The 288,358-nt window shown below is 38.1% G+C and overlaps 5 protein-coding genes across 10 annotated transcripts; 2 read left to right on the top strand and 3 right to left on the bottom strand.

The window, feature by feature from the left end:
- Window positions 1-61,003: 61,003 nt before the first annotated feature.
- LOC126381289 (oxamate amidohydrolase proenzyme-like) lies at window positions 61,004-89,063 on the bottom strand. 2 transcript variants are annotated; one of them, XM_050030790.1, is made up of 2 exons: window positions 88,949-89,063; window positions 61,004-63,501 (listed from the first exon to the last, which is right to left on the bottom strand). In XM_050030790.1, the coding sequence occupies exon 2, from the start codon at window positions 63,464-63,466 to the stop codon at window positions 61,886-61,888; it is 1,581 nt and encodes a 526-aa protein (XP_049886747.1). In that variant the 5' UTR covers window positions 63,467-63,501; window positions 88,949-89,063; the 3' UTR covers window positions 61,004-61,885. The 2 variants fall into 2 exon arrangements, with proteins under 2 accessions (XP_049886747.1, XP_049886746.1); XM_050030789.1 differs by lacking the exon at window positions 88,949-89,063 and adding an exon at window positions 87,961-88,069.
- LOC126381288 (calcium-binding mitochondrial carrier protein Aralar1-like) lies at window positions 87,338-112,118 on the top strand. 4 transcript variants are annotated; one of them, XM_050030785.1, is made up of 14 exons: window positions 87,338-87,562; window positions 89,539-89,677; window positions 92,327-92,503; window positions 93,247-93,533; window positions 96,809-97,050; window positions 100,575-100,665; window positions 102,070-102,145; window positions 103,047-103,255; window positions 103,370-103,450; window positions 104,029-104,241; window positions 105,132-105,254; window positions 106,138-106,240; window positions 106,954-107,044; window positions 107,779-112,118. In XM_050030785.1, exons 1-14 carry the CDS (start codon window positions 87,512-87,514, stop codon window positions 107,948-107,950), a joined length of 2,055 nt encoding a protein of 684 aa, XP_049886742.1. In that variant the 5' UTR covers window positions 87,338-87,511; the 3' UTR covers window positions 107,951-112,118. The 4 variants fall into 4 exon arrangements, with proteins under 4 accessions (XP_049886742.1, XP_049886745.1, XP_049886743.1 ...); XM_050030788.1 differs by having other exon boundaries at window positions 87,338-87,566; XM_050030786.1 differs by lacking the exon at window positions 87,338-87,562 and adding an exon at window positions 88,081-88,179.
- A 651-nt stretch (window positions 112,119-112,769) lies between these two features.
- Window positions 112,770-116,571, bottom strand: LOC126381295 (ubiquitin thioesterase OTU1-like). Of its 2 annotated transcripts, XM_050030798.1 has the most exons (5): window positions 116,012-116,571; window positions 115,418-115,590; window positions 114,833-114,991; window positions 114,052-114,275; window positions 112,770-112,844 (listed from the first exon to the last, which is right to left on the bottom strand). In XM_050030798.1, the coding sequence occupies exons 1-4, from the start codon at window positions 116,424-116,426 to the stop codon at window positions 114,066-114,068; spliced, it is 957 nt and encodes a 318-aa protein (XP_049886755.1). In that variant the 5' UTR covers window positions 116,427-116,571; the 3' UTR covers window positions 112,770-112,844; window positions 114,052-114,065. The 2 variants fall into 2 exon arrangements, with proteins under 2 accessions (XP_049886755.1, XP_049886754.1); XM_050030797.1 differs by having other exon boundaries at window positions 112,770-114,275.
- Window positions 116,572-117,346: 775 nt separating this feature from the next.
- LOC126381286 (tolloid-like protein 1) lies at window positions 117,347-268,751 on the bottom strand. Its single transcript, XM_050030782.1, has 20 exons — window positions 268,609-268,751; window positions 246,795-247,046; window positions 172,321-172,574; window positions 171,595-172,154; window positions 164,828-165,152; window positions 164,272-164,495; window positions 163,489-163,667; window positions 146,591-146,821; window positions 145,458-145,598; window positions 131,216-131,419; window positions 129,624-129,736; window positions 128,956-129,104; window positions 128,331-128,536; window positions 127,616-127,788; window positions 126,682-126,810; window positions 125,038-125,264; window positions 124,174-124,288; window positions 120,375-120,555; window positions 119,607-119,857; window positions 117,347-119,317 (listed from the first exon to the last, which is right to left on the bottom strand). Exons 2-20 carry the CDS (start codon window positions 246,997-246,999, stop codon window positions 119,072-119,074), a joined length of 4,113 nt encoding a protein of 1,370 aa, XP_049886739.1. The 5' UTR covers window positions 247,000-247,046; window positions 268,609-268,751; the 3' UTR covers window positions 117,347-119,071.
- LOC126381291 (uncharacterized) lies at window positions 203,598-206,051 on the top strand. The gene is made up of 2 exons (XM_050030792.1): window positions 203,598-204,003; window positions 204,737-206,051. Exons 1-2 carry the CDS (start codon window positions 203,817-203,819, stop codon window positions 206,008-206,010), a joined length of 1,461 nt encoding a protein of 486 aa, XP_049886749.1. The 5' UTR covers window positions 203,598-203,816; the 3' UTR covers window positions 206,011-206,051.
- Window positions 268,752-288,358: the final 19,607 nt, after the last annotated feature.

Genomic DNA, 288,358 nt, shown 5'->3' with positions numbered 1-288,358 from the left:
CAAATAATTCATACTTCAACTTTTCACTCCACTCGTCCGCAAACTTTCCGACCGACGGAGCTCCGCGATAGTATATTAAAAGTTCGTCTTGTGCATTATAACCTGCAGGGCAAAAAATCTAATATCAACTATCATGCAAGGATATCCCTCCCCCTCTTTATCAGAGGCTAAAAACCTTAGTATTATCAGCTATTTATCAAAAAAAGGAGCTCGGTGGCGCAGCGGTAAACGCGCTCGGTCTGCGATTGTTGAAGTTAAGCAACTTTCGCAAAGGATTATGGTATCCCATGCGCCCGTACGATCGAAGACTAAAGTAAAACCGAGGGAGGCGGGGGGGGGGGGGGGGGGGGGTGAAGTAGACCTAGCTGTCCCGCTGGTGGGGAGGAGGGAGTTACCGTTCTATACGGAGTATTATTCCTTATTTTATGCCTTTAGGCAGGTTTAAATCAGAATAAAAAAAAAAGTAGAGGCAGTGCCTTTACTATTACAAAGATTTACCACAGGAACATTCCCAGTTTGGAAACAATCCCTTGAAAGGAACATCGCTGGTCTGAATGTTGGATGAGTGATAGCACCTCTACGTGCCCTACGTAGTGTTGCCAACTGAGATTTATTGCTTAGGCTTAGAGGCTCAGATTTGACGTGGGTTTAAGTGTGTGAATGTGGGTGATCACTACAACAATGGTTAGGCACGCAAGCGATTCTCAGTTTCATTTCCAATTGGAAACGTTTGCAACCCGGTTAAGGCTTAGGCACGCAAGCGATTTCCAATTGATAAGGCTTCGACCGAGTTGCAAACGAAAAACGACAGTGCAATCGACTATAATGTATAAGATTAACATGTCATTGATGTCAAATAAATCCCATACATGTTAGTTTTTCTTAATCCTTTGCGACTTAATTATGGTTTCTTTCAGCGCTTACAGGCGAATGTCGACGGTGTAACCATCCTCCCTGGTGTAAGCGCACTTCGTGTCAGCGTCGTGGTTAACGCCGCGACTTGTGCTAAGTGAGGCCCTTTCATCTCAGGACGTCCACCACCACCTTAATACGTATAATCTTTTCGACGAATATCATTGTAATGAACATCCTTCTATGCTTAATTGTTTTGTAAAAAAAAATGATGTTATTGTCTCGTATTTGTGTGTGGCGTCCTTTTATAATAAACAATTTCTATTCTATTCTATTCTATTCTATTCTATTTTTAATATCTGTCTTGCTTTTTTCTAATTATTTTGTGAAAAATTGATATGATGTTATTGCCTTGTTTTCGTGTGTGGCGCCCTTTTATAATAAACTATTTCTATTATTATTCTATTCTTCTGAACTGAATAAATAAAAAAATATTCAGACATCTTATTCGGTATGCGTGTCGTAAAACATGAGAGGCACTTTGTGTCTTTTCTAACATGGTGCATTATTAGCCATCAAAAGTAGTTGTATCATGGGAAAGTAAATTTTCCCCATGATACTACTGGTAGTGCCACGCTTTTAGTGCCCACGGAAGGTATTTCCTATCCCGTAATCCGTAGGTACTCTGTGGTACATCCCAAACCAACAAACTAGGCAGCGAGACAGAAAATGCCTCGATTCTCTCGACTCAGTCACGCGTAAACTTCGAGAAACCACGTGCGAACATCACTAGTTTACAGCCTTTGTACATCCAATTCACTGAAAATGAACACTAAGTTGCTAAATAGTTCCTGAAATCGGCTCCAGTGATTTCAATAATTTCCACTTTTGTGAACATAGCGTCAGAAAATTTAATTGAAATTCAAAAATATCTTAGTTCATAAGTGAACATAGTTACACTTTGAATTTAATTTTTACATAACGAACGTTTCATCTGTCTAAAACACAGCTTCTCTTGAATAGCCGACGACAATAAGCTGCAAGAAAAACCTCGGCACAGGGCCCTAGATATTCTTAAAAATAAACATGAAATATTGTTATACCTACTTACAATTTAAAAATTTGGTTGTTTTAAAATCACTAATATTTCTAATATTTTAGGAGGAGCTCGGTGGCGCAGCGGTTAACGCGCTCGGTCTGCGATTGTTGAAGTTAAGCGACTTTCGCAAAGGCCGGTCATAGGATGGGTGACCACAGAAAAAAAGTTTTTATCTCGAGCTCATCCGTCCTTCGGAAGGCACGTTAAGTCGTTGGTCCCGGCTGCATTAGCAGTCGTTAATAACCACCAATACGCACTGGGCCCGCGTGGTGGTTTAAGGCCCGATCTCCCTATCCATTCATAGGGAAGGCCCGTGCCCCAGCAGTCGGGACGTTAATGGGCTGGTGATTATGATGAATATTTCTAAATAATCACTAACCTTTTTGACAACGTTTATATTTAATTAAAACTGTTCAAAGGTAAACTCAGAGAGACGCATTGTTCTGTATCAAAAGAGTCAGATTGAGATCAAAACGAGAAAACAGGGTTAATCAACAGCAAAAACATTGCACCATTTATAATATATCTACTATTTGTCCGCCCCGGATTTCAATTGTGACTAACTTCAAAAATGACAAAGTTTCAAACAAATGTCTAACCCGTTTTTTTAACCCCTTTTGTTGTTTTAAGTCCTGTCTTAGTGAGCACCTACGTCCTAAACCCCCTAGCTCTTGTAGCTTCTGAGATTTCGTGGTAAGTGAGATATCGCACATGAAAGCGATAGTTAAGATAAGTCTTTCTAAGCGCGTAAATAAATAATCCAAGGTTGCACCAAAGATATTGCTCAAATTAGTATATGTAGAAAAATGCTTCTCACTTTGTGTAATAGTAAAACCTCAAAACATAACGGCCTCCGTGGTCCAGTGGTTGAGCGTTGGGCAAAACGATCCGGAGGTTCCGAGTCCCGGGACATATCACAAAAATCACTTTGTGATCCCTAGTTTGGTTTAGGACATTACAGGCTGATCACCTGATTGTCCGAAAGTAAGACGATCCGTGTTTCGGAAAGCACGTTAAGCCGTTGGTCCCGGTTACTACTTACTGATGTAAGTACGTAGTCGTTACATGAGTCATGTCAGGGGCAGATTTACCTCACAACGCACACTATAGAGAGGAGAATATAACTCAATACAAACAATACAATCAGAGTATAGCTAAATACTTACAGGATCTTTTAAATTCATCATATTATTTATCTAAACGAAATTCAATATCACAAGTTCTGAATTCCTAAGGTACACTTCCTTGTACGAAGTCTCCTCTAGTATTTTGTGGTTCTACCCGCCCGTAAATTATCTCTCTATCCGTCTACATAAACGTTGATTTAAAGACGAAGGCAGCTTAACCATCTATAAATACATGTCCATCGTTATTTGGCGCTCAACACAGATATACGTAGCACAAAAACGCTATCGTTCATAGCCCTTCAGACCGGACAATCCATACAAAAATCTAGTTCTTAACGAGTGCCGCTTTGTCGCGTAAGTGCGTGCGAGACAGATAGTCTGCGCGCTCTTTTTCGCCCTTTTGGAATAAAGTGAGAGCCAGCAGTGGGGTGACAATAAAGATTGATTTAGCTCGGCACTTATACGAACTCGTGCGGAGAGAGTCCATTCTGTAAATAGTATTATTCTTTATTCTATGGATCCGGTTAAAGAGCAGGAAAAAATGCGAAAGTAAAAATAACATGAGGGTTGTAAGGGATTTGCGACGATGGGAAAGAACACATATTTTCACCCGTGGCTTAGAATGCCTCCATTTGACATACGCTTAGCCTTGACCTCTTTTGGTAGCTTGTTATATGATTCTAGTTATAGGAGTAAGTATGTATAGTTCTCGGAGGAACTCGGTGGCGCAGCGGTTAACGCGCTCGGTCTGCGATTGTTGAAGTAAAGCAACTTTCGCAAAGACCACAAAAAAAAAGTTTCCATCTCGAGCTCCTTCGTGCTTCGGAAGGCACGTTAAGCCGTTGGTCCCGACTGCATTAGCAGTCGTTAATAACCATCAATCCGCACTGGGCTCGCATGATGGTTTAAGGCCCGATCTCCCTATCCATCCAAAGGGGAGGCCCGTGCCCCAGCAGTGGGGACGTTAATGGGCTGATGATGATGATGCATAGTTCTCCACCAAGCCGCCGCTAAGGAATTTTGGAATGACATCATAATATAACCTAAGCTGACGACTGTATTCGAAAAGGTGTAAACAGAGTTACATCCATCGCAAGATGAACTAAGTACGGTCACGAGCATTAATATGTTTACACTTTGCTACCATGTCACATTAACTTTTTTTACAAATTGAACTGTAAGTCTCACTAAATGTCAAATATGTTAGTGCGACAGAGTTCTAAAGTGGGTACATTATATTACTCATAACTTTACCCACACCTCACCGAGCTTTCTCTTAGACTTTGCTAAGCCTAGTGTATGTGTTTCAGAGTGAAGTAGGTATGTTTTATTCCTCTGATTGATTCAGGGCTGACCTCTCTTCAGATACTGAGAAGTGTCTTGATTATCTTAGTGTTGATTTGTCGTCTTATAAAAAATATAATAATATATTCTCAAGTTTCAAATCTGAGTCGGACTGGACTTGAACCCGCAGCTTTTATAAAGCCGGGGCAAGTGTGTTAACCATTAGACCATCGGGTCCTTCTATTGTAAATGCGAAATTCTCCGACCTATGTATCGTCATTAAGCCGACGCCGACGCCATTCATGTAGAATATTGATTACTTATATTTTTTCGATTACGAATGACATAACTAATACTTTATTGCACAAACAGGAAAAAACAAAAGAGAAATAGAATGAGTACAAATCCATTATCCAGGCAACCTTTAGGTATAGGAGATATTTCAAATTATGTAATATAGCGGGATAGTGCAGCATGGGAATACTTGTAGGTATAAAAGTATAAATATACATAGATACACTTACGAGTACAAGAACTACATAATAATAATTGTTATAATAAATAAATATCAATACTTAAATGCTCAGACGAACAGCAAAAGACTTGGAGTAGAAAATAGAGGAATGGGAAGGAATATTTAGAGACAGATTGTCGGATGAAAGGAGGTGTTACGAACGGTGGTGGTTGTATTAAATTCTTCTTCATCTGCTTCCACCATTATCACGAGTTTCAAGGGTATTTGCTACATACACCCGAGACACTACTCCACATATTTTGTTAACAGTTATACAACATAATGTATCCAACATAATACCCGAGCAAGTACCATAGAACTAAGTTATAATTGCTTCTACCGCAAAACTGGATACATAGAAATTATTACTCGACAAAATCACGATTGTAGCTGTTTAAACCACAATCTGTTCCACATCTGAGCTTTGATCATTTGACGAGTTATCCCGAATCATGCTTAAACTTACTTGTGTTGACATAATTGTTTAACGTGAGGTGTCTGCCTCAATGCACACGAATAGCGAGACTGCGATTTTTGATCAGCTAGTAAAGAGTCGTCAAGAAACGAAATGGGTGACAGAAATATACACATAAACTGAGACTCAAAACCCCAATCAAGTGATGCCGCCGAGAGAATGCGCATTTGACAGCTGGTGATTCGATATTCGGGATATCTTAGAAGCGGCGAACACATTACGATGAAATTTTTTTTGACCTTACATCAGCACTAAATAATAGAAAAAATGACATAATAACTTCAATTTACGATAAATATACACATTTACAAAGAAATACTAAAAAAATTTTATTTAATAATTAAGATAACTAACGAGCGAGCTAACGAACGATAGCTTAACAATATTTTTAAGTGTTGATTACAGTAACAGTGTTACTTAATGCCCATCCCTAGTTCTGTCAATCTGTTAAATGACAAATGCGCATTTCCTCAACGGCAGCACTGTAGTCGGAATGGTCGTAAGGGGTAAGGGAGCGCGTGCAGATTGCGTCTCAGTCTCACTTACGCGGGAAGGTGGCATACAGTCTTCTTCTATCGTGTGGGTTGTGAAGTGAATTACCAACCTCATCAACCCTGGTGTCAGGGTTATTATTGAGTCGCCAAAGGCCCCTGACATGGCTCATGTAACGACTACTTACTTACATCAGTAAGTAGTAACCGGGACCAACGACTTAACGTGCCTGCGGATGCACGGATCATCTTACTTTTTGGACAATCACGTGATCAGCCTGTAAAGTCAGTACCGTCCCTAAAGTCGTGAGCTTATGTCTGTGTGTTATATGATTTTCACCTTCCAGGTGGACAGCGGTCGCTACGACACGACGGAGGACTTCACAGTGGTCGTGCAGCCGTTCATGCGCCTGTTCAACGCGCCACTGCCGCCCACGCGGCCGCTGTCACTCGTCATCCACCAGTCATAACCGAACTAGGGATCACAAAGTGATTTTTGAGATATGTCCCCACCGGGATTCGGACCCGGGACCTCTGGATCGTGAGCCCAACGCTCAACCACTGGACCACGGAGGTCGGCACACGGTAAGAAAAAGATTTACGGAGCGTCTGTAGCCGATAGAGAATTACAAACAAGCAATCCACGAGAATGAGTCTTCAAGTCTAGAATGAATAGGCATTTGCTAGGTAAGCATGATCCACTAGTCCACATCGTCACTTACCATCAGGTGAGTGGTCAAACGTGAGCCTATATTATTAAAAAAAAAACGTGCTAGGACTCGCCGCGTATTATCTAAACGGACTTTAAACATAGCTGGCGATGAGTGGGACAATATACTAAGTACACATGGGTCGTTCTTCTTTTTTATCGACAATGATCTGTCCTTCGCTCTGCTATAACATAGCATGTTTTAGAATTTTATTTAATCTTTCCATTGTCCAAAAATATAGTTATCTTATTATACTTAAAATACTAGCGAAATACTAATCGGTTCCTCGATTAGTGATTAACGTAGCTTGGTTGTTTTTCACAAAATTCTGTGACAGAGTGGTAAATCGAAATGCTGTCTCCGATGAAAAGGGCCACTCTGTCACAATATATTTTGCAATGCGCCTGCAAGGAACAGTATATTACCAAGATAAAGAGAAACACTAAATACTCCTCTACAGACACATCATAGGCAGCTAAATTAATCAATTGTATATCAATATTTTATGTTTATTTTTATTTTTTTAAAGAACGTCTAGGGCCCTGTGCCGAGGTTTTTCTTGCAGCTTCTTTTCCCCGGCTATACAGGTTGTGAGAAGCTGCAGTAGTTTTAGGCGGATGAGACGTTCGTTATGTAAAAATTGACGATTCAAAGTGTAACTATGTTACCTACTGAATAAAGATATTTTTGAATTTGAATTTTTGAATTTGAATCTCTATATGATGTTTTTTAAATATTTATTGCCGTTATAATGAAAGATGTTAAATCCGATATAACGAGAAAATGACTTCTTATTGTCGATAAAAAAGAAGAATGACCCACCTACCCCTTCGCGGATACAAGCACGGTGCTATATCAATTGAGCATTTGTAATTTCAACGCTTCATCGCCCGCGCTGTGACTAATCCCGAACCCTGTCTAAAGCTTGAGCCAAGCCCAACAAGTTACAATGTACCTATTGTTTTATTTGAACTTCGCGCTTACGTAGATTCTTGTTAGGAACTTTCTCGACGTTGGGAATTAATCGAATCAGCAACTAACATAACATAAATAACTGTCTATGTGTATTTTGGTTCATTTCTAAGATCAGCTTGAATTCCAGAAAACAACTAATTGTATGAATTTGCGAGCATTTATGTTGATGACGTCACAACTTTTCCATCAGTTTTTGTTTTTACGCAAAACCAAAACTTTACAACGGTGTCGTGGGGATCTGCCGTAAATACATGTTTATAATTCCACGCGTCGTCTTATTCATGTAGTTAGTAAATTAGTTTTGTCTAACATTTTCAGTCGACTACACATCCATCCTTGTTTTAACTTCTCTACCAATCAATTCAAGCCATTGCGAGAAAATACTGTTATCATAAATAAATATAAATATATTCCAAAAATTTACATCAGAAAGGAAAAGCTGACAGTGCAATATTTCCTGACTGGCATAAATAAAGTTAAGAGCGGAAATGTTGCTTAAATTATATTACTGTCTGTCTGTCATTCGTGCAAACATCATTATTAACCGACTTAAAAAAAAGGTTATTTAGGCTTTTGGTCGTCATAGGTGTAAGTAACCTCCATTGAAAACATAACTCAAACTCAAAAATATCGTCAGTGTATAAATAAGTTTTTTTTTTTGACAAGAGAACTCTAAACCACCGAGCATGCATTAAGTCTTTGATGAGAGTGGAAGAAGCGAAAGTGGTGTGTCATGGTCGTAGTAAGTGGAATTCCGTGATCTCTGCCTACCCCAAAGGGAATTAGGCGTGATTTAATGTATTTCGAACGCCTTCATCATCTCCCTAGTATACCGGTTTTTTACAGAAGCGACTGCCTGTCTGACCTTCCAACCCGCGAAGGGAAAACCAGCCCAATACAAGTTAAGTCACATACCGTGAGATTCCTCACGAAGTTTCATTTACCGCCGCGTATGTCGAACGGCTTATCTGCATAAAAGTATTCCAGCTTCTCAACCTATATTGCTGAAGAAAAGTAGCTGCAAGAAAAATCGCTATACAGGGCCTCAGACATAAGCAGGGCCTTTAGGCAAGTAGGCTGGTTACATTAGGTATGTAACATAATAATAACTATTAACATAATAGAAACTTTTATTATAAAGGGACACCACAGAACAGATAAAAAAACAAAACATGAAATAACACATAACTTACTATCAAAACACGCAATAAAAGCAACTTACACAAGAAAGTACAAATAAATAAACAGTAAACATTAAGGCATAATTTTAATGTCTTTGAATAAGTTTTGTTGTTGTAACTGTTTTGTTTATTGTGTAATTGTAATTGTATTTATTACCTTCAACCACATCCCGGACATTTCATACAAAAACCTCGTTTTACACAGACACTACACATTGACGTTATTTTAGACGCACATCTGTGTGTGACGTCTGATGCCCGTACGATTCAAGACCAAAGTAAGACCGAGAGGAGTGAGGTAAACCTAGCTCAGACGCTGGTGGGGAGCGGAGAGTTACAGTTCTATACGAAGTATTATTTCTTACTCACAAATAGAAAGCAATAAAATTAATTTATTTGGGTTGCGTTTACAAGTGATTAGAAAAATTCTGAAACATGGAAGCCATTAAAAATGCACGCTATTGAGAAATAAAATCGGACGATTTTAACATGAAATGAAAATATTGTCTCATATAACCAAATTATTGCGCTTTAAGCGATTCGAAAAAACTACACTAACATATAGGATGTTCAGGTTTTGAATGTCTGGTTTATTAGGAATACAGAACAATATTGGTACGAAGTACGGTTATTATTATGCGAACTTTATCAATAAATTACAAAATAATTTTCCTACAAAGTTATACCTACTATGTAACTGTAATTCAATAAATCAAATAAGTTTGACGTATGAAACTTTGGAAGTTCTAAATAGAAAACCTTTTACAAGTAATAAATACCTGTTTAAAAGGTATACCCCAAAGGATCCGAAAATAAAGCTTTATTTCTTAGAAGATAGCTAGTAAAGCAATTTATAGAAGATTGAATAAATCTAAAATTCACATGCTTGACTGAGAGAGGTTATGGTAATTAAAATGTATGGACTTTAGCTGGCCAGAAACCTCCATAGTTATGCTTTCAACCATAACAAACATAACAAATCATCACACCTCTAACCCGAAAGGGGTAGGCAGAAGCAGGGGTAGGTATAGTATATATACACCCACTCTTCACCAGTTGTGTTTAAGTCTCATATAATAGGACGGGAGCGAATTGCTCATACACCTATAAGTTCTACCCTGTGACCAATGGGGCGTACTATTTATCTTGTTAATTCTTTTCAACCCACGAAAGTGTGTCCAAGTCTCCTTCTTTCATTCAATTGCCCTTCAAAAGGCGTCCAGGGTCGAGTGAATGTTCACGCACCCTGTACACGGTGATAGTCGTATTGTGGTTGTAAATCGGCCCTGGATACAAGGGGCAAATCCTTTTTACGAGATTTACTGACGGGATTGCGGCGGTCGTTCCGTTTCTATGCTTGCTTGGTTTCCGCGTGTGGTGCGTGTTACAGATGTTGAGTTACTTTTCTGAGTATTTACTTACATTTTAAGAATATATTATATTTTTTTAATGCCATTTTGTATTATCGAAGGCGAAAAGCAGCCATTCTACTCAGTAGTATTAAGGTTATTTTTTTTTACCTTTGATGGGTTTGCTCTTGGCCCCAGACTTGCCCGAAGGGTTTCACTGTATATAACTAGGGTCGATCACTGGCAAGATGGCGGGCGGCGGACGGCGGAGGTTAGTACTTTGTGGCGCGCCTTGGGAGAGGCATAATGTAAAGCAGTAGACTGTAGTGGGCTGATGATGAAGTCCCTGTCTTACTAGGACACCATAGTTGCACCACCAGCTAGTAATAATTGCGTAACTAGGTGAGGTACAAGTTTATAGAACTGCATACATTTTATTATTAGCGTTCTCGGCCAAGTAGTTAACGCTATCTGCAGCAAATCTACAATAAGTCATGTCAAAAAAAACAAATGTTGCCGCAACCGAGGTCACGCGAACAAGATAGGGTTCTGATAGTATTTTTTGACCCTACAATGATTTCTCTCATGGCTTATGTGCTTATATTAGGGCACACTTAGGAGCAGTCCAGCAAAGCTCCTAACCCTAAGAAATGAATTACCGTGTGAAGCAGTAATCGCTGTAGCCGAAATCGGCTATCGAGTTATATTACTTTTCAATGACGGTACAGAATTACTTCCGCACAATATCCCAGGAAGAGGAAATGATTGAAGACCAGCGCTGGATTGCGCCATAGCATGACTCCTTCACAGCACAAGCTGAGCCATTTCCTTTTGCCCGTATTCGTAATATTCATAATTAATACTTATTTCTTATAGAAAAATGTAAATTGTTACTGGCAATAAATTTATTTTATTTTTATTCTTATATGTACACATGCCATACCGGAACTTTCCCTATGTGTATTTTATTTTCGTTTGTGTATATACTGCTGTTGATGCACTATAATAAATAAATAAATATACAAAACGGTCCTAAGGCCCCAATCTTTTTTAAAATCCAAACTCCACTGTTCAACTGTTTTGTCTCGAAATGACAGTTCAGAAAGGACAGTTGTACGGAAATAATAATCAGCCAATCATTTTATTTATAAATATTTATATTTTAATTATAAATTTATTTTATTTTATAAGTATCATTTTTTTAGCTTACCATTCAACTTGTACTCAATTGTTAATATACCTACTGCCATCCATCAACAGAGCTTCTGTTCACTCCGGCGTATGAATTGCTCTTCTAAAGAAACGACACCAACTTCGCATAACTAGGTCCCGTATGCTCACATTCCTCTTTGCTTTGACATCAGAAAGTGGATCGCGATATGAATTTATAATAGGTCTCCTGGTTATCAATGAAATCAACTCTGTTGACAAGAAAAAAAAGAGTCAAATGAAGAATATAAACAAATGTAATGACTGACGCGACGTTCAGCCACTCGCTATTAAGAGAGTTACCGTAGCGGGAATCGACGTTCGTGGACTCTATGACAATGCCATAATTCAAAATTATATCCCATTTGGGGTAATCAAAGGTACATCCATCACAAGATGAACTAAGTACTTACACCTCACCGAGCTTTCTGTTAGACCAACGTGATAGGCGGTGAGCCGTATCGCCGTCTACGTATATACTCGTAAAGGTCGATTCAAACGTGTTAATGAAAACTGCACTTCAAAAAAATATTCCAAGCCCTTGACCGTTCATGACTTAAGCGCCGCTCTAAGCCGTAGGTCTCAAAGACCAAAGTCGATGCTCAGATGGAACAAAGGTACACATTATCTTGTTTCACCCAGTTCTTACGTTCACCAGATTTATGCAATAAACTCGTCGTTTATCATTGGGGAATCCTAAGCTGTCGCATTTGGAGACAGGGAATTACTTTGAGAAAAAAACATCGGCAAATTAGAAAATGCTCTAGAGCAATAAGGCCGCCAAAATTGTACTCATGTATTATGACTGATTATTAAAATTAAGTTCTGTGCAATATTTGATTTGAAAAATATTGCCGTACTTTTAATGCATGTAAGTAGTATTTACCGTGTGACATACAAAAGCTCACAACCACATCCCAATTGGGGTAGTCAGAGGTCCATCCATCGCAAAATGAACTACGTACCCACACCTCACCCAACTTTCTGTTAGACCAACGTGTGTACCGTTTGACAAATAGATCTGTCTATTTGGTAAATAATCTTAGAAATATTACAGAGCTTCTGCTGTAATTTGAGAACTTAACATTAAATTAGAACGACTCAATTTAAATAAAGTATACTTATCGAAGAGCAGCTCTCAAAAGGAAAAATACTAATAGTTTTTCATCAGTACAAAGAGAGACAAAATAAGAGAAACTTTGGCATCAAACCCAGGCCTGTTGCAAAAAACGAGGCTAAAACGCAAGGCTACGGTGCACAGTCAACGCTGGATTAATCAATACCAGGGTGTTGATTAAGCCAGCTTTGACTGGGCTCTCATTATTTTTCTCATTAGCAGCCGCTGTCTGCAGCGATTAAAGATGATGAGGCATCTTAGGGATAGTTCAGATAGTTCCCTTGAAGCTCTCCATAGTTCGGGCTCAATAACGCTTTCAATCTGTACCAGTTTGTGTAGTTTTAAAGTCTTGTGTGGAACGGCGAAAGAATCTCGTAACGTGCAAAAATGTGCTGGAAGTTTATGTGAGTGAGGACTCAGGAATGTTTAGGAAAACACTCGTAAGTTACTTCGTGAGTTACGGTCCATACTTGATCAGGGTCTTGAATAAATTTAATGTTTCGTGCTTCATAATCATCTCCCACTCGCCCCTTGTCCTCTAACGTGATGGACTGACTAATTTTAAACTATAATTTTATTTTGTCATTATATCCAATTATGTTATTTTGTTGTTGCTTTTGAAATTATTATTTTTATTATTTATTATACATTGTTTTTTTCTCTAAAAAGAAGCATCGAGAATGCTACACCAACAAGAGCGTGGCTCTTAAATTAGTGAAAACCCAATTATGAAGATCTACGACAGCTAACGAACTGCGGACGAAGAAAAAACAGCTGAATTACACATACATAAACTCATGACTATATTCCATTTGCTTCGATCCGCACATTTCTCTTGCTTCCTCCATTTTCATCAATAGTTTTATACACGCACGCCGGTTCAGAGTAGATCGTACTGAACCTTTTCTAAGGACGTCTCCAATTTGGTCAACGTACTGTTAGGAGCGGCTGGTATCAGTCCTTTTTAAAAAAAACACTTTTTAATTAACTACGATAAAAACACTTTATTATAGAAAATACAAAGAATTATATGAAGCAATTCTCTGATTTCTGACGACTCTATTCGCGCGCGGTTAAAGGCTGACTGACTATCGTATCGATGCAAAAGAGTTTTATTAAAATGAATTTGTTTACGTTGAAGTTCCTTGTGAAAATGAATATTGTCGATGTTGCAATTCTTTAGTATTAAATTAGGATATAACATCTCCCCCCTTAAAACTGAGCTTTATGGTAAAGAGATGAAGCGAAGTTAAGAAAAAGTACGACGTTATCAAAAAGGCAGAGATTTGCTTGTAACAATGTAAAGTATAAGATTTAAGATTATAAGATTTAAGATAAACGTTATAAGAAAGATAGTTTTAAGTAAGAACATTTTAAACAAAAGAATTAAACAATTAAGAAATAGTATAAGCTAGGAACTAAAGTACATTAGTATAAGAAATAGAAACATTTTAAGATAAGATTAAACGATTAAGAATTAGAATAAGCTAAGTAAGTTAAGTTCAATTATTATCAATATTCCTTTTATACGTGTTTGTTTTGTTTATTGTCCCATAAACGGGTTCAATTGAAGCTTCCGAAATTTCATTTAGTTCAATGGAATTCGTAACATTAGATCCAACCATCTTCTTGCGAGTGGTAGTACATTGATTAAAGATCTGTATACAACAGTGTGAATTATGATTTTTATAGTTTTTATAACAATAGTTATATAGTTTGTAACCAAAGTAAAGGAATATAAGACAAATACAAAAAATAGAAAATGAAGAATAATAATGTGCATATTTAGTAAAGTGCGATTCGTTTTTTATCCTGTGGATGTCACGTTCAAGATCGTCAAGTTGTTTGTATGAATGTTTTAAAGAATCTAAGTCAATATTACTAAGAGTTAAAGGAGATAAAAGAGGAATCGACTTGTTTACATTATCCTTTTTACAACAATCATCTTGAGTGATGTCAAAATCAATATTAAAATAATTATTGATAGCTATGTTGGTTACAGTGGACGGTTCTAACCGTATAGTCTTAGAAAAACCAATACAATTTTCTTCTAGAGTTAAGATACCGGTTCCAGAAATAGAATAATCCTTCATTTCGTTATTACACTTCAAAGTTAATTTGCTAGTTTTAGATTGAACAAATATCCATCTATTATTTTTAAGTTTTTGCCATATATCAATAAGACCATATAACATTTTAGAATTACATTCATCAGGAAGAGATAAGGTTACTTCCGTTAATAGTTTAGTTTCACAACATGGATTTGTAACACTAGAGAATATGTTTTCTAATGGGCAAATAGAATATTCATTATTTAACACAGAGCATTGTTGCATGTTATCTAATAAAGAGTAATGTGATCTATCATCTGTTAACGCAATGTAAGATTTAGTAGGGGTAATTAGAGCAAAAGTATTAGGATTTGTTTTTTCATGAGGAGTTGGCAAAGGAATCGTTTTATAAACAACATACTTAATAGGAGATATAAGAGGAATTTGTATAATAAAAATTATTTTATTATTATAATAATAAGAAATTAGTTTAGATACATCCATAAGGGTATGTATATTATCTAAGTTTAAAGGAACTGGGAAGTCCAGTTTATTATCTACAGAACTGCTTCGTTTAGACAGTTCATTAAAAAGATTAGTAGGACTTAAAATAGAAGGGTGTAATACATTTACCTTCGCAAATAAAATTGCATTAATGATAGAGTCTAAGAAGTTAGAAATAGTCAATAAAGATCCTTCAATAATATTTATAAAAATGTTAAGTCGTGAAGTATAAATTAGATTATTATTACTTCTTACAGTGGAAGATAAGATTTCGTTTAGTTTGTCAATTTGCGAGTTTAATTTTAATTCGTTTTGATTCAATTTACTAATAGTTGAGTTAAAAGAAGTTATTGATGATTTAACTACATGAATATTTTCTTTCATGAGATTGAAGATTTCATGTTCATTATTTTGAAACGAGTTAATGGCGGAATCGTATTTTCGCGCATCATCAGCGTCGAGGGTGCCAAAGAAAAATTTAAGTATTTCGCCTCCAAATTCGAGTGACCTTTTGAAGCGAGATGGAACATCTTGAGAGATAATATGAGACAGAGAATGACTCTTGACGTAGTTCGATTCTAATAAGACTTCTATAGGACTGAAGATATCCTTACAGTTTGAGTAATCTTCATGTTGGATTTTTGTACAGAGAAGAGAAGTTTGTACGATGAGTTTGTCTATGTTGTTAAGATGAGGTTCTATCGAGTGAATATCGACATGAGTTACTACTTTCCAATAATCATTATAGAAATAAATATTCGTCGTAGGGTCAAAATAAAGACCAGGACTGTGTATAATTGGAGTGACTTGCGATTCGGCGAGTGCTCCATGACATAATAACCTGAAAGAATTTAAAGTTATGTTAAGAATGCGCTGGTTTTATGAGATTAGTATGGTATTTGACATGTTTACGATTTATTTGAAGAGTCACATTATGTTTATTATGAACTTTTATTATTTTATAAGGGCCTTTCCAAATCGGGGAAAGTGCTTTTCGAAGTCGATGATGGTGTTTTAAATATACCATATCACCGGTTTTGTAAATTATGTTTCTCGTATTATTGTCATAATTTTGTTTTGACGTTTCCTTACTTTGTTGTATGAATTGTAAAGCTTTTTCTCTACTAACTTTCATTCTATAGAGAAGAGCACGTATATACTCATGATAAGTAGTGCTATTATTAGTTTCATAAAGAGAACTTGGTAATGTTGGTTTATGACCATAAAGAAGTTCGAATGGGGTGTACTGTGTAGTACTATGAGGGGTTGTATTGTACGCTAACACTGCTGTGGCTAGGTAACAGTGCCAATCGTTTTGATTGTCATTTACGAAAGATTTTAAATATTCTTTAAGAGTAGCATGGCTTCGTTCAAGTGCGCCATTTGTTTGGGGATGATACGGGGTAGAAAATAAAGGTTTGATTTTGAAGATTTCAGTGACTTGTTTGAAAAGATCCGAAGTAAAACAAGTGCCAAGATCAGTTAGAATCATTTTAGGTGTTCCAAATAAGGACATAAAATGAACTAGATTTCGGGCTACTTCGTCACTTGTGGACGAGATCATAGGATAGACACAAGAGAATTTAGTGAGATCATCCTGAAGAGTTAAAATGTATTTAAATCTTTGGAAACCTGCTTCGGGTAAAGTACCAACAATATCTAATGCAAGACGTTCAAAGGGTTTGGTACTTGTGGATGTTATTTCCATTGGAGCTTTATTACAAGCACGTAAAGGTTTATTTACTTGACAGAGCTTACAGCTTTTGACGTATCGTTCAATATCTGCACGCATGCTCTTCCAGTAATAAGATTCTTTTATACGATTGTACATTCTTTTGATTCCGGGGTGTCCGGCTACAGGAGAATCGTGATTTTCCTTAAGAATTTTAGGAACTTCAGCTGGAGTAGGATAAATAATTTGGTTTTTGTAAATATGAATTTTTATATTAGTGTTATGAAAGATATGAGATATCATTAGGTAGATTTTTGTATACACGAGTTTAGAAAAGGGATCAGTAAAGTCTGATATAGCTAAGTCCGTCAAAGTTGGATTTTGTTCTAAGATTTCATCTCTAAGTTTAATTAGAAGATCATAGATAGATCTATAAGTCGTCTCATCGAAGTGATTGACTTTTGTGAATAAGAAGTATACAATTTTATTATTAATTGTGACTGATTGTACAGTACACGGTGATCGCTCAGCTGCGAGTAAGGTCGCGGTGTCATTTACCTGCGATAAGAATTCTTCACAATGTGGCATAGAATTATCAAAATCAAGAGATACTGGACAGGCGATTGAATTGTATTTAGAAAGATGTAAGGGTTGTGAATGTTCTTCGATATGCGTATTTGGGGCTGGTAAAGAATTAGTAAAACGCTTTTTAAAATAGACCTCAAAAGAAAGATTGTTGAGAGAGTCATTATTTATAGCAAGAATTGGGATTCGAGATAAGGCATCGGCGTTTGAGTTGAGTTTGCCTTGTTTGTATACAATTTCGTAATCGTATTCCTCTAGTTTGAGGCGCCAACGAATTAATCTGCTTCCGGGGTCCTTGACGTTGAAAAGCCAAACCAAGGGCCGGTGATCAGTTACGATTTTGAATTTGTTACCATAGAGGTAAGGACGAAATGTTTTTACCGCAAAAAGAATAGCTAGTAGTTCTTTTTCGGTGGTAGAATAATTCCCTTCTTGTTTATTAAGAGTTCGAGAGGCATAGGCAATAGGTTTATCTTTGCCAATAGATCCTTGCGATAATACAGCACCGGTTGCATAATTGCTTGCGTCAGTGGTGACGATAAAAGGTTGGGAAAAGTCGGGGTACTGTAATAGTGGAGCGGAAGTTAATTTATCTTTTAAGACATTGAAAGCTTGGTCTTGTTCTACGGACCAATGAAATGTGGTATCCTTTTTTAGTAAGGATGTAAGAGGTTTGGTAATTTTTGAAAAGTTTTCAATAAAGCGACGGTAATAACCGACTAGACCTAAGAAAGATTTAATGTCTTTAGGATTTTTAGGAATTGGAAATTCGCGGACAGCTTTGACTTTGTCCGGATTTGGAGATACACCTTTGTCAGTGATTATGTGTCCGAGATAAGTGACTTCACGTCGAAGAAATTCGCACTTATCAGGTTGAAGTTTGAGATTAAATTCTCGGAATCTATTAAATACCATTTTAAGTTTCTCGATGTGAGAAGAGAGATCGGAACTGTATATAATACAGTCATCGAGATAGACATAGCAATGTAGGCCTTGAAGACCTGAAAGGACAGTGTTCATGAGACGTTGAAAAGTACTAGGGGCATTTTTAAGACCAAAGGGCATCCTAGTAAATTCGTAGTGACCTGCAGAACCACTTGTGTTCACTACGGTGAAGCCTGTTTTTTGTGCGTCGTCAGGACTAAGACAGATCTGATGGAAACCTGATACTAAGTCAAGGGTGCTAAAATATTTGGAGTGTCCCAGTTGATCAAGGATATCAGTGATTAAAGGGATAGGGTACACTTCCGAAACAGTGACGTCATTAAGGCGTCTATAGTCAATCACTATACGCCATTTTTGTTTTCCTGACGCGTCCATTTTTTTAGGTACGACCCACACAGGGGCATTCCAAGGAGAAATAGAAGGTTTAATAATATTTTGATCAAGCATCTTTTTAATTTGAGTGTCCACTTCATTTTTGTGACACTCCGGGAAGCGATAGGGTTTCACATAGATAGGCGGATTATTCCCAGTACTAATGGAATGTTGTAGAGCATTAGTGTGACTCAGGGGGTCGCCTTCAAGATAAAAGATATCAGTGTATTGGGAACAACAATCGAAAAGAGACTTTTTCTCTTCTTCGTTTAGATGAGAATGTCTTATGAGATCAAGAACGCGATTTATGCGATTTGACGATGTTGAAGACATATTAAAGATATTTTGTTCGTCTTGAGATGAGTTTTTGTGGAATTCATCAAAGTCAATTTGAGTCAAGCGAACTTTAAAGTTTTTTACTTCGACAGGCGAATCTGTCGTATTAAGAACAGATACATTTACTCTGTTGTTGCGTTTTAAAGAGACAATACAATTGGCTAGAAATACACCTTCGGATATAGTGTGATCTAGTACGAGTGCTTCCTTGAGTTTATTCAACTCGGACTTGTCATTTGACACGATGCATTCGATTACAGTCTCGGAACGAGCTGGTATTATATATTTGGGAGCAGTATAATGAATTTGTATTTTATGCTCATTTAAGGACATTGATTTTGTGCTATAATCGATACTTGTTTTAAAGAAATGTAAGAAATCTGAACCGATTATACCATCAGTTGCAAGATTTATTGCGTCATTGATGACGTGGAATTTGTAAGATAAGATAGAGTCATATAGGTTAAATTCCATTTGGAAAGTACCAAGAGTTTCGCAATAAGAATCATTGTCGTTTATTCCTTTGAGTTTGATTATTTCATCAGAGAGTTCGGGCACTTTTGATAGGCTCGATTGTTTGATTATGCTGACACTTGCGCCAGTATCAATTAAGAGACACAATGGTTTTTTAGAATACCTTGTGTTTATAAAGGTATGTGGCAATGATATTTTTTTATTAAGGACATTTGTCTCATAGACAGGGACATCCTTGATATCCTTTTTAGACACACTAGGGTTCGTGTCTTGAAGGTTTGTTTCATAAGATGTAGTAAAAGATTTAGGATAAGAATTAGTATAAGATTTAGTATAAGAATTAGTATCATAAGATTTAGTATTATAAGATTTAGTACAAGATTTAGTACTATAAGATTTAGGACAAGATTTAGTATTATAAGATTTAGGACAAGATTTAGCATTATAAGATTTAGGACAAGATTTAGCATTATAAGATTTAGTATAAGAATTAGTATCGTAAGATTTAGTACAAGATTTAGTATCATAAGATTTAGGACAAGATTTAGTACAAGATTTAGCATTATAAGATTTAGGACAAGATTTAGTATTATAAGATTTAGTAGAAGATTTAGCATAAGAATTAGTATGTTTCGTCTCATGTGAGACGTTGATGACCTGTTTAGGCACATCACAAGATTTTGTATTTACCGTGTCGTTTTTGGGACTGGATTTCAGACGACACGCCACTGAAATCCTTTTTAGTTTTTTGATTCATCGAAAATTTGTTCGTCACAATAGTTTATGGGTTTAGGATTTTGTGGAGGACGTGAATTTGTTTGCGCGTTATTATTATTGTTGCCTTTTGCACGAATTTGATTGTAGTAGTTACGTTTGCGGCATTCATTTATATGATGACCTATGTTTTTGCAATAGGCACAGATTTTTTGATTTGACGCGGAAGAATTTGAAGAATTTGAATTAGAGGTGGAAGGTTGGGGCACATGATAAGATTTTTGAAAATTATTCCGTTTTCGATTGTAGCAAACTGATGCTGAATGACCAGTTTTGTTACATATTGAGCAAGATTTTGAGATTTGGTTTGATGTTGTGGGTAACTTAAACAATTTTTCTTCGTCAATTGCATAAGTTACAGCCTCCTTTAGAGACTGAGGATCTCGACATCTTAGGATTGTGGCGAGATGAGGGTGAAGCCCGATACAGAAAGTGTTTAAGGCGAGCTTTTCCATTGCGGCAATCTCACCAGGGAGCAACGTATTGTCGGTACAAGAACAGTGGATATCCGCCTGTATACGTGTTAGGCACGTGTCAAGTCGGATAGAATATTGCGTGACAGTTTCGTTATGTCCCTGTCTGCAATTTTGTAGATCGTAAAGCAAGTGGCTTGAATGTTTTTTTTCTCCAAATGTCGATTTAAGGAATCGTTTGAGTTCATTCCAATTTTCAAATTGTTTTAAGCTACAAACGATTTGTGCCTTGCCCTCAAGTTGTGATAAGATGTATTTGCAGATGATATACTGCTGATCGGGGGTAGCTAGAGATATTGCGCTGTCGCAATTTGTAAGGAAAGCAGGTAATGTGTCCCTGTTTCCGTTATAAGGTTTAATAAATTTTATTAGGACGTTGAGGTTGACTTTTTGAGTCTCAACCTCTGATTTAGTCGACATTATGTCGTTGTTTTGCAAGAAATTAGGTTAAAGTTTTAGGGTATAAGATTTGTAAATAAAATGTTTGTAAAGAGTTTGTAAAGAAATAGTATAAAGATTATAAGATGTAAAGATGTAAAGAATTCGAATAAAGATAAGAATAAAGATATGTAAAGATGTAAAGAAAATAACTTACATTAAAATGATGCTAATACACATTATAAGAAATTGAGTCCTTAGCGTGGATTGTATTTCACCGGTGTGATGAAGGTAGCGGCGGCATATGATCGGCGGAGACACAAAGCGGGAGCTTCGGTTTCGAATTTGACGCCTCGCTGTCCGTCACGATAAGGAGAATGCGTGTGTGGCGGAATACACGATCACGCCAAGTGTCCACTCAGGGTAGGTAGACTGTGTACAGCTTGATGATGACAATGGTGAGTGCAGCCAGAGTTGGTAAAAGATGATGGTGACCACGACGAATTAAATCAATGTGATACAGACTCACGTACAAAACGGAGATATACTGTTGACCACGTTGCAGATGATGTAGTGATGCGGGCTCACGCACAGAGCGGAGGCTGACCGTCGATCACGATGAATATTCCCAAGTAGCAATCAAGAATTGTGGTTAAGTCATATATGTCTAAACTTTAGCTAAAGTGAGATTTATCCAAATCAAATAGGACTTATTAGGACTTCATAAATTCATTTCCTTCTTTAATACTATATAGTTTTCAACAAATCCTACTTTAGATAATTTAGAATACACAAAACCAAGTTAAGTATTCACAAAACTATTTAGTCTTATCTCAGCCTACTGTTAAGTCTGCAAGTATTCTTTTACTTTACTCAGATTATTTAAAGGCTCACTTAACACTAAATTGATTTAGTGAAGTATCAGTTTAGTCTTGTAAAGTAAAAATTGATTGCCTAGATATACTTAAGGCAATTTTTATTATTTGTTGCTCCTATACAAGACTGTTTTATTCGTTTTTGACTACAATAAGTAAAACATAAGAAAAGTCTATTCAATGGACGATAAAATCGAAATAGAAGCAAGCAGAAAGATGGATGAAGTCCAAATAATAAAAGGATCTGGTGGTTTTCGAAGGCAGAATATTAAATACAGAAAATTAACCTGTGATAATGCACATCCCACTGTTTTTGTTAGCGATGCGATATCTTCTTCATTGCCATCATTTTTTTTATATCGATTGGTATAACACAATCATTTAATTTTGGCAAAAAAATCGTAAGTTGCTGTTTTTCAAATCCGATCCAGCGTGTGGCGGCCCAGGTACCTACGTCTCGCACAAATCTTCTCAAAAATGACTAAGCTAGTCTAACCTAGTCTAAGCGCACGGCAACACTACACCATGAAAAATCGAGTTTTATATTAAAACCTGCTAAGTTCAAATATAAAATTAGGTACCTATTAGTCTAATAATAAATAAATCCAATCAAAAACATAAATGTGAAATGAGAGCCAAGTTCAATATTATGATAAATGCTTTGGTTGTTAACTTCAACGACAAAAGAAGTGAGATCTAAATGGGTGCCAGGTTCAATGGTCAGTCCTGAAATTTATTTATAAGTAACAGTATAACATATCATATCTTCTTATAAGATAAGATAATATATTGTAGCCTAAGGTCTGTCTTATTGTAGGTAAGTACATATCTTCGTAACGCGTGGGTCCTTTTAAAAGGACAAATTCAAAACTAAAAGTCGACTTTATAGGTATAAAACATTTGAATACCTATTAAACTCGTTTAAGATTCACGTTAAGTTAAAAAAAAATAATATGCCAGTAAAATGGATGAGAGTTGTGTTGTATTGTGGGCGAAAAGCTGACAACCTATCACCGCTAAACACATGTTCCAACTTGCTTACCTACCCTTAAAGTACTTGTCGAATGTGGCATCAAGTGGTTTTATGATCACTTAATGCTCTGCCTACCCATATAGGCGTGATTGTATGTTATGTTAAGTTAATCTACATACCTACCACAAAAAGACCGGCTGTCATGAGTTTTGATTACTTACTGATTCTTACATCTATAGTTAGGTACAGGCACTAATTAGGTATTTATGTTAAGCGTTCATGATAGAATCTAATTATTAAAAAATTGCCAGTTTTTTATTTTTTCCTTTATATTCATCTAATTACCTATCTGCATACCAAATTTTAACTCTCTAGGTCATCTGGAACTGGGTTAGAGTTTTAATAAAAATGAGTCAGTCAGTCAGTCAATAATAAAAATGAGGATTTTGGACATTAATATCTAAATAACCGTTTGAGATAAGCTTATGAAATTCAGAACACTTATATGTATCTTACAAGTCTCAATATATGAGCCAAATTTGATACGTTTATGTGAAATAGTTTTTGATTTATGAGGGGGTCAAAAGTGGCTCCAAATGGTTCGTGTAATAATACACACGGTGCGGCTCGCCAGTTCTATTTCTTGAACTTGGCTTGACACGCTACCGTGTGTCTAGATACTTTTCTTTCTTCGTTCATTCTTTCTTTTAATAATTTTAAAAATGTACCTATTTTTAACTCTTAAGCTTTATTCACAATCATAAACAAAACATATTATTATCTATTTTAAGTTTTGTGTATGGTTAAATGCATTTAAAGTGGGCATTAGATTCGATTCCTTTATTTTTTTAGCTTGATAAAGACATCGGGAATTTGGCCACCTTTTTTAACAAAATGTTTTAGGTGGGATTAGAAACTACCGCGCACACACACGACGTTAATCAAATTGCAAGGGTTCTTCGTATATACAATATTCAACGGATACTCGTTAATTTTTACAATAATCACATTGTTTCCGTTGGCAATTAGAAGCGCGGTGATCGTACCTACTTTGCGTCAGTGAACCATGTAGGTACCTATGAGAATGTATGCGCAGAGACTCATTAGCAAATTGAGTTTATGTTTGTTAGTTCCAATTGTGATAAATATTAAATAATTAAGTAAATCACATTCCTATCCAAGTAAGAACTCAGCATAACAATATTTTTTTATCTTCCACTAGTCGAAAAACTTACCTCTCAAACAAACATACTTTCCATAGGTTTTAAGCTTGTTCGATTTTAATTGTTACTTGTTACATAGATGATTCTGGCACAGAATAAACAAACATGATTTTACGACATTACTTTACTAAATCAAAATAGAGGATCACTTTAGATATAAGAGTTTTAAGTAGGAATTCACTAAATACTTTTTGTCTTAAGTTGGTATACTCCTAGACAATTGAAGTAAAATTTATCTTAACTAGTACTTGATGAAGTGCAACTTGACTTTACTTTTCTAAACTGATTCTTACGAAATCAATTGTTTCTAAAGTCTTACTTCATTTAGAAAAATATTACTTAATGCCATTTTGCACTTACAGGAAGAAAACATGTAATATATTTTTGACAATATTATCGTCAAAAACTGAAGTAAATTAATATATATTTCTGTTGTAGTAACAATTACTGCGTTTAGCTGTCACATATTAATAGAAAATGAATTTCTCTATACTATATGTCACCATTTTTTTTATTTGCTGAATAATCAATCCAAATTTTATTATTATTTTTCTGGTATATTAAAGGCCCTTCTGTTTTTTAACACTTTCTATCGATTTTACACGAGAAACAATCATGCGTTTATAATTTCCTGTATGTGAAACGGCAGAATAACCTTTTGTTAAAACAACTTAACAAATATTTAAGACGCCATTTTCTTACAGACTTCATTTCTTGTGTTAATATAAATGTTCGCCATTATATTCTAAAATAAAGACGCGTGAAGTAAAAATCGTTTTAGTATGACCTGAAGTTTTACTTCGTTAAGTTACAATTGACTCAGTGCAATTCAATCCTATAGTCTTAACTAAGTATTGTAGATATCTTCAAGTATACATTCTTGGTATTAAGTGATACTACAAGAATTCTAAGTTTAGAATATGCAAGAACATTGTCTAAAGTAGGGTTTAAGTCTGACTTAACGTTGTCTTAAGTCTGTCTTGTATAAGAGTTAAAGTATGTGCCCACTTTTACTAAACTGTATCTTCAAGATATCTTGAGGGATATCTTGGAGACCTATAAGACTTATCCAAGACAAGGGTTTGATTTAGTCTACTTGCCTTCAAGATATCTACAATTCTCTTTTAAGACAATCGGTTGCTACTTGGGTTCTATAATGATGCGGGCTCACGCATAGAGCGGAGACTGACCGTCGATCACGATGCGTTTTTCGTAGGGTGCTGTGGTGCGGGCTCTCCTATGGGATGAGACTTAACGTCGACCACGACTGATGGGGTGCCGTTCCTGGATTCTTTTAGATGCTGAGGGCTCTCTTGACTAGAATCTCCTCAAGCATCCCACTTCTGACACCAATTTTGTTAGGAGCGGCTGGTATCAGTCCTTTTTAAAAAAAACACTTTTTAATTAACTACGATAAAAACACTTTATTATAGAAAATACAAAGAATTATATGAAGCAATTCTCTGATTTCTGACGACTCTATTCGCGCGCGGTTAAAGGCTGACTGACTATCGTATCGATGCAAAAGAGTTTTATTAAAATGAATTTGTTTACGTTGAAGTTCCTTGTGAAAATGAATATTGTCGATGTTGCAATTCTTTAGTATTAAATTAGGATATAACAGTACGTCCGTTTAGGTATAGCGGAATTATAAATAGCAATAAAAACAGGGTCCATTTTTTATTAGGACGTCCAGCACCGCTATTTCGACCGACACCTGTTTTGTTATAACCTCGTAAGGCCCGGATTTCCAGACACAATAGTTAAACAATGGGATTTGGATTATAAAAGGACTTTGGGCCTTACGACTATAAGATATGGTGTAAATTTTAGATTTTATATTAATATAATTACTTATTTTATGTTATTGTATTGTAGCTGTGGCGTCATCTAATAATAAATATTTTCTTTCTTCCTCATAATCGCTGAATCATAAATAGCAACGTTCTAATCGAATTCACTTGTCAAATTGTCAAAACTTGGAGATGGATTGAAGTTTTGACACTTCGACGTACCTATATCTAAATATATTTACTTAAGTGTTATTGCACTTTACTTTTTTATTTAAATAGTATTAAGGTAAATGTCTTGTCTTATAAGGAAGTGAAAGAAGAAATTTAGACAAGAATGGAGAATGCTACACCGACAAGAACGTGGCTCTTAAATTAGGGATGTGATGAAGTATTAATGCAAAAAGAGAAAACATAGAAAAATCTGTACGCAGAAGGGACTCATGCAAAACTCAAATAATGTATTACCATACGAAGTGCTTACCCAGCAAGGTGTACAATACACATGTATTATGTATGTATAAGTAGCCATGTCCCACGTTATGCCAAATCTCTAAACTAAACTTCGCTAAGAAATTTCAACCTTAGTCCAGTGTGTTCTTGTCTCAAAGTCTCGTTAAGAGTAGCAGGTCTCGGATTAAGTTCTTAGACCTCTATTCTGAACTAAGCTGCAGATCATGTTAATAAGGAATGATGAATGGGAAGATTCTTACTTTGTTCCCCTACTCTTTTTAAATCTAGAAGACATTTAATTTAAAAAGAAGTTTTTGATTAAAATTCATACGTTTTAAAGTGTAGTTTTGTTACAGCGCACTATAGTTTCACTTTTTATCATAGAACGTGCTTCTTTTTTGTGTTTATTTGTATGTTTTATAAAACTGACACGTAACCCACAAGAGAAGATTGAAGCAACACGCCTGTATCCCTAAAGAGATAGGCAGAAGTGTATAATATATACACCCACTCCGTGGCATGTTTAAGTCCCACGTAATAGGGGGATTTTTATTTATTTCCTATTCCTATTTCCACACAAAAACAAGACAATAACATCATTTAAAATATCTTTTAGGATATCTATTTATAGGAATGAGTTTTGGGTTTGAGTTTTCGGAGGTATGTGTGATATCGGGTTGTAAAATCAGACAGGCAGTCGCTTCTGTAAAAAACCGGTCCTGTCAAATCTTCAGGTAAGGTAAGCGGATTCTGTGAAAAATGGGATAATGCTTGGGAGATGATGATGATATCTATTATGTTGGATCCAAACATAAATTCAAACATGAAACGTTGTGAATCACGCGTTTACCGAACAGGTCTATCACGGATTCAGAAGATTTACTATACTTATATATAAATGAATAATTTATCACCATAAAATATTATCAAGTCAAATTCCATTCGGTTGAAGAATTAACTTTATTCCCGTATGCATACGAGGTGAAATAACATTGAAGTAATAAATAATCCGTGGAGCGTGTGTAAGGGATCAAAAAGAAAATGGCGACACGACAGAAGGGCTTATTAGACCGGGGTTATCAAGGAGATGAATTAAAAACGAACAGAAATAATGAAGTATGCGTCGCACGTACCATGGCGTCGGGTTCAATTTTTCACACTCGCGTTATGTTTTTTTCACAGACTAACCAGGATGGGATTTGAACATTTCACATGTTTCGTTTTATGAACGTTCATAAAAATGTACGTAGGTACCAACTAATTGCAATACATAGGTTATATTATTGTTTTCTTTTCTTTTTTTCTTTTGCTGCGGTTGGAACCGAAAATACCAGTTAAAATGTAATACATATATGTAAGAGGTGGATACTCCTGACACAGGTAAATTAATTTGCCTACTAGGAAATCCCAATTTATTGTAATTATGTTTATTCGGTTTAAGCATTAAATATTTTTCATTTTCATTTTCATAGGTAGGTAGTGTATTTCAGGGTTGGGTGACATAAATAAATTAAACATCCTTATCAACGAGATGATGGTGTATGGTGTGTGATGGTGACTGATATGTCTGACCGAAGAAAATAATGGATCTACTTACTCCACTCCAATCTCATCAGTCATCCCGTGATCATGGCACTTGCAACAGTGTCGACATATCGGGAGTCTCATATCTCTGATTTAAACGCGGTAAGAACCCATTATTATGTGTTTTAATTGAGATGGTGTAAGTATAATATTATTTTGAATCATCGTAACATTTAACGGCCTCTGTGGTCCAGTGGTTAAGCGTTGGACTCAGGATCCGTAGGTTAGAATCCCGGTGAGGAGATGTCCGAAATTAAGATGATTTGTGTTTCGGAAGGCACGTTAAGCCGTTGGTCCCGGTTACTATTTACTGATGTAAGTGAGTAATCGTTACATGAGCCATGTCAGGGGCTTTTGACGGCTCAATCATAACACTGACACCAGGGTTGATGAGGCTGGTATTCCACCTCACAACCCACAAGAAGATCGTAACATTACATAACATCAAGGATAGAATAGAATAGAAGTTTATTGCAAGTCACAAGTTATACAAGGTGTTGTAGTTAATATACGGCAACTAGTTGCCGATTACTTAAAAATAAATAAATTTAATGTAAAGGAAATATCCTCGAAGGGGTAAGCAGAGCTGTTTAATAAACCTATACACCCACTCCTCGCAAGAATTGTAGCGTTGACAGCGACTTTCCGAACGGCGACCCGCGCTACGGCGACTCTCTTTACGGCGAGTGGCCTTATTTTCCCTTTACGTCGAGCGAGTTTTGACGGGCCAGCCTATTGCCATTAACCGGGCACGAATCCTGGAAAACACGTGATATCAATTATCTATGAACCAAACATGAATTTAAACTCATAAAGTCACTTTCAGTGGCATATAGCCCGAATCGGGATTCGAAACTGTTACACTACGATACATTGTTTTAAGTTTACGCGGTTATTATCATAATTAAAGCACATAATAACGGGTTCTCAATAACGGGTTCGGGTTCGGGTTCATAATATCGGGAGTCTCATATCCCCATTAAAACGCGGTAAGAACCCGTTATTATGTGCTTTAATTACACTACGATATACGTAACGCGTTCTCCGTACAGACCTATCGTGGATTTATTTCAACCATCGTCCCCCATATTTTCATCATCATCAATTTATCAGGTTTAGTACGATCTACTCTGAACCAACGCCTGTGTATGCAAGTGGGGAAAGCAAGAGCAGTGTGTCTAGCTAGATCAAAGCAAATTTATAGAATTTCGTAATCTCTGCTAATCCCGGTGGGAAATAGGCATAAATTTCTGTATCTCTATGTACGTATATGTTAGGTCTTCTTAAAAATGGTTTTTCTTCAAAAGGATTTAAACGGTCATACTTAGCGCACCGACCAAACTACAGCATGACGTATAAAAGAAACAAAAAAATAATAAAAAATATAACCTCCTTTTTTGAAAAGTCGGTTAATAATGATCCCTCCCAAAAAGCTACTCGTGTTAATGCAGATGACCTATTTTTTATTCGAGTACACGTAATATAGAAGGAACGAGAGGGTTCTTAAGAGGGTGAGCATAAAACTCGAGACACTTGAGAAGTTAAGGGTGTATACTCACTTTATGACATTTGATTTATGTCACTCCTGACGCGCAAATTAAAATTACGAGTAAGTACTCACACACATCTGGGGGCACGGGAGTGCCTCCGCCAAGACGAGCAAAGTGAAGCGCAAGGGCAGGACACTACCTACCTCTTCCAATATTTGACATTAAATACTTAAGACAAATAATTATATATATTCTTTGACATAAAGATTTCATACGACGTTTATCTGCACTGCCACGTGCGGCGCGGTTGCTGTGCCTAAGTATCTAACAAAAAGAAGTGAAATCCCAACAAAATCATTTTTATGTAAAAAGTACCAAGACGAGATCTTATCGATCGCAATGTCAAAAAGTTATCAGATCTCAGGTAGAGCCAAGCTTCCAACTCTACATGCCCTATATATACGAACCCTAAGTTTACAAACTCAACATGTTAGGCAAAATATGAGACTTGGCCGTTTTACTACCATCACATGAGCGTAATGTGAAAAAAATATTTCGCTACCTACGTATGTATGGTGACAAATGTTTTGACTGTTCAATGCCATTCTGTTATATACTTCTTGTAGTAACGAAACGGGCAAACCCCATATTTTGCCTAACGTGTAGCGTTTGTGAACTTAGAGTTCGCATAGTTAGGGCGTGTAGAGTTATAAGCTTGGCTCTACTGGGGGGTTAATAATACCACATCGAAGCAATTCATCTAAAAAGCAATATTTTTATTAAACAGTATTGTATAATAACAATATTAAACAATATTGCTTTTTAGATGAATTGCTTAGATTTGGTCTTTTTAAACCCCCAGATAACTTTTTGACATTACAATTGATAAATGATCTCGTCTTGGCAACTTTTTTCATGGACAAGTTTTTGCTGGGTTTATATTATTCTGAAGATGGGTGCTTAATTATTAAGATCCAGCAAATACATATATTTTAATGAATTGACTCAGCACCTTCTTCTGGGTACTCATATGCTTCTTGTATTCTCCTGCGGCTGAATTAAAAATATTTTTGAATATGAATAAGGTTTGAATTTTTAAAGAATATGGTAAGCCATACTCACTTACTCATAGCAAAATAAATTTATGAACTCTCTTCACTGTTGTTGGAGCTAATTTCGAGAGCCATTGATCGAATTTGTGTATGTTTCTATAGAATTAGTTAGGGTGGAAAAATGTTCACCACGCGAAACCAAGTCCACTATCAATAAGTTACTGTACGGTATAACTCATTGTAAAGAGTTGTGGCTACATATAGCACGTAACTAAAGCTCAAAACTTCAACCCCACAGCACACAATCACAATCTTTCCGCTTCACCCGCAAACACTGTCAAAACTTACACGCTACGAGCACGTCCGTCAAAATCCGTGGTAAATCTTAATAAAACTACTAGACTAGGTAAGTGAGTTAGATCCATCCCCATGAGCGAGGCCCAAATTGGGTGGAATTGGGCGGATTTGAGTGGCGCCGCTGAAATATTCAGCGTGGTGTGATGTGGGCCCGAACGAAGGTCGATATCCGGTGTTCGGTGGTCGGAAGGATTAGATCAGCGTGCGCGCGACAGCGAGTTGTTTAAACACTTTTGTTGACCACTGCTTCAGGAAGTGATTTTAGTACTGATTCTTTAAATCGCAAAGAATTCGTTTTCTTTAAAATAACGTATTTAGGACACTGCAATATATAACAACGACAACGTATTTCCGGAGAGGAAATATGATTAGCTACCTGATACGACACCATTCGTTTATAAAAAAAACATCATAGAAGGAAAAATTGAAGGAAAGAGAGGAAGGGGAAAAATAAATAATAGATTGATAATAAGCTGTGCCAAATGCATTTTAATATTGTAAGGTATTATTATGTCTCCTAGCCGATTTCGGCCACAGCGGCTACTGCTTCTTATGTTAACTCTTTTCTTAGGGTTAGGAGCTTTGCTGGTATGCTCTTAAGTGTAGTCTCATCTCGTGACTAACTTTGCTAACTGACATATCTGTAATTTTTTGCTTCGTACCAACAGTGGCTGAAAGTTTAGTGAAATTATTTGTGTCGTGTCCTGATACGACACGATTCATTTATAACAAATATTAAAGAAGGAAAAAATGAAGGGAAGAGAGGAAGGGGTAGACCTAGAAAAACATTTATGAAACAAATAAAATAGAAGGTGCAGGTCGTGTCGTATCAGGTGAAGGATTTGGCGAGAAGAAGACAGGAATGGCGATTACTCCACCGACAAGAGCGCAGCTCTTAAATAAAGAGAAGGGGAGAGAGAAAACGACAAGTTCTTATCAAAGAGTAAGTCTGGCAATTCAATGTTGCCAGCTTGTAGGGTACCATACAACATAAGTTTAATTGTATTCTTTTAAATTATTGTGTGAAAACGGCAAGTTAAGACAATGATCTAGAGTGGAAAACCTTATTGTATGTTTAAGTTTATTTTCACTTTAGAGTTTCCATTTTGGACTGGAAGCGAATAAAAAAAATAGAACATCTTCAGTTCAGAGAGACATAGGGACTGTGATCTTTCTATCATAATGGACAATGGTTATAAGCAATCAGAGTAGGCTGTTTTTACCATATAAGGTTCATCACAGGACTTCGTACCAACAGTGGCTGAAAGTTTAGTGAAATTATTTGTGGCTCTGACCACCCCATTAGGGAAAACAAATGTGAGTATATGTATCTATGTATATAAACAAATCCTCGCAGCGCGGTTTGATACAAAATCCAGCTGTCACAAACACGCATCCAATTCATCGCCTTTGGCTTCAATTTATTGAATGCGAATTATAATTTGTTGACGACCGCTTTGCTCACCCCTAAACCCATAGGCGACCCCTTTAGAAGCTACCGGCCACAACGTAGTTCATCCGACCCGGACCAAAAGGAATGCCAACTATTTAATATGTTTTCTGGTGGAATGCTCCTCGCTACAACCCAGATTCTTACGCAGACGAACTGTACGAACCGTGCTATATTAGCTACTCAATAGGTCAATCTTAGTTATATTGTCAACATACTACAGACTTGCCTGAAATTCCTATCGAACTAGGTGGATACAGTTATTTGTGAGGCGGCTTATATGTAGCTCCTAACCAGCATCACCTTTTCGATGGGTTTTAGACCTACAGTAAATAATAATGAATATAATATATGTAAGTAAATATTAGTCACCCATTATTGTATGTCGTTTCCATATCTCTGGACTATGGAGTCCCGGACTTATACTTACTTACGGAGTAGATATAAGTAAAGTAAGTCTATTTTATTAATTACTAGCTTTTGCCCGCGACTTCGTCCGCGTGGCGTGTTATATAAGAGAGAGATCTTTGTGTGTGTGTGGGAGTGCATATCAAATTTCAAGCATCTAACTTATGCAGTTTAGATTTTTTCATACAATTTTTTTCCCAATAACTCCCATTTTTCAAAATACAGCCAAAAATAAACTTTATATTTACTAAGGTATGCATGCATGCTAGATTGAATCAATTGATTGAATTGATTTTTTTTAAATTGATTGTTCATTGAGTTTTAATTTTAATTCACAATTCCTCTCTTCCCTTCAACGTTGCTGTGCCCTACAGGGTCCATGTTTTAGTTCCTATGCCTATGTAACACCCCATTGTACTACATGGAATGCAATAAATAATTTAATTTAATTGAATTGAAAACATCTATCTTACGCGGTTTCGATTTTTTCATACAAATGTTTTTTTCCCGCTAACTCCCGTTTCCGTGGGAATTTTGCAATATCCTGGTGCAACTAAGGTTTAAGTTAACTAAGGTACCTGCATGCCAAATTTCAAGCGTCTAACTTAAGCGGTTTAGATTTTTCATACAAAAGGATTTTCCCGCTAATTTCCGTTCCCGTGGGAATTCCGGGAATTCCTTTCTTAGTGCACCTCTACGGTACCTAAGCTATGTCCCTTCCAAATTTCAAATGCCTACATTTAGCCGTTCAGGCTATGCGTTGATATGTCAGTCACTGAGTCAGTCAGTTTCTCCTTTTATTTAGATTTGTTTTTTTCATACAAATGTTTTTTCCCGCTAACTACCGTTCCCGTGGGAATTTTGTAATATCCTGTTGCAACTAAGCTTTAAGTTTACTAAAGTACCTGCATGCCAAATTTCAAACGTCTAACTTGAGTGGTTTAGATTTTTCATACAAAAGGATTTTCCCGCTAATTCCCGTTCCCGTGGGAATTTCGGGAATTCCTTTCTTAGTACACCTCTACGGTGTCTAAGGTACCTGCGTGCCAAATTTTAAACATCTTACTTGAATGGTTTAGATTTTTCATACAAAAGGATTTTCCCGTTAATTCCCGTTCCCGTGGGAATTTCGGGAATTCCTTTCTTAGTGCACCTCCACGGTACATACGGTACCTGCATGACAAATTTCAAACGTCTAACTTGAGTGGTTTAGATTTTTCATACAAAAGGTATTTCCCGCTAATTCCCGTTCCCGTGAGAATTTTGGGAATTCCTTTCTTAGTGCACCTCTACGGTACCTATGGTACCTGCATGCCAAATTTCAAACGTCTAACTTGAGTGGTTTAGATTTTTCATACAAAAGGATTTTCCCGCTAATTCCCGTTCCCGTGGGAATTTCGGGAATTCATTTCTTAGTACACCTCTACGGTATCTAAGGTACCTGCATGACAAATTTCAAACATCTAACTTGAATGGTTTAGATTTTTCATACAAAAGGATTTTTCCGCTAATTCCCGTTTCCGTGGGAATTTCGGGAATTCCTTTCTTAGTGCACCTCTACGTTATCTAAGGTACCTGCATGCCAAATTTCAAAAGTCTAACTTGAGTGGTTTAGATTTTTCATACAAAAGGATTTTCTCGCTAATTCCCGTTCCCGTAGGAATTTCGGGAATTCCTTTCTTAGTGCACCTCTACGGTATCTAAGGTACCTGCATGCCAAATTTCAAACGTCTAACTTGAGTGGTTTAGATTTTTCATACAAAAGGATTTCCCTTCACTACTCTGCTCCTATTGATTGTAGCGTGATGAAAAGTATACTATTACCTGCCCAGGAGTGTGAAGAATAATTGTACCAAGTTTCATTAAAATCCGTCCAGTAGTTTTTGTTTCTATAAGGAACATACAGACAGACAGACAGACAGACAGACAGACAGACAGACAGACAGACAGACAGACAAAAATTTTACTGATTGCATTTTTGGCATCAGTATCGATCACTTATCACCCCCTGATAGTTATTTTGAAAAAATATTTAATGTACAGAATTGACATCTCTACAGATTTATTATAAGTATAGATTGCGATTAGTGTATTATTATGTATACATTAATATTATGTATGCTTTTACACGCTATCTGCCCTCTCCTCTCCTCATATTGTCATATTGTGTTTTTGCGTTATCCTGTTTACAATAAATTATTAAATAAATAAATAATTTCCCACGAATTTCTAAAGATAAAAACTACATACTCTACTCCCGATATTCGGCAACACGGATATTTGTTTCTGGTCTTGGATAACCAGTATTTTTTCTGTAATTCCTATCGAACTAGATAAATACTAAAATTTATTTTTGACACGAATTTTATGCGGATTCTCCAAAACCAGCATCACTTTTTCAAAAATGTATAGACCTGCAGTAAAATATAATTCGTACGAATTTTTAAAGATAAAACTAATTTCTAATATTCGTCTCAAGATGGATACTTTGTTTTCCAGTCGCACTTTCCTGTCGCACTGCTGGGCAAAGCCGTTGCTGCTTTTCCATCTCTTTCTGTCCTGAGCAATCTCCCTCCATTTTTGATGACCAGCTCTGCCCCTATCTCTCCGTAACCTGTGATAGCCCTGTTCGGAGAACGCGTGGCTTGCATCATAGTATCGCGGGTTCAAATCCCGACTCAGACTTTAAACCACTTTGATGTATTTTAATTTATGTTTTGGATCATAAGGCTTAGACTCAATAGACAATACATGTAATTAAACATAACTGGCGATGAGTGGATTTATCATACAAACAATAATACTTTATTGCACAACGACATATACAAAGGACATAAACATACGAATAAAAATATAAGCACAATAGGCGGCCTTATAATAAGCCTTAATATATTTATGAAAACATTATGTATGTACGTAAAAATGTATCTCTCCTTCCGAGAAACTGTGAAAGGCATAGGTACTTACAATACAAGGAATAAAAATAAAATTGTTGTTCAAAATTCTAGATTAAGTAAATTAAATTCATCTTTTTTAGGGTTATGTATACGTTTTTACAATAAAATACCAGATAATATTTTAAATTTGTCACAGAATAAATTTAAAGCTCACGTGAAGCTTACTTTATGTAAAAAAGCTATTGTAATTACTATTGTAATTAAAAAGTATTGAATGTGTTCCTCTAGTTATTAAATAACTTGTAATGTACCCTCATTGATTTAAAAGATGTGTTGCTGTTGCAGTTTCTTGTCATTTCTTCTCCTCAGCCATAACACCTTGCGAAATGACGTAAATTCAAAAATGTTACATTGACCTTCAACAAGTTTATCCATGATAATTACGTTGAATAAATGATTCTGATTTCTGATTAGGTCTTTTAATAGGACCGCTTTGGGAATTCAGGCGTCCAGTGTAATTCTAGCCATTATAAATGAGCATTGACTGGTGTCTTAATTCAGTGCATCACGGTTAGTTTACTGAATATAAAAATGCAAAATCTAGTATCCTAAAGCCGAAGAGTAAACCAAGTAGAATGCCACAAGATGCACCCGTTCGCTCTTTAAAATTCAATATGTAAAATTCTGCAAAGCGTACCAGCTTACACCTATGCTCGAGATTTTTTAATCGATTTTCATTGTGCATCCGAGCATGTTGAGTGAAAAAAGAATCCATACAATGTCAGCGTTTATCTGTGTTGGTCGCACTGGTACTTAATAGTCAAACTTACCAACATACTTTTTAAACATCACGATCCGGAGGTCTCGGGTTCGAATCCCGGTGGGGACATATCACAAAAATCACTTTGTGATCCCTAGTTTGGTCAGGACATTACAGGCTGATTACCTTGTTCGAAAGTGAGACGATCCGTGATTCGGAAGACACGTTAAGCCGTTGGTCCCGGTTACTACTTACTGATGTAAGCACGTAGTTGTTACATGAGTCATATCAGGGGCCTTTGGTGACTCAATAGTAACCCTGACACCAGGGTTGATGAGGTTAATAATCCATCTCACAACCCACACGATAGAAGAAGTTGAACGTCGATATTAAACGACATTCCTAATTGTCTAATGTTTGTATAAGCAACATCGCGTCAAATTGCTCCGTGTATTTAATTCAATAATTGTGGTTTAAAGTTACCGATCTGTAAATAAAACTATATCATTCTAAAGCTTACATTACAAGGATTGCAGTGGTGTAATTCATCATCATCATCAGCCGTACGACGCCCACTGCTGGGCATAGGCCTCCCCCAAGGATCTCCACGACGATCGGTCCTGCGCTGCCCGCATCCAGCGGCAAAGTGAGTGAGTGAATTCAAGTGAGTAATATCGAAAAAAAATATACCTATTTTTTTATTTATTTATTTATTTATTTTATTAGGTTTGCCAACAGACAAAAACACTTTTACATGTAACTTAACCTATTTACAAATACTGGACTAGTGCTCGTCCAATTATAGGCAAACACAACATGCTACTTTATTAACGCTACAAAGGACGACAATCTACATAAAATAAACAACAGAGAAATAAATTTTAAAAAGATTAAAACAACACTTAATAAACTTAAATGGTTAAAGATCACTCGGCCAAACGAACATTCACAAAATTATTTAATATTTTTTTTAAAAATTACTAGGTAAAGGCCTATATTAAGCACAATAAAAGAGCAAAAGTTCAGTCACTGAGCCCAGCGAATTATTTGTAAACAGTGCTGAAATTATGAACTATCGGTTGTCATAATTATAAAATTTATGTTTTTGTAAGTAGGTGTTTTTGGTCTTTTACCGAAACAACATGTAACAAAGAGGTCTTAAGTGCAACCAGTTAATTTATTACTTTGCAAGAAACTGATTGGGCTTTTGCAAGCTTATCGTTTAAAAACATTTTTTTCAATTCACATAAAGATTCAGTACGATCTACTCTGAACCGGCGTGCGTGTATCAAACGATTGATGGACGCGGAGGAAGCAATAGAAGTGTGTCAGGGTCGAAGCAAATGGAATTCCATAGTCTCTGCTCACCCCGATTAGAAATAGACGTGAGTTTATATATGTATGTAACTACATTTTGCTGCTAAGCCATGTTAGCCCAGTTTGTAGAATGCTTAGTTCTCACTTTGAGGTCACAGGTTCGAATCCAGCACAGGCCTAAACTAATAACTGTCGAATTTGTTTTCGAATTCATGTTTGGATTCACACATCATCCCCGAGAAATTATGTGACCTAACCTGTATTGGGATAGTTTTCCCTTCGCGGGTTGGAAGGTCAGACAGGCAGTCGCTTCTGTAAAAAAACAGACCTGTCAAATTTTCAGGTTAGGTAAGCGGACCCTGTGAAAAACGGGATAATGTTAGGAAGGTGATGACATTTTTTTGCTAAGCAGACAAATATATAAAAAACCAAAACTGACTACCAAACAAAATTAATTTATCTTCACAGAAATAATAGAAAAAATACTCATTAACACGTCGGTCTGCGCTCTGAGATAACGTCAGACACTTAAGGCCTCAATTGGGCCTCACTGGGGCACAGATAAAGGCCCTCTGAAGGCCCCCATTATTTTTCTCATTAGAGAACCGACGATAGCGACCGAGGTGCGAATTGCTACTAATCTCCTCTCTCATTGCGAGTGATTTGAAGATACACTCATAATCCCACCCTTTTGCTAATTTCGTCGTGGAATTTTCTTTTGTTTTGACCCACCAATTTTGTTTCGATAGGGGTGTCATGTTCAAGGTCATTTCGGAATTATACGGTTAAAATATTTCATGCCGTCACGTCAAATTTATTGACTGTTCATTGTCATTCTGTTATATACTTCTTGAAGTTTTATTTTGACGTGACTTATAGTAGTAGTAGATTTGCCGCAGGTGGCATTAACTACTCGGCCGGACAAATGGGGAGCGCTGTAGGCTCTCACCCGATACAACGTTTTAAGACAACAGGCCTGAGGGTGCCCAGTTGGGCGCGAACCTCGGCTCAGGGCGACGTCTGAGAGGAAAAATATTTGAAAGAATTAATCGACCCTAGTGGGTCAGTTCAATGCAACGAAATTTAAAATCGAACATTCTAATTTATTTAAATATTGGCACTTTAAAAATAATCGTTTCACTGATAAATACTGATCAAATCGCAAATCTGTTTACTAATAATTACCGGTTATGTTATCCATCCACAGTAATTCCGATCTAATAATGAAAACGTCACGAAAACGATCGAATGAAAACACGTTTATACCGAAATTCGCTGTCCAATTTAGAAACAGGTTCATCCGATATTAATTAATTCTAGTTGTGTACCAATTTGGACATCGTTTCGATACAATTAACTTGTCTAAACTATTATAATGAGCATGGCATTCGTCCTTTACACGGCCGATTGGTATTCATTAAAACAGTCCCAATTAACAGATGCGACGCTCAATTGAATTGTAAAACATTTTCAGTCCAGACTTAAGGGATTATTTTGGGCAGCGATATTGGGACGACACGTCAGGTTATTTACTTTGTGACGTGGTATTTTATTGAACGTGAATTTAAGCAAAAAATTACATTACTTATTGATATATACCTAAAGTTGTAATTATTACAAAAAGAAACTAATAAAAATGTTTATTTGCATTCATGTGTTAATTTGAATAGCATTGCATGCAAAATTAGACATTGGAACGTTATATATTAGATATATTAGAAACCTCAACGTAACTGAAACCAGAAAAGTTATCGGTTAATTAAACTGTAAACATTTGCGACATCACTCACGTGAACATACTTCGGTATTAATGATTTCATGAATCCCAAATCATCTCGTCGCAATATCGTCCCTCAGCAAATACCTCATAACTTATTTCGTTTATGTTGTGTTGTCAAAGCGAACAATTAGCAATGCATGAATTTTATCGGCCCTATTGAGTAGAGGAGACGCTTCGAAATCGATTTCATTGTCACTATGAAAGGTGAAGAGCTGAACAAACGAAGCCAAAATGAGATTCAAATTGCAGTTAATGTTCGCAAACAAATTAGTGCCGGGTCTATTCAGTATTTGAATATACCTGGCAGGTAACAATTTAAGCCAAGGACGGTGAAATGCTCGATCAAAGTCAGCCACAGAATTAAAGTTGTTATTAGATGCTGCTGATAAAGAAGTTTATAACGCTATTTTCCTTTTGGAGTTTCGGAGTGACTTTGTGGCTTTTATATTGAAAAATTTCTACCTTAATAATGCAGAATATCTCAAGGCTAATATTTTGTAGCTAATATTCTTCTTCTATTCCAAAATTGAGTATTTTATGTATGAGTATTATAATATATATGACCATTTTATGGTGGATGGCATTATCTCTTTGGCATAGCTGTCAAGGAGGATATGTACTTCTATATTATGCTATACACCTCTGTCTTCCTCTTCGGAGATACACGCGTGTTGCTATGTTATGTTACGTGTTATTACCTGTCTTTAATCGACAAAAGCGTGTGCGAATAGTTTTAAAAGAACTGACCAAATCGACATAGATAGCACATCTGACTAGACCTTGCTCTTAGAATAGCTCTTTCTTAAAAAGCTTGATGATGATGTGGTATTAAGGTTCGCTGAACAAAGTTTGTCACACCCCAGGAGACTTCTGGAAGGTGGTAGGTTGGCTTACACAGCCACAACAACGCGCAACACCTTGCAACAGCACGTGTAATGGACCTGACAGTCTAATTGCGCAAAGAAAACTCCACTAACTGGTGGGTGAGAATCTTGTAACAATGTCAACCTCTCTGGTTATCATCGTTTCTGGCGATGAATTCCGTGGTCCAGTGGTTGAGAGTTGGGCTCACGATCTGGAGGCCCCGGGTTCGAATCCCGGTAGGGATATACCACAAAAATTACTTTGTGATCCCTAGTTTGGTGAGGACATTACAGGCTGATCACCCGATTGTCCGAAAGTAAGTTGATCCGTACTTTGGAAGGCACGTTAAGCCATTGGTCCCGGTTACTACTGACTGACGTTAGTACCTACGTAGTCGTTACATGAGCCATGTCAGGGTCCTTTGGCGGCTCAATAATAACCCTGACACTAGGTGGATTACCAACCTCATCAACCCACACGATAGAAGGTGGTTGCCTTACTGAACACGATGCAAATTATCCATATTTTCATGTTCCCTCTCACTTCCTCAGGATATTCAATTCACATCAACACGTACGGGTTTTTATTCTGGAAATAATTCGAGTTATTAATATACTTAATCGAAGAGTTTCTTTATTCGAGGCCTCGCGTCTCAGACTTAAATGTGATGCCTGCATCATGGGACTTGATTTACAGAATTGGACCGCGCAGTGGGAACTGGTAACCCACCGCAGCCGAGCCATGCCACCGCCGGAGCGTGGCTCTCGTTAATTTAATTTGTTCCAAATGAAAACGTGTCCATGTATATAGTATTCGTGTGAAAGCAGGCACGTGACACTCGGGGGAGTATGCTGATGGAATTCATTAATCCGGCGACAGAGAGCTTGTCTGAGCTCATCATTGCCCTGTTGGGGTTAACGTTTTGGATAGGGGCTTAAAGTTTTTTTTTTATAAAAATAGATTATTGTGATTAATATCACGTGGTTCATAGGATTTGTGCCCGGTTAATGACAAAGGGCTCCCCCCTATTACATGGGACAAGAGTGTACTAATACCGCTTCGTTCAGGAATGCAAGCGTGATTCTAGTTATGGTATTTCTATGTGTTCAATTGTATTGACACTTCTTACGTGTCGTCATGTAAAATAAAAGTAAATAAAGGCTTCACCTTCCTATCCTAATATTGTAGGTAAACTTACCACATAGTTGATCAATTTGAGTATTACAGGAAGCACATAAGATAATTGATATTCACATCATGTTTTTCAAACTAAGTCGACATAATATTTGAATTTCAACAGGCATTTGACATTTGAAAATACTCGTAGTTAAAAAACGTTCTTCATGCATATCCACTAGAATTATTTCAACCATTTGCTTTCTGTCGAAACTAAAACTACTCGTCTTCCATCCTAAGACACTCTGAGCCATGAGAATACTTTCACGGCGATTAACCTTGCAACTTTTCCAATTTTTCCGATCCAAACTACCAGCGAAACATTTGTTCAACGACCGAAATTGCAGTCTGTCTGCGACGTAACACAACGTACTCACGAGTATATCCCCATTGGGGTGGGTTACATCTATCGCAAGATAAATAAGTACCCACACCTCACCGAGCTTCCTGTTAGAGCAACGTGGTAGGTGGTGAGCCGTATCGCCGTCTATAATGATCGAGCCAATTGAGTTAGCAAAAACTGCACTTAAGACTGGTGCAAGTTCGGTATCGGAGTTCAAAAAAATGTTACAAAAGACTAACCAACTTACTGCTTATCGTCAACATCATCATCAACAGCCTATATACGTCCCACTGCTGGGCTCAAGTGTTTGGGCTAGTAGCTCGAGACTAACGGTTTACCATGGCTTCCAAAGCACAGAATCATCTTACTTTCTCGGACAATCAGGTTATTCAAGCCTGCAAAGTCCTTACCAAATAAAGAACAGTTTCTCAAAGTGATTTCGACAATGTCCCCATCGAGAATCGAACCCGGACCTCCAAATCGTGGATCTAACGCTCTAAGCACTGGACCTAATTACCTATTACGAATTGCCAAATGATAGTTGTCAAAGCCCAAATCGTCCTTCAGTGATAGTTAATTTCAGACTTATACCGGCAGGCATTAGGTTGATCTTAGGTTCCAAATATCTTTCTGACCTGAATTATGATCAAACGGAGGCCCTACTACCCTTTTGATGATACACTACTCATCGTAACACCACGAAATTCTTATTTACACAATGCCTTACCTCATTGTAATATTTGCAGTTTTGACTAATTTAAGTTAATTTGGCTAATATAAGTTATATATTAATTTTTGTGATAACTTTGGGAAACTTTGTAAACCTAAATTTTAGCATACCTTATTCGTACAAACTCAGCAACCTAATTGTAATTTGGTTCCCCAAGATACAGGCTCTACCTAGTTTGGGGACCTCTGCTCAGTTTTTAAGAGATGGATTTATTTGGGTCTAAGTTTGAATATATCTCTGTATTTATAATTAAATGAATGTACCTAATTAAGCCCTATATCGGATACAATAAACAATATTTTCATTTTCATTTCATTTCACTAAACGTTTTGCCTCTTCCTTTTTGATTCAAACAGCAAAAGACTGGAACTGTCTGCCGTCATCAATTTTTCCAACTCGTTATAAATAATTCAAGGCTAGAGTGAATAGGCATTTGCTAGGTAAGCGTGATCCATCTTAGACTACATCGCCACTTAGCATGAGGCGAGATTGTGGTCAAACGCGAGCCTATATTATTTAAAATGATATCGAGCAAAACGGGAAAAAAAAACGCGTCTGTTGTATGAGAGCTCCTCTAAGTGTTTATTTTATTTTGTTTTTAGTATTTGTTGTTATAGCGGTAAAAGAAATACATAATTTTAATCAATAGTCTAGCTATAGCGGTACTTAAGATACAGTCCGGTGACAGACGGATAGACAGACCATGGATTTTGAACCTTTGGATACGCAATTCTAAAAAAAGACACACGATCTGCTGAAGGTGTCCATGTGTTCGTTAACATTCAATAATTAATATATTTCCACTGTTGTCGGGTGCCATTTGGGAAAATACCGGATAATACCAATTTTTGCGCTTCGGAAAGTTGCTACCATCTGCATAATTAATGGCCATAACAAATTACCTTTACATAATTTTATAGTACTTATAGCTCATCAGTGAAAAGTAATTGTACGCTAGGCATGAACTGATGTTTTTACTTATTAATGTCAGAATTTAATATTGCAGAGAGCAGAAGTTTTATGCATGGAGTCTTTGATGAGAAACGAGAAGACGAAAGTGGTGTGTCAGTATCGCAGTAAGTGGAATTCCGTGGTCTATGACTACCCTCGACGCAATATAGGCGTGATCTTATGTATGAGGTTCCTTCCAGGCGAGCTGAAGAATGTAAAGAAAAACTTTCTTTATTTTAATCATTTCAAATGTGGGAATAATGCAAGGGAGAGAGGGAGAAAGAAATACACTTTATTGCGCAAAACTTCATTTTAACAATCAGACATAACACATGAACACTACTACTGTGTTGTACTGTATTCATGTGTTGAACAGCCTCCGTGGTCTAGTGGTTAGAGCGTTACGCTTACGATCTGGAGGTCCGGGTTCGATTCCCGATGGGGACATTGTCGAAATCACTTTGTGAGACTGTCCTTTGTTTGGTAAGGACTTTTCAGGCTTGAATCACCTGATTGTGCGAAAAAGTAAAACGATTCCGTGCTTCGGAGGGCACGTTAAGCCGTTGGTCCCGGCTATTAGCCGTAAAAACACCTCTACCAACCCGCATTGGAGCAGCATGGTGAAGTATGCTCCGTACCCCCTCCGGTTGATTGAGGGGAGGCTTGTGCCCAGCAGTGGGACGTATATAGGCAGTTTATGTTATGTATGTGTTATGTCTGATTGTAGTAATTTAGTTCTGTGCAATAAAGTATATTTAATTTGATTTGATTTGTTGAACACAGTACAACTGTAACCTGTCAAACGTCTTCCATTCATGCTCCTGAGAACTAACTGCAAAGTAAATTCGTCTATTCACAGACCACACTGAGTAAACAGTGGCAATTCAAGTACGTCTGTAATAACAGTTCCACTGGGCAACGGCCTCTCGTAAAAACGAATGCGTTGTGGTTTTCGCAACGTATTAAATACCCATCGAACTGTGAGAATTTTTCCTCTATCAACATTTTACATACTGGAGCTTTTTAATCCAAACTAAAAAGGAGTTTTCTACACTGTGGTAGCAAAGAGTAAAACGATAACAGTAGCCACAATAATACGCTATAACGCTAACTATTTTGAAAACCATTATTTCTCTAATGTCCACAGGCTAGCTGAGGTTTACATTATTAGGTCAGATTATAAGCTATCAGCTTCTATGTTTTGTAGACTTTGAATATTTGATAGGTCAACATGTCGTCGAAACGTTTTGATTCAAAAGGAACTTGATTCATAACAAACCATGAACATAACATTATCCTAAATAACGGAATTTAGGTAGTTACGAAGATTTTGATCAAAGGAATAGTTAGAATACATCCAAAGCAAGGGGAGATCCAGTCTCTGCCTACCCTTACTATAGATAAAAAATAAATAGAGTAATAAATAGAGTTTTTATAATGTGTATGTTTGTCTGATTATATAGTCATTATGAGTCTGACAGGCACAAAAAGTAAGTAGGCTTATACGGGTGAGATTTAAGTATATTTTAATGTTTGTTTAAATGCAATAAATAGTTTGTAATGTGCATTGTATTGTACGTATTTTATTTTAGCCGTTACTGTTTCATGAGATTATAATCCCACCTGATGGTAACTGACGCTGTACAAATTAACTAAGTACGCCCATTAAATGGTTAAATCACGTAAGCTTCTTAGCGAAAGCCTACTAAATCGATTTATCATCTATGGCACAGCGTTACTCGTGCACACCACCCAATTTTAATCACCAAAAAGAGGGTAAGTAATCTTCCCACCACCTCTTAACACTATGGTGTATAGACCCACCTGTCTCAGTTATTGTTCTAAGTTTCCCACCAACTTACTTACACGACTCCCCCGAACCTTAATTATTGATCTGAAGGGTGATTTTAGGGTGTTTCCGTGTTCATATAAGTTTGGTAATGACACAATACATAAGTTTCTTGGTGGCAACTCCGTAACTAATCGGCTAATGGCTGAAACTTCGCGCTTCCGAAATGAATGTGACAACGACTATGGCACGCGTGAAAATTTAACAGCGTATTGGAAATGGGGTGGAGAATTACTTGGTTTATGCTTTGACGTAACATAACATACATCACAAAGCGCACTACAACTAGGTAAGTAAGATGAACTAACTACCCAAACTTCACCGAGCTGCGTGTGAGGTGACCCGTAATGCAGTCTTTGATGGTTGAGTCAAGTTTTTAGTCTCCTTCTATCATGCGAGTTGTGAGTTGGATTATCAACCTCATCAACCCTGCCATGGCTCATGTAACGACTACTTACTTACATAAGTAAGTAATAACCGGGGCCAATTGCTTAACGTGCTGAAGCTCGGATCATCTTACTTTCGGAGAGTCAGGTGATCAGCCTGTAATGTCCTAATTAAACTAGAGATCACAAAGTAAGATTCAAACCCGGGCGGTCCGGATCGTAAACTCAACGCTCAACCACTGGACCACGGAGGTCGTTAGTGAAAATTGCTATCCATCGATATCCATCTCATAACCCACACGATAGGAGATCCTCGACCTCACCAACCCTGATGTGAGGATTATTCCCGAGCTGCCAGAAGCTTCAGATACAGCTCATGTAACGACCACTACCTGCTTGCTTTAAGCACTCAAAGGACAATCTCACAAATGATTTCAATTTCGGCGTTTCGACCACTCTAACCGCTTGACAATGATGCAGATCGTAACTTGTCAGTCGCTTGTTGATTAATACCTATCGGCCAGGCCAACAGTTGTCTTCTTTTTTTTAAACCTGACCTACTACAAAGTCCGGCCCGTCGTCTGTTTTTCCAACTCGTTATAATCTGAGATCCTCCAACGCTAGAATGAATAGGCAATTGCTAGGTAAGCGTCATCCATCCTAGCCAAACGCCACTTACCATCAGGTCACCTTAAATCTTCCATTTTGACATAACGACTAAACTTCTCGTCCGCCTAAAACTAGCATCTTAGCAGCAGCTTCTCACAACAGGTCCTAGACGAGACGGTCTTAGAAATAACATAGTACAATGTAATAAAACTAAATAAAATTTTCTTTTGCAGAATAAACTACTTATGTTATTACCTAGTATCAAATTAGACACTAAGCTAGAGCGATATTCTTTTTTATGACTGTAAAAAAATAAAAGATCTTTTTTTATTTTTTCGTCGCTGTTTTTCGCAGACGTCTTTGCGTTCATTCAGAATTTCATCTAAGCGGCTTACTACGACAATTTCTAAATTGTTATTACTTGTATTATTTACTGATATAAAATGTCATAACCACGTGAGAGAGTTTCAAAGAAGAAGAAAAATTGTGTTCACCTTCAAGACGTTTCTTTTTGGAACCACAGTTAATTGGTCTTACATGAAGACATACAAAAACTCACAGAGCTACAATTATTCAAAGACAACTTGCAGTCACTGTTGATACGAAGTACTGCGACGGATATGAATCTTTATGCCTATTCTACACTAACGATTACTGTCTGTAACCCTTCTGCAAGTTAAATTCAAATTCAAAAACCGATGTTCGTCGATCATAAGGTAGTGGTGGACGTCCTGAGATAAAAGGGCCTCACTTAGCATAAGTCGCGGCGTGAACCACGATGCGCTTACGGACCAGACAGGATGGCAATGTCGTTGATGTTCGTCTATAAGTGCCCTAAGAAGCCACAATTAAGTTGCAATGGATTAAGAAAAACTAAAATGTATAGGATTCATGTCAAAATTCAAATTCAAATTCAAAATTCAAAAATATCTTTATTCAGTTGGTAACATAGTTACACTTTGAATCGTCAATTTTTACATAACGAAGGTCTCATCCGCCTAAAACTACTGCAGCTTCTCACAACCTGTATAGCCGGCGAGTGCAGTCAAGTATGCCCTTTACACAATATTGCTAGTTTGTAACCGCAGACTGTGAAGAGGAGGCATTATTATGACATTAAGCATTCGTAACAGAAAAACAGTAACACGTTCAACACTAGCTCCCTCGACGAGTAGTTCATTATTTTATTTTAAAAAAATCACGTAAAGAACATGTGCTGGAACATTTAAAAAAATGAAGTAAAGCAACGCTGCATTGAAATGAGACTAGGGAATAAGGGGCGTAGTACGTCAGTAAACTTGAGTTGAGAACGTAACTTTTAACTTCAGTATTAGAAAAAACCCAAGTTTTAAAATTCGAATCAAAACGTAAATCTCAGGAGATGTCGAAAGTTGAGTTTATTTGCTGTCGAAGTTAATTTGAACTGGATTCTTAATTGTTTTGTTGTTCAGATATTTTGGTTTTTTATTGTGAAAGGAAACGTTTATTGCAGAGTCAAGTTCACCGATGCACAAATCAGTGCAATATGTTACGTGTTTTTACTAAAGTTTTACGTAGAAAATGTACACGATTTACTTAATAATAGTGTATTTACTACAAATCACAAGAGTTCAGAATTCAATAATTAATTGGAACGAAATAAACAGAAAATAACTCGCGTACGTAGCAACACGTGGCGTAGCATATTTGCCACCGTAGACCTACTACGCCATGCGTAGCACACCTGAGTTCCATTGTAGCATTATAATAATTACATTTCACAAAATCATTGCTATTACTAACAGTATGATCTAGTTTTATTGTTTTAAAAAGGTTAGTGTAGAGTGCATATTTATTCACTTAACTGAATAACCTTGCCATAAAGATCACACCCCACATCCAACAGAATGATTACTTTTTTTTTAATACAATGAAATAGCATAATTTCACTTTCTACTTCTTCGACTTCGTTTCTTGTCCATTTTTAATTAAAAAATGGTTTGGTTAGGACATAGCAGGCTGATCACCTGATTGTCCAAAAGTAAGATCCGTGCTTCGGATTGGTCTCGGTTACTACTTACTGATGTAAGTACGTAGTCGTTACATAAGTCACATCACGGCCTGTTGACACCAGGTTTATAGAGTTGATAATCAACCTCATAGACCACAGGCTAGAAGATGATTTCAAAGTACCGTGGTCCACCTTTAACTCTAAGTATTATTCACCACAACACCAGTGTACACTATCTAAAAAGATAACAAAATGAAAAGTTATTTCACATGGCAATACTGAGCACATCCGTAACCAAGTTTAAATCGGTAGGGTTCGAGGTATACCATGCTTCATTACAGCCAGGTAGAGGCTTCCAAATTAGTGGGCAATCCAGTTGCCAAAGTGGTTAAGCCGTCTAAAATACACGGTTAAGGTAGGACTGACAATTTCCCGAGCCCTTCTGAGCGGGGTACCACGATGGTGTGCCATAATAATAATAATAATAACGTTTATTGCATGAAATCAGGTTAGGTACATTGCAGATTACAGTGCATAAAAATAGTATCACCAAATTCTACTTTTTCAAGCATACACAATGAAAGAACGGAACAAGTTACATTACGTTAACTACTGCCTATACAATAAATAACAACGGGCACTCAACCATTGTTTCTCAAATCACTTCTCTTCTCTTGGGTTGTGAGGTGGAGTACCAACCTCATCAACCCTGATGTCAGGGTTACTATTGAACCGCCAAAGGCCCCTGACATGGCTCATGTAACGACTACTAACTTACATCAGTAACTAGTAACCGGGACCAACGGCTTAACGTGCCTTTCGAAGCACGGATCATCTTACTTTCGGACAATTTGGTGATCAGCCAGTAATGTCCTGACCAAACTAGGGACCACAAAGTAATTTTTGTGATATGTCCCCACCGGGAATCGAACCCAGGACCTCCGGTTTGTCTTATCCTACCTTAGAGCATATTCCTGTAAGTAAAGTACATCAGTTGAGAGGGCAATATACTTTTTTTGCGTATCATGTGAGTTTGTTTTTATTTACGTTATGCAACTTTAAGAAAACAGCTCCGACGCATCTCTTTCTTTATTTAAGAGCTGCGCTTTTGTCGGTGGAGTAAACGGCTTCATTACTCCATAGATAGGGCGTGTAGAACGGTGGTTGCCCCAATCGCCTTCCGTTCCGCAGTACACCGACCATTTCTCAATCGGTGATGTTCTAGCTAGAGCCCTACCAGAATCCATTTCCTCGGCCTCCAACCACTACTGATACCGCTGCTGCCCGGCATCAGGGGTGCGCTTTTGAAGTAGCGGCGCCTACTCGCTACGACACAAGATCGTCATAGAATCTAAGTATCATTTTATAGGTTAGCCCGACTACGTTCTGCTAATCCTGTCGCTGTTTGGTCGGGGACTGCTTAGTTTTATATTCGCAGCTAACCATCATATCTGATGGCCGTTCCACTATCCGCCACCTGTGGACCCCGTTGACGGCCTACAGCTCAGCGTACTACTATATAATCGCTCCGACGCATATAATCGCTAAATCAGAACTAGTTTGTCTCGTTGCTATGTTTCCAGGCATGTCAATCCAGGACTTTCCAGGTTACTTTCAACTAAAACAAAATAAATGGCATTGTACAGCTTTAACGCGATAATTACCTATTTACTCATTACTCGGGTACATAATTATGACAAAATACAATGTTATGCCATATAACAGCCTCCGTGGTCTAGTGGTTAGAGCGTTAGGCTCACGATCTGGAGGTCCGGGTTCGATTCCCGATGGGGACATTGTCGAAATCACTTTGTGAGACTGTCCTTTGTTTGGTAAGGACTTTTCAGGCTTGAATCACCTGATTGTCCGAAAAAGTAAGATGATTCCGTGCTTCGGAGGGCACGTTAAGCCGTTGGTCCCGGCTATTAGCCGTAAAAACACCTCCACCAACCCGCATTGGAGCAGCGTGGTGGAGTATGCTCCGTACCCCCTCCGGTTGATTGAGGGAAGGCCTGTGCCCAGCAGTGGGACGTATATAGGCCGTTTATGTTATGTGTATGTTACACTGTTATGGCAGAAGCATGTCTAAAAATAATTGCTGCTTGATATTTGGATCACTTTATGTATAGAATTATGTTGCTGCCTATATTGTTTCTCTTTATTTTGATCAGAATAATAATGGTGGAATAAATAGAGTCATCATTTATACCCAAAAACAAAGATAAAAGATGCATATATTTGTTATCGACAACAAAGGTACATCTGTACAGCGCCATCTATATTGTCTTTGAGGAACTTAGCCCGGAAATGCTTTCAGTACCTTCCAAATGAAAAAAGAATATTCTTTCCTTTGTTACGCCACCATGTCCTAGTGAGTTAAGGCAGTCAGTCTCATAGATAAAAAAAGCACAAATCGATTTCAATTCCGAACGCTAGTTATCTGAGTATTCTATTCAATATTCTAGGAACTAATCTATCATTGTCTAGACCAGACTAGAATATCTGTATCGATCGTAGATCACTTTGAACTTGTCGTAGAATTTCCCAACGGACAACAGTAGTATTAGAAGAAAATTGTATTTTGTACTTTCAACGTGGTCTGATACAAAGATATTCCCTCTATATCTCCCAAGATTCCCCAATCTCAGTGTAATACAAAGGTAAATTTGTTTTTCTTATTAGCTCAGCTGTTGAGTCTGAGATTCTGCATTCATTTTCTTATACAACATCTGTTTGTTCAAAAGGAGAAATTGAGCAAAGAAATAATAACCGAATCAGCGTGTAAAATCAAGAATACTCAAACGAAATTGAATTGTTATATATGTATCATATCATGTTATGTAGGTATGTCCACAAATAATAACAAATATATAAATAACTTAAGGCATAAGCCTTCCCTCAATCACCCAGAGGGGTTACGGATCATACTGCACCAAGCTGCTTAAATGCGGATTGGTAGAAGTATTTGTGCCCTCCGAAGCACTTACCTTTTTGGACAATCAGATGATTCAAGTCTACAATGTCCTAACCAAACCAAGAACAGTCTCACAGAGTGATTTCGACAATGTTCCCATCGAAAATCAACCCTGGACGTCCAGATTGTGACCTCAACGCTCAACCATTTGACCACAGAGGTTGTTTCCTATAACAAAAAAATGCGTTAAAATAACAAACTCATAACATCTCCTCCCAAATTCAATGAACTCTTTCCATTAGCCCCAAGTATGATAATTACAGACATCATATGGGCCGGTACGATCATTTACAAATAATTTATTATTAAATTACATTTGAATAATATTGCTGGCTGGTCCACAATCACGCCTCCGTAATGAAACAACTTTATTTCATACGTGAATTCCGAAATCAAAGTTGTGCCTCCCCTAAACTTAGTTCTCACAAAGTAAATATAAAACAAGCCCGTCGAGATCTGAACTTTGCAAAAGCTTTTCTAGACAAAGAGAAAGCTAGAACAGAGGAAAGCTGCTTTCGTTCACTTATGATAGTAAGACTGCAAAGTTTGACAGTAAAAGCTAAGTACCTAGGCGCCCGTTCTATTTTTAAATGGCTTCATAACGCTCCAATTTTCGATATCGTCGCTTTAAAAATAACCGTGAAATATGAAATTTGCGCTCCAATTTTTGCTGTTTGTTTTGTATCGAAAATGGTAGTATGGAAACACCTTCGTATATTTTCTGACAAATTCAATTCTCAGATGCTTTCGTTTTAAAAGGTTTTATACGATGTTAAAGTAATAAACTGTCAATTGTCTTTTTTTTTTGGAATTATGTAGGTAAACTAGCATAAAAGATCTCACTGCCAGGCAAACCGGCCAAGTAGTTAATGACATTTGTCACTTCAAAAACAACTGCCGAGCAATTTCTTTTTTTTCCTATTACCATGAATATATGTCTAATTGGTGTCTGTGAAGACTATGAAATAGCTAATTTTAGTAAGTACCAGAAAAACAACACGTTAAATCTCATTTTAGAAAATGTTTCTTGTCTCGTAACAAAAATAAAAAAACAACTCCATCTCAAGTTTTACGGAACGTTATTTAACTTTTCAGCATTTCCATGCTAAGGTCTATGTTCGTTAGACCTTGCAAAGTATTATTTGATAGTCCCGACCTTTTTTTTTTTTTTTTTTTTTTTTTTTGACGTTGGGAAATGCGTTACGCATACCACGCCGCCCGGGGGGACGACGTGGTTATGTGGGACTCCCCGGGTGTCACCACCCGGTATACCCACTAAAACCCAACGGTGTTCCTCTTTGCCGCCGTGTGGCGGGGATACGGGAACGCAATTGCACACAACCGCGTCCCCGCCGGCGGATGCCCTTTAAGGCCCAGCGCCCATGGGAGCGCGTCAAGCGCCTCCCCCTCCACCGAGTTATTCCCAGCCAACTTATTAACTTTGCTTACGTGCGGTCCAAACTTCAATCCGTGGGTAAGTTCTAGCATGTTGCTTAGTGTTTAAGCAGTTATTAAGTAAGCGGCGCAGTTTAACTCCACTTAGTACCTACGTGGATGCACAGATGACTTCTTAATACAAAGAAACTTTGCGAGGAGTAAAGAAGTAGAGATGAACGCAGTGGTATGAAAACGAGCGAGTTTGAGGCTTCGTTTGAAGAGCCAAGAGAAACATATCCGTGTGTTTTAACATATTATTCCATACTAATATGATAACATACATACTTACATAAGATCACGTCTATTTCCCATTGGGGTAAGCAGAGATTTAGAAGCACTTACTACGATCATAACACACCACCTTGGCTTCCTCTGCATGCATGCTCGCCTGTTTAGAGTACTCTCGATCTGACCTTTTTTAAAAACATCCTGTATCTAATCGTGGTATGTACGCCAATGTTATAAGTGTTAAAGTAAGTACTTAACTTTGTCTGTTACATTTTCACGCTTAAGCCGTTGAACCGATTTAAAAGATGAAATTAGACATAGAGATAGCGAGCTTGAAGTTTGAGACCCGTTGTTTGAGGAAAGGATATTTTTTATTCGAAAAAAAATATTTATTTGTACACAATAAAACATACACAAGACACATACAAAAAAAATAGTACAGGTAAGCTTATATCTAAACAAAGAGAATCATCCCCTAAAGGGATGAAAAAGGGGTGGAAAAAAATGTGCCGCGCGCGATATCCGAATTCTTCGCAGATATAGTCGCGGACGGAAAACTAATACTGTTATTATATCTAGCACTTTTTCTTCTATATTGGACTGACAGTCTGGAAAAGCACCTTTACTTCTTATGTGCCTATTCATTTACATTAACATCTCAGACATAAACAGTGAAACTGTGTAAGTATGTGCACTGAAACCACATATTTAAATAAGAACCTTTTTTAACAAAAACTAAGTGCACTTTTATTAAATGATCACAAAGTAACAAGATCCGTGCTTCGGAAGGTATGTTAAGCCGTTGGTCCCGGTTACTACTTACTGATGTAAGTATGTAGTCGTTAAATGAGTCATGTTAGGGGCATCTGGCGGCTCAATAGTAACCCTGACACCAGGGTAGATGGGGTTAGTAATCCATCTCAGAATCCACACAATAGAAGAAAGATTACTAAATCAGTAATAAAATAATAAAGAGAAGGAGAACACAAAATAGTTATTTAAATTAAAAAAAATACTTTCAATACCGCGGTTGCTACGTGCCGTATAATAAACAAACATAGGCAACGGGGGTTGTTATACATACATACATACATACATACATACATACATACGTTCAATGAGTCCAGCTGCTTCATGATTTTATTTTCTTTAACACGAAGACCATCATCATCAGTTTTAACATTACTTACATTATTAATCTGACTTTCTTTGCATGACACAACCACAACCGAGATAGAACTCATTAATTTATATATTTTTTTAAATTAAATATTTTGTTTTGATATGAAATTGATTAAAAACATTGATAAGAAATTCTTTTTTTGAAAACTGAAATAAATAAAAATTCAAAAACAAAAACGTACAATCAGTGTAAATGCAAAACGCTCGAGGGGACTGAATTTAATATGTCAAAACGTCGCGTTTTAAGGCCCAGTGTGTATCAGCTTGCGACCTCGCATCTGGCATTATTTACATACGACTAAATATCCCCGGGGCACTTCGTTTGTGCGAGAAACTCGATGCAAACTTTCCTTTTATCTCAACACAAAGGTAGGCGTGCAGGTATGCATGTCGTGTGCATCACGACTTAAAGTTTTCAAACTACGACTCTGTAGTGATATTGAAAACTTTGGCAGTTGGCTTGGACAGGTGATATAAGGATATCCCGCGCTCAGCGCGATTGTGTTGGATGCAGACTGAAAAGGTGACCGTACTTCGAGCAAGTTTCGATATCGCTTTTTTTGTTAAAACCTTTCGTACTGGTTCCTCGAAAACGACACGTGCGAAAAACTTATTCTGTGTAGGTAATACTTGTTCGAAAAGTCCTATCTCACTAGGATATCACGGTGTCGCAACCTTCTTTGCATGACGTGACCTATTGTAGATTTAATGGCTTCGGGTCAGGCCTGAAGGTGCCCAGTTTGACGCGAACCTCGGTTCGGGGCGTCGTCTGAGAAGGTTATATTTACAATTAATTGACTCTAATGGATCGATAGCGCTGAATGAGGGAAACCGTCGACCACGCCGGCGCGGTCGGTATCGGGGTCAAATTTAATAAACGTATCTGTATTGTATTCATATAAATTATTTTTATCGCAGTTGGATAATGGATAGTATCCCAAGTCAAAGATTATGAAATTCTGATTACTAAATAAAGACGAATCTAAAACTATTTTTTATGAATTTAACGTAAATCAAGAAAACCGTAATATTAAATTCAACATTTTATCACGTTTTATATGACGTTACTCTGCTTTTACATACAAATTCCATAGTAATTTCGTGTTTTGACATTTAGTAAAAAGTACTCTTTGTAGAAACAATCGCAATTTACCTTGTAATCATCTCTCCATTAGTCTCCATGTCTCTCTAATCACTAATCTTGCAGTGTACCACAGTGTTGTGCCTCTGAACTGAGGCACAGACATAATTCACTCATGATTGCATCCGTTGAAGGCTTATCCCATCCGAGTCCATCAATTGCCCCGCCAACGTCGAGTGATACAGACATTCTGGCGATGGTTACTACCTGTGCAAGGAGGTAGAAATGAAAACACGTATTCAGAGGTCGCAACTATTTCTTCTTTTGTTTAACGACTACACCTACCTGTCCGATAGGCTAGATGCGTCAAGGTCACGGGTGGTTACCATGGTCACTCCCCACCAACACCCGTTTCCCGATCAGATCGTGTAGTCTAATCGGCAAATCGGCGGGGCGTAACCATGGTAACCACGATCTCCAGCGATTTGGTGGGGAGTAACCTTGACGCATCTAGCCTATCGGATAGGTAGGTCTATGAACGACCGTACTAACTCTACCAATCTTTTTTTTATTGTTACAGTAGTGAGTTCCGAGGTTGGAAAGAAGCAACCCACTTCAGTAAGTTCAGTGGGTTTGGATCCCACTTCTCCGTAATATCGTAAAGCCGCCAAAAGTGGCGAAGAACTGAGGTTCTATGCGGTTCTGTGAGCGAATAAAATACAGAACATGACAGCTTGTTTTCTCGGATATGTCGTAAAATCCGACAGAGGGATTGTCATGTACCTTTTCATACTGATCATATATCCATAGCTGCAAGTTGTCTTTGATTACTTATGGCTCTGCCCACCCAATACGTAAAGTATAAAATTAGATAATTAATTTGTGTTAGGAATGTCTAGGAAATAGGTATATGAATCTAAATATACTACTAATGTGTTTGTGTGTGTGTGTGCGTGCGTGCGTGTGTGTATGCGTGTGTGTATATATGTGTGTGTGTTGTGTGTGTGTGTTTTGTGTGTGTGTGTGTGTGTGTGTGCGTGTGCGTGTGTCTGTGGGAGCGTGCGTGCGTGCGTGCGTTCGTGTACAACGACTGCCTTATGTTCTACTATAGAGCCAAAATAGCGCGGCAACTTGAGCCTTAAACGAAGGTCAAGAGTACTAATGTTTCAATTCGACGAAACAACGAAGCCCTTGTATGTGTTTACACATAAATTGGTTCTATGTTTGTGTTTTGTGGTAGTGGTCTTGGGAGGGTCTTGCCTGATTAATAGGTACAACCCCTTTTACTAACCCTGGCGATTATTATTAATATTACGTCAGATTAATATGTGAAAGTTTTGCGGTGCTGAGCTACTCGGTGAACTAAAACGGAGTGCAGCAAAGTTTTGTGAGCTAAGAAACGGGCGCTACATCCTCGTTGTTTACCGCAAAATTAGTGGAAGGGTACGCAGGAAGATATTAAGTATCTATTTATTATTATTTAGTATATAGAAGTAGCTATAATGAGTTATAAATTGATCTTAAGTGCAATTTTCACTAACACAGTTGGCTCGACTATTACGACTCACGACCTATCACTTTTGACTAACAGACAGACGATGTATGTACGGTCACGAGCATTAATATGTATTGTATACACTTTGGTACCATGTAAAATTAACTTTTTTGACAAATTGAACTGTAAGTCTCACTAAATGTCAAATATGTTAGTGCGACAGAGTCCTAAAGTGGGTACATTATATTGCTCATGACTGTACCTCTGACTATACTACCTCTATAATTACCTATTTCCTCGTCGCTCGGATACATATTTATTCGAAAATATAATGTAAAGACAGAGGCATATATAAAAATAAATGTTGCTTGATATTTAGATCAGGTGTGTTGTATAATTATGTTGCTACATCATTATATTGCTTCTCTTTATTTTGATTATTATTATAGCGTATGGCAGACAAAAATAAAATATCCTGCGTGGATCATAATATCCAGCTTAAGCTCTCCTAGCCAAGTCTCTGCCGCATCCGTCACAATGCAGCTCGGCTATGCCACTTGAGAACCGGTAGAGGGCACTCGCCCACTATGTGAGATAGGGTTTGATCTTTATTTAGATCAGAATAATCATCACTAATTTAAGAGACAGGTTCTTGTCGGTGTAGTATTCTCCACGCTACTTTTTAGGAAAAAATAGGGCAGTGGCTTCCTTTTTGCCTTCGGTCTCAGAATCAGAATAATAATGGTTGGAAAATGTGTTGTGCCTGAGTGTAATCACAAGAGACATATCTATACCCAAAAGCAAAGATAAAAGATGCATGAAATCCATGAAATTAGAAGGTTATGCGAAGAATGACAGCGCCATCTATACTTTTATTAGGGGACGTAGCCTGTGATGTACAAACCGCCTGCCAATAGGTACGCTTAAGAATTATTAATTCCTAAGTTACTACCTGACCCTGTATTATTTAAGTCGTACATTTTTTATTATGTTGACTTGTTATTTGACATTAGATTCTAACTGTATACCTGTATAACTTTCAGTATTCTAAAATCAACCAAGTGTTATTTAAGACTATTAAGTATTGTCTGACGTGAACTTGACACACTTTAAGCCCATCAAGGGATTGGATTCAGTGTCGTAATGAATGAATTTCGTGTACTTAATTGCATATTTGGTTTTTAAATAAATAAATCCATGATATAATCGCAAATTCGCGAAGGACATTCCGGTGAGCCAATGCAGTCGAGAACGTTCCCTGGCTTTGACACCAAACGAAAAATCTGGACCTGACGGAACCGGTGTAGGGCCGACCACGGGATGTCGAACCGTCACCTACATAAAGGCTTAAAAGAGTCGCCGTACTGTGAATGTGGTCACCCGGATCAGACCTTATCTTACATAGTGAACGAGTGCCCTATACACCAGTTCCCAGGTGGCATAGCCGAGCTGCATTGTGTGACAGATGACTGCGACTGCGACAGCGACTTGGTTGAGGGAGTTTAAATTAGGTATATGATCTACGCAGGATATTTTACCATCATCATCATCAATTTAAGAGCCACGCTCTTGTCGGTGCAGTATTTTCCATGCTACTTTTTCAGGGAAAAATAGGGCAATGGTTTCCCTCTTGCCTTCCGCCCCGCAGTACTCTGTCTGACGCAAGTGGGATGGCGCCCAGAGTAGTCTATTACAAAGCCATACTAGGACTCCTGTCCTCCGCCTCTGAATAGTACTGACAGTTACTGCTGCCCTCACCGTTTACCATACGCAAAAATATATATTTTTTTAAAGAACGTCTAGGGCCCTGTGCCGAGGTTTTTCTTGCAGCTTCTTTTCCTCTTTTCCCCGGCTATACAGGTTGTGAGAAGCTGCAGCAGTTTTACGCGGATGAGACGTTCGTTATGTAAAATTGACGATTCAAAGTGTAACTATGTTACCTATTGAATAAAGATATTTTTGAATTTGAATTTTGAATTTGAATAAATAAACAAATGTCCTTCATTCGTACATCGATGGTAGAAATGGTTGCGGATGCCGGCACATACAAAGCAGCGAGTCCGATAACTGCGACGCGAGTGCTATCTGATGCTTGTTCACCGCTATTGTAGCTCGTGCCATTGTTCATGAAGTATCACTTCAATCGCTTCAGTTTTATTGGTGGTTGTGAAGAAACATTGTCGATCAATTGATCCAATTAAGCAGGATTAACCGTGTTCGTTCATCATCATCAATTTAAGAGCCACGCTCTTGTTGGTGTAGCATTTTCCATGCTACTTTTTTAAGGAAAAATAGGGCAGTGGTTTCCCTCTTGCCTTCCGCTCACAGTACTCTGTCTGACGCAAGTGGGGTGGCTTGTTTGTTATACTTACAAAATAAGTAGTCAGAAGAGACCTTGCGTCCTGTTTTGTACTACACATATACAAACACGTCCCACCGCTGAGCACAGGCCTCCCCTCCTTCTACCAGAGAGGGTATGAAGCATACTCCACCACGTTGCTGCACCGTGGGTTGGTGGGGGTGTTTGGACTAGTAGCCAAAACCAACGGCTTAACATGCCAAACTAACTAACATGTTTTTAAACTATACATGATATAATAAACTATATTAATTAATATCTCAACTCAATCTAACAAATAAAACAAAGAAACTCTCTCCTCTATAATATTTGGTATAATAACCAACAAAAACAAACAAAAAACCTATTATCGCTACGTAATTAGGTACCTTATTAAAGATATTATGTTTAAAAGGAAAATATTTCAAAGGTAATTTTAATTATAAGAATCTTAAAGCGTCTACTGTTGCCTTTATTCAGCAAAAAGGTATAAAGTAATAATTTGTTTACGGCTTACATAATTAGTTCCAATTTCTTACCTTGTAGTCTAATTACGGCATAACAATATACCTACACACCAGACTTGCGAATCAATTTATTTATCCGAAACTGTAAGCGTTGTCGGGAACATCTGTTACACGAGTAATTCCTTCAAATTGAACTAATCCAGTCTTAACACAGCTTCTTAATAAGACAGTCAAAAGATTAATCAAGACAAGCAAACTGTCGTAGAATCCCTAACACAATAAAGGGGCTCGTAGTGACAACCAAGCTCATTCAAAGTTGGAGACCCAAAAGTTCCGGCACAACTTAATGCGTATCTAATAAACTGTTTATCCGTAAATTAAGACAAATGTGGCCACTTCATTATTCCGGAGTTTAATTTCGAGGTGGGTTGTTGGACCATTCATCCACATTAGCGTGGTCGCGACAAATTGTTAGATTTATAGCGACACTCACGCCGCGATTTGATTTCCTGTGAAAGAAGTTAATGGCATTGTTGTACTTGTACTTTTTTTCATTTCCGTTCGCTCCAACTGTCGGCAATGGTGAAATGGTTATCTTCATACCTTTTCTGTTTGATAAATAGATCTCAGGACCGTGGACGTACATTTTCCTCGCTATGGCACTTAAATATAGGCTGTTTATATCACAATGGTGTTGATTCCAGCACACCATCTAAGTTTATTTTAAGTTATACCTGTCATTTTCTTATCCACCGAAAAGGGTAATTGACAGGCATAAAATTTATGGAACACACGTCAATTTTAAGCAGAAATTAAAAAATCACTTCCAAAATTTTCTATTGGCCAATAACCCGACAGAAATAAGCTGACAACACACGTCAAACAGATTGCATATGAGCGTCATTTTAAAATTAACAGTTGTCAATCATCCATCCCTTTTTTTTTTGACGTGACATTGCAGATTTGTCGCAGATGGCATGAACTACTTAGCCGGACAAATGGGGAGTGCTGAAGGCTCTCACCCGATACAAAGTTTAAGATAACAGGCCTGAGGGTGCCCAGTTGGGCGCGAACCTCGGCTCAGGGCGTCGTCTGAGAGAATGAAATATTTGAAAGAATGACTCGACCCTAGTGGGTCGATGGCGATAAGCGCTGATTAAAGGAAATCGTCGACCACGCCGGATCATCCATCCCTTTTCTTTTCGGCGAATAAGAAAATGACGGAAAAAACTTAAAATAAAGGTCCAGTATGTAACAGTATCCTTCGTCTTCGTCTGACGCCTCATAAAGCTATTACCTGTATGATATTAGTTTTGCCTTTCGTAACACATTTTATTGCGTGTACAAAAATAGCATTCGGTTGTAATTGGCATATTAAAGAACACGAAACATTTAACATAACCAATACTTTAGCGCACAAATAGGAAATATAAAATACGAAACAAAAGAAAAAATAGAAAGAGTACAACAGGCGGCCTTGTTGCTAAGCAGCAATATCTTCCAGGCAACCTTTTAGTACAGGAGATATTTAATACAAAACGTTATTTAAATAAAATGAAAATATTTAATCAAAATACCCAGTACATTAACTATTGTTACACTTAATAGATACTTTGTATTAAACCTATTTACTTAAAATATTGTGTCTAAGGAATGTTTTATAGTAAATCGTAACCGTATTTCATATACGCATTTAAGTCGATATTTGCATAAAACCTTGAGCAGCGGCGGATTCCGGGTATAAATTCGAACAATGCCGTATATTGTTTACTTTATTGACTTAGATTTTGATAATGAGCAAAACTTTACAATAGGAACAGTCACGAATTTAAACATTCGTGACTGCTAATAATATTTAAAGTATAATATCCTCCTCCAATTAAATACAAATGAACAAATTAATCAAACTGCTTCCATTAAAATGCCAGTGGTCACGCCATGCCTATCTTGGGTTTGATTTTAAAACCGGATTTTGATTCATGACGTTTTATACCCCACCATTCTTTGTTCATTCCCTTATCTTTCCAATAAAAGTGAATTATTGGCTACCACAGTTCGAGTCACGGAGTATATTTCAAAAAGATTGTCTAATTTAAAACTGTTCCAACACTGTCTGTTAATTCTGCCTCTAAATTACTTTTCCATTTCCAAGAATTTAACAAAGCCTCTGAATAACAAAAGCATTAAAAAAGATTCAATTAGTAAAAAGAAATTTTTGTCAGTGACATTGACAGACTACTAGGCTTTCGTTCTTGAAAATTTATCTCCCAATTTTATAAAGTAAGTGCCTAGTCTCTATTCAAATCATTTCAGTATATCACTTTAATATCCTATTGTCATTTGGTCAATAAAAACCTATCATTATTCATATAAATGAATTGTAAAAAAAGTAAAATCAGTCTTAATCTATTAAATAGCATAAATGCTCATTAAAACCCTGCAGCACTTCCGTTGCTTCGTGGATCGAACGCGCCTTCCATCATTCCATCTGGATGTCTCACCAAAGCTCCGGCCTGTCCTACTAATTCGCTATAAGCTGGTAAATATTCGACGTCATGACCTCTATCTTTCAAATAATTCACAATATCATCTGAGAACCTGCCCTCTACTTTTAATTTATCGTTCTTATCGCCAACCGTGCGACCGTACAACCACCTGGGCAGCGAAACAGATGTCTGTAATGGTATACCTTGTACCACGTATCGATGGAAAATCGCTGCCTGGGTCTGCGGTTGACCATCACCACCCCTAGTGCCATAAATCATAACCCTTCCGTCCTTCAAACGAGCCGCAGGAGGATTCAATGTATGGTATGGTATCTTACCAGGTTTCAAAAACTGCAGGTCATTGTCATCTAAGGTGAATGCGACTCCCCTATTATGCCAAACTATTCCAGTTTTTGGCAAAAGCACTCCACTTCCAAAATGATGGTACAAACTTTGTATGTATGAAACAGAAAATCCCTTGTTATCCATTACTCCTAACCAAATCGTATCACCGGGCCCTTTGCCCTTGCCTGTAGCAGCGCAATCACGATTAATATTTTGAGCCATTTTCAAAATATTGCGTTCAGCAATAAGAGTTTTTGGATCCACTGTCATAAATTTAGGATCAGTAATATATTGATCTCGTAGAGTAAAAGCTTGCTTAGTTGCTTCGACGGTCATGTGTATAAGTTCACCTTCATTTGTGCCATCAATTTTCAATTTATCCAAGATTCCCAGAATTGCCAGTGACACGACTCCTTGAGTCGGTGGTGGCGTATTAAGTATCTCCCCCTGGCTATGAAGTAATCTCAATGGAACTTTTCTAACAGGAGAGTAGTTCGCAAGATCTGCTTCTGTAATAGGCATACCAAGTGTTGCCATATCTTCTACTATCAACTTCGCTAACTCTCCACGATAAAAGCTGTTTAAACCATTTTCAGCCAAATGTTTTAAAGTTTTTGCCAAATTATTTTGACAAAACCTCTCGCCAACAGTCGGTATTTTACCGTCTGGCATAAATACTTCTGCGAATTGACTTAAAACTCCTTGTGTTCTTATATCTTTCAAAGCGTTTTCTTGACTCGCTGTCATGGCATATCCTTTTTCAGCATAGGTTATGGCGTCAGCCAACAGTCTTGATACAGACTTCCTTTGGTACCCACATTCAGACACGTAGTTTAAAGCTTCTTTCCATCCTCCAACGGTTCCAGCTACTGTGTTGGCTGATTTTGGTCCTTGGAAAGGTATATTGTCGTAACCTTTATAAAAGTCGGGAGTAGCTAAGCTGCCAGCCATGCCACAAGCTTCGATTACTATTGGGTCTTCGTGTGGAGGTACGATGAGCCAAAAGCCGTCACCACCAATGCCGTTCATATGAGGGTAGACGACTGCTAAAGTAGCAGCAGCAGCTACAGTAGCTTCCATGGCTGTGCCACCTTCCCTGAGGATGTCAAGAGCGCTCTGAGTGGCAAGATGGTGAGGAGTCACCACCATACCTCGAGGTGCTATATTACTAGTTTCCATTGTAGATGAACGGTTCTCAATGTAAGTTATGTTACCTGAAACAATAAATACATACATACATAAATTAACACATGTAATCCCTATTTAGGTGGACAGAGCCAACGTGTGTGTGTGTATGTGAACGTGTTCTATATTTTTTATTCGCTCCCAGAACAATATAAATAAATACCTGTGGAAGTTAAAATTAACAAAGATACCATTCCCTCCTTAATGGCCTCAAAGGGACGGAACACACTTGACATCAAAGTCCAAAGATTAATATGCATCATAATTATTATGGCAAGCAAATAGGTAATATACTATTTTGCATTCATAATATTGTCTAAAACTTCAAAACTCCAATATGTGCATATTTTAGGAGGAAATACTATCCCCTAACTAAGGATAAATGGCGTACGGCTAAAATCTGAAGCTCGAGCTTTCATATAAATTTTAACGTTATAGCTTCTAAGCCGTCCCGTAAATAGATATGTAGGTTAACCACAAGCATCCACTACCTGAGAAACGGGGACGTAAATTTTTGATAAGAGTAGCGAATGAAGCAGTGGTTTTTATAATTATTAAATGTACTTATCCTACATTTAATAATTATAAAAACCACTGATTATAATAACCAATAATTATAATAACAATAATTTATAATGCAAATATTATTATTTTTTATAATAAGCGAAATTAAAATACTTAATTTGAATTTGTATATTCGAAAATTCCAATAAACATCTATGGGGCACTGGTTAGCTTGTTCAGGCAAACAAGACACCGAAATGAAACTAATATCACTACACTTTTTACGTAGTAGGTGCGTAATTACGTACTTAAATAATGTTTCTTGGCCAAAAAAATGAACCGTAAAAATAGTTCAGTATACACGCCCAGAAAAGTGTCCGGTTCTTAAAATGAAATATGGTGCGCCTAGTATGAGGGGTCGTTCAAAAATTACGCTCTGGGGAATTGGAAGTCCATAAACTCATGTCGATAATATCGTCACTGGAAAGGCAAAATTACGTAAGCGCCAAAAGGCCATTTCGAGAAAAAGCCGTTTAAAGTTTCATTTTTTCGTATTTTTATCATAACTTTTTACCCAATTATCCAATTTAGATGACGTCAAAGTAAGGTTACATTGTTTTTTAATTGTCTATGTCCAGCAATACATATCATAACAGTTAGATTGCTATTTTAGGATATAGTGGCGCTTACGTAAAAATGACTTCAGTTTACAGTAAAGCAAATTTACTTAACCGCCATCTGGTTAAAATATTATTTGGAAGCAAAATTACTTACAGCTCTTACGACAATGCATTCGAGAACGACAATATTTCTTTAAATATAATAATACTGTAATGTTAGCGGAGTAAAATTTACTGTAACGACTTTTACACATCTGCTTTCATTATGTGAAAATTGCCTAAAAAGTGATCGATTGATTATGTCAGTACACCAAAGATTCTTTAAAGTAAGTTTTTGTAATATCTTACATGGGTAAAAAGACGTAAGAGACAAATAATTATTCTTAATACCTCCTTAAATTACTTATTACTTCAATTGATTTATAAAAATAGCTATTAAAATACTGAAGTGCCAGAAATAAAGTTTCATAAAATATAAATAATAGCGTACAACCCGTTATCTGTTTGTAAAAGTTTCTTTTTAACACTTTCAAAGACAGAACGTATACGGACGTTCCGATTCCAAGGTGTCATACTACCTATTATGAACCACCAATGACCCATGGTCTCTGTCCGTGAAAGGGTTAAACGGTTTTATTTAGCTAAACCCGTACGGTATATATTTGTATCAAAATTAGAAATTGCAGTTTAAGTACCTTCCTGTTGTCAGATTGATCTGAAATTTGGTACGCACCTTTAATTCCGATGTCAATACAATATAATAAAATCAATAACATTATAAATCTAAGATGGCAGCCGGTACATAATGGAGGATTACTTACATATTTTTCCAAACCCCCTCAATATGGGTATCAAATGTAATAGCTACACAAGTAGAATACTGTGATTATGTCAAAATTTAAAATCCAAGATGGCCGCCGTTCCAAAATAGCGGACTAGGTACATATTTTTCCACAACCCCCTCAATAGGGGTATCAAATGATAGGACTACACTAGTAGAATACTGTCATTATGTCAAAATTTCAAATCCAAGATGGACGATATTACAAAATGACTGAAAGAAGCATGTTGCCCTTAATTTTGTCATTGGCATCCACCGTCCATAATATGCAGGGCAGCACAGTGGATCGCTGGGTAATGATGCCGCCGACGAACTGGCAAGAAGAGGATCAGACACCAGGGTATATGGACCCGAACTAATTCTGCCGATACCTTTCAGTCAGTTACGCTCGTGGGTACGGGACCATACCCAGCAACTACACAACGACAGATGGGCACAGCTGCCCACATGCAGACAGTCGAAGGATATCATGCCTAGAGATATCCAATTCACTCGCCGACTGCTTCGCTTAAACCGCAATGACCTCCGAATAGTAGTGGGCAGTATAACGGGTCACTGCCCACTCAACAAGCACCTATTTAACTTAGGGATAACGGACAGCCCACTTTGCAGAGGCTGTCTGGACGCAGAAGAAACTGCCCCCCATGTAATCCTGGAATGCACGGGAGTGTCAGCACAACGGGTAAAATCCTCAAAGGAATGGGGTCGCTCCGCGAAGCCTGTGAAATCCCCAGGAGGCTTCTGAGCTTCTGGAAGGAGATAGGTTGGCTTACGTAGTCAACAATTACACGCATAATGGGCCACCTTAGAGTCTAAATGCGGAAAACAGAGCCCACTAACATAACATAACATATGCAGGGCAGCACAGTCGACCATGCAGTAGTATATTGGGGCTCAAAATTGTTTGAATTAGGACAAGCATACGTTGCTCTAAGTCGAGTCAAGTCTCTGGAAGGGTCAAGTCTTTTTAATTCCTCAATAATTTCTAATTCCTCAATAATTCCCCTTATTGTTTTTCAAAGTATTTATCACGAAGTTTAATACACTTTTCCATTCGCTCGAACCAGGTATTATTTAACATTTATTCCACTCCAAAGTAGAGGTGTTCAAAATGGCTGACTTGAAAGCGTTGGCCGCTTCTTCACCGCACTGGAACCTTTGACCGCGAAGAGTTTCTTTTTTAATTTTAGGAAATGTAAAGAAATCATTGGAGCTTAGGTCAGGACTGTATGGAGGATGGTCAAGAATTTCTACGTTTTCCTGCTTCAAATAATCGTTTGACGAGCGGCGTGTGAGCTTGCGTTGTCATGGTGCAGCATCCTGCACCCCTGCGCATCATCATGCGTCGCTTTGGGTTAGATTTTCGAAGTTCGGCGATGACTTGTGGTAAACAAATTGTGGTATACCAATGCGCATTAACCGTCCTACGATCTTCAAGTGCAATTGTCGCAACATGACCGATTTTCTCCACGAAGGTAGCCACCATCTTCTTTGAAGTGCTTCGAGAGCGAACAACTTTAGTCGGCTTTGACTCGTTTTGGAAGACCCAAACTGTGGATTGTTGTTTGGAATCAGGATAATAGCATAAATCCAAGACTCGTCACCACTGATGATGTCGTACACGTGATTTGAGTCTCCTCGGTTGAACCTCTGAAGAGTTTTCTTACACCATCTGACGCGGGCTACCTTATGTTCGTCAGAAAATGCGGGATGTAACGGTAGTTTTCTCACACCAAGTGCCTCATGCAATATCGTTTAAATGGTTGTCCCTGAAATGCCTAATAACGCCTCTATTCTCGGTATGTCACATGACGATTTTTGAGGATTAGTTGTCTCACAGCAACGATATTATCTTCAGTGAAGGCGGATGTCCACGCTCGAATTCTAAATACCAGCGTTCGATGGTCCGCAGACATGGCACTTCATCGTGGAATAGAGATTTTAACTCTTTGAAACACTGAAGTCGAGGTAGGCCTCTTCAAAAGTTATAGAAAATTTTTCTTTGTAAGATTCATTTTCGGACGTGACCTGACAGATTCAAACGAACGCTGTAACTAAACAATTGCATTAATCCTAATGCTTTCAATTGTTTTGATATTCGAAATTCCAACAAATTTGAATTTTGAGTTCTCAATTCAAAATTGGCGCTAAATATGCAAACGACAGAACTTAAAAAGTATAACAAAGTCGCTTTTTCTGTCCCTATATCCCTATGTACGCTTAAATCTTTAAAATTGCGCAACGGATTTTGATGAAATTTTCTTTAATAGATAGAGTGATTCAAGAGGAAAGTTTATAGGTATGTATAATAACACCCAATAAATAGTGTAGAAATACTGTTATTTTTGAGGATTTTAATGTGATGTCGTAAATAATTTAATTTTTCCTCAGCATTGCACCCGAGCGAAGCCGGGCGGGTCGCTAATAAATTATAAAATCAATACTGAAATAGTTTTACTTTTAGATCTATTGTTAAAAAATAACTTCCTTGGAAACTTACTGCTAGCCCACAAACTTGCTTAATAACAGCATAAAAATGCGAAGGCAAATTTACGTACACGCCTTACTTATTCTAAATACTGTAAGTCAAAATTACTTATTCGCCATTCACTGCATAAACATGCTAAGACATTTTTTCTTATACGCCTTACTTATTTTAAAAGCTGTAAATGAAAATGATTTATATATAGTCTATTTTTTATTTTCAGTAGTCCAAAATTACTAATAAAATGATACTTTTCTAACTATAGAATGCCAAATTTACTTAAAGTTAATATGTAGATATTATATAGGAACACAATATTACTTATACACCAGTCACGAAAAAAACACCAAAATCTTGTCGTTTAAGAAACTGGAATTGAAAAAAGTCAACTATTTTTAAATTTACGTAAGCGCCAAAAAAGTGCTCGTATCGCAATGCTACCCAGACAGATCGACGCAGAATGAAACGCTGATTCCGAATATATAAAAAACCCAAAATACCTATTTTGGCGCTTACGTAATTTTGCCTTTCCAGTGACGATATAGATAAAATACTTATAATAAAGATTAGAATGACGGTAATAGATGTACGCTGAGGGCCCTTGTGTGCGGGAAAATTAGTATGCCGCGGTTGTATATGTATGAGAGAGACAGTGATGTTGTTTTTAACCAAATATTGAACCACGTCACTTTGAAGATTGATAAGACGCTGATGGCAGAATATTAATGATGTAACTTCTGTGTATTATACAAAATGTTGAAGATATAATATCATTTCATTTTACTCACGCGATATTCTAAATTCTATTCGTTAAGTACATGGAATGTCATTAAGTAATATGAGTGTAGGTAAATAAGCAATGGAACAAAGAAGTTACATGCATTATTTTGTCTATTAATTAGCGATTAGGTTTATTGTCTGTAGAGAAAATCGAATTGTAGCGTTGACAGCGACTCCCCGAACGGCGACTGCTTGACATCACATCTGTTACAAACATGAACTTATTCTCTTCAACCCGTAAATTCCTTGAAGTTAGAAAACCAATAGACTAATATAGACTTCTCATCAATAAAAACATCATGTAGAAAAATATTAAATGGTTACGAAACAAAAACATTAATAAAAAATAACATTTTACAGAACTTTTTTAAATCTTAATAGGTAATTATTGATCCAAATTCAAAAAAATAAAATTGACATTTGTTGTACAAAAGTTGTATTTTTTTATCGATTAGTAGTACATTTTAGATTGTACATATTAGAATCTACAGTTCATTATCCTCTTAAGACCGAGATTTCCAGACACAATAGTTAAACAATGGGGTTTGGATTTATAAAGAACATTCGGTCTTAGGAGGATATACGTTTTTTTCATCTATATTACGTAACAGAGCGTGAGTTAGTTACCTTAGTATACTTAGTCATTGGTATCTCACAAGCGCTATCCCGTTTCTCATGAGGTCCGCTTACCTAACCTTAAGATTTGACAGGTCCGGTTTTTTACAGAAGCGAGTCCCTGTCAGTCCTTCCAACCCACGAAGGGAAAACCAAGCGTATACAGGTTAGGTCACATACCTCCGAAAAACATTCGTACTTTTGTTTAGTACGACAATAAAATGTTTACGTAAGCTTCAAGGGCAAAGTTCCAAGGTTAAGTTGTCAAATAAAACCCTCCACAAAGCCAGACCCTTACAGCCAATAGATCAACTGCTTTAAGCCCTTTAAGATTAAAAATACCTTCACCATATAAAAGGTTAAGACACTTTTATTTACGGCACTTCTTTTGTTTGCTACCAAATAGAAAGGCCTAAAGATCTATCTTTATTGTCTGTTGGGTGCGAAGTGCGTGCGAAAACAGTGTGCTAGAATAAACTATTTTAGTTAAGTTGGTGCTATGTTCTTCACTCGTGTGGGTAGTAAACTCAATGATCCAATTTATCACCCTGGCTCATGTAACCAGTAGTTCTAGTTTCGCCTATACTGCCCCATAGCTGAGTAAAAGCCTCCCCTTCGTCCACCCTAGACGGCTTTGAACTCGTGTCGCGTCATCTAAATATTATAATCTTTTTCGGGGTCTACCTCGTTTCTGATATCCATCCTGAGAACTCAGAGTTACTCACTGACTGACAATATTGACCCCACGATTGTTAGTCGGTCTCGGTTAATAATAATTAAGTATACACGAGGTATATACTTACCTACTGTTTAACGTGCCCTCTGAAGCACCGATCATCTTATATTTAGGCAATCTGGTGAGTAGCTTATAATGTTTAGCCAAACAAAGGACAGTCTCACAAAGTTATTTTTGACCGTATCCCCATCGGGAATCGAACCCGAACCAACTCCAATGACTAGACCGGGGGGGTTCAAAAGACCACATCGAAGCGATTCATATAAAAAAGTAATATTGATATTTGACATTTGTGTGTATTGCGCACTTAGTTTTATATGCGCAAATGTTAATAAATGTTGTTGCAATATTTTTTTTTAGAAGAATTTCTTCGATGTGGCCTTTTTAACGCCCCCCCCCCCCCCCCCCTGTTGTGAATATAAACGCGTCCAATAATGTTAAAACTTGTCAATATACTATGGTGGGTATGCAATACAGTGTCACCATGATACAATGCCATTATCCCATTTTTTTTTACAGGGTCCGCTTACCTAACCTGAAGATTTGACAGGTCCAGTTTTTTACAGAAGCAACGGCCTGTCTGACCTTCCAACCCGCGAAGGGAAAACCAGCCCAATACAGGTTAGGTCACATACCTCCGAAAACGCATACACAATGACACAATGCCATTTTACACGCATGTATCGGGATTCACAACCTTTCAGGATTAGGTCGTGAAGTTCGGTTAACGCGATAGTAAGTCGTAAACCAGCCTATGACCCTTGACTACGGTACGCGTAAAATATGTTTTAGAATCATACCCGAACCGAAGGACATATTGCCATGGGATAGCCAAAACTTCAGTTCGTTCGGTGAGATATTTTAAGTATTTCGGCGAAAAAGTAATTTTATTATTAATTTTGTTCTTTGTTGAAAAAGAAAAGTGTTAAAGACAAGACTGCTTTTAGTTTCAGTAATGTACACCTAAATAAAAGCCGACTCAGAAACATCTTCATCGTTTATGTTACAAAAAAGTTTGCCTGGAAAAATATTCTTTAATGTATTTATTCTTTAAAGTATAACCACCAATGGCCATGAACGTAGAAAGCCTATCTTTGTAATTGTTTCTGTTTTTCGTGCAGTAAACTATATTCGGTTTTAGTAAGTATGGTAATTTCCTACATTATGTGGCAACAAGTTGAACTTTTTTATTTTTATTTAAATCACTGAAGTCATTATAAAACGACGCGATATTATGAATCATAGAGTCCGCACCACAAAATATGTCTCTCAGATTTTATTACATAACATACATACATAAGCTCATAACTATATCCCACTATGTCCCACTTGGGATAGTAAGATACTCCATCGCAAGATGAACCAAGTACCCACACCTCACTGAGGTCTGTGTTAGGCCAACGTGATAGTTGGTGAGCCGTATCGCCGTCTATAAAGGTCGATCCAACTGTGTCAGTGACAATAATGCGACTAAATTATATTTAAAACTATTTAAAAACTCGAATTTGTCTGACAATTCAACAGAGTAGTTTCCAACTAATCAAATCAGTTACTTTGAAAACACCAAAACACGAAATTACTATGGCATTTGTATGAGAAACCAACCTGTGACGTCATAGAAACACGTGACAAAATGTCGCACTTTTTACTATATTATTAATAAATAAGTTAAGTAGAAGAAGACGTGTTTTTGGGGTGTCTTTGTTTAATAATAAGAATTTCATAATTTATTTTTGGCCTAGGAAACTATCCAATTATACAGAGGCAAAATCAACATTATCAATTTCCACTTTGAACGTTGCGAATTTACAACTTCCACCTTCGGGACTGGCTGACGTGATTCACGTTGACATCCAAACGTTGATATTGAATAGGGCCGTAAAGTTCCGGGATCCGACTTCCAATATCCGGAATATCCGAAATACGTTTAGCATGTGACTTTGAATTTTACACAAACTTTTATTTAGTACGTTGTAAAATTTTGCGCGAAGGTGCCGTTTCGACGAAGTCTGTTCTACGGTTTTGTTGTGGTAGTAACAGTAAAACTTTGACGAAACAACGCAGATAATAAGAAATAGGTACCTAACAAGAGTTTACAAATTCTACTAGGATTTAAGGAATATTTGGTTTTGGAAATAAACATATTCAAGCGTAGAAGGTAGGTCTAACTATTTGTAATATCGATAGGTACTTGTTTAGGTGACAGGTCAGCGAGAATTTTAAAGAACATGTTGTCTGTTGATAATATACAGGGTGTTAATGACATCGTAACGAAATCTTTGAGGGTTGATTCAGACCATGATCAGTTGATATCAAGTGGTATTTTCCGTCATAAAGTCGATTTCAGTGGATGATACATTATAATTTATTCTAAACTCTCTCTATTTATGCCATAAGTATTATGTTATTAACTATGTAATCTCAAAGCAACACTACTTTTTGTAAATGACTATTAATTGTATTTCTAATTATACAGGGTGGCCCAGAAGTTCAGGTTCAAAATGAAAAATTAGAAAGAGGGGCTCATTAGCTACCAGAAACACCCCCATATATGTTCAGCAATTATTTACGGTTTAGGAGATATGACCCATTTTGTACCTTTATCTAGATTTTCTACCTTACTTCAGAAAGAATCATTTTGTCGCTATCCCTTTCTTAATAATTATTTTATTTTACTTCACAACTATGCCTAAGTCTGTGTACCGCTCAATCAAAGATAAATCAAAGTGAAATCAAAGATAAAAAAAAAGTTATCGGAAGTCAAAGTGAGAATTCGACCAAAATTGTTACAGTTGTTAAAACTTCGCCGAAGAATAATAAACACATGAGATTGTCATGGACCCTGAAAGTATTTCTAAAAACTGTTCCATTTAATAGGCTTTTAGAAATATTAATAAAAAGTTCCCTTAATACGGACAAAAAAATAAGTAATTAGCCCTCAAATATTGCACGACAGACAGATTTGAAGGAAAATTTGACATTCTCATACAATGTAGCTGCTACTTTCTAACGTTGTTAAAGGTGCTCAAAGACACATTTTCAATTAAAAGTAAATAAAAATCACGCTTATAATCGCTAACAGGGTAGACATAGCAACAATCCGAAGACAAAACTTGCAGTCACTTTTGGTATTCGTATTTTAATGAAGGTAAGTGTATTTATTTTTATATGCACAAGTATTCCCATGCTGCACTATCCCGCTATATTACTTAATATTCAATATCTCCTATACTTAAAGGTTGCCTGGAAGAGATTTCTACTTAGCAAGAAGGCCGCCTATTGTACTAATTCTATTTCTCTTTTGATTTTTATTTTGTTTTTTCCTGTTTGTGCAATAAAGTATTTGTTATGTTATGTTATGTTGTTATGTACTTACATAGATTACAAGGAAAAGTTATCCCCAAACACAACACACACACACACTCATACATACAAAAACACACACAGAAACTACTCAGTGTCCCTGAAAGTATTTCTAAAAACTGCTCCATTTAATAGGCTTTTAGAAACATCCAAAAAAGTACCCTTAATAAGGGCAAAAAACTAAATAATTAGCCCTCAAAGATTGCAAGACAGACACTGTTGGTGATTCATAGTATCCAATAGTATGAATCACCAACAGTGTTTGGGGATAACTTTTTCCTTGAAATCTATGTAATCATTAAAATACGAATACCAAAAGTGACTGCAAGTTTTGTCTTCGGATTGTTGCTATGTCTACGCTGTTAGCGATTATGATTAGTTTTTTGCCCGTATTATCCTTAATACGGGCTTTTAGAAACATTAATAAAAAGTACCCACTTTTTATTAATGTTTTCTAAAAGCCTATTATTAAATGGAGCAGTTTTTAGAAATACTTTCAGGGTCCATGACAATCTCATGTGTTTATTATTCTTCGGCGAAGTTTTAACAACTGTAACAATTTTGGTCGAATTCTCACTTTGACTTCCGATAACTTTTTTTTTATCTTTGATTTATCTTTGATTGAGTGATTCACAGACTTAGGCATAGTTGTGAAGCAAAATGAAATAATTATTAAGAAAGGGATAGCGACAAAATGATTATTTCTGAAGTAAGGTAGAAAATCTAGAAAAAGGTACAAAATGGGTCATATCTCCTAAACCGTAAATATTTGCTGAACATACATGGGGGTGTTTCTGGTAGCTGATGAGCCCCTCTTTCTAATTTTTCATTTTGAACCTGAACTTCTGGGCCACTCTGTATATACTTTTACTTACGAAATTACTTAGGTACATCAGAAAATTAAATGTTGAATGGGTACCTATTTACTTAGGCCTCAACATGAGAACTTCTGTAAGAGTTTTGCGTACCTACATCAAAACGTAATTAAGTTTTCGAAACGTGAAATTTTCAGTTTAAGTTTTCAAACTTAAACACATCTGCGAAATTAATTCATTAGTGGTTACCTCTCTAGGTTATATTTTAGTACTCTATTTTCATTGTACTGATAATATTATTTACTACTATTAAAATATTCAAAGAAAATAAGGCGTCATATAATAAGGCATACTACTAAGTATAGAACGGCAATTCTCCACTCCCCACCAACGGCTGAGCTACGTTTACCTCACCCCCCAACCCAACCTCGGTCTTACTTTATTCTTCAATCGCAAGGGTGTCAGACGTCACACACTTGGATGCGCGTGTACGATAACGTCAATGTTCAGTCTATGTAAAATGAGGTGTTTTGTACTCCGACATCCTATGAACGTACTTAAACTCGCTAGGGAGTTTTTACTCAAAATCGGCCGTTATACATTAAGTTATGTAGTTAGTATAAGTTCGTTCCCTCAAATTAAGATGTTAACGGCTGTTTAAGGGCAATAAGTTCATCGTTAGTATAGAGTCTTTACACGCCGTCGCTTGTGACAAAATACGCCGCGGACACTTTTTTGTATCTCTGTAGAGATTGATTGTCTATTTCTTTTGCGAGTTCTATCGTTTTATATGAAGTATCTGAGGTGTGCTAGTTTTTAACCCGTCGATTCTTGACACACGACCTCCACCTCACCGTCTTGTGATAACCGCCTATGAGCCATAGGCAATGCATTGTATTATGTTATACTTACAATTTAATTATTTGTCTTGCATGCTTTGATCATTATTTATTAGCTCGTATGTACATGAACTGCCTATATACGCCCCACTGCTGGGCAAAGGCCTCCCCTCAATCAACCGGAGGGGGTATGGAGCATACTCCACCACGCTGCTCCACTGCGGGTTGGTGGAGGTATTTTTACGGCTAATAGCCGGGACCAACGGCTTAACGTGCCCTCCGAAGCACGGAATCATCTTACTTTTTCGAACAATCAGGTGATTCAAGCCTGAAAAGTCCTCTGGAGGACTAGTCCGTCTGGAGGTCCGGGTTCGATGGGGACATTGTTGAAATTACTTTGTGAGACTGTCCTTTGTTTGCTAAGCTCGTATGTATTATGTATAATTTGTTTCTAGCTCTGTAGCCTTGACAGAAAGTGCTTCACTTAGCGACAATGACGTCATAAATCGTCTGACACAGACGTAATAGGTCTCTGATGATGTTAAAATTTGTTTAGTAAAAGAATAATAATGATTCCAATTTAGCAGGTCTGATACGTCGAGATCGGCAGTGTTAACAAGAAGCTCATCCGGTGGGCAGGGCCACAACGCCATACATTTCATAACTACCCCCGATGCATCGCGCGATGTATTGGCTAGTGTTAAGCACTTTCTTTACCTACAAAATAATGTTTTATTCAAGATCAAACGTTTTTAAATATGCCAAACAATATTCCACTGAACCAACTAAAATTATCCTACCGTGTTCTCCAAGGCACACAAGAACCAACACAAACAGAAGACGTAAAACAAACATCTTCCTTTCAGACTAATATTTATCCAACTGGGAACAGAACTTGGACCTTAGTTATTAGTTAGTTTTCAAGCGAAAATGTGCCTAATATTGATAGAAATATTGATTCGTTGTACCAAGGCCAAGTTGCAAACAGTATCTGCATAGAATTAGGCCGTGTAATTTCAAGATAAATTATGAAATTCTGATCCAATCAAAAACATAAATGTGAAATGAGAGCCAAGTTCAATATTATGATAAATGCCTTGGTTGTTGACTTCAACGACAAAAGAAGTGAAATCTAAATGGGTGCCAAGTTTAATGGTCAGTCCTGAAATTTATTTAGTGTTAAAATATTTAGTTCTGATGGTAAGTGACTATGTATAGTTTTTTTTATGAGATTAAAGCTTTTTAAACTGAAGTATTTCCACAAAGTTACAAAACATAGCTTTTATTATATAATTATGTTACATACTGCTTATATAAAAGCGAAACGGAGCACTGAAATAAACCGTTTCCTTGGAGCATTCTTGCAAGAACACCTGCATAAAAGTTATTTTAGTGTTCGGCGACATTTCTGCACTAAGTTAAATTCTTCGATTGCACTTCCAGTAAGGCCATTTATTCACTCCAGGAAATAACAGTTTATTTTTCACATGTATGAACGTGAGTTAAGGTAACGGAACATTTTGAGTAGCGAATCTAGTGAAATGTAGCGAGATTCTTTTTTAAATGAGCTAAATGTACGTACAGCGTTTTCCGTTTAAAGGCTATAATTTATGCGTTGATAAATAATAGATTTCATTCGACTTTAGACTTTGTGTCATTATGCAAAAATACTTTAAATAAATGGACCTAAATGCTTGAATAGAGCAGCGACGTTAAAGTAATATTAAAAATGCAACTCAGATTAAATTATTTAAAGGGAATAGGATTTCAACCCCAAATAGGATAGTTAGTAAACCGCTTCTAGATAGGTTCATTATAGAAACATTTAAGGTGATGCGTGTCAGTCAGCTAGGTAACGCTGCGTCAGCAGATGGCGTTACTTCTGCATTTTTCGTATTTTTTTCCATTTATTCGTTTAGTGTTGAGTTCTGACCCAGTGAAACGTTAGGTGGCGAAATCTTACATACATTATCTTTAAGTTAAGCTACAATTTTGAAGTATTTACTGCAGATATCATATTAAAACATTGCATCAAAAGTTGGTGTCATTTCAATTTGTGTACAAACACGAAGCTGTCACACACACATGCGAACTAGGTTAGCTATTAAAAGAGATGCATAATTTGAAGTCTACTTCTAACTTCTAAATGGCGCATTTGGTAAAGCAGTCGCCGCCATTCTTAAGTTTCACGGTTCAAACCCAAGTGCATGTTTTAATTGTTTTTACTTTTTGTATTTTTTTTACAATTGAATTTGGCGAACCCGTCTATTTGTTACGGAATTTTCAAAAAGTATCACTTTTACCAGTAATATTATAATTATACAATAATGTACTTTGCACTAAAGTACCTTCCGTAATTTCCGTATTTTTTATTTTGTAAAATTCTAACAGGCATTAATCGCATCAGTGAACATGCGGCTAACTAAAAAACTACTGAACGGATTTTCATACGGTTTTCACCAATGAGTAGAGTGATTCATGGGCGTGCTTTAGGGTATATAATTTATACAAGTATTTTTTGTTTGTATAAAATGGTTCAAAAATGATGATGAATATCAAACATAATTATCGTTACAAATATAGCCGACTTGGAGCTTTCGGCGAAAACGCTGCCTGAGCCCATTGAGATATAACAAAACAACGTATGGTTGAATTGTTCCATTTTTGTAGGTCTACCGGAAAGTCCACAATATGTCATAATAATTATATTGTGTATAAAGAATTGTGTATATGTATTGTATGATTTTACAAATAACGATCACAGTACAGTAATAATAAGGTAGATTTTTCCTAAATTGCGTCGGTTCAAACTTTGACGCATCGCGTTTGAAAGATGTAATAGCGCTTCAGGACGTCCCGCAAGCACGGCGCTGATGTCGCAGTATCCGCATATAATTATTATGACTTGTCATTTAGTTCCAATAAAATCCGCAGGACTTCATACGTATGTCAGTGACAGCTGGTGATAGCATGCGGGACACTTAGCAGCTAATCGAATTTTATGTTGTTTTCGCGCCCAGTCCAGACGACTTGCAGCGCATTTCTGGACTTATATTTACGCGTGGTGTTTATTGTTAGGTTAATTAGTTCAGGTTAGGACGTTTTTTTTAACGAGGACGTTAAAAAAAGACGAGACTGGGACGTATTTAAGTAGTATTTCCATATATACGCGGCCTGAAATGGGCTGTTTCGGGGACCTGAACTGGTTGCTGTCGAACTTATTATCACGTTTTCTTGATTAAAATTCATAAATAAGTCAAATAGAAAAAAGAAAAAAGATTTTCGTTAGTTTTAGATCTGTCATGATGTCTGTGATGTTTGTTTATTATACATAAGAATTTCAAAATTTATCTTATTTTTTTTTCCCAAAGGGCAAGGCAAAGGGAACTATGCCCATACAGCCATGTCTTGTGTTTTTTTTTCTTGATGATGATTAATGAAATGATGAAACCTAAGCCCCCACACAGACTCTTACTCCAAACCCCAAACGAAGTAAGCGGCTTGTTGGCGCAAAGCGAAAATAGATAGGTACACTTTGTTTATTGAATATTCCGATTTAATAATACTATCGGGAATGTTTTCCGACTAACTTAATGTGATCATTAACCACAAAACACCACTTCGTATTGATTATTTAGATTATTCAATGAAGAAAGCAACCTTCTCGTTCCCGGTCCCACCAAAAAGTCCGCGGCAAAGAGAATATAAATAAATCTGTATGTTGGATGGAAAAACAATTATAAATGACTACTATTTAGGCCGGCAAATGCAACAACTTTTTTTTTGATTTGGTTTTCCCCGAAGGGTAAGGCAAAGGGAACTATGCCCATACAGCCATGTCATTTTATGTATTGATTTTTTATTATAATAATATGTCCTCTTTTAAAACACGGTACTTACCCATTATTTAAAAATGTTTAAAAAATATGCGTTAAAACAAAAATATTTTTCCAATATTCCTTTTCTCAGATTGTAATATTTTTAGTTTTTTATTTATTCATACAAAATCTCTTTATAAATTGTCACTGACATTCTATTACACTTGTCAAGTAGTCAAAGCCTTTAGAGAAAAAAAAACTATCACGCACACACACTAACATTGACACCACTACACGCTCAGCAAATACACTGTAATCTGCACCACTACAAATGTAGAATTGATCAAAATTGAGGGTCTGAAATATGGTACTTCTCGTATTCGGACCCTAAATTTTTGTTAGTTTGCGAAAATAATACACCAAAATATTACTATTTATCGGTTTTATAACAATATTCCTCTATCCGTTTTCCTGTAGCACTGCATCAACTTTTGTATGGAAAACGAATCACCTTAATAGCCAATACTCGTATAGGGTGTCAGTGACATCGTAACGAAAACTTTGAGGGATGATTCAGATCATGATTCTAAGTTAATATCAAACGGAATTTTTCGTCGCAAAAGTATGGAACTGTAAATAATTAAAAAAACACAAATTTCTATAATTTTCCGTACAAGTACGTACAGGTAGCCATATAAGTAGGTATGGGTATTAGTGACATCGTAACGAATACTGAGAGGGATGATTCAGATCATTATTCTAAGTTAATATCGAGTGGAGTGAAAAAAACTAAAAAAAAACATGAATTATTTTCCACGGAAAATTTCACTTGATATTGGCCCCGATTCCTGCAGACACCGCCTAATTTTATTTTCATATCCGTCGAAAAGGAAAGGGACGGATGATTCACAGCTCTTAATTTTAGTAAGAATGAGTAAATGAATGAATAACCCGGGCGAATCAAAAGGTACGTCGCTGGTATGCAATCCGTTTGACGTGCTGTCTACTTAACTGTGTCGGGTTATTGACTGATGTAAAATTTTTAGACGGTTGGTTTAGATTTGTGCTTAAAATTGACGTGTGTTCCATAATTTTTATGCTTGTCGATTACCCGTCCTTTTCCTTTTCGGCGGATAAGAAAATGACAGATATAACTTAAAATAAAATTAGATGGTATTTACAGGAATTAGCACCATTAACACAGAATCATGGTCTGAAGCATCCCTTTTAGTATTTGTTACGATGTCACTAACACTCTTTATACGTTCCACTACTGGACAAAGGCCTCTTGCCAATCAACCAGAGTATGTAGCATACACTCCACCAAAAAGCTTAATTGTGTATTGGAGCTGTCCGTTTGTGGAATTCTCTGCCTGAAAGCATTAGGAGAGCTTCGTCATTGGAGTCCTTTAAAGGGCAAGTCAAGGCGCATTTCCTTACTTCTATTTCCTCTTTATCTTCATAATCTATCTATTCCTTTTCTTCCATAGTATATGTAGTAGTTTAAGTAGTGATATTTATTTATTATAACAATTATAATTATGTGTATTATTATTATGTAGTTTATGTAGTCGAAAGTGTATTTATTTTTATATGTACAAGTATTCCCATGCTGCACTATCCCGCTATATTACATAATATTCAATATCTCCTATACTTAAAGGTTGCCTGGAAGAGATTGCTACTTAGCAATAAGGCCGCCTATTGTACTAATTCTATTTCTCTTTTGTTTTGTATTTTGTTTTTTCCTATTTGTGCAATAAAGTATTTGTTATGTTATGTTATGTTATGGAGGAGGTGTTTTGTACGGGTAATAGCCGGAACCAACACGGGGGGGTTGCTTTTAGTAAACTTTAAATATTGGTTTTTAGGCAAGTATTATAGATACTTTAGGTATTGAGGCTGGTTACTGGTTAGGTCTTATAGTTCTTCTAGTGCAAACCTAGGTTTACTTGGCAAAGTTTCCAAGGCGGTCAGCCAAGTTATTAGTTTTAATATTTTATTGGATGTACTTATATTGGCTTCTCGACCTGTCTTTTATTCTCTCGAGAGATACTGTATTGAACTGTAAACGGAGTGTTATCGCCTTCCCGACGCTTGTTAGACTTTTACCTACTAGTTTCCGCAAAGTTAGATAGGAATCGTACGTTTATTGACAGTTGGGCGATAATAATTTTATAATGGAAGTCTGTTTAAGTTTGATATTTATTGCATCTTAGACGAAGATTGTGTTTAAAATGTATCGATGAACACTTACCTATCGATACGTAAGTACCGACCTACCTTTTTTTTGACGTGACTTACAGATTTTCCGCATATGGCATTTACTACTTGGCCGGACAAATGGGGAGCGCTGAAGGTTCTCACCCGGTACAACGTTTAAGACAACATGCCTGAGGTTGCTCAGTTGTGCGCAAACCTCGGCACAGGGCGTCGTCTGAGAGGAAGAATATTGAAAGGATTAATCGACCCTAGTGGATCGATAGCGATAAGCGCTGAATGAGGGAAACAGACGGACAGCCGTGGTCTAGTGGTTACAGCGTTAGGCTCACCATCTGGAGGTCCGGGTTCGATTCCCGATGGGGACATTGTCGAAATCACTACGTGAGACTGTCCCTTGTTTGTTAGGGACTTTTCAGGCTTGAATCACCTGATTGTCCGTAAAAGTAAGATGATTCCGTGCTTCGGAGGGCACGTTAAGCCGTTGGTCCCGGCTATTAGCCGGACACACCTCCACCAACCCGCATTGGAGCAGCGTGGTGGAGTATGCTCCATACCCCCTCCGGTTGATTGAGGGGAGGCCTGTGCCCAGCAGTGGGACGTATATAGGCTGTTTATACGTTACGTTTACGTTATGTTATGTTACTACACAAGTCGTCAACCTCTACAAATCATTATATCTATATAACGTCCCGTTCTAGGTAATCAGCAGAAAATAAGTATTCAAACTTTTTCCATTTGTCACAGAACGAGGTAAGTAATATATTATGTATTATTCGCATAAAACAGTTAAGCACCACTGCAAACAACTAGTTAGACTCGCAAACAAAGCAATTAAAGGCTCCACATTTTTCAAGCCTCGACAACATCTGACAAAGCTTCAGGAAATAGTAATGAAATGAAAAATAAATCCGCGTACTCGGAAGTCGTCAACTCTACAACAAATAAATAATATTTTCTCTTCACAATTTATACTAGTTCCACCTAAGTTGTGGCTCGCTGCTCGGGCACCACAAAGAAACTTTGTTCAAGCCAGCAATGGGACAAACAAACAAAATTCTATTTATTTACCAACCCGCAGCTCACAGACTGGCGTCTCTATATAACTCGGACTCTTATTACTTTTTCTTCTGAAGGAAAGCAAAAGCAAAAACATGTTTTCTTGTGATGACGTCTAACTTACGCTGGAGACATCAGGTTACGCTTCGAGGCTACAAAGGCAGCTATAAACACATAACATATTCTATATGTCTGTTTCTTTTTATAAATATAGTTATTATTAAGTACTTTATTTAGATGTAATTATTATATTTTGTATATATCGCACCTTCTATGTTCTCCCGCAGCAATTTTTGTACTACCTCTGAGTTGGCTGGAAAAGATCTCTCTTAGAGATAGGACCTCCGATATCAAAGTCAATTTTAGTTTGTAATGTAACTAGTTGTTAAGTGCAATAATGAATACTATAAATTGCAGCTGCATTTGGTTTTTCACATCAGGTCCTTAACGTAATATCGTATCCACAGGATCCGCTAACCTAACCCAACAATTTAACATTTGACAGGTCCGGTTTTTTACAGAAGCAACTTTACTGGTTAAAAGTTGGTTTGGCTATAAGTATGTGGCTGGTTTTCCCTTCGCGGGTTGCAAGTTCAGACAGGCAGTCGCTTCTGTAAAAAACCGGACATGTCAAATCTTCAGGTTAGATAAGCGGACTTTGTGAAAAACGGGATAATGCTAGGGAGCTTAGATGATGTTGAAGAAAAGATAAACATATTCCTTCACATTTATTCGAGTCGATCATCTCAATCATCAACATAAAGAAAATTCAACAAAGCAACAAAGGAGCGTTATTTCCGAACCAACGACCGTTGAAACTGAGGCACGTTGGTAATGTAACACATTCAGACCAGATGAAGTGAATTCAACCAAACAAATAGTTAACCTCAAACCACTGATATACTATAAACAAAATTAAATAGACAAACAGCCTCTGTGGTCCAGTGGTTAAGTGTTGAACTCACGACCCGGAGGCCCCGGGTTCGAATCCCGGTGGGGACATATCACAAAAATCACTTTGTGATCCCTTGTTTGGTTAGGACATTACAGGCAGATCACCTGATTGTCCGTAAGAAAGACGATCCGTGCTTCGGAAGGCACGTTAAGCCGTTGGTCCCGGTTACTATTTACTGATGTAAGTGAGTAATCGTTACATGAGCCATGACGTGCCTTTGGCGGCTCAATAATAAGCCTGACACCAGGGTTGATGAGGCTGGTATTCCACCTCACAACCTACACGATAAGAAGAAGAGATAGACAAACAGTAGCTAAGGATTTTTTCTAAAAAGGCGTTCGAACCGTGTTATGAATACGTATCATTATTATGTATACATAATATAAGATCGTTCCTACACATTAATTTATTTATTTATTTATTTTAGGGAAATTTACAGCAAAATAACACAAAATGTATACAATTTTAAGTAGCTACATGCCAACAAAAAATTTCCACATATATTTAAGATTTTATTATTATTATTAGCTTGTATGATCCCACTGCTGAGCAAAGGCCACCAATGTCTTTCCAAGTATCCCGGTTCTGTGCGAGCTCTATCCAGTCTTTTCGATTAACCGAAAAGATAATGAATTAAGATTTTATGCCAGTTAAAATAAAAAGCAATATCGTTTTTCCAGTGTCGTCATTACGTCCATTGCGACTAAGTTCGATCTTGACGCGCCGTCCGTTAGTGACAAGATGCACCGCAGACGCTTTTTTACAGAGATTGGTAGTCTATTTGTCTATATAAGACGTCAATGCCTCAAACCTATTGAATAAAACAACCATGCTAACACTGCCGCCGAATCCTGTTAGCCATTGGATTGGAATAGCTTTATGTACGTGGAATTTCTGCATCTGTTCTCAGCTAGAATGGGTACAAGGGTGTTTGCTGCTAAAACCGATTTCATCGCAATACGAACGTATTGAAACTCAATAGAGGTTAGTGAAAGACAAAGTCTGACGTTCGGCTTATTGTTGACTGCAGTTATCGACGGTACAACTATGCAGACGCCTAATGATTGATGTGTCGACATGATTAATTTATAAATGGATAAAGAGGGGAGTGGACGCTGCGTTCTGAATGGCTCAATAAAGATCCTAAAGACGTCGAAAGGTCTTACCACGCCAGCGAGGTTGACAAGTTTCTTCATTCAACGCTTATCCCTATCGGCCCACTGAAGTCGATTAATTATTTCAAATGTAATCCTCTCAGATGAGATTCTGATGCGAGGTTCGCGCCCAACTGTGCTCCCTCAGGCCTGTTGTCTCAAATATTCAAACCGGGTGAGAGCCCCCAGTATTCTCCATTTGTACGGCCAAGTAGTTAATGCATCTAAAAGCACACCTAGGTACATACAACAAGTCACATCAATAAAAAAATACCCGAAAAGTCACGGGCGTCGCTGCGATTGGTCGAACGTTGTCTGAAAGCAGCTTATATATCTGATCTACTCGTAGTAATCAGTTCTCAGAACTCGTTTGTCTATCATTAGGAGTCTAGACCCTGTATAGTCGATGACAGTAAACCTCGGGAACTAAACGGCTTGAGCAAACCCGTATCTTGGAGCATCTTAAGTTGTCGTCCGATCAAATAGGATAAATCGAACGTTATTTCTCCTCTATCTTTAGACTGTTCTAAAGTCAACATTGTAAATTAGACAGTAAAGGTACAGTCTAAACGGATAATTCTGTGATAACGATACTAATAAGTAAGTAGGAAGAAGATAATAGTTACAGATTCTTGAATCGAGAATCCCATCATAAGAATGCATCGATTAACCCCATAGATCGTGACGACGTATGGAATAAGAAAGATAACTTGAAATGATAATGGCTAGACCCGGTAGAAAGAGCAAAAGAAACGAATGATTCCCCAACATAATATCCTCTATTTGCAAAAACTCAACATATTATTCATATTTTCTGCCGAGCCGTCCATATCGCCTGTTAAGACGTAAAAGCGAGTGGTACTCCGCTTATTCTGCAAGTCGGCTTTGCCCCACAGCGTTTACAGAACATTATTATGGAAATTGCATCCAGAAGCCGGCACGCTTATACTAGTGCACTTTACATCGCATGGTCTATGTGAAATTTTAATAACATCATAACAAGTTTGCCCAGCCCATTGTTACGAGCCCCGACTACTCCTCACGTTTACGACCTCCGCGATTGTTTGATAAACCAGCTATTTAATTTACCTTATCGAAATTTTATACTTACTTCTTTCTCCTTTCCAAATAATTATAAATGATACCTACCTGCCTAAACATAGACGAGTGAATATTATAGTGACAGAATAACTAAATTAATTGATAGAACCGAATCCCTAATTGATTGATCGCTCTCGTCTGAAGCGTGGCTTATAAATTGAAATGTATGCACGTTGTGATCACTACTAAATAAAGATGTTATTCAAACAGTATGCAGATGCGCCGCACTCTAAGCAACCGCTTTTAAAAATTTACAAGCAAAATGTTTTCATGGAAAATGTTGTTATGTCCATTACGGCATGTTACGAGTGGAATTGTAAATTCATACTTCGGAATGCAGTCGTACGTTAGTGCGATTTACCATGTAGCTGGCATACCTACAGGCTGATCCGATAAAGGGAAATAAATTTTTGGTGCAAACATTACGATTCATATTGGACTTTACACAGGGCACGTAAAATCTAAATTCGAACGGCAAATAACAAAACGCGGTGCCGCAGTATTTTGCCGCCCGCGGCGAGCTAGTGACATGAATAGGGTTCCCACAAAGTTTTCGAACGGACCTAAATTTGTGAATTTCAGCTGTCAACAAATCAGTTGTGCAACTTTTCACGGTTTTAACTATCTAGTAGGAAAATTTTCGACGGTAATCCGGATCAAACTATACCACACCGCGGTGAAACCTTGCAACGAGAGATTTTAATATAACTTTACTATCTACTTCATAGTATGTACATTCTGAGCAGAATTTTATCGTTCAAAACTGTAGATATCTATAAACCGACACAGTTTTATACTTCTTTTCATACAAATATAGCTGCTACTTACATACCAACCACTTAGCACCCTTTCAAAAAACCTCAAAATAAACTCATCATACTGATGTGTTTCTGCGTCGCTAACATTTCACGTGCATAATGAATACGGAACTGTAAAATAGCAATCCCTTTGTGCTCTTGTTTGGTGGCGCGACCGCAACCGAAAACGCTAACGAACTTATTAAGTATTCGAAATTCGAATGCCAATCCACAAAGCGCAGTCGACCGGCACCATAATGTACAAGTTATATTTACAGTCTGTATTTTTAGCGAGCACTTTCTAGTGCACCTGTCATTAATTTTTTTTGGGACATGGCTAGCCACAAGTTTTCAATAACTTGCAGCCGCTGTTCATGTTCGTGCCATAAAATAGGTTGGTAAGTAGGTTATTATAATAATAAATCGCCTGTTAATTTTATTAATAGAGCTTAGTTTTATTAGGACCTTTCCACGATGTAAGTAAGAGGCATGGAACTTGTTAAATTAACTTTTCATCTCTGATCACGAGTGGAAATGTAAAAACTTAAAAGATGTTTTGAATTATTAACTCAACAGCTTTATAATAGTTGTTTAATGAGAATTTACATAAATTCGTTGAGTAGTCATAAAAGTAGATAGGTTCAATGAAATAAACTTTTAAGCTTTTCATGAAACATTTCGATCTAGGCACTACCTTCTTTTTGTTTAGATAAATTATTTTACCTACTAATTTACTTTTTTGAACCACGACATCTGTGCGTTAGCTAAAACATCAGACACCACACCATCTTCTAATCTCGCTACATTATCTTGTACAATACTTATAATAATCCTGAAAGGTTCCACCGCACCGCCGAGAAAAGCTCTAGGAAAGCTTTTCGATGAAATTCTCTCAATAAATAAGAGATGGCGGTAGGTAAGCTAAAATGTTTTTAAATGTCTATAAAACGATGAAAAATGTCAGACATACATACACATACATTGTTATTAATTCGAATTCTTAATTCCGCTTAGGACAACACCATTTGTTTATATACTGTGGCAAATGTCATGCGGTGTGCGAAAAAAAAAAAATCTTTATGCGACCATGTTGCGAAGTCGGCTATTGTTTTAGTATGCTACAGAGCTAACCGCGAACGTAAATCGTTAGGATTAATCATTGCCGGGCGGATGAGAATACCATGAGAGCCGCGCGTGATTAACTAAAATAGATTTGTATTATTTTTACGTGTCCGTGACGTGTTATCAGGACAAACGAACTTGACATAGTTGTTGCTGACTAAACATTACAGGTTTTTCATTGCAAAAAAATTAGTGTAGTGACGAAAAACACTGTAATGTTCACATCGTTGTTTAGCCCTTTGATAACTAAGGCCAGCTGTGAAGAGGTGGGTAAGTTTTTACTGTGTTCCGATAGGTAATTAACTTGTTAATTGGCGGAGTCGAAGGACATGCTGCATGCTGTTGTTGTTATGCGGCAACTTACAACATTTACACGTTCTGGGTGCCCTTGGAACGTCCGCCCTTGAACTAGTATTGTAACGTCAATTGCCGCAGGTTTTTGGCATATCTGCACGACAGGTACACCCTCACTCTACGACAGCGCGTTTAGAACCGGCATATACAATCATATTATGAATTCAAAATATTCAAATTTTGTAGCAATTAATACAACATATTGTTAGATAATCAGCCAACCTAACCTCTGTGACCCTGGTTACAAACATACAGAAAAACAAGACAAGCAATGTAGATTCTATTTTCAAATAAAACTATTAAAACTCACCTTTAAAAACTCATTAGAAAAAGGAGTGAATTTATTTTGTTAATTTATGTGTACACAAGTCAGTCTAGTAAGAATGATACAGGGAATGTAAAACCCTGTGAGATGTTTAAATTAGTTGAGCACACAAGATAATAATTTTCTTATCTGTTACGTCAACTGTTCCAATAACCATCAATTCAGTTCAATTTGAGTCTTCATGACAAAATGACTTCTCGTCGGGTAATTCAAATATATTTTTTATCTGGTTCTCCTTTTTCAAAAGTTTTTATGTGAACTTTTTGAATATAAAGTTCCTTTTAGAAAAATGTGTGTTAATTTACAAGTGGCCAGTGTTACTGATTATATGTGTTTTTAAGTTGAAGAAATATTGTTTTTAAGTTGCACAGCATTCGGTTCGGAATCTGTTTTAATTTTTATCTTAATTAACTTATTTTTCTTTTTAATTGTTATGCATTGCAATAATTTGCGATATTGAAACTTGTTTGTTTTCAAAACAACTCTATCATTTGAATTAATTAACTTCTTGAATGGAATGTCTAAAGTAGGGAATAGGGACTGAAATTATCCATTTAAATATCATAAGAAGCGTTTTAGTAATTGTTGGTTATATTCCTCAGAAGGAATGTAAATAAATTGTTACATAACCTATATTGGCTGGTATCTATAACTACTCACGCATACTGTGAATGACAGATAAGTTATCATGGTTCGATGCTGTAATAAATACACAGTTTTACCATAACATTAACAATCATTACAATGCCTACGTGCAAGGCTTGTAAATTGCCAGGGAAGGTTGCACAATAATCATAATGTAAGTGTATAAGAAGTGCAATCATGCAAGGAGTATGGATACAATTCAAATTAATGTGAATAAGTACCATAATGTTACTTCTAGAAAGAGTTACTCACTAGAGTTTAGTAACAAATACTTTTTATGATCTTATAATATTGCAGTATTTACCTCAAGGATATAATAAAATCTTACCTTGCACCTTCAATAAGGAAAAGTATCTGCATACGGTTCAGTGGTTTGTAATATACTATAGTGTAAACGGTTAACAATGCCATAATGCTATATTGTTCTTGTGAGCTGGAGATAGGATAGCAGTTGATAGTGAGAAGGCATTGTCACACTAATAGCTTAATATATGTTCCATAAACGCGCGCAGGCATTTCCTCATAGCTTGATTAGACTATGGAGCATAATTCAGTAAGTTTGTAATCAAAATAAGGAATGGATTTCAGTTTCTATGTAGTACCTACTTGAGAACGTAGTATTATCTAATATTACATTAGATATCCTTGAAGGAGGTTAAACTATTGTAGATAACCCCCAGCTATAGTAAATTACTAAGCGTTGAAATCTATAATTAAATTTTTTTCAATAGTGTGAAAACAAAAAGTCTTTCAACATTTTAATAACTTAATTATGTCTTCATTTGTTACATTTAGATTTTATTAACAAAATTAATAATAGGTTTTCCCCATATTAAGAGTGTGCATGTCAAATGCAATTCAATATTTAATTATTTATCTAAAGTTGTGTCTATAATAAAGATTGTACGTGTTTTACAGGGGACTGGTTATTTAAAACGAGCAGATACAAAGCAACTACATGATATATTTCTGAAGTACGCCACCGTCGACCGCAACGGCGAGAAGTATATAACTAGTGAAGATTTCGTCCGGAAGTATCTTGGATTATTCGATGAAGGTAAGAGTTTTTACGCTATACTTCATTGGATACACTAGGCTTTTAGTACATTAGGCTTCTCCAGGCTTCTTCTATTTAGTAATTATCTATTCTATAGCAATGAACCACACCCGAGTGACTGCATTTTTGTTATTCGATATATACTTTTGATTTTGCCCATCCTATTATACCTAATCTGCTAAACTTAGGCCCATAAACTCTAAGGGCATTTTCGCACCTCCTATTCCAATCCTATTCATCCTATTCAAGTCATATAATGAGGGATTTTCCAGGGTACGTTCAGTAAAAGCAATATAGATGGCGTTGTACATATTTTAGTGATAATAACTGTTGCTTGATATTTGGATGACAGTATGTATAGAATTATGTGGCTACCTATATTGCTTCTCTTTATTTTGATCAGACTAATAATGGGTGGAAGATGGAATTGTGCCTGGGTGTAATGAAAAGGGTTATCATTTATACCCAAAAACAAGGATAAAATATGAATGTTAGTGTCTGTTATACATGAAATTAGAAGGTTAAACGAAGAAAAATTTGTAAAGCGACATCTATATTGTTTTTGAGGAATATAACCTGGAAAATCTCTCTTTACTTCTACCACATTCTTCATGTCATTCACAAAAACGCTCTAATGTATAAGCAGAGCCTCAAGTATTCAGAAGACAAAGTCCTAAAAAGGATGTGATGAACCATATTGCACCAAGTGATCACACTATCGGCCGTTTATTGGTCCAACATTTTCGAATGTTTTATCTATTTAGAAATGTTCAACTCCACACCTGTGATAAACTAGACTAGAAGAGATAAGAAATGAACTAGATATTAATTGATTGCACATGCATTTGTACTAGTTCACCTACATTTTATCGTTATTACTTTTCCAAGAAAATTGCAGGTATTTCAGCCTTGATATTATACCTACAAGCATAATGCTGTCTTGCATCAAACAATATTATAATAAGCTTGCCTAACATAAAATTTACTTGAATCTGAAACTTAATATAATAAGGGAGTTTTCAGGCTGTATTCCTCAAAAACTAGATGGCACTGTACATATTTTTCTTCGTTTGACCTTCTAATTTCATGGATAACAGACATATGAATATTTTTCTTAATATTCATATCCTTTTTTTAGAAGTTCTCCATTCTCTTCTTTGCTGTAATGATGACCCTTTTTAGTACACCCAGGCACAATTACATCTTCCACCCATTATTATTCAGGTCAAAATATAGAGAAGCAATATAGGTAGCAACATATTGCAACATATAATGTCATCCAAATATCATCAAACAATTATTTTTATATATGTACCCGAGTGATAAGAAAATAGGTAATTATCTCGTGAAAGCTGTACAGCGCCATCTATTCTATATTGTTTTTGGTGAACGTAGCCTGGAAAGTCCCTTATTGTGTAGGTTACTTCGCATGAGATAGTTATGATAAGAATAGGTCTGTTAAGGTTGTATATGATACTAATCACTAAACACACGCACACGCACACACACACACACACACACACACACATACACACACGCATGTAACTAAAATATAAACCTACCTACATCAAAAATTATAACTTACTTATAAATTAAACACTAACTTATATTAATTAACTTAAATTATCTAAACTTGTTGTTATCTAAATAAAATTAAGAGGCTCAATTATCTGTAAAACTGTACTTACCTAGCCTTAAGGGAAGTTGCGGGTCATTCCCAACACAAGTATCTGATTACTTACTGGGGAGACCTGTCCAATAATTGTAACTGATTTACAGAAATAAATTCATATTTTATTTTTATTTTATTTATTATTATCTAATAGAAACTCGCTAAGAAGATTAATAAATAATGTACGTAGCTCTATATACCGGACTATAGCCATGTTACTTGTTAATAGATGCTCCGATTATTGAATGCCTAGTAAATTCGTAGCAAACAATATTTCCATCAAATGATGTTAATAGAGCCACAGTCGGACAGTAAGATGATACGCGCTTAGGAAGGCACGATAAGCTGTTGGTCCCGGTTACTACTTACTGATGTAAGTAAGTAGTCGTTACATGAGCCATGTCAGGGGCCTTTGGCGGCTCAATAATAACCCTGACCAGGGTTGATGAGGTTGTTAACCCACCTCATAACCCACACGACAAGAAGAAGAATAGAGTAATATATTGTATCAATGCTCCCATAATACTCTATATAAAAGTATGTAAAAAACGCGATAATGCTAGGGAGATGATGATGTATGGTATGATTTAGGGAACGCGAACGTCGTGTCTTAGGGTGGTATTAACCAGAAACCATGGGTCATTGATGGTTCATAATAGGTAGTATGAGAGTATGAGAACTTGAAATAGGAACGTCATTAGACGTTCTGTCCTTGAAAGTGTTAATAAAGTAATCTCAGCTTCGAGACTGCCCTCAAGATCATGTCAATGTGACGTTCTCATATAAAAACAGAGACTTGAGCATGATCTTGAGGGCAGTCTCAGCTGAGATTAGTTTATTAATACCACCCTTAAACAAATGAAAGACTTGAGTTGACCTGAAAGAATGGAGTATGCTTTACTGACAAGGGTGTGGCTCTTAAACGAGTGATGACGAGATTTATGACAGTAAATGATGATTGCTTTTTTCATCCCCAGATGACTACAACAAGGAGTCGGTGCAGCTCATCGCTGGCATCGTCGACATGGACAAAGACGGCTTCATCTCCTTCTCGGAGTTCCAAACGTTCGAGGGACTCCTGTGTGTGCCGGACGCACTGTATAAGACCGCCTTCCAACTCTTCGACACCAACGGCAATGGACTTGTTGGATTTGGTAAGAATTTATCTTTACTGGTGTATGTTCAACGATATCGACTTACATTGAAAATCCTACCAAACTTATACCCTATTTAACATAGCATGTTTACTTAGTTCAGCTTGCGATGGATGTACCTCTGACTACTCTCTCTCTCTCTCCTTGGCATTTATTATTCCCATCTGATGGTGGGGTCTGCTGATTTCTGATTTTGTATGTTTAGATTGGCTGTAACGTTACCCACATAATCTGGAGGTCTTCTTTTTACGTGCCCAAACCAACGGAGCCTGCTCTCTTGTAGCTTTTCGGAGATGTCGCGTACGCCGAGACTGCCGCGCACGTATTCGTTACGGATTTTGTCGAGCATCGTCACTCCGCACATCCACCTAAGCATTTTCATCTCAGCGACTTGAATGGTCTGGACTTGGCGCTGCGTTACTGCCCACGTTTCACTACCAAACGTCAAGACTGGCCTGATCATGCTCTTGTACACTAAGCCTTTGAGCTTAACGGGCATACGTTTGTCACAGGTTACACCAGTTACTTCCCGCCATTTAAGCCAGGCTGCCGCTATCCGATGCTGTATGTTTGTGTCCAGGTTGCCAGACGAGTGTAACATGGTGCCCAAATATTTATATTCGTCACACCTGGTGACTTGTTGTCCGTCAATAATGAGAGGATTGTTGATGGAAGATGGGTCATTACACACCTCTGATGGATGTACCTCTGACTACTATTGTTGTATTATCTCTTGTCCACAGACGAATTCGCCGAAGTCATGCAGAAGACGGCTCTGCACAAGAAACTACCTTTCAATATGGAGAGTACATTCATCCGCCTCTACTTCGGTAAGGATAGGAAACGTCTAGTGACCTACCCTGAGTTCAGCCAGTTCCTTCACGACTTCCACGAGGAGTATGGAGTGGAAGCCTTCAAGAAATGCGACAAAAACGCCTCTGGGTTTATCAGTTCTGGAGACTTCAGGGATATTATGCTGTCCGTGAAGAACCATCTGCTTACTAAGGAGATGAAGACTAAGGTTATAAATGTAAGTACTTCTCTTTCTATTAGAGTCGTAGTAGCCCAGTTGGTAGAACGCTTACCGCTCACTTTAAGGTCGCAGGTTCGAATCCAGCACAGGCCTAAAACCAATGATTGTCGAATTCGTTTTCGAAATCATATTTTGATCATTAGTGATTATCACGTGCTATCAACTTACGGTCATTTAGACTAAAGTAGGACCCAAAGGGGGTGAGGTAAATCTGAAGAGAGTTACCAATCTACCGGTTGTTAATGACATCGTAACGAACACTTTAAGGGATGATTCGGAGTTGACATCAAGTGGAATTTTCCGTCGCAAAAATATGAAACTGAAAATAATACAAAAGAAGCACTAAAACTTTCATGAGTTTTCCGACAAGAAATTCCACTTGATATTAATCATGGCCTGAAATTATCCTCTTCAGTATTCGTTACGGTGTCACTAACACCCGTACGTACTTATGCGGGGTGGAAGTGACATCGTAACGAATACTGAGGGGGGTAATCGGTATTCGTTACGATGTCACTCTCACGCTGTATACGCAGTATTATTCTTTATTCTATACTTGAATTATTATATTTAGTTATCTCATAAAACACTCGACCTTTGTTACTCATCACATCACACGCGATTGTATACTTCGATCAGAGATAAGCAAATCGTACACGCATCAAAATAACGCTTATACTTTGGCCTTTGATAACTTAACAACGCGGGAGACCCTTTCGGGTACACTTACGCATGAAAGTATATCTTGGTTTCTGTTACATTACATTTTACCTTTTTTATCTTTTATTACAAAATAGACTTATAGCATAGATAAATAAAATCTAAAAATCCTTGATAGCCTCTTTCGGACAGCACGTGACTTACACGTCGGGTTCTAAACAACTGAATTCGATTTTTACGAATTTGAATTCATTTTGGATCATAGACAATTGATGTGACGTGGTTTCAAGGATTTATGCCCGGTCAATTATAAAAGACTCGCCCCCTATCACATGGGACTTAGGGTGGTATTAATAAATTAATCTCAGCTGAGACTGCCCTCAAGATCATGCTCAAGTCCCTGTTTTTATATGAGAACTGTCACATTGACATGATCTTGAGGGCCGTCTCAAAGCTGAGATTGGTTTATTAATACCACTCTTAAACGTAGCGGAAGGTAAGAGGGATTTCCCTCTGCCCTATTTTTCTCAAAAAAGTAGCATGGAGAATGCTACACCGACAAGAGCGTGGCTCTTGAATTAGTGATGATGAAACGTAGCTGGCCAGTAGTAGGTTTGTAGGTTTACAATACACAGCGTCGTAATAAAAGACAGAAAATACAGTATATAAACGGGTAGGAGGAACTCTAATCTAAATAGGGTGTTTGACTGGTGTGAAAATATACCTCGAATTTTGGTCATCTTAATAGATTTTATATTTAAAAACCGTTTTCTATGATTTTTTGGTAAAAATATGCAATATTTTAATCAAAAATTATAAAAGAAATTCAATATTTTTTGGTGTCCGGTCATGTGATCGAAAACGCTTGTGATTGGTTGAATCCCCCGACACGTCACAGAGACGCAAACAAATAGACATTGCGAATATTGCCGTACTTACGTCGAGCGTTTTTGAGTATTTTGGCATATCTGAATAAATAAATGAAATAAGATGATTTTCTAAAAGTAGCCGAATAGCCTATTGCCAATTAAAACAAATTACTAGATACATACAAATTAAAAGTAAAAATACTCACTAACAAATCCAACGGGCACGACTAACCTAGTTTCACGATGGGTAAATACTGGAAAACTTTTAAGAAAATATCGGTATGTTGGAAAGCCAATAATGACATTTAAAAACCAAGATACTTAACAGTATTTTCCGACATTTATCCTTCCTGTAAGACCAGCATGTTACGTCATCGTTATCTTAAGTGCTACTTATAGTTGCTAAATTGAGGAAATTCAATATCATAGTGCTTTTTCCTGCCAAAACCACTTTACAAAAATCTACACATACAAACATACATAAAACTCACGCCTATTTCCCACCGGGGTAAGCAGAAACAATAGAATTCCTTTTGCTTCGATCCTGACACACTTCTCTTGATTCCTCGACATTCATCATACACGTACGCCGGTTCAGAGTAGATCGTACTAAACCTTTTCTAAGGACATCTCCAATTTGGTCAATATATTCCTTCTAGGTTCTTCTAGCTTACAAAAATCTAATTCTTACCATATGCGATGGAGACAGATAGTCTGCAGAATACCTGCAGGTATCAATACCATAAGGTACCTAATTAAAATAGGATTACAATTCCTGGAATCACAATAAACATAATATTTCTTACTTTTTTAATTCTTTGCACTCAAAATCTTGCCTAACGGTCATTGAATCTAACGGTTTTTGAGTTCTTTTTTTAAAACTACAACGATTAGATAAAAGTAAATAAGGAACTCTATTGTTTTACTATTATAAAAATTACATTGTAACAAAAAGATCGTTGTTAGTAATTTTTATCTGCGTCCTGTTTTAGGCAATATTGATGTATAATAATGTTACTATAGTAACAACCTATAGTATAGCAACCTCATATCTCTGCTTCATATTTTACTCTTCCAACTCAGTTTATTACTTATGATGTAGATATTATTATTCCTTGTCCAGATCACATCATCATCCATCATCATCATCATCATCCACCTGCTCTTATTCCTCTTTAACATGTATTCCTCTTCCATTCATTTCTGTCAGTCTTCATCTCGGTACTCACACCTAACACACCACACCAGCAGGACTATGATGCGTGCCTGTGACATATTACACGCATGACATGATAAAAATATCAGTCACGGCTATTTTGTCATATTCTCTATGCGCCCCGTCGGATAGAGATAGTTCTCTAATACTACGTGAAATTACATAACTCACCACAAAATATTTTAATATGGGAATACCGAATATATTCATATTTTTTTATTTACTAGATGACCTGGTGAACGTCGTAAAGTAACCGAACGACACTTGACACCAGATTGTGTTTTTCACCCGTTCGCCTTTTTTTTCTTATCCTCGTAAAGCCGAGGTTTCCAGACACAATAGTAAAACAATGGAGTTTGGATTTTAAAAGCACTGTCGGCGTTACGACTTTATGTCAGTACATCTCAAACATAAATATTTGAACCACTAGTGCAGTTCTATTATTTCTCAAAATACCGTTCGATTTTTGACCTCGCTGGACGTCATGGACCTTAAATTCATGTATATAAACACGTTTTAATTTTCAGGCTTCAGGCGGCTTCCCCCAAGGCGAGCGCAAGATCAGTTTCCCCTACTACATGGCCTTCAACTCACTACTCAACAACATGGAGCTTATCAAGAGGGTCTATCTCAACGCTACTAACGGTTCTCGCACGCACGAAGTCACGAAAGAAGAATTCCTTCACTCCGCCCAGATGATGAGTCAAATCACTCCTCTAGAAGTCGATATCCTGTTCACTCTTTGCGACATGATTCATCATTCAAATGGGTGAGTTACTTTCCAATTCACATTATAATCCGATTTAACTCGATGTCTTGCTAGTAGACAGTGTAGAAGCCAGGTATCTAGTTAATTAGGATGGGGTATAGTTGTAGGTATTAATAGAAATGATGAAGATGATTTATGATGGTATGGTTATAGTTGATATTGAAGTCACAAAATAAGCTCACGACGCATAACATAAGCTAACGGCCTAAGTGGTCCAATAGTTGAGCGTTGGGCTCACGATCCGGAGGCCCCGGGTTCGAATCCCGGTGGGGACATATCACAAAAATCACTTTGTGATCCCTAGTTTGGTTAGGACGCTACATGCTAATCGCCTGATTGTCCAAAAGTAAAATGATCCGTGCTTCGGAAGGCACGTTAAGCCGTTGATCGCGGTTACATACTTACTGACGTAAGTATGCAGTCGTTACATGAGCCATGTCAGGGGCCTTTGGCGGCTCAGTGATAACCCTGATACCAGGTTTGATGAGGTTGGTATTTCACCTCACAACCCACGCGATAAGAGGAAGCTCACGACTATAATTGCCAATAACCAATTGGGGTAGTCAGAGGTGAGGTGAGATCATCGCGAGAATCTACACTTCACCGAGCTTCCTGTTAGGTCTGACAGTGCATAACGTAATAGCCAAATAGCCGTCTTTAATGGTTGATAAGATGGTTTACATATTCATATTGTGACTATATATAGATAGGTACATAGATAGTGCTGACCCGCCATAGTACCTTAGTAACAAAGTCTAAATTGATAATTATGTGCGGAAATCAAATGTTTTATAGATAACCAAAACATCTATTGCAATTTTGACTAAAGTAGAAACAGATTAGTTTCTAACATATGGTGCATGTATTATGTTAATTAGATATTATTCTGGGCGCCATCCCACTCGCGTCAGACAGAGTACTGCGGGGCGGAAGGCAAGAGGGAAACCACTGCCCTATTTGTCCCTAAAAAGTAGCATGGACAATGCTACACCGACAAGAGCGTGGCTCTTAAATTAGTGATGTTGAGATGTACCTAAGTAGCTACGGTTTTTAGGATGCAAAATCTAACACCATAATTTAGGGGTAGAGAGACCAGGGATCTTGGTCCAATATGGGGCCTGATAAATTCTATCAAAAAGTTCTAATGATGTAAGTTTTCTTAGCAACCAGGTATTCGCAAATCATTCATAAACAACTTATATCTATCTTTTGCTTATCAGGGTCGATAACGTAATATTGGGAAACCTCCACTGACGCGAATTCGTTGATAAACTACACGAGCCGTTGACCTTAATTCTTGACATTTGTAATAATATCTAATCTAAGGCCGACGATACTACTCAAGTTATAAATGGGTCAGAATCATTGCAAGTAATTTAAAAAAATGAAAGCTAGGTACCATTATAGGCGACAGGATATCAGCCCTACGCCCATAACAATAGCTCATCATATTTATTAGAGTAGATTTAGAATGACCGCACGACAGAGATATGTACTATGTATATCTCAACCAAAAATCCGTCTTGTACGAAAGAGACGAGAGTATATTATTATCTCTTTTGCACTAAAGGTATACATCTTAGTACAAGAGACGCGAGATATGTGACTGTTATCATGTTACGTTTTTATAGTATAGTTAAAAAGGCCACATCGAAGCAATTCACCTAAAAAGCGATATTGCAATTTGTCATTTTTTTTATTTATTTATTTATCATAGATACAATTTAATGCTACATTTTAAATAGTTAACATCGGAAAACCCTAAAAGGGTTTGTCCCGACATTAATCCCACATATTATTATACTAGTACATCTTATACTAAAGACAAGTACAATCAAATTGCGACACCCAACGAAGTTGCTCGCGCAGCATAGACTGCTTGTTTTTACAAACACATGTTTATAGCGATATACCAAAGCGGCAATCTACACCGCAACGAACTGTACCTCCGCTGGATATCACAATATCTTTGTGCTTATAAAAGTAAGTGCGCAATGCCAACAAATGTCAAAAGGCAATATTGCCTTTAGATGAATTGCTGCTATGTGGCCTTTTTATGCCCCGCTGGGCTTTGAAAGAATAAGAATAACGACTAAAATTATATTTTTGCATCTGCCCCTGCGGCACGAGACAATTGTCTCACGCGTTAAACAATAACCGTTCTACGTTTCTTTAAGTAGACATTTGCTGCATCTATTGGTTGAAGGTCGCATTGTTATAATGAGGACACAAGTTATTGTCAGATACATAGGCTTTCGCAAAATTTTCAAATAATCCATGCTACTTATCACCGGGCATTATATGTTCTATCAGTTAGTTGTTAAAAAATAGCTGAAGATTTTGAGGGTAATATTTGACTTAATTGTAGTTTTGTTGCATTGCCGAGTCCAGAGAGGAGGGTTTCCCAGCCAAACTAGGCTTGCGAGGCACTTCAGGGATTAGTCACAGCAAGTCCGTTCTGTTTACCCGACTTTAGCTCTTTTTGCCCCTTGTTACTCACTCTTACCCTTTTAGAACCCTTCTTACTGACTCTTACCCATTTAGAACCCTTCTTACTGACTCTTACTCTTTTAAAACCCTTCTTACTGACTCTTACCCTTTGAGACCCTTATTATTCACTCTTATTGTCTGTGTTAAATAGACTATTAAGTATACATATTTAAGTATACATAGTATACACCCTTAAATAAATATTTTACTCAACTATTTTCATGCTCGTTCCAGTTACCCTTGCTAGTTTTATCCCATGATGTTTGGCATGATTTTCTACGATATTATTACACATTTTGATGCTAAAGCACACTACTGTATGTAGTAGACATTATCATATCGAAAACACAATGTTTTGTGTCTGATGATCTTTTTAATGTTCATCGTTGACATTTAACAGTTCATATTAGAACTGTTGTTGTTTATTTTATACGATCAGACAGTTCTCTAACGTAAGGATACTGGTATATAAGGGCGTTGTTAGTGAAAGTGGTACCTTATGTTAAAGCACTGACTCTACTTTTTAAATATTGAACGGCACTATGAATTGGGCCCTATTTGGACCAATGAAACTTGGTCCAAATATCCACCACTAACGAAACTTACCTATATAACCAAATAGGTTACTAAATACTGAGTAATTTCCACCAAACCTGATCAATAAAAATCATATTTTTTAACATTTCTGTTTCCGAAAATATTTACAAAACAACTTAATATCATAATACAGCAGTTACAGGTCCTACAAATTAAACAATCGAGTATTCTAATTGTATAACATAACAAACATTACGCCGGTATCTCTATGGAGGTAAGCAGATGTAAATAGTTTTAACACCTCGCCAGCTATGATTAGCCATAACTTTTTACTGGCAGCATATTTTTAATGCGGTCTTGGTGTTAATTACTCAGTATTTAATTCCTATTCAAATATATAGGTCCCATTAGTGGTGGACATTTGGACCACTTTTGGTCAATCTCCTTTGAATGTTAAGAAATGTAATTTGTAAGGATTATTTTTTCTTTTTTTCCAGTCGAATCGTGTACAACGACCTCCACACCATCACGCCGGAACAGTACTTCAAACATGTGTCCCGACGCATCGCAGAAATTAAAGCCGTATCCGTAAGTATATAACTATCTCCCTCACCCACACACGAAAATCATACAGCTGTGCTGTTCTAACACTGAATTCTTACAGGAGCAGACAAAAATGTATGTTTAGGATAAGCTAAGTAGCTTTATTAGTCGTTAAACAGCAAAAGTAAAAGAGACATCACTAACTGATAGATATGTGTTTTTCTCTTTCTTACACTGCTGAAAAGGAGGAGGTAAATATGTTAAGAAAATATCGGTTACTAAACCTTTTGGAAATGATATGGGTAAGTGAGGTCGACGATTATGATGTTTCTATGTTTCCTTTTCACTTTATACGGTGAGATTTTGGACAATTGGTATTTTGATATCACAAAGGTTTGGTTTTAGGCAAGTTTTGTAAGTTTGTGCGAAAGATGATAACATTTTTGTAGTTCCGGTGGTGGCTGACGTCGAAGAAATCAATGTTTTATTTTTAAAAAGCCAAAATCTCGCTCCTATCGTCTTTTTAATGTTCTGCAAGTATCACCTGAATGCGCTAGTCGATAAGTTTTTTTCGCTTTATACTAAGCTCATACATAGGAACCACATACAGCAGCGGCAGAGATGGAGTCGATAAAAAAAAAACTTTTACATACAGGACGGAGGGAAACACTAGTTCCTCTATTTTTTTGGGTATCATATGGGTATGAATAAAACACAAGAATGTTTTGAAAATTTAAGGCACGGAATCCTAAAAATAAACATTCATATTTACATATTGCCAATCACTCTTCATTATAATACACTATTTCCTAAACTATTCACAAAGTACATTTCAGTCACCGCTAAAATGTGCATAAGCTAGCTACTTTTGATTGTCCTAGCGTTTAGAAATTTATTGTTACATACATAATTGTACTGATCCAGTATACACCATCTCATTTTATTTTAAGTTATACCTGTCATTTTCTTATCAGCCGAAAAGGAAAGGGACGGGTAATAGTCAGTATACAATTTATAGAACACACGTGTAGGCACAAATCTAAACAGCCCTCTCAATAACCCGAGAAAATTAAGTTGACAGCGCGTGTCAAACGGGTTGCATTTGACTATTCTACCGGATAATTCATTCATTCACTCATTCATTTTAAAACTAACAGCTATCAATCACGCGTCCCTTAACTTTTCGGCGGATAAGAAAATGGTGGTTAAACTTAAAATAAAATTAGGTGTCTGCAGGAATCAGAGTCAATTAATTTATCGTTAATATCGAACATCTGGAGTTAGAAAGTCACATTTAGTATTCATTAAATGACCCTTTATTTCTTCGCTAAAAGCAAGGCTAAAAGTAAAACTTTATCAAGTAGGTACATAGCACTCTCTTATACTTGTGTTTCAAAACGCTATGTATATTGGAAAATATGGTAAATATACGGCGTATGTTTGTTCCAGAGTCCGGAAGAGCGAAGCGTCTTCATTCAGATCTTGGAGAGCACGTACAGATTCACGCTAGGTTCTATTGCTGGTGGTAAGTATAACATAACATCACGCCCATATCCCAGAAGGGGTAGGCAGCGGTCTATAGTATACGCACCCACTTCTAAACCCTTTTATTTCCTACCAACCTGCGTTGCCTTTTCGTAAAAAATAAATTACCCACGACCAATGTTTTTAATTTACTTTGCTAGACAATTTTGAACTTTTAGTAAATCATTAAAACTTTACTTAATGTGACAAGTAACAGTATTTTAATTAAATACATTAGTCAGTAATTCACTTAATTTTCAATAATAAAATTTGCGTCCTTGGATTGTTGGACTAATTTAATGGTAACACAGTGGTGGTGGTAAGTGGTGGTCAGACGGCTAGCAATGGCAGCTTTTCATAGGATTGAGCATACCTGGTTTTGTTATACCATGGTCGCAAAAGTATGGAACTGAAAATAATTAAAAAAAAAAAACAAAAAATATATCATAAATTTTTCGACTGAAAATTCCACTTGGTATCAACTCAGAATCATGGTCTCAATCATCCCTCAAAGTTTTCGCTACGAGGTCACTAACACCCTATTTATCTGTTATGTCAGTACCGTAGGTTACATTAGTAACATAAATAAAGTAACCACTTGTCTTAGTGGCCCTAAAACGTCTTTATTGTATACTAGCGACCCGCCCCGGCTTCGCTCGGGTGCAATGCTGAGGAAAAAATTAAAAAATAACAGTATTTCTCCACTATTTAATGGATGTAATTAGACATATAAACCTTCCTCTTGAATCACACTATCTATTAAAAAAAACCGCATCAAAATCCGTTGCGAAGTTTTAAAGATTTAAGCGTACATAGGGATATAGGGACAGAAAAAGCGACTTTGTTTTATACTATGTAGTGAAGTGTTTCTTTATTATCTGATCGAAATCTTCGTCTCCTAGCCGTTGGCGCGTCAGCGGTATACCCAATCGACCTGGTGAAGACTCGAATGCAGAACCAGCGTACGGGCTCGTTCATCGGTGAGGTGGCGTACCGTAACTCGTGGGACTGCTTCAAGAAGGTCATCCGCCACGAGGGTGTCTTCGGCCTCTACAGGGGTCTCGTGCCACAACTCATCGGAGTCGCGCCGGAAAAGGCTATCAAGCTTACTGTAAGTATATTTATTTATTAAGTATACACAACAGGTCAAAGACATACCTATATCTTATAATTAGGTCTTACGTCCACCACCACTTCAGCTTTAGTAATCTATTTTTTCTTTCAGATGAACGACTTGGTTCGCGACAAATTAAGCGACTCCAAGGGTAATATTTCGATCCTCGGAGAAGTTATCGCTGGAGCATGCGTAAGTATTATCAATTTATCTTCTTATACCTAAGTAGAGTTAGCTGTGAATATTATCGTTTATCAGCATAATCGGGCCTCATACATCTTATCCTGATGATTCATACAGTGTCTAGGAGGCTACACAGAGTGTTAGTGGCATCGTAATATACTAAGGTGGATGATTCAGACCATGATTCTGAGTTAATATCAAGTGGAATTTTCCGTCGCAAAATTCATGTTTTTTTTTTCATTTCTATGCTTTTGCGACGGAAAATTCGACTTGATATCGACTCAGAATCATGGTCTGAATCTGAATCATCCCTAAAATTCTCGTTACGATGTCACTTACACTCTGTATACGCCAATACTACAACGGCAAAGTCTACCACACGCTCTGCCTCTCTCTTTTTCGTGTAATCTAAATTTTAAGGAAAACTTAAAATAAATTTAGGTGTAAAATAGTTTAAATGTGTCATTAGTTTATGTGTGAAGCTCGGTGAGGTGTTCATAATGAGCTTATGCTGTGCTTAAATGTTTTTTTTGTTCTTATGTCATTCACTTTAAAGTTCTATTGAAAGTATTATTTTGTTATTTCAGGCTGGTGGCTCCCAGGTGGTCTTTACAAACCCCCTAGAGATCGTCAAGATTCGTCTTCAGGTCGCCGGCGAGATCGCGGGCGCCAGTAAAGTGCGCGCGTGGTCCGTGGTCAAAGACCTCGGGCTGTTTGGCCTCTACAAGGGGGCGAAGGCCTGTCTGCTTAGGGATGTACCCTTCAGCGCTATCTACTTCCCTGCTTATGCTCATGTTAAGGTAAGTTCCTTTTACTATAACTTATAACAGTTTAGGGCCCCGAAACCAACCTTGCCGTGTGGTCACCCCTTTACGGCCCACTAGGGTATATTAATTCTTTCAAATATAATCCTCAGACGATGCCTTGAGCTAAGGTTCGGTCCCAACTGGACGCCCTCAGGCCTGTTCTCTTACTTTTTTGTGCCGGGTGAGAGCCCCCAACGCTCTCAATTTGTCCAGCCAAGTAGACAATGTCGTCTGAGACAACCAGAAAAGTCTCGTCTAAAGAAAACGGTTTGACTACATACATACATAAACTCAGGCCCGTAATCCCTAATGGGGTGGGCAGAGCCACAAGTAATCAAAGACAACTAATACGGTACGGTAACGGTTTGACTAGATAATGGAGAATGCTATGTAAAAAACGCGCGGCGCGAATTATATCTAGGGCCTCGACGAATAAATGCTGTTGGCAACACCAAGTAAAATATTTAATTCTTAAGGTGGTAACAAGTTTTGTAATCTTGTTTTGTGCGTCGTTTTATAACTGCCTCGGCGGTTTATAAACCAAAAAACTAGCAAGTGTCTCCCTCAAGACACACTATACACTATTATTACTCGCTGAGATACAGCGAATGCTATCTAAGTGGATAGATGTTGTACGGTTATCGGCTCTCGATATAAAATTCGGCGCGGTTGTTCTGCCGTGCGGGTTGGACTGTATTTGGTCCAATATAATAAGTTTTTTTTATTTGTTTTAGTTTGTGTCAGTCTAGGTTGTGATAGTCTAGGAGTCAGAGACTTCATTTCTTTTTGCGCAACTTTTCCAATTAAAGATTATTATTATTCAAAGTGTAGAAAAAAAAGAAAAGGTGTAAATTATAGTGGTAAGCCAATATGTTTGTCCGCAGGCCAAATTCGCGGACGAGAACGGGTACAACCACCCACTGACGCTGCTGGTGTCAGGTGCCATTGCTGGCATCCCCGCCGCCTCGCTCGTCACGCCCGCTGACGTCATCAAGACCCGGCTACAGGTAATATTCGGTTATAAAAATATTAAATTCTGATAACTAAATAAAGATAGATTTAGAACATCAATTTTAAATTTTGAATTTGAATAAGTCTGACATTAAGTCCGGCAGAAATTTAAAGAATCCTCTTAAAATTTTACATGCACGAGTCTAACGGGTTGCATATCAGCGAGGTGCCTATTTTATTCGCCCGGGTTATTCATTCAGTCGCTTATTCATTTTAAAATTAACAGTTGTCAATCACCCGTCTCCTTCCTTTTCGGCGGATAAGAAAATGACAAGTATAACTGAAAATAAAATTACACGGTGTCTGCAGGAATCGGGACCATAAGTAACCTATAAATATAAACCTATAACCTATATATTAAATAGGGTTGATGAAGTCAGTTATTGATCTCACGAGATTAGAAGATCGTTATGTTTTACACTACCATTTACCAAGAGATCCTTTAAATCATTTTAATTCCACCACTTCCTCCGTGGTCCAGTGGTTGAGCGTTAGGCTCACGATCCGGAGGTCCCGACTTCGAATCCCGGTGGGACATAACACAAAAATCACTTTGTGATCCCTAGTTTGGTTATGACATTACAGGCTGATCACCTGATTGTCCAAAAAGTAAGACGATCCGTGCTTCGGAAGGCACGTTAAGCCGTTGGTCCCGGTTACTACTTACTGATTTAAGTAAGTAGTTGTTACATGAGCCATGTCAGGGGCCTTTGGCGGCTCAATAGTAACCCTGACACCAGGGTTGATGAGGTTGGTAATTCACCTCACAACCCACACGATTGAAGAAGATTCCACCACTTCGGTCGCTTATTAAAATTGTTGTTATTTTAAAAAGAAAGGTAAAATAATGAATTACCTTATACATAATTTCAATTACAGGTGGTAGCGAGATCAGGCCAGACGACGTATAACGGTGTGATTGACGCCGCGAGGAAGATCTATGCTGAAGAAGGTGCTAGAGCTTTCTGGAAGGGTGCCACAGGTAACTACTTAACCTAAATATTACGTGCCACCCTCGGCCTCTTTAGTTCAGTGCTTGTGTGATAGACTCACAATCCGGAGCTCCTGGGTTCGAATCCCGTTGAAGACACACAACAATTCTAATTCTTAATAATTAAGTAGGTAACATAGTTACACTTTGAATCGTCATTTTTTACAAAACGAACGTCTTATCCGCCTAAAACTACTGCAGCTTGTCACAACCTGTATAGCCGGGGAAAAGAAGCTGCAAGAAAAACCTCGGCACAGGGCCCTAGACGTTCTTAAAATAATAAACACTTTCTAATCCCTAGTTTGGTTAAGAGTTAGGACATTACATGCTGATCACCTCATAGTCCGATAGTAAGATGACCCGTTCTTCGAAGGGCACGTTAAGCAGTCGGTCTCGGCTACTAATTACTTAAGTAAACCCACTTCCCTAAAACGGGAGGCGGAAGTTTTTACGGAGCATTCCGCAATTTTCAAGGCAGAAAACTAAAAATTGGTATGCGGTCTATTTGTGACTAACAACAAAATGTTGAAATCTGTCCGTAACCCCTTCAAAGAGGGGGTGAAATTCTATATTCTCGCAGTTTTCAAGGTACGAAGCGACAAATTGGTGAATTAGGAAAAGGGAACTGTGTTATCCTGAATTTAACGCGAGCGAAACCGCGGGCAGAAGCTGGTATGTAATAAAACGTCATTGTATAATTCCAGCGCGTGTGTTCCGCTCATCACCACAGTTCGGCGTGACGCTGCTCACATACGAGGTGTTGCAACGTCTCTTCTACGTGGACTTCGGTGGATCGTGAGTATATTACATTAAAAAGAAACACACACACAGAGAGAGAGAGAGAGAGAGAGAGAAAGCTCACAAAGAAAAAAATTAAATCGAAAAAAATCTGAAATAATTTTGCATGGACAGGAGGCAGACAGGATAGGAGGGAGGAGCTCGGTGGCGCAGCGGTAAACGCGCTCGGACTGCGGTTGTTGAAGTTAAGCAACTTTCGCAGAGGCCGGTCATAGGATTGGTGACCACAAAAAAAAGTTTTCATCTCGAGCTCCTCCGTGCTTCGGAAGGCACGTTAAGCCGTTGTTCCCGGCTGCATTAGCAGTCATTAATAACCATCAATCCGCACTGGGCCCGCGTGGTGGTTTAAGGCCCGATCTCCCTATCCATCCATAGGGAAGGCCCGTGCCCCAGCAGTGGGGACGTTAATGGGCTGATGATGATGGACAGGAGGAGGGCCCAGTTGTGTAATGGTTAACACGCTCGTCCCGGCTTGACAAAAGCTGTGGGTTCAAGTCCCGTCCGAGACAGATTTTATTTTTTTCGATTAAATTTTTTTCTTTGCGAGCTTTTCAACTAGTCAGGTCAGTTACCTTTTACGATCTAGGTTTACCCCCCGGACATAGTTTAGTCTTTAATCGTATGGCGTCAGACGTCACACATACTATTACAGATGCGCGTGTACGATAACGTCAATGTCTAAGTTGTCTTTTGGCCCACGCAACCATCTCTAAACTGTAATCTCTTCCCAGACGGCCGGCGGGTTCCGAGTTCCAAGTATCCACATTGCTGGACGAAGCGAAGAAGAAGCCAGACCACATCGGAGGGTACCAAGTAGCCACGCCGGTGCTCACTGGCTTAGAAACCAAGTTTGGCATCGCGTTGCCAAGGTTCGCGCACATCCACAAACCTCAACCTCAGTAGGTTCAACCTCAAATACCCAGTTAGGGACAAAACCACATTTGTCAGCACCGCATTGCACTTTCCTATACTTCTATCCTTTTCTGTTACTCAGAAGTGTCATTTGCCAGAGCGAGAGAAAGCGACTGCACGCGGCAGAATCGACGAGCGTACATAAACGTGCAGTCGCTCTCTCTCGCTCTGGCAAATGACGGTTCTGAGTAACAGAAAAGGATAGAAGCATAGGAAAGTGCAATGAGCGGTTGACAGATGTGGTTCTACCCAAACTTCACACAGGGGAGGTACGGCCACGAGCATCAATGTTTATAATTTTAGTACCATATCACATTAACTTTTATGACAAACTGAACTGTAAGTTTAAGTCATTTTCGAATGTATTAATGCGATAGGGTTCTAAAGTCGGTCTTTGATATGTTTTGCTCGTGACAGCGAAAAAATCCGATTCTGAATGCTTCCGCTGCCACCTCTGTGTGCAGAAAAGTATAATACCCTATAAGAGTTAAATATACAAGCGTCGATCGGGTCGCGTATAAATGCGGTGTCTAGTTAATTCGTACGGGTTGTACCGACCCGCGACTCGAGGTCTGCTATCGACGTAGACGTGACAAATAACACGCGCTATCACTAATGTTAAGCTGAGCTGTCTACGTAGATAAAAACTGCGATATTCATCTCGCGTCTACGTAGCGTAGATGCCGTGGGTGGTGTTTTTATAAGTTATTACTTTTTTGTGAAGTAAAAACATTTTTACATTTGAAATTATTTTTATCCGTCTACGCATAACAGTTGTGGTTTTAAAATGCGTTACATATTTTTTTGTAATCTTTATTTTGTTATTCTTTTTGTGAAGGATCATAAGAAGTGAGCTAAAATCTCTTTTTATGTTCTTTCTTACTGCCGTTCAATTTCCATGTTTTCTCCAGTTTTTAAAACATAGTCATAGTCATAGTCATTTATTGATAATAATAATTACACGTCACAGATATACACTACTTAATGTTTAAATTTTAACCAAGGCCTAGCCTTAAGAGATGTTGATCTTGATAAGTCGGTAAAATTGAAATTATTTTTAGCCGAATGAGAATTAATAAGAGAAGATAACGAACATGAAACTGTGTGCTTTAAGGGTACTTCAAATAGATAAATAGTATTATTGAAATGTGAAATAAAACAGAAAGAGGGCTCGGTAGTGCGAGGGCCATGTTCACGCTCGCGCTGTGCCGAACTCATTTAATTTTATATCTCTTATACGGTCCGTTGGCCACCTCGCAGCATTTGTTTCTATTGCCTTTATTTTCATCAGAGGCGAATACCTTTTAGATTATTTTTCTAATTATAAGCTAAAATCAGAATCACTGAAAGTCGAACGTTTTGTTATTTCTTTTGATTGTTACGTTTTTTGTATGATTTTATGAAAAATTAGGGCTTGTTTTGTCAACTTATTTCTTTCGGTTTTACACTTCGGTTTGTACCCAGTTTGTAAGTGTGGCTACCTTTAAAATAACTATATATGCTAATATCGAACTAGCGGATAAATTTTATTTGATATTTTTGATATAATAATGCTTTTCGTTGTCATATCGGGTTGTCTGAAGTCTTAATCTCGCAAGTTGATGAAACAAGCCCGCCCATATCACGTCTGATGTTCACGAGGTATTTAGTTTTTTGATATATATAATTCAGGAGGTACAAACTTACAAAGCAAATGTTACCTGACTAGCAAGAAACAATTGATATAATTGAACTTATTAAAGTATTCCATAGATAGGATGACTATTGTTATCTTCAATCAGAAATATTTTATATAATAATTATTAGCTTGGGTTCGTCCATAGTATAAAATACATAAATTAATATGCTTAAAAGTAATAATATTATAGCAATAAGAGTTGTGTATACGCTTAATTTTGTAAGCTTATTTTTTAAAATCAAACTAACTTAGCTTCTTTTTATAATGCCCCTTCAGCAGAATGTTATTCAACCTTATTCTATTAAAATACTTCTTCAATACATAGGATATTTTGGGGAAGTATAATAACAAAAATATCTTCCAATTTAATAGCAATATTTTTGTAATACTTAACGTAATAAGTTCTTTTGTGTGAGCTTTAATATTTATTTACTGTAATTATGCATTTTAATGTCTTTATAAGATTTTTTTCTAAATTATTAATTACAAAGCAATAGGAACGTGTTCCGGTATATGATGCTCAGTTGCCAGTCCCTGAGGTTCCGGTTTATGGTCATATTCCTCAGTGCTGGGGGTCGTGACTTCCCTACCCTTTGTGCGGGACTGGACAGATTCTTGGATTCGGCAGATTCAGAATTCTACAGATTAGTTGATTGGGCAGATTAGTGGATTCGACGGATTAGCTATACGGCAGAACTACAGTTGTTAAAAAAAAAACAATCTATCCCATCCCGAATCAGCCCTATTTGGAATATCTAGCCGGACTAATGCATTAGGCTGCGTTCACCAGGCCTTTTCCCGTCTACTTTCCCAGTCACGATTAATCTGAGATTGTCACCCTCTTTTCTTCCATAGCTCGCTGGTTCAGATCCGGCTCGAAGGACCATTTTTATGTGCCCTAACATAAAAAACAGGCGGATTTATAGAATCACGATATTTATTTTTATGGCACGAAAAAACTTACACCATTTTATAACATTGAGTTGTTCTTAACTAACCATAGACAATCCAAAAAACTATTACAGTATAAAAATATTTATGGTTGACTTGGTCATAAACACCAATGTGACCGAAGTATACACCTCCACCAACCCGCATTGGAGCAGCGTGGTTGAGCATGCTTCATACCCCCTCCGGTTGATTGAGGGGAGGCCTGTGCCCAGCAATGGGACGTATATAGGCTATTTATGTATGTTATGTGACCGAAGTATTCAAGAATTCTGCAGAGTCAAATGACACAAAGCAATAATAGATAGGGACATGTTCCGGTATAGGATAACGCCATGCAATATTTTATTTTATAGTATTTTATACTTAATTACTTATTTAATTTATTGTAATACTTTTGTAAGTATGTTAATGCGCATTGCGCAGGCAGAGTGAGAGCAGGGGGGCTAAAACGGCCACATCGAAGCAATTCATCTAAGAAAGCAATATTGCAATTTGACATTTGCGCATATAAAAGTAAGTGCACAATGCAAACAACTGTCAAATAGCAATATTGCTTTCTTAGATGTATTGCTTCGATGTGGCCATTTTAAACCCCCTGATATATTTATATCTTATATTCTGTTGTATGTCTATTCAAATGTTGCTGTAGGTTTGTATGGCGTCGCTCATACAAAATCTTGTCCATGAAAGGAGTTCCGTATACGAGGCTCTAGTATCGAAGTCTACATAAACTTACTACTATTGTGATCGCTTGTTCAAATATTTGACAGCCAAGCAAAATTGTATCCAATTATCAAATAATTCGATTGAGCTTGGCTGTGTAATATGTACTTAAACACATGTCATGGTCACAGCTTGTTTATTTTTTATTGGTAAATAGATCAGTGTTGCCAATTAGAACGCGTACTCCCAAGGGTTTGCTCTCAAACCCAACACATCAATCAAGATATTGATCAATCTCTATTGATTGAAAATGTAAGCTGATTTAAAACGCCTATCGGTACGAGTACGCGAGTATAAAGTGTTTCTTTAAGTAGACTTAAATAAATGGTAACCTTTCGTGTGTTTATTAATTTATAGAACGCCAAACAACGGTGAGCTTGCAAAGGTATGGAGCGATTTTGGCAGCGAATTTAAGAAAAAATATCATTAACTTGTAATAATTATGATAATGGTACCGATTCGGGCGACCACCCACTTAATTTGTCAGGACTAACTAGTTCTATCTCTTTCTCGCACTTATTAAGTGGACGGCACTATTCTAAGTGCTAAAAATAGGTTAAGTTTGTGTGCGCCTGAATAGGCATCAATGTGTTGCACTTTGTATGTAGCAACTAAACTATGGATGACCCAAAACTGCACAATTTTAACTGAACCTATCTTCTGTACAATTACTTATAAGTGATGTTGTAAGACAACATTGTATAAAATGAATCATAGGACTAAAGACAAGTGATAGAGAACCGATGTGACTACTATATTTATTGATATTGTACATTTTTGTGTTAATAATAAAATCGGAATAGATTATTTTTTTGTATTATTTACCCAAAGTATTTACCTCTATTTATACCTCGTCTGTCAAAAATTTAAATTCGTAAAGCGTAAGCGCGATAAATACTAAGTCTATGGTTATAAGTAACTAAGTAGTTATATGCTGAATAGGCTAGCTTCCAACTAGTCAAATCAGGGGGGTTAAAATGGCCACATCGAAGCAATTCATCTAAGAAAGCAATATTGCTATTTGACATTTGTTTGCATTGCGCACTTACTTTTATATGCGCAAAAGTCAAATTGCATTATTGCTTTCTTAGATGAATTGCTTCGATGTGGCCATTTTAACCCCCCAGTTCCTACTATGGAATTTATATGAAAAAGCAACTTGTGACGTCATAGAAAAACGACAAAATATTGCACTTATTATTAAATTTTTCTATATTAAAATCTACGAATAAATTTAAAATTCATAAATAAGTTAAATAGAAAAATAATTGCAATAGTTTTAGGCGGATGAGGCGTTCGACAAATATAAATAGGTACAAGTTGTATTTATACAATAAAATTTAACGATCCAAATCAAAGTAACATGAGACTTCAATAATACAAATTATAACTAAATTACCTACTGAATAAAGCCGAGTTTGAGTTTGCTAAAGGATGATTTGAATAAAAATGCAGATATTGGTGAGGTAATTTTTATTTCAAAACTAGTTGTCATAGTGATGTTTCGTAAAGGCCATGCGGAATAAAAACAGTCTGTAAAAAGGGAAAACGACAAACACTGAAGTTAAGAGAAGAAAAGGACTGCCTATAATATATTAACAATGTTCTAGAGGGGAACAAACAATATTTACGATTAAGAGAAGACGTAAGGAGATATTAAGTTCATATATCTTATCCTGTAATTGCGTTAAAAAATATACCATCTCAAACACTTCATAACTTTGTGACCATATTTACACCAATTGACTGATAAAGCTACTATTACAATTTCAATATTTTATGTACATAGTCTATTGTCAAAGGCATGGATTCGTTGTCCTTTTTATACTTCGGAACTTCAAAGTTACAACTTTCAAACGTCTCTTTCATTTTATATTAAATTGAGCATCTATAAAAATACATGTAAATTGTACATATAAATAAATAATTAAATCTAACAAAACATTGGCAGTGCAATATATTGCTACACTAGATTCATGCGTTGAATCTGTGATAGGGATCTTTTCATAACATTATGAGTAAAATAATTTTAAAAAATTATACTGTACATTAACCTCAACGAACGTAAAAATCGACTCAAGTGTGCATCGAACTACCCGTACTAATTTTAAATGTAATTATATATTATATCAAGCTAACAATGTAAGGCTTATTTAGGAATCTGATAAGTTAGAATATCGAATTATTATCACCTATTTTAATACCATTGTATTGAGTCAATTTCTACAATCGATTTGTTTACTCACTTTAAAAAATCCACTAGCATTCTACTCACGAAAAGAGCCCTAAAATCAAAAGAAATATAATAGTCACGTTTATTATAATTAAATACTTACAAAAACTGTGCTAGATCCAAAATGAATCGTGTCCAATTCAATGTATGTACAAATAAAAACAAACACTTATTATTGCATCATCATCAGCCTTTAATCTTTGCTGATAGTCTAGTCTCTATTGCATATTTTTGCGTAACATCGTAATTGAGTTTTCTTAAATGTAGATATAATTAAAATTGTTATCGACGTGGCAATATTATTATTAAAAAAGAATTTTAAGTTAATTATTCTACAATTAGGAAAAGGACACAATCCACGTAAAATGAAACAGTAATTAATCTATATGTGAACAACTCGATTGAGGGGGAGATGGCGCTGACATTAACCGCGCCCGCTCCCTCTACGCCGCGCACGCACTCAGCGGGCGACGGCTCAAAGGAGTTGTTCACAACTTAAATACACACCTAAAGTAACACTGCTAAACTTCCCCGAAATGCTTGTGCAAGGTCTCCTTCGCGTGCTTCTGGGCTTCCACTTGTCCAGTTAGGAACTTGTCACATACCATACACTTGAGGGTAAATTTGTTAAGGTCTGTAAACTGTCTTGAGGATTTGGCTTCTTTCGCTAATTGCTCAGCTTCTTGGTAGATGTCCATGTCTTCTGCGGGGAATATTGTCTGGATTCCACCCTGGAAATTGAGAATATGTATAGGAGAGACAGATAATTTCTATTAAAACTTGTCACACAATCTTTACATAAAGTGTGAAAAACTAAATTATATAAAAAATTGCGTCATTTGAATTTTTACTGTCCATATAAAATGTGGATTACTTTCAAAGATAAATCAGACATTAGAATGATCATGACCTGAGTCAAATGAACATAAATAAACATGATAAAATTAAGAGAGTTTTTGATAAGAGCACGATACTATATTAGATGACTAATTAAAATAACAGAATTAAAAAGATTCTAATGAAAGTATCACAAAAATCACTTTGTGATCCCTAGTTTGGTAAGGACATAATCCATGGTTCGGAAGGCACGTTAAGCCGTTGGTCCCGGTAACTACTTACTGATGTAAGTTAGTAGTTGTTACATGAGCCATGTCAGGGGCTTTAGGCGGCTCAATAGTAACCCTGACACCAGGGTTGATGGGGTTGGTAAACCACACGATAAAAGAAGAGTAGGCACTAGTTTCTTCTTCCTTAAGGTGCTTAAAAAAATGAACGAATAATTACTCACATCCGACTGTTCCAAATACAAAGGATCATAATGCACTCCGTCAAATAGCAGAAATACTCTTTGACCGTAATTCTTGTCTTCGCCAAATCTATTTATAATTGCATTAAGGGTGTCTACTACTGCCATTTCCAATCCGTAGAACCGGGAGAGAATTGCAACCTGAAACATGGTAAATATAAAATAAGTTTTAAGTGAAATAAGATAACATAATAGTACATGAAGGTCTGCCTCCCATCCTGGATGAGAGTCAGACCTGTCATAAGATGGCCAGATGAACTAAAGGAAACATCTGGCCCACTAAGTCAATCAACTACAAGAGATAGAGGAAGGTGGAAAGTGCTAGGGGAGGCCTTTATGTCCAATGGACAAGCTAGAAGGAGAACTATTTAATGTGTATATTATTTAAATTTATTATCTGTATTCTTTTAGTAAATAAAGGCTTTTGAATTGAATTTGAATAATACATGAAACTTGTTTTATTTTTAATAAAAGTGTAATATTTGTATAGTTTGATATCTCGAAACAGTTCTCAGGCATAAGGTTTACATAGCACATGCTTGGAACATACATGATTAAAATACCAACCTCAATAGCACCACCCCATGAACTAGGTTGTTGTATCCATGCACAATACTCGGCATTGGGCCTCCCGAGAACACCCTCGTTATATGTGTCATGATCACTTGCAACCTCCATTGCTATGATCTGTCGCATTAGAGTGTGAGCTGATGTGTCTACCTGACCATTTAATACGAAACCTAAAAGAGAAAAAAGTTTTATTAAAAAAATATGCATAAATGTTTCTATATTTTAGCATTACTAATGCAGCATTTAATGAGAACTCACAAGCACACAAATACACATAACTTACTTCAAATAATAATTTAAGAGTGATATAGAAATAAATAATATAAAAATAAATCTTGTAAGATTTTTTAAACTGAATTTTGATTTGGAAGTTTTGCTAGTATACCTACCTAGTACCAAGTTTTGGATTTATGAAGATAATTAAAAGTTACACTAACATAACATAAAAATACATTAATGATGAATTTACATTACCTTTTGTTGTGTCATCATGATGATGAAGCATTTTGCAATAATAATTAATTTGACAAATCATACTACTATACTAACATGCTTAAAACAAAGAAATAATGGAACATAAATCTATATTACCTATACTAGTGAAGAGGCAAGAATTATCTGAGGGAACAACTTTTTTCATCAGGATTCCAGGTCTGCAGGCAGCTAGGGTCTCATGTGATGCTACTCCGTTTTCCACAGGCTTCGATTCCTCAGGTTTCGGATCCATAGGTTTCGTTTCAGCAGGTTTACTACTACCAGCACCAACCTTTTCTTCCACTATCAAAGTCTCACCAGTTTTCAAACCAATGTCAACCAATTTCTTATCATCATCACTGATATCCAGCGGCTTGGGCGGATACCCAGACAGAACACAGAGTTTGTCAAAACCCACGTCGGAGATACTACACAAAAACGCCTTTAGTTCGCCCACAGTACTCTCAGAGGTCAAGTCTTTCAATACCTGCTGCCCATTCTTACTTTTAACTTTAAACGCCCAGGATGCCATTTCTACAACCAATCTATATTCTAAATGAATTTTTCAACAAGCTAGAACACTTTCTCGTAAGAATTTCTTTTATTCGGGTCAAAGACGTAAAAGAAAGAAATAAATAAGTTACGCTGCGACTGTTGCGAGGGCTTTGACTTTTGAATGTCAGATTGACGTTTGTGGGGATACCATCGTTACGTTAACATTTATTTTTTAATAAAGTATAAAGATTTTTAATAAAGATTTTTCAAATATATTCAGGCATTTTCAGGTTATCAAATTGACATTAAAATGTACTTATTGCTAGGCACTTGCTTTACAATATTTTGATAATTTGGCACGTTTTATGGCTTCGAACATTGATCTCACAACCCACACGAGAGAAGAAAAGGATGGCAATCAGTTTGATTTCTTTATTTTCGGCCGTCACACTATTGTATTTCCATTCAATTTCGACGTTTCGTAAAAAGTACTCTTATTGGCCCCTTCCTTCCTGCAGACACCTCCTAATTTTATTTTAAGTTATACCCGTCATTTTCTTATCCGCCGAAAAGAAAAGGGACGGATGATTGCCAACAAGTTAATTTGAAAATGACTGAATAACCCGGGCGAATAAAATAGGCATCTCGCTGGTATACAATCCGTTTGACGTGCTGTCTACTTAACTCTGTCGGGTTATTGGCCAATGTAAAATTTATAGATATTTGAGAAAATTAACGTGTGTTCCATAACTTTTATGCCTGTTGATTAACCGTCCCTTTCTTTTTCAGCGGATAAGAAAATGACAGGTATTACTTAAAATAAAATTAGGCGGTGTCTGCAGGAATTAGCACCAATATCTGTTTTAACTACTTAAATTATTAATAGTTCCTATTGTCAAGTAGGTACGGCTAGGTAGTGAAGGATTTTTAATTCTTTGTTTTTAATTAAAACAACAATGAGATTTCACAAAATTTTATTACAAAAATGATGATAACATCGTGACTACGTATAAATATTCTCATGTCTATTTTACAAAACGCTAGTTGTATGTTATGTACCTATTAATTTATAATTACTTTTATTCAAATAACTAAGTATCCATTTTGGCACATTTAATAATTATAACGATATCATAATATTGATAAATTCCATAAAACATAATCTACTTACACAGAGTACCTATTAATTATTTAAACTAGCTTTTGGTATTAATTGTCATTTCTAAATGAATTGAACACAATTATTCATGTCTACAACATTAAGTTTATATTTTAATGTTAAAAATATTGTAAAGTTAGCTGATATTACTGATATGGACCTGACCGAATATTTATTAACAATGAAGTCAAAATCTTATTTTTACATATTGTCACCATAGCTTATTCTAAATTGTGCTTTTATAAATATTGAATAATTGTTGACTGAGTTACTTAATTAGGTATGTCTGGATACAAGATATCATATTGCATTCAATTCAATATGCTATTTTCAATTAAATAACGTAACATTTAAGTACGAAATGTACCTTTAAATGGCGATGTAGGTTTATTCAGCGGGCCAAAATTTTAAGTTTAATTTGACAGTTCCAAAACTAGCATTAACTATCTCTTTCTCGCGTAAGTTTAAGTGGAAGCGGGCATTATTTTTAGATATGTCAAAGTGATTATAAGCTTGCCCGCCAGAATCAACGCTATTAATTATTGTCCCTATAAAATAATTAACACAGAGTAAAACACAAAATTATTACTGTTTAAATTGTAACTTTGATTCGATATGTGAGTATCTACCTATTTACATACCGACATAATTACATAGACATAAAAATGTACTCAAAATCACAAATGGCACTAGAAATGAACAATGATGTTTCATCTTTGGTTGTAAATTAACTTACAATGGTTAAAATTAAAGTTAATGATTACAAGGGTTTCTTTCTGAGTATTTACTTTGGTAACCACTATAATTATCGTTAAGTATTTTAAACCCTAAACTAGACTAGGAATATTTACATTTTCATTCAGTCGTAAAAGATAAGTTTGAACATAATGATAATCCTCGTTTTCTCCTCAATCTACCATTTAAATCTTGCGTAATGTAAAAAAAAAACTACACATACGATGAATTATTTTTATAACATTTTGCCTTTTTTTTCTACTTATTTTTAGTATCCAATGAAGGACTTTCCGTGCTACGTTCCCCAAAAATAATTATAGACGGCGCTGTCCAGATTTAACGTGATAAATACCAATTTTCTCATTACTCTGGTACATAATTATCTATGGTAAGAACTTATAAAAATAACCGTTACTTTAAATTTGCAACGGCTTATGTATAGAATTATGTTACTACATATATTGCTTCTCTTTATTTTGATTAAAATAATAATGGTGTAATAAAAAGGGTCACCATTTATACCAAAAATAAAGATAAAAGATGCATAATGTCTGTTATCCATGAAATTAGAATTTTAAACGAAGGCATTTTTTACGGCGCCATCTATATTGTTTTTGTGGAACGTAGCCTGTAAAATCCTTCATTTGTAAAATACACCAATTTTTTTACTAAAATGGTAACACTGAACAATCGGAATCACTAAAGGTCGTTCTATAAACGTTTTATTTAAATCGGTTGTTGTTGGTGTGCGGTCGCCTGTGTCTCGGGTGTCGTGGTAGCGGCCACCGTCACGTGGGCCTGCGGACGAAGCGTGGGAGTGGCGCGCGGAGCCCTCTCCGGCCGACAACTAGGGGCGGCATCCGCTCATCTTCCTCTTCTTCCTCGTCTTCCCCGCCTTCGGAGCTGTCTTCTCCACTCCACACCTCCGGCTTCACCGCTTGATACGATGCAGAGAATCCTTTGAAAACTATAGAGTCGTCTGTTCGGAATCTTACGATAAGAGCTTCGGTTGTAGATACGATTTCTGGTGGCATCTGGTGATCAAAAATTATGATTACTTAGGTATACTTTTGAATATACTTAGTGGGTACTTCAACATTTGTCAAAGGTGAATAGCACCTGACTCCTCTTCCATAATTACTTGTCCAAACGTACCGGAGTATTACTTAGGTAAGACCTATTTTACGTTAAGATTTTAGCAAGTTATGTACCTATTAGCATTAAAGTCGTAAGACCGAATGTTCTTTCAAAATCCAAACCCCATAGTAGTTTAACTATTGTGTCTGGAAATCTCAGCTTACGAGATTAAATAATTTCCATTACCTTAGTACCACAGAACTTCCCGTAATCACCAGCACTGCCTTCCAAACCACCGAAGACCTGGACATAATCGTAGTCGCAGTTCGCTTCAGGCTCCAACTCGAAGGTGAGGAAGGTGAGCCGAACAAAGTGGCCCGTTGGCGCGACGATGCTCCAGTCACAGTTGGCTCGTGACTCGTAGGAGTCGTCGCCATAGCGGGCGTGAGAGTACAGGTGCTTGACAGACTCAGATGCTGATAGGTAGCCTCCACACGCTGTAAAAAAGGAGATAGGTTTAGAGAGATAGAGATTTCTCTTCATACGTAGGTAACATGATAAACCGTAGGATATGAAGGCGTCCATGATCGAGTGGAGCGCTCGGCTCATGATCGGGAGGTCGGGATTTTCGTAATCGCTTGCAACTTTGCAAATGCCCAGGAAGATAAGCAGCTGAACGTGTTCTATGCATTACTCCCGCTCCCAGTCCAGCATAGAAGTAGCTATAAGAGTGATGTTAATTACCTACATCTTGTAATCATTCGTCAATCATGACTTTAGATTAAAACAAAAATAGACCGTATTATTACTATACGAGTACTGTCAGCGTCACTGTAGAATTATTATGCGGTTTGTGAGAATATTGACAACATGTTTGGTTTTTTGTCAGACAGAATATTTCCTAAGATCATAGTGCAGTTTTTTGGGCACTCAAAAAGGGGGTCGTGACACGCAATCTTCTGGATCCGCCCATCATCCTAATGCTATTATAATCCATGGTCAACTTCAACTTACCAGTGGAATGAGTAGCCAAAAAGCCCTTCCTCTGCACGGACGCATCGGACTTGAAGACCACGTACATCTGGTTCTGGTTGGCCACTACCGGGTGTGGCTGCTTGCTGCCACAGAACCGGCCCAGGGTCTTGTCATCGGCTGACGCGCCATCATAAATGGTTACGTGATCGTATGCGCATTCCTAGGGAAAACGAGAGAAAATGTAGTAAGTTTATCCCAGGGGAAACGGGAGGTGATAGTGAATTTAAGTTATACATAGTATAAAACAAAGTCGCTTTTTCTCTCCCTATATCCCTATATACGCTTAAATCTTTAAAACTACGCAACTGAATTTGATGCGGTTTTTTTAAATAGATAGAGTGATTCAAGAGTTATCAATTATTATCAATTATTTATAATACATACATACATACATAAACTCACGCCCGTAATCCCTAATGGGGTGGGCAGAGCCACAAGTAATCAAAGACAACTTGCAGCCACTGTTGATACGAAGTCCAAAGATGGATATGATGAACCTTATGGTGATAAGGGATCAGCCTATCGCCCATAACATTAGTCCATCATGTTAGAGGACACAATAACATCCACTAAATCTTGGAGAAATACTGATATTTTTGAGGTTTTTAATGTGATGTCGTAAATAATTTCATTTTTTCCTCAGCATTGCACCCGAGCGAAGCCGGGGCGGGTCGCTAGTATATTATAAAGGTTTCTACTTAGCTAGCCGTATTTGAGTTATTAAAATTTGTCGTTTCGATTTTCGGATTAGGTAGGTAGTTGGTGACCAAATCGGTATTGGTAGGTATTAGGAGCCCTTGCAAAATCGTTGCATTTGCAACAAGTCTCTAAAATATTTTTCACTCATACAGAATTTGGCGTAAAATAAAATCTATACGTAGGTAAGTAATAGTAAGTATTCTTAAGTACGTGTTGCTTGACAATTCAAGCAACATAGCCCGTAGATAGCCAGCAACAATGTGAATTTATGTGATACTAATTGAATTTTTATTTACACTTCTCATCAAAAAAATCGAAACACCTTGCAAGTTTACGTTTTGTCAGGATTATCAGAAAAATGTGTACATTTAGGAATAAATGTTAAATGTCGTTTAATAGTGAGTAATATGGGCTTATCAAATCTTAATGTTAATGTTCTAAATTTAAATGAATTTTTCATAGGTTTCGTATTTTGTTAAATGAGTCATTTTTATTCCGTATGGAGTATAAAGGAAATGGATAAAACAACACACGTAAATGAAAAAAAAAGCTAAAAAACGTTTGTTTAATAACTTGTATTCCCTCCCCGAGCTCTAATTACTGCTTCCATACGGTTCTTCATCGATCGGATGAGAGTCACGATCACATGCTGTGGTATATTGTCCCATTCCTCTTGGATTGCATCTTGCAGCTGGCTAAGTGTTTCTGGGGCAGGATCTCTTGCTCGAATTCGTCTCTTTAATTCATCCCACAGATGTTCAATGGGATTCATGTCCGGGCTTCTTGCTGGCCATTCCATAATAGAGATATCGACTTCGTTAAGATAATCTCGTACGACGCCCGCGGTGTGAGCCCTAGCATTGTCGTGCATGAATATGAAGCCGTTGCCAATAAAATGTGCATAGGGCATCACATGAGGCTCGAGACACTCTTCGACGTACCGATGACAGTTTAGTGCAGGCAGACGTGGCCCAGACACGAAAGCAAGCTCTGTCTTACCGTCGGCGCTGATTCCTCCCCAAACCGTCCACGAACCGCCACCATAGCTGACCTTTTCTTCAATGCAGCATTGTGCATAGCGTTCTCCGTCTCTTCTGTAGACCTTGTTCCTTCCGTCGTTACCATACAGCATAATTTTACACTCATCAGAAAAGAGAACTTTGCTCCACTGTAGGTATGACCAATTTAGGTGCTCACGTGCAAAGTTAAGGCGCGCTCTTCGATGGTCTGCAGTTAATTTCGGCCCATTTGCTGGCTTATGCGGTACCAGTCCACGATCCTTCAACCTTCTTCTAATTGTAGAGTCACTTACAGCCACCCTTCGTACAACACGAAGCCGCTGCTGCAGTTGAAAAGCGTTAAGGCGTCGATTTCTTAAAGAAGTTGTTACAATAAATCGATCATCTCGCTCAGAAGTGACCCGATTCCTGCCAGATCCTGAACGGCGCGTGAACAAACCAGTCTCCCGATAACGTTTATAGACTCTATGAACAGATGACAGGCTTAGATGCAGTCTTGCAGCCACAACACGCTGACTAAGGCCAGAATCCAGCAATGCCACAACTCGGGCGGCTTCTGTGGGCGAAGTATCCATACGTTTTAGAAAAAAAACCTTTTTTCTGACGTCCCAAAGTCACAGTATTGAAATAAAAAACAAAAAGTTTAAGGATAGGCGCCAATTTTTAGTTTTTAAACGCTAAATGTACTCCAACCCTAAACACACATTTGTCTCAAAACAGTGATTCATTTCGTTTATAAGATAAACAAATGAAATTCTAATTTTGAATTTAGAATTTTCGCTTATTACTGTAATGGCCAAACTGCCAGCTATACATTTATGTATTTTTTTTCATCGTATGAATTCTTTTTTGTGTTAAATTCGGACAGAAACAATGAAAACGGAAGTGTTTCGATTTTTTTGATGAGAAGTGTATTATCTAAATAAATGAATTATTGATTTATTCATAAATATCCCTTTAGTACAATACAACGAAGTCGCGACACAAAGGCTATCCAATAATCGAATAAGGGTAAACAAGAAACAAGTCATTAATCAGAAACAAAAGTTGTAGCAATCGCATACGTTACGTATAACTAAAGGGGCTTACACACTTACACCGTCGCCAAGTTCAGTGATTTTAATGTTGTTTATTTAAGTAGATAATTAATTGACCCTGATTCCTGCAGACACCTTCTAATTTTATTTAAAGTTATACCCGTCAATCAATCAGTCAATTAATAATACTTTATTGCACAACGGCATATACAAAGGACATAAACATACGCATAAAAATAAGCACAATAGGCGGCCTTATTGCTGAACAGCGTCATTCTCATTATTTTCATCCTTTTTTTTGCGTCATTTTCTTATCCGCCGAAAAGGAAAGGGACAATGTTAACAAATGACAAAATACTTAGCAATATGGTTTTATTGTATAGGTATTGAGTCGTGAGAGCCCAGTTGGTAGAACCCTTGCCTCTGTCATTTTTAGGTCGTATTTTCTAATCCCTCCCTAATGATTGTCGATTTTTTTTCCGAATTCATGCTTGGATCATAAATGATCATCACGTGCTCAGCGGTGAAGGAAAACATCGCGAGGAAACCCACATTCCCGAGAAATGCATTTTCGGAGGTATGTGACCTAACCTATATTGGACTGGTTTTCCATTCGCGGGTTGGAAGGTCAGACAGGCAGTCGCTTCTGTAAAAAACCGGATCTGCCAAATCTTCAGGTTAGGTAAGCGGACTCTGTGAAAAACGGGATAATGCTAGGAGGATGAGGGATAGGATAGAGGGCTACGTACATACTCTCTAGTCGCCATATTTAAAACTACAGACATTTATTAGGTAAGGAAGTAAAATACTCCTGAATGACAGCCTTCTTCTTTTATCGTGTGGGTTGTGAGGTGAATCACCAACCTCATTAACCCTGGTGTCAGGGTATTATTGAGCCGCCAAAGGCCCCTGACATGGCTCATGTAACGACTACTTACTTACATCAGTAAGTAGTAATGACACCCTGTAAAAACGAAATTAGTAAGTGTAGGAATTAACAAGTTAATAACTTATTTACTTTACCTGGTGAGGTTCTAATTCGAATACGTTGAAGATCAACTTGATGCGATGTCCCGGGGTTGTGGAAAACTGCCACACACAATCTTTCCTCGCTGGGTACAGGTCCGGGTAGTTTGGACTGTAAAAGAAGGTAAATAAATCTGATAATCCAACTTAGGTTTAAACTTAACAATATACCCCTTAAAACGTAGCAGAATTGGAATTAAAGCCTCAAATGGAAAACTAAAATTTTCACAAATTTTCCAACAGGAAAATCCACTTGATCATCCTCCTCAGTATTTGTTACGATGTCACTAACATCCTATCTACTTGTATGGCTCCTTGTACAGGGTGTAAGTGACATCGTAACAAATACTGAGGGGGATGATTCAACTCATTATTCCATCGCAAAAAGTATAGAATTGAAAATAATTAAAATAAAACATAAAACAATACATGAATTTTGCGACGGAAAATTCCACTTGATATTAACTCGGAATTATGGTCTTAATCATCCCCCTCAGTATTCATTATGATGTCACTAACACCTTTTTTTTTGACGTGACTTATTGTAGATTTGCCGCAGATGGCATTAACTACTTGGCTGGACAAATGGGGAGCGCTGAGGGCTCTCACCCGGTACAAAATTTGCGACAACAGGCCTAAGGGTGTTCAGTTGGGCGCGACCCTAGTGGGTCGATAGCGATAAACGCTGAATGAGGGAAATCGTCGACCACGCCGGCGGCGTTGGTATCGGGGTTCTGAAGTGTTCGGTGTCGCGAGCTGATTGGCCGCCTCTATGGCTAGAGTCACTAACACCCTGTACAAAAGTAAGTGCGCATTGTCAACAAATGTCAAATAGTAATATTGTAAAATCAGCCAGCCCACCTGACAATAGTCCCGTGAGGTTGTGTGACGTCATGCTTGCACCCTCCCTCCTTGCAGTCAAGCTTGTTGGCGTGGAGGGTGAAACCGCTATGGCAGGCGCACTCAAACCCTCCCAGCGTGTTGTGGCATTCGTGTTGGCAGCCTCCATTGTTCTCAGCACATTCATCCACGTCGATATAGTAAGCTGCTGCGAACCCTGACCGGTGGACGGACGCGTCTGATGTGAACTGCAAGTGGCGTTAAATAGTTCAGAACAACAAGTAACGATTGAGAACTAGTAACAAGATTCACTGTATCCACTGTAAAACTATACCAGTCACTGTACCTCCGAGAAATGAATATTACCGACCACTGGAAAAACGGAGAGTAATGAAATTTGGAACATAATTGTATTGGCTTTTATCTGACATAATTTATTCTCAGTTGCTAGGGAAATGACGATTGACAATTAGTAAAATGATTTACTGTATCCACTGTAAAAGTATACCAGAGTCACTGTATCCCCATCAAATTAATATTACCGACCACTGGAAAGACTGAGAGTAATGATATTTGGAACACACAATTGTATTGGCTTTTATCTGACATTACTTATATTCAGTTGCTACGGAAGTGACGATTGACAACTAAGTAGTAAGTAACATGATTCACTGTATCCACTGTAAAACTATACCAGACACTGTTTCCCCATCAAATGAATATTACCGACTACTGGAAAGACGGGGAGTAATAAAATTTGGGACACACATACCTTCTTTTATTGGCCTTTATCTGACATAATTTATTTTTAATTGCTAGGGAAGTGATGAGTGACAACTAGTAACATCCTTCATATTATTATCTTAGGTGATCCACTGTAAAACTTTACCTGAGTCACTGTAACACCTAACACCATTTACTCGATTAAAAAAAAGACAGATTTTCTCTTTTTGATTAAAATAAATTAAGAAGAAGAGTCCTCGTTCTCTCACCACTACACTACAGTCCACTTCTTCTATCGCGTGGATAGAAGTGGGTCATGAATCTCCGCATCCCTGGTTTCAAGGTTATTATTGAGCCGCCAAAGACCCCTGACATGGCTCATCATGATCACGTACTTAGTAATCGGAGCAAACGGCTTAACGTGCCTTCCGAAGCACGGATCATCTTACTTTCGGACAATCAGGTGATCAGCCTAACCAAACTAAGGATCACAAGGTGATTTTTGTGATATGTCCCCACCGGGATTCGAACACGGGACCTCCGGATTGTAAGCCCAACATTCAACGACTGGACCACAGAGGCCGTTACAGCCCGTAAAGTCCGGAGTCGAATAACGCCGGCAATTACTGAGGTAACTTAAGCTACAGTCGTCAAAAGGCAATAAGCGAGCAATCTCATTTAGTACAAGAGTCTTAATGAGAATGATAAGGAAGCGTATGGTTTTAGGCCATTGCATCGTCATGAATGTGTCGTAAATGTGTGTGTGTGTGTGTGTGTGTGTGAGAGAGAGAGAGAGAGTGCGTGCGTGCGTGCATTGGTGCGTGCGTGCGTGCGTGCGTGCGTGCGTGCGTGCGTGCGTGCGTGCGTGCGTGTGTGTGTGTGTGTGCGCGCGTGTGTATGTTAGTTGTGATAGTTCATCATGTTAGTTAATTCAACACTAACTTGTACTCGTAATACGGAGCCATCAGAAGTGACTGGAGGTGGAAGCGCTGAGCCACAGAAAGCGCCGTGACGTCTCAGTACGTCTGCTCCCAGCCTTGAATGCACGGTCACACTGTCGTACTCGCATTCCTATGGAAGAAAGAACATTAATGAGGGACTTTCCAGGTTAAGTTCCCCGAAAACAATATAGATGGCGCTGTACAGCTGTAACGTGATAATTTATCTATTTTCGTATCACTCTCTAAGGCAGAAGCATAAATAAAAATAATTGTTGCTTGATATTTGGATCACATTATGTATAGAATTACTTTGCTACCTATATTGCTTCTCATTAATTTGATCAGAATAATAATGGGTGGAAGATTATATTTCTGCTCGGGTGCAATGAAAAGGGTCATCATTTTTACACAAAAAGAAAAATAAAACTTGCATATCTCTGTTATAAGTAAGCAGTAAGTAACTAGGTAGGTATGTTTGGAAGTACGTAGTAGTTGTCTTCAATATCAGCAGAATATTCATGCCAATAATCATTTTATTTTATTATAAGTTATACCTGTCATTCTCTTATCCACCGAAAAACGTAACACACGTCAATTTTAGGCTAAAATCTAAAACAACCTTTTAAAAATTTTACTTTGGCCAATAACCAGACAGAATCAAATTGTCAGCACACGTCAAACGAATCGCATACCAGCGAGATACCTATTTGATTTGTCCGGGTTATTAATTCATTCAATCAGTCAATTTCCAAACATGAATTCGAAATCAAATTCGAAAATCATTGGTTTAGGCCCGTGCTGGGTTCCGCACCTGCAACCTCACAATGAGAGTCAAGCCACCAACTCCTCCAACTGGCCTACTACGGCTCTCCACGAACAAAGATAACGCAATAAACCTGATTAATTGTAATAAATTGTGACATGGATAGACTGACCTGTTGATACATATTGTTCCCTTCCAAGTCGAAATGAGTGAAGTTAAGCGTGATCCGGTGTTGCGGTGGAGCAACAATTTCCCACAGGCAGTTCTTCGATGGAGGATACAGATCTGGGAAGGATGGCGAAGTAATAGTCCCGTTCGAAGCGTATAGGACTCCTCCGCATGCATCTGAAAGGTATAGTACATTTTTAATTACGCTTTTCTCCTAACCTGTAGGGCTAACATGCGCAATGTGATAAAAATTTGTCACGGTCGTTTTATCGATTCTGACAACATAATTATGTCGTTTTGTCGATTGGTGATAATAATATGTTAACACAAATAAGTCATGTCGTTCTGATACAAACAAAATCACGTGCCACGTATATTTGGGAAAAAACAAACTTATCGATTTCGACAAAATTTATTGAACCGATCAGGCATGTTAGCACTGCTGGATTGTTACATTGTCGAGCTAGGCCTACACCGGAAAGGCCACCGCTTTGAGTACTCCTGAACAGTCCTTATTACTGTGTTATAATAACATGAGTAGCGAACATAAGGACTATTAAGAAAAATAGAATCCTCTACGTATTTCAGTCGAAAAATGCACTATAGCTGACACTCACACCCGGCCTGCTTGTAATGCTTTCCCTATCGTTGTGTACATCAATCGTGCATTATTACTGCATACTGGTTCAAAGGTTATAACAAATGTCAATAAAACTCACTTTCGCATTTCTTCCCATCAGAATGCAGTTCGTATCCGATATCGCAAGCACACTCGTACCCTCCAAGTGTGTTGACACAGGAATGGCTGCACCCATGTTCTATGGACGCGCACTCGTCAAATTCTTTCATGAAGGTTGCTGAGAACCCTGCCTTCTGGACTGTACTGTCTGATTCGAAGATCACTAGGAGCTTGTTTGAGGTTGATCTGGAAATTTTGAACAGTTTTAGTACAAAGGCCTCTGTGGTCCAGTGGTTGAGCGCTGGACTCACGATCCGGAGGCCCCGGGTTCGAATCCCGATGGAGACATACCACAAAAATCACTTTGTGATCCCTTGTTTGCTTAGGACATTACAGGCTGATCACCCGATTGTCCGAAAGTAAGATCACCCGTGCATCGGAAGGCCTTTGGCAGCTCAATAATAACCCTGACACCAAGGTTGATGAGGTTAGTAATCCAATGAACCCACACGATAGAAGAAAAAGTACAAGGGCAACGGTTAAAGGAATCTAATTAACTTTTATTTGTAAGTTGGCACATCCGACAAAGAAAAACAAATGAAAAAGAGACAGATGTGTGAGATTATCATGAGCTAACTGATGAACATTGTTCTTTTAGGACTTACCTGATATCAGGGGGAATCTTGTGGCCACAGAACATGCCAATAAGAGGACTGTCCATAGAGTCTCCATCGCGGACCTTCACTTTGTCGTAGGAACATGTATCGTGGTTCTCAACTTCGAAAGAATGGAACCTTAGAGCCACTTGATAATCCTGAAAGACCAAAGTTTGTTACAAACTCGATATTGAAAGCTCTTAACTTTTGAGACTACTAAAGATCGAAAAATTCTAAACTCTAACGAAATTCGAACCAATGACACCAGTGTGACAATTCAAAAAATTCACATGGATAAGATGAAGCAGTGTTGGCTTGTCAAGAGTCAAAAATAGTCCAAGTGCAGATTTTTTGGACATGGGTAATGGTATAAATCATTCTACAACTTTGAAGAGATTATGTCCTGATCCAAATCAAAGAGGCCTTTTTCGCGGCAGGCGCTTACTCTGTGTTTAAACATTTGTGCAAGTATAGAAATTGACTCCTTAGCGGCGTAAGCGCCTGCCGTGATGAGGGCCCATGATCTGAATTATCATTATTATAGATTCAAGAGCAACGTGTTAGATTTGGCTCCCAATTTATTCCAGGGTGAATAACGAAAATGAAGTCCACTTAGTCTATGAAAGAGATGGCGGGTAGGGGTTTACATTTTACAAACTTTTTACTTTTTCACATACCTGTGGCACTGATAACCTCCACACGCAGAGTTTGTTCGGTTGGTAATCATCAGGATAGTTCGGTGACTCCAGATGTCCGCTGCTGTCCACTTCTATATCTCCTCCGCATACAGCTGATTATAAATATGGGAATTATTATAGTTTTTAGCGTTGAGGACATTGAGAAGTCTTTTGTTTGGTTAAGATATTGCAGGTTGATTGTCCTGATTAGCTGATTCCATGTTTTGAAAAGCACGTTAACACGTTGGTCCCGGGCCGCTTGCCGAAATACCAATCCACACTGGATCAGCGTGGTGGAGTACGCTCCGTACCCCTCCGTAGCCACAGATCAAGCAAAAAATTGCTCAAAAAAGACTTCAGGTAAGTACCTAGGTCAATAATGTTATATGGTTAGGTTAGTAGACGTTTTATTTAGTATGATACGGTTACAAAGATAAATTATAAAATGCTAATTTAGAAATAGAAGCCAATCCAAGATGATCAAAAATCAATCTCATTTTACTTATCGACTTGTTATCGAATTTTAAATTATGTAACAATGAGTACGAAGTTTGACTGCTTTTACTGATGACGTCATATGACAGTATTCCCATACAAACTCCAACGAGAACTATCGTTTTGACGTTTCGTAAAAAGTGTCTCATTTGACTGGTTATCAAGTAACCACGCAAACCACGCAAGCGCCTTTTTGCAAAAGCTAATTCTGATGTGACATTTTCTGGGTAAAAATTGAAAAGTAATTATCTAAGTAGATAAAGAACTGTATGACAGAATTACAGAAAGTACCTAAGTATGTTTTCAATATCTGGAGAGGTGTATGTGGTGAATACTGAATACCTTTACGTGTGGAGCACGTGCAAAAAGTAATATGCATATTTTGATTAAACTTTTATAATTTTCCTCGTTCTATATGCCATTCCACCTGCAGTAATAGTATGCAGTTCATGTAGAAACCTTATAGGCATTATGTGAATTTATTGGTTTTTTCATAGGTGTAATTTTTGCCGACTAAAGTTCATCTATCTATAAAGTTTATCTATCTTAGGAGTTCGTCTGTGGCTGCAAGTTGTCTTTTATTACTTGTGGCTCTGTCCACCCCGTTAGGGATAACGGGCGTGGGTATGTACGTTGCCTACTTGAATGACTGGTAGAATTAATGGACATAGAAACATTAGGTATAACAATGAACGGACTAACGTAACATTCACAAGAAAAGGTCCTCCGAAGTCCTTTTATACGATTGACTTCACCTAAAGTTCTTCAGCCGTTAGAAAGATAAGGTGACGTATTGTGCTAAAGGTCATAAGGTATAGGTGTATAGACGGACATCTTGATTGATACCTTCATAGGTATCAATCGGGGTTATCCCCGATTTGTCTTCTTATCGAATGTGTTACTTTTTGTAAGGGGGTGGGGGGAGAATTCGAGAAAATTGCATTGGCCACCCAGGACCCAACTTGTCGCCCTTGAGATTACAACCCCCATGACAACCCCCTGGTTGCGCATTAGGTATGTGGTGGATTCACCCGAAATTCACAATAGTTAAAGGTAATTCGTGCAGGTCTACTTTGGTTGGCCAAAATCTAACTTACCTTCATAATGTGCCTTGAATCCTTTATGCGGTTTGGCCCTTGGTCCCGGCTGGTAGACCACTGTCAGTCTGGACCCAGTGGACCGGAGTACTGGGCCCTTGCCGGAGCCACAAACTCGCCCCAGGACTGGAGCGTCAGGCATGTAGCCATCACGGACCTCGACCCACTCCCAGCGACAGTCTTCAGACTTGTGTATGTCGATTTCTGAAACAATTACAATTGTAAGACCAAATCATCATAATTATCTCCCTAGCTTTATATCATTCCTCGCGGGGTCCGCTGACCTAACCTGAAGATTTGACAGGTCCAGTTTTTTACAGAAGGGATTACTTGTCTGACCTTCCAACCTGCGAATGGAAAACCAGTCCAATATAGGTTAGGTCACATACCTCCGAAATGCATTTCTCGGGAATGTAGGTTTCCTCACGATGTTTTCCTTCACCGGTGAGCACGTGAGAATCATTTATGATAGAAATCTGAATTTGAAAACTAATTCTAAAATCATTGATTTATCTGCGACCTCAAATTGAGAGTTAAATATTTTACCACCTGAGCTACCACGGCTCATAAATTGTGAGAATGAATGTCCTTTTAAAATCCAAACCCCATTGCTTAACTATTGTCTGGAAATCTCAGCCTTATGAGGTCTTGGTTTCCTTTTTGTTTTGTTTTTTTTTCTGTGTATTGATTTCCGTGTGGTTTCTGTCCTGTGTTGAATGTAATGTACCTGTCTGTCTGTGTCTGTGGTGTCTGGGAGTAATAAATGTTTCTTTCTTTCTTCTATTCTTTCTTTTATTCTATTCTTTAATTGCTCGTGTAACCGCATAATATCACGAGAGACGCGATGAATTGACTAGGTAATTCTGTTGACTATTTACGCGATAAATTGTTGTCGATTCTGGGTAAGTGCTTACTACAGATACCTGCACTTTATGAACAAAAATAATCCATCAAAATTTATGATAAACTGCCTAACATATAGAAAGAAGACAAAAGTGACAAAATCTTTATTTAAAAAATAGAAAAAACCTCTAATTTGTAATAAATGTTACTACAGCACTAGTGAATACCTTAATGATAAGTACTGATGTTACTATTTGAAAAGCTTCCTTTTGTGCCCGAAAGGGTCTGTGATGTGAAACTCATATATGTAACTTACAAACTTGTACACCATCATAGTATGCAAATAAAGAATATTGAATAATCACGAAGTGGTTAGTAAGTAAGTGTAAAACATTTCAAATAATTATATTTACGAGTAGGTACCTAGGTACCTATTTACAATGGGATTTATTTGTTTGCAAATACCTATCCTATCATAAAATATATAGCCTCATCGTCATAACTGAAATTCCTTAAGCAATTACAGATTCACAAGACTAGCAACGGGTAGGAAGACCGCAATCGTAAACTGGGCCTGTAGTGACTAGCGAATTTATGATGTTTGACAGGCGACCAGCTTCCTGAGACCCCTCCCTTTCCCTTGTCTATTGCATTTTGAAGGGAGAAGGAACGTGTTTATGAGATAGGGAGGATCTTTTTACAGTGGACGTGTTGCGTAGAACACGACTGTACTGACCACTTAGACTGGGTATTGAAGTGGAAACTTATTGCAAGTTACCCTTTCAAGTGGCAAAGGTAGGGCGAAGTGCTTGTGTTATGAAATATAGTACCTATGTTAAGGGTTAAGAGTTGCGAAAGAATGGTCTATTCGTCGTTGTAAATTATAACAAACACGTAGCTATTTGTCATTGACATCGTAACGAATTTTAAATTATTTTCAATTCTATACTTTTGCGATGGAAAATTCCACTTATATTTAAAATAGAATAATGAGGTGAATGATCTCCTTTAGTATCTGTTACGATGTCACTTACACCCTGTATAAGTACATACAAGTAGATAGGGTGTTAGTGACATCGTAACAAATACCGAGGGGGACGATTCAGACAATCATTCTGAGTTGATATCAAGTCGATTTCCCTGTCGGAAAATTCATGATTTTTTTTTTTACTATTTTGCGTTCCATACTTTTTACAGCAAGTGTATTTACGTACATACGTAATTGGGTCCGCAGAATACCAGGTCGTGGCTCACGCCGCGACTTATGCTGAGCGACGTCCTTTTATTTCGGACGCCACCGCAGATGATCGAGCCGTCAGTGCGTTGCATTTAGTATACTTACTTTTATTATTATTTTGGTTTGTTTTTTTTCTTTTTTTTTTAGTTAATTGATATTGGTTTTCTTTTTTTTCTGTGTATTGATTTCCATGTGGTTTCTGTCCTGTTCAATGTAATGTACATGTCTGTCTGTGTCTGTGGTGTCCAGAAGTAATATTTCTTTCTTTCTGTCTTTAATTGCATAGGATCACGCTCATTTTCCGTTCAAAGGGGTAGACAAAGGCCACGGAATTCCACTTACTACGATACTGACCCGCCGCTCTCGCTTGCATGCTTCCTTGTTTAGAATACTCTAAACCTGGTATTTCTTTAAAATATGCTGAATTTAACAGTGGTATGTTCGCCTAGACTTTCTCGTCTAACTCTACAACTACATAGGTCTGTTTGTATTTAGTTACTCTTCTTTCATTCTATATTTCGATAACATTTCCGAATTATATAAGCATACCTTTCTCCATTCTAGGAGTAAAAAAAAAAACAGGAGTAAGGGAGCACGCGTGGACTGTTTCGCTTGCACTTGCGTGTTAGGAGGCATTTGTATGGAGTCTCTGGGCTGCGCTATTAGAAAACAGGGGGTTATAATGGCCACATCGAAGCAATTCATCTAAAAAAGCAATATTGCTATTTGTCATTTTTGTTTGCATTGCGCACTTACTTTTAATATGCGCAAATGTCAAATTGCAATATTGCTTTCTTAGATGTATTGCTTCGATGTGGCCATTTTAACCCCCAGCTGCTGTGACAGGAGCGAGTGTTTGATTAAACTACCTATAACCTGTATTCATACAAACGTTAACATTGACTCACCTTTGAACCACACAGACATGTCGCGAAACAAGTTTTTTTTTCTATTTGTATTTACTTACTTTTCCTTTTTCACCGGAAATTTACGTTCCTGGCACTGATAGCTCAAAGAGAAATTCTACGTTACCTTCCGTTGTTTACAAATCTTTACATAGCTTTTCTGTCGTCAGTTTTAGTCATTTCTGTGTACTTAAGTATATAAATCTCAGGTCTTTTTCTTCTCATCGTGTGAATTGTGACGTAGAATACCGACCTCATCAACCCTGACACCACGGTTGATGAGGTCGGTATTCTAATGTGGTGAATGATCACATTAGAATACCGACCTCATCATTCGATCATTCAACAAATTTTGATGCGGTTTTTTTTTTAATATATAGAGTGATTCAAGAGGAAGGTTTATACGTATAATAACATCCATTAAATAGTGGATGATACTGTTATTTTTGAGGTTTTTTATGTGTTGTCGTAAATAATTTCATTGTTTCCTCAGCATTGCACCCGAGCGAAACCGGGGCGGGTATATTTGGACCACATTGTCTATAATTGTGTTGCTTCTATTTATTTTGATGAGGAAAATAATGGGTGGAAGATGTAATGGTGTCTGGGTGTAATAAAAAGGGTCATAATTTATACCCAAAAACAAAGATAAATGATGCATTATGTCAGTTATCCATGAAATTAGAAGTTTCAACGAAGGAAAATCTTTACAGCGCCATTTTGTTTTTGAGGAACATAGCCTGGAAAGTCACTCATTAAATGTTTCCAGTACCTTCAGCCAGCTTTAAATCTCGTTTTTAGATACTGATATTTATAAAAGAGTTTTTGAGAATTTTAAAATTATCACTCCAATAATATAATTTAGAATGCAAACATTTTTGTAACCTAGCTATTATAAAATATTTTCAACTACATTCAATTCAGCAAACAAATATGGAACGCTACGTAACACAATATTTTTTCAAAGCACATTCAGTTAGATCCAGTTTCAACCAAATGAAAAATGTACCTAACATTTAAAACAAATAGTAGCAGGTGGTAAAAAAAAATATTTTTAACGCAATATTTTATTACAATGTGTTTCGTAACTGGAATAATATCATCAAAAAATTTAAAAGCTTGAATTCAAAATTTGAATGCGCAATTCTCGAACGCACATAGCGTAGCTTGCCTATTCTACTTTTGGCGCGAGTTTTATTTTTAAAACTCGTTTATTTTCTCTTTTTATTTTTTTAGCTTTATTCAGGCAGTGGCATTGGCAATAGCGGAATGGCCGACCGATGTAGTGTTCTCGGTAAGTGCGAATGGCAATCAATCAGCCGTGTCCACGCAATGTTGTTAATTGCTAGTGATGGTTGCTCGCACTAATTTTAGTTCCCGCCATTTGTTGTGGTTAGAATAGGTTTAGGTGCGAAAATATTTTTGGAATGTTAGGGTTGATTTGGGGTGATTTGTCTATCCTTCGCAGCAATTACAAACTTCGTTTCTAAACTCTTCAGTCTACGCTGCCAAATGATGATGAAATGACCCTTATCCATGTAGGTACTTGAACAAAACGTGACCATCCGTGAGGACAGAGAAGTCTCATTTGTTAGTGTACTTACATCATGTCCCTAGTCCTCCCGTTGAAGAATAATAACACTGAAGCTTTGATAGGTTCGGTCTTTTACATAAGCAACTGCCTGTCTGACCTTCTAACCCGCGAAGGGAAAATCAGTCCAATACAGGGTAAGTCACATACCTCCGAAAATGCATTTATCGGGAATGTGGGTTTTTTACAATGCTTTCCTTCACTGATAATCATTTATGATCCAAACATATATTCGAATTCAAATTCGACAATCGTTGGTTTAGGCCCGTAAATTCGAACCTGCGACCTCAAAGTGAGAGGCAAGCGTTCTATCTACTGAGCTACCACGGCTCTTCATCATAAAGTCGAATTCAATGGTCACTACGGTGTAAGTCACGCGTTCTTCAAGTTTTTTTTGACCTGACTTCTTCTCTCTTTTCCTTCTTCTTACGTGACTTATTGTAAATTTGCCGCAGATGGCAGTAACTACCTGGCCGGACAAAACGTTCTTCAAGCAGGACTATCACAGATTATATAATCTTAATACAAATTGCGATATGACGAACCATGTAATACGATCTTGCGCTTCGATCTTCAAATTATGTATACGTAATTTGGTTAATTACATAACCGATGTTGGGAGCTTTAGCAAAGCATTCGTGAAATTCAATTTTAGTACATTATAGCATTACTTGAGGCAATACAGCTACATTAATTTGACTGGCTTTCATGTTTCATGGTTGATCGGAAATACATTATAGGTACGGTCACGAGCATTAATATGTAATATGTATACACTTTGGTACCATGACACATTAACTTTTTTGACAAATGACAAATATTAAATTATTTATTAAAATAAAAATACATAAACAAGTACATTCCATCCAACTACAATTGTAACAACACACATATTATTAAAAACAAAACATAAAAAAAAGAATAAAAGCCAAAAAAAAATGACCTCCAGCTCACCACATCGAGGCAAAGTCCCCAGAATACTGGCCACGTTGCCTCTCTGCACCGCCAAACTGACCCTTTGGAAAAAATAACTGCCTGCTCTAGGGTCGGAAGTTATGCCTCGATGAGGCGAGCTGAAATTGTCTTTAAAAACTGACGTGACAAATTGAACGGTAAGTCTCACTAAATGTCAAATATGTTAGTGCGACAGAGTCCTAAAGTGGGTACATTATATTGCTCATGACTGTACATACTACTATAATGGAAGATACTGCCATGGTGCGGGTAACAGTTGTGAGAATAAATAGTTATTCTTAGTATATCTCCTTCGCACTAGCCTGTACTCTATATTTCTATCCTGTTTACTACTTAACTCTGTTGTGCTTATGCGCCATAGAGCGTAGAATAAAGAACTACGCCCTATTGAATGGACACTCTCCGTCTCGTAACAATTCTTATCACAGCCTTAGTCCATCTGTTGTCTTCCCGTCTTGCCAAGGGCCTATCTCCATTTAAGCCTAGCGATTCGTATACCTACATCTTCGACTTTTCACGAAATTCACGCTGAATTAAGTAGGCACGTACCTGAATAATTTATTAGAATATTATGAATTCAAGAAAAAAACATCAAAGTTATCCCAATTCAAAGCATAGGATAATAACAAAGAATAATTTTAGAATTTTGTTGACTTTAAGTTTGAATAGAGCTTGATGTACTTATGTGTGGGTACTATCGCTGCGATGCATCTTAAGGGTTTTATAAAAGCATTGGCGAAATCCATTTCTAGCACATTACTGACAGCAATACGCGTGTCATTAATTAAGTGGGGTCGTACACGTCTCTCACGTTGACAAATTCTGCAAGCAGCGGCAAAGGATTTACTACTGTGACTCGATGGATAGACTATTACCGCAATGACGATAAACACTGCCTATTTCTCCCATCAGGTGTCGCTACTGTTGAGTGTTCTTAAATTTTGACAGTTCCCCATACTATTTGAATAAACAAACATATTGTTTTGGTTATATTTTACACTATAACTTTATTTATATTTTTTTAAAGAACGTCTAGGGCCCTGTGCCGAGGTTTTTCTTGCAGCTTCTTTTCCCAGGCTATACAGGTTGTGAGAAGCTGCAGTAGTTTTAGGCGGATGAGACGTTCGTTATGTAAAAATTGACGATTCAAAGTGTAACTATGTTACCAACTGAATAAAGATATTTTTGAATTTGAATTTGAATAACCCTTTGCGCATCGTGAGAAAACCCACATTCTTCTCTTCAGGTTAGCTAAGCGAACCCTGTGGAAACGGCATAATATTAGTGAAATGATGATGAGGGCTTTGCGCAGCGTTTAACTGCAAAATCATGCTATATTTATTCCCTAAAAATACTTATTTTCAATCAAAACTGTCTTTTTCCAACTGCTGTTTTTCTTTCCCGTAACTCATCCTTAAGACGGGATACTCTCTACGTTGCTGCACATTTTATAGCAATTTATCACGAATTTAGCTGGACAGTATGCAGAACTGTCAAAATTTAGGAACACTCAATAGTGCTGCCATCTACATTGAGCTTCTAGTTTTTATCCTCATTGTAACAGTGAATACGTCAACTATAAACACACATCCATGTAAACTGTACCTCTTTGATCGAAGCAGAAGAGAACTTCCAGCCACTTTTAATCCAAAGTCGATAAGATGCAAGCAAATAAAGATTTAGATTCAGATGGATAGTGATTTATCTACCTTATGGTGATAGGTGATCAGCCTATCATCCGCCATATTTAAAAGGACACAATTCATCTGTCAACTAACAGAGAGATAATATTATTTATAAGAAATAATACCTACTTTAAAAAGATAAACGTGAAAATATTATTTCTGGTTGATGCAAAATATTATACCATAATAAACTCATTTACTTAGTTCATTTGTATGAATCCAGATCTAGAGATCCCTAGTGAATAACGAGGAGGAATATTATGCGTACGAGCCCAATCAGACGAAAGGTTTTAATGAAAACCACCGAATATGTGTATAGCATCGAATATCATATTCATTAATACAACGCACTCGCTTCGTCAGAATAATTATATCCTGTTCATTCCAGTTATAATACCGTTAAAATTGGATGAATCCAGTTCGATCCAAATATGTTACACAAGTAAAACGCACCCGGTTATTGCGTGGCAATTTTTTTACCCTATAACTGTGTCTTAATGAAGAAATGCAGATCATAACAGTCAGAAAACAGGAGTTAGGTGAGTATGTTGTTTAGTGCGTTGTATGTATGTTTGGGTACTTAGTATCAAATTGAATTGGCAGACAAAAACCTTGTTGTATCTGCATATTACGTGAAACTCTGCATTTTTTTCTTGACTTCTTGTAAAATTTGATTTTAAATGTCAAGATTTACTTACCACATAAAGCTCAATGGATCTTCAACGCAAACAGTGTGGTGTAATAAAAGTAAGTAATTAAAATGTTTATTTTTCATGAGAAATACAGAAAATATGGGTACAATAAAAACCCCACAAAACCAATTCCTCGGTTTGTCTGTGGGAGTGGAGTTCGCTTAATGTTATTATGTTTAAGATACTTAAAGTTAACTTACAGCTAAGAGATCTTTTGCATGAGATGTTTAAATAAAGATTTTCTAAATTTATTTATATTGCACTCCTGACGTATGTCGACCGGCAGCATGTTGTACAGATACGGTATGCGTTTACGAAGTGTTCTGTCACCGAAGTAGTTGTTAACTCGTGGTACAACATACCTGCCCGTCGACATCGTCCGCGTACACTGGCCATGCTTAACAAGTTCTCTATGGTCTGGATTGCTATGGTTATTTAATATTAATAAATAGGTGTGCTTTAAACTAACAGGAACAAATAACAAATGCTAGATAAGCATCGCATTAATTTTGGGACGACTCCATTCGTTTTCCAAACAATATTATGTATCCAACATCACACAATTTTTAATTAACGTAGTAGATTTTTCATTGTATCTGTCCACTGTGGGTATATTCAGCAGAAATTAAGGAAAAAGGAACGTTCCATTCATCGTGGTTACTCGTGCAGTAGTAATTAGGTATAAAAGAGGTAGTGCGCGTATTTCTGTGTATAATAATCGAATAAAACCAAATTCCAATTTGCGTACAGTTAATTTCACTTCTTGCTAATAAATTGATTGATTGACAGTCTATTATTAATCAAGCGATTAACAATTTATCTCCAATGGTTCAAAAAAAGAACGGATGCTTTTGTCAATCATAAAAAGTATTTAGGTACTTACTTATTATTGATCTATATCCCTTTTATGTTTGGAAAACCGAATCAATCAACAGTTCTAATTATTATAATTAATTATAATTAATTTACGTGTGCTATAAATTAGCTGAATAAAACACTTCGTCTCTAGGACTGGAATAGCCTGCCGCCATCTTTAAATTTTACGGCTAGGTTAAGTGAGAGTCTATTGCCAAATATATTGTAATTGCTATATAGCAATAAGACCGCCTATTGTACTTATGTTTTTATTCGTATGTTTATGTCCTTTGTATATATCGTTGTGCAATAAAGTATTATTGATTGATTGATTGGGTCTAATTTTCGGTACATACATTGTCACCTCAGCGGTCTCTGATTGGCCAGTCAAGTAGAGGCAAATCTACAATGGGTCAAACCAAAAAATAAAGGAGCCAGAACCCTATGGCTATTAAAATAAAAGAGGTCGATGGGGTCATTAATTCACTGATTTCGGGTGCGTTTGGGTTCGGTCTCCGGACAGCATTTGGGATCGGAAAACGGAAAACATTTGCCAGTATCTCTAGGTAGACACTTTGTTTTGGTCGAGATAAAAGCAATTGAAGTTGTTGCGCATTTTATATAAGACAGGGGTTGTAAATGATAATGGAAAGTTCTGTGAGGTGTGAGTACATAACACGAGTAACTCCCCGCTCCGCACCGTATCGCCAACCTCACCCTCTATGGGTCATACTTTAGTCTACAAGGTCATAAGCCGCTGAGGAGTAACGGGGGAGATTGCGCGGACAACGTCTCACTCGCACTTATAAGTTAGGTGACAAATGATAAAAATCGAAGAACGGCCTCCGTGGTCCAGTGGTTGAGGGTTGGTCTCACGATCCGAAGGTCCAGGGTTCGAATTCCGATGGGGACATATCACAAAAATCACTTTGTGATCCCTAGTTTGGTTAGGATATAACAGGCTGATCACCTGATTGTCCGAAAGTAAGACGATCCGTGCTTCGGAAGTCACGTCAAGCCGTTGGTCCCGGTTACTACTTACTGTTGTCAGTACGTAGTCGTTACATTAGTCATGTCAGGGGCCTTTGGCGGCTCAATAGTAACTCTGACATCAGATGATGAGGTTGATAATCCACCTCACAACCCACACGATAGAAGAAGAGAAGAAGATAAGAATTAAATATATGTATGGAGTGTCTGGAGAATGTTGTAACTTTGTTTTTGACGTGACTTATTGTAGGTAGATTTGTTAACTACTTTGATAAAAAAAGTGTGCAAAAATATTCTGCTGATATTGAAGACTGAGGACTGAGGAGCTCGGTGGCGCAGCGGTAAACGCGCTCGATCTGCGATTGTTGAAGTTAAGCAACTTTCGCAAAGGCCGGTCATAAGATGGGTGACCACAAAAAAGAAAAGTTTTCATCTCGAGCTCCTCCGTGCTTCGGAAGGCACGTTAAGCCGTTGGTCCCGGCTGCATTAGCAGTCGTTAATAACCATCAACCCGCACTAGGCCAGCAGTGGGGACGTTAATGGGCTGATGATGATGATATTGAAGACTACTACTGCTTCCAAACATACCTACCTAGTTACTTACTGCTATACCAACCTATTTATAAAATTATTTACGTTAGAAATTTTCTATGAGGGACTTTCCAGGCTACGTTCCTCAAAATCAATCAAATCAAATCAAAAAATCAAATCAAAATAATTTATTAGCATCAAATGTGGTACATAAAGGTTAGGTTAGGTCAAGGTGGGTTAATGTGGCATATAGATGGCGATGTATTTTTCTTCGTTTAACCTTCTAACAATAAGTGTGTTCGCAGTCAGAAAATAACAAATGGTGTTTCGCGGCTCTGCCCACCTCGAAACGGATTACAGGCGTAATTCGCATCTGTTTGTTTCATATTTCATAATGTATACTAAACCTCTGATTCATTTTTCACAGCCGGTGCAAACTATCATAAATATCGAACGGATTACGGACGGCCGACCGCTCGACCATCTGTCTTACGGAACGGAGCTTAACAAGCCAGGGGCTGTCAAAATAGTTGTTAGTTGGCCCACGACAATAGCCGTGAGGGATTATCCGTGAGACAAGAGGTCTTATTAGGAGACACAAACAGCCTTACTGAGACCAAGGATGGATTTTTTAATTTGTTCTTTTTTTCGGAAAGTTCTTAAGTATAAAATTTGTTTTAGAAATAACGTTTAATTTAAGAAAGATATGCTGCTTAAATGGCGGGTGATTTTGTAGTGGTGGGACCTATGGTGCATAATTCACCAGTTTATCACTCTTTAACTTATTCAAGATTTGCCGCAGATGGCATTAACTACGTGGCTGGACAAATGGAGAGCGCTGAAGGCTCTCACCCGGTAATTTTTCGGCAAACATCCGACGCAACCATCCATCTCGCGGTAACTTGAGAAGAGTTCATATCATATACAACCCGGGAATCTGTTTTTGAACAATCTACGAAACAATAAAATTGTTTATTTCTTTAAAACACAATTTTATGTGTACTCCTACAATTAGCCGTACAACTGTGTTTTGGGATCGGAAACTGATATGACAGCAGCTTCTAGGCTACCTATTTATTTATTTATTTAAAAGGTACACACAACAGGTAACACCAGATACCAGTACTAGCTACTTATACTTTGTGTGAATGTGTATGAGAGAGTGTGTACGTATATTGTATGGACATACCTAATAGTCTACCATTTATGGTCAGTCACATCTTTAGCTCGAGCAAAATAATGCGTCTCAATGTTTGGATCATGTAATCTAATATAATATCCTAAGTAATACAGTTCATTCAATTATTTCTGTGGGGTTTTATTATAACTACCAGCGCTCCCTACATATATGTATTGTATATCTACTCAGTACACTATAGTTCTACATTATTTTATTTATTTATTTGGAACATATTTCGGTATAAAAGAGGTAGTACGCGTATTTCTGTAATATGAATAAAAACAAATGCCAATTTGTGTACAGTTAATTTCACTTCTTGCTAATAAATCGATTGATTGACAGTCTATTATTATGAAGCGATTAACAATTTATGTCCAATAATTCAATAAGCGTGGAACGGAAGCTTTTGTCAATCATTCTTTTGTCAGACATATGGAACATACAGCGAAAACGGATAGTACAGTCATGAGCAATATCATGTACCCACTTTAGAACCCTGTTGCACTATCATATTTGACATTTAATGAGGCTTACGGTTTAAATTGTCAAAAAAGTTAATGTGACGTGGTTGCAAAGTGTATACATATTAGTACTCGTGACCGGTCAACATGTCTCAACAAACAAACAATGAAATTTGTCCTTTTTACAGTCACAGATTCATTGACGCGCCACGGCGCGGCTCACTCTCGAACTAACGGTGCGCGCGCATATTCAAATTAAAGAAGTAATTTTCTTTACACATCGAAGCAATTATTATTCATCTAAAAAAGCAATATTGCTATTTGACATTTGTTTGCATTACGCACTTACTTTTATGTGGGCAAATGTCAAATTGCAATATTGCTTTCTTAGATGTTTTGCTTTTATGTGGCCATTTTAACCCCCCTAATCTATGTGATGATATTTTTTCATTTCGCCGTGAGCTAAAGCATCGTTATGCCTACTAATAGATAGTTTACTATACCTACCTACCGTGGACCCTTAAGATATTGTTGCTATTGAATATTGAGCACGGTCGTTATTAAAATATCTATAAGGTTATCCTGGCTGGCTAGATATTTCGGTAGAATTTCAATCATCTATTTTAGCATTGTGAAAACCAAGTCCTAGCGGTTTGGGCTGTGCTAGTATTATGTCAGACTGTCAGTCAGGCAGGTCTTGCCTTTTATATTATTTTATATATTAGGTATATTTACTATGTTCCCGAATAAAAGTATTTTATTTTCTTGCTGAGCATCTTTGTAATAATTATAGGTTCGCGATTAACCACAATCTCACCTGATGTAAGTGACGATGTGATCCAGAGTGGATCACGCTTACCTAACAAATGCCTAATTCACTCTAGCCTTGAAGACTCCCAGACTATAATGAGTTGGAAAAACAGACGACGGCAGACAGTTCCAATGCCTCCCTGTTCGCATAAAAAAGGAAGAGGCAAAACGGTTAGTGGGGATTGGTGGTATATCCACAACATAAGGATGATATGCACAGACGCCTAGTTGTCCATAGATGGAATGGAGTGGGTGGAACTAACTTGTGAAGTTCCCGCGCAGACTCACCGATGCAATTGCTTCCCAAAATACCCCTACAATACAATACAAAAACGCTTTATTGCACATATAAACGCAATACTAAAAACAATTACAACAGTGACAAGAGAAGTACCTACATTCGGTGGCCTTATTGCTAAATAGCAGCATTTGTTCCAGGCAATCTTAGGGTGAAAGAACTTGCTACATGTTCGGGGATGGGGCAATACAGGTAAATAATGCAACATCTTAAAACGATTTAAATAAACATAATGATACTATAAACAAACCTAGTAACTACTTAAAATATACATAAATAAATCATATATACGTTTTATAACGTCTTAATCTAAGTACGATAATATACAACAAGAAATAAAATATTTAAATTACGAGTTATAATTGTTTCAAGTATACGTAAATACTTGGTTCGGTGTCTACCGTGTGTGAGAAACAATAATTTCGGTAATAGGTAACTTGGCGACTTTTCCACGGAACTCACTTTAGGATTCGCTGCAATAAGGCACTTTTCAGGATATAAAATTACTCGTTTCAACGTACTTTAACAATGAAAGTCCTCTGCCTCCTTGGATGTTGGTTCGAGTGGCCACTCGTGGCAAAATTGGGCTCTGAAGCCGTTAGGCAAACACTTGGTGGCCTCTGACAATGCTCTTTTTGTGGACATCCTCGATTTTACGCACCCTATTACAATATCGGCCTCTTAGCGATCTCGACTATGTTTACATCGTTCGAGAAAGTACCTAATATAGAATCGAATATCGATTTCCCTTCAGAAAGAATTGGTTATTGAAAACAGCTGTTCTTATGCAGGCAATCATTTGCCTACTATATTAAGGACCCAATATCTAAAAAGAAACAGGAGCTCGTTGGCGCAGCGGTAAACGCGCTCGGTCTGCGATTGTTGAAGTTAAGCAATTTTCGCAAAGGCCGGTCATAGGATGGGTGACCACAAAAAAAAAGTTTTCATTTCGAGCTCCTCCGTGCTTCGGAAGGCACGTTAAGCCGTTGGTCCCGGCTGCATTAGCAGTCCTTAATAACCATCAATCCGCACTGGGCCCGCGTGATGGTTTAAGGCCCGATCTCCCTATCCATCCATACAGAAGGCCCGTGCCCCAGCAGTGAGGACGTTAATGGGCTGATAATGATGATCTAAAAAGAAAAGCCTTAATATAAGTATAAACAAAAGAATAAATGCTGAAAAAACTTACCAGTAATATTGAGCACGACTCGCTCTCCATGTGTGGCGACGATGCGCCACTCGCACCTTTCAGGGGTCGTTGGAGGAGTCTCAGACCCCCAGCCCGGAGAGTTGAACCACCCTGAGTTGCCTAACAGGGTCCGACCGCATTCTGGAAAGAGAAGTAGAATTTAAAGAACGTCTAGGGCCCTGGTTTTCTTGCAGCTTCTTTTCTCCGGCTATACTTACAGGTTGTGAGAAGCTGCAGTAGTTTTAGGTTGATGAGACGTTCGTTATGTAAATATTGTCGATTCAAAGTGTAACTATATTATAGGGAACAGTATAAACATATTCTTTTAGAATTTGAATTATTAAGTAAGCGGATATTATACTGCCGAATCCACCCACCACCCGATGCGTCAAGGTCCCGGGCTCGTGCATCAAGATCAGGATAATCGACGCTATTAGAGTCTCTCGAATCGTGGTTACCATGGTTACTTACTTACCTATGATATTTGATCAAAAATAAAATTATTGTTTTTTTGCAATATACCCATTATTATCTAATCTAAAACTAATGTAAACTGCATTACCGTTGCCGAACTGTAAATAGTCGGTCGTTATAGTTTATATCTTGTTTTTCTTGTAATTGAGCTAGCTCTTAGGTAATCTTTTTTTTATTGTCTGTAACTTTGCATGTGCAGAGTGTAGCTTGTAAGTTGTCCATAATGAATAAATAAATAGTCAGATTATCGATTGTTGACCTTCTTCTTCTCTCGTGTGGGTTGTGAAGTGGATCACCAACCTCATCAACCCTGGTGTCAGGGTTACTATTGAGCCGCCAAAGGCCCCTGACTGACTTACATCAGTAAGTAAGTAGTAACCGGGACCAACGGCTTAACATGCCTTCTAAAGCACGGATCATCTTACTTTCGGACAATCAGGTGATCAGCCTGTAATGTCCTAACCAAACTAATGATCACAAAGTAATTTTTGTGATATTTCCCCACCGGGATTCGAACCCGGGACCTCCGGATCGTAAGCTTAAAGCTTAACCACTGGACCGCGGAGGCTCGATACTAACACCAGGGTTGCTGACGTCCACCAAATAAAGCACGAGAGTAGAAGAAGAAGATCGCAACCCACATAAAACAAAACACTTACTTGCGCATTTATAAAGAAGATTAGTCTGGGCGATATCGCTGGCACTCAAGCGCACTCTCTGCCCGATCTCCGGTCGTTTCTTCCCGTGGACTTCTAGAGGCAGTATAGTATCCAGGTACGTTCCCTTACTGAAAGTATTCCTAGCGTAGTGCATGATGGAGTCATAGTCGTATGTCTGTCCAAGAGAGTTCACTTCTTCTTCTGTTAGCTTGTTAAAGTTGTACTCTTGACCTGAAACAGAAAAAGAATTATTGAGATAATTTCGAGAAAGGTTCTTGATGCTGAGAAAAAAACAAAACAAGATCTTAGTAAACAAAAGCTCTAATCAATTGAAGTCACTGTGGTCTTGTAAAATATTTAAAACATTTTTTGATGTGACTTATTGTAGATTTGCCGCAGATGGCATTAATTTCTCACCCGGTATAAAATTTAAGACAACAGGCCTGTGGGTGCCCAGTTGGGCGCGAACCTCGGCTAAAGGCGTCGCCTGAGAGGAAGAATATTTGAAAGAATTAATCGACCCTAGTGGGTTGACAGCGATAAACGAAATCTGAATAAGGGAAATCGTCGAGCACGCCGGCGGAGTCGGTATCGGAAGGTTCTGAACTGTGGGCTTGTGGTTCATCGGCTTGCTTCTTAATCGACGAGCGCCGGTTGGAACCCCGCTCGTTTATGTTATGATAATAATCATAGTTGAATCAACTGTTGATGTAGCTGCAGACATTTTCTTATCCGTCGAAAATGAAAAGGACAGATGATTGACATTGTTAATTTTAAAAAAGGCATCTTGCTGGCATTGGGGACCCTATAGGAACTACTACTACTTATACTTGTGAGTAAAATTCAATTTAGCATATCAAACATGAAGCGTTTCAATTTGCAATTCATTTATGTAAGGGAAAAAAATCACGCTAACTTTAAAACCACAATACAATACGATACAAATACACTTTATCGCACCAAAATAAAAAGAAATAATTACTTACAAAAAAGACTCTTAACTAAGTAAATGGCAAATGGCGGCCACCACCACCAGTTCGATATTTCGTTTTAATAAGCTTAATTTCTCTAATTTTAGCTTTCAAACTAGCCGGATGGTGTAGCCGGCGGTTTATTTTAGTTAATTTAATAATCGTGTATTTATTTGAACTTCATGTGACCTCTAAAGGTAATCTGTTTACCCAAATTGTCGTTGCCAAATGCCTTTAACGAATAAAATTTAGTATAATCTATAGTCATCACTAGGGTACGAGTAAGGTGTCCTACGAGTGTACAGTTAACAAAAATGAAATAACTTCAAATAATAATGAGGATCACTAAACCCTATCATGTTTATTAGAAGCATAAACTAAACTTCATTAAATAAATGATAAATTAACAAAATGTTATTTGTATCTATCTTATTAGGCCTGAGTACTCTTTGGGACTGCCCACAGTTTGGACACATTACCCTTACAAAATGTTCATATTAAAATTTTTATACAAACTAAGCAAAGGCAAAGGTATAAACGTCATTCAGCCTACTTCAGGAGAAAATCAAAAATATTTTTTTTTTGTAATAGCATAACGTTTCATTTAAAAATATAATTAAATACCTTACATACCCAATTACCAAATTAATTCTACCCTCAAACGGCTGTGATTTGAAATTGCTTATAATTTCGGGTTCCCAATCGAAAACAGATCTTTAAAGGCGATTCCAAATTGATTTGCATAACCCAATTTTAAATGAAGTGAAGAAGTTAATTGGGTGCAAATTGCTTGAAATGGGTTTCGAAGCTTTAATAAGAGTAACATAATTTTCCCAAATGAATCTTATTTGAAAACAGCTGGAGTTTGAACGGCCTTTGGGTTGAACAATGTGGGCCTTATATAAAAAATATACTAAAAGAAAAATATTTTCTTTTTATTAATATCAAAATTATGGTAAACGCATCTATCTACATAGCATCACGCTGATATCCCCGGAGGGGTAGGCAGAGGTGTAGGTTTAGTATATACAGGGTGTTAGTGACATCGTAACGAAAACTTTGAGGGATGATTCAGACCATGTTTCTGAGTTGATATCAAGTGGAACTGAAAATAATAAGAACAAAACACTAAAATTTTCATTAATTTTCCGACAGGAAATTCCACTTGACAACTCAGAATCACGGTCTGAATATACCCCTGAGTATTCGTCACGGTGTCACTCACACCCTGTATACTCACTCCTCGCCAGCTGAGCTTAAGTCCCATCTAAATATATAAAAGGAGAAACTGACTGACTGACATATCAACCCACAGCCTTAACTGCTAAACGTAGGCATTTGAAATTTGGAAGGGACGTAGCTTAGGTACCGTAGAGGTGCACTAAAAAAGGAATTCCCGAAATTCCCACGGGAACGGGAATTAGCGGGAAAATCCTTTTGTATAAAAAATCTAAACCACTTAAGTTAGACGCTTGAAATTTGGCATGCAGGTACCTTAGTAAACTTAAAGCTTAGTTGCAACAGGATAATGCAAAATTCCCACGGGAACGGGAGTTAGCAGGCAAAAGCATTTGTATGAAAAAATCTAAACCGCGTAAGATATGAGTAGATGTTTTCAATCTTGCATGCATAACTTAGTAAATAAAAAGTTTAGTTATGGCTGTATTTTGAAAAATGGGAGTTAACAGGAAAAAAATGTTGTATCAAAAAAATCTGAACTGCATAAGTTAGTGCTTGTGACATGCACTTCCACACACATAAAGATCTCTATTTTATAACACGCCACGCGGACGAAGTCGCGGGCAAAAGCTAGTTAGCGAGCCTATTGCTATTAACTGGACACAAATCACAAACATGAATTCAAAACCATAAAGTCGAATTACGACGATCGATCGTCGTTCATCTATCTACGAATAATAATATTCCACAAAACGCAAGCCGGATACCCTTTGCACTAACAAAACGAACCAACTCCATTAGGGTCCGATTTCCATGTCTCCACATCTGACATAATATTTTACGAGTCATTTCATATTTCCACCGCCGGATCACGATATAACAATAGCTACTCATATTTTGAAGGGGCAGAGTAAAGATTTTTGTATCGGTACCAAAGTGGCTCCAAATGATTTTATACAATACTTACACAAAGATAAACATATTATCATAGACGACAAACATACCTTATTTTTATGACGTGGCTTATTGTAGATTTGCCGCAGATGGCATTAACTACTTGGCCGGACAAATGGGGAGGGCTGAAGGCTCTCACTCGGTACAAAATTTAAGACAACAGACAAACATACAGTATGTTAGTGACATCGTACCGAATAGGTACTGAGGGGGATGATTCAGACTAAGTTAACAAGTGGAAGTTGGTTATATACTGAGTTTTTTTTTAAATTATTTCCAATTCTATACTTTTGCGATGGAAAATTACACTTGTTATATACCTACTCAGAATAATGAGCTGAATCATCCCCCTCAGTATTCGTTCTGAAATAACCAATATGAATAATGTTACTTTGTTTAAATTAATCGAAACTGGTTGTTTAATTTCAAGTCTTTGGTCCTTATAAATCACTGTTAATAGTAGTAGAGTAGTATTACTAGAGAGTGAACTATTAGTCAGATGGGTACCTAGTCAGAAGACATCGTTGTATGCACACCACAACCTCATGAGATCAGCGCACGACCGGAACGGGTGGTGAAAAAACGAAGCCACCCAGCAGTGGGATGATGCGGACTAGTTGATGATGATGATTTTGAAGAAGACACTTCAATCAACAAAAAATAGATTGGTTCCTATGCTTGTCTGGAAGAAATTGCTTTGGAGCAATATGTTCTCATGTTTCCACTATGTTGTGTAAGTTTTGTGTTTCCGTTATTGTGCAATAAAATAATTATTTGATACATACATACATAAACTCACGCCTATGGTAAGCAGAGACTATAGAATTCCCTCTGCTTCGATCCTGACACACTTCTTTTTCTTCTTTTTTATTATTTGATTTAATAAGTAGTTGAACGTAAAAAGCGCCAACAAAACAGCCTGATATAATATTTTATTTCCTATTTCCTCGTTCGTTAAGATACGACAAAATCAAACCCCGCGGCACGGGTTCCGTCGCGTGGCGCGAATAATATCTTCAACTAATAGCCGTAACATGGTATAAGAAGACCAGGGGCAAGTTTAATAAAACTTACAATTGTAAATTACAACGACAATTTGGTGTTCATTACGTAGCTAATATGAAACTGAAAAATATTCGTGATCACACACTCCGCAATGTACATCAAAATGTCATTGTAATTTACAATTGTAAGTTTTATTAAACAGGCCCCAGGTATGCTCAAAACTGACAGCTAACATTTCAAGGTTAGCCCAGCTGACGTCATCCCGCCCTGTTTTGCCATTTCATAATAAGTAAATTACCCACGAGCCTACGACCAATGTTTTTATACTTACTTTGCAATGAACTTTTAGTAAAAGATTCACTTACAGTTTTAATATTTTTTGTATATGTGACAAGTAATAGTAATAAAATATATTAGTCAGTAATTCACTTAATTTTCAATAATAGAATTTATGTCCTTGGAATGTTGGAGATGCCAATTGAAGGTAACACTTACGTCATCAATGGGCTAGCAATGGCGGCTTGGATTGAGCATACCTGGTCTTCTTATACCATGAGTCGTACAACGTTTATACAGTTAGATAGGATTCGCTGCGTCTATTGGTCACAAGTCACAAGCCTCGACATAATTAGAATAGAATAGAATAGAATAGAAAAAGTTTATTATAAAAGGACGCCACACACAAAAAAAAGTCAACAACATCATATCAAATTTCCACTAAAACAATTACAAAAAAGCAAGACGGATGTTTGTCGAAATGACCATAAGGTGGTGGTGGACGTCCTGAGATAAAAGGGCCTCACTCAGCACAAGTCGCGGCGTGAACCACGACGCTGGTATTATGTGGACCCTGTTAGGTGACGCACGAACATCGTATTCCATAAACATGTGTTAATGGTGTGTATATTCAAATTCAATTCAAAAATATACATTAAAATATATACCAAATTATTTTAATAGAATTAGAGTGTACATAGACAAATATTCGCGTTGCAGAACCCGTGTCGCGGGCGCTAAGCATCGTTGAAACGGTGTAATCATTTCAACCATTAATATATAACCCGTATTTGGAAGGGAAAGGGAGGGAAACTATTTGTGTAGAGGTATAATAATTTGAGTGATTTGAAGCGAGGTCATACTATAAAGGACATTATATTAAGGACGTTGGTGGTATAGGATAGTATAATTTTGATTATCGACTAAGGGTTGTCTCCTCGAGGACTCCTCTCTAATACATTATACATAATAGATTATCTCTTTGGGCTATGGATTTGTACCATGTGACTGTAATATTATTATGATCGTCATTTTTCTTCCTGTGGACGTCTCTTTCCTTTATCTGCGTATTTATTATTATTTATTTATTTGTACTAACAAAACAGTTCCAGATCTTTTATTGTAATATTTCTTTCTTTAATTGTTTTATTTCTACCTTCCATGTGTAACACGAAGGCGTTTTTTTGTACTCTTTATTTATTTTTTTAATTTATTGTGCGGTTACTCGCAGTTCACCGATCGGCGGCGTGGGTTGAAAATCAGTGTTGCCCTCTGGGTAAATTTTCACTGCACCCTGGCCGTTTTTGGTGAACTGCAGCGCCCATATACCTTAATGGTTTCCAACTAAATATTCATGTGTGTATATTTTTAATGTTGTAAATGTATATGTGTGTTGAGGAGCTCGGTGGCGCAGCGGTAAACGCGCTCGGTCTGCGATTGTTGATGTTAAGCAACTTTCGTAAAGGACGGTCATAGGATGTGTGACCACAAAAAAAATGTTTTCATCTCGAGCTCCTCCGTGCTTCGGAAGGCACGTTAAGCCGTTTGTCCCGGCTGCATTAGCAGTCGTTAATAACCATCAATCCGCACTGGGCCCGCGTGATGGTTTAAGGCCCGATCTCCCTATCCATCCATAGGGAAGGCCCGTGCCCCAGCAGTGGGGACGTTAATGGGCTGATGATGATGAATGCCTCTCATTTTTGAATAATTTTGTATCCCGAGAAATGAGAAAATACGTAATTATCGCATTAAATCTGAACAGCGCCATCTATGAGCTCATGTTATGTTATATTATTTACTTATTATACGGTTAGTCCTACATAAGAATAAATGTTTCATTATGAATAAACATATTTACTTCATTAATTTTATCAGCGGATTTACAAGGCAATGTTTATTTAAATATTATCCTTATGGGTGTTGTTACAAGCTTGGATTTTCAGGATTTCCTTGTTAGAGAGAGCCTATTTACCCTATGTTATGTACATACGGTTGGTTACTTGAGTAGACTTGATAAATATTTACCTACTAAATATGTTTTTATATCGTAACATAAGCTCAGGACTATATCCCAATTGGGGGAGGCAGAGGTACATCATCGCAAGATGAACTAAGTACCCAGACCTCACCGAGCTGTCTGTTAGACCTAAGTGTAGGTGGTGAGCCGTATCGCCATCTATAATGGTCGAGACAACTGTGTTAGTGACTGTACTTAAATAAATAATGGAAAAGTATCGCAAAAGTATAAACTCAAATAATAAAAAAAAAACAAAGTTCGTCATGAATTTTCACTTGATATAAACTCAGAATCTTGGTCTAAATCATCCCCCTTAGTATTCGTTACGATGTCACTAACACCCTGTATATTAAGTCGAATAAGGAAAAAGATTTTACAATCATTTTTCTCGTACAGTTGCAAGCTGCAATGCGATAGACATTAAATCCTTCTAGATCATTTAACTTCTAGGGCAAAGGGTAACAACACAAAATGGCCGCCAACCGCCATCTTGTTTAATGTATTGTAGTTGGATATAAGGAAGAAATAAATTGCATTTAGATATCTACATGCATAAAGCACCTATTCTTCTTTTTCTATCGTGTGGGTTGTGAGGTTGAATTACCAACCTCACCAACCCTGGTGTCAGGGTTATTATTGGGCCAGGAAAGGTTTCTGACATGACTCATGTAACGATTACTCAGATACACAGTAATTAGTAACCGGGATCAACGGCTTAACGTGCCTTCCGAAGCACGGATCGTCTTCGGACAATCAGGTGATCAGCCTGTAATGTCCTAACCAAACTAGGGATCACAAAGTGATTTTTGTGATATGTCCCTACCGGAATTCGAACCCGGGACCTTGATCGACCGGATCGTGAGACCAACGCTCAACCACTGGACCACGGAGGCCGTTCTAGATACTATCTAGTCATCGCAATATAGACGTTCCTAAAAAGACGTGTCTAGTTATGGACGAGCGGTCTAGATTTCACAATGAGGTGAGCTGTGGAATGTGGTACAAAGTTCAGTTGGATTATGCACGATTACGATGACCTACTGGATTATACGATCGTAAATTGAGCAAATTGAACATTTCATACTGTTACGTTAACGTGTTATTCATAGTTGCCTGGAAGAGATAGATATTTTACGATAAAGCCATCTATTGTAGTCTAGATAAACTTTACATAGATACGAATACAATATAATAATTATAAAATAAACTCTGTCCTATTTATTTTCAAACTTATCTCGAGAACCAATGCATCGATCTGCATTATGCTGTTTTTGCTGTTATGGTCTGCATTTCTCTAAGAAGACTAAAGAATAAAAAATCGATAAAAGCCTAACATCCTCAGTGGTCTAGTGTGGTTAGAGCGTTAGGCTCACGATCTAGAGGTCCGGGTTCGATTCCCGATGGGGACATTTTTGAAATCACTTTGTGACACTATCCTTTGTTTGATAAGAACTGCTTGAATCACTTAATTCTCCGAAGTCGATTCCGTGCTTCGGAGGGCACTACTTAGTCATGTACCTTTGGCAGCTTAATAGTAACCCTTACACCAGGGTTGATGAGGTTGGGACTCCACCTCACAACCCACACGATAAAAGAAGATGGTAATGAGTAGATAGGTCAATAATGCAATTATTCGTCTGCCAGCCGATAAACACTGATTAAGTACATGGTTAGGTCTACAAGCTTATCGTATATAAGGTCAAGGTATCAATCAAGGATGAGTAATAAACGACTGATTAACTAAACAATTTCATATTCGATGACTGTAAGAAACTTTATACACTGCCATGGTATAAGAAAACCAGGTATGCTCAGTCCTATGAGAAGCCGCCATTGCTAGCCCTTTGTTGACGTAAATGTTATACCACTGTGTTACCATTAAATTGGTATCTCCAACATTCCAAGGAATAAATTTTATTTCTGAAAATTAAGTGAATTACTGTTACTTGCCACAGATACAAAAATCATTAAAACTGTAAGTAAAACAAAGTTAATTAAAAACATTGGTCGTGGGTAATTTATTTTTTCCGAAATGGCAACACAGGGTGGGATTACGTCAGCTGGACTAACCTTGAAATATTAGCTGTCACATTTCAGCATACCTGGTTTTCTTATACCATGTACAGTGCTACTTTTTACAGCGACGCAAGCGTATGACAGCAGCTCCACAGCGTCGCTACATGCACCATAGCCAAGCTGCAAACGATTATGAAGAAATAGAGTTGAGAAGTTGCTATGTTTTGGGTTGAATTGCTTTTTTTTAATATTAATCGCGAGCGGAAAATAAAAGCCGTGTTTGTCGCTCACTCCACCTTAGTAATTTCGTTTATTGGCGTTGGTTAATAGCGACATCTGTTAGATTTCTTTGTCACTAAGTTACATTTTCAAATATCTTGACATTGGTATCAATTCCTGGAGACTCCGTCTAATTTTATTTTAAGTTATACCTGTCATTTTCTTATCCGCTGAAAAAGAAAGGGACGGTTAATCGACAGGCATAAAATTTATGGAACACACGTCAATTTTAAGCAGAAATCTAAAACAACCGTCTAAAAATTTTACATCAGCCAATAACCCGACAGAGTTAAGTAGACAGCTTGTCAAACGTATTACATACTAGCGAGATGCCTATTTTATTCGCCCGGGTTATTCATTCGTTTTAAAATTAACTTGTCGACAATGATCCGTGTCTTCCTTTTCTGCGGATAAGAAAATGACGGGTATAACTTAAAATTAGGAGGTGTCTGCAGGAATCGGGGCGATTGAGGTAAAAACGAACGAACGAAATTAAATAAGTGTGTTCAGCAATGTATGCAAACGACAATGTTTCCAGTAAATATTCTCTGGAATTGCATTGAGGCGCAGTGTGGTCCATTGCAGAATTAATTTAGATAACGAGGTTATCGCTTGCACCGTTCTAGCAAGCATTGCTCTAACAATGTATGCCGAATACAATTTCGCGTTTGCGTATCTTATTACTAGTTACATTTATTATTTATTATACGTACTTACCGAGTATTTTTACGATACAAAATAGTGCAAGTTATGTGTTGGAGTGTGTTATAAAGGTGTTTACAACATGCAAAACAAATGTAAGTGATAATTATCTGTTTATTCTTGGTTAGTAGATTTAAGTTTTTTTTGGTATTTTTATTGTTTTTTTTACTGTATACTCAATGTTTAATTAAGTAAAGAAATAAAAAAAATACCATGAATAAAGATATTTTAAAAAGAAAAATACTAGTTCCATTTTCAAATACTCGTACCATCACAATCTCCCTAGCTGTATCCCGTTTTCACAAGGTCACTTATCCTGAAGATTTGACAGGTCCGGTTTTTTGCAGAAGTAGTTGCTTCTGTCAGTTTTTCCTTCACACCCAAGAGAGGAAATCCAGCTCAATATTTATCTGGAATGTGGGTTTCCTCACGAGGTTTTCCTTATCCGCTGAGCAAAGAAAATATGGACGAGCTGACCTGTTACTAGGAACCATAATTGATTCGAAAATAGAGCAATGGTTACGTTTACGGCTTCGGAGGGCTACTTACTGATATAAGTAAGTAGTCGTTACATGAGCTATGTCAGAGGCCTTTGGCGGCTCAATAATAACCTTAACACCAGGGATGATGAGGTTGGTAATTCAACTCACAACCCACACGACAGAAGTAGAAGAATTTTTTGTGGTATAAAGTTTTAAATCCGCCTCTGAAAATTACCCTTAATCCTCATGCGTACAGAACGCATGCAAATCAAGATGAGCAGACCTGTAATTCTGTCGCTTCCGTCTATGGTTAAAATCAGTGTGGTTTGATCGTAGCAGAATCCAATCCAATTACCCAATCCAATCCAATTACTTTTACTACTCGTCAAATGTTGATTGTTTGCCACTACGCATATACTTAATTTATTTTAGGTAGTTACAAAAGTTTACAAACACGTCCGATAAAAAGAAATAGATCGATGAATATAAAATATAAATAAATTACTTTGTTGTCGGTGGAGTAATCGCTACCATTTTCATTACTCCATAGATAGGGCGTGAAGAATGGTGGTTGCCCCAATCGCCTTCCGTTCCGCAGTAAGTACACCGACCCATTTCTCAATCGGTGATGTTCTAGCTAGAGCCCTACTAGAATCCATTTCCTCGGCTTCCAACCAGTCCGAACTGTCAGAATTTTTAATTTTATATGGAAACATAATAGTGGACTAGTAATAATAATAACAAAATGAAATGATATCCGATCCGTTATATGTGCTAGATTCGATTCCGAAGAAGCCCTAAGCGTAACAAGCAACTAAATGCACATTGCGTAAAACGGACTACATTGAATGTTCTTAAAATACCTAGTTGTCAAACAGCTGAGCATCACAAAAGATGTAGAGCTTACGGGAAGCGACATCCTTCCTTCCTGCAAGCGTGCTTGTACGAATATAGGTCGACATACGCATCTAGCTAAGACTTCCTTACACCGACACGTAATTCTAGTTGGTCGAGGTCAAATTACATCTTTGTGACGCTGTCGCGAACGGTAATAGGCATTACGGTATGGCGCGTATGAGTTTTGAGTGTTTTATCTTTTAGTAATGTATCAGCTTGATGAAGCATTCTCTTGAAGGCGTAAAGAGCTACGTGGTTTTTAGAAGAAGCCATTTGATATTAAGTATCATGCAGGTAGTAAATAGGCATTTTCTTATGCATATACTTAACTAGCTTTCTGCCTGCGATCTTGTACGCGTGGAATCCAGTTATCGCGCGCGGCAAAATTATCTTAGGTTCTTTCCTAAGCCTCAAACTATCTCCATACTACATTTCATCCAATTCGGTTCAGCGGTTGAAGCTTGAAAACGTAACAGGCATACATAATTACTTTCGCGATTATAATGTTATGCACTAGTTATGTAAAGAGTAGTAAGTTTCTGTTGCCTACCTACATATAACGTGAGGCAGAAAGTTAATTTAAGTTGGTGACGTTTGTATAAGGATTTAAGTCAAGATTCGTCATACATTCAGGTCAAGTGCCTACGTGTGCGGTTCTGGATGCGTGCCACCCTAGTTACTTATTGCGTGGAGTGGCTCGTGCGCGTTGACACTCGAGTGTTGAGATAAGCAGAAAGCAAATTGTCGCTTTTTATGTAAGTATGCGAAAACGATAGCCAAGTGGAGCCGTGGTAGGTCAGTTGAACGCTTGCCTCTCACTTTGAGGTCGCAGGTTCGAATCCAGCACAGGCCGCAATCAATGATTGTCAAATTTGTTCTCGAATTCATGTTTGGATCATAAATGATTATCACGTGCTCAGCTGAAGGAAATCATTGTGAAGAGACCCACATTCCCGAGAAATACATTTTTCGGAAGTATGTGACCTAATTTGTATTGGGCTGGTTTTCCCTTTATGGGTTGGAACGTCAGACAGGCAGTCGCTTTTGTAAAAAACCGGACCTGTGAAATTTCAGGTTAGGTAAGCGGACCCTGTGAAAAACTGGATAATGCTAGGGAGATGATGTTGCATGCGAAAACGATCTGTCTCTATAATATCACGACTCCAAGTCAGCTCCAACGGAATCCTGAGGGCACTGTATGAGCATAAGGTTAGGTTATGTTAGATTCTCCCATTTTGAAAAGGTGGCTAAAGTTACACGTCTCTTCTGTCCCTTTCTTCCAATAGTAGGTAAACATATGGGTATATTTTACTTTTTAGGAAAGTGTGTGATAATCTAAATTCCGAACCGACCGCCCCCCGCGACCAAACGACCTCCGCGGTTCAGTAGTTCAGCGCTAGGCTCACGATCCGGAGGTCCCGGGTTTGATTCCCGGTGGGGACATATCACAAAAAATCTTTGTGGTTCTAGTTTGGGTAGGACATTACTGGCTGATCACTGGATTGTCCGGAAGTAAGATGATCCATGCTTCGGAAGGCACGTTAAGCTGTTGGTCTCGGTTACTTACTGATGTAAGTAAGTAGTCGTTACATGAGCCATGTCAGGGGCCATTGGCGGCTCAATAGTAACCCTGATACCAGGGTTGATGAGGTTGGTACTCCACCTCACAATCCACACGTTAGAAGAAGAATCTAAATTTAATATATGATTTAATATAATTTGATATAATGAAACTTAATTTGATGCAAAAGGCTGTTACAAGCATATTTCGTAACAGGTATCAGTAAAACGCTTTCCGTGCACGCTTGATGATTAGACAGTCTCAATTGAGTTAATGCTCTTCAACACGCGAAGGGCAATTGGTGTGGACTACAGAAAAAAATACTTTAATTTACATGTCTGTCCTTTTTAAAACAATGGACCGGCATATGAGAGCGACGAGCTGATCAACTGTCACCGTGAGGTTCATCATATCCGTATATAAGGTCCATCTTAGGATTTGGTATCAGAAATGGCTGTATTATCTTCGGAGCGCGTGTGGCTCTATACAGGGAGTTAGTGACATCGTAACGACAGCTTTGACTAATGATTCAGACCATGATTCTGAGTTGATATCTAGTGGAATTTTCCGTCGCAAAAGTATAGAACTGAAAATAATTAAAAAATACATTAAAATTTTAATAAATTTTGAGACGGGAAATTCCACTTGATGTTAACTCAGAATCATGAGCTCAGTATTCGTTACGATGTCACTAGCACTCTGTATATCTCAATCGGGGGGATTAATATAATATAATTGTGTATTTATGTAAATAAAAGTTACTAATGTAGTAGAGTAACCCCGTACTATGTAGTATTGTATATTGTATTGTACTGATTAAGTGAATACAAGCTTTATGCAGACTGAAAAAATAACCAATTCACAAAGACACACTTGAGGATAGTTAAAAACCTTAAAGTTGTCATTTGATTTTTTATGTAAGTACCTAACTACATACGTACAAAAACTCACGCCCGTATCACTTACTGGGTTGAGCAGAGCCACAATTACCTATTTTTTTTTATTGCCCATAACAATAGCTGAACCGTTTGTCTGTCTTGTGTTAGTCTTATTGTTTTATATCCTGTTCTGTGTACAATAAACTGTTAAATAAATAAACAATAAATATATATATAAACAATTGTTCGTCTTGTTAAAAAAGACACAATCCCTCTGTCGGATTCTATAACAGGCCCGGGAAGACAAGCAGCTGAACGTTTTTTGATTTTACTCGCTCCCAAACCAGCATAGACGCTGTGCTAAAAAGTGCCTATCTTCATCCATCACAAATCAAATCAAAGCTGTCAAAACTTCAGGTTAGGTAAGCTGACCCGTGAACACGGAATAACGCTAGGTAGTTAGATATCAAAAACAAGGAAACGAACGCCAAGGTAATCCTTATCTTATCTTATGAGGTTGTGAATTCAATTCACACAAATCCGCCTTTCCTATATCTACCACTGGGAAGGAAAAATTACAAAATGTTTTTCAGGTAACGTCATAAGGAAAAACTGATAGTAATACGCGTGAAAAAACATCGCGCGTCAGGACTGAATTTTATATTACTGGTTTTATCCTGTAACACTCCGTTGGTACAAAAAAATCGCACTAATTTCAGACTGCATAAATACATTTCCCATTTCAATTGCATTATAGTGCAGGGCCCGCTATTAACTTGTCTTAATTTTATTTTATTTGGTAAATAAATATTTTTTACTTTTTTACTTTAGTTAAATGGTTATTTTACTCGGCTCACCACCTATCACGTTGGTCTAACACAGTGGTTCCTAACCTTATTAATGTCACTACCACTGTGAACAAGTATGGAAATTGAGTTTACCCCTAATTTAAAATAATTAAAACCACACAAATTCGAAAGAATTATGTTTATTATGTAAGTAAGAAAATGCACGTTTAGATAATTAGTAAAGTAATATTTCCTTGTAATATTTTCTTTTAAGTTAATAAGTAAGAGCCGTGGTAGCCCAGAACGCTTGCCTCTCACTTCGAGGTCGCAGGTTCGAATCCAGCACAGGCGTAAACCAATGATTGTCGAATTTGTTTTTGAACACATGTTTAGATCATAAACGATTATCACGTGTTCAGCGGAGAAGGAAACCATCGTGAGGAAACCCACATACCCCTGAAATGCATTTTCGAAGGTATGTGACCAAACCTGTATTGGGCTGGTTTTCCCTTGGGCGGGTTGGAAGGTCAGACAGGCAGTTGCTTCTGTAAAAAACCGAACCTGTCAAATCTTCAGGTTAGGTGAAAAACGGGATAAAGCTAGGAAAATGGTTTTCTTTTAAATTAATGATAAATACAAAATCAACATCAAAAGTAACATTACGTAAGCTCACTACTATATTCCTAATTGGGCTAGCACATCAATCGCAATGCCTTTCGGGCGAGTCGACCACATAGTTCCAGTGTAAGTGTCAACTGGCACACAATAAATTCAAGCTTTTTGTTAAACCAACGTTGGTAGTGAGCCTTGATAAGGTAAGGTAAACCTAGCTCAGACGCTGGCGGGTAGCGGAGGGTAGTCATTCTTCGTTATTCTATACGTAGTATAGAACGAATTCCTTATTCTTTGCTTTGACGCAAAGAACGCCAAAGAACATACTTTAACATAAATGGGTTTGAGCGTAAATAAGTTTTGTTTATTCAACTCCCTTTATCTCATGTTTTCGGTTGTTCTGTGTTTTCGTGTTCTTTAAATGGTTTTATCTTGTCCTCAGATGTACTTTGTGGCAGTGAATAAATGTACTTTGTTGATACTTTCGTTTCAGAAGTGCGGCTCAGTTGAAAAGTGTGGTCTACTGGGAAATGATATATGGATGAAAACATTTTATCTTGCTTTCTAGACTTTTAAAAGTAAAACTTTAATTTACAAAAAAAAAATAAATAATTTACAAATAATTTACTAGGTAGTAAGTAGATTCATTTCTAAAAATTCACGCACTTTAGACATAGTACTTACTTAAACAATTTTTAACGGATAACTATTTTATTTCATTTTATTATTATCTTAGACTATGGTGATTGCGACTGTATTTATTTTTGATTTTATTACTACTAATACAACACGCGTTGAACAATTCAACAGCCAAGCTTTCAATCGAATTGTTCTGCAATCGGATGACAATTCGATTTAATTTTGCGGGGCTTCAGACACTGATACCGGGTGAGAGCCTTTAGCTCTCCTCATTTGTCCGGCCAAGTAGGTAATGCCATCTGTGGCAAATCTACATAATCAAAGTCACGTCAAAAAAAAAATCAGACACTTTGAACACATGTTTAAAGCTCTCACTGTAGAATAAAGAATAAAAACTACGTACAGAAGGGTAACAAGTCTCCGCCCCGCACCAATTCGTGTCGGGCGCCGACCTTACCTCGTCTGGGTCTTACTTTAGTCCTAAATGGCTGTAAACCGTTTATAAGGGCTCAAACTGGATGACAGCGGCAGCGGCGCGGCGGCGATAGCGGCGGGGGGCGCGGCGCGGCGGCCGCTGTCCCGTTTTCGATGCCAGCGGCCAATTCGCGCGGTGTTGCGGCGGTATAGAGTTGTGTCTTAAATGAACGCGATGTCGAAACGGCGACAACGCATTTTCGATTATAGTTATTTTGTTTCGTACGATTTATTATGGGCAAAAGAAGATCTGAATCCCTATAATGAACAAAGGAAACAAAAACGCGAGTTTAAAACGCAGACACCGCTCAACTAGAGCGCACCGCTCGTACCCCGCTCATCGCGTCGCTGCCATCGAGAACACTTCAATATAAATCTTAGCATTTGAACGCGCCGCTCCCCGCACCGGCGCCGCCGCCGCGCCGCTGCCGTTGTCATCCAGTTTGAGGCCTAAGTAAGAGAGAGAGGGGCGGTGTGTCTCGCTCACAGCAACGCGTAAGGCGTTACGCGTTAAAAAACAAATGTACGGAATATCCGGAATGTAATATTTTATGACCAACAAAAATGTCACACCAGTATTCTTTCAGCCGGCTTTATTTCAATTCTGTAAATTATTACCGCTCTTTCAAAATGGATGACGTACGATTGACGATTTATGAAGTCACCCTGTGCACTATTCAATTCACTGGGTTTTCTCGTTTGGAGTTATGGAGAGCACATGTAAAACATACCACATACATTCACACACACATGCATGTACTTAGTCATGTAGTGTGTGTACGTACATGTAGTCGAATACTACGGCAGATCAAACCAACTTATATTATCTACTTTTCTTGACTAGTTGATTTAATCTCAGGTACAAACAAAAGATTTCTATGTACCTACCTAGTTGGTGGCAATATTACAGTGGGAAGGTCGCGGTATATAAAGCGAAGGAGAAAAAGACATGAAATTGGATATGTCCTAAGAACAGCTTCAGCACGGTCTGCCGAACGGCGTGCGTGTATGAAACGATTGAAGATTATGAAGGCAGCAAGAGAAGTATGTCAGGATCCAATCTGCTTACCCCGATGGGAAGTAGACGTAAGTTTATGTATGTATGAACAATGGGAAAAGATTGCGATGAAAAGCGAAATTATTTTCAATAATAATAAGATCCACTTACCAGGCATGATGTTGTCCCTGATGATCTGCACGTGGTGATCTCTATCCGGCCTGGTGTGCTCGTGCCAGAAACCGACCACGTGGCCGAGCTCGTGGACGACAATGCCGAACTTATCGCAGTTCTTGCCGATGGAGATAGCTTGAGCCCCGCCGCCGCGCTTACCGACGAATGAGCAGCAACTGAGGTGGTTGATAATCATAACATAAATAGCTAGCCAGGGTTGATGAGTTTGGCAATTTACCTCACAACCTATAGCTTAGCCTAGCAACATACAGATATACGTCCTACTGCTAAGCACAGGTCTCCCCTTATCCAATTAAAAGGATGTATACTCCACCACGCTGTTTAATTGTGGCTTGGAGGTGTTTGGCCTAGTAGCCCGGAACCAACGGCTTAACGTGCCTTCTAGAGTTATCATCTTATTTTTTCGGACAATCAGGTGATTCAACCTGCAATGACCTAGTCAAACAAAAGAGAGCCTCATAAAGTCATTTCGAAAATGTCCTCATTGAGTATCGTACCTGGACGTCCAGATCATGAGCTTAATCTTTCGAACGCCGGAACGCGGATCTCGACCAGACACAATGTAAAATCTATTGTGTCTGGTATCTCGGCATATGAGAGGTTAATGCTCTAACCACTAGATCAAGGAGTCGCTCATGATATCTTAGATTTTTGAAGGCGGTTCATGAGTTATTACACTTAGTTAGACCCACTACTAACCGAATTGGTTTACCAGAATGCAATAACAGACTTCAAGAATGTACACAAATTATGACTTACCCACAAGGTCTTTCGGTGAAAACTATATAGTCCTTATGCAAATCAGCGTCTCTTTCGACAAATTTGACGCAAGTAAAGTTCTCCCAATGCCTCATAGCCTGTTTGAAGAGAGATTTGTGAGCTCCACTGAAGTTTCCATCAATTTCATACGGTATCACACCATTCTCCCAAATACGCTCCTTTCTGTTGGTTGCTGCACGAATTGAACGGTGTCTTTTCGTCCTCTGTTGAAAATAATAGAATAATTCAAATATTTTCATAAAAGAGTTGATAGTGTTCATAGCCATGTTAAACCTTTGAGGTGGGAAAAATTCATTTGTTTAAAACGATGTCACACTTCGATGCAGAAAGTGAATGTTTCAAATGAAGGCAATGACAGATAGCATGAAATCTTGAATGTTTTGTCTATTTCAGGGTACACCTAATAGATCTATATAAGGGGCACCACTCGTCCAGATGCCAAGGCCACATCGCCGGCAACGTAACCTTGGTCGTCTTAGTGAGTTATAACCCTATCTTATTAATCTTATCAATGGCTACATAAATTTTCCATTACCTCAGTTCTGTTGTAGAAGTTACTCTCAGCTGCTTCTAAGTCTTCGGATGTGTCACGAAAAAACCAACCCTTAAATTGATCACTGTCTTCTATGTCAGAAGAATTTTCCTTCTTGTCTTTCTTAGGTGGTTTCACTTCAAACCTCTCTTCGAACTCATGTTCAGGTATTTCAAATCTCCGTTCGTCGGATCTATGTTCTTGGCTATTGAACTTCTTTTGATGTCGAAAAAACTTTTTCCTTGCGTGATGTGTTCCTCCGTCGCTTTCATCTAAGGATTTCACTTTGTTCAGACCGTTTCTTTCGCCAGAATGGATGTTTCTGAGTCTGTAAACAAGTGGTCGTTAGAAATAATAAAATCTGCTTGATTTTTCTGAAAAAATCAGAGTTCTTATTATAGAGAATCTGCGGGAGCATAGCTGGTGGGACCAAAATATGTACACCCACGAAATGTTACTGAGCACACAAAATAATTTCTCATGGTGTTTTTGAAGGTGCCTTCCAGCATATCAGTCTGAATGCAACTAATGAATTCTGGGATTACCGAGCTATGCAAATGCTGCATTTATTATAGTAAGTAAATGAGTTAGGTTAAATTAGAGTAAGCCACGCTTATAAATAAAAAAAAAACCTTAATTTGGTATTCTTTAGGCTCCCAAATTAATATGTTATTCATCAGCATGTCATTAAGTACAGATAGCTCAGCCTAGACCCTTCACTTTTGTTGTGCAAAGTACCTAAGTTGTAAACATAACAAGACCAGAGTGAACAGGCACCTTCTGGGCAAGCTTAGGCGTCGTCAATGCCTTGGAAAGTCTGGGGCCAAGAGTAACCCATCAAAGGTTAAAAAAAAACCCTAATTGGGTTAGGCAGAGGTACATCCATCGCAGTATGAACTTAGTACACACATCACCGAGCTGACGCTATTATCTATTTAAAATACCATCAAACAAAACTAAAAGAACAAACCCAGTGGGAACAAAGTGAATTGTAAAGCTGTTTAAAGCAAAATTGTCAATAGCAAAAAGTCTTTTTAAAGTGGTATCTTGTTTGCAGCAGAACGAAGAATGAATGCGGCTAATGAATACCGGCATTAGCGGGCTATGCAGATGCTACGTTTGTAAGAGATGCGACTGGATTTAATCCCAGCCCTTACTATGAGCTTAATACGTACAGTCATGAGTAATATCATGTACCCTCTTTAGAACCCTATCGCACTATTATATTTGACATTTAATGAGACTCACTGTTCAATTTGTCAAAAAAGTTAATGCGATGTCACATTATCAAAGTGTTTACATATTAAGACTCGTGACTGTACATACTCTAGGATATTTTATTGAAATGACACAGTTCTTTACTGTCTAATAATATTAAAGTACAGTCACTTGTAAAAATCTGTACACAATTTATTATTACTGTTGCATTTCACTATTTGATTATGCACATCCTTGGTTGTAAGATTTGCAACTGCTTAATACGTAGATACTGTAGGATATTTGTTGAAGTGACACAGTTAAGACCAATAATATCGAAGAGTTCGAATGGATTTGAGTCCTACAAAAGCACAGTATTTTTCTTAATTCAACCTTCTTAGCACACGCTATTTATGAAAAAACTAGCTTTTGCCCGCGACTTCGTCCGCGTGGCGTGTTATATAAGAGAGAGATCTTTGTGTGTGTGGGAGTGCATATCAAATTTCAAGCATCTAACTTATGCAGTTTAGATTTTTTCATACAATTTTTTTCCCAATAACTCTCATTTTTCAAAATACAGCCAAAAATAAACTTTATATTTACTAAGGTATGCATGCATGCTAGATTGAATCAATTGATTGAATTGATTTTTTTTTAATTGATTGTTCATTGAGTTTTAATTTTAATACACACTTCCTCTCTTCCCTTCAACGTTGCTGTGCCCTACAGGGTCCATGTTTTAGTTCCTATGCCTATGTAACACCCCATTGTACTACATGGAATGCAATAAATAATTTAATTGAATTGAATTGAAAACATCTATCTTACGCGGTTTCGATTTTTTCATACAAATGTTTTTTTCCCGCTAACTCCCGTTTCCGTGGGAATTTTGCAATATCCTGTTGCAACTAAGGTTTAAGTTAACTAAAGTACCTGCATGCCAAATTTCAAGCGTCTAACTTAAGCGGTTTAGATTTTTCATACAAAAGGATTTTCCCGCTAATTTCCGTTCCCGTGGGAATTCCGGGAATTCCTTTCTTAGTGCACCTCTACGGTACCTAAGCTATGTCCCTTCAAAATTTCAAATGCCTACATTTAGCCGTTCAGGCTATGCGTTGATATGTCAGTCACTGAGTCAGTCAGTTTCTCCTTTTATTTAGATTTGATTTTTTCATACAAATGTTTTTTCCCGCTAACTACCGTTCCCGTGGGAATTTTGTAATATCCTGTTGCAACTAAGCTTTAAGTTTACTAAAGTACCTGCATGCCAAATTTCAAACGTCTAACTTGAGTGGTTTAGATTTTTCATACAAAAGGATTTTCCCGCTAATTCCCGTTCCCGTGGGAATTTCGGGAATTCCTTTCTTAGTACACCTCTACGGTGTCTAAGGTACCTGCGTGCCAAATTTTAAACATCTTACTTGAATGGTTTAGATTTTTCATACAAAAGGATTTTCCCGTCAATTCCCGTTCCCGTGGGAATTTCGGGAATTCCTTTCTTAGTGCACCTCCACGGTACCTAAGGTACCTGCATGACAAATTTCAAACGTCTAACTTGAGTGGTTTAGATTTTTCATACAAAAGGATTTTCCCGCTAATTCCCGTTCTCGTGAGAATTTCGGGAATTCCTTTCTTAGTGCACCTCCACGGTACCTAAGGTATCTGCATGCTAAATTTCAAATGTCTAACTTGAGTGGTTTAGATTTTTCATACAAAAGGTATTTCCCGCTAATTCCCGTTCCCGTGAGAATTTTGGGAATTCCTTTCTTAGTGCACCTCTACGGTACCTATGGTACCTGCATGCCAAATTTCAAACGTCTAACTTGAGTGGTTTAGATTTTTCATACAAAAGGATTTTCCCGCTAATTCCCGTTCCCGTGGGAATTTCGGGAATTCCTTTCTTAGTACACCTCTACGGTATCTAAGGTACCTGCATGACAAATTTCAAACATCTAACTTGAATGGTTTAGATTTTTCATACAAAAATATTTTTCCGCTAATTCCCGTTCCCGTGGGAATTTCGGGAATTCCTTTCTTAGTGCACCTCTACGTTATCTAAGGTACCTGCATGCCAAATTTCAAAAGTCTAACTTGAGTGGTTTAGATTTTTCATACAAAAGGATTTTCCCGCTAATTCCCGTTCCCGTAGGAATTTCGGGAATTCCTTTCTTAGTGCACCTCTACGGTATCTAAGGTACCTGCATGCCAAATTTCAAACGTCTAACTTGAGTGGTTTAGGTTTTTCATACAAAAGGATTTCCCTTCACTACTCTGCTCCTATTGATTGTAGCGTGATGAAAAGTATACTATGACCTGTCCAGGAGTGTGAAGAATAATTGTACCAAGTTTCATTAAAATCCGTCCAGTAGTTTTTGTTTCTATAAGGAACATACAGACAGACAGACAGACAGACAGACAGACAGACAGACAGACAGACAGACAGACAGACAGACAGACAGACAAAAATTTTACTGATTGCATTTTTGGCATCAGTATCGATCACTTATCACCCCCTGATAGTTATTTTGAAAAAATATTTAATGTACAGAATTGACCTCTCTACAGATTTATTATATGAAAAAATGTGTAACGTAACGGTCGGAGGGTTGGAAATGTAGGATATTACTATTATGCAAGTCATCATCATTTTATCTCGAGATAAAGGTACCAACATTTGCTGTAAGTTGTTATGACAACTTGTAGATTACACCTGTTAGTGAGTTCATCTAAGTATATAAAAGTTCTTTTGTTTAAGTTTTTATTTTGTAAGTACTTATAAAAGAAAATCTTTGGAAGTCTGCAACATTTACCTACTACCAACATAATGTTTGACTACTAGCTAAACTTCTTAATTACTTAATATAAAGTTAGAAATTTAATCATGTAAGTGTAAGTAAGCTTATATAATTACTTGCTTGAAGTTAGATGATAAATTCACTCTAAAGTGAACTTTTTACAGCTACTTAACATTTGATGTCATTTTATTTATCTTATTCATTTATATCAATTATCATATTCGGTGCTTTGAATTTAGTTCCACCATTATTTGTGTGTTTCTAATCATTATTATTATCAATCTGAATAGATTGACATTCGTAGTTAAATAAATACTTTGCAAAAAAGGTTATTATAAAGTTAATGATTATTTAGAAGGTATGAATGCATGGGATTAACTCTCTGAGAACTGATATTAGGCAGCTAAATTACTCAATTGTATACCAATATTTAAGTTTATTTTTATTTTTTTAAAGAACGTCTAGGGCCCTGTGCCGAGGTTTTTCTTGCAGCTTCTTTTCCCTTTAGCGGTTGTGAGAATTTGCAGTAGTTTTAGGCGGATGAGACGTTCGTTATGTAAAAATTGACGATTCAAAGTGTAACGATGTTACGTGCTGAATAAAGATATTTTTGAATTTGAAAAAATTGAATGACTGTATATCGCTAAAGAGTAAGGGGGAAAGCGCGGGCTGTCTGTCACACGGTAAGAATGAGATGTATGGAGTGTCCGAGTAACATAATTATACATCAATGGAGTGAGAAAGTGTCCTACTTTCGATATTAACGTAGAAATATGACTTAATACAAATTGCTCGCTTAACCAAGTTTAACCTAGTACCGATAGTAAAGGCAAGGCTTTGAGCTAAACGCAGCAATTACGTCAGAAGGCAGTCTTACTCAGGACGCTATTGGGTTCCGATCCCTCTGCAAAGAAACGTAATGAAAACAGCTCAACTGCTAGTGAAGTTGGTAGTTAATTGAGAGCATGTTTAGAAGTGTACAGTGTTTTGAACTCAAGGATGAAAGGATTTTGATACATAATCGTTTTCTATAGGTAGCCTACTGTATTTAGTACGTAGTTACACTGACTACATTATGCTCGTGTGGGTAAATATAATGTTTTGTGTTCTAGTTATTCACGACTGTAACGAATTAGTGTTACGTACAAAATTATTTCATTTATTCAAAATATAAGAGCTAGGCTCTTGTTGGTGGAGCTCTTTCCAGATAATTTTCTTGATTTCTTCGCTGTTTGTTTCTTTTCAAGTTGTTTACAACTATAAAACTAATTTAGAATTATTACATATATGGTTATTGGGGAGCTCGGTGGCGCAGCGGTTAACGCGCTCGGTCTGCGATTGTTGAAGTAAAGCAACTTTCGCAAAGGCCGGTCATACGATGGATGACCACAAAAAAAAAGTTTTCATCTCGAGCTCCTCCGTGCTTCGGAAGGCACGTTAAGCCGTTGGTCCCGGCTGCATTAGCAGTCGTTAATAACCATGAATCCGCACTGGGCCCGCGTGATGGTTTAAGGCCCGATCTCCCTATCCATCCATAGGGAAGGCCCGTGCCCCAGCAGTGGGGACGTTAATGGGCTGATGATGATGACTTATATGGTGTTTTAAATTATACAGAAGTCCCAAATCGTAATCGTCCCATTAGTTATCCCTAATTGCCTATTTTGAGGTCAGTTTGTAGGTATGTCAAATGTCTCTTTTTCATAAGTGATGAGTGCCAAAAGGCAGCTCATTAAAAAGCTTATGCTGAGTTACCATAAAATAATCATATTTCGTTGGGATGAATATAGTACTTTAAAGCGTGGGTAGATAATATTTCGTTTCACGTCAATTTGTAAAAACAGTAGGTATTGTTTCTATTTCAGACATACTTATCTCCTTAGCATTTTTCCGTTTTTCACAGGTTATTTCAAACATACTAATTTATATAAGTAAATTGAAATAATAGAGCTTTCATAAAAGTATGCTCAGGTGCTTATGTGTTTTGTGAAATATTTTCAGTAGATTGTGCTTACTAGTCAATTACAAATTAAATGATTAATTGGTTATTTTAATTAAAACACATAATAACGGGTTCTTACCGCGTTTAAATGGGGATATGAGACTCCCGATATTTCGACACTGTTGCAAGTGCCATCATCACGGGATGACTGCTGAGATTGGAGTGGAGTAGGTAGATCCATAATTTTCTACGGGCAGACATATCTGTCTGCCCTCTTTCTTTGCCGCTTGTTTATGTTTTTGATATCGGAATGTTCGGAACCATCTGAACTCGCACCAAACTCACTACGACAAACCGCACTCACTGTGTCCTCACATTTTTTCACCACATTAGGCCGTTTCAAGCTTTTTACAACACCTACTACTGGATTCCACATGGTCGATAATTTGAACCCGTCTTCCCTGTTGAAATTCCACTCCAATCTCATCAGTCATCCCGTGATCATGGCACTTGCAACAGTGTCGAAATATCGGGAGTCTCATATCCCCATTTAAACGCGGTAAGAACCCGTTATTATGTGTTTTAATTATGATAATAACCGTGTAAACTTAGAACAATGTATAATTGGTTATTTATTTTGTGAGTGAGTATTTAGTAATTCATATCGAGTTCGATTGTACTTATATCGAACGTTCGTAAACAAGCATAAGAGCATTGATGCCGAGATATTTCAAAGTATACGTATTTGCACCAGATTTGATTAAGTATTTTTTTTAAATCTTAAATAGGCTTTACTTTAACTATTCTCAGTATATTTTTAAGTACTAGATTTAACGTACCGTCTTCCATGCCTTCTTCTTCTCCGTCGTCTCCTACTTGTGGTCTCTTCTATCAAACTCTGCAGGCTTTCAGTAGGCTTCAACAAGTCTTCATCTACTTCTTTCTTCCTCTCTACTTCTTTTCTTCTTTTGTTGTCCACTTCTCTATCATCTTCTTCTTCTTCGTTTGATGGTAAAACTCCGTTGGTAGGAGCAGGTGCTATTGTTACATTATCTGGTAGATCTTTGAATTTGAGATTATTGTTTGAGTCTCCGGTGATTTCTCGGCTATTACTCTGAATTTTATTTGTCACCTCATCCATCTTATTGGAAATGTTTGACAGTTGAATATGAGGATATAACTCGTCCAAATTTAAAATGCTATCAGTGGACACGTTTACTACTAGAACGCCATCTTGTTCAAGACTTTCAGATTCTGTAAGGTTATCGACTACAGTAGTCTGATTTAAGTGGTCGAGTTTGCTTTGGTTGGCTAGATTCGTAGGGTTTTCGATCATTTCTCCGGGTGGTATCTTTCCATTCTTCATTAGTAGTGACTTATCTAAGCCTGATGGTAATGTCTGTAATAAATATGACTATTATTTTATGCCTATTTGAATAATTGCTGTAAAAATATTGGAATAAAAAAGAATATCCCGTGTTTGAAAACTGATTGTAACAACTTTATATTTATTGTATATTTTCTTTAATATTATGATACTTAATAGGGTAGGTACCCACACATACCTTAGTCATCAAAGAAGCGTCATTGTATTTCTTTGGTTTCTCTTGTGATAGCGGTACTGGTTGTTTTGTCCTTTTCCTCAGAATATCCGGGAGTCCCTCTTCTTCTACTTGTAGACCTTCAAGCAGTACTTCTTTTTTTAGTCTCTCTACTTCTTCTTGTAAGGACTTGTTGATTTTGGACGTGGTTGGTGCACTGGTTACTGGTTTGTATTTATAATCTGCGTCTGGAATTGCGATGTCTCCTTGGAAGTTTTCTGTAAAGAAGAAAGACACGGTTAGTTAATAGTAAAAAAAAAAATAGTGACAGATAAGACTACCTTTAATTCAAATCTAATATTTTTGTAAGAAAAGGAAGGAAGGAAAGGAAATGTGTGGATAAACTAAATAAAAATATCTACTCCTTCTTGTCTAGTTTTTTGAGAAGAATATCTACTTATTAATTGTTATTTACAGATTTTATACACAACTATAAATTTTATGTTAAATTATAAAAGTTTTTTTATTTGTCATAATTTAATGAAATTGTATTCATATACCTACTAGTTATCCCATTATTTTTCTTTTTTATCCGTACCTACTTGCATAAAATTATTACGGCCTTATATTTATTTATTTATTTATTAAAAATAAGTACAGTACTTAATACATATCACAGGGTATTGTGCACTGATCAGGGTATTTATGTTTTGGATTTTTACATAAGAAGTTTATATTATCTACGCAGAATTTACATTACATTAACGAATAAGTGATTGATTGACTTATTAGTAGGCTACGAGTTCAGATGGTTCCGAATATTCCGATATCAAATACATAAACAAGCGGCAAAGAAAGAGGGTAGACAGATCCTTTAGGTGCATAATGTTCATTTTGCAAAATGTCCAGTGGTGAAAGAATGACCAGTTTGCATAATGTCCAGTTTGCAAAATGTCCAGTTTAAAGATGGTCTAATTTGCAAAATGTCCAGTTTGCACAATGACCGTGTCTGCCTGATGTCTGCCCATAGAAAATTATGGATCTACCTACTCCACTCCAATCTCATCAGTCATCCCGTGATTATGGCACTTGCAACAGTGGCGAAATATCGGGAGTCTCATATCCCTGATTTAAACGCCGTAAGAACCCGTTATTATGTGTTTTAATTATTATTAGTAGGCTACAATACTCGAAATTGATTTCACCTTATTGAAAAAATACTTAATGTCCTGAAACTTCAGTTCAAAATATTAATGAATCATGTCTTAAACTTATCGTGTGTTATTTTAATACATTTATGATACTACATTATCTAACTACTTCGCTGTACAGTCATGAGCAATATAATGTACCCACTTTAGGACTCTGTCGCACTAACAATATTTGACATTTAGTGAGACTTACAGTTCAATTTGTTAAAAAAGTTAATGTGACATGGTACCAAAGTGTATACATATTAATACTCGGGACCGTACTGAGAAAATCTATCTATATTTCATTATGACAATCTGTTTCTGTAGCTAAATACTTGGTACAAAATATTGTATGAGTGGGTAGAAGAACCGCTATTAAGTTAGGCAGTTAGTTGCAGACTGCAGCATGATCAAATTATACAGACACGGCGCAGCCTCCAAGGACAAAATTATACAAACTCACTTAGCGGCTCCGATTGGAGAGATTTTACTGCCTACATTGTTAGGGGAAATATTGAAGGGAATAGTAGCATAATAAGCGATAGGACAATCTAGTCAAAGGAGATACTTTTCTATGGAGTCGTTATAGAAATATACACGTATGACGTCATTAGTATGTAATGACGTAAATTATAAAATGTTACAACAAGTTTATCCATGATAATTACGGTGAATAAATGATTCTGATTTCTAAATAAACGTGGTTAAAAAAGGAAAAGTCTAAGACGGCATTCAAAGTCTTAAGAGAAACGCTGAAGGCTGTCATCCAATAAAAAGTTCATGCCTTGTAATATCGACCAAAATAGCTTGTTTATCTGATTTAGTTTACAAAATAGTAAACCAGCATGAAATAGGAACTTGTATAGACGAATCGTAGCGCCTAGTTCCAAATCGGGCTCTCGCTTCGTGGAATCATTCCAAATCTAATTTCAAATTCAAATTGCACTAGCGCCTATTGCACATCCATTGACAGCGATGCCGACGACCATAAAATTTAACGACCAGCCAGTTACCATGGCCAGCTGCTGCCCAACGCCGGGTGCCAATTAATTAATCGTCTATGTATGCTTACATGCCGCGAAATGGACAGCCTGTTTTACGATGTTTCAGCTCGCATGAATATTCAGAACCATCCGGGTGAATTGCAAAAGCGAAAAAAAAACTTGTCTTGGCTGAGAACGGTAGTGCAAAGTTCTGCTAAATGATTTTGAATATTTTTTCTGGGTAAAGTAAGTAGTCCTCTACCTTGGCAAAAAAAATCATTCAGTTTCAGCAACTGTAACACGCTGAAAAAATTTTTTAAAGTGTCATTTTATCATTTCGGTAGCTTGTCCGTAACCCATTATCGCTTGTAAAATGTCTTGCTCTACAATTATTTTCTATTATTGGGATTTAAATTGATAGAATTTCGTTAAATTAATAAATATTCTAACAACAAAAACTATTTCTGTCTGTTTACCTTCCTTCTCATACATTTGACAGGCAGTTAAATTTTGTCCGAAAAAAAGTTATCATTTCAGAGGACAGTAAGTTTTGGTAGAATAACTCCGTCAACATTGCGTCTATGACACCTCCTTACCTGCCAACACCTCGCATTGGTTCGGCTCGACCGCTAGACGTGAACATACCCGTCACAGCGTGTAATGGTTTCCCGCCAAAAAAAGAAATTTATCATTTCGGTGATAGGGGGACAAAAAAAAATCAGTAAAAAATCATTTCGGTAGCCATTATAACTCGTGTTAGATAAGTTCAATTTATTTCATATTGATGTGTTAAATCGGCTGCAAGTACTGTTTTGTTTGAGAAGTGTCGATTTTTCGATAGTTATTTAAATTCACAGTTTATACAAAAATAACCTGTTTTTTATCATCTCGGTGTTATCATTCCGGTGGATTCGGTGGACTGAAATGCCAATAACAGTCCATGGGAATGATAAGTAACACTGAAATGATAAAACCGTTAAGTTTTAGAGATCCGTGTGTTAAATTTTAGTTTCGAATTAGGTATTGTTTTAAGGGCCTTTTTAACAGTTCTGTGGAGCTATTTTATTTTTCCTCGAGATGATCTCATGGTTTTCCAAAACCATTTTGGGTGATTGGAAAACGTCATATAACCTTCTATCAAACTCCTCTTTCTGCTTTTTTCGGTAACCTTGAATACCCAGACTTATCCATTCTTTAGATCCTGGTGGACACTGGCCTGGATAAAATAGTTTACACCAGTGTCTACCGATCGCACAGCGGTAACTCTGAGACAAGCAGGTTATTCACCTACCTCAGTAGGACAGTGGAGTTGGCACGGCGGAGGTATCTCTCAGCGCAACTTGATCTTCTCCGGGACTCCAACGCCCACCAGCAAGAGTGGTTGTTCCCATTCCAGAAGACCAACCATGCTGGCAAAGAGGCGCAAGCTTTTGCCATGTGTGGCAAAATCTCTCACATCTGGTGAATTGCGTTACAAAGATACATGACGTTGCTAACTATAGCGCCAACTGCTTGGACCTTTTGCTGATAACTGATCCGGACCAATATCAATCTCTATCAGTGACTTCCTCCTTGGGAACATCCGACCATTGTCTGGTGAGATATCTGTCTGTCTATTCCCCACCTGATTCTAGCCCCAGAGGATCGAGGCAAATATGGTGACACACGCTAGCAGATTGGGATGAGATGCGGCACTTCTTCGCATCCTATCCTTGGCGTGAGATTTGCTTTTCTTCAGAAGACTCGACGAGCTGCGGAGATGCCATATTAGTTGTCAGGCAATGGAATACTCTATCCCATTTTCTGACATATCATCTGACGATAAGGCTCGCTCATGGTACATCGCGGAGTATGCTAGTGCTAAAATGCGGGCTCTGAAAAATTCCCTGAATACCGCTGCAAAATCTTGCAAGAAGACAATGCGCAGGGCACGTTTCGACAATATTGGCCAAAATGATGCCAAACTGACTGAGCTGGTAGTAAAACCTTTTAGCCGCTAGTCAAATCGGTCGAAGCAAACTTCTGCCGTATAAAAATGCTTCGCACTCTAGACGTGAATAAGGTAAGTAGTCCTGATGATATCCCAGCAATAGTACTGCGGAACTGTGCACCTGAATAGTCTCCTACTGACACGCCTCTACCTGCTCTCTCTGGGTTCAGGACAATTCCCGAAACCATGGAACCTTGCCAATGTGCAGTGTATGCCCAAAAAAGGCACTCGTACCAACCCTGCTAACTACCGCCCCATCTCGCTACAACCGCCGCTAATCCTGAACAACCGCCTCCTGGCGTACCTTGAAGCCAACAATTTACTCAGAGATAGGTCAACTGATGTTCTTCTTGTGTATGCTACACGCTTATGGAGTGAGGCAATCTAGAATCAAGGCGAGGATCTTGTTGTGTCCCTTGATATATATATCAGGATCCCTTCTAGCCTATGTAATTGGATAGATAGGGATAGATTGATTCGGGTAGTAGTTTATGGGTGCTTGTCTGATCTACATGCTATTAATGCCTGACTCCCTCAGGGATCTGTTCTCTCCGTCACGTTTTTTCTATCAATGATCTTCTGATTATGCCCGGTATCTTTAGGCATGCAGACGATAGCACAGTGACGGAGAGATACATGTCCAATGCACGCGTAAGCACCAGAGATGATAGTGCCCTCAGAGAGGATCTTGTGAATCGTGTGAATCTGCCCCTTAAGTCCGTCTCAGACTGGGGTGACAACAAGTAGGTTAGACTCAACGCTTCCATGACCCAGGCGTATCTGTTCACCGCAAAACGGAGTCCTTTCCTCCTGACTGGGACTTTCCGGAGTGAATTACCAACCATCTCGAGCTCTTGGTTATGGATATAACTTCCAACTCGTTATAATCTAGGAGACTTCAAGACTAGGGTGAATAGGCATTTGCTAGGTAAGTGTGATCCACCGTAGACCACATCGTCATTTACCATCAGGTGAGATTGTGGTCCTACGTGAACCTATATTATTTTAAAAAAATGTAGGTAAGTAACAATGACAATAGCCACAAAAAAGACATATTGACAATAAGCATCATCCCCCTAGCATTATCCCGATTTTTCACAGGGTCCGCTTACCTAACTTGAAGATTTGACAGGTCCAGTATTTTACAGAAGCGACTGCCTGTCTCACCTTCCAACCCACGAAAGGGAAACCAGCCCAATACACATTAGGTCACATACCTCCGAAAATGGAATTTTCGGGAATGTGGGTTTCCTCACGATGTTTTTCTTCACCGCTGAGCATGGTTTAGGCCTGTGCTGGATTCGAACCTGCGCCCTCAAAGTGAGAGGCAAGCGTTCTACCAACTAGGCTACCACGGCTCTACATATTGACAACAACTAAATGCATTTTTTATTGCTCGATGAAAGAAACGAACAACAATCTATTACTATTAGTAAATAGTATTAAACTATTTTTTATTTAGTAAGTATTGAACTATTTATACATACACATACATACATAAACTCACGCCCGTAATCCCTAATGGGGTGGGCAGAGCCACAAGTAATCAAAGACAACTTGCAGCCACTGTTGATACGAAGTCCAAAGATGGATATGATGAACCTTATGGTGATAAGGGATCAGCCTATCGCCCATAACATTAGTCCATCATGTTAGAGGACACAATCCCTCTGTCGGTTTTTACGACATGCCCGGGAAGAGAAGCAGCTGAACGTGTTCTATGTTTTTTATATGCTCCCAGAACAGCATAGAAGCATAGAACTATTTATCTAAGAATGTATAAATCGATCTCCACCAACCCGCAGTGGAGCAGCGTGATGGAGTATGCTCCATACCCTCCCCCCCCCCGGTTAAGTGAGAGTAGGCCTGTGCCCAGCAGTGGGACGTATATAGGCTATTTATGTATAAATCGAACTTCACTTTGTACGGAACCCTAGCTAAGCAGCACAATTTTTCTTGACTGTATCATTTCCGTGGGTTAATTTCATTTCAGTGGACTCATTATCATTTCAGTGTACATTTATATCATTTCGGTGTACATTTATATCATTTCAGTGGGTACTTATCATTTCAGTGGACTCATAAAAATTCAATTTTAAATATCTCAGTAAGTTTCGATCGTATTTGATGCCCACTCACGCACATAATTCAAAATAGGTTAAAGTTTTATTTGTCGTCAAATATGTGAAGAAAAGTATTAAAATAAAAAATCTCACCGAAATGATAAAAAAATGAGACTTGTTGAAATTCACCCATCCCCTGTTTGAACACAGAATTTGATTACGCAAGCATTACGAACAAACCCCGAGATGGGACAAGGGCCCCTGAAACTCTTTGATAAATTCAAGACTTCATATTGCCTTTTATTTGCTCTTAAGATGGCCTCAGATCAAATTAGTGACAACTTCAAAGAACGACGAGTGCTTTTTGAAAAGATTATTTTATTAGAGCCATCAAAAGTGTTCGGAACAAGTGTAAGAAAATTCGAAGGCTATAAAAAGAATATTTTATGACGAAACAACAAAAGGGGAGTTTTATAACGTAGGTACTTAATACAGTTTGCAATTTTGGTTTTATATTGTTGTACTCAAGGGCCCTATCTCACTAGGGTACCACGGTGACGCGACGGTGGTTGTTCAAAATATTTAATAAGCAGTTGTATAAACAATACACCTGCAATGATTTTCTTGGTGAAGAGTGCTATTGAAAACAAACAAAATCTTTAGAATACATTTGAGGTAGTAAATATTTGGGCTCATAATTCGCAGGTCCCGGGTTCGAATCCTAGTAGGGACATATCACAACAATCACTTTGTGATCCCTAGTTTGGTTTGGACATTACAGGCTGATCACCTGATTACCTGAAAGTAAGATGATCCGTGCTTCGGAAGGTATGTTAAGCGATTGGTCCCGCTTACTACTTACTGATTTAAGTTAGTAATCGTTACGTGAGCTATGTCAGGGGCCTTTGGCGGCTCAATAATAATCCTGACACCAGGGTTGATGAGGTTGAATTCCCCTCACAACCCACACGATTGAAGAGGAAGATTATTAAAAAAATGACAGAACTTCTAATTGTCTGAATATGTTAATTATACCGATGTTACAATCTCAAAAGCTTCCTTCTCTCTTTTAAACTTCTATTTTGTTGTGCCCGGTCTGTGATGTGAAACTTATAAATATCTTACAAACTTGTACACCATCATAGTATATGCAAATAAAGAATATTGAATAAAGCTGTAACTTCATCACTTCCCTTCCTACCTACTGACCTCATTCTATCACTAGGTATAGTCTACGCTACGTAGACACTGGGTGAAGCTCGATTGAAGGTAGTGGGTGCAAATATTGTTTCAGTTGCAAACCGATTTCGCTTTGGAGAATGCTTGAATACTACAGAGCTAAGACATATGAAGTCGTGAGACCACATTATTCATGGTGAAGGGCCATACAATTCTGCAGCCTGTAGAACTTAATAGTATTGTCTTCCAAATGTTGCCTGGCTGCGTTTTGTGCTGGTATAATGGTGCTGATTCCTGTAGATACCATCTAAATTTATTTTAAGTTATACCCGTCATACATTATATGTTGTTTATTTCTATGTTATTTTTGTTCCTTCCGTGCAATAAAGTGCTGAGTAATGTAAGGGTATTTTCGAATCAGTCGCGATGATGTTGCGCTGCAGAGTGACTAATAGTCAGAATCGCTGCAAAAACGCGCCTGATTTGAATACAAATGACAGTGAACCTTAAGTATATAAAAATAAATAAAAACTTTACAACTCGTAATTAATTATGATTGTTGTTTCGCATAAACAACGCGTTTTAGAAAGTTCTAAAAGGCGGATGAAGACATTGGGAGGCATTTTCCAAAACGCCATGAGCCGCCGCCGCACGCTTCGCTATGTGTTATACGTGCGTAGCACATGCTTCGTCACGGATACACACACACATACACACACACATATTGAAAAGCTTGCGGCGCATGGCGTGCGGGGCACATGCCTCGAAATATCTGTAGCCACCTTAAGACAGAAGTAGAGTTTGCATTCGAGACCTTTCGGACTACAATAAAACACTTCTAACTTCACTACCAGTGCCTACACTTATTACTAGCACGAATAGGGCCAATACAATATGATGACAGGATCAAAGTGGCACATAGGTATAACTAAGCATAATTGATAGCTTAGTGACCCACATGCGACTATCGGCGCTATTAATACGCCATTAAGTAATGACCTAATTGGCGGACTGCACTCCACTGCATAATCATTATATTCGTAACAGTTCGAATTATATTTGCGGCGAAATATAATAATTAACGTTATTTTCGTATAACATATATTATAAAGGAACGGAGGAATATACCTAAAGGGAAGGAGGTGAAATGTGTGTTTATGTTATAGCTTTAAGTTCACAGTTTGAGCTGTCTGTATGGATTGTATAATTTAATCAACGAACACCGCATTGCATGCAATCTAGTCGATCGATGTGACGTGCAACCATTTTGCATATCGAGTAGATTTGGAATGTGTTGAACATGCGTTTGAATAGCGTGATAGATTATATTCGAAATTTAAAATGAATATGTTTGAGTTTTGGAGAGTTTCTTCCCGTTTCAAGAATTTTGGAGAAATATTTTCTTGTTTCATACTTTTTACAGCGCCATTTTTCCGTAGTCAGGTTTTAGTATTTAATTATTATTTTTTATAACTCGATTAATTCGTCGCCGAAGTCAAGTCTAACTTACAACCAGGGATGTTGGGTAGCTCCGTAACCGGAACCGAAACTATCGGATATCCGATATAAAAAATGATCCGTAACCGTAACCGCATCTGAAATTAAAGTTTCGGATAATACCGGATAAGGGCGGGGCCTAATTGAAATACGTTATGACAAGTTGTTTTGATCGGCTAGCCGCTGCCAGTGCCGACACACAAGCCGCGCGTATTGTTTGTTGTTTCTTCATTTGTCATCATAATATAAATAACATATAAACTTGTCGTTACCTATAAATAAAACCACTTTATTACGTATTTGAATTTTACTTTTGAAATTCCTTAAAAAAATAATATCCGTAACCAAAATTATCCGAAACTAACGGATAATCCGAGATAATTTATTATCCGTATCCGTAACCGTATCCGGTATAATAATCATTCTTAAATCCGTATCCAATCCGTATCCGTCATATCCATAACATCCCTGCTTACAACCATAACACCGATGCCAACGTTTTCGTTTGTAATCATCCCCCTATCTCATAGGCTCGTACGTGCCATCTTCCGATAGTTGGCATTCTGCCAGATCATGTGTTTTATCGACTACGACCATTTATTTGTTCACAACTAAATAGGTACCTAGTGTAGGTGTTACCTGGATCATATTAAAACTTCTCTATTGGACTGGGAATAAAGGAAAACATAGATCGACCTTAGGTTATAAAATGATAGTCCGCGCCAAGAAATAAGTCGAGAGATTTTAATGAAACTAACTGACAAGTCATAATCAATGTTGTTGTTCTAGTTAAATAATAATAATTGTTATGTCTTATAGTGTTTGTTTCAATCGAATTGGTTTTTACTGTAATGGCTGAATGTAAAACTGTAAAAATAAATAAATAAATAAATATATTTATTCAAAATCTGCGACTGCAGCGCCGTGGCCGCTGAACTTCTTTCGTGACGCGGACTATATTTTAAACCTTAACTTGTAATAACATTGAGAATATTTTCTGCTGCTTATCATGTCGACGTGACGTAATAAAGATGATACCTATATGATGACTTACAGATTATACCCACGCTTGCTGTACCTCATCTCCGCTTACCTAAACTGAAGATTTGACAGGTCTGGTTTCTTACAGAAGCTACTGCCTGTTTGACCTTCCAACCCGCGAAGGGAAAACCGGCCCAATACATGTTAGGTTACGCACCTCTGAAAATGCATTTCTCGGGAATGTGGGTTTGTACATGAGGTTTTCTTTCACCGCTGAGCACGTGATAATCATTTATGATCCAAACGTGAATTCGAAAACAAATTAGTTTAGGCCTGTACTGGATTCGAACCTGTAACCTCAAAGTGAGAGGCAAGCTTTCTACCAACTGAGCTACCACGGCACGGCTACCAATAACCAAATTAGGCAATTCTTACACGAAGCGGTTGACGATGTTGCGGTCGGCGAGGTCGCACTGACTTGCATGTAACCTACTGATGCTTAACACACAAACACCGCCGCGCGGTTAACCGCTACAAAATCCGCGTCGTGTGGGAATCGCCTTAGGACTTCAAAACAAGTGAACCTTGATTTTTAAATGTTCGGATGGTTTGTGGCTCTACCAACTCCTGAAGGTTACTGCAGACTGACACTGCATCGGCCGGGACGAAATTAAGGAAATACAGGATTGTTCAAGACCAGGTTTACGAGCGTGAGTTCTGTGTAATCTAGCTACAGCTAGGCTATGGCTTTTGCTGAGCTGAAACCATTTCAACATAACCCATAACCAGTAATAACCTTGACATTATTTATAATTTAATTGTAAATTACTACCACTAAACAAAGTGTATGTATGTATGTATGTATTTTGTGCCGAATAAATATTTTTCTCTTTCTTTCTTTCAGAGTCTATTAAAGCGGTATATTTCGAAGAACATTTTAAATATGATCAAAGACGAAACTGCATATTACGAGTATTATAAGTATAATTAAGTAAAATATGATCAATTGTGAACCTCAAGGGTATAATATAATTACATATACACCATAAAACATTTGTACTTATGGGTTTCTCAGAAAAAGTAATTACTTGAGTAAGTAATTGAGCTTCAAGTATAAAAGTGGGTAAGAGTCTCATTTAATTTATATAAAAAATCAAAGTCAAATATGTATTGATAAAATAAAATATCTTTTAATTTGGTTCATGTAGAACAAATTCCTTTTGAACGAAAATCGTAATGAAATATTTTTCCTATAGCCAAGTACACCTAGTATAAGATGAAAATGTTAAATCTGAATGTTCCTACCTACCTACCTTTAAACCTATTTATAAGCCTATTTTTTTTAAAAGGCGCATCTTACTTCCAAATAGTATGATCAACTAAAACAACTTTTTTACGTGATTTACTGTATCTTTGGCGTAAATTGCCGGACAAATGAGCGCTCAGGTCTGATGATGAGATGAAGCCTGAGAGTGCACAGCTGGGCGCGAACCTCGGCTCAGGGCGCTGCGTCGTCTGAGACGATTTTATTTAAAAGAATTAGTCGACACTAAAACAACTAAGGTCGTGCTGAAGTTGGCATTACTTATTTAATGATTACCTAAATGATAAAAATGTCTGGTATTGAGTGTGTTCCTCTAGTTATTAAATAACTTGTAATGTACCCTCATTGATTTAAAAGATGTGTTGCTGTTGCAGTTTCTTGTCATTTCTTCTCCTCAGCCATAACACCTTGCGAAATGACGTAAATTCAAAAATGTTACATTGACCTTCAACAAGTTTATCCATGATAATTACGTTGAATAAATGATTCTGATTCTGATTATTTTTTTATTAGGATCACCAAAAAAACTTACTTAATTCTTTATTGCATGTCACATGGTATTACAGTTCTTATAAGTAAATACGTACTTAAGTTATAGAATTAATTAACAGGAGATAGTCATTGTGCCACCAGCACCTCTAACCACAGATTAGTAAATGATACACTATTGAATAAAATGGTGGTGTACAACTAAAACAAGGGATTTGACATACTTAAATACAATAACAAAATATTTATTAATATGAAATCTTGGAAGTCTTAAAATATGATATGAACATGCTATCAAAAGTCTTTGAATCGATTGCTGTGAGTGGAGTGTAGCGAACCGTGGTCCGAGACTGCCTGTGGCACTCGCGCGATATGAAATATGCCGCGATTCCCCGGGACGACTCCCCTGGCCTATCGATAGATATCGATAGATGCTGTTTTGACTGGATACGTTTGCGATGAGCTTCTTTGATAACTTTTAAACGAATCGTGCCGTTGACAGTGACTCCCAGAACGGCGATTCACGCTACGGCGAGTCTGTTACGGCGAGTGGCTTGACATCACGTCTGTCATATGCATGTACAGTTTAAACCTTTCACGGGCAGAAACCATGGTTCATAATAGATAGTATGACACCTTGGAATCGGAACGTCATTAGACGTTCTGTCCTTGAAAGAGTTAAAACACAATTTTAATCACGCTACAAAAAAGAGTATTTGACTGGGTCAAATTTAATATAAATTATAAATGCTAAATCTAGAAATAGAAGCCAGCCTAACATGATCAAAAATCAATCTCATTTTACTTTTTGACTTATTTTCGAATTTTATTTAGCAATTAAGTAATAATGAGTACGTCTTTTGACCGCTTTTATTGCTGACGTCATAGTACAGTATTTCTATACAAACCCCAAAGGAAACTTTCGTTTTGAAATTACGTAAAAAGAATCTCATTTGACTAGGTTGTCAAATAGCCTTTTCAAGAATTTGCGATTTCCTCACTAAACGTCAACCTTTTACTAATGTATTCATTTTTAGGCTTTTCACTTTTATTTTTGGTCTATTCAATCTTAAACTTAGGTACTTAATATTAAGGTCGTAAGGCCCAGATATCTTGTAAAATCCAAAACCCATTGTTTAATTATTTTTTTTTAATGTCAAAAACCATAATAATTCGTATTGAATTTAGAATTCACTGCTAAGTATAGGCTGTATAATATTCTTCAGTTTCTATTTGTTAGTGATGTACACGCCTATCTCTAAGTCTTTAAGTTTATCTCTTTCCTGTTCTGCTGGAAGAGATTTCTACTAGAAATAAGCTGAACCGTTTGTGTTTTGTGTTAGTCTAATTGTGTTATATCCTATTCTGTGTACAATAAACTGTTAAATAAATTGCCTTTGATTTTGGTGTCATACAAAACCAGACAGAGTCACCTTCTCTGCCCTCCACTGGGGCGAGGGTTGGCGCCTCTTACTTCAGTAGGCCGGAGTGAGATGGTGGCTGAGTTCGGATAGGGACCCAGACCTACGGGGTATAACGTAGAACCCTTGCCAAGGGATACGGGTGAAGACCTCAACGGTTGCAGAGGCGGAGATGGGAGCCATCGGTACGGCAATGCAGGGCGGAAGGGGCAAGTCACAGGGACTGTAACCTAGAACCTGACAGAGGGCAGCAGTAACTGTCAGTACTATTCAGAGGAGGAGGACAAGAGTTCTAGTACGGCTTTGAAATAGACTACTCTGGGCGCCATCCTACTCGCGTCAGACAGAGTACTGCGGGGCGGAAGGCAATAGGGAAACCACTGCCCTATTTTTCCCTAAAAAGTAGCATGGAGAATGGTACACCGGCAAGAGCGTGGCTATTAAATTAGTGATGATGATGATATATGCTGCTGGATTTGTTTGGCTGTTATACCTTTTTTGCTGTTAAATAATCTGGTTAATATTCTTTAAATGTAGCCTTTCCAGTTATTCTATATCCGGTTGAAATGGGATTGCCGTGGAATTGGAATACCGATGGTGATAGTATACTTTGCCTAAAGGCACTGTCGACTATTGGTTTTATTGCGAAATTGTTTTCCAAATTGTTGTTTACGCCTTTTTTGCTGTTACGACACCTTTACATTATTTTTGTTCGATAAGTCATCATCTTCCTAGATTTATCCCGTTTTTCACAGGGTCCGCTTATCTAACCTGAAGATTTGACAGATCCGTTAAAATTCCTGCCTAAAATTGACGTATTTTCCATAGGGTCTGTCGATTACCCGTCTCTTTTCTTTTCGGCGGATAAGAAAATGACAGGTATAACGTAAAATAAAATTAGATGGTGTCAACGTACTGGAATTGGCACCAATAATAATAAAAAAAAATAGACTATGGGAACACAGATACATTTTGAAATAGTATGGACTTTTATTATAAAGTATGCCAGGTTACTCCGCACTGCAGTGTTACGTAGCTTCAAGTTGAATTCTGTGCTTGAATTCGTGACGTAGCCATTGCGGATGGAAAAACATTAAGTGATTACATTAAGTGATTCATATCTTACACATGATCACCGAATGGTTGCCAAAAATGCGAAGACACGGGCGATATTTGTGGAGACATGTCGAATAGAGAATCGGCGAAGATGGTGTAATAGATACATAATTGGGTTGTTTCCTAGGACAAAAGTAAATAATAAAATAAAAAAACATAACATAAACAGCCTATATACGTCCCACTGCTGGGCACAGGCCTCCCCTCAATCAACCGGAGGGGGTATGGAGCATACTCCACCACGCTGCTCCAATGCGGAAAAAAATAAAATACTGATTACTAAATAAAGACAGATCTAAAGGTGACAAAAACATTTTCTTGTTTCTATTTAACTTGTATAATAATTTTAAATAAAAAAAAGTGCGACATTTTGTCACGTTTTTCTATGACGTCACAGGTTGCTTTTTCATACAAGTTTCTTAGTGATTTCGTGTTTTGACGTTTAGTAACTCCGGCCGAGTAGTTAATGCCATCTGCGGCAAATCTACAATGAGTCACGTCAAAAAAAGACGTTTAGTAAAAAGTAACTGATTTGACTAGTTGGAAAATACTCTATTTTATAATATCCTTTTTTACCATAAAATCTTTGTTGTCTCTCGATCTCGAGATCGTTTTAGCGAGTGTGTTAGCAGACCGGTGGGACTCCCCGCTGCTGCGGCGCTGGATGCAGCTGCACGCTGCTGTGCCCAGGGACGCGCGAGTGTATTAGCTTTAAGTTGTATAAGTTATTACTAAAATTTAAATATACTTAAGTTGTTTGTTAGTAACATATATATGGATGAAGTCCGAAATAAATAATTTGAATTGCCCGCTTTTAGTTTTTTCTTGTACCTGTTCTATCTTTGTTTGCGTAAGAATGTATTTAAGGTATTCATTCATTATTAATTCGGTTAAGTATTCAAAGTTAAATTAAAAATAATATCGTCATATCATAATTACGTATGTCTATAGAAAAAATAAATAATAATCTTGGGGGAGGCCTATGCCCAGCAGTGGGCGTCGTACGGCTGATGATGATGATGAAGTACAGCTTAAACGAAAATTTATTGTCAGACCATAATTACGTATGTCTATAGAAAAATTATATAAGTACAGTTCAAATGATCATTTTCTCTACGCTTGAGCAGTTGTTCCCTAAATCATACAAACTAATGTGGGTAAAATCAAAATAATATATATTAATTTAAACATTATACATAATTCAAACTTTCAAATGTGGTGGTGTGTGGTTGGTCTTGCCAGAAGCTTGCGTATATATCATATTTGATTTGTCATAATTTATTAGAATTACTCTATATTAATAACTAACTTATTATTATTTTTATATTACAAATTATTCTATTTTATTTGTATATTAATAGTCTACATATAAACAACCCGTGTACAGTCATGAGCAATATCATGTGCCCACTTTAGAACCCTGTCGCACTATCATATTTGACATTTAATGAAACTTACAGTTTAATTTGTCAAAAAAGTTAATGTGACATGGTTTCAAATTACACATATTAGTACTCATGACCGTACGTCTCAATGCTGGGCACAGGCCTCCTCTCAATCAACGGGAGGTGAAATATTCTAACTTAATATTAATAACTATAAAATGCCAAAATTGACGTACGTCATCAGAACAGCTCCTACATGGAGATTCCCGGCTGAGGTAGCTGGTTTTGATGGCGCGTTAAGGCAGGTTCTGGAGGAGACACTGAACGTGGCCCTAAATGAGGCCCAATGGTGCCAGGCTAGTTTGCCTATTAGACACGGCGGGCTGGGTGTGCGCCGCTTGCAGGAATCAGGTCCAATTGCCTTCTTGGCCTCCTCGCATGGGGTCATGGAGCTCGTCACTCGTATTTTACCTTCTTATGGTGATGGGCTCTGTATCCCGTACGCAGTAGAGGCCATGGATATTTGGTCGATTTTATGCCCAGGTGGCACCCAGCCGCTCCATCCAGAACGTCAAAGAGACTGGGACGAAATAGTGTCTTCCCGTTCGGTGGCAGATCTCATCGACGAGGCGTCGGGGTTGGAAGCGGCCCGGCTTCGTGCGGCGGCAAGACCTGAATCAGGTTGTTGGCTCCAGGCTTTCCCGTCCCCGCACGTGGGCACGCTTTTGGACGACGACTCGCTCAGGATAGCTGCAGCGTTGCGTCTCGGATGCGCTGTTTGCGAGCCTCATACGTGTGTGTGCGGTGCCAGGGTGGAAGCAGATGGTTACCATGCTTTGAGCTGCATGCGGTGCGCCGGCCGTCGACCTCGCCATCATGCGGTGAACGACATCATCCGCCGTGCTTTTATTTCTGCCGGAGTCCCGTGTGTCCTGGAGCCTCCCGGGCTGTCTAGGGCAGATGGCAAAAAACCGGATGGCCTTACGCTGATTCCGTGGCAGAGGGGTCGGTGTCTCATTTGGGACGCGACATGTGTTAGCACATACTCGCTTTGTCACCGGGGCGCTACGCAACAGTCTGCCGGTTCGGCGGCTGAAGCGGCGGCGCTCAGGAAGCACAATAAGTATGCCAATTTGGAATCAGCGTATGAGTTCGTGCCATTTGCGTTGGAGACAGCGGGACCTTGGGGCGTTGAGGCCAAAGCTTTGGTGCGTGATGTTGGTCGCCGTATAAGGGATGGAGGCGGAGACCCTCGAGCTGGCTTTTTCCTCGCGCAGCGTATTTCACTTGCGGTCCAGAGAGGCAACGCTGCAAGCATAATGGGTACGTTCGGGCGGGGTTTGCTTTCCGGAGGGCTTCTTGACGCCTGATATGGTTTTTTATATGTATATATGTGTGTGTGTATTTTGACGTATTGTAGTGTAGGTTTTTAATTTGTATTGTATTGTATAATGATAATGCGGTCGTGAGAGCTTATGTTTTAAATAGTAATTAATGTACAAAAAGATAAACCGATTGTCATAATAATAGATTAATAACTTAAAATATATTTTCCAAACCATATGCCAAACTATTCTGGGCAAAACATTGTCTTTGCACACGATCCTCTATCATAGGGGTAAACTTCGAAGTACAAACTCAAGTTAAATTGCTTAGAGCTAATGGCGTACGAAACAATACCCCAGAAATCTGTTAACTTGGTTATGAACACGTCGTTAACTGAAAGTATTTCAAGATTTTCAAGGATGATGTCCTGGATTGATACATTTATCTTATGAATATCTTACCTAAAGCTGCTATATAACATAACTTAAACGGCTTATATAAGTGCCTCTACTGGGCACAAACCTCCCCTGAATCAACCGGAAGGGTATGGAGCATACTCCACCTCGCTGCTATATATAGGGTGTTAGTGACATCTTAACGAAACCTTTGAGGCATGATTCAGACCATAATTCTGAGTTGATATCAAGTGGAATTTTTCGTCGCAAAAGTATGACGAAAATAACTAAAAAAAATAATAATAAACATTTTTCTCAATTTGTCCAATTGTAACATTTCTCAATTTTGTCCAATTGTTACATTTTGACCGGCAACGAAAAACCACCATCTGCATTTTCATAATTGTATAACATTGCAGCAATTCGCGGTCGGCCCACGCCACTTTAAGTCGGTTAAAACCAGTTTAAACTGATTTCATCTGGTTATAACCAGAAACGTGCATTTAAATGGCGTTTTAAGGTTTCGCATACTAGCGCTGTTTCCGAGCCAAGTTTCAGTATCTCGGGACCACTTCACTGGATTGAGATTAATTTTACTATAATGGATGTTTCTCTTTAGTTTAAATGTGAATTTGTACGGTTCTAGAATACCTATTTAGAATAATCCGCAGTAGGCTGGATGTCTTGGATAAAGATTGGATTTATGATAAAGTATTCATATTTAAGACATAACCCTCCTTTTGGCTTCACAGTAGTCGGGTAAAAAGCAGTATGACCTATAAAGCGTTGAAAAGAAAGTTAGGAGAGCATCGTCAGTGGGATGTTGCATGTCGGTATTGCATTGTTCTGCACTGACTGACATGAGCCTCCACACACCGTGGATATTCCCCGAGGGAAACACGCAACTTGGTTTCTTGAAAAACTAGAGCGAGATAACATTTTTTCAAGAATACATCGTTATTCGACTGTTCTTTTATCCATTAACGACGGCCATCTCAACGATCGACACAATTACTTTTTTTTGACGACTCTATTTGATGTCTTAAAGAGTAAAGATGTGGGAGATAATCACGAGAGATGATTCTATAGAGTGAATAAAATCATTTTGTGGAAATATAACTCGAACGCTTCGCCCGGGACACTTCATACCTCGTTTTACACAGACACTACACATTGACGCGCATCTGTGTGTGTGATGACGTCTGACGCCCATAGGTATACGATCCCGACGACCCGATTACTCTAGCGATAGAGGCAGCCAATCAGCTCGCGACACCAAACACTTCAGGACCCCGATACCGACCCCGCCGGCGTGGTCGACGATTTCTCTCAATCAGCGCTTATCGCTATCGACCCACTTGGGTCGATTAATTCTTTCAAATATTTTTCCTCTCAGACGAGGCCTTGAGCTGAGGTTCGCGCCCAACTGGGCACCCTCAGGCCTGTTGTCTTAAACGTTGTACCGGGTGAGAGCCTTCAGCGCTCTCCATTTATCCGGCAAGTAATTAATGCCATCTGCGGCAAATCTACAATAAGTCAAGTCAAAAAAAATCGCCCATAGGTAATAGTGAAGACTAAGGTTAGATAGGAGGGGGTGATGTAAACCGCTGGTGGGGAGCGGAGAGTTGCTATACAATACAATACAAATACACTTTATTGCACCAAAATAAAAAGAAATAATTACAAAAAGTCTCTTAACTAAGTGCATGGCAAATGGCGGCCTTATTCTACGAGTATACGTAGTATTAGGTATTCCTTATTATACGTATATGATACTGGAGTACAAAATAAGAAGCAAAATGTTGACCTTTTAAGAACTTAGTAAATGACTAAACCTTTAAATTCAAATTTTAATCACGGAATATTTATCTCTTTCGTTTCATTTCGTTGAAGGCATTATGCGCTGCGAAACGTGTTGCTTAACAAAAGATCCTCAATCAGCATCAGCGTGACAAAAAATTACACGACCATTTACTTTAGAGCCCTCGCGTACAATTATCTTCTCGATTCTTACCTCCACTGGAAATTGTATCGGGGGGCGAGAGGGGTCTCTGTATAATAGCTGTAATGATTTCAGTATCGTTACGTAGCTGACAAAGACTGCCAGACGTTTTTCTTAGGTAAATAAAAATATTCCCTAAATATTTGTTATGAAAATGGAGTGCTCTGCTTCAAAAGGAGTGATTGTAAATAGGCACGCTTAAAGTGAGAGAGCCGTTTACTTACTTTACAAGGCCTTACAAAGTTATTCAGTGCGAATACATATTTGAGGAGAGTTCCAACAGATTATTTGGAATGAATCCTCAAATACTATGTTGGAGGGTCACTGTGATTCTTGACAGTGACATGTGTTACTTCAAAAGCCCGAACCACGGTAAATCTTAAGTTTTCCTTCTTCTTTTATCGCGTGGGTTGTGAGTTAGCTCTGATGTCAGGGTTATTAATGAGCCGCCAAAGTCCCCTGACTTGGCTTATGTAACGACTATAATATGCTTAATTCAGTGTAGTAACCGGGACCAACGGCTTAACTTGACTTCCTTAACACGGAATCATCTTATTTTTCTGATAATCAGAATTAAATAAGATTGATCAGGTGTCTGCCGAAATGAAGGTTCCAGTATCACTGGAGTAAGTATACAGGTGTTAGTGACATCGTAACGAATACTGAGGGAATAACTCAGAATCTGAATTAATATCAAGTGGAATTTTCCGTTGCAAAATTATTTTTTTTTTTTGGTTTTTGTAAATTATTTTTAATTCTATACTTTTGCGGTGGAAAATACCACTTGATATTAACTCAGAATAATGAGCTGAATTATCCCTCTCGGTATTCGTTACGATGTAACTAACACCCCGTGCAAGTACATACAGGTAGCCATACAAGTAGGTATGGGTGTTAGTGACACCGTAACGAATACTGAGCGGGATGGTTCAGACAATGATTCTGAGTCGATATCAAGTGGAATTTCCTGTCGGAAAATTCATGACTTTTTTGTGTTTTTTAAATTATTTTCCGTTCCATACTTTTGCCACGAATTACGATGTCACTAACAACCCGTATAGTTGTTACATGAGCCATGTCAGGGGTATAACAGACGACAATTTGCAATTTTGTAAAAAAAAAGACACAATTTTGTGAACATAATACCTTCTTATTATGGATGTCTGTAGTGGTAATTATAAAAAGATATTAATTTCTTCAAGCATGTTGAATTAAATTCCGTAAAAGTCAGCTATAAAGCAAAGTTGTAAGATGAAATTTGAGTACCTACCTACTTAGTTGTAGAGACACTGGCGCTTAAAGTTGTCAACAGACAACTAGACAACTTGCAACAACTTCGTTGAAGGTTTCCTTTATCTCATTAGTCGTTGAACGTTATAATGTGAGATTTAGATACTTTGAAAAGTCTTGAGTACCTAACGCCATCATCTATCTAGGCGTCATTACGTTTTCACAGGATCCTCTAACCGTATATACCTTATAGCGATAAAATTATGGATCGATTAAATAAATTTTGTCGAAATCGAGGTATTTTTCTTTTACATGCGTGTCACGTGATTTTGTTCGAATTTTGACAGAATGAATTGACTTATTTGGGTTCATATATTAGCACCAATGGACGAAACGACATAATGATATCTTCAGAATCGATGAAATTACCATGTCAAAATTATATCACGTTGCGCATGCTAGTCCTACTGAAGATTTGACAGGTCCGGTCTATTACACTGCCTGACTGATTGACCTTTCAACCCGCAAAGAGAAAAACTCAGGTTGGGTCCCAAAAAATGCACATTAGTTAAGTAAATAGCATAGCCGGGCTGCATTGTGTGACGGATGCGGCAGAGACTTGGTTAGAGGTGCTTAATCTGGATATATGATCCACGCAGGATATTTTATTTTTGTCTGCCATACTCAATGATAATAAGTTAAGTAAATGAAGACATCAACGATATTTACATGATGGCTATTATTATAATTTCACCAAAATGATAACACATATCGTCTGATCAGGAACCAACTCCCAACTGGGCACGCTCAGGCTATTGTCTTAAATTGTGTACCGGGTCAGAGCTCTCAGCGCTCTCCATTTGGCCGGCCAAGTAGTTAATGCCATTTACGGCAAATCTACAATAAGTCACGTCAAAAAAAGGTACAGTATTCCCTCTGTGTGTATTGGGCTTATTCATCAACTGGTCGGAGGGGTAGAGAATAATCTATCACGTTTCAAGGTTGGCGTATACCTGATAGTAATTATTTTTTAATCACTTTATTAGCTCAGTGTCCAAAGCACGTATGTTACGTACGTGATTTCAGATAAAGTTTTTGGTGTACTTGACGTTTCTGTTTCGGATGAATAGTGCAATTAAACTGTTAAAAACCTTCACATTGCACGGTGTTGTTTGGCCACCAACGATTTTTTTAAATTAAAATATGATAAGTAAGTACCTAAATAATTCAAAGTTAGTTTTCAGGCAATAATTGAGAGTTATTGAGGACAGAAGAAGCAAGATGATTGGACACTCAATAAGACACGACGAATTTATTAAAAATATCATAGAAGGAAAGCTACAAGGAAAGTGAGGTAGGGGAACCAAGAAGAGCTTACATGGAACAGATTGTCTTAACATGAACGTCGTGTCTTATAAGGAAGTGAAATAATTCGCCTTTGATAGACAAGAATGGAGAATGCTACACCGACAACAGCGCGGCTCTTAAAATAATAAAAATAAAATAATAATAAAAAAGTTAATTTAGGTAATAATGATAATGAAGTTATAGAATGATAAGAATTTCTTAAATTTGTTTTGTTTAAATTTTGTTTATTCTTCCACCCTTCACGGTAGGTATAAAGATCCACCACCTTTTCATTTTTTATTTTTAGTAGAGAAAAACTACTTAAACTAAAAGAGAACTACACTGTAGTGTCCTTACTTAAAGAAAAACGGATTAAACGGGTGCCTAGCAAATATAGTAAGTTTACAAACGAATCAACGGAGATACAAACCGCAAGTATAAACGATGGTTTTCATCGCATAACATGGTGCATATGTCGAAGATATTTTCGCATATGCAACGTACACGCACAAAGGCATCACCGCGCGGTTTCAAAGGCATTGTTCAAGACTTTGACGCGAGAGAACCCGATGCAAAAGTAATATTATGCTCCAGGCATGCACGATAGTTTATTCTACGAATATTGAAAGAGTTTTACAACGTGTAAACTGATGCATAAAAGTATTTCCATTTTATTTTATCTGGCTGGAACGTAAAAGACTAATGAGATTTTTCATCTTGTTGGATACATAACACACGTAACATAAACAGCCTATATACGTCCCACTGCTGGGCACAGGCCTCCCCTCAATCAACCGGAGGGGGTATGGAGCATACTCCACCACGCTGCTCCACTACGGGTTGGTGGAGGTATTTTTACGGCTAATAACCGGGACCAACGGCTTAACGTGCCCTCCGAAGCACGGAATCATCTTACTTTTTCAGACAATCAGGCGATTCAAGCCTGAAAAGTCCTTACCAAACAAAGGACAGTCTCAGAAAGTGATTTCGACAATGTCTTCATTGGGAATCGAACCCGGACCTCCAGATCGTGAGCCTAACGCTCTAACCAGTAGACCACGGAGGCTGTTATGTTGTTGTTGGATATCTAGTAACAATTTTGCGTACATCCTGGATAGTTAGAAAGCTCAGTGGTACTTAGTTCATCTTGCGAATGCACCTCTGTCTACCCCAATTGTATGGATGTAGGCGTGAACTTATGTTATGTTACAATTTTTTTTTTGAACTTATGTTATGTTACAAATGGAAAAACTCAACTGGTACTGGCGCACGGAAGCTTGCCTGCCTCAGATAAAGCGCAACGTCGCGCTGAATGGCATGTATTGTCACCAAGTAATCCTACTGCGAGGGAATGAGGGAATGAGGATTGAGGAGGGAATGAGGTGAGGAGAGTAAAATGTTGTGAGGTAAACAATACAGAGGTTTTATAGTATCTTAGACTAAGGGATTGAGAATTATTAATTGAGTAGGTACCCAATAGTTAGGTACCTAAAAATCCTAATTTATACTTTTATTATTAAACCATACAAATCCGTAATTGAATAGTTGTATATAAAGACATAGTCTCAAGGAATAATTTAGTCTTAAGGAGCTCGGTGGCGCAGCGGTTAACGCGCTCGGTCTGCGATTTGTTGAATTTAAGCAACTTTCGCAAAGGCCGGTTATAGGATGGGTGACCACAAAAAAAGTTTTCATCTCGAGCTCCTCCGTGCTTCGGAAGGCACGTTAAGCCGTTGGTCCCGGCTGCATTAGCAGTCGTTAATAACCATCAATCCGCACTGGGCTCGCGTGATGGTTCAAGGCCCGATCTCCCTATCCATCCATAGGGAAGGCCCGTGCCCCAGCAGTGGGGACGTTAATGGGCTGATGATGATGATGATGATGACATAGTCTCTGAGGTCGTGTGCTACACCGGCTTGCTTCTCCAAACGGAGAACGCGAAACGAATAATCAGTTAATATTTATTTATTTATTAAGACATCTTTCGTAAGTAGTACTACCCAATTATAATTTTATAATTTTATAATTTTATGTACTTAACCACCTATCTCTAAGTTTTATTCTGCAATAGTTTTAGTTTTCGTTTGATTTTTTCATACCATTTTAACGTTGTTGTGTTGTATTAGTTAGACGATTTATGTTTTTTCTTTCTTAAATTTTATTTTCAATTATTATTGTTCTTTTTAAGCTCACTTTAGTTTATACTTTTTATTATCAGTGTTGTGTGCATCTATAATTGGCAGGCATACCGGAACTTTTCCTTTGTGTATTTTATATTGTGTGTTTGTGTATGTACTGCTGTTGATGTACCATAGTAAATAAATAAATAAATAAATAAATTAATTAAATTACCCAAATCCACCTAAGTACCTAAGTAATTGGCAGCCCTCAGATGACACACAAACAGTTGCGCGTGTTGATGAATTCTTCGATAGGAAATTCCACTTGATATCGACTCAGAATAATGGTCTGAACTATCGCCTTCAGTACTCGTTACAGTGTCACTAACACCCTTACCTACTTGTATGGTTACCTGTATGTACTTTGTACGGGGTGTAAGTGACATCGTAACGATTACTAACAGGGCTGATTCAGCTCATTATTCTCAGTTAATATCAAGTGGAATTTTCGATCGCAAAAGTATACAATTGAAAAAGTTTAAAAAAAATCTTGAATTATATTAACTTGATATTAACTCAGAATCATGGTCTGAATCATCCCCCTAAGTATTCGTTACGATGTCACTAGAAAGAAAGAAAGAAAGAAAGAAAATATTTATTCGGCATACTTAACACTTTATTAAATTACATCCTGTATACTTATTATAACTTATTCATAATCATATTACTTACTTACAGAAATTATTCACAAGCAAATCCTTCTTACCAATTTGAGTCAGATATTAAAACGTCTTTTTTATTTTAATCATTGCGCCCCGTACCTAAAAAACAAGTGCACCGTATTGTTGAACATATATCTAGTAAATTAAACTTAAAAAAACCTGTCGCTACGGGAGCGCTCTTCTTCGATGTGGCGAAAGCGTTCGACAAAGTCTGGCACAACGGCTTGATCTACAAGCTTTATTCACTGGGAGTGCCAGACCGTCTCGTGCACATCATACGAGACTTCCTCTCAAATCGAACCTTTCGCTACCGCGTGGAGGGGACGCTCTCGTCACCGCACCCGATACATGCCGGAGTCCCACAAGGCTCCGTCCTCTCCCCTTTACTATTTTCATTATATACTAGTGACATTCCCAAATCCCCTAATACCGAATTAGCTTTATTTGCGGATGATACAGCCATCTATTCTTCGTGTCGTGGTCGAGTTATGATGACCGGAATCCTCCAACGCGCGGCCAATGCCTTGGGCAAGTGGTTTCGCAAATGGAGAATCGAGGTAAACCCGGAGAAAAGTGCAGCGGTGTACTTTTCAAAGGGCTATTATAACACGCCACGGTCACGCCGTCAACTTAAAGTCATCACGATGTTTGGCAAGCCGATCCCTTGGGAGGAGCAAGTCAAATATCTCGGCGTAGTCTTAGATAGACGTCTTACTTTCAAGGCCCATATCAAACGTGTGCGCGATCGCGCCGCGTTTGTAATGGGCCGTCTTCACTGTCTCCTTAACAAGCGAAGTAAATTGTCCCTTAGGAATAAGGTGAAAATCTACACGACTTGCATCCGTCCGATCATGACCTATGCAGGGGTAGTTTTCGCTCACGCGAGTCCCTCTCAAATTCACCGTCTACAGGTAATACAAAATCGTTTCATGCGGAAAGCCACGGGAGCTCCGTGGTTCCTTCGCAATGAAAATCTGCACATTGACCTAGGTCTGCCAACCATTGCCCAATGGCTCAAATTAGCTTCCAAACGTTTTTTCGATTCTGCTCCGCACCACCCAAATCCCCTGGTAGTTGCGGCTTCCGAGTACATTCCGCTTAGGGACGGTACTGAAAAGTATCGGCGTCCGAAGGACGTAATATACGATCCCGACGACCCGATCACTCTAGCCATAGAGGCAGCCAATCAGCTCGCGACACCAAACACTTCAGGTCCCCGATACCGACCCCGCCGGCGTGGTCGACGATTTCCCTCATTCAGCGCTTATCGCTATCGACCCACTAGGGTCGATTAATTCTTTCAAATATTTTTCCTCTCAGACGACGCCCTGAGCCGAGGTTCGCGCCCAACTGGGCACCCTCAGGCCTGCTGTCTTAAACGTTGTACCGGGTGAGAGCCTTCAGCGCTCCCCATCTGTCCGGCCAAGTAGTTAATGCCATCTGCGGCAAATCTACAATAAGTCACGTCAAAAAAAAAAAACGTACCTAAAAGGCCTCTCCACAAGCCTACAACACAACAATATTTTTAATCAAACCCACAGGATGTTCTATAGCTAGTGTCCAATTCAGGCGGATTTGTGCTCCGTTAAGCAAATCCACGGTTTTAATTATGTTGGTCCAATATCTACTCCAATTTAATTGGATGCCTATTTCCAAATGTGTTTGTGTGTTACCGGAACGCGATTCGCAATTTTGCGTGTCCACACCAACGTCAAACTTTTTTTCGTCATGACATCGCGTCGTGGTTTTGGATTAGATGTTGGTAAAAAAATAATTCCGTAAAAAATAAGTACCGTTACTTCCAAGCAGGTATGATTATAGACAACTGTCATTACTACAACCATAGACTAAGAAATTACTACGTATAGAACGGCAACTCTCCGCTCCCCACTAGCGGCTGAGCTAGGTATGCCTAACCCTTCTTTAGTCTTTAATTGTATGGGCGTCAGACGTCACACGCACAGACGCGCGTGTACTATAACGTCAATGTGTAGTGTCTGTGTAAAACCGATTAAACATTAACGATTGATGAATGTGGATCAAGCAAGAGAATTGTGTCAGGTTCGAAGCAAATGGAATTCCACAGGCTTTGCTTACTCCGGTGGGAAATTGGCGTGAGTTTTTGTGTATGTATATATGTATAACAAACACACACACACAGTTTTATTTTTGTTAATTTTAAATATTTTTATTGTTTCATTATTGTCTCTTTTGATATAAGCAGTTAAAATTTTCATAGTGCTCTGTATTCTGTCCGTGTGTCCATTTTGTAAATCTTAACATAGGAAATCGTACTCTGGCCCCTGCGATACAAGCTGAGCTTAGTGCAGGGACCGCCGCATAACTAAAGTAATTGATTATACCCAGTTGTCTGTATTTTTATTAATGTAAAATTGTAATACTATGTTTCAATAAAGATTATTATTATTATTATTATATGTACAAATAACATTATGCTTAGTTTCTACATCTGCCACAGACTATAATATAAAAATAATCGATTGTGTCATGTCATGTTACAATACAACTTGGGTAGCTATACCTGTTTAGTGAGCAGGGAATGTTTGGTGACGGTACAACCGCAGTGGGGACAGCGCGGGTGTAAATGCGCCACCATTCAATAGTTGTCACTATATGGTACAGGCGAGAGGAGAAATGTTCGCCGTTTTTACAATTGACATCCAAGGTGTTGAAAAGATTGAAGATTACGACGAATTCGAGGCAAATTGAGTAAAAGATGACGCGACGTCAAATAAAAAAAAAAAAAACAAAATTGAAAAAGTTTACATTGTTACACTTTAAATTATCAATTTTTCAATAACGTTCGTCTCATCCGCCTAAAACTAAGCTTCTCAGAACATGTACAGCCGGGGAAACTCTGCAAGAAAAACCTCAGCACAGGGCCCTAAACGTTCTTTAAAAAGTCATAAAATATTGTTATACAATTTAGTAATTTGGCGTCCTCAACGCTTATAACAAGGATTGGTCGGATTAGCGCAAAGTCGAGAGGAGTGGAAAAATGAGAGGCCTTTGCCCAGCATTGGGATCGAATAGGCTAGATAAGATAAAAAATACTACGATATATGAACCATTTTATATTTACGGTAAGTGCTTTCGTTAGAGGCAGAATCTACCAGGCCTAAGAATGACTATTCTGTCTGTTAGACCAAAGCCTGATTGACGTAGTAAGATCTTCAGCAGGTACTTAGGTATATCAATAAAAATGATTGACATCGTAAGCAATGTTGTCGTTTTTGAAAGACGAAATTATAATGCTTTAGACTTACCACGCAAAAGTAAAATTTTCACACATGAACGACTTTTATAACGTTTTATTGTAAGTTGGAAAACCCTTGGCTTTTTCTAAAGAAATGATTGAAGATTTTCACCATGGCTTACCATTTTACGACAAATATTTTTCTCCGACAGCAGAATTGCTTTTATGATTGGTTCTGAAACCAATCTAACGAGAAACCCTGTCAATAACAGTGTGCAGCCATTAAAGACCTCGTAAAAGATACGTGTTAACCTTCACACTTTGACATCTACCGAATTTGATGATATTGACGATGGTCTGACGTCATAGTGTCAAAGAAAAAAGAAAGACCAAAATAAGTATTGACAGACCGTAGCCGTGGGTCTCGGTTACTACTTACTGGTAAGTACGTAGTCGTTACATGAGCCATGTCAGGGGCCTTTGGCGGCTCAATAGTAACCCTGACACCAGGGTTGATGGTTGGTAATCCACCTTAAAATCCATACGATAGAAGAGGAGAATAAGTATTGATTTTTGTTTTTATAGTACTTACCCGAGCTTAGCGAAACTCACAAAGAGAAAATTAAAATCGAAAATATTCTGACTCGGGACTTGAATCCGCAGCCCTTGACAAGCCGGGACGAGCGTGTTAACCATTACACCACCGGGTCCTTCTCCTACCCATGCGAAATTCATTCTATCTATGTATCGTCATTGACAAGAGCTGCGGGTCTGATATAAAATAAATGCTTATTCGTTTACAAATGATAACACACAATTGGGTCGTGTACTAGGTTCAAAATAAATTATGAAATTCTGATTACTAAATAAAGACAGGTCTATAACTAAAGAAAATCATTATCTTTTTAACTTATATAAGAATGTTAATCAATAAAAACGTAATAATTAGTCCGACATTTTATCACGTTTTTCTATGACGTAATAATAGTGTACTATTTCTTTGTATGAACCATACCATAGTCATTTCGTGTTTTGACGTAAGTCCGGCAAAGTAATTAATGCCATCTGTGGCAAATCTACAATAAGTTACGTCAAAAAAAAAGACGTTTAGTAAAAAAACACACACAGGAAGGACACAGGACCCAGGATTTCACTAGTTGGAAACTAGCCTATTACTAATAGCCGGTCTGTAGCCACAATAAAACCTTTGACTTGTCTAATTTAATTCATGATTGATTGATTGTTTGAGCCGGAAGGGGTCCTGGGTGGGCTTCTAGAGTAGGTAATTTTGGACGAAGCCTGTTGTGATTTAGTTTTTGAATTTTGACGAAACTTGTGCGGATTTTATCATGTATGATTTGAATATGATTTCCTTTTTTTTTTAAAATGAATGTTGGTACTAACGAAGCCTGAGGTGGATTTACATTCTGTTTTTTTATTATTATTTTGTGAATTGATTAATTATTACATCGTCAATGGTGCAGATTATGGTAGACAAAACTTTATGTAATTTTTATTCATGATTGTCATAAGAGTTAGTTATGAAACGCTTCTCACCGCGTCAGTACATGTATGTGAACAACACTGTATAACAGTGGGCAGTGATGTACATTAGAGAGGACAGTTGCAGTGATCGTAGAGTGATAGTGATCATGAATTATACCTACATATCGATATTAATAATTAATTATTTACCAAAAAATATTGACTTGAAATATAATTATAGTGGAATATTCTTTTTGACTTATTGTAGATTTGCCGCAGATGGCTTTAACTACTTGGCCGGACAAATGGGGAGCGCTGAAGGCTCTCACCCGGTACAACATTTAAGACAACAGGCCTGAGGGTGCCCAGTTTGGCGCGAACCTCGGCTCAGGGCGTCGTCTGAGAGGAAAAATATTTGAAAGAATTAATCGACCCTAGTGGGTCGATAGCGATAAGCGCTGATTGAGGGAAATCGTCGACCACGCCGGCGGGGTCGGTATCGGGGTCCTGAAGTGTTTGGTGTCGCGAGCTGTTTGGCTGCCTCTATGGCTAGAGGCAGCATACTTCGGACGCCGATACTTTTCAGTACCGTCCCTAAGCGGGAGTGGAATCAATGAAGGGTTTCACTTCTAACTTGCCAGGGACTGGTCCGATTTTGATAATATAAAGGTGATAGTTACTGACTGACTTATCAGCATACCCACAGTCTGACACCAGGGTTGACAAGGTCTGACATTGATCTCAGAAATACATTCAGAAAGCATTTTTTATATTTGTAATTAGATAAATACAATAAGGTTTTTTTTTTTTGTAAATTCAATCCCTAAGAAATGATTAAATTGTATACAAAATACTCATTTTTTTCCTAGTTCTTCTATCAGGCGAATTTAGCCGCCATGTTTTAAGTGAGCTAGTTTTTTTGTGTGTTCATAAATGTATAAGATTTAATAGGTAAGTATATATCTACTTAATAACCTGGAAAGGAATAACTGTTTATCCGTTTCATTGATTAAAGATCCAAACTCCGTCCGAGAAAATTCCGTCTCGGGGGTATGTGACCTAACCTGTATTGGGCTGGATTTCCCTTCGCGGGCGGGCTTCGCTTCTATAAAAAACCGGACCTGTCAAATCTAGGTTAGATAAGCGGACCTTGTGAGAAACGGGATAACGCTATGATGATGATTTATTAAACATCCAAAAATTTAAAACACCGTTTTGGTTATTTATACGAATTGAAAAATGAGTGTGAAAAGTAACTAAAAAAATAAAAATGGAACTTAATTCGACAAACTAGCAGCTATTCTACTGAGTAGGCATTAATAATATCGACATGATTACATCTCTAGCAAGCGCATCGCACCTATTATTTACTGTCAAGTGTAGCGTAACGTATAGGTACAAATTCAATAACTGAACGTTTGGTGTGGACATGCTACAGAATGGCGGCATTACACGCCGTAGTCAGCACACAATACTAAAGTTGTATAGTTTCTAAGAGGTTTGTATCTAAAATCTATCGTGTGGGTTGTGAGGATGTCCAAGGTCATCAAATTTGGTGTCAGATTTATTATTGAGCCGGCAAAAGCCCTTGACTCATATAACGACTACGTACTTACATCAGTATGGAGTAACCGGGACCAACGGCTTAACGTGCCTTCCTACTCACGGATCATCTTATTTACAGACAATAAGGTGATCAGCCTGCAATGTCCTAACCAAACCAGGGCTACAAAGTGGTTTTTATGATGTGTCCGGGATTCGAACTTAGAACTTTCTCACAACGCTCAACCACTGGACTGCGGAGATAGTTCCATTGAACATTTAACTTACATTGTATAAGCCGCGCCATTAAAGAAACGAATCGAAAATGGCGTCACTCATCGTTCTCTCTCACTCGCACGCTATTGCTGTCTTTACTCACACACGGGCGTACCGTATACAAAAAAAAAAATGAATCAGTCTGGTTTTGCTCTTCCGCTGCTACGACGCTCACGACGCTGTTTGTTTCCAAATTCCTAACCCAACTTTTAAGTGCCGTGTTGATACGTGGTCATTATGACGACTTCTGGAAAACGAGGCAAGGTTCTTCGAAGTGATGCACGTGATATTGTTTATAACGTCATCAAATACTTCCAAGAAGAAAAAAATTTGGAACGGTATCATCCGTTTCAATACGCAAACGCTCGCGCCGCCATGGCCACGGGTTTATCTGTTAGCACTATTGTGAAAATAAAAAAAGAAGGTATGTAATATATTTTTCGTATTTAACAAGGGTATGTCATTAGTAACCCGCGGCATGATTTTGTACACAAGTATAGACATTAAATAGTTTTTGTGAAGAAATCTATAATTTACGAGAAATAATAAAATAACCTCAATATTACACGATTGATGTTATTTTTTTTTAAATTCGTCCAGTTAGTGTGGAGCAGGCTAAGATCATACCTAATTCATAAAATAAGACCATGTTGCCTAGATTGAAACGAAAGAAGTCCCGCGGCATATTGTGGAACTAAATTTGACTTTTCTTATTTCTTTGCAATAGAGTTCTTTTTCGTGTCTCAAGATGGCCGCCTTTGACGTGCAACGACCTCATCCACGGGACTTCTTTTGTGGCGCGGAGTTCTAGTTTATCGCTAGTTCTTTGTTTTTCTTTTTAAGTTATTTTCGCCTAGCTTTTAGCATGCAAAAGCTCATAGCCCATATAGGCTATCTTCTGTAAAAAACAACTAATGGGAAATATTTTCATTCCATTTTTGAACTAAATCTTTCTTTTGGAAACGAAAATTAAGTTTTAATCTTATAATAAGATTTATATGTATAATACAAATTATTTCTTTTATAAAAATAAGGAATAAAATATGCTTATAAATAGGTACTTCTTAGATATTCTCGATATGTTACGGCTAATATCCGATGATAACTGCAATGTTCAATGTTTTTATTAATGCTGAGAATTATTTTTGTTTTTTAAGGTCAACTTGCTGAGGAGAAGAAGACAAGAATTCGGACACCCAGCAAAGGGAGACGTGGTCTACATAATACTAGAGTCCCCATTGACAATTTTGATATCTGTGCCATCGGAAATATTGTTAATTCTATTTACGATGTGCGTAAAGAAGTACCCACGTTAAATAAAATATTGGCATCCGCAAAAAAAGACTTAAATTTCAAAGGATCTAAAACAACTTTGAGGCGGATTTTAAAAAATAAACTTGGCTATCGGTTCAAAAAATGCCGTCAAAACAGATCGATTCTTATAGAAAAAGACAATATTAAAGCTTGGCGAGCCCGCTATTTGCGACGCATTAGAGAAAATGATGCATTAGGACCCGATAAAAAACCTGTGATATATATGGATGAAACATGGATTCACGCCCACTATACAGTAAGCAAATGCTGGCAAAGTTCGAGGGATAAGGGTGTTCGAAAAAATGACAGCCCTGGCCAAAGGTGGGTAATAGTTCACGCAGGAAGTGAAAATGGTTTCGTGAGTGGTGCTGGCCTGGTTTTTAAAGCGAAATGTAAAACAGGTGACTACCACGACGAAATGGATGGCCAAAATTTTCTAAAATATTTGAATGAAAAATTAATTCCAAATCTGCCTCCATCATGTATTCTAGTACTAGACAATGCTTCGTATCATTCGATGCAATTGGACAAAGCACCAACAACGGCTACTCGAAAAGATGATGTAAAAAAATTTATGAAGGAACATAATATAACCTACAGAGAGGAATGGACAAAAGCAGAGCTCCTAACAGAGTTAAAGAAACAAATGCCAGAGAAAAAGTATGTAGTGGATGAATTATTAAAATCACACGGACACGAAGTCCTAAGATTGCCCCCATATAACTGTGATTTGAACCCGATTGAGCATATCTGGAATTTGTTAAAACAAAGGGTTGCTGACAAAAATGTGGAACAGCATGAAAACAAAATTGAACAACTAACAAAAGATGCCATCTCATCAATAACAGCTGAAGACTGGAAAAAACAAATCAACCATATTAAAAGAGTAGAAGAAACGTACTGGACACGTGACGTTACGAATGAAACGGAAATAGATGATTTCATTATACGAGTGGGTATGGATAGCAGCGACGATTCATCAAGTGAAACTGATACTTCGGCGGAAGAAAGGGACAGTGAGATGTCTGGGATTGAAGAGATTGATTACGATGACCCCGGTGAAGGGACATCAACGTCTACTAAAACCGGTGAAAGGCCATCAACGTCTCAAAATTAATTTGTCTATTTTGATAAATAAATAATAATGTTTCGCTCAAAGCATTGTTTTATATTTACACCTATGTATTCTACATACTTATGTATCTCTTAACAAGCTTGAAACTAATGGGTTTTCGATCCCGGAATATTAATCTTGCTTAAAAAATATTTTTAATAAAATTGAAAAATATCTATTTTTTCGAAATTTCCCGGGAACTAAACCCTAGTATTGCTGACCCTACCATCTGTCTTTGCAAGTACTAGACGCCATTTTCGATTCGTTTCTTTATTGGCGCGGCTTATAAACACATACAAGACCATGCTCTTACTAACCAAGTTTTGGTTCAGCAACTAACATCAACATTAAGTTTCTAAGGTAACTTGTACCAAGTTTGCAGGCGATTTGAATAATGTATTTGAGGAAACAAATTGAAATATCGTGTCTTTTCTATCAACCAAAATAATGGACAATGGAAATAGGTATATGGAAGGCTTGTCACTCGATTGGCTGAAAGTAAGATAATCCATGCTTCAGAAGGCAATCTGGTCCTGGTTATCACCTACAAATGTTAATACATAGTCGTTACACGAGGCATGTCAGGGGCTTTTGGCGACTCAATAATGACCCTGACATCAGAGTTGCTGAGTTTGCTTATCCATCTCACAACCCACAAGATAGGAAAAGTATTAATCAAAATAATTGAAAAAATTATATGTTATGAGCCCGAATGATGAGAGTTCATTGTAAAATAAAATAATATTCTAATTAGAAAACTTTTTAAGTAAGACAAAGGGGTTAAAAGTTATGCACTTTTATATGCGCAAATGTCAAATAGCAAAATTGCTTTTTTAGATGAATTGCTTCGATGTGGCCTTTTTAACCCCCCCAAAGTAATCAATTTGTTGTTGGTAAATTGGTAGGTTGGTATTCTGTACAGTGTAGTGGTATTAGAGTGAGACCCGGGTGGTTTCAATTTCAAACGTGTTTTCTAATTCGAGTGATCAAAGGGTTCGACTTTTTTCGTATCAAAGGTCAGTCTGGGCTTTGTAATTTTATAGCCGTTACGCGAGCTGTACGTAAACGTTTGTGCAAATCGAAACTTTTCACAAAGAGTTGCTCTTTTACAAAAGTTCTTATTGCACTGAGCCCTGTTTGTGCAACGGATGACAATGAAAATGGTACATACAATAGGGATTCGAAATTAAATTAATGGGAAATTATTCATATTTATTTTAAGCGTTGTAGATGTAAGACAGATAACTTCAGAAGATGAACCTTATTTATACAGTAAGTACTTTTACTTTATTTCGGTTTAAAGATTCTCAAAAAAGACAGTCACTTACATGAGAGGAGAACTTATAATTTAACTTAATAACTAAGTTATTTATGCAGTGTCGTACGCACCGCCATACTTAATAGGTATCGCTTTACTTTATTTCCAAGGAACATATCCCATAGAAAGTTAGTTTCAAGTTTAAGACTACCAAAGTATGAATATATAAAACTGTCTAAATCACGCTTTATAGTAAGCGAAGCAACAAAATTCGATAATTTTCTATTCATACCTGGCTATATTTTTAATCCTATCCCGAGAATATAAAATAAATAATCAGTAAGGTTGTCGTGAATAATAGAACATGATCATAATTATTACGAGCGGTGGACATAAGATATATTGTAAAATATCATGCACTTACCTAATTATTTATGAACGAAAGAATCAAATGGCCAGAAATGTAGGTAAGGTACTAATTAAGCTTTAAGATTTATTGCGGCTAGCATGTTACGGGGGCAAACGTGTTGAAATAACTTTTTTGTATATGGAACACCTCAATGTTTGACAACTGAATTTTGAAAAAATGGCTGTGGCGCACTTTTTGTGCGAAAACCGCGTGTAGTAAACGTAATGACATACAATTTGCTGCTGTCGTTCGACTCTTTGTTAGAATTATTTATTATAAAGTTAACTGCCTCTGTGGTCCAGTGGTTGAGCGTTGGACTCACGATCCGGAGGCCCCGGGTTCGAATCCCGGTGGGGGCATATCACAAAAACCACTTTGTCATCCCTAGTTTGGTTAGGACATTACAGGCTGATCACCTGATTGTCCGAAAGTAAGATGATCCGTGCTTCGGAAGGCACGTTAAGTCTTTGGTCCCGGTTACTATTTACTGATGTAAGTGAGTAATCGTTACGTGAACCATATCAGAGGCCTTTGGCGGCTCAATTACAACCCAGACACCAGGGTTGATAAGGTTGGTATTCTATCTCACAACCCACACGATAAGAAGAAGATTAAAAAGTTTTCATAATGTATTATACGTTGAGTACGACGCAACATTTGGCCAAGGTCACAAACGTGGTAGTAGGTCAAGCTTCATGTGCACAATGAAGTAATGAAACCTTGTACAATTTAAGTTTCCAGACAGAGAAACATTCCAATACCCTTTGAGGTTCTATGTAAATGCTTAGAACAAAGCAAATTTACATACTTAGAACTGAAAAGAAGTCTAGGTCAGTTTGTACTTAGTACAAACTAGCATTTTAACAATTAGATAACTACGAGTTTCTGCACAATTAGAGAAAATAAAAGATTACCTTTCTTTAGCGTCGATGATATTGTTTAGAATTTCTTTTAAAAGTTTCTATCTGACCGGTCAGAGTTACCTATCCTAGTCCGAGTCTATACGTCGTTTGCGTGATTTTCTTTAAAAGTAATCCTGTATGACTATAATTATATAATATTTCGACAATGATAATTATCATTATAACTTATCGCCTACCTACCATATTTTCGTTGAGATTCGGACATGTAAAGTTCTTGAAATTTCGGGCGAAAGTTTGTCGATCATCATGTCTACAGGCCAAACTCTCGGAACTCTAGGCATCGTTATTATTCAGATAGACGGTCTATATTGCACTGATATACTATGGCTCTTATGGGTCTATCATAAACCCATAAGACCCATAGTTAAATAGACCCATGAGACCATAGATAGATCCATGAGACCATAAGACCCTGTCACAGACAAGCGCCGTCTAGCGAAAACGGGGTGTAACAATTTAGCTAGCTGGCCACATATTTTATTTATTTATTTATTATGGACAACTTACAAGCTACACTCTGCACATGCAAAGTTACAGACAATAAAAAAAAGATTAAGAGCTCGTTCAATTACAAGTAGTCACAGCATGCACAATCAAGTGAACAAAAAAAAACAAGATTATAAACTTTATCATAAAATATAGAAACAAAAATGGAGTAACAAGAACGACGCTGTTTTATTTTCCCGCTCCTTATATTCATTATATTCAACCAAATATATCCAAATCGATTATCTATTTCTTCAGACCCTAGACCCATGTTGTAACGTAAATGGTTTACGGTTTCCAGACTTTACAACATAATAATCAAGTTTTAATTATAAAATGAAACTTATATTCATGTAAAGTTACAAATTAATTTAGCAACGTATTTGTTTATTCGCAAAACTGTTGGTTTTACTTTACCTAGAAAATTATCAGTATCCTTAAGAATTATGTTTTTAGATTAAATAGCATATTATTATTTAGCCAGAACATTCAGGTATAATAGTTAAATAATTACAAAGGCAATATCTTCTAAATTTTTAGGAGTCCGAAAATTACAACACTTTTTACTAGTACTTTTTAAAACTTGAAAAATTTTTCGACAGCTTACTTTATTCTTATTTTAATAAATATTTTAAATATGCGAGATCTATTTGGTGTTTATGGCATCTAGTATCAATATGAGCATCAAGTATCAATGAATGTATGTTCGTTAAGAGCAACAGTATTCGTTATAATGAGTGTTACAGAAGTTTAATTACTATGGATACCGCAGGGTACCCATCTTGGACCGCTACTATTAAAGAAAGTCTTGTTCTGCACAATGCAGACAGGATATAAAGTAACATTCTTCAGATGCAGTGAAGATAGCAATAAAAACATGTGGCGTTATTTATTAATTGTAGAAATATTTTTCAAGTTATTTTGTAAAATAATAGTAACATTAAATGAAGTATTTTTATTTATTTATTTGTAAGTTTCAAAATTATTTTTTTAGTCTTGGATAACATCAAATTTGTTACTTTATATTCCGAATTTACCAGCAATTTATTATTAATATATTAGTAATCCACTTAAATGAATTCCTACATCGCATAAGCCCCTTTACGACAAACATCTTTTAGCCTAAGGATGCTAATCTTTTTAATAATACATATAAAAAGGGATACCGTCCTATTGTCCTGCGGTGTACACTGATTGGGGTCCAGGATTACCCGAGGAACTATTTTCGTCTATTTGTTAAGAGAACCTTTTTGGACTAGAATGTAACATTCCTGACTAGAATGGCGCCTTGTAATGAGGGTACAATTGTTTGCTTTCACTGATTATAGAACTGCTATTTTGTTTGTTACAACTATTGCCTTGCTGAAATGTGTAATATTACTAAATTTTAAATAAGTACTTGTAATATTGCTGAATTGTGTTTGGAGCATTTAGTATCATTTTTATTATTATTACGTACCAACCTTACCTATTATTATTAACGCAAGGGTTATGAAAAATATACAAAGATATAACGCCGTCTCTCTAGATTGTATACTTACTCATAATAATATGTCAACTAAAGGTACCTACTTATACTACTTAGCTTTAACGCAAACACTTCCTTTAGGAGGTACCTAACTTTTTACGTATAAGATTACACTTTTGACAATTGTTACAATTTGGTTAAAACATACAAATAAAAGCATGATTGTCCGTTTTTTGTGGTATGAAAATCTAATTAAAGCACATAATAACGGGTTCTTACCGCGTTTAAAATAGGGATATAAGACTCCCGATATTTCGCCACTGATGCAAGTGCCATGATCACGGGATGACTGATGAGGTTGGAGTGGAGTAGGTAGATCCATAATTTTCTACGGATTATATTGGGAGTCTCATATCCCTATTTTAAACGTGGTAAGAACCCGTTATTATGTGTTTTAATTATGATAATAACCACGTAAACTTAAAACAATGTGTGAAAATCTATTCTTAGTATACATTATACTAACTTTAAAGCTTTAAGTAAGTTTGGTAAACTAAAGCCTAATTGAAAACTTTTAAATGTGAAACTTACACAAACATGTACTTAAAAATAAATTCAGCCTTTGTAAAATTAGTACTAAAAGTGTTTTACTATCAAAAAACAAACCAACGATATTTTCCATGATTTCCAAGTTAAAAACAAACAATGACAAATGTTGTGGTCTGCACAGACATCCCTTTAACTGTTTAGCCCTAACATAGGGTAACCATGGCGTTTATAATGACAAGGATTTCTTTGGTTACATTTTAATTATTTTTTACCATGTGTTAGTGACACCGTAACGAACACTGAGGGGGATGATTCAGCTCATGATTCTGAGTTATTTTTTGTGTTTTTTTTTTTTAATTTATGCTTTGCTACGGAAACCGACATGATATCAACTCAAAATCATGGTCTGAATCATCCTTCAAAGTTTTCGTTACGATGTCACTAACATCATGTTTAATTTATATTTCTTTTTATCAAAATATTGGTACAATAAAAACCCCACAAAACCAATTCCTCGGTTTGTCTATGGGAGTGAAGTTCGCTTAATGTTATTATGTTTTAAGATAATTACAGTTAACTTACAGCTAAGAGATATTTTGCGTGAGATGTTTAAATAAAGATTTACTACATTTATTTATATTGCACTCCTGACGTATGTCAACCGGCAGCATGTTGTACAGATACATTTTTTTTTTAAGAAATAGGGTATACAGACATTCGCTGGTATTTTAGAATTCTCTAGCAGGCGAAGTAACACCCTAACATCTAGTCCAAGTTTCGTTTCGTCCAGAACCATGGAAAGCCTACTCAAAACTGAAAATGAAATATGAGGGTCGAGGCGCAATAATTTTTACTTTGCACTAATTGGTCGCCCCGACTCCACTTGACTAATGACTCTCAACCGCTGAGGTTATGGCTTCTAATGTTGACATATTAGTTCACGACTGTTTTATGTATATACCGACTGTGCAAGGCAAAGGAGGATGTGATATAATATGTATGTTAAAAATATTTAAAGTATGAAAACTAAAACCACGGAAAAATCAGGTTTTAAAAAGTATGAAACAAGAAAATGATTATTCGAAATTGTTCCGAATAGTGATGTTTTAGAAATAGCCGTAGTTGTATGCTGTGATAATAGAATTCTTAGGACCAATGGGTAAAAAATAAACTTGTACATATTTAGTAATATGATGAAAATCATTTTTAAAATATTCTTTCATTTGTGCATATTCCAATTTCTCATTTAAAATTACGAGTATAAACGCTTCTGAATGGTCAGCGCTCAAACGATAATTAAAACAATGTCTGTTTATTGATAAAAATACCAAGTCCCATCGAAACAAGGGTCATTACGACAGTTAAATGAAAGTATTTGTACCAGCTGCCCAGCAATTAGTCACCAGGATATTATACACTTTATCTCTACTTTAGTGATGGGAAGTTGTAGTGAGTTATGTCATTGACTCACTCACTTATACGATGAGATGAATTTGAAAATTCAAATTCAAAAATATCTTTATTCAGTAGGTAATCTAGTACTTTGAATCGTCAATTTTTACATAACGATCGTCTCATCCGCCTAAAACTACTGCAGCTTCTCACAACCTGTATAGCTGGGGAAAAGAAACTGCAAGGAAAACCTCGGCACAGGGCCCTAGACGTTCTTTAAAAAAATGAAATAAACATAGAATGATTTCCAGAACCAGTAACAAAATTACAAAATTATTTGGTTCAAGCACTCATCGACTCATTTTGTGTCTAATTTAACTGAACTAAAAGTAGGTCTATCTCTTTCTTGCACTTATTCTAAGTAAAGGACGGCACTAGTTTAAGAGTTGACAAACTAAAACTAATAGGTTAAGTTTGTGTTCGCCCAAATAGCCATCTATATTCGGTCCTTAATATGCGTTGAAAAGATTGATAATGTAACACATTATGGGAAACTAAGTTTGATTCAATAGATACTAAAGATAATGATTATGATATACAAAGTAATACAATCTAATTATACATGTAGCTCAATTATAATAAAGCTTGAATTTCCATTTAAACGAACATTAAGTTTATTTATACACCCTAGAGTTACCTATTATGTTACGCATCTCATGTCGTCGCTGAGCTGATTTTACGAACAGACGTATCAGTTCCTTTTTTGCTAAAGTAATTTGTGTCTTATTGACAGTCACAAAAGGCGCAATTTAGCGACAAATGAATAATTAAGTAGATCTGTAAATTTTGTACACGGCGTTAGTGACATCATAACGAATACTGAGGGGGATGATTCAGACCATGATTCTGAGTTAATATCAAGTGGAATTTTCCGTCGCAAAATTAATGCTTTTTTAGATTTTGTTTTCAATTCTATACTTTTACGATGGAAAATTCCATTTGATATTAACTCAGAATAATCAGCTGAATCACCCCCCTCAGTATTATATATTATTTTCGTTACGATGTCACTTGCACCTCGCACAAGTACAAACGGTAGCCATACAAGTAGGTAGTGTTAGTGACATCGTAACGAATACTGAGGGGGATGATTCAGACCTTGATTCTGAGTTGATTTCAAGTGGAATTTTAATTCGGAAATTCGTGAAAATTTTTGTGTTTCTTTAAATTATTTTCCTTACTTTTGCCACTGAAAATTCCACTTCAATCATCCCTCAACGTTTTCGTTACGATGTCACTAACACCCTATATTTGAACTATTATCTTCACTTATTAATACATATATTTCACATCACTAGTAAGACGCGTATAAACAAGCCGGTTGACGTACGAGTAATTATAGAATAAACACACTTTGTTCGTTGTTTATATAAATTATTTCAAGTTAACTGTTATTATTTCAAAACAAAAACAAATAAATGACGGCTAACGACTTTACCAAATTGACTTCTTGTGATGTTTAATTAAATTCACGAGAAACAATTTGAATTACAATAAGTATTATGAATGAGATAATGTTGGTTGTCGTTGAATTCATTGGATATTGATGAAGAGTTGAGAAATTGTTTATCAGGTTCGTATTTTACTTTACATAATTGTCATATTAAAAGATTTATGATGCAGATGTGTTGACACAGAAAGGCCTAGGCGTCCATACCGCGATCACACCCAGGATGATTTTAGAAAGGCCAGGTCAAGAGATAATGGCTTCTCTATACTAGTCTGGAGTCTTTAATGAGAGTGGAAAAAGGGAAAAGGGGAAATAGGCGTGATCTCTCTCTTATCGTGTCGATAGCAAACTAAATAGTGTCGTGCACTTGCAGTTTAAGTCCGAGCCATCCGAGAAACCCCACCTGAACAAATTGTCCTTACTTCGGCCCACTTGAGTCCGAAGTCTATTTAGAGACTTCCAGGTAAGCCAAGGCAAATCGAGACCTAGCGGAGGTCTCTCGGACTTCGAAACAAAAGGTTATGGGAGGTGTACCCGTTCCTGCCAGATCCTGCATTTTTCCTTAGAGCGGTCATCGTCATGTATAGGTCCCGGCAAACTTCTTGAGCATCGACCTTGACTGCGCACAACCGAATTTTAGATCTCTTTGGTGGTGCGGTACGGGGCGCGGGGGTGGGTGAGTCCCGCATTGACCGGCTATTGGTAGATCAGTCGATACTTCCCCCGCGCACTGTGTCTTCGTCCCTTTGACTCCCGAATACACTTGCGTGCAGTGAAACTGTCACGTTTTTGTGATTGCTCTTTTGTTGGTTTTTTTTTTTTATTGCTCATTTTTTTTAAGTTTAAGAATTAGTTACTAGCACGAGGTCTATGTCTACAGATCCAAAACCTAGCACTAGCTCTGGTATTGCTGGTTTTAACCTCATGGAAGGAATATTATACTTACCTGACGATTAGTTTTTTATTAAATATAATAATATAATGGTGCTAATTCCTGTAAATACCATCTAATTTTATTTTAAGTTATATCTGTCCTTTTCTTATCCGCCGAAAAGGAAAGGGACGGGTAATTGACAAGCATAAAATTTATGGAACACACGTCAATTTTAAGCACAAATCTAAAACAACCGTCTAAAAATTCGCCCGGGTTATTCATTTATTTACGCATTCTTCCTAAAATTAAGAGCTGTCAATCATCCGTCCCTTTCCTTTTCGGCGGATAAGAAAATGACAGGTATAACTTAAAGTAAAATTAAGAGATGTCTGCAGGAATCGGGGCCACTATAAGTTTTAATAAACTATAATAATATAAGTTTAGTTTTATTTACATAATTAAATAATATAATAATTAGTTTTTTTGAATGAAGTTAAGAAAATAATCAAAAGTTCATTTTTTTTGCACGGAAGTTTTTTTGCACGTGGGCGAACTTTCCCCCACTACGACACTCGATGCTCAAGAAGTTTGCCGGGAGTTATACGCGTGTGTATGTGGCGTGATCTTATGTGTGTATGTATCACAAGACCAGTGTAATATCACATGTGATGAATTTATAAGTGTAGCAAAAGTCTACTTAAAATGAGAATTCAGTATAGGGTTGTATCGGCGGTGGTCTAGTGCTCACGGCATCTTGGAGCGACAGGAACTTTATATTCTACTTAATTACTGGGACTTCTTTTGTTTTCGAGTTTGTATGAAACCATAGGAAAGGCTTTTTCATCACATATAAAAATAAACCTCCTACGTTGTTTGAGGTTTACGCGGTTATCATAATTAAAACTCATAATACCGGGTTCTTACCGCGTTAAAATCAGGGATATGAGACTCCGAATCGTGAATCAGGGAAAAATTCGAACCTGCGACCTTACAGTGAGAATCAAGCGTTCTTCCAACTGACCTACCATGGCTACTAAAGCAATAAAGAGTAGACAAACAAATAATGTAAGAATTAACAAATCTTCGTTACAATACAATAAAGTTTCTGGGTGAGTAAGGTTTTAGTATACGAAATATTTGAAGTAAAACAGACGAACTACTAATTTAATTTACCACCCACATATCGTCTAGACTAACGGGTAAATGTCACATTTTGTCACACACACACAAAATGTTATCGAATGCAGGAAAATGTGTTCAGAATTACTTTACAACATAAATGTTATTTATAACGTTATTTGCCAAAATAAATTCGCGAAATAAATAAACGTAAATTAGCTACCTACGCCAAAATAAAATAGAGAAAATGAAAGTAAAAAAATCATCATGTATAAGTGCGAAGTGATAACATAAGCGCCGGTTATATATTTTTTTTAATGTTCGTCATGTTAATAATAATTATTTAAAACAAAAACATGAAATCTGTTCTAGAATGTGCCATTCACAAGAGATCTGTGTTGCTCTATGGCCATTCATGTCGTTCATGTTTTATGATAATACACATGAACACGTCATTTAAAAATATTGAGATCCTTTTTCATTAAAGTCTTTGCAAAACATTCTTGCGCATTCTGGGACGCGGGGGTTGATATTTTAAATGATTCCCAAATCGAAACTATTTTTTTTATAAGTACGTTTCTGAGATAATTAGGAATGGTAGTTGTGATTGTGAGGGACGAGCAGGCTGACAGAGTTGCTACATAAGAATATTAGCATTTGAGTAGGGAAAAACACAGCATTATTCGAGCATTTATTTACAAAGGTATCATATCCCTATTTACATAAATTCACTTAATTTTACGCCGTGCACGTTTTAGGGTAATCAAGCATCTAATCCTCTACGCTTCACTCCTCCTGTTGGGAGTCCCTTCTTTACAATTTAAAAAGAGGACGAACAGAGCATAACTTAAGAACTAAACAAACAAAATATAAAAAAAAAACATTTAAAATAAAAAATAACACAAAGACATTCTTAAGTCTTCTTAAAATAATAAAATGCTACCTACCTAAACAAGAGCTGTGGTCTTCTCCTGTCGTGTGGGTTGTGATTTGGATTACCAACTTCATCAACCTTGGTATCAGGGTTACTATTGAGCCGCCAAAAGCCCTTAACATGGCTCATATATAACGATTACCTACTTACTTATATTAGTAAGTAGTAACCGGGACGAACGGCTTAACGAGCCTTCCGAAGCATGAATCATCATACTTTCGGACAATTATTAGCCTGTAATGTCCTAATTAAACTAGGGATCGCAAAATGATTTTTGTGATGTTCCCACCGGGATGTGAGCCATGTTGGGCCCAACGTTCAACGTCCGGACTTAAACGTTAACAGTTATTATAATACTATTACCCGACTGAACCGGTGTAGGACCAACCACGGAAAGTCAAACCATCACCTACATAAATGGGGCTTAAAGGAGTCGCCATACTGTGAATGTGGTCACCCGGATGAAACCATATCTCACATAGTGAACGAGTGCCCTCTGCACCGGTTCCCAGGTGGTATAGCCGAGCTGCACTGTGTGACGGATGCGGCAGAGACTTGGTTAGGGGAGCTTCAGCTGGATATAATGATCCACGCAGGATATTTTATTTTATTTTTGTCTGCCATACGCAATAATAATTTGGGATTTGTGTCCGGTTAATGACAATGGGCTCGTCCCAATTACATGAGACTTCATCATAGCTGGCGAGGAGGGGGTCTCCTCCGCTGAAGCGGTAGCCTTCGGGGACGCAGGCTTGACGCCATGTTAAGTTATTTATTAATTTAACTTACTTATATGTAATATTTTGTGCAAATCTATTACGTGTATCTCCAACGATATAGTATCAATGCATTCAGCGTCACATCAATACAAAATTCACATTGCGTTAATCCGACTGGGTCATGCATACACATACATACATAAACTCGCGCATATTTCTCACCGGGCACACCCTGGACACTTCATACAAACAACCTTGTTTTACACAGACACTACACATTGACATTATCGTACACGCGCATCTGTGTGTGTGACTTCTGACACCATACGATTCAAGTCTAAACTGTGTTCAATTGAGGTAAACCTAGCTCAGACGCTGGTAGAGAGTGGAGAGTTGCCGTTCTATATGTGGTATTTTTCCTTATTCGATGCGCCGGGGTAAGCAGAGACTATGGAATTCCATTTGCTTCGATCCTGACACACTTCCGTTGCTTACGCCTCATTCATCTATTGTTCACTGGTTCACTGGCACTACTTTAAAAACGTAAATCCTAACAATTGGTGGAAATTAAATGGAGTGATAAGCCGTCCATCTATCATGCTTGGGCAGAAGAAGGGCAGAGGTTGGGGAATGGGTTAACAAATCGCTGACACAAATCAGGCTCTGCAAAGGGTCTGTTTTAAACCCTTCAAGAATTCCACTCTTTAATTTTTATTTTGTAACAATCGAGATTGATATTGGTTACAAAATATCTAAGTAAGTATTCAAGTAGCATTTGTTTTGACGCGATGAAGTTTGAGGGTTAATCGCTAGAGATAAATGTTTGGTTTAAGGATCACATTACACAGATGAACCCAATGTACTTAATTCAAAACTTACTAGGTATAGGTTCTATTACTTTATACCATTCACATATTTTTTTGTATTAAATACGTGAAAAATCGCGCTCGGTCTGCTATTGTTGAAGTTAAGCAACTTTCGCAAAGGCCGGTCATAGGATGGGTGACCACAAAAAAGAAAAGTTTTCATCTCGAGCCCCTCCGTGCTTCGGAAGGCACGTTAAGCCGTTGGTCCCGGCTGCATTAGCAGTCGTTAATAACCACCAATCCGCACTGCGCCCGCGTGGTGGTTTAAGGCCTGATCTCCCTATCCATCCATAGGGAAGGCCCGTGCCCCAGCAGTGGGGACGTTAAAGGGCTGGTGATGATGACGTGAAAAATTAAGCATGACCAGGATGTTTTTTTTTTCTCTCTTTTTTATTTTTTTGTGCGAGCGATCTATTTCGACACACACACGCATACTGTTGCTGGTCATGGGGATGGCTGTCATACTGGCAGTGCCACGATTACTGTGTGAACGAGTGCATACAAACTCAAACATTACAAACATTCCATCCCTGAAACATTCTCGGTACCGGTATACTGTGAATAGATTCTAAATCCTCCTCCCAAATAGGGGGACATTTGTCGAACCGCCGAGCGAAATGTGGTCGGACACATCGCGCGATATAGCTCTACAGTTGGAGAAAGAAGCAGCCAGCGCGGCAGCGGGCGAATTCCGGCGACGACGTCGTCGGATATCGCCCGATGTCTACTGCCCTAATGGGGACTTTTTTCTTTTTTTTTTGACGTGACGTATTGTAGATTTGCCGCAGATGGTATTAACTACTTGGCCGGAGCCTAATGGGGACGAGACTTTAGAGATTATAGGCGATGAGTTGAAAACCTGACACAAAGCCATTCAAAGGTCAACCGTAAATGATCCGAATAGTCAGAGGTCACATCAAAGTAACAGAGATGCGACGAAGCGACCTAATTCGATAGTGATTAAATCTTACTTCGTCACTTCGCGCTTTGGAATGTTATGATCCAACTTAAGTTAAAAAGTTAATTTTAAGTTTGAATTGTTATATAATCGTGATGATTCAACGCTTTCCGTAGACATATGCCGATTCTTAGTGTTTTACGACGAATTTATTAAAAACATCATAGAAGGGAAGCTACAAGGAAACAGAAGAAGACCAAGAAGAGCTTAGATGGAACAGATTAAAGAGAAGGCGAACGTTGGGTCTTAAAGGAAGTGACAGAATTAGCCTTTGATAGACAAGCGTGGAGAATGCTACACCGACAAGAGCGTGGATCTTAAATTAATGATCCTACAGATACTTCGTAGACAAGGAGAGAACTATAAGAAAGAAACTTTAAAAGTTTAAAATCTTAGGTAATAGATAAGCTTCTATTAACTGGACCAGTGTAAGTTGACCGCACGCGCCAAAAAGCACGCGCCTTGCGGGGCCGACCAACTTATACCGGGCTCTTAACAAATTTGTAGAATTATCCAGTAAAACTTGATCTCACCCGCGCTGGTCTCACGCCATTTTAGAAAACGACCTTTCACCTTAGGGTGTTACGTTTCAAATAAGGAACTAAATAACCTGAGTAACTAAAAACCTTCTTTTAGTATTTCGTAGGTCCTACCTACATGTTTATTTCCGTCACTGAAAGATTAAGCTCAAGTTTACTTGAGCTTAAACAAAACATTCGGCGGTAACGACACTGCTGAAGAATGTACATACATACATAAACTCACACCTATTTCCCACCGGGGTAAGCAGGGACTATGGAATTCCCTTACACATCATCAACAGCCGTATGACGCCCACTGCTGGGCATAGGCCTCCCCCAAAGATCTCCACAACGATAACTACAAAATTATTATTGTGTAATTTTGTATGTTGTCTGCAATAGAGTATATTTGATTTGATTTGAACTACATACATAAAATCACGCCTAATTCCCGTTAGGATAGGCAGAACCCCGTTTTCCGTTGGTGTTCTCTAATAAAACACTCGGAATTCCAGTTTGTCACAAAACAGAGGCTTAGTGAATCTCATTATGTGACTCGAAACTGACGTACGTACAACGGGTTGTGGAGCCTCTTCATTACTCCGGAGACGAAGGAAACAGTTCCCGCGTGCGACTTATTACGTCAACGATGAAAGCCTTGACTGACGTTGTCGAGACATTGTAAGTTACAGCAACTAAGTTATACGTCGGTGGTTGATAGATGGCGTTGGTATATTTTGGTACGCCCATCACCTCGTGCTCAGCAGTGCCATAGGGCAGCACCGGCAGAATCGCCATGCACTGTGGAGCGTAGGATTTGTTTGTTCTCTGTATCATCATCTCCCTAGCATTACTCCATTTTCACAGGGCCAGCTTACCTAACCTGAAGATTTGACAGGTCTGATTTTTTACAGAAGCGACTGCCTGTCTGCCTTCCGAACCGCGAAGAGAAAACCAATTGTAACGAAGCATTTCGGACCAACGAGCCTTGTAGCGACATCTTGTGGTTTCTTGCGATATAACGTTGTTTTTATATTTTACCCGCAGGACATCACAGATGGCGCTGCAGGGTTATCGATGGGCCCGAATATTTTTGATTATTTTATTTTCTTCAAAATTTGGTATATTAAATTATCTGCAACATTTATTTTTGATATATTATAACTATATTGTTTAAATTTTGGGATCAAACAAGTCGATCGATTGTTGTCGTTGATTCGGCGAATTTATGGTTTGGTAGATTTTATTTTGGTTGGCAACATTGTTGGTTCTTGTGTCAGACTGACAGCTGGCTGAGCTGAGAGACAGGTTATGGAAAGTGGGGACGTCGCGAGAGCGCCGGAGACTCCACTGCCGTAACAATAATGTGGGCAAATTAAAAGCCACGATTTATCGGCGACATCAAGAGCCGATGTCTCGATTTAAATAAACAACTTAACCGAGATGGTGAGTCCTCGCAATTCTTCGTGCATATTTTTGCACCAACTTTGTGATAACCTCGAGGTCCTTGTTTTCAGCAACATCACTGAAATCCCATCGCCGAAGGTCCAGTGGGTGGGTTTAGGTTTCATCCGAGCGATGCCCAACTATCCCGGATGAACCTGTAAGTTATTTTCTTTGTTTTACACTCGTGAGTTGCCTTGCCACGCTGTCAGCTGAACCACATGCTAATCATTGCCATTCCTTGTTGCAGATGGGGTTGTTTTTTTCTTTAAGTTTTAACGATTTAAAGTTTTTAACGTCGAACGTTTTGCAAGTTTTAATCTAAGAAGAAGTTTATGATTGGATCAGACTATTTCCACAAATTCTGTGAATGAAGATTGCTACTGTTTTCTTCTGCGTTTGCAAGTTATTTCAAGCTTCATTTCGGCGGAGCTTGCCTTGGTTGTTTGCACGTCGAAGCTTTCCTTTGTGCGGCGCGCATGTGGATGTGCCGCGCCTCTCCTTTTGTCAACACACCGGATAAGGCCCGGTGAAGGTCTGCAAGGTTGACCGGTGGACGTGCAGCCCGCCAGCTGCGTAACAGTTGGCCTGCTGCGCCGCCATCGTCCAGCACGCCTTGGCCTGAGCCGGCCTCAACTCATCACCTGTACGGTATTCCGGAACGCCTCAGGTAGGCCTGATAGTCGGAGGTCCTCGAGTAAGTGAGGTGCCTACAGGTGTACGGACAGTGTTTTTAAATATAGTGATATCCCATGGTTGTTACGGAGTGACAATTAACCTGACGGACCAAAGCGCGACCTGTCTCCCTCCATAGGGTTTTTGACCTACCTATGGTTAATGAAATTTGTAGATTTAAAAATATACATTGTACAAATTCAAGGGAGTTTTCTTTGTCTCATGCTCACCGGTCTATAACATCTAGCTGTGCCCTTCAGGTAAACACCACTTTATAAATTTTCTGAAACATCAGTATTTTCATAACATTTTAATAAAACTTTGGTGTGTTTACTTGTGTCGTAAGTGGCCTAGTAACAACCTATATTTATAACGATCACGTTTTTTTAAGTAGTCTTTTGATTTAAAAAATCACTAGATTAACTAAGATTTTATAAATGTTTTATGTTTAATGATTGTTTTTAGTGTGTTTATGTGTGCGCTGATAAAGGCCCATGCACACTAGCGTCTGCAACGCAGCGTTTTTATGAACGCCCACTTTAGCGTTTCATATTTTTATGTTTTTTTGTTTAGGCGATTATAGCCAACTATTTAATATAGTTTATTCATGTTGCCCGTGTCAACATTTTTTAGGCATTATAATAGCCATTTGTTAGGAATTAATTTTTAGATAGGGAACCTTAATAGGTTACTCATTGTTTTTTTCCTTTTCGACGGAGCGGGTAGTGACTCCTTAAATAAGCCTCTAGCAACTGTTGTTTTGTTTTTTGTCTTTGTCATTAGAATTGGGTATCGAGTGACACTATGAGAGTCGTCAGCTCAACAGGGGTATGAATGTGGGTAACATCCAGTGAAATGGATACTGGGTGCTACTATATGAAAGAAGTGAAAGGTGATCAATGAATGGTGATGAATAACAGGTCGGGGTAATTGTTGTGCTTAGGGTTGTGCTGTTTAGATGTTGGTGTTTGTGCTTCGTTACGTTTTTTTTTTAATTGTTGTTGTCTCGTCTTCTGTGACAGATTTTTTTAAAATTTGATAAAATTTAGACTGGTTGTGCGCTCCAGGCTCTATGGCTGAGGGCAGCCGTGTTTCTCACCCAGTTCGAAACCTCTCGTGGGTAGGGGGGTATTGTAACGAAGCATTTCGGACCAAGAGACTTGTAGCGACATCTTGTGGTTTCTTGCGATATAACGTTGTTTTTATATTTTACCCGCAGGACATCACAGATGGCGCTGCAGGGTTATCGATGGGCCCGAATATTTTTGATTATTTTATTTTCTTCAAAATTTGGTATATTAAATTATCTGCAACATTTATTTTTGATATATTATAACTATATTGTTTAAATTTTGGGATCAAACAAGTCGATCGATTGTTGTCGTTGATTCGGCGAATTTATGGTTTGGTAGATTTTATTTTGGTTGGCAACATTGTTGGTTCTTGTGTCAGACTGACAGCTGGCTGAGCTGAGAGACAGGTTATGGAAAGTGGGGACGTCGCGAGAGCGCCGGAGACTCCACTGCCGTAACAATAATGTGGGCAAATTAAAAGCCACGATTTATCGGCGACATCAAGAGCCGATGTCTCGATTTAAATAAACAACTTAACCGAGATGGTGAGTCCTCGCAATTCTTCGTGCATATTTTTGCACCAACTTTGTGATAACCTCGAGGTCCTTGTTTTCAGCAACATCACTGAAATCCCATCGCCGAAGGTCCAGTGGGTGGGTTTAGGTTTCATCCGAGCGATGCCCAACTATCCCGGATGAACCTGTAAGTTATTTTCTTTGTTTTACACTCGTGAGTTGCCTTGCCACGCTGTCAGCTGAACCACATGCTAATCATTGCCATTCCTTGTTGCAGATGGGGTTGTTTTTTTCTTTAAGTTTTAACGATTTAAAGTTTTTAACGTCGAACGTTTTGCAAGTTTTAATCTAAGAAGAAGTTTATGATTGGATCAGACTATTTCCACAAATTCTGTGAATGAAGATTGCTACTGTTTTCTTCTGCGTTTGCAAGTTATTTCAAGCTTCATTTCGGCGGAGCTTGCCTTGGTTGTTTGCACGTCGAAGCTTTCCTTTGTGCGGCGCGCATGTGGATGTGCCGCGCCTCTCCTTTTGTCAACACACCGGATAAGGCCCGGTGAAGGTCTGCAAGGTTGACCGGTGGACGTGCAGCCCGCCAGCTGCGTAACAGTTGGCCTGCTGCGCCGCCATCGTCCAGCACGCCTTGGCCTGAGCCGGCCTCAACTCATCACCTGTACGGTATTCCGGAACGCCTCAGGTAGGCCTGATAGTCGGAGGTCCTCGAGTAAGTGAGGTGCCTACAGGTGTACGGACAGTGTTTTTAAATATAGTGATATCCCATGGTTGTTACGGAGTGACAATTAACCTGACGGACCAAAGCGCGACCTGTCTCCCTCCATAGGGTTTTTGACCTACCTATGGTTAATGAAATTTGTAGATTTAAAAATATACATTGTACAAATTCAAGGGAGTTTTCTTTGTCTCATGCTCACCGGTCTATAACATCTAGCTGTGCCCTTCAGGTAAACACCACTTTATAAATTTTCTGAAACATCAGTATTTTCATAACACCATTTTCCATTTCACCTACCTTCTCCGTTAGGTAGCAAAAGATTTCCGTTTCACAATACAGGTTAAGCAACATACCTCCGAAAATGCATTTCTCGGGAATGTGGGTTTTCTCACGATATTTTCCTTCACCGAAAACATCGTGCTCAGCACGTGATAATCATTTATGATCCAAACATGAATTCGACAATCATTGGTTTAAGCACGTCCTGGATTCGAACTTGCGACCTCAAAGTGAGAGGCGAGCGTTCTACCAACTGGGCTACCACGGCTGCTTGTTTCTTTGTAAGTATACTGTTTATTAAATTAAATGTTGTTTTTTTATGACGAACGTTGTATTCATTTGTAATTGGCTTACACATTGGCACTGGTTTAGTAAGTTTAATTATGTCTTAATTAATCTCGCAATGTGCATAATTGTAAGTGATCCATGAAAAAAAAAATGCTTTAAAAAGCGGTGGATTTTTTTCTTGTTCTTATAATATTTTTCTATATATATATTTTTTTTTATTTTGAAGGTTCTAACAAGTGTACGCCTCAACCGACGCTATTGTCTAATTTAATGCTAATTAACTGTACTAGTTACTAAACATCACAGCTTTTATTGTGTACCCAACAAAGTGCAATTACCTACATTAATAGTGACTTCTATGAGTCTGATATCATATTTTGATCATAGATCATCAACAACAAAAACAAACAAAAAAAACACAAAACAAAATTCGTGTCCAGTTAATGGCAATAGGCTCGTAACCTATTACATGGGACTTAAATAAAGCCGGCGAGGAGTGGATGTGAATACTATTACACCTTTACCTACCCCTTTGGAAATACATGCGTTATGCTATCTTAGAGAGCACTCTACCTAAACTTCAAATATTATATATTCATACAAAATCACTTTCTTTTTAAGAAATAAAACGGAAACTTATTTCAAAAGCAATACTATCGTGTCATGTTTTACTCATTTCGAGAAAAAGCTCGGACATAATGTATGGCGTTCAAGTTTAAAAAATGGCAGGCTTAGCTACTAACGGGTCTGTTTACAGGGGCCGACGACTGTTTAGCATTTTTTTTCACTGTTTCGTGTGTGATACACACTACCTCGTCCTTCGGTGAACTTCACAACGACACCGGTTAAAAAGGCCATATTGAAACAATTCATTTAAAAAAATATATATTGTTATTTGACTTTGTTGACATTGTTTACTAACATAGAGTAAGATATACGAGGGGAGGTCAAAAAGTTCGCGGAATGAGGGGGAAGGGGGTCGAAATTAAACACGAAACTATTTTTCCTTTTCAATATATTCTCCCTTAACCTTAACACATTTTCCGGATCTATCAAATAATTTGTTTATTCCATCATAAAAAAAAGATTTGTCTTTGCTGTCAAAATAGGCCGAAATTGCAGACTTGACTTCTTCATCATCGCCAAATTTTCGTCCACGCAGTTCCTTTTTCATTTTTGGGAACAAATAATAATCGCTGGGGGCTAAGTCTGGACTGTAAGGCGGGTGGTTTAATTTTTCGAACCCGCATCGGTGAATGGCAGCCGTCGCAACATGGCACGTGTGGACGGGTGCGTTGTCGTGCAAAAGGAGCACACCTCTTGACAGCTTTCCTCTTCTTTTTTCCTTGATAGCCTCTTTCAATCTATCCAGTAAAGAAGCGTAGTAATGTCCCGTTATAGTCACACCACGATCTTTATAATCAATCAGCAAAATACCTTCTGTATCCCAAAAAATAGTGGCCATGATCTTTCCGGCCGATTGTGACACCTTAAACTTCTTTGGAGGAGGTGTGCCTTTTTTATGCCACTGCATCGACTCTTGCTTCGACTCAGGTTCATAGTGGTGAACCCAGGTTTCATCTCCAGTAACAATCCGGGCCATAACTTCTTCCTTATTCTCTCCACAGAGCTCTAAAAACTGGCGAGAACACTCGACACGCTCGCTTTTTTGAAGTGGCGTGAGCATTCTTGGAACCCATCTTGCGCTGACCTTAGTCATCCCAAGATGTTGATGTAGGATATTTAAAATACTTGTTTCGGATACACCGACCATTGCTGCAAGCTGCTTCTTCTTCAAGCGGGTATCTTCTAATACAAGTTTCTCTACTTTTTCGATGATTTCCGGTGTGGTGGCCTCAATGGGCCGTCCGGAGCGGGGGTCATCTTCAATCGACTCTCTTCCTTGCTTGAAAAGACTATGCCACTTGTAAACCATGGTTTTACCAGGGGCAGAGTCCGCGTAAACTGCTAACAGCTCTTGAAAAATCGTCTGAGCGGATTTTCCTTGCTTGGTGAGGAACTTAATGACGGCGCGGTGTTCAATTTTCTCCATATTCGCTGAGTTCTTCCCGATTCACTTGTTTGCTGGTCGATAGTTCAAACGTTAATGACCCGATTTGCTACAAACTTGGTACATATACTGTTAATGAGGTGTGCAACTAGCGGCTACCTGTACGAGCAAACCAACCCCCTCCAACCCCTCCATTCCGCGAACTTTTTGACCTCCCCTCGTACTACTTAAACTTTTGACGTGCCTTATTGTAGATTTGCCGCAGGTGGCATTAACTACATGGCCGGACAAATGGGGAGCGCTGAAGGCTCTCACTCAGTGTATAATCGACGGTAAAAAGCAATTCTGCTGTAAACCACACCCTGGCCAAAATTTTTTTATTTTTGATTCGGAATCAGAAAAAAATTCTGCGTCGAATGGTCCTATTCCCATGGCTCTACGACCTCTAGAAATTTCTGTACAGCGTTGGGATTTTGCTTATTTTTCCAAAAAGACAACTGAATATTTGCTGTAAATAGCATTAAAAACAGCATTTTTCAGTGATATGTCTTTTACACCAATTTTGCTTTTGCAAATAATTTGATCTTTGTAGTTACAGCACTATTTAATGGTGAACAGTGCGGGTTACTGCATAATTGCATAACACATTTAAGTAACGTACTATGTTTACTACATTTATTAGACAATAATCTGTTAATCGGCGTTGTTTACTACATTTTAAACAAGTATGATATTACAGACAATGACAACTTACGCCAATTTAAAAACATCGTTATTTACTGGTCATGTGCATTAACCACCATTATAATACGCGCTCGCGCGTATATGACCGCGGGTTACCGCGTCGCTCAGTTACTCCGCGACAGTCGGGAAGGAGTGACATATTTGCTGTAACTATCTTTCGCTACCAATATGGAGTCATTTTTTAATTATTTATTTTTACTTACACGAGTGGGTCACGGGATTGTCCATTTGGAGTTGGTCTAATCCTTATATCTGCCACTAGCGAGGTCAAGCCTACCGGGTGGTTACCCGTTGGGGGAGGCCCGGTGAGCGCACGTCAGCTTGTGGCGATGGTCGAGTCCGGTGTTGGAGGGCTGCTCCGTCATATTGCTCGGTCTGAAGAAGGTGGACGCTTTGGGGCGACGACTGTTAACTACGACTTGGAAACGTCACTCACTCTCGAAGGTGACCACAATACTAATTATTCAGGGAAGAGTAGTAGATGTGGACAGCCTCGTTCCTGTCGTTGGCAGACCAATGGAGATGGTCAATACCGCCACTGAACTGGATTAGTAGTGAGGTCAAGCCTCTCACTATAATGGGCACCGGGTCTATCTTGCTTCGGATGGCGTCCAGGGTATCGTAGAGTAGCTGGATAGTCTGCTTCAGCATCTCCAGCTTATTCACTGTAGGAAGTAATGTCTCCGCTTGGCCTTCTTCTCCTATGAAGGGGCGGCGACCGCTGTTGTTGTTGCGGTTGGTGTTGGTCGTGGTGGTTCGGAATCCACAGCGGCAGACAGGGCAGGTTTTGCCTTCTTGCGTGAGTGCTTCGACCTGTGCGGTTTATGCCCATCTGGACGGTTGCCGCTGCCATATGCGAATTCTGGGCTGTCAGTTCACTGGGATGCTTCGCGACGGTAGCTGTTGCTGTGGGTTTCGAGGCTCTTGCACTCGTTGATGGCGTAGTGCCCTTCATTCGTGTTGCCAGCTCGCGCACCTTTACCGGGCAGGATGAGCTGTTAGCCGGGTGAAGTCCGCTGCAGTTGCAACAGGTAGCCGGTTCCTCACGGGGAAGCATGCAGTCTTTCGCCGCATGGTTCTTACCGCATTGCACGCAGGCTATGGGGACGATGAGTTGTGGCTTCTGTGCCGGAATTATTGGCAGTGGTGGCACTGTGGCGCTTGGGTCTTCTCTATGCTTTAACTTTTATACCGGGCATGCATATAGGAGTTCGGAGGTTTCGTAGATCTTTTGGACCCCAGTGTTTGCCGGATCTCCACGAAGAAGATGCAGCCAGGCTTGCCTGTACGGGCCTGGACCGGATATACTCCTGTTCGTAGCCTCGGTTCTTCAGCTCTTCCTCGAGTTTTGCGATGTCGGTATCCTCCGGTAATTCACGGGTCGCCAGTTTCAGCGAATGTTCCATCGGGGGTGTGTACGTGAACCAAAAGAGTCCAGTGTCTTTCTCCAGGTTGGTGACGTAACACTGGTAAAGCCTGAACTACTCATCGGTTTTCGCCAGGAAGCGTACTCTTTTGCCGTACGGACGCGGGTTGCGAACATGGCCTAACTTATCCCACACCTGTCGGAAGTAGTGCGTCCAATTGAGCAAATGATTCACCACTGTGGGCGGAACCTTCTTGCTCGCAAATGCGAGCAGTGGTTGCAAACTCACCGGAGCAAGAGCGGGCCCAGGCGTGGGCGTCATCCGCAGGGATGGACATGGAGGCGCATGTGGGGGTGAGCCAGGGGTAGTGTAAACCGCCGCGTATGAGCGCGGTGGTGTCGTCTCCATATCCAAAGAGGGCATGGAGAAACCGGAGATCGATATAGGTTTTGGTGCGTTGACTACCGATCTGGCGGTGTTGTTATCCTCTTATTCCCGACATGTTCTGCTCTAGGGAGTTGGGGTAGGGGCAGTGGAAAAGGGGATGGCCGAAGATCTCCGCCAGCGAAATATGGCGTGGGCGTCGTATTTGGTGTGCGGCGAGTTGCGGCTCAAGGCAGCGGCTGGCGCCATAGGGATGCGCGAGCAAACAAATGTGCGCGTTCGTTCCTTTGTCACGCCTGCCATTGGGAGAGCCATGCTTCGACCTTAACGGCCTAGGCGTGGTAGCACTGTACCGGTACGAAGCTTATCGGGCCGTCCCACAGAGCACTAGCTACCACTCCCTTCCCGGTGAGACTCGCTGGCTTAGGAGCGGTAACGGTGGTATCGTTTGTCACCGCGCAAGAGAGTACTTTAAAATACACCTCCTACTTGACGCCTCAGGTCGCAGAGTGGGTAGCCGCAGAAAAAGGTTGGCTTCCGAGTACCTTCACAGCTTTAAGTACAGCGGCTAATCTGCCTAACTGGGCACCCTCAGGCCTGTTGTCTTATATTTTGTATCGGGTACGCGCCCTCAGCGCCCCCCATTTGTCTAGCCAAGTAAATAATGCCATTTGCGGCAAATCTACAGAAGTATTTTCTTCAATAGATACCTAGGTAGGAGTAGTGTATAATTTTTTGATCTCACAATTTACCTGTTAAATAGTATAGCACGCTACAGGTAGTATTTCCCGTGCTTTAAGCGGTCGGAGTACACTATTGTTGCTTAGCTGTATGCAAGATGGTAATTTTTAATTTCATAATTTAGCTATTTATTAGTGGGTTTATGTTCTTTAACATTTTAAAATGACTTCATATAATTGTCATTCCATACTTACATCATTTTAATTTTATTATCATTTCCCAACTTCTGTTAGTTAAAACAATTAAGTGCACCAGCTAACACAGACTTGTGACATTTACATCAAAATTGCTATATAGGAATAGTTATTATAAGTGAATAACAGCAATTTTGCGTATAAATAAAGTACTTGATTTTGAGTGGCCCATACATTTACCTGCTTCATTTACAGCAACTTTGTGTAACAGAAAAAAAAGTGCGATTGCTGTAACCCACACAAACATAGGCTTAAAATAACTTCTAGTAAGTTTTAGGTATTTGACTTGATAGATAATCAAAAAATACATTTTGGTTCTAAAAATCACATTTATAGGCGTAATAGTTTAGGAGATATGATTTTTTTTCAAATTTTTCAAAAGTTTTTGGGCTCTGGTGAACATTTTGCATTTTGTGGGTTACAGCAGGATTGCTTTTTACCGTCGATATACTAACCCAATGAGTCTTGTTACTTGACTAAATAAATAAAAAATAAATTAAATTAAGCATTTGCTTTTAATTGTTTTGATGTGGCCTTTTTTAGACCCGAACTTAAAATGACGGGGGATGGGCTAACACCCTGTATTACCATGCGGTTGGTTATATATTAAGTTGTCTCCTATTTACTTATTGTCGCAGACGTCTCGAACTGACGTACCTGCAATTTTTGAAGAAACTGATTTGCACTTATTACAATTGTCAATAAGACACAAATCACTTTAGCAAAAAATTACAGATACGACTGTTAGCAAAATCAGCCACGTCATGTCTGCTCACCCCATTTGACATTACAGGCACGAGTAAACATGATAATGTAACTCCTCACGGCTTTAGACAGACGGTGTGGCTTGCGACAACCGTCCAAGAGAAACTGTTAGGGGTTGCGGATGTGAAATTAAGTAATTTTTATTTACACAAACGATTTTTTATTCTCGCTCTATTGAATTTTATATTATTAATCCGCTTAAAAGAACATTTTTTTTCGAACACTTTACAATGGGTCTAAACAGGCCACGTTAAAGTAATTCAAAGTAGCAATATTGCTATTTGACATTTACGCATACAAAAGTAGTAATGCAATGTCAACAAATGTCAAATAGCAATATTGCTTTTTGAATTGCTTTAATGTCGCCTATTTAAACTCCGAGTTGTTCATTTGTTTTGCGGCTTTTGCTCTTTATCGCTCGTTCTGTAACCATGGAAAAGTCTAAAATACGCAGTATTTTCGAATACCTATAAGGTTTCAAACAATGCATGAAAACCTTTTGGCTTTTTCGTCGTGACATTTCAACATAAAGCTATTGTGGGGACGTTGCGGTTGGTCGTTCCATTTAAAATATTTCAACACACAATACAAGTGAATCGAAGCAATCAACTGTTTCGGTACCGCCTGCAGTTTCCCAAAACCATTATCCACTTATTGTGTTCCTGTCGGAAAGTTTCGCTGAAATTGTCTATGGGTGCTTATACTTTTTTGATAGTTTATTTCTTTCATTCATTCAGTTGGTAACATAGTTTTGAAGAAGAGATTTGGCAAGATCGGAGTAAGTGGAGTTCCGTGATCTCTGCGTACAGTCATGAGCAATATAATGTACCCACTTTAGGACCCTGTTGCACTAACATATTTGACATTTAGTGAGACTTACAGTTCAATTTGTCAAAAAAGTTAATGTGACATGATACCAAAGTGTATACGTATTAATGCTCGTGACCGTACACTAACGGGTAATAGATGTGATCTTACGTGTGTATGTGTAACTCAGTTACACTTACTTTAACTTGTCAGTTTTTACACAGACTGTTAGTGACATCGTAAAGAATACTGAGGGTGATGATTCAGACCATGATTCTGAGTTAATATCGAGTGGCATTTTCCGTCGCAAAATTCATGTATTTTTTTAAATTATTTTCCGTTCCATACTTTTGCAACGGAAAATTCCACTTGATATCAACCCAGAATCATGGATTGAATCATCCCTCAAAGTATTCGTTGCGATGTCACCAACCTGTATATGTATTGAAATCATGAACTAACACAGCAGCCTTAAACATTATAGACGGCGATATGGCTCACCTATCACGTTGGTCTAACAAAAAGCTCTGTGAAGTGTGGGTACTTAGTTCATCTTGTGATTGATGTACCTGTTGTAAACTTATGAAATAATACATAGCCATGAGCAATATAATGTACCCACTTTAGGACTCTGTCGCACTAACATATTTGACATTTAGTGAGACTTACAGTTCAATTTGTCAAAAAAGTTAATGTGACATGGTACCAAAGTGTATACATATTAATGCTTGTGACCGTACATGCATATGCCTATTTCCCGTTGGTGTAGGCAGAGATCACGGAATTCCACTTACTACGACCATGACACACCACTTTAACTTTTTCCACTCTTACCAAAGACTTCATGTATGCTCGCCGATTTAGAGTACTCCGGACCGGACCTTTCTTTCACACTTTCAAGGACAGAACGTCTAATGACGTTCCGATTCCAAGGTGTCATACTATCTATTATGAACCATCAATGACCCATCGATGAATCATCAATGGTCCCTAGTTTGGTTAGAACATTACAGGCTGATCACCTGATTGTCCAAAAAGTAAGATGATCCGTGCTTCGGAAGGCACGTTAAGCCGTTGGCCCGGTTACTACTTACTGATGTAAGTAAGTAGTCGTTACATGAGCCATGTCAGGGGCCTTTGGGGGCTTAATAGTAACCCTTACCCCAGGGTTGATGAGGTTGGTACTCCACTTCACAACCCACACGATAGAAGAAGAAGAATGACCCATGGTCTCTGCCCGTGAAAGGGTTAACATACCCTGGATCTGATTTCGGCATGTACTCCTAGGCCTTCCTCTACCAACCTTACCGCTTACACCCGTATCATAAATCTTTTTCGTAAGTCCACTTTCCTTCATTCTCTCTACTACTGGTAGCTGCTCCTTGTCGGCTCAACTTCCTTCCTGCCACCGCTATCAACCGAGCCGGGGAAGATTTTATTACACCTTTTCTTATTTTAAATGCTAAACGAATGACGATGGATTTAAAGAGTTCAAATACCTATTTATACTTCTGTATTAACTATTTACAATAATAATTTATAGTAGACAATATTTATGTTTTCATGATTTTATGAGGAATAAATTCAAGTAAAACCTACTTCTCACTTTTATTTCGTTTATTTTCATCTTCTTCTTTCTTTAAATATTAAAACATTACAATGAACTAACGTATAATATATAACAAGTAGCTATGTCATGTTTGTTATCCACTAGGGCAATGTATCGGAGCGTTATATGGCATCAGAAAGAAACTCATATCCTGCGAGGGCACCGACGCGTGTCACATTTGAGACGGAATGAGACGGTGATAAGAGAGGTGATAACTTGTAAGGGACTAGACTGTTCAAAGTGGGCATTCGGCTTTTATTAATATAGTGTAAGGTCGTATATCGTATTTTCGTTTTTATAGTACCGTGTGAGAGCGAGCGCACCTCATTTGTCCGGCCAAGTAGTTAATGCCATATAAGGCGAACTGTTTTTGTCCCACTTACCAGTGATTAAGGAAGTTCACAAAGAGAAACTCGATTTTTTTGACTCGGATGGGATTTTGGCAAGCCGGGAGAAGCGTGTTAACAATTTACGCTGTCGTTTTTCGTAATCATTTGCTTAGGCAAGTTGACTTAAGGCCCCAAGTTCATAGATCTTCGATATCGGCGACTTGTGTAGCTCGTAACGACCGCAAGTGGTAAGTCGCGGACACTGCTGTAAGTGAATGAAAGAAAAACATTGTATAAAATCATGTTAGTGTGTTAGCCCACATGACGTCACATTTTAATTTAGGTATAAGTTTCTGTGTTCGTTTTCCATGTTTCTATATAGAAAATATTTCGTGTGTGCGTTGACTTTTGATGTGATGTCATTATAATGTATGTATATATTCATGTGCAATCCGTGTCTGTGGTGTCCTAAATAATAAATGTTTCTTTCTTTCTTTCTTTAATTGCTTGTCCTTCACCTTCGGTACGCTAAGGAGTACTTACAGAGCTAGTTTCGTTTGATGCCTTGTGGCTCGGGTGTGAGTTTACGTACGGTCTCGAGTACTAACATGTGTATACACTTTGAAACCATGTCACATTAACTTTTTTGAATAAGTAAACCGTAAGTCTCATTAAACGTCAAATATGATAGTGCGATAGGGTTCTAAAGTGGATACATGATATATTGCTCATGACTGTACGTACCTATGGAGTAAATAATTGCATATGTCCAGGAGCGAGCGTTGAAGCATTAAAGGTTTAGTACGATCTACTTTGACCCGGCGTGTGCATATGAAACGATTAATGAATGTGGAGGAAGCAAGAGAAGTGTGTCAGGATCGAAGCAGATGGAATTCTACAGTTTCTGCTTACCCCGGTGGGAAACAGGCAGAATGTATATGCAATTCAATTAAATTTTTGAAGTATAGCTACTGTCATCTACTATCCATGTCCTGCACTAATAATCATAAACGCGTAAGTAACTTTACACGTCTATCTAATACCTTTTTAAGCGTTTAAAAATTAGTAAAAAGAATCGGATAATTTAGATGCGATTTGGCAGGCAGATAGATAGCTTGAACCACAGATAAGTACATAGCGTAAAGCGTGAAATACGAGATGTTAGTATATTTTTTTGCAAAAGTCACAATAATATTCAAAGTATAACTACCAATAATTTACGTAGGCACGTAAAAATCCTTTATAATACGTTCATGAATATTCCACCGGTAGGACGTAGGTGTCGGCATGTCCTATCTATGATCTAAGAGAGTGCCATATAAGGTCATACCCACTTACATTTTATAACCTCAACCCTGTACACACATATTTTTAGGAAAATGTTACCCGGCGAACAACGAGCCAGTTCTAGTTAGGTAACGTCGGGGTAAGTAGATACATAAGGGAGCTTTTCATTTATTTATGTAATGCAAATCTAAATTAAATACATTATAATATAATTATATCAACGTATTTATTACTTTGAGAGAAATGGTTTGGAAAAGTAATTATCTATTTAAAATTGAAAATCATCAAATGTAGAAACAAGCGGCAAAGCAAGAGGGTAGACAGTTATGTTTGCCCTTAGAAAAAATATGGATCAACCTACTCCACTCCAATTTCATCAGTCGTCCCGTGATCAAGGCACTTGCAACAGTGTTGAATTGAAATATCGGGAGTCCGGTATTATGTCTTTTAATTTTGAAAATCATTATCTAACCAAGATGTTATTTGTTTCAACTATTCGCTTACAAGTGACAGGAGGGCAAAGGGGATGCGTTGAGGTAAAAAACTGATATCAAAGAGGGACAATGAAAAGAGTAACAATACAGAGGTGTATACCATGAGAGCCCTCTCAGAGGAGACAATAGCCTCGGAGGGCAGATGGACAAAAAGTATTTCACTTTTTTGTACACTTCTCGGCTTGTTGTTAGAGAATTACGAGTAACTCCATTGAACGATACTTCTGTGTTGAGTGTCAAAGATGAAAAGATTTCCTAAAGACTATTCACTGATTTCGTAATAAATTCAAAAAATCAGATTCATAAATATCTTTACGAGGGCTGTTTGATAACTGGCCGAAATGAAAAACTTTTTAAAACTAAAATGGAACAAAATATATACCGTTCTATTTTTAAATCTTTAGTAAGCTTACATGCAAAATATTATTTCATTGGCGCCAAAAAGTCTACTTTTATGCGACGATTGATTTTTATTTACTAATTACGTTTGAAAAATGGAAAAAAACTGAAGTTCGGGTCGTTATTAAGACCTACGTTTTGAAGGGAAAAATTGCAAATCAGATTAAAGCCAAGCTGGATGCCGTATTAGGTGACTCTTCTCCTGCGATGAGTACTCGTATTCAGTAACATAGTTACACTTTGAATCGTTATTTTTAGATAACGAACGTCTCATTCTCCTAAAACTACTGCAGCTTCTCATAACCTGTATAGCCCGGGAAAAGAAGCTGGAAGAAAAACCTCGGCACAGGGGCTTGACGTTAATTTTTACACCGTTACTTCTATTTAAGTATATAAATCACCATAAATCTTCGCCTTATACCTGTCTTCTTCTTCTATCGTGTGGGTTGTGAGGTGGATTACCAACCTCATCAACCCTTCACCTATATACCTAGTAAAAACATCGCAAACGCCTTTTTGAAAAATCACATTCGATTGTGATTTTTGTTAACAAAACCTTTTAGTAGATACGCTAGTTCAAATCCAGATAAAAAAATTCTGGTCTCAATTTTTCTCGGGATTGAAATTAAGTGCAAGAAATCTAGGTTTTTTGAAGCAGATTTTCTTCATTTAGCTAGGTAATTTATAATAATAAAAATGATCTAAAAATAACAATAATAACAAAGTAGTTAGGTAATTACAATGTTTAATATTCTATATTAATACGTCGCGTAGTAAGTATGCGTAATATAATAAAATAAAAATATTTTGCATTTGTATGACAGTCACAGCATTTTGTAAATTGCCCGCTATAAACCCTAATGCCAGAGAAGTAGCGATAAACGGGTAGAGACCGGTTTAAATAAATAAGTACAGTCATGAGCAATATGCTGTCCCCACTTTAGGACTCTGTCGCACTAACATATTTGACATGTAGTGAGACTTACAGTTCAATTTCTCAAAAAAGTTAATGTGACATGGTACCAAAGTGTATACATATTAATGCTCGTGACCGTACATGAATTAATGACAGTTAAAATTATCATTCTGGGTTAGTTATATTTTACATTAAGAACATCTTAAGGGTTTATTACACTTACCCGTCCGATAGGCTAGATGCGTCAAGGTCACGGGTTACCATGGTCTTTTCTTTCCCCACCAACTTGCTCAAGATTGTGGTTACCATGGTTACGCCCCGTCGATTGCTATTAGACTTCACGATCTGATCGGCAAACGGGAGTTGATGGGGAGTAACCATGGTAACCACCCAAGAAGCATTTTAGGCACACCCCAGACGTTCCATACAAAAATCTCATTTTACCATGTACCGAGTTACCGCGTAAGTGCGACGTTCCCCCTTACTCCTTAGCGGTTTAAGGTCATTTAGACTAAAGTAGCAAAAGTTGATGGTAGGGCTGGCAGAGGAAGACCGAGAAGGACTTACGATGACCAAATTGGAGATTTCCTTAGAAAAGGTTTAATACGATCTACTCTGAACCGGCGTGCGTGTATGAAGCGATTGATGAATGTGGAGGAAGCAAGAGAAGTGTGTCAGGATCGAAGCAAATGGAATTCTTTAGTCTCTGCTTACCCCGGTGGGAAATAGGCGTGAGTTTATGTATGTATGTAAGATCTAGAGGGGGCGAGGTAAGTCTAGATGGGTGCCCGATACGAATTGGTACGGGGCAAAGAATTATTTCTGTGTGGATGGAGCAAATATAGGTGCGCGTGTTATCGGTACGTGGTCTTCATCATGACGTCCAAACCGAATCCGGCGACGGCGACTCCTAAATACCTACTCGTATCCCGGGTCTGCGAAGCGCACTAATGCGTCGATCATGACCCAGCTCCAAATAAAAACTCGTCGGTCCACTATATGCCAACAACGCATCCTTTCTTATTTCGGCCACACGATGCGCAGAGGTGATGACAGTTTGGAGAAACTGATTGTGTTTGGGAACACTGAAGGCAAAAGATCGCGTGGTCGTTCACCGACTAGATGGACTGATCAAGTGAAAGACGCGTCGTCTTCCAAGTTCTACACAGTAGTAAGGGAAGCGCTGGACAGGAACCGGTGGAGGCAGATCATACGCTCCAGGTGCAACCCTGATGCTGACCACGATCCTCAGATATGAGGGACCGACCAAGAGAGAGAGATCCCGGGTCGCAGTGGTCGTTGAAGCATATAAAAGTAAGTGCGCAATGCAAATAAATGTCAAATAACAATATTGCTTTTTTAGATTTCTGATGAATTTGGTGAATTGCTTTGCCCAAATCCCCTGGTAGTTGCGGCTTCCGAGTACATTCCGCTTAGGGACGGTACTGAAAAGTATCGGCGTCCGAAGGACGTAATATACGATCCCGACGACCCGATTACTCTAGCCATAGAGGCAGCCAATCAGCTCGCGACACCAAACACTTCAGGTCCCCGATACCGACCCCGCCGGCGTGGTCGACGATTTCCCTCATTCAGCGCTTATTGCTATCGACCCACTAGGGTCGATTAATTCTTTCAAATATTTTTCCTTTCAGACGACGCCCTGAGCCGAGGTTCGCGCCCAACTGGGCACCCTCAGGCCTGTTGTCTTAAACGTTGTACCGGGTGAGAGCCTTCAGCGCTCCCCATTTGTCCGGCCAAGTAGTTAATGCCATCTGCGGCAAGTCTACAATAAGTCACGTCAAAAAAAAAAAGAAAAAGAATTGCTTTGATGTGCCCTTTTTAACCTACCCTGCAGGGTTAAAATGTGCATCGTGGTAAAAATGTTGTCACGGTCATTTATCGATTCTGATGACATCATTATGTCGTTTTGTCGATTGGTGCTAATATCTTAACCCAGATAAGTCATGTCGTTCTGTCAAAATACGAACAAAATCACGTGACACGCATGTTAGGGAAAAAACAAACTTCGATTTCGACATTTATTGAATCGATCGATAATTTTATCACGGTGTGCAAGTTAGCCCTGCTGGTCTGGCTAGCGAAACCGATTTTCGACTTGAAGGTCCGGGTACATGGCACACAATAAAGCTGGCTTGACGAATTGAGTGCAAAGTTATAGGTGATTTTTCGCTTTCCGCAGCTCTCATGGCCACAGCATAACGAGTTTCGAGGAAAGGAATGGCTTTTTTCACATTTCTCACATTGGACAGTGCGGAACGGCAAAATTAAATTATAAAAATGCTAATTCGATGTCGGTTTGTTTGCGGTAAGTGTGGGCGACTGCCGTACCGTCAGCTTAATGTCATTCGGTTTGAATTACACGATTGTAGAAATAAATTGCTTTAAGTATACTTATTTTGTTTCCCCTCCGGTTGATTGAGGGGAGGCCTGTGCCCAGCAGTGGGACGTATATAGGCAGTTTATGTTATGTATATTTTGTTTTCGCAAAGGCCGGATGGGTGACCACAAAATAAAGAAGTTTCATCTCGAGCTCCTCCGTCCTTCGGAAGGCACGTTAAGCCGTTGGTCCCGGTTACTACTTACTGATGTAAGTGAGTAATCATTACATGAGCCATGGCAGCCTTTGGCGGCTCAATAATACCCCTAACACCGGGGTTGCTGAGGTTGGTAATCCACCTCACAACCCACATACTAGAAGAAGAAGAAGACGGGCATAGAGTGAGGGCCATTCAAAGTCATTACTGAATTATTACTATCTATCTTGCCGACCGTTTTCCATCAGCCGCGGCTGCGACTGCGAGGTACGGTCACGAGTACTAATATGTCTACACTTTGAAACCATGTCACATTAACTTTATTGACAAATTAAACCGTAAGTCTCATTAAATGACAAATATGTTAGTGCGACAAGGTTCTAAACTGAGTATATGATATTGCTCATGACTGTACTATAACCGCTTTAATCACCCGGAGGGGATATAAAAGATTAAGACAAAAGTAAACAGAACAAACTCGCTCCAAAATCAATTTGAACCCGGCTCGGGTTAACCCTGCAGGTATTATTAACCTTAAGCTGTGAGCACTAAATATTATCTTAATGGTTGCCACGCCTCTGTCGCCGGCTTCTGCCTCTCACTGAAATAAAATATGGCTGAATGAAAATTGAATTCGCATTTGAGAGGGTTTAATCGAGAGGTAGATATTTGATTCCGCTCTCTATTTATTTCGAAGGAAGCTGATGGAATGTTCGATGAAAACAGCCGTTGGAAAATGGACGATTTTTCATAAAGAAATCTGTACTATAGGGAAATCTATACTTTATATACTAACTAATCTATCTACAGAGTGAAATTCTCTGCCTTCTTCTGTATTTCCGAATGCATATAACCCTGGTGCTTTCAAAGGTAGAGTGAACAGGCACCTTTTGGGCGCGCTCTTATTTATGTCTTCGGGCTAAGAGCAAACTCATCTATAATAATGCATATTCTGTGTAAAATCTGAGCCCTAGTTAGGAGGACATTACAGGCTGATCACTCAATTGTCCGAAAGCAAGATGATCCTTCAGAGGGTACGTTAAACCATTGGTCCCGGTTACAACTTACTGATGTAAGTACGTATTCGTTACATGAGCCATGTTAGGGGCCTTTGGTATCAAAAAAATGGTGGTATCAGCCAGGTATCAAATATGGTTCAAAAGATACAGCCTTATAAAGGTTGAACTTTGAGACCCTCTCACAGACAAACGGACGTAAAAACGGTTTACGGGTACTAATCGGAAACCGTCTCTATACAGAACTGGAAAAGTACTTTACAACCATTTTTCATTGGAATAAAAAACAATCATTTTTTATTTGACTGAAATAATCATTTATAATTCTTATTTTTAAATGATATAAAAAACTACCTCTACTAAAGAAAAAAATATTAAAATCGAACCTGTCCCTGGCAAGTTAGAAGTGAAACCCTTCATTGACTCCACTAAGAGTCTATTTATCTTATTCAAGCCTCGACTATGACGGACGAAGGACACTATGAATGATTTCACAATCCTTTGTACGAAAAATCGCTATTATTTCGCTTTCACTTTAAACAATTTATTTTCTAAAAACATCATAATAGGTGTTGTTTAGCTTGAAAATTTTTCTTAAGTAAAAGTAAGTTGTTTGAAAAGGGTCTTTATTAAACAAGGAATATTTTTGTAGAGGTGTTTATTATAGACGTAGCATCGTAGCGCGTAGCAGCGTAGCATGCTTGAAGGCTCTACGGAATGACATAGCATAAGCATACTTTCGAGAAAGACTTACAAAGGAAGTTGATAAGCATATTTTCATAAGCGTATTTCTAAAGAATTGCACAATAAATATTTCTGAGTAGTTAGAATTTAGTACTTATTTCGTATTATATCGTGACTAGAATAAAGTCACAATTCCCGGGTATCCGAAATAAATCGCGTGGACGTTGTAAAAGGGGCATTGTGCGATTTTTACGGTTCGCTTGATGATGGTCAGTTTATAGACTTTAAAGGTTTATTGAGTGCCAGATTCCAATTTGAAAAGAACGGAATGGTTCAGGTCTCGAGGGATAAAATTTGACGTTTCGCGTCGATTGCTCGAGTTTAGTTCGCCTTTTTGGGTCGATACAGCTTTGTTTGGGTTTTATTAGTTTTAGTGTTTCAGACGGCAGCGTTTTAGGGCTCTAACTTACTAGAACTCCATTGTGACACAACTACGGTCGCGCCACCAACTAATGTATGCAGTTGTTTAAACGGTGCCTGACATTTAGCTAAGTTGCAAACGTTTACCGATACCAAATCCGATGTCCCTTTATATCGATCCCATACATTTTTATCCCTGTTTCTGTTGTTTTTCGGAGTCGTTTGCAACTTGGTTGACCCCTCTAGTGGCAACTGCATGGTCACGTCACCATGGTGTTATAATGAGATATGGCCCTTAGGATATGTTATATTTATTAGATTATAACGTTAGGTTAGATTACGTATTTCAGTTGCTGTCCTAATATAAAGTAAGTAAAGTAAGTTTGTAAGTATGTTATATAAGTATTCATTTGCAAGTATTTATTAGTAAGTTGTACTTATAATTAGTACCCGCAATCTTTCAATATTTTTTTTACATTTTTCCTCACCTTATGGTTGTCTGGAAGAAATCGCTTTAAGCGATAATGCCGCCATTTGCCATGTACTTAGTTAAGAGACTTTTTGTAATTATTTCTTTTTATTTTGGTGCAATAAAGTGTATTTGTATTGTACTGTATTGTATAAAAACAAAAGTGACTTAGTTTCACCTTCACGGCTTGTAGCAGCACGGGTTGTAGTATTTTATCTATCTATCTATCTTGTCACGGGTACAAAATAAATCACAAGACTCAAGGTGTCAAAACCAATGTGGTGTAAGTTTCCCACTCACTCCTGAATTTAGGTCAAAATAATTGTCACAAAGACCCAGTTTGCTTTCTGAAAGAAGTAACCTTTGACCTTGACGATGGATGGCAAGTATTCAGCCTCATCTCGAGAATAACGCTTATTATTTTGGTAACAATTTATAATATTTCCCCTTTCATTTTACTTAACTTACTTGTTTTATAAGACCACGTTCGTTTAGGTTACGTATTAGAAAGAAAGAATTAAATTTTTGTTATAAAGAGACACCACAGTAACAAATATCAAACAAAATATGGAATAAGTTACAATCAAAACACGCTAAAAAACAACTTACACAACAGAGTACAAATAAATAGATAGTAAACATTAAGACAATTATTATATAATATAGAAGACTAAAAGACGTATATTTACTTAAGTGGAGATGTCCTTAGAAAAGGTATAGTACGATCTACTTTGAACCGATGAATGTGGAGGAAGCAAGAGAAGTGTATCAGGATCGAAACAAATGGAATTCCATAGTCTCTGCTCACCCCGGTGGGAAGTGAGAGTTTATGTATTACAGTATTTTAATACAAATAAGTATATAAAATTGAGATAATTCCGTCGATTACAAGCAATACTTAGTCATCATCACCAGCCCATTAACGTCCCCACTGCTGGGGCACGGGCCTTCCCTATGTATGTATGGATAGGGAGATCGGGCCTTAAACCATCACGCGGGCCCAGTGCGGATTGATGGTTATTAACGACTGCTAATGCAGCCGGGACCAATGGCTTAACGTGCCTTCCGAAGTACGGAGGAGCTCGAGATGAAAACTTTTTTTTTGTGGTCACCCATCCTATGACCGGCCTTTGCGAAAGTTGCTTAACTCCAACAATCGCAGACCGAGCGCGTTTACCGCTTTTAAAAAAAAACAATCAAAACATAAAACATACAAAACCATTGAAAGAAATAAAATCTTTATTCTCCAATTAAATAATTTTATACAGCACTCAGGTTTAGTGATTCTGGAATCACCTGTAAAAGCGTGGAGCGCTCGAGTTGAGGAACAATGTGTAGTACGCGCCGGCGCAGGGACATTAAAAAGTGCTAAAACAGAAATCAACGGCGATAAAAAGCAAAGCTCACCGAGCGTTCATTGAAATTTCACAGGACACTGGACGACACATGAGCGAACAGCGGGGGAGAGCCTTAGTATGCTGATACTTGAGCTATGTCAGGAGCCTTTGGCGGCTCAATATTTGTCTCGAAATGTAATTATTTCTCGAATTTAAATAATCATAATAAGTAATATTAAAATGCTTCATATCGTCAACATGCATCCATCCACACTCACGCTTCTTCAAAAGGCAGTAATTCTAAATAGATGGAGCATCGTCAGGAAGAGTTTATCTCTGAAACAATAAAAGCACTTGGCTACGGCCCGTGCCACTTGAACCTCTTCGGAGAGAACTAAAATATATAAAGATATATAATAATATTAAAATGCTTCATATCGTTTTTATTTCTACTCAAGTAAGTCATGGATTTGTAGATTATTTATGACATAACACCACAGGCCGGTAAAAAGTTGACAATTATGGCGGACTGTCATTACGAAAAAACTAAATCATTTTTAGAGAACAAATGAAAGTGCTTAAGAGCAGAGAACAGAAAACGTTAAACAGAAAATTTTAGCTCAGGACGTCCACCTCCACCTTATGATTATTTCGACAAACATCCGCCTTGCTTTTATGTAATTGTTTTAGTAGAAATTTGATATCATGTTCTTGTCTTTTTTTTGTGTGTGGCTTCCTTTTATAGTAAACTATTTCTATTCTATTATATTCTAAAACAGATAACATTCAGGTATACCTTTTACTTAAAAGGAGTAACCAAAAAAATATTTGTTAAAGTGTAACAGGTTAAGAAATAAACTAATTTTATTTTTTATTTTTATTTTTATTTTTTATTCAGAAACAGATCAGGAAAAACTAATGGTGTGTTTTCAGATAATATAACAAACAGATTTATCATTCTTGTCGATGCGCAGGAAGAATTATCAGTTAAGTCTTTTAATACTTATATATTTTTCTAATTATCAGTTATGCTATATTTTGTGGACACTTTATACCTCAAACCTCATTTTACCCAGATACTACACATTGACGTCATCGTACACGCGCATTTATGTGTGTGACGTCAGACGCCACACGATTGAAGACTAAAGTAAGACCGAAGGGTGAGGAGAATTGTGAGGTAAACCTAGCTCAGACGCTGGTGGGGAGCAGAGAGTTACCGTTCTATACGTAGCATTATTGCTTATTCTATGACCAAGGTTGGTGAAGAACGAATAATTAATAAAGGACATGACCTATTCATTGACTGGTCTTCTTCTTCTCTTGTTCGTATGTTCTGGCAACAATGACTTACTGAATGACCTCATCAACTCTGGTGTTAGGGTTACTAAATTGATCTGTCAAAGGCCTGACATGATTACTGACTACATGTTTACTTAAGTAAATAGTAGCCGGGACCGACTACTTAACGTACCCTGAATCACAGATCATTTTACTTTCAGACAATCGGGTGAACAGCCTACTTTTATCGAAATGCTAATCTTCTAACCACTAGACCATGGAGGCCGTTGACTGGTCCTACCGCACTCAAAACGTGTAAAATGTTTGACGCACGCGAAAACACGTGTTAAACTATCTTAATTACATGACCTCTGTCGTAGTGATAAACAACGCGAACAGCTGATTAAAAGTTTCCAGTTATGAGTGTGTTTCTCTCCAACGTAGACTGAATGAATGACATCCTCAATTACGCTGGGTAAAACCTAGGCTACTGCCACAGTTCATCTCAGGCCTTTACATCTTTATCAGATGATTCAAACAGCGTTTCTGTGGCAGCTTTTAAAATGGCTGTAAAGTCCAATGCGAGAGCGACAGTAGCGGCCGCACGACTGGCATTGTAGTTGAGGGTTACTAGATGGTACAGGTGGTAAATCGGCCCTCTCACTTCTGTGTCGCCTCTCGCGCTTGTCGGCTAGATTCTGGAACCAGGTTTTATCGTGTGCTTTGCACCCATCGGCCAAAGACGTCCTCCACTTATTCCGGTCACTGGCCAGGTCCTCCCATTTATCGGGGCTGATCTTAAAAGCAAGCATGTCACGCTTTGTGCAGTCTTTAAATCGCAACAACGGCCTTCCCACCTTTCTTTTTGCAAAGGCAACTTCGCTCAACAGGGTACGTCGTGGTAAGCGGACACGTCGTGCGTCGTGGTGCCACAGTTAGAACTTATATAATAAACTATGGGCCATAACCATTAAGTATTAGTGACAATATTTGTTTATGTACACCTTAATTCTATTAAAGTAATTTGGTATCATGTAATCTATGTACACTTAATAAATATTTATGGAACACGACATTCGTGACTCACTAAGCAGTGTCCACATAATACCAACGTCAAAAAGGTACGCTTTGGCATCGATACCATTTCAACATTTATAAATAATTTGGCAACCTTGCCGGCTACGTATCGTCTCTATAAGATATGGCCATTAAACTTACGGGTTGTATGTTCATAAAAGTATCAGCGAAACACGTCATCAAAATACAGGGTGTTAGTGACATCAGAACGAATACTGAGGGGGATGATTCAGACCATAATTAAAAAAAAAAAACTAAAAAAAACCTATGAATTTTGCGACGGAAAATTGATATCAACACAGAATCATAGTCTGAATCATCCCTCGTAGGTTTCGTTACGTTGTCACTAACATCCTGTATGAAGATTTTTTTTAAATGAATACTTATCCGCTTACGTCGATTATTTGTGCCACAATCGCGTTCATAATGAAACCGTGCGAAATTCGTACCGGAGGTAATCAGCCGGAATTATAAAGTATCCCCGATGACAATCCGTTTGCGCGTCACCCTGTCCCTTTTCCGGCCTGTTTGTTTTAAAAACCCTTCAAAATTCCAAAAGGGTAATACCCAAAATACCGAAAACAATGTTTTAAACACGAAAACGCGGTGGCATAAAACGAAATGGCGGCGTAAAAATTGCAGATTGATTTTATGTCAACGAGTTGCGAGGATAATAATTTTGTCGGGTGCCTAAATCTTGACACGTTTCCTCATATTGTTTGTTTGCTTTGGATTATAGCGAGTTCGTTTGTTAAGAAAGCACAAGTGGTTGGTGGAATGAAATACTCAAGTTTTACTTGTTATTTACTACTTAAATGAAGGTATTTCAGAAGATAAAGGACATATGTGAACACTTTAAAATACAATTGAAGTATAATATAGTAAATATAAAGCTTTGTCACTTACCAGCTTTACAAGGGTCCATTCCAAGGTCTCCTGAGTCTTTATGTTCAAAGTGTCTTGACAACAGCTCGTCTATAGTGTACTTGTGTTGCTCCTCTCTCGCCAGTTCCGAGGTTACTTCGGCGCTTGCACACATGAAAATGGTCAGTATTACACTGACCAACGCCGCGAGCGGACGTCGACGCCGCGATGTCATTCTGAACTGCATTTTTATCACTCAAGCACTACAACATAGCACTAATTTTGCGTTTGTTCCTGAAACAAGGAAAAATGGTTTGTTAAAAGTGTAAATTTCTTTTATATTAAAGCGTAAGTAAATAAATATTGTTAAATCCAATACACGGTGATAAGGTCATCGTAACGAATACTAAGGGAGATGATTCTGGTAATAATTCTGAGTTGATATCAAGTTGAATTTCCTATCGAAAAAGTCATGAAAATTTTGTAACGGAAAATTCCCCTTGATATACTCAGAATCATGGTCTGAATCATCCCTCAAAGTTTTCGTTACGATGTCACTAACACCCTGCGTAAAAATTAAGTATATACGTAATATTGAACACCTTTTAGGTGAGAAACTTAAACGAGTTTTCCGTTAGTATTAATGTTAATAACAACAAAACTACTGAAACATATAATCCTATTACAGAGATTCAAGAGCAAGAACAGATTACAACACTCCTCAACATTACCGCAGCACGCGACAGTTTTACGAATAAATCACAGTTAGAACTAAAAGGGTAACGTTTAATCTCGTAAATACGGTAGGGATGTAGACAAATAGAGTGGCTTTCTAGACCGCAAGCCTTGCTCGCCGCAAGATGCGGTATTCGCCATTAGAAGGCTGCTCCAAGCTTCCTCCAGCGATTGATCTTAAGTTTGAAAGATTTGACTTGGATTAAACATACCCCGAATTACAGATGCAAAGACGATTCGTTGGGAATAGTAAAAACCAAAGTTGTAAGGGAAACTTGCTTTGAATTGCGTCTAAGTGTGTGTTTGGCGCCGGTTCGAAACCTGGTACCGAGTTTTCACTTACACGCTTGGCTCGGCGTTTATAGACGGCAATATGGCTCACCACCTATCACGTTGGTCTAACAGAAAGCTCGGTGAGGTGTGGGTACTTAGTTTATCTTGCGATAGATGTACTTTCTTATCCTAATTGGGATTAGTCGTGACTTTATATTGTATGTATGGGTTTATCTTTCGATTGCGTAAGAAGAAAACTCATCATATCAAGTAGGTGGGTACCTACCTTACAAACTGCCTGCGAATTGTCTTTATGCGCTTACGGCTTTGCCAACCTTTATAGAGATCGCTGTTATGAACGGCTTTCACGGCCCAGTGTAAAGCGATGAGCTCAAGATCCGGAGGTCTTGGGTTCAATACCCGGTGGTAACATGTCTAACAAAAAACACTTTAAGAGACTTTTCCTGGTTGGGTCAGAACTTTGCAGGCTGAAATCTTTCAGCCAGGCAGTCTTTTTACTTAAGTTCTTAAGTAAAAAGATTGCCCGTGTAAAGCCTTGTCACGGCATGGGCCTTTGGCGACTCAATAATAAACCTGACATCAGGGTTGATGAGAACGGTCACTGACCTCACAACCTACACGATAGAAGAAGACGAGCGTGAGTATACACGTGCATAGAACAGTCACACATTAATAATTATTATTACCAAATGAAAGGCCCACCTTTTATCAGAACCTCGTCAAAAGAGTAAAAAAGTTTATTTGAGAATATCAAACACGGTGTCCCTTTACCTTTACCTGTTACACGCTCGTTAACCGAAGTTTCCTCTGAAGCAGAGGACGTTACCGGTTAGTTAAATACCGGTACGTACCGCTACCGGTGCGGTATCCACCGGTCGTTTTCGCACATCCTAATTGTTGGGTCTCGTTGTCATGGTGCGAGTCAATTCTCTTTAGTCACGCTTGAAAATATTTCAGTATATAATGGCCCCGATTCTTGCAGACACCTCCTAATTTTATTTTAAGTTATACCCGTCATTTTCCTATCCGCCTTAGAAAGGGACGAATAATTGACAACAGTTTATTTTAAAATAACCCAGGCAAATAAAATAGGCATCTCGCTGCTATGCAAACCGTTTGAGGTGTGCTGTAAACTTACTTCTATCGGGTTATTGGCCAATATAAAAATATGGGCAGGTTTTTAAAATTCCTGTCTAAAATTGACTTGACAAGAGCGCAGCTCTTAATTAGACAGAGACAGAGAGAGAAAATTTACTTGTGTTCCATAAATTTTATGCTTATCGATTACCCGTCCCTTTCCTCTTCGGCGGATAAGAAAATGAGAGGTATAACTTAAAATAAAATTAGATGGTGTGTACAGGAATCAGCGGCAATATCATAATTGAATATAACTTAATATATAGTATGCCACAGCCTAGCTTTTTAATAACACAGTTTATTTAACGGTCCGAATGACATTATATCTAGGGCTTTGACCAATAGGCGCCGCGAATGCTATCTACGTAGATATACGTCATACGGCTATTCGTCGAAACCTTCGTTATAATTTGCAATATGGAATCCATGCCGCGGGCGCTGCAGTAATATTAAAGAAGATATATTTAAATTTTTTGAATGTCGCTTTTCTCTATTTATGTACTTTAGTGACCATTGAATTGACGAATTAATATAGGTACTTATTTCGTTTATCACCTTCCAAACTTTAATAATATTTTAGAACACTTACAAAGGAACAATATAAATAAAAAAGCGAAACAAAAATAAATATAAACAGCGGTCAAAAAATACGAAACGGGAAAACTTTATCATTCCATTCCGTAACTTTTTGCGCGGTTGAAAAAATGTGCGCTATCGTTGGGGACAAAACAGGGTTGTACTCAGTTGAACCTTACTGATACGGGGGTCAGGGTTTAAGATACCATCCTTTTTGTATCTATTTTGTTCTTCAAACTGATAACATTATCCTAATGTTTTTATCAGTTTGAAGAATTATGCTAAGATAGGTCGCTCTAGCCATAGCGGCTAATCAGCTAATGACAACAAACACTTCAGGACCCGGATACCAATCTCGCCGGCGCGGTCGATGGTTTATCTTATCGCTCTCCGATTAAGCCATATAGGCACCCTCAGGCCTGTTGTCTTAAATTTTGAACCGGGTGAGAGCCCTCAGCGTTCCTTATTTCAATCAATCAATCAATAATACTTTATTGCATAACGACATATACAAAGGACATAAACACACGAATAAAAACGTAAGCACAACAGGCGGCCTTATTGCTAAACAGCAATTTCTACGAGGCAACCTTAGGGTGAAAGAAGATTATGCATTGGATATATTGGATTATTTGTCCGGCTAAGTAGTTAAGGCTCTTTAGTGAACTCGGCTCCATCATACAATCGGCCCTTTTTTATTAATTTATTAATTTTGTATTAATTTTCTTTAGTCTTTTGCGTCAAATGTACGGTCACGAGCATTAATATGTATACACTTTGGTACCATGTCACATTAACTGTTTTGACAAATAGAACTGTAAGTCTCACTAAATGTCAAATATGTTAGTGCGACAGAGTCCTAAAGTGGGTACATTATATTGCTCATGACTGTAAAATAAACCACGTCAAAAACAAAAAAACAATGTTAGGTCTTAGAGACTTGGGCATCACGCGTTTGGGATAATCTTGAGCTGTGTATTTTTGTCATCGTAGTTGAACATAGAGCAACACGGACCTCCGCGGTAGCTGAATGATGCCCCTATTCCCAGTAGTCTTACCGAGTAGTCTTACCAGTTGAACTACTGGGAATTTCCTTCCCAATAGACTTATTGATCTTACTGCTCAGTGGGTAGGCCCGCTACAAGGTGGACCGACAATCTGGTGAAGGTCGCTGGATGCGGGCAGCGCAGGACCGATCGTCGTGGAGATCCTTGGGGAAGGCCTATGCCCAGCAGTGGGCGTCGTACGGCTGATAATAATGATGAATGACTTACTGAATAGGGGGAATGATGTCTAGATAGTTGAGAATGCTGTGTAGGTTTAACAAAAAGTAGAATGGCATCACACCTGTATTCCATTTGCTTTATTCCTGACCAGTGATGTGCTATTCCTGGGAATTAACCCACTTTATTCCTGGGAATTAACCCACTTTGGGATCGTTCCCAGCAGTATAAAAGCGCAAAACTTATGTAAAAAACACATAATAACGGGTTCTTACCGCGTTTAAATGGGGATATGAGACTCCCGATATTTCGACACTGTTGCAAGTCATCCCGTCGGGATCGTCGTCATCGGGAGTCTCATATCCCCATTTAAACGCGGTAAGAACCCGTTATTATGTGTTTTAATTATGTAAAAAACTTTATTACCTAACCTTTAGGCAGATAAATTGTGGGATATAGAAATAAAACGGGATATTTTAAATATCTTTACTCCTTATATGTATTTTAATTAATTTTAACAAAACAAAAAAAAAACTTCTTCCCTTATCCTCTAACCAACCAGACTAGAAGAACGAACAATTTGAAAAAGAATGTCCTTACTATTAAAGCGTTTTTACAACGAGAATATTCCCACTTTGGGAACATTCTCGGGGACGGCTTATCATTATTCCTTACACACTCTCTCTCTCTCTATTTAAGAGCTGCGCTCTTGTCGGTGGAGTAACCGCCATTCCTCTCTTCTTCCCGCCAAAACCTTCACCTCCTGATACGACACGACCTGCACCTTCTCTTTTATTTGTTTCATAAATGTTATCCTAGGTCTACCCCTTCCTCTCTTCCCTTCAATTTTTCCTTCTATAATGTTTGTTATAAATGAATCGTGTCGTATCAGGTGGCCAATCATATTTCCTCTCCGGTTCTCTATAGTCTTCAATATGGTTCTCTTTTCTTCAACTCTTTCCAGCACTTTTTCATTTGACACCATTTCAGTCCAGCTTATACCCTCCATCCTTCGCCAACACCACATCTCAAACGCTTTCAACCTCTCTCTGTCTCTCTGTGTCATAGTCCACGTTTCACTTCCATAGAGTGCAATGCTCCAAATATATGATTTAACAAACCGTTTCCTTATTTTTAATGATATGTTTTTGGTTTTCAAAACGTATTTTTTCCTGTTAAATGCTTGCTACTAAACCCTACCTCCGTCTGATACTTTTTAGGTTAAGTTGTTTTTTTTTTGTGCAAGTTTTAACTTAAATATTTGTTTGTAAAATTTAATACTTGCTCATATGTATAAATAAATAGGTAATAAAATACCTTTTGGTGTCTAAACAAAAAAATATTCGATTCGTAAGAAACCATTTCACAACAAAACACACTGAGAAGATGAATTGCCAATATGGAAAATCCACAAAAATCAACGACACAGTTGACTTTTTTAATCGTTTAGGTATTTTTACGAATTTTATCTTATAGCAACATTGAGGCAATGACCGGTTATTTCAGATAATAGATAAATAACCTTCTTGATCAACCCAATAATTGTCATAATCACCTTTTATTATTATGAAAGATTAACAGCTGACCATGTTTTCCTTTTTTGTTCGCTCCGAGTCCAACATATTAGCTTGTGATTCTGCCCACCTCATTACGGATTACTAGCGTGAGTTTGTGATGTTATCATATCCCTAGCGTTACCCCATTTTCACAGGGTCCACTTACCTAACCTGAAGATATGACAGGTCCGGTTTTTACAGAAGCGACTGCCTGTCTGATCTTCCAACCCGCGAAGGGAAAACTAGCCCAATACAGGTTAGGTCATATATTATCTCCGAAACGCATTTCTCGGGAATGTGGTAAACCCATTGCACGTGATAGTCATGTATAATCAAATCATGAATTCAAACACAAATTCTAAAATCATTAGGCCCGTGTTGAGATTCAAACCTGAGACCTCATTATAAGAGTCAAGCGTTCTTCCAACTGAGCTACCACGGCTATGTTATGTTACTGGGCTCTGTTTTCCGCATTTAGACTCTAAGATGGCCCATTATGCGGGTAATTGTTGACTACGTAAGCCAACCTATCTCCTTCCAGAAGCTCAGAGGCCTCCTGGGGTTTTCACAGGCTTCGCGGAGCGACCCCATTCCTTTGAGGATTTGTACCCGTTGTGCTGACACTCCCGTGCATTCCAGGATTACATGGGGGGCAGTTTCTTCTGCGTCCAGACAGCCTCTGCAAACAACCACGGCTATACATACTACTATCTATCTATATCAGCCTAAATTCTTATCCAGTTTTGGACGTAGGCCTCTTCCATGTTTTTCCACCTCCGACGATCTTGGGCTTTCGACATCCAGCCATATCCTGCGTGCCGCACGATGTCGTCCTTCCATCTCATTGGTGGTCTTCCTCTCGGTCTTGTGAATGCTCGTGGGCGCCACTCTAACCATCTCCGGGTCCATCTTTCTTTGCTCATTCGAGCAATGTGATCAATACATACTACTACTACATATTCATCATCATCATCAGCCCATTAACGTCCCCACTGCTGGGGCACGGGCCTTCCCTATGGATGGATAGGGAGATCGGGCCTTAAACTATCACGCGAGCCCAGTGCGGATTGATGGTTATTAACGACTGCTAATGCAGCCAGACCAACAGCTTAACGTGCCTTCCGAAGCACGGAGGAGCTCGAGATTAAAACTTTTTTTTTTATGGTCACCCATTCTATGACCGGCCTTTGCGAAAGTTGCTTAACTTCAACAATCGCAGACCGAGCGCGTTTACCGCTGCGCCACCGAGCTTCTCAACTACATATTATATTAACATAATCATCATCATTCATTAAAGAGCCACGCTCTTGTCAGTGTAGCATTTTCTATTCTTGTCTATATCACACGCCAATCCTTTATTTATAAGACATAACTTTCGCCTTCTCTTTTTTCCATGTAATCTCGTCATTGTGAGGTACGTCAGAAAGCAATAGATGACATATGCACAGGAACGGAAAGGATGGCGTGAAAGAGAGGAGGCCTACCCAGCAGAGGGTCCGTCCGTCGGGGAGGTGTCTGTGACGTCCTCTAATAACAAATACTTTCTTTCTTTCTTTTCTTTACGGTGGATGGGTGGATTGTCGCTTACCTCTAGCCAGCTAAGGCCCAAAATAGGAAGCGACACTGGTCGCTTACCTAAAATGATACATATACACCACAAGAAGTGCTTAATATCCAAAGGTGATAGATTGTGCGCAAAAGGGAAGTACAAAAGAAAAAAGAAAGGTGGATACAGGCCGAATAGATAGATAGAGGCTTTTCTTGGTCTTCCTCTTCCTCGCATGATACATTTTACTAACATATCATAACAACACAACATAAAATATGAAAATATTTCATAAATAAAAATCTCACTGGGGTACGAACCTGTGGGATTCAACCCACATGCAATTTTACCATCCATCGGTTCGCAGAACTATGAACCGTTTATTTATTAAGCGTATCACGCGCCAGTTACATTGGCAATTGAAAACAGTGCCTAACAAGACTGCCAACCCTTAAAGGTATAAAACCACTTAAGCGCCATTTCGAAAAATGACATTCAGATGTATTTTTTATAACGAAAATTCATTCAAATAATTTCAATGTGTGTAACGGCCTCCGTGGTCCAGTGGTTAAGCGTTGGGCTCATGATCCGGAGGCCCCGGGTTCGAATCCCGGTGGGGACTTTGTGATCCCTAGTTTGGTTAGGACATTACAGGCCGATCACCAGATTGTTCGAAAGTAAGATGATACGTGCTTCGGAAGGCACATTAAGCTGTTGGTCCCGATTACTACATAGTCGTTACATGAGTCATGACAGGGGCCTTTTACGGCTCAATAGTAACCCTGACACCAGGGTTGATGAGGTTGGTAATCCACAAATCTTAAAACAGAAAATTGAGACCACAAATCTTTACTTGGATTGAATGAAAGTAGCTTGTCTATAGCGAGGTTTTGTAAAACATTCATCATCAGCCGTACGACGCCCACTGCTGGGCATAGGCCTCCCCCAAGGATATCCACGACGATCGATCCTGTGCTGCCCGCACCCACCGGCTTCCCGCGACCTTCACCAGATCGTCGGTCCACCTTGTAGCGGGCCTACCCACTGAGCGTCGTCCGACACGTGGTCGCCATTCGAGAACCTTTCCGCCCCAGCGGCCATCGGTTCTCCTCGCTATGTGTCCTGCCCACTGCCACTTCAGCTTTGCAATTCTCCGAGCTATGTCGGTGACTTTAGTTCTCCTGCGGATCTCCTCATTTCTGATTCGATCGAGCAGGGAAATACCGAGCATAGCTCTTTCCATTGTAACACACGAATACATACGAATGTGATTTTTCAAAAAGACACGTCTTTTAACTATAAAGCGACTATATTATGTAACCACATGTTTTACAATCCCTGAGACACGTGTACATTATAAAAACCTTGTAAAAGGGTCAGCGTCGTAAAAAAGAGAACCTTTATTTTCTTTTTACGACCCAAATTTAGGGAAGGTGTAGGATTGTGTTTAACTTGCATAATTTTCGTGCGAATCCTGTCGATAGTGATTTAAATACAGGTACATAGTTTACATAAAATACGTACATACTCACGCCTATTTCCCACCGGAGTAAGCAGAGATTATGGAATTTCATTTGCTCCGATCTTCACATACTTTACATAAAATACAGGATGTTAGTGACATACTCAGGGGGCTGATTTAGCTCATGATTCTGAGTTGATATCAATTGGAATGGAATTTTCAATCGCAAAAGCATAAAATTACTTACCAAAAGAGACTACAGATTTTATGATATCACGAATTTTACGACGGAAAATTCCACTTGATATCAACTCAGAATCATGCTCATGGCGGCATCTTCTTTGCCGAAGCAGTTCTTTTTCTTTCAGACTTAGAACATTTTTGCTCGGCTGGAAATCTTATTGCTTTTAATTTATTGGCCTTTGACGTGGCATGTAACGATCCGAGCTGGAACCACCTGACTAAAGGGGCCTCTAACGGACCGTGTTATTTTCTGACAATCGGGTGATAAGCCTGCAACGTCCCAACGAAAGTAGAGATGTGGTAGGATCATAAAATGATTTTAGTGATATCTTACCGGGATTTGAACCCGGGACGTCCAGATCGAGAGATCAACACTCTAACGCCCGGGTCCCGGGTTCGAATCCTAGTTTGGTTAGGACATTGCAGGCTGATCACCTGATTGTCCAGAAAGTAAGATGATCCCTGCTTCGGAAGGCACGTTAAGCCGTTGGTCCCGGTTACTACTTACTGATGTAAGTAAGTAGTCGTTACAATACATGAGCCATGTCAAGGGCCTTTGGCGGCTCAATAATAACCCTGACACCAGGGTTGATGAGGTTGGTAATTCACCTTACAACCGACACAATAGAAGAGAAGAACACTCTAACCACTAAAGCACGGTGATCCCATTACTTATTCCTTCTATCGATATTCCTTATCCCATAGCAATTTTATATTATTATTCTGATTCTTTCTATTCCATATCTACCAAACAATCCGCCTTATTCCGACTATCTATTCAACTATCACGACCACTACGACTAATGAATAAAGATACCTATATTTTACACATAATAAAAACATTTCATTTACAATTCACTCATAATAATAGTTAGTATCGTACTATCTCTGTTCTTTGACCCTTATGTTGATTCATCTCGCGTTTTGCCACCGTATCTTCAATTAAATAACAACTGAGTTGTAAATGTATATAGTAGAATATGGCATGAATGGTGAGGGTTGTTGCGACGTTCTGTGTTCGGAGAGGAGACGGACGGTCGGACTGTACTATCGTAAGTGATAAGCGAGATACATTCCAATAATAAAGCGAACGCTTTCTTTGTGGATGTACGGTCAGCAGATAAATAGAGAAGGTAAATCATACGTCACGTGGCAATGTAAACGTATAAGTTTTTCGTTTGTTCATAGACAACTTCGAAGAAGGGCGAACTCGCTAAACGCCAATTCTCAATGTTGGGAATTGAGAACGCACCCATTATTATTAGCCTAATATGTTGGCTAATCTGCTAGTTCTCTAGTTACTGATTTATGTTGGCAATACCTTTTTCTTATGTCATTCTTTTTATTACAATAAATTACGTTCGCGCGTTTTTGTCCGTAAAACCAAAACAAGTCTTTTCTTATTTTCCTGTTCTAAATATCAACATGGTAGCAGAGCGTGGTTGCGTAAAAGTTGATAAAAAGTGAAGACTCCGAAAGAATTAACAAAACTGGCCGTCGTATTTGTTGTCAACTCTGCCGTACATCTTTTGAGGTTACCGAAGCGGCGTCATTATTCACATACCGACAATCACAGTTTAAATCGCTGAAAGATGTCTACTACAAGCCATAATCCTTTTCACATTGATAGACTTGTCGGAAGAGACAATTACGCAAGTTGGAAATTCGCAGTAGAGGCATATTTCAGGCTAGAAGAATTGTGGAGTTGTGTTGAAGGAACTAATAGTGATGAAAAGAAGGAAATAAAGGCGAAATCGAAGCTTATTCTACTGCTAGACCCGATCAACTATGTACATGTACAAAACGCGACTACATGCAAAGAAGTCTGGGACAGTTTGCAACACGCTTTTGATGACAGTGGGCTATATAGAAGAGTAGCTTTGTTGAGAGATCTCATCACAACTACACTAGACAGTTCTCGAAACGTAGATGACTATGTGAATAAGATTATGTTGACCGCTCATAAACTTAGAAATATTCAGTTTGACATTAATGATGAATGGCTCGGAACGCTGATGTTAGCTGGCTTACCGGAAACTTATAAGCCAATGATAATGGGCTTGGAGAGCTCTGGGATCAAGATCAGTGCAGACTCAATCAAAACAAAACTCCTGCAGGAAGTACAATGCTCAGAAAGTACAGCATTCTTCACAAGGAAAACAGTCATTCACGGGAATCAGAGTATAGCAAAGGCTCATACTTCCAAGGGGCCCCGTTGCTATAATTGTAACAAGCATGGACATTTTGCTAAGAACTGCCGTGCTCCGAAGAAGAAGATGACAGAAAAAGCAGAAGAAAATAAGAGCTTTGTAGCAGCATTTTCAGCATCTTCACAGACAATGAATCCGGACCTTTGGTATGTGGACTCAGGTGCCTCCATGCACATGACCAATAGATGTGACTGGATGTATGATGTAACAAGCCCACCGATACCCACCATCACTGTTGCTAGTAAGACTCCACTGCCTGTGGAAAGTATGGGAAAGGTCACTTTATTAATGAATGGTAATGAACAGACTAAAATTCAGGTAAGAGAAGTTCTATACATACCTAAACTGGCTGCCAATCTCTTGTCAGTGAGTGCTATGGTAAAAAATGGCTGTAAGATTAATTTCAGAGATAAATATTGTGATATCTATGACCAAAATAACAAATTCCTGTGTTCAGCTACATTGATAAACAATTTGTACCAGTTAAACACTCATAGAGAAGTTTTATCAAACTTATGCACAAATAACTTAAATGATGCTGTCCTATGGCATAGACGCATGGGACACCTGAATTTTTCAGATGTTAGTAAGCTACCGGAGTGTGCAGAAGGAGTCAAGCCATTTCCTGACAAAAGTAAAGAACTCATCACATGCACCACCTGCCTCAAAGGTAAACAGAGCAGACTGCCATTCAATAATACTGGTTCAAGAGCCACACAACCACTGCAGCTCATCCACACAGACTTATGTGGACCTATGGAACAAGCATCACTGGGAGGTATGAAATACTTTATTACCTTTATCGATGACTTTACTAGAAGAGTTCATGTTTATTTTTTGAAAGACAAATTGAGTGTTATTGATGTATTCAAAGATTATAAAAGCAAAGTAGAGAATGAGCTTGGCAAAAGGATTAAAGTTATTCGGTCTGACAATGGAAAAGAATACTGCAATAAGGAATTTGATAGTTTCTTAAGTGGGCATGGAATTGAACATCAAACAAGTACTCCGTACACTCCCCAACAGAATGGTCTTGCAGAAAGGATGAACAGGACACTGGTGGAAAGAGCTAAATGTATGTTGTTTGATGCTCATTTGTCTAAGCAATATTGGGGAGAGGCATTGGCAACAGCGGCTTATGTAATTAATAGATCACCCACAAGGTCAATTGATGGCAAAACACCTATGGAAAAGTGGTCAGGCAAGAAACCTAATTTATCAAATATAAAGATTTTTGGCTCTGAAGTAATGGCTCAAGTACCAAAAGAAAAACGTCAAAAATGGGATTCTAAATCTAAAAAATATATATTTGCGAAACTAGCAAGGGATATCGCTTGCTTGATCCAGATACTAATAAAATTATTAAAAGTAGAGATGTAGTATTTTTAGAAAATGTTCAAAAGGTTGATTGTAATGTGTACTTACCTTACTTACCTGACAGCAATCCTGATGGAACACAGTCCCCCTCAGAAATCTGTAAAGAAAAATTAGAAAGCGACTCGGTTCATTCTTCAAGCGACGACTATCTGTCTGGCGACAATGATGATCCTCCCTACATACCTGAAGTATCAGTTGAATTATCGACACCAGCACGCAATATAAATTTACGTCCACGTAAAGCAGTCCAGTATGCAGAGACAGATGATTGTGATGTAAGTTATTTTTGCCCAATTATTGATCTGAATGACCCACAAACTCTTGATGAAGCTCTTACATCATCTCATGCAAATCAGTGGAGGAAGGCCATGCAGGAAGAATATGATTCTTTAATGAAGAACAAAACATGGTCATTAGTAGAATTACCACCAGGTAAAAGAGCTTTACCTTGTAAATGGGTTTTTAAAAGTAAGACTAATGAGAAAGGAGAAATTGTTCGTTTTAAAGCTAGATTAGTCATCAAGGGTTGCACTCAAAGAAAAGGAAATGATTATGATGAAGTTTACGCCCCTGTCGTAAGATATACCTCAGTTCGATATTTACTTGCTCTAGCCGCTAAATATGATTTAGATATGATTCAGATGGACGCCATAAGCGCATTTCTTCAGGGCGATATTGACACCGAAATCTACATGTCACAGCCAGAATGCTATGAAGAGAATGGTAGAGTATGTTATTTACATAAATCAATCTATGGGCTGAAGCAAGCTAGTCGTCAATGGAACCTAAAATTGAATGATATTCTTCTCAAAATTGGATTGGAAAGATCAAAAGTTGATCCATGCATTTATTATTCAGTAAGTGAATCTAAAATGATCTTTATTGCAGTGTGGGTGGATGACTTCTTGATATTTACAAATGATAAGGAAACAGCAACAGATATCAAAGAAAAATTAAAGGAAGAGTTCTGTATGAAAGATCTGGGCGAGATGCGGCAGTGCATTGGCATAAATGTTAATAGAGATCGTGAGGCAGGTGCTGTTATGATAAATCAAAAGAAATATATTAACTTTATACTGGAACGGTTTGGTATGTCTGAATGCAAACCAGTACGCACACCAATAGAGGCAAATACAAAATTTAATAAGAAACCTGAAAATGAAGATAGTAATTTTCCATATAGAGAGGCAGTAGGCTGTCTTATTTATCTGGCACAAGTCACTCGACCTGATATCACCTATATAGTCAATAAGTTGAGTCAGTATTGTAATGCTCCAGGACATCAACACTGGCTTGGAATAAAAAGGGTCATGAGATACCTTCAAGGAACCAAGGATCTACAGTTATGTTATGTTAAAGAAGACTCAAGAGAAATAACTGGGTATTGTGATGCAGACTGGGCCAATGACCCATTGGATCGAAGGTCGTGCACTGGCTACACTTTTATTTTTCAAAATGGGAGCATATCTTGGAATTCCTGTAAACAGCAGACTGTAGCTCTCTCTACAGCAGAGGCCGAATATATGGCGATGGCGTCAGCGACTCAGGAAGCATTATGGCTTCGGCAGTTGCAAGATGAACTCGGCCAAGGCATGGACAGTGTGTTGAACATTTACAGTGATAACCAAAGTGCAATAAGACTGGCCTTAACGGATAGTTATAAACCTAAGACAAAACATATTGACATTCGATTACATTTTCTTAGAGAAAATATTGTAAAATCTAAAGTTAAGTTCTTATATGTAAATGGTTGTAACATGGTAGCTGACAATTTAACTAAGGGTGTGACTTTTGTAAAACATTTGTATTGTATTAGTAAAATGGGTTTGCGTTCTGGAGGGAGTGTTGGGAATTGAGAACGCACCCATTATTATTAGCCTAATATGTTGGCTAATCTGCTAGTTCTCTAGTTACTGATTTATGTTGGCAATACCTTTTTCTTATGTCATTCTTTTTATTACAATAAATTACGTTCGCGCGTTTTTGTCCGTAAAACCAAAACAAGTCTTTTCTTATTTTCCTGTTCTAAATATCAACACTCAAAACGACAAAATCTCATGAAGGCGACTTTAGTACAGTCATCCATCCTGTTTTCCACAGGGTCCGCTTAGCTAACCTAAAGATTTGACAGGTCCGGTTTTTTACAGAAGTGACTGCCTGTCTGACCTTCTAACCTATGAAGGGAAAACCAGCCCAATACAGGTTTGGTAACTTTATTACAGACATATTTGAAATAATAAAACCCGAACGCCTTCCTTTGAACGTGATACTATGTAGACGTAGAAAAAAAATGAATAATGTGGAGTGAAGTGATGATGATGATGTGATCCAGCCGGGTTTGGCTACGGCGACTGCTTCAACCCCGACGTTCATATGCATGTGGCTTATACAGGGACTAGTGACATCGTAAAGAAAATATTGAGGGATGATTCAGACCACGATTCTGAGTTGATATCAAGTGGAATTTCCGGTCACAAAACACCAGGGAGAGGTTGGTAATTCACCTTACCAACCCAATATCATATATCGATAACTTAACGATATATGATATTGGGTTGGGATGAAGTCGTGAGCTTATATTATGTTTTCATATCGGTGGTATTTTCAATCTTATCAACCGTTGTGAAACATTTTTGTGTGAACAGTACATCCGGCCATTAACAACCATTTGTCAAATTTGAACGATCGAACCGGAAAGAGATGAGTGTCCATACAATTGTACCAACCTAACGTTATTTTTTGAATTGTCATGTTGCTATGCAGGAATAGATTACTAAAAATAGGACTGCATCTGATGGGATTGTAGAGCTTCCGATAAGTACAGATAAAATTTTAACTTACCTACTTGTCAATTTGTTGAATTATAAGCAACTTCGCGTTGAGGAGAAAGTAATACATAGAATTAAGCGTCACGCCTGTATCCCAATTGATCAGTATCCTCGATATCTGGCTACTGCCAGAGGTGTATAAACATGCACCCACTCCTCGATGTTCCTTAAACATAGCTGATGCATACTTAGTTAATAAGTTGATAAGGCCGCCATTTGCCATGTACCTCGTTAAGAGTCTTTTGTAATTATTTCTTTTTATTTTGGTGCAATAAAGTTTTTTTTAAATTATTTTTAAACAAAATTACATACATATACACTTAATACTATCGCCAAACTACAACCGTAGTTTGTTGGCGTCGTGCTCATTCCCTAATTTTGTTTACCAGTATTTACAACAACTACCCTCCACCCACTAAAATACAAAAAAAAGACATACCACACACAATTAACTTACTAAACATAACTACACTCATTATTTAAAACTATATACACACATTCATACGCACCCGCAAATACTACTGTTTATTTTTATTAGTATATTTGTATTTGTATAGGCGATTATAGCACTAACAAAACCAAAAGTAGGTATGATAATTCCGTGCTCCGAAAGGCACTTAAAGCCGTTAATCCTGGCTACTTTACTCAAGTACGAAGGTTCATAATTCTTCTTCTCTCGTGTGGGTTGTGAGTGAGGTGGATTATCAACCTCATCAACCCTGGTGTCAGGGTTATTATTGAGTCATCAAAGGCCCCTGACATGGCTCATGTAACGACTACGTACTTACATCAGTAAGTAGTAACCGGAACCAACGCCTTCACATGCCTTCCACGGATCATCTTACTTTCGGACAATCAGATGATCAGCCTGTAATATCCTTACCAAACTAGGGATCACAAAGTATTTTTTGTGTGGTTTTGTTTATTTTTAAAGTAATTTTGGTGGTATTTTTGTGGTTCATAATTGTTACATGAGGCATGCTGTTAGGCGTGTCATGGGTCTTTGACGTTTGAGTACCTAATTGATGACTCTTAAAAAAAAAAAATTAACAGCAAAACACACATACTTTTTTGTTTAGGTTTGTGCTCTGATAATGGCAATAGGCTCGCCCCCAATTACGTGGGACTTAAACATAGCTGGCGAGGTTTGGTAACAAATGTGATTCTTTTTAGCATAATATAATATATATTATGTTAAAAACATATGTATTTCAATAAAAAAAACATCCCTCTGCAATCAATAAATTCGAATCGAGCAACACAATCGGAATCAAGGTAATTCAATTCAAAAGTTTGACGCGAGTTTTGAACAATAACAATCAGGTTTAGGGAGTTAACGCGACAATTTGGGAAATAAATCAAATTTCGCCTGACACGTACCAACATGACAGTTAAATTTAAGCTTTGTCGAAATTAATACAAATAACTTTACAGCTGAGATCTTAACGACGAATGTGACGTGGTCTTTATGTACGTGAGGTGTTTAAGCAGGGAGTGTAGACATAGAAATGCCTTAGTTATAAATGAAAACGTGTCGTGTTTAAAATTATAAATGGGTCTACATTATTAAAAGTCCATACGTACATACATACAATACAATACAAAAACTCTTTATTGCAAAAAAAACAATAAAATCACTATTAAAAATACTTCCCACTTCTAGGCGCAGCCCTCCCCTCAATCAACCGGAGGGGTATGGAGCATACTCCACCACTCTGCTCCACTACGGGTTGGTGGAGGTGTTTTACGGCTAAAAATCGGGACCAACAGCTTAACTTGCCTTCTGAAGTACGGAACGTAAGATGTTTCCAGACATGATGATTTTTTGACAATGCAAGTGCAATGTCCTCGCTAAACAAAGAACGGCCTCACGAAGTGATTTCCACAAAGTGTCCATCGGAAATCAAATCCAGAACTCCAGATCGTGAGGCCAGTACTCTAACTATTAGACCACGGAGGCTGTTAATAAAAGTCCATCATTTCCGTAGCATTATCCCGTTTTTCACAGAGTTGGGTTTTTTACAGAAGCGACTGCCTGTCTGAGCTTCCAACCCACGAAGGGAAAACCATTCCAAGAAATAGAAAAGATTAGGTCACATACCTGCGAAAATGCATTTCTCGGGAATGTGGGTTTCCTCACGATGTTTTATTTCACCGCTGAGCACGATCCATACATGAATTTGAAAACAAATTGGATAATCATTGGTTTAGTCCTGTGCTGCATTCGGATTGTTCTGGATTGTATGTACCTAGTCACATCACTAATTTAAGAGCCACGCTCTTATTGGTGTAGCATTCTCCATTCTTGTCTATCAAAGCCCAATTCCTTCACTTCCGTATAAGACACGACGTTTGCCTTCTCTGTAATCTGTTACATGTAAGCTCTTCTTGGTCTTCCTCTTCCTCTCTTTCCTTGTAGCTTCCCTTCTATGGTGTTTTTAACAAATTTGTCGTGTCTTATTAAGTGCCAATGTACCTATGTATGTATGTACCTAGTAGCGAAGAAAAAACAGTCCGGCTGGCCGATGTAAATTACAAAAGTTTTGAAACAACCAAATAGGTATTTGAAATAAAACGTGAACGAAAAGTTGTACAATTTTCTAAAAGTGACAACTACATAAAACGTCTCCGTTGCGTGAACTTTTCCCTCGTAGGTACAGCTTTGATGACACGCCATTTTATTCAACTTATTTATGTCTCTTTTGTAACTACATAATTTTATTTTGCTGCAATTAAGCATATTTGAATTTGAATTTTGAGAGAGAGAAAGAGGGAGAAAGGGAGAGATTTCTATTTATAAACGCCGCGTATTTCCAGTAGGTACCTCTACGTTTAGTTGTACAATATACACGGCATTAAATTAAAGGTGGGTGACGTAAAGCCTACTCCCACGCAGCCATTGCGATTTATATACGCGCACTAGAAATTAATTAAGTCATCGGATGTTAGTTGTACATACATGCAATTATGTATAGGTACATTATTAATCAACCCTTCTGTAGATGGGAGACCAAGTGTACTCAGATAACATCAATACACTTACTATTATTATTATTATTGCTACACACACACTACATACACAGAAATACATTTTAAAATTCTTTATAATATTGTATGTCGTTACAATTGTAGTTGAAAGGAATGTATTTGTTTAAGTATTTATTTGTTTATAATTTGTGTCTAATAAAATACCTAGTATACACCTACTGATGATGATGATGATGAGAACGTCTAAGGCCCTGTGCCGAGGTTTTTCTTGCAGCTTCTTTTCCCCGGCTATACAGGTTGTGGGAAGCTGCAGTAGTTTTAGGCGGATGAGATGTTCGTTATGTAAAAATTGACGATTCAAAGTGTAACTATGTTAATGTTACTTACTGAATAAAGATATTTTTGAATTTGAATTTGATGATGTGATCCAGCCGATTTTGGAGTACACTTATTACGATGGTTAACGTCTCCATATAGAGAAAACCTTGTAAGCGCATTTTTCTAAAATCTTACAAAAAGTAACTATCCAGCTTACGTTCTCAAAAAAATATAGATGGCGTTGGCAATGTTGCCTTCGTTTAACATTCTAATTTAATGAATAACCAGACATCTTCCATCTTTGTTTTTGGGTATAAATGATGACCCTTATTATTGTAATTATACTCGCTCCTTGTTCGAGAGGTATTTAACAGTGTAATCTACGTCTTATGCTCCAGCATCGTCACAATTTTCAAAGCTCATATTCCAAAGCTAAAAAAAAAAGTTAGTTTCCCGCTTCCTGAACGCAGCTGTCAACTAATGTCATTATGTTTAAAGCATGTTTCATGGACAACTCTTATTATGTTTCATGGAAGCTTTAGGGCGGGATATTAAAATTGAAGGGAGGGAGTCCTCTCGAACAAGGAGCTTCGTATAATTGAGATAGAACTTCACTTACAGGTAAGTTCGTTTAATCTCATAATCATTATTCTTATAACAAGTTTTTTACATAAAGTAAGCTTCACATGAGCTTTAAACGTATATTCTGTCAAATCCTAAATATTGACTGGTATTTTATTGTAAAAATGTATAAATAAGAAAATTTAATCTAAAATTTTATTTTTGTTCCCAATGGTTGCTCTCTGTGGTTGCTCCCCGTCGTCAATATTTCCTGATCGAAAAGATCAAACAGATGCCAAATGAGAGTTGTAGCATTTTTATTGGTACAACAAATTGCCTTACATGGTGTACGTTGGCTTACTTAACACGGAGCAAACATTAATATAACATAGGTACATTCAATAATCCCGTGTAAACACGAGGATGCTTAACCCAACATGTTTGTAGTCAGTAATTAAATCGACACCACAGCTGGTATAGTGACGATATAAGCAAGTCCCGGAAACTCCATACAAAAACTTCATTCTTGTGTGAGTGCAAGGGAGAGAGACAGACCGCGCGCGCTCCGTATGTTTAATAATAATAATAATAATAATCATTTATTTTCAGATTTACAATCCATAGTTGTTAGTAAAAATGCAGTCTTAACCTATTGTTAGTAGAAAACACAAAATAAGATAACGATTGCCAGATGTGTGCAATCGCATCCACCGCGCGAACATAGGCGCGTCCCACCTGCCGATCAGCACACTCAGGATACTGTTCGAACTCTTACACATTCGATTTAGGGCCGAGGCGCCTCTCTTCCTCATTATTGTATAGAAGCAGTCTATCCTCGCTTCAGCAAACACGAGAGAAGCGCTACAGAATCGCCATCCCCATTAATCCCCATGAAATAGGGGGCAAGCCTGGGACAAATCCTGGAAGCCACGTGATGTCAATTATCTATCATCCAAACATGAATTCAAACTCATAAAGTTGAATTTAGTGGTTGAATTCAAATCAGAAATCAGAATCATTTTATTCAACGTAATTATCATGGATAAACTTGTTGAAGGTCAATGTAACATTTTTGAATTGACATCATTTCGCAAGGTGCTATGGCTGAGGAGACGAAATGAAAATAAACTGCATCAGCAACACATTTTTTAAATCAAAGAGGGTAACCATTACAAGTTGCAGATAGCGCCATACTTGTTGCCAAGTTTTGGGCCGATACAATTTAGTTTGCCATCGACACGATAAGAAGAAGAATAACTAGAGGAACACATTCAATACCAGACATTTTTATCATTTCAAATCAAATACATTGCACAGAAATTATTTTTAACAATCAGACATAACATATGAATACAGTACGTACAACCCGGGCGGCCTTAATGCTCTTGAGTAATTCAATCAATTCAGTAATAATCTTCTTCTTATCGTGTAGGCTATGAGGTGGAATACCAACCTCATCAACCCTGGTGTCAGGGTTATGATTGAGGCGCCAAAGACCCCTCAGATGGCTCATGTAACGATTACTCACTTACATCAGTAAATAGTAACCGGGACCAACGGCTTAATATGCCTTCCGAAGCACGGATCGTCTTATTTTCGGACAATCAGGTGATCACAAAGTCTCCACAAAGTCTTCAGTAATAATTATTAAATAATATCATTCTTATAAGTAGGAATTGCGGCACAGTGATTAAATTAATTATCACAAGTCGATGACACGTGTGCACTCATACCGTACTTCCTTTATCCTGGTCCCTTTGATTAGCACCGAATAATTAATAACAGTACGCGCTTCCTGCGTTTTCTACATGCGGCTTGCTCTTGTAATGAGATGCTCAATATTTGGACTTAGTGAAACGGTTAAAACATTCGAATGTTCCTTATTTAAATTGTACATTAAAATTTTAAATTGTGATTCTACATTATACAGCCACAAGTCATGGCATACCTACATAAGATAAATAAGATCACGCCTATTTCCCGTTGGGTTAGGCAGAGACGGAATTCCACTTACTGCGATCCTAACAGACCATCGCTTCTCCACTATCATCAGTCTTAATGCATGCTCGTCAGTTTAGAGTACATGTCCAGATAATGGTGATGAATTAATGCCTAATTCATTTTAAAAAAATGTAGTCTCAAGTACCTATTCATCATCATTAATTTAAGAGCCACGCTCATGCTTACGAGCATGGTCTATGCTGCTTTTTAGGGAAAAATAGGGCATTGGTTTCCCTCTTGCCATCCGCCCCGAAGTAACCTGTCTGACGCGTACGGGATGGCGCCCAGAACAATATCTAATTAACATAATACATGCACCATAAGTTAGAAACTAATCAGTTCTTCTACATTAGTCAAAATTGCAATAGACGTAACATGAGAGTTGTAACATTTTTTTCCGCCTTTGCCTTCCGCCCCTATCTAAGTACCTATTACTCGGAATGAAAATACGTGAGTTTCATAGTTCTATAGAAGAAAAACACATCAGAATGTGTAAAACAATTTAATAGAGACATGGCACGGTACAGTCATGAGCAATATAATGTACCCACTTTAGGATTCTGTCGCACTAACATATTTCACACTGCAATTTGTCAAAAAAAATTCAAGTTTCATGGTACCAAAATGAATGCATATTGATGCTTGTGACACTACATAAAAGCGCATGAAAGATGTCGCCTTATCGACAGTCTTAGAGCTTAAACAACCATCTGTTCTTTTACAAATTACCTACACAACTGCGAATCAAATCTGGGACCTTTATTTTTCCTTCTAACAAAAACCATTAATTAAAATACTTACTTGAATCCTTCCTAATTTAGTTACCACGCTCCAATAGAAAGTATCCAAAAGATCACAGGTATTCCACAGAGTATCACAAGGATAGCACTCGCGCGCACGTTAGTTACTGCGCATGTGCGGGACACGGTCACGCGCCGAAGAGTCCTGCGGTCAACTGATATCGTGTCACAGTCTGGAGACTGGGGTACTGTACTGTAGAAAAATACTCGAGATTGTAAGAAAAATATCTAAAAAAAAATAGCGCAGGTCCTATGGTCTCGTCGTAAATACTTTGAAGACTTATTGAAGGAACGGGTGCTTTAGGCACTTTAGCAAGTACGGTCACGAGTACTAATATGTATACACTTTGATACCATGTCACATTAACTTTTTTTACAAATTAAACCGTAACTCTCATTAAATGTCAAATATGATAGAGAGACAGGGTTCTAAAGTGGGTACATGATATTCCTCATGACTGTACACAGGGAAAAGTTTCCTTAATGAATCCGACCGGGAATCGAACTCGTAAGCTCTAGTTTATACCCTTTAAAATGTGAAATTATTAGAATGTCATCAGGACAGATATTGCCTTTCGCGAAAGACAGGAGATAAACGTCTCTTTCGCACTAACGGTTTAAAGCTTAGTACGACAGAGATACGAGATATGCTTTTAATCATGCTACATTTTATAAGGAGTACAGTGGCCAAGTTTAATCTTTAATGTAGCATTTCATTTACCTACGCTTCCTTGTAAATTAAATAATGCTACTAAAGTGGTCATTATCTAGACTGACTGCGTTAGGACACCGTTAATTCTACGTAGTTACCTACTTACGCGTTATTTATTTGTTGTTTGGGACAACAACAGCATAATTTACTTGTAAATTACAATTATTTAAAAAAAGAACTATCCACTTGAGAGTCAAAACAAACTGAGAACAGCGTTACTATTACGACTAAGTACATGTCAAATAACTTTATTCAAAATTAGAACAATTTGGAATTCAAAACAGGAACTATTTTGTAATTCAATATGCGTAAAAAAGACACAAAATAGTTCTTATTTTTAATTAAAAATTAGAACAGTTTTGTGACTTGTCAAAGATACTGTTGTGATGTATTAAAGTTATTTCTATTCCCACAATTACAACAACAACAAAAAAAGAAATAAACCTATGTGGTTCTTACTTAATATTTGTTTTAATTCAAAATTAGAACATTTTTGAATTCAAAAATAAAAAAAAATTGTCGTGACGACAATAAGAACTAAGATTGCGTTCCATTTCAACAGTTTCTTTACGCATATTAATACGTCTAAACCGTTTTATCGGCGACAGTACCCTGTCTTTATTTAACCGTCTGTCAAAACTGTGCACAAACAAGCGACTATCCATCACTATGTTAAAGTTTATCTGTTTATGTAAACAAATAATAATTGCCGAGTACATTTAACTGATCTAACTTTAATAATAGTCTGCCATCATCTATTTCTATTGTTAGAGTGAACTGGAATACAATATGTTTATGATGCAGAGAGGTCACTCACCTTTGTATTATTGTTAATAAAATAACTCATCATCATCAATTTAAGAGCCACGCTCTTGTCGGTGTAGCAAAATAACTAATTAAAAAAACTAAAATAACTAATTCTCTTAAAAGTACTATTACGTCTCAGGCATCGTTAGGGAACAAAAACGGAAACAATGATAAGATTTTTTTTTGTTTCTTATTGTAGATTCGCCGCATAAGGCATTAACTACTTGGCCGAACAAATGGGGAGCGCTAAGGGCTCTCGCCCGACGAGACGATAGCGATAAGCGCTTAATGAGGAAGATCGTCGACCACGCGTCTTTATTAGAGTCCTGGCACATGATAAGTATTACGTACACACAGACTATTAGCAATGTTTCTGCAAACGACGCGAAATGCAGACCGTGGGCTCGTGTGGGAATAATGCGACGGAGAGAGAGATAGCTGTACTTATTAGAAATTATTTTTCTGAACATTTTTCACCGAACATCTGAAGTGGCATCAGAATCGATAAAGGATGCGACGTTGTTTGAGTATCGGCTATAACCTGAATAACAATAGGGTCTACCGTCTGATATACCAGCTTATGAGCGAATTTGGGTCGAGAGCATCTTCATAATTCTAATTTTAAGGCAATGAATCCGTGAATGAAAAGGTCCAGTACGATCTACTCTGACCGTGCGTGTATGAAACGATTGATGAATGTGGAGGAAGCAAGGGATCGCGATCCTAATTTATGATCCAAACATGAATTCGAAAAACAAATTTGTCAATCATTGGTTTAGGCCCGTGCTGGATTCGAACCTGCGACCTCTAAGTGAGAGGCGAGCGTTCCACCAACTGGGCTACCACGGTTCTGTCTATGTCTATATCTGTTGTAAGTTAAACTACCCAAAAATAATTACTTTATACCACATTTCAATATCGTCGCCTTAGGGTAAATCATGTAAGCCCTTTTTAGAAAACTCACAGTCGAATATGATATTTGATAACAAACCCTCACAAAAAAATGTGTACTCAATTAATTGCCGGATTTAAATTAAGCTAAAAATAGATACATTAGGAAAAGGGAACCGTGTTACCCCGAATTTAACGCAAGCGAAGCCGCGGGCAAAAGCTAGTATATTATATAATTATAATTATTGTTGGTAATACCTATTGTCGAGCAAATTCCCTCGTGTTGTGTAACCTACCCACGGAATTTAACACTTTATTCTGAAGTTAATGTTATGTAAAGTGCCTAATGGTCTAGACTTGACTGTAGGTATTATGTTTCGTGATTTATAATATTGGTTGCGTGACCCCTTTCCCAGTAGTAAAGTTCGTCTTAAGGTGTAGTATTCGTGTCATATCATACCGGCCGTGGTACGTGTTCTATCCAGATAGAGCGATACCATCACTTTGATCTCACACTCTTCATTGAAGAGGATACGGGTAGTTTTGAATTCCGCTGATATCCATAAAACTTTCAATGTTATCGTCTTTACTTGTAGGAAGTAATAGATAAGGTGTCTGAGTATATATTCGTGTTTAGGTATTTGGAAATTAAGCAAAGATCAATCGTATAATTAAAAAATTAGAGACTAGAGGTTTACGCTCACGCATTCATTCTTCTTCTATCGTGTGGGTAGGTCGATGACCAACCTCATCAACCCTGGTGTCAGGGTTATTATTGAGCCGCCAAAGGCCCCTGGCGTGACTCAAGTAACGACTACGTACTTACAACAGTAAGTAGTAACCGGGACCAACGACTTAACGTGCCTTCCCAAGCACGGATCATCTTTCTTCTGAACAATCAGGTGATCAGTCCAGACCACAAAGTCATTTGTCCCCACCGGGATTCGAACCCGGGACCTCCGGATCGTGAGCAGAACACTCAACCACTGGACCACGGAGGCCGTTATGCATTTATTTATTAATGCTTATAATTGTAATATTTTTTATGGTTATTAAGTTCATTTTAAATATTCATAACGTTGTCATAACTTTGTTCATTTCCGAACGTTCTTCTTCAAAAGTAATTTCTGATCGTTTTTCAGTTTTGACAGAATGAGATTTTTCGAACGCGCAACACTTTGCAACCGTTTAATAAAATTATGTTCAAGTATAAGAAATACAACTGAGGTTACGCCACAGTAAGCTGTTTTAATCGAAAGCCTCCATCATTACTAAACACTGTCAATGAGAACATAATTCAGAACATCGTCGCAATTTCCAATACATGGAATTGGTAACCCCGACGTGATTTGAACACAAGGGTTGTCCATCAAGAATATCATTTATAATTACAGTTTCTTACATATTTCTCAATCACTTGATACCAACCCAGCTACAACCTACATTCAAAATTGATGGGTTCTTTTGATCCTCATTCTTTTATAAACCCAAATTGAAAAATAAACGGTTTGACGTTTAAATTAGGCACTTTATCCTCTGTCTAGTTTAGTTTTATGGTCATTGCAAATGGCTCTTCTAAATTAGATGACACATTTCTCGACCTGTTCCGACGGATCGGATTTCCTTCATTACCGTGTCGTTTCTCATCTTCTTTAATCGGCAATAAAATTGCAGATGAATTGCGAAAGTCATTCAAAAGTGGCATCGTTAATTCTTTTGATTTGCTGACACGGACAATTTTGAAAGAAATAGGTAGAAACCAGACCACCGGAAAGCAACTCATACGAGAGAAGAAGAAGAATTTTAAACAAAACCTACTTAATGTAAAGATATAGACTATCCAAACACAAAAAAAAAGAATTAAAAACTAAAATACAATTTCTAAGAGTTATGTCTTAAGATTTATCAAGGTACACAACATGTAGCTGAGATAGAGGAGTAATTTATATGCTCATTAGCATTATAACAGTAGTTACTTGAGATGAAATCAAATCATGACTCCAGAAAATCTAAAGAGCGAATAACCTAGAACGCTTCGAAAAGCTCATTAAAGAGCGAGCTTTTTTTTCACTATAAAGTACACAAAAAACACACGCACACCGATACACACATACACCCCCACGCACACACACTCACACACACAAACACCCGCAGGCACAACCCTCACACACACAGCCATACTAATGTTATAAATGTGAAAGTGTGTGTGTCTGTTTGTTTGTCCGTCTTTCACGCCAAAACGAAGCGACGAATTGACGTTTTAAAGTAGAGATAGTTGAAGGGATGAAGAATGACATAGGCTACTTTTTCAAATAAAATCAAATCAAAATCTTTATTTGTGAATACAGATATACAAAAGGATGTTACATAAAATTGTTACAATCTCTGTATTCAGCCTGTTAGTAGGCATACAAGTAGTGGCTTATTATTCAAGTACTTAATAATAAATATAAAATTTTATACTCTATACTAGATTCTATACTACTAAAATTCTATACTAGATTTTGTCTCTTTACAACCCCCCTCTTCCTTAAAAGGGGGGGGGGGGGGGTGGAAATTTGTATGGAGCATTCCGCAATTTTCAAGATAGAAAGCTAAACATTGGTACGCGGACTATCAGTGACTAACAAAAAAATCGTGCATCATCGTTTTTTGGAAATCTGCCCTCAACCCCTTCAAAGAGGGGTTTTCATAGTAGGAAGCTAAAAAATAGTACATAGACTCTTTGTCACCAACGAAAACTATCTGCTTTGTTTTTTGAAGCCTGTTACCCCGAATGTGACGATGTACCTGTTACCGCGAGCGAAGCCGTTGGCAAAAGCTAATACTATATAAGACCACGGTTATTTCCTATTGCTGCAGATCTAGCTGGTCAGAGACCACGGAATTCCACGTCCTATCTTGACACACCACTTTCGCTTCTGCATTATAAAATTATACCTGACTAACCCATTATTCATCGGGCGTTATTAAAAATTTTTCCTGTTATAAAAAGAATTTCTCGTGGAGATGTGCAGGGTTGTAAAATGTTATGGATGTGAGATTGCTTAGATATTTCTTAGAGATTGATTATGGTCTAGTTATGACTTACTATAGCTAGGACACCAAGGTGACGCCACCATCAAAATGTATGCAGTTGACACCTGCGGGCCTAGCACCGTAAGCACGCGACTCTTTCTCGCCGCGACAGAGTTCATCTGTCTCTTTCTGTGCAGTACTGTGAGAGAGTGACGGGTGACGTATGTCGAGGCGAGAAAGAGTCGCGCGCTTACGGTGCTAAGCCCACTGGTGCCTTTTTTGGTTGCTCCACCATGGCGTCCTAGTGAGATACGACCCTAAGTGTAGGCGTAGAATACAAGTGAACTTTTAATACAGTCATAAGATGAGCATGGCAAACGTAGATGATGTATTGTATAGAATATAATAGAAATAGTTTATTATAAAAGGGCGCCACACACAAAAAAAAGACAACAACATTTACAAAAAAGCAAGACGGATGTTTGTCGAAATGATCAAAAAGTGGTGGTGGACGTCCTGAGATATAAGGGCCTCACTCAGCACAAGCCGCGGCGTGAACCACGACGCTGTAACTATGATGATGATGGTGATGATGAGTGACAGGTGATCAGCCCGTATTCCAATAATAGTCCATCATGTGGAAATGGACACAGACCCTTAGTCAACTTTTCTGTACCAAGTCGAGATCGAGGTTTTTGTGTTACATAGTTAAACGTAAACATTATGTTCCATTTTTAATTAACCTGCTTTATAGTTTACTAGTGACCCGCCCCGGCTTTGCTCGGGTGCAATGCTGAGTTAAAAATGAAATTATTTACGACATCACATTAAAAACCTCAAAAATAACAGTATTTCTCCACTATTTAGTGGATGTTATTATACATATAAACTTTCCTCTTGAATTACTTTAGCTATTAAAAAAAACCGCATCAAAATATGTTGCGTAGTTTTGAAGTTTTAAGCGTACATAGGGATATAGGGACGGAAAAAGCGACTTCGTTTTATACCATGTAGTGATAATAGTAATTAACAATGTAAGACTATCATAATATTTAAATTCGCAAACGCATTTTATCTGTAAGTTCAACAATGTTCAATTCACGTCTTGAAATTAAAGTTTATCGACGTCTTATCCATGGCAATTCCGACTTTAAGCATTTCACTTGTATCCGACATCCAAATAATCGTTTCACATGTGAATCACCATCTAAATTGCATTGTCTCAGTGTTAAACGCGTCATTTTTCAACCCGGAGGGTGGCCCTGAGCCCTCCGGGAATCAATTCGTCCCCTCATTACCTCTGGGGAAACTTTCACTAATACTGTAAGGGATTTATTAGTTTCGGATATGATTTATAGCCGCCAAAATTGGTTTGTAAACTTATTTTTTGTGTTTTTTTCTTTGAATTTGTAGTGTTGGTTTGAGATGCATGAAGTAAATGCTGTAGGCGAATAAATTTAATAACTAAGAACATGTTTAATAATAATACAAATAATAATAAAAGAATATTTAGGTAAAACCTAAATATAATAATTAAAATATTATTTAAATAATATATAAGTACAATTAAAATATTTACACATTAATATTTAGTTGGAAATCGTCTTTATGTTTTCATAATATATACCTTTACCATATACCTTTGTATATGTATAGGCGGCGCAGTTCACCAAAAAAGGCCAGGGTGCAGTGAAAATTTACCCAGAGGGCAACACTGATTTTCATTTTCTTATCATATTGGGTGTGTCATTCAAAATCGTCAGAAAGATTAAATATGCCTCTATAAGTTGCACGGCCTCCGTGGTCCAGTGGTTGAGCGTTGTGCTCACGATCCGAAGGCCCCGGGTTCGAATCCCGTTGGGGACATATCAGAAAAATAACTTTGTGATTACCCTAGTTTGGTTAGAACATAACAGGCTGATCACCTGATTGTCCAAAAGTAAGATGATCCGTGCTTCGGAAGGCACGTTAAGCCGTTGGTCCCGGTTACTACTTACTGATGTAAGTACGTAATCGTCACAATGAGTCATGACAGCCCTTTGGCAGCTCAATAATAACCCTGACACCAGGGTTGCTGAGGTTGTTAATCCACTTCACAACTCACACGATAGAAAAAGAGTTCTTGCAGGCTAAAAATACATAATATATTCCCTAATTAATATACATGGTATGTTAGTCCAGATATTCTACATCGTCTAATTATTGTCTCTTTGATATTAGTTCGCAGTAAATCACCTACTTATATCCTCGTAAGGCCCGGATTTCCAGACACAATAGTTAAACAATGGGATTTGGATTTTAAAAGGACTTTGAGCCTTACGACCATATATTATAACGTTGTTAGTCTTAGAAGGAAGTAAAATCAAGTAAGATAAATAATAGTTGGAAAAAAAATTGGGCAAATACTTCACAAGTCGCAAAAACAAAAGATAAGATTCGGTATATACCGTTCCCATCCCTAGTTTCTATGTAGGTACAATAAATTCAGACGTTATTCCCCAAATGAGCAATCGTGCAGTTGAAGAATGGGACCCGCCGACGTGCCAAACTGGCATTCGTCTTACAATGCAATAAGGTATATAATAAAGACGGTGATTTACATCTTTCGGAATTCAATATGTCCCAGAAGATTGAGGACTGAGAAAATAGAGTATAAAGTTCGCTAATCAATCTCTTTGCTGGAAGGTGATAAGTTTCTTGAGATTTATAGGGTTGCTTGCGCGGCATTGGTACAGTCATGAGCAATATAATGTACCCACTTTAGGACTCTGTCGCACTAACATATTTGACATTTAGTGAGACTTACAGTTCAATTTGTCAAAAAAGTTAATTCACATTAACCAAAGTGTATACATATTAATGCTCGTGACCGTACTTGTTAGTTGGTATAGGAGTTAGGCAAGTTGCAAACGATGACGAAAAACGTCAGTTACTTACAGTGATAAAAATATATGAGATTGACTTAAGATGGCATGTCAATCTCATATATTTTTATCACTGTCATCGTCTTCCTAGCATTGTCCCGTTTTTCACAGGGCCCGCTTACCTAACCTGAAAATTTGATAGGTCCAGTTTTTATAGAAGCGACTGCCTGTCTGACCTTCCAACCCGCGAAAGGAAAACCAGCCCAATACAGGTCACATACCTCCAAAAATGGATTTCTTGGGAATGTGGGTTTCGTCACGATGTTTTCATTCACCGCTGAGCACGTGATAATCATTTATGATCCAAACTTGAATTCGTAGACAAATTCGACAATCATTGGTTTAGGCCTGTGCTGGATTCGAACCTGCGATCTCGAAGTGAGAGGCAAGCGTTCTACCAACTGGGTTACCACGACTATTATATATTTTTATCAATGTCAATAATTGTCATAATCGTTTGCATCTTAGCAAAGGGCTCTTGTGTGGTACCATTTATACAACTGCATACATTTTATAAGATAGGCCGTTCAGCTTATACGCAGCGGAGATTACCAGGCTAAGATTTTATTAAAGGTAATCATTTTATTATTATTATTATAATTTTTTTATTTTTTTTATTCAATAAATAATATATAAGTGAGACAACTATCATTACAGGTTACCTAATGCGACAGTGTATCTTATATAAAGTGATGTGTGGGTGTGTGTGTGTGTGATGTACGTATGTGTGTGTGTGTGTTTTAAGTTTATGGGCACGCACGCGTAAACACAGAAATCCATCACCCGTCGATATGGTTTCAAACAAGTAGTGTGTATCCAAACGCAAATCAATGTAATGTGGTCACTGTGATCCTGTGGTATACCGGCTTGTTTTCAAGTTCCGGTTCAAACCCGATAGCGGACTTGCACCAATGAGTTATTAATTTATCCTAAGTGAAATTTTCACTAACATAGGTGGGGCCACCTATTAATTTTAACAGAAAATTAGGTGAGGCGTGGGTACTTAGTGTATCATACGATGGATGTACCTTTGATGGTAGTCGTGAGCTTTATATTAAGTATGTGTTAAAGTTTTAAGTCTGTATGCAGGCGTTCACACAGAAAATTCATGTTTGGATCATAAATTATTATCACGTGCTCAGCGGTGAATGAAAACATCGTGACGAAACCCACGCGGCGACACGGTTTCATACAAGTAGTATTTATCTAAACGCAAATCAATGTAATGTAATTAAACTTCGACAACGCTATTGTAAGAAAAGGACAACGAACATGTATTTGCTCTTTACACATAATAGAACCCTTTTAGAGAATGTCGTCCACGCATATCTGAGCAGTTTATGCAGGATTCTACTTAAATAGGCGCAAACAATATAGGTATTTCCGTACGCGGAATTACGGTACTACATTATTCATAGTTGCCTGTAAAGACTTGGAGGTAGGTATCTACAATAGCGACAATGCGGCTATTTGGGCCACAGTGGGTCACATTATGGTACTTGTATATCTATTTGGGCCTCGGTGGCTATGTGTAACGACCCATTGTGCTAGGGTTGGCGAATCTGTAGCATGCACTGTTAGTAACTTACGTAACGCACTGCTGGGCACAGGCCTCCCCTCAATCAATCGGAGAGGGTATGGAGCATACTACACCATGCGCCACTGCGGGTCAGTGGAGGTTTTTTACGGCCAACAGCTTAACATGCCCTCCGAAGTACGAAATCATCTTACTTTTTCGACCAATCAGGTGATTCAAGCCTGCAAAGTCCTAACCAAACAAAGCAAATCACTAAGTGATTTCGATTATGACCCCATCGCGAATCGAACCCGGACCTCCAGATCGTGAGCCTAACGCTGTTTATCAATAGTAACATAATACACGTCAACCATTGACCGACATCAATGGGTATATATGTGACAGATCGGCATTGACAACAAATGTCATGTCTTCCATATTATAAACAAACGGCTTATAATATTATAAAAAAACGGATAGATATTTATCTAAAATCATACTTAAACAAAAAGAAGATCGACAGCTCTAACACTAGTTTAGCTTTCAAAGCGACCGAAGAAAATAGAAATGTGAAAATGAAGAAATGTAGGAAGAGAAGTAACGGTGAAGTGTTCCATGAAGTGACAGTGATTGTGTTTAGTGGAGTGTTCAGTGAAGTGTTCGTTCAGTGACGTTTTCAGACAAGTGTATAGTGCGGTGTAAAGCGAAGTGACAGATTCAACTCTGGACTTAATTTTTCAAACATATCGTGCAACTTACACCCTTTTTCCCGCATAGCATTAACAACAAGGTCAGTCAAAACCCTATCGCGGTAGATACAAGAATGTTCTACAGACTATAATCTTATAACAAATAGACTATTGTCGATGGAGTATTTATCAAATAAATACTAAATGAAAGCTTTTTTAGGGCGCATATAGTAAAAGTAGTCAAATTATCATCCAAATGACTTGTGGCTCTTTCTACCCAGCTAAAGGGTCTGAGCTCACATATACATCCCTAGTATCAAGTATATAATGTATTACTTGTACGAGGGGAGGTCAAAAAGTTCGCGGAATGAGGGGGAAGGGGCTCGAAATTAAACACGAAACTATTTTTCCTTTTCAATATATTCTCCCTTAACGTTAACACATTTTCCGGATCTATCAAATAATTTGTTTATTCCATCATAAAAAAAAGATTTCTCTTTGCTGTCAAAATAGGCCGAAATTGCAGACTTGACTTCTTCATCATCGCCAAATTTTCGTCCACGCAGTTCCTTTTTAATTTTTGGGAACAAATAATAATCGCTGGGGGCCAAGTCTGGACTGTAAGGCGGGTGGTTTAATTTTTCGAACCCGCATCGGTGAATGGCAGCCGTCGCAACATGGCACGTGTGGACGGGTGCGTTGTCGTGCAAAAGGAGCACACCTCTTGACAGCTTTCCTCTTCTTTTTTCCTTGATAGCCTCTTTCAATCTATCCAGTAAAGAAGCGTAGTAATGTCCCGTTATAGTCACACCACGATCTTTATAATCAATCAGCAAAATACCTTCTGTATCCCAAAAAATAGTGGCCATGATCTTTCCGGCCGATTGTGACACCTTAAACTTCTTTGGAGGAGGTGTGCCTTTTTTATGCCACTGCATCGACTCTTGCTTCGACTCAGATTCATAGTGGTGAACCCAGGTTTCATCTCCAGTAACAATCCGGGCCATAACTTCTTCCTTATTCTCTCCACAGAGCTCTAAAAACTGGCGAGAACACTCGACACGCTCGCTTTTTTGAAGTGGCGTGAGCATTCTTGGAACCCATCTTGCGCTGACCTTAGTCATCCCAAGATGTTGATGTAGGATATTTAAAATACTTGTTTCGGATACACCGACCATTGCTGCAAGCTGCTTCTTCTTCAAGCGGGTATCTTCTAATACAAGTTTCTCTACTTTTTCGATGATTTCCGGTGTGGTGGCCTCAATGGGCCGTCCGGAGCGGGGGTCATCTTCAATCGACTCTCTTCCTTGCTTGAAAAGACTATGCCACTTGTAAACCATGGTTTTACCAGGGGCAGAGTCCGCGTAAACTGCTAACAGCTCTTGAAAAATCGTCTGAGCGGATTTTCCTTGCTTGGTGAGGAACTTAATGACGGCGCGGTGTTCAATTTTCTCCATATTCGCTGAGTTCTTCCCGATTCACTTGTTTGCTGGTCGATAGTTCAAACGTTAATGACCCGATTTTTTTTAATCTCGTCGCGGGCGAAGCCCGCGGCGGGGAGACGTCCTCGGGGCTATGCCCCCTTGACGTGGCCTCAGTCGCCGCCCGCAGAAACGGGCGTGGCACGTGGGTGGGACACGGCGGGCGATGATCGCCCCTCCGTGAGCCCGATGGTGAGTCTTGTCCGAGGTGCCGCCAGCGAGGTCGAGCCCACCGGGTGGTTCCCCGTTGGGGGAGGCCCAGTGAGCGCCCGTCAGCTGGCGGTGGTGTCAATCCGGTGAAGCTGCTCCGTCGCCGGGGCAGCTGGTGTCGAGTCGGCTGGAGGGGGGGAGAGGACTGCTTCCACTGCCACTGGAAGCGTCAACTCATCCCCCGGGGGGTGGCCACGATCCTAACTACTCGACGGGGAGTAGTGGATGTGGGCAGCCCCGGTCCAGTCCGATGAAAGTGGTCAGTGCCCACCGGTGAGTTGGCCCAGCAGTGATGCCAGGCCTCCCACGATGATGGGCACAGGGTCAGTCTGGGAACGTATGGCGGCCAGTACGTTGTGGAGCAGCTGGATAGTCTGCTCCAGTACTTCCAGCTTCTCACTGGAGGGGGCCGGTGGTATCTCCGCGCGGGGCTTCGCCTTCTTCCCCTTGGTAGGGGCGGCGACCGCTTGGTTCGGCGTCGGAGTTGGCGCTGGCTGCTGCTCGACGATGGTGGTGGCAGTGGGGGCCGGTTTTGCCCTCTTGCGGATGCGCTTCGGTCTCTGCGGCTTGGGCCCGGCTGGGCCGTTCGCCGCGGCCATAAGCGAGCTCCGCGCGGTCGGCTCGATGTTGGGGTCCACAGTGGAGGCTGCTGGTGGAGCGGCTCTTCTTGCGCCGGTCATGGGCGCCGCACCCGCCTTGGTGTTACGCAGCTCGCGTAACTTGACCGGGCAGGAAGAGCTGTTCGCCGGGTGTGTTCCCCCGCAGTTCACGCAGGTTGCCGGAACTTCCCGGGGGCGCAGGCACTCCTTGGCCGTATGGTTTTCACCACAACGGACACAGGCGGCAGGGCGGTGGCAGTTATGGCTGCTATGCCGGAACTGCTGGCAGCGGTGGCACTGCGCTGCTCCTCTTCGTCCCCTCCACGCCTCGACCTTGACGCCGGGCATGCAGAGGAGCTCGGAGATCTCATAGACACGCTGGAATCCCAGCGTCCTACGGATCTCCGCGAAGAAGAGGCAGCCTGTTCTTCCCTCGCGAGCCTGGATGGGGCGGATGAACTGTGGGTCGAAGCCGCGGGCGCGCAGCTCCTCCCCCAACTCAGCAACGTCGGTATTCATGGGTAGGCCACGGATGGCCAGCTTCAGTGAGCGCTCCGCCGGTGGGGCGTACGCAAACCAGGAGAGTCCCGTGGCTCTCTCCAGGGTGGTGAGGTACCGCTGGTAGAGCCGGAACTCTTCCTCGGTCCTCGCCAGGAAGCGAACGCCCTTCCCGTACGGGCGCGCGTTGGGGATGTGGCCCAGCAACTCCCGCAGCTTGCGGAGGTGGTGGGGCCAGTCAGGCAGCCGGTCGACCACGATGGGCGGGATCTTTTTGCTCGCGGGTGCGAGCGGTGGCTGGAGTCATGACCCGATTTGCTTCAAACTTGGTACATATACTGTTAATGAGGTGTGCAACTAGCGGCTACCTGTACGAGCAAACCAACCCCCTCCAACCCCTCCATTCCGCGAACTTTTTGACCTCCCCTCGTATATTTACCAGCCCTGTAGTAAACTACATCGCTACGGACGGCGTAAATTTCCGGAATGTGTCGATTTTGTCGCGTTTACTTTCAATCCCTATCATAGAGGCGATACAATGGATTGTACTGTCTCCACGGACAGATGTGTTGTCTTGTATCATGTGAAAGTGACGAGTGATTTTTTTTAGAAATGTTCACTATCTTTTAGTGTATAATTTTTTATTACATTACTGCTATCAATAGTATATTCAAGTGACATTCGAACTACATCTTTTTATCCGTAGTAGGTACTTAATAAGTAATAGGGTGGAGCGATTTCATTTTTTGTTTTTTTTCGCTTCGGTATACCTGTAAAAAGATGCTATTTCAAGTCAACATTAAGCACAAAAAAAATCAGTTGGCTTATGCTATGTTTCGAGGTGCCCCCATCGTCATAAAGTTTTGAAAAATTTAGGCAAATTATGAGTTTTGCCAAAATTTTTCAAAACATCGCAAACACTTTATAAAACACCTGAGCGACAGTTATTACCGGTAGAAACATGCGTATTGACCCTCTAAGGAAGCGGGACGCAGGGGAAGGGTAACTTCAGCGAAATACCCATCATCCGCGCCTTCATACCCAAACACCGATCTAGTGACATTTAGTAATTTCGCGCGCTTACAGCAATTCATTTGTTTGGCGTTCATTTATTTGCATCCTAAGTTGCATTCTAATGAATTACCACTGCGACATTTATTATTACAATTAATAGATGGAAAACTACAGGGCCGAAATGCTTTTCGGGTACCATTGGGTCTTAATTACTTACAAATTTGTCAAACAATACCGATAGTAGCATTCTCCGTTATACCCACAATATTACCTGAAATTACTAGGACAGAGCTGAGTACCGACCAAAAGTATCTACACGATATTATGACCGCTATCAGTACTAGTATACAGGGTGTTAGTGACATCGTAACGAATACTCAGAGGGATGATTCAGACCATGATTCTGAGTTAATATCAAGTGGAATTTTCCGTCGCAAAATCCATGTTATTTTTTTAGTTTTTTAAAATTATTTTCAATTCTATACTTTTGCGATGGAAAATTCCACTTGATATTAACTCAGAATAATCAGCCGAATCATCCCTCTCAGTATTCGTTACGATGTCACTTACACCCCATACAAGTACATACAGTAGCCATACAAGTAGGTATGGGTGTTAGTGACACTGTAACGAATACTGAAGGGGATGATTCAGACCATGATTCTGAGTCGATATCAAGTGGAATTTCCTGTCGGAGAAGTCATGAAAATTTTAGAGCTTATTTAAATTATTTTCCGTTCCATACTTTTGCGACGGAAAATTCCACTTGATATCAACTTAGAATCATGGCCTGAATCATCCCTCAAAGTTTTCGTTACGATGTCACTAACACCCTGTATTTACTCCTGGTTTAGCTAATATAGAACCTGGACTCCTTAACCATTCTAGATGGCTAACAACAGATAATCGAATTCAAAGGTTGTATGCCACAAAAACTGACCCTGAAGAAAAATTGGTGGTATTAGCCACGTACAAAATGAAAGTTTATGGACCGATGTGGTTTACAATAAAATGTAATTTCTCGTGCATCGACGGGGCTAAGCACCTGTGACAAACTCTTAGTCGCTATTTGAACTGCGATATGGAGGCAAATTATTGACAAAGTAATCCAATGAAATGGATATGTCATCCAAAAAAATATCCTCATTGCCATGCTTGGCGATGACAGAGAGGCTATCCGAGATATGGCATATCGAAGAATTGTAAAAGCAAGATCACAGAATACTCGAGGACTTCGAAAATTGAAGGTGCCGGTGTTCAATTCCGATGCTAAAGAATATACTGACATTATTGTGTGGCGTGACTGTGACATAACTGAGCCACCACTAACTTCAAATTTGTCTGATGAAACCTTGAAGGAAATTGTAAAAAATGTTTTTATTATTATTATTCGTATGTCGTTTCCATATCTCGGGCCTATGGAGTCCCGGACTTTTGGAAGGCGTGCGTGGGGCCGAAGCCAACACGTAGAGGCCCCTTAAGACAGTTTAATCTAAATGTGGTGTGACATCAACCGGCGATCATCCCTGTATGACACTATGGGAGTGCACCCAAAGACAATCCCCGGTTCGTGTAGGACTATTGCAGATTATGGGAACAAAGGGAACTAGGCTATTGGGCTGGAGGTTAGTGGACCGGGATACTGGAGCTATGGGGGACTATGGCGCCTGCTCGACCAATGTTGGTAAACATGGATAAAATGAGCAGGCGGTGACTCGCCACTCACTGGATGGGCCACCTATCTAGCCAACGCGACTGGACGGCAAGGCAGCAACATGGTTGTGAGCAGCTCAGGGTGTCGAGAGGTGTACATCGCTTTCTGCGAGGCGGTTTACCCGCCTCACCAACTCGCGACTTATGCATCTTGCACTTCCACCCTGCGAGCGTATAGCTCTTAACGCCCCACTTTGGCTGGCCAATTAAGGCAAGTCAGAGGTGAGAGTCCTGCGGCCCCCGCTGGGTACCACTCCGATCGGCCAGTGAAAGCAAGCCGGAGACGGAGGGCCTGACCGACTCTCGGGGATCTCAGCTCCGCGGTGTCGTCACTCACCAACAGCTCGCCACAAGCTGGCCTGCGGAGACTGACTGCACTGTTGAATTCACCAGGTTCGCTGATGAATTCACCAAAGGCGATGTGGTCGTCACATCCCTTCGCCTTTATTATTATTATTATTATTATTATTATTATTAATATTTAAACTGTATTTTTAATGTTTCTGGATATTTTTTGTAATAAATAATTAAAACATAAAAAAATGATTTTCGTTGGTTTCTCATCCCTGCTGGGGCACCTCAAAACGTTAAGATAATTGTGTGATATTTTCTATGTTTGTTTTGTATATAACAAGACAACTTTTCATCGCTATGCCGTTGAAGAAAAAAAAAATTTTTTTTATTTCATATATTTTCGCTCCACCCTAATAAGTAATCAGACTATAACGAAATATTAATACAATAATAATATGATTATTAAAAAATAAAAAAAATATGAAATACCGGAAATAGACTTACTACGTTAGTAGTCCACAGCCCAAACACATATAAAGTCAATATTTTGCACAAACTTCGTTTTATGAGAAAGTTGAGCGCTAGAAAGGGTTGAGAACTAATACTTATTCTATTTAGGCCTCGACCAATATCTACTTATCTCATAATGAATGTTTATGAATATTTATCATTGTTTAGGTACTTACCTTATAATATTTCTAGAAATGTAATGTCTTATCTAATGGTATATAGATCAAGGAAACGGACGTGACACAAATTTTAACACAATAAATTGTATGTGGAGGAAGCCGAACCTGACCTGAACCGGACCTGTCAAATCATCAGATTAGGTAAGCGGACCCTGTGAAAAACGGGAGATGAAGATGTATGTGGAGGAAGCAAGAGAAGTGTGATAGGACCGAAGCAAATGGAATTCCATAGTCTGATTACCCCGGTGTTTATTAAATATTTTTGCTGTCGTTACTTGTGAAATATTTTCTGTCTTCGAAGCGGACTGCGAGTCAGTGAAAGATCAGATTGTATAAGGTTATAGAATGTGTTACCCTAGTCGTCATGCCCGTGACGAGGGTACAGGCGACGCCATTATTTCGTATTCTATATTGAAATAAATCACCCTTTAAAGAAAAAGTGTTTTAACCACATTTCGGGGAGAATTTCGGCTTTCTAGCTTGAAATATGGGACTGAGGCAGGAACTATTAGCAATAAATTGCAGATTAAATATATTTTCCAGACATTTATTCCGGTATTGTTGAGGTTTTCGGTAAGTTTGACATGCTTTTTTCAATATATATTATTTTCTTACGTAGTCTGTAGTGAAATGATACCTATTAGTGTCAAACTTAGTGTTATCCTAGTGCATACTGTCATACTATGAAGTCAAATGTAAATAGTGAAATTCAACTTCACTTACTTCAACACAAATACGTCACCACTAGGTATTTCTATTATTATGTCATATAAGTAAATTAAATTCATCTTTTTTATAATAAAATACCATACAGTATTATAAATATGCCAGAAAAAAAAATAAAGCACATGTGAAGCTTACTTTATGTAAAGAAGCTTATTATAAGATTAATGATAGATGCGTTAGTGTTGCAGAGTCTTGTCATTTCTTCTCCTCAGCCATAACACCTTGCGAAATTACGTTGAAAAATGATTCTGATTCTGGTTGTGACTCTGGCTCTGACTCTGACTCTGACTGTGACTCTGACTCTGGCTCTGACTCTGATTCTGATTCATATAAATCTTCACTAGTAAAACCCCAAATCCGATGAAATCAATCGGAAATCTATTCCAAGTTAAATCACGACACTCGTAATGCCGACAGAGGTGCCTACATTAAAAATCGGGGTCATTTCAAAGATATAAAGCAAAGCTAGATGAACTGGTTTTCCTGATTTTTCTACAATAATTACCAATTATGAATTCGAATTTTGAATTTTTGGAAACACTTTTCTGTTCTCATACAAAGTAATACAATTCTTATTGCAAACGGAAATAAGTAACAAACAGTAGAACCCGTTCCTGATTCATTGTCAAAATCAAATTACTCTCGCGACACACATTCATGAGGTCACTCTTGTAACCCTTAACGGGGTGGGCAGAGACGTTTTTTTAAGTGTATTATGGTAGATTTGTCGCAAATCCCATTTAACTACTTGGCTGAAGTTGATACAAAATGTATGAAAAAGCGTGTCGACTGCTTCTCACTAGCTGGCCACCACCATTTGCGCCGAGCCTAAGACAAGTCTTGATATTTGGACCATGATCAATATGCCGAATTACCCGGTAATAATCTATCAGGTAAGTAATTACTTAATTATATATAAGTACTTCTACTAAAACAAATAAAAAAACACTCAGAATAATTACAAAAGTATAGTAAGTAGAGTAGGTACATCTACTTATTTTCATACAATAGGCAAGAATACTTAGTCAAATGAGATATTCTTTTACGAAAAGTCAAAACGATACATTTCTGATGTATGTGGAAATACACACGTATGACGTCATCGATATACGTGCTCAAATGTTGCGTCGTAATTACTTTTTGCTTTTTAATTCTTCGGTCAAAAGGAAAAATGAGGTTGAATTTCTATATCTGACTGGCTTCTATTTATCTATCTTTGAAAAATTCCAAAAAATTCAAAATTATTTATTTGCTCATAAAACATGGTATAATAAAGGTTTTACAATAAATGTGAGAATCTCATGTCATGATTTTTTTCTTTATGTTTTCATTCGTTTGATCGAGGGGAAGCCTGTGCCCAGCAGTGGGACGTGTATAGGCTGTTTATGTATGTGTGTGTGTAGTTAAGTTAAGTTATTTTAGTGCATTTTCACTTTGTCTCTACCATTTATAGACGGTGATACGACGCACCACTTATCACGTTGGTCTTACAGAAAGCTGCGTGAGGTGTGGGTACTACCCCAATTGCGATATAGTCGTTAGCTTATGTTGTTTATTTTTATTTATACGTGACCGAGTGTGACCTGCGCATGATCCAGTCATCTCGGCTCTTAAACAAACTTTGCGGTATCAATTTATCTCTATATCCGTGGGTTACCTACAATAGGTAAGGATTCCAAAGTAAGGTGAGGACAACCTTTGAATTCCACAGCTACCGATCAATTTGTACGTGAATTTCTAAGATTGTGCCAATAGCCTCAATCCGAGAGCTTTAATTTTCAACAAAGGGCATATCTTGCGATGGATTTATCTGTCTATATCTCCTAAATCTCTGATCTTAGAAAGTTTGGTCATTAAGAGACTGTTATACGTCAATTTGCATCATTTTCGGTTATACTTTATCTATCGCTTTTTTCATTAAATTGGAAACTATGTTGATTATGTTGACTCTATCGACAAAAAATAAGTAA

This window comes from Pectinophora gossypiella, unplaced genomic scaffold, assembly GCF_024362695.1.
Source record: "Pectinophora gossypiella unplaced genomic scaffold, ilPecGoss1.1 Pgos_43, whole genome shotgun sequence".
Classification (NCBI taxonomy): Eukaryota; Metazoa; Arthropoda; class Insecta; order Lepidoptera; family Gelechiidae; genus Pectinophora; species Pectinophora gossypiella.
Note: the sequence above shows the minus strand (reverse complement) of the source record. Positions and strands in the feature narration are given on the sequence as shown.

Bases quoted from the DNA above. Each gene is read 5' to 3' on its own strand.
- LOC126381286 (XM_050030782.1), bottom strand. From the start codon at position 246,999: ATGCAGTTCAGAATGACATCGCGGCGTCGACGTCCGCTCGCGGCGTTG. The intron at 129,737-131,215 runs GTAAGTTAGATT...ATTTATAATCAG, and splicing joins ATTCAAGGCACATTATGAAG to CTGTATGCGGAGGAGATATA. The intron at 120,556-124,173 runs GTAAAGTAAATA...CGTTTTCCCTAG, and splicing joins TCGAATTAGAACCTCACCAG to GAATGCGCATACGATCACGT.
- LOC126381295 (XM_050030797.1), bottom strand. From the start codon at position 116,426: ATGGCATCCTGGGCGTTTAAAGTTAAAAGTAAGAATGGGCAGCAGGTA. The intron at 115,591-116,011 runs GTAATATAGATT...TTTCTCTTTTAG, and splicing joins TTGCCTCTTCACTAGTATAG to GTTTCGTATTAAATGGTCAG. The intron at 114,992-115,417 runs GTTGGTATTTTA...ACCATGTTTCAG, and splicing joins CATGGGGTGGTGCTATTGAG to GTTGCAATTCTCTCCCGGTT.
- LOC126381289 (XM_050030790.1), bottom strand. From the start codon at position 63,466: ATGGAAACTAGTAATATAGCACCTCGAGGTATGGTGGTGACTCCTCAC.
- LOC126381291 (XM_050030792.1), top strand. From the start codon at position 203,817: ATGACGACTTCTGGAAAACGAGGCAAGGTTCTTCGAAGTGATGCACGT. The intron at 204,004-204,736 runs GTATGTAATATA...TTGTTTTTTAAG, and splicing joins TGTGAAAATAAAAAAAGAAG to GTCAACTTGCTGAGGAGAAG.
- LOC126381288 (XM_050030785.1), top strand. From the start codon at position 87,512: ATGTTCACATCGTTGTTTAGCCCTTTGATAACTAAGGCCAGCTGTGAA. The intron at 92,504-93,246 runs GTAAGAATTTAT...TCTTGTCCACAG, and splicing joins CAATGGACTTGTTGGATTTG to ACGAATTCGCCGAAGTCATG. The intron at 105,255-106,137 runs GTAATATTCGGT...TTTCAATTACAG, and splicing joins TCATCAAGACCCGGCTACAG to GTGGTAGCGAGATCAGGCCA.